A 278,790-nucleotide genomic window follows, 5' to 3' on the forward strand; every position below is an offset into this window, starting at 1 on the left:
CTGCTCCGCTGACAGCCGCCCGTTTTGAACACTCAAGCTACCTCTACACGCACCATTAAACATATTTTACGAACGCTATAAACAATTTATTATTGAAATAATAATTTTTTGCGGTATTATTATTTGGTATTATTTTTAGGTGGTGTTATAAAATCAATCTTGCAAAAAATAAATTTTCTTATTTGACTATTACTACTTTTTTAAAATATGAACAACGAAATGCTGTTATTTTTATTTACTTTTTTGTTTATTAATATAAACTAGTATATATTTAAGCAATATCATGGATTTTATTTTAAGTAGAAGTGTGACTGCTTAGGCAGACTAAAAATGTTGTTTGTGCTTTGTGTAAAAAAAATGCGATACTGCTTTTTCGCGGTTTTCTGGATGCTTGCATTATTTTGGAAAGGTAAGATTTTTCATACTTATTTATGTATGTATAAGAATCAAGATCAAGAAGAAAGTTTAAGAATCTTATTGTACTAATTTTCTCTTAACAAACTGAATATTTTAAATACAATTTGATTTTACTTAAAAACCGCTAAGTTAAAATGGGACAACGCGCTAAGGTTTATTAAAACTTATTTTGTGACAAAATGCTCAAATTTATAAAAAATAGATAAAAATACTGAGTTATACTTGTAAATCCTTCCGTAACAGCCTGTGAATGTCCCACTGCTGGACTAAAGGCCTCCTCTCTTCTTTTTGAGGAGAAGGTTTGGAGCTTATTCCACCACGCTGCTCCAATGCGGGTTGGTAGAATTCACATGTGGCAGAATTTCAGTGAAATTAGACACATGCAGGTTTCCTCACGATGTTTTCCTTCACCGTAAAGCACGAGATGAATTATAATCACAAATTAAGCACATGAAAATTCAGTGGTGCTTGCCCGGGTTTGAACCTACGATCATCGGTTAAGATTCACGCGTTCTTACCACAGGGCCATCTCGGCTAAATAAATCCTTCGAGCCGAAATAAATTATTTTATTTTGCTTTGAACAATTTAATACTTTATCATTGAATTCTATCAACATTCCTATGTCTACCCTCTTCAAGTCAACCTCATTTATCTTGTACATGGTATCTCCCATTATCTTTTTTAAATAATAACAAATAATTGATTATTTCCAATGATTAGTGCTCCCCCAGTGTTCGAAATTCAATCATAATTACTATTGAATATTTGAGAATTACTTAGTAGTTTTTTGCAAGATATATTTTTTTACTCTAATTTATATTCTTATCCATTACAAAGTAAAAGAATAAATGTACACACCATAAAGGATTATAAAACATATGAATACATTTATTTAATTGATATTTAAAAATAAATTGTGGCATGTTATAAGTATCTTATATAAAGAATTTTTCAGGTTTATTTTAACTTCAAACGCCTACTATAATTAGTATTGATGGCTCTTGTTTGCTTGGAAGGTTGCTAATCATTTTAAAGTAATCTGAAAATATGGTGGTAATAGTGTAGTCGGACATATTATGTATATAAAAATATTAAGAGCATAATTAGTTTTTCACCCTAAGGCCCAAGTGTTCAACTGCAAGCGGAACATAGATGTAACAATGTACAAGCTAACACACGTCGAATATTTGTCATTGCTATTATTTATTATATTCATTTGATATTGTAACGTAATGGACGCAACTACTACAGATGACAACTTATATTTGAGAGATACTACAAAGCTTCTTGAAAGCTGTTTTTTTAAGAATCTAGTCAACTCATAAGCATTAATACATAGATTTATATATTTTACCAATGAAAGTGCATCAAAACCAAGCGTATCGTTTTAAGAACCTACTGTGATGCTACGAGAGTAACATCGTTTTTAGATTATTTTCTGTTCTAGCTTCTAATAATCTAACTTTATTAAAATGTATTCATCAGTTATGTATTATATTATTTTCAGGATTTGACAGTTGATTATGTTTTTTTAAAATTATTCTGTCCAACATTTTACAGAGTTGCAACTGTCGTCGTCACGAGCTGACAGTCCGCTTGTTATAAAAAGGAGATCATGTTGAACAATTTTTCAGTAATATTATTAAACAAAGTAACAGACTATAAATGTTCTAGTGCTGAGAAGGTATCTTATTCCGTCACACTGCTTCAATACGGATGACGGATGCGGATGTTCAAATCTATCTTTGGCTAATTTTAATTACAATAAATACATTATCATAAAAATATTAAAAACCCTACTTTAAACCCAATATCTACAATCAAGAAGAAACGGATATATATATGTCATAACCGCTAATTGCGCAATACTAGCTACGTGCATTATTCTCATTCTTTAAAATAAAAAGAGTACTATTTTTAAATAGTAGGACGAGACAATAAACTCATTTACGATTTTAAATACATAGTGCGTCGTCGACAATCATTGGGTGGGTAAAATTACGTTAAATACTGTACTTAAGCTAAACAACACAAACATTAAAATGAATGCGGGTAGGTCATAAATAAGTTTGACGAACGTAAATAATTTTGGTGCTAATTCATTTATTCTGTTTAAATTAACGACTTATACACATATATATATACTTATACTTATTTATACATCGTTTCGGGGGTTATTAGTTAAATAATTTTGTGTTTTCTTTACACGAATGTCAAAACAAAGATTAAAGATAGAGAAGTCAAAATGGTTTATAAGTTTAGACCATTTTTGAGTGAATCAGCGCGATTAAAACTTGTAGAATCCTTGGTTCTATCTCAGTTGGACTACTGTGATGACCTTTATGGTCCCTGCCTTTATAAAAAGACTGAAAGGAAAATACAGAGGATAAAAAATTCTTGTCTAAGATTTTGTTACAATATACCTCGATATTCGCATATTACACCTTATTTAAATTCCAAGAATATATTAAATATGAAAAATCGCCGTACACTTAAATTAAATAATATCACTTTCACCTTAAAATATCGTAAAATTCCCAATTATTTGGCGGATAAACTAAATGGCCTGAAACAAATGAATCCAATTGTAGATTGAGCCGAGTTCCGCGACTAGTACTGCCTAGACCACATTTGCAAGCATTTAGAGGTAGCTTTCGTTTCGCTGCTTCTAAGTGTTGGAACGATATCCCACCTCCGGTTTTTTAAGATTAACATTAAGAACAAATCAAAATGAGTTTAAGGCACAATGCAAGCAATGGCTTCTATCTATGCAAAAAACGCAATGTGTCTGGACAAATGTGTGTAACTAAACTTCAATATTTAATTGTTACTATGATTGTAATTTATTAAAACATATATCTCTATTTGTTTAAACATTTTAAATATATTTATTATTATTTTATTTTCATTTTTTATTCAATATGAAATATTTTCCTTTTTCTAGAATTTAATTTAATAAAAAAAAACCTCACTGTTTTAGTAATGCTTGCATGTTTTCTTTTTATTTTAGCCTATTGGGCGTGTTATAAAATTGTATTGACTTTTATTATTTAAGTAATTTTATCTTCTTTTACCTTTTACTGCTCTGAATGTAGCGTTTGTGTTGGCAGCATATGTACAAGGCGTAGACTGAAAAGTAGCCTAGCTGAGACTACGACCTTTTCACCAAATTATGAAATATGATATTATTAACTCTTTTTTATGGTTTTGTACCTTAATTTTTTTGTCTTTGTTTCTTTTTGGTGAATAAAGTTTATTATTATTGTTATTATAAGTCAGTGGTTAACTAAACAACGCTAAGTAAGGTTAAAAAACATAAGTAAGGCTGTAATTGTATTAATTTAAGGTACGTATACTAAAGCCTAGTTTCCCCTTAACATTACAAGCTGCTGACTAAATAGTTGACTGGGCTTATTGTGTACAATAGCTCGGGTTGCCTTAGCTGTTAACGTGATAAGAGTAGTGATGTGAGTTGTGTGAGAAGGAGAACTAGAATCCTTCCACGATTGACTAGGGAGCTACTGATGAATGCGTCTGAACGATGGGAGTGATGTGCACGATGCTGTTGAAGTTACTCGGATAATTACGCAATTGCATTGCTGAATAATTCATAATAATCATTAAAATATATTAAACTTTTTGAAACGTCTAACTTTCCTCGCAGCGTTTGGTGCGGATCTGACTCTATCTGTACGGGTTGATAAATGACAATTCAACCTGAGCTTTGAATCTAAAGTTCATAATCATTTTTTAATGAGACATTTATAAACATTTTCAAGCGTTGCGTTCGTGCTATTTTTCAAGTTTTTTTTGGGTTGTTTCGCTTCATTCATAATTGCGAATTTAAGTTATATTCAAATAACAATACTACTCGTAAAAGTCAAAAATTATATATATCTAAATTTACATCTTATATATAAAATAATATACCCTAATTATTTTATTTTTTAGGTAAGAAGGTTAGATGCGAAATACGATATAATATATAAAATTAAAATGCTTTTTTCAGCTACCAGCCCCGGCTTCAGACGGGTTGAATGTGGACTACATAAATCGTTTATATTGGAAGATATAATATTGCTCTATTGGTGCATCCATGTTAGTGAAACTCCAGTCTGCATGATTTTTATTCCTCATGAAGTATTCTTTTCATTGGTGAAAACCGTATGAAAGTCCGTTCGGTGGTTTTTGAGTTTATTGCGTTCAGACAAACTGACAGACGCGGCGAGAGGACTTTGTTTCATAATGTGTAGCCGAATTTAGATACTGTGGAATCCCGGTAAAAAGTACTTTGAAAAATTGGGAGCAACCTATTTTGTTCATGTTTCTTACAAGAAAGGACTTTATTGTAACGCTAAAATTTAATAATAACTACGAGAAAAAAATGTTTGTCAAAGAGAAAAAAGAGATTTTTTTAGTCTGATTACGGCAATCTGTCAAGAATATTAATAGCCTACAAAAAATTTGGTAATGGTATATTACTATGAAAAAATACTTAAAAAATGTGTTTAATTCATTACCTGGGAACTTTGTTGTTTACATAGTTTAAAGTTGTTTTTTTAATATCTTTAACATGTTACGTGTTAGTAAAATTGTTTTTATTTTAAAAAGCAAATGGAAGTATTAAAAAAATAAGTGTAGCAATACTTAAAATAATTTTCAGATTCCATCTTCATTACTTTCATTATGAACCACTTGTGTTTAATGCGATTTCATTAATAATTCTCTCAAGACGGAGAGTTAATGTTAGATTATCTATTTCTACAAGTAAATTTTGATTAGTATGTTTGAGTTTTGTCCTTTAACGTACTTTTGCATATTATTATATAACCTTAAATACTAGCTGCCGCCCACGTCGAGACTTGGGTAGGCATTAGGTAGCCTAAGTGTTAAATTTGGATATACATATATATAAGCTACTTCAATTCCATTTTTCGACATTTTTTTTCTTTGTGTTGTTTCGCTTCATTAATTGAGTAATAAGCGACTAAAAAAACATACATTCACATTTATAATATTATAATAAGCTTTAAGCTTTTTGATTTATTTCTGAATTTAATTTTCTGTATAAAATTCTAAAATACGTTTATTTAATATAAATCAACTTTTTACAACCCTAACACTAATTGATTGACTGACAACACAGTCTAAACCCGTAAGACTCGATATATCAGGAGTTCCTATGTAAAGCAGTTGAGAAGGACGCAACAAGCAGAGCAAATTTAACAAGCAAGTGAAAGTCAGATGGTTCCTGATATAATGACGATCCCATCGAGCACACGGCTATTAATAAACTGTAAATATATCTTTTTTTTTGTGCATCACGAAATAATGACTACGTTTTAAATCGATTTTGATGAAACTTTCCTATTTAGAAGCGTATGATTAGAGTTAAAAAGTTGTATATAGTTAATTTATTTCGCTTCCATGATAAGGAAAAATATAATAATAAGGCTTGTGAAAAATACCCGAGACACAAAATAAGGACTTATAAACTGAAATTTACGCGAGTACGAATTCAATGTTATTTTGACTATTTCATTTAATAAATGTATTTAATTTTAAGGCGTAGGCATCTAGCTACGCTTGCTTATAAGTCACCTAGCAATATCAAGGCTGTAGAATCTCTTGGGATTTTCGCACCCAGTCCTAGCAAGTTTAACCTTTAGATGGATAGAACAATTGAAATGTTAGTAGTAGTAGCCCTAAAGCAGTACACCCGTACTGCTTTAGGGCTACGCAGTACAATATTATTCAAATTTGTTTGTTACTTGGGATTAGTCGTGATTACGTTTGACATCTCCTTTCCTATAAAAAAAACACCACGCTACTTTGTTTCTCTATATTCGAGTCAGAGTATACATTTGTCAATTTCATCCAACACATATGTACATATTTCCGTTATGTAACTAAGCACAATTGCAAAAATTAAAAGTGAAAATATAGTGCTCCGGTACCAAAGATCATCATTTAAGATCCCCACGTTCTATTGACTAAGACATCTCGAGACTGACTGTAAAGACATTGTAGAATAATAAAAATAAAAGTGACATTTAGTACTCAATTTATTTAGAACACAAAATTTGACCATAATCGATTGCTAATAATTTTAAGGTCAGTATTGATTTATAGGTATGTTTTTATAATTATTCAATTTAGGTAATTATTTAATTTCTGAGGAAAAATACTGTTTCGAAGAAAACCACTCCGAATAATGTACCCAGTAAGCCTATACAACGCTAAAATCTTATGGCTAGCTGCACAATGGCATTTCAATGGGCCGCTACCTTTAATTATCCCTTCTATCAATGGGATCTTAGGGCATTAGAATATTCAGTTAATCAGTCAATAAGAGAATATGTATTACCCACAAAATATACTAATCTGTTTAACTTACAGCAATCTGTTTAATTTTGCTTTGTACAAATATGATTATTTTATAGGAATAATGGTTTTAAGTATATAAATTATTAATCTACATTGTCGTATATTTGTATCACTGTTTTTCTTTTAACGACGTATATATATATATATATATATATATATATATATATATATATATATATATATATATATATATATAATTCAAATATTATTGAATGAATATATATATATGATTATATATATATATATATATATATATATATATATATATATGATTATTAATGATTGGGTTAACAGAGTATAATAGAATATTACAGTATATAAACTATAGTACGTTCATAATATAACGTAATGGACACATGTTGCCTTAAGGGAAGCAAATGCTACAGCCAAGGCAAACATTGAGATGGAACAAATTCATCTGTGATTTATGTTTCGCAGAATATGATTTCTCTTACTTTTAAATAAATCTGAAATTATATTATATAGAAATCGGGATTAAAAGTAAAACATTATCTGTATTGCCTAGTGGATAGAATACATGTGATCTTAATCGAGGATCGCTGGTTCAAATGCGCATATGGTAAATTTATGTATTTGTGTCGACTGAAAACCTGCCTCATGTGTATTCGCTAACTCGCACCTGGGGTGGTAAAACGAATTTCCAAATTTTCGCTTTAAGGGAAAAACAGGCCTTTCCTCAGCAAAGGGACATTTTTACTTTTCAATATTATTTTAATTACCGAAGTATTTAAGCTATAACTTTGAAGATATAATTAAAAATAATTTTAATTAGGGAGCAGAGCGTTTTGTATGCAAAGCAAGTTTTGTTAACACTTGTAATAAAGTACTTTTTGCCATTTAAACTGACTTAACTCGTTCACCGCGTGTATATATTTGCGGCTTACAAATTATATATTTCAACTAAATTTTCAGCTAGAATAGTAAAACAAAGTAGTGGGAAGATCTATGTATAAATAAGCGAAGCTACAACAGTTCGGGTAATCTGTTTTTAAACCGATTTTCTTATTTTTTAATTGTTAGTTATTGACGAGTTTTAGTTACCGTTAACATTTGAATATCGTTCATGATAGCCTTTAGATCGATGGGCGTATACTAGTATAATTAAAAAATTATGGGTTTGATGACAACCTCATTAATGAGTCGTACATTTGTTTATAAAAAAGCAATATGAAAAAATGCAATTAGATATATATCGCAACAATGTGAAAATTAAACACAATCATTTTAAGAGTTTTTGTCTTAATTTCCATAAATACGGTCACGTTAATTTCAGAAAGTGCACTTCTATTTTCTCGATCGTTCCTACAATACCAGAAATTGCTAGTACTTAGTCTGATTTGAACGACGCAGTTTTTTGTACGAAATGTTCTTACAACACTTACTTAATGCAGTATAAGTGTATCCTTAATATAACTTCATTTAAACCTACGCCTAGCTATTTAATAAAATAAACATAAAAACTTAGAAGGTACAGTGTCAGGTTACAGTGTCTGTAATATGCTCACATACGTCATCTTAATGTATTCATATTACAAGCAGTCAAATATGGGCCGACAAGGATTTTTTAATCAAGTCTGCTACGTTACGTACAGATATGTTATGACTCTCAGATGTATTAGAATAATTGCAATAATACCAATTTTTATTGTCTCCTTGGCTAAGCTTAACAAGCTGCAGATCCCGAGGTCCTAGGTTCAAACCCCAGGTCCGGTCGATAAAAAGTTATTGGGTTTATCTGTTGAGTAATTCACAGTAGCAACTCGAAGTTTAGAAAATGGCAGTGTTAACACCTCTGTGCCTCGGAAAGCTTGGTCTTACAGCTAAACTCTCTTCGATCGTGTGAGACACTTGCTATTCTCCGTCGAGAATATCCGCCGTGACGGAAATCGTTTAGGACATCATCAGTTTTATCGTTTTTATATTATTTTTTATTTATTTGCTCATGACGAGATGGCCGAGTGGTGAAAAAGAAAAAGAACGCGTGAATCTTAACCGATGATCGTGAGTTCAAACCCAGGCAAGCACCACTGAATGTTCATGTTCTTAATTTGTAATTATAATTCATCTCATGCTTTACGGTGAAGGAAAACATCGTGAGGAAATCTGCATGTGTCTAATTTCACTGAAATTCTGCCACATGTGTATTCCAGCAACCTGCACTGGAGCAGCGTGGTGTTATAAGCTCCAAAACTTCACCTCAAAAAGAGAGAGGAGGCCTTAGCCCAGCAGTGGGACATTCACAGGCTGTTACGAATTTGCTCAAACGTAAGATTGTCCGCTGTAGCGGACTATATTTTCTTTCCGTTGTCGAATCTGATACTAAAAAATTATCACGTCACAGTAATTTGTCACGCAGCGTAAGAAATAGTATCCTATATGTGACAAATTTGTGTTTCAAATCTTCTTTTTGGATTTATTTATATTCGAAGGTTAAATTATTTCTTCCTTAAGCTGACGTTCATAAAACTTTATCACGTAATCTCAATTGTAATAAATGAACTTACATTTAATTTTGGTTTATAATTTTCATATAAAACACTTATAGCCTATTCTAATCACTAGAGTATAGAACTTGAATAATCTATTATATTCATTATGGATTCGCGAAAAAATGGCGTTTTGAATATCGGCGAAGTGATATAGTGTTGTATTATAAAAAAAATATATATTATTCAAGAACAGTTTATAGTGCAATCACATGGAATATGAAAGTGTAGGGTTTGTTTATATCTACTCGTTCTTTATTGGAATATGTTGGCTATAGTTTGGTAGCCTTGATTGTAAAAAAGTTGATATTGTTATTAAGGCTCAAGGTTTACTGCTTTTGTAAAAAAATATTCAACATTTATTATTTACACTTACTGAAATGTCAAATTTTACTTTTTATGTTAAACTACAATGTGGTTGATACGAAGTTTAGTATTTATTTATTAACAATTTTCTAAAGTTAAAAAAAAAGCTTTTCAAAAATATGTTGTTTGTAAACGTACTGCTTAATAATTATTATTATAAAAAAATCTATTTGAAATATTGTCAAAAATTTAATAGCTTAATTTTTGTTTCATGTACTTTACTGTTTCATTTTTCATTTCCTTGATCAGATATTAATTAATTTTGCTTTGATGCTGACGATGTGGATCGAATACACAGATTTTAAACCGATATGTCAAAAACAGACCTCTCGATGCGAGGTAACCCTCGGTTTGAGTGTAAAGATTATAACAGAATGCAATGAATTAAATATTTTTATTTAACCAAATCTATATATAAATGAAAAGTTGTATTCCTAAGACTTAAGAAATGGAATGATAATTAATTAATTACGCCTTATTTTTATACAGGATCCTGGTGTTGTGACGAAGAATACAATCTTATTAAACACCTGATGGACAAATATGACGCCTCAGTGCGGCCCGTGGAGAACTCTTCTCATCCACTCCTCGTGACCTTCGGCGTTTCGCTGCATCATATCATTGATGTTGTAAGTGCTCTCTGTTTTATACAATCAATGACTGCCGTAGGTAGATTGAAATCGAGCTTATCTAGAATTAAAATTCTTTTAGCTAGATAAATATGTGGTTCATGGTAAATGGAGAGTAATTATACAACACCTTACGTGACGTTTTACTACTCAAAATCACGTATAAATTACAAAGCTATACTGCGTTAATGTCTACAATTGAATCAAATTTTTCATTGGTGGATTGATAGTCTCCCTGAATATTTGTTAGATATGTGAGCACATTAGCTGTTACTACTTAGGTTTTCTTTTTTATTTACGTACACTGCGTATATATGTAGAATTTAATCATTAAGTTAGTTCGCATAAATAAGACCACATATCATAATGTGTGACGTAATGTGAGATTTGTTTCTGATACGCACCGCTAAGATCTGGAATACCCTCCCGACCTCCGTTTTTCCCACCACCTAATATGGGTACCTTCAAGTCTAGAGTGAACAGGTATTTTCTAGGCAAGCGCGCTCCATCTTAGACTGTATCATCACTTTCCATCAGGTGTGATAACAGTCAAGCGCTAGCTTATATATTAAATAAAAAAGATCACTATCGCGAAAAGTAATTTAGCGAAGAATTTAATTGAAAAAACACACAGTACAGTACAGATAAAAAATATTATATTAAACTAATTTTAAAACGATAAATCTACATTTGATTACGGTTAAAAAATATAAATATTTTATATTGTAAAATTAACTACTAATAAAAATAAATACTATTTAGAAAATCTAACAGTATTCATAGACACTCGTTATTATGGTTTGTTTATGTATATATATATCTATAATCGCAATAAAACTAATTAAAAATCTGTTAATGATTTTTCGGTAACTTGCTTACATTTAAGTTAATTAATTCTTCAAATTTCAATTTATTTATTCAATATCTTAACGATCTTAACTTTTACATAAAAAAAAGATAACATAAGTATTCAAAATAGGAAGGGGTATTCTTTAAACTAATTTTTAAACAATCTTCCTAAAAACTATTAAGTGATGAAATGCTCAAATCATTCAGGAGTAATAAAATAGATTATGTAATAGAAATAATACGGAAAAGAAATTTCACGAATAACTCATGTTATAATGTAAATATAATAATGCTCCGGACAAAAGTCCTAGCATATAACGGAGATCGTTACTTATTTCATATAAGTAACTTATTTCATATAAGTAACGATCCCCTTTATATGCTCCTGAATAACGTCAGAGATCACGAGGGATTCAATTAACGGATTTGGAACGGATGCTGGAGAGAAGAATGCGATTCAGATTGTATTAAAAAATATCCTACATGATTATTTTGAACGTTATAACTATATTAATACTAAGAAATTAGTTTGCTATATATAACCTCTTTTTATACATATATGGTTGTTATTAGCGACGATGTTAGCCGGTGCAACAATTCATGTAGGTTTTTTTTGTGGTGATAATGTTTTAGTTTTTATCAGTTACCCTCCTTTTATGTATTTTTCACGGTTTCCTGGATTGGACGCTGAATTTAACTGCATAGACAATAACAGGTACAATCGCATACTCTATATCTGAATTTAAAATCTTGCCACAATAGTAAAGAGGTTTTATCGTAATTTTTCTTTTTACCTATAGTCTATTAGTAGTCCTGGACTAGCCCAGTGGTATTGGAGTTGAATTCAGAATTAGTTTGGGCAAACTGGAAACCGTTTTAATCCTTTAAGTATGGGTCCCGAATTAACTTAACTTGAACTAAGTTTCTTCTACAGCTAGTTGAGCTTGAATATAACAAAACAATACCTCAAAAACAACGATACCAAAAACATTATTCAGACAAATGTTATAGAGCTTAAAATTGTAAATACTGTATTAAATATCCACACATACCATCATCATTGAAACTCTAAATTCATAGGTCTAATATTCTTACGCCCACTTCCATCACCTTACACTCTTCTAAAGTGTAGGATCGCTACAATTTTAAGTCGGAACCGGTCAAATATACTTTGATATACATAGGTTTTTTTTTAATTTCATTAATTATAAATACCCCACCACTTACAATGTAATAAGTATTGTTTCAATTATGGTTACTATTTTTATTAAAATAACGATATTTATGAATGTAAAAGTATAACGCATCCAAATAAGTTTGGGTCTTAAAGTCTGCCTCGTGTCTTGTAGATAGGACAGACTATACTATGAGTTACGATTTTTTTATTTACCTATCTATTGTTCCTCTAGACTCGAGATTCTAGTGCTATCCAAAAATAAAATACTAAACTTCAACAATGCTACCAGTTGTTTTCACAAAATAAAAATTACGTAGCTTGCAAGAATTTCGGAATAAGATTTGATCAAATTTAATATTAATACAGATTAAAGGTCACATCAATACAAATGGGTTTGGTCCACTCAAAGTCCTTAGTCGCTACATATTTGCGTTACAGCGCTTCAAATTTGTAAAAAAGGTTTCTAAAATATTTACTCATGTCTGCCTTTGGGATTATCAGAACCACACAAAAAATAAAAATCCATCAGCCACATGTACAGGGCTCTCTAGTACCACGAGACTTCAAGTCGATTTGATTTATTATGTATGACTCCCTAAAAATATTGGCATTTTTGGTGACTGATTACACTTTCTATTTTTTCACTATGTTATCAACAAAAAAAAATAGTTATATACAACATTATTTATTTTAACTAATTATTTGTATACATGCAATCTTTTATAAGTTGCTTGGCGCAGCCGTCGAGTTTTTAAAAAATAATATTCAACTAGCACCGGCTCGAAACGTAGATTCTACTGTATTTAAATATAGAGTATGTATTATAAATGTGTAGCATATAATCTTTTTTTATTTTTTTATCAGCTTGCATAATGAACGGTTCCGTAGGCTTATTACAAAGTTTCTTTGTAAAATAATTCGTGTAAGAAAAATAAAATCGCACGAAAAATCTTCGAAAAGCTTTTTCATTCTCTGATGTAAATTGAAATGTTAAGCATGTGTAAACTTAAATAAAGATACACAGGCTGCATTCATTTACATAATGCGTAGTTAGTAGAATACCAAACCCTTAGATATGGCAACATTAAGTGATAGCTATTATTCCTGTGGTTGACAAGCCTTTTTGAAGAGAAGACTTTTATTATTTTATATATAGTGCTTAAATTTCACTACTGTACTGCGTTCGGTGGATATTTAAATCAATAGCACGGAATGAGAGTTGTAAGCTAAAATAGTGCTTACTTAGTGCTTGAAAAACTCAATGGTGCTTGCACGGATTTGAACCGTGACCTTCGTTCGTGACCTAAATTTTTTCATGCCGTTTTTAGGGCTCAAAAATTATGAGGATCATCAATCTTCTTCACAGCTACAGGGATGCAGTATAAAAAGTAATCTTTGTATAATTATATCAAGGGAATCTTGTTTCATGGTTCATTTATTTCTTAGCGTCTCATTTTTCAATTTAAGTTAGGCTGTTGCCCGTCTAAAATAACAAATTTTAAAATATTTCAAAAGGAATACTATGTATGTACTATATCCACAAAATAATCAACATTTATTTTAAAATGAATTAGATTTTTGATGAGAAATAAGCATCCAAAAGTAGTTACATTCGCATTTATAATATTATTATGATAACCATTCTTTATTGCAAAAGATTATTCTTTTTATAAAGTAAACAAAATAACTTTCTATTTAATGTAAAAATTTAAATTAATAAGTAATAATGTTTTTATTTTACTTATAAGTTAATTAATACTAACTTGTATTTAATTGTACTACATTAATAAAACTTACTTGGTGTAGGGGTTGTGCAAGCCGTACCACCGATTAAGTAACGGCGCTAAAGACCGTTAGTTTAAAATAAGTCTAGCCAGGTTATAAACTTTCGAAAATTTTTGAGGGTCCGAGGCGTTTTCTTCGCCCGTCGCTCGGCGGAATTCTCAGAAAGTTAGAGATCTTCCTCTCCCGTATATGATGTTCGATAGACAGTGTTGTATGTATGTATAGCTTTAAACCGTAAAGCAAATATCACCATAGTATATTCCTATGACGTTGAAATGTTTATATAGGTTATTTTAATTTTAATAGATAACCGATACCTAAATATATTTATGACCCCAAATAATTAGAACTACCGATTATACTTTCAATTTTATATAAACATTCAACCAACATTTTACTTCATTTATGGGTATATAACCTGTGGTACAACATCATTAAAAATATATATATATGAAATACCAATTCCATCAAATGAGTTTATCCCGTATTTTCCCGTAAATTCCTTCATTACTGTTCTTATTCAGTTCTCAGGCTACCTCTACGTTAAATTTCATTACGATCAGTTCAGTGGCTTAATCGTAATTAGGTTACAACATAAAAGTAGAGTCATCTTCGCATTTCATTTAATTTTTTATTTTATGATTTAATATCACCTCGCGGTTTCACTCCGTTCCCCTTACTCCACCCTCGTGAGTTGGAAGTGTGTATGTGCTTAATGTTAGTTATAGTTTATATCATTCTCAATAAAGACCTATCTAATGCATTTTTTTTTCCAAAACCATTTGGTAAATATTATAATTACCGCATTCAAACAAACAATTTCTAGAGATGAATAAATAAATATTCATATGAGGTTAACTGCTTCGTTGGTTTAGTGGCTGTATATAAGGCTGCAGATCCTAAGGTTCTGGGTTCAAATCTCAGATCGGGCTGATAAAAGTTTTTGGGTTCTTCTTTCAAAGATTCATAGTAGTGACTTGGAGACTGGAAGTTGGAGGCGTGTGTGCTCACAAACATATAAAGCGGATCGGATTGCTGTCCTATATGATTATAAGAATGAGGGAATTGGGAGCGCATCTGTGTTTGGGAACACACTTGTGCACTATTATATGTCCTGGGCAGTCGGCTCTTGTGATTGGCCGGCGTTGGCTGAAAACAATCAGCGGGATATCATTATAAAGTTGTAATCAAGAGCGTAACAGAAAATGAGTACAAACATTTTCTGTAATGCTATTGGTTAATAGTCAATACTGTATGTAGTATTGAAATAATATAAAAGATGATGATTTTTTATATTTATTTATTCGTTTAGTTTAATTTTAGTTTGTTTAAGTTGTATGGTTTTGTTTTTTGTGTTCGTATGTTGTTGTTGACCTCTCATGTGTATACAGATCATATCTTATATTGAAGACATCTTGTTTGATTTCGAGGGAAATTATAAATTTCCGCCTAACGCCTCTCCTAATATGATCAAATTTGATCAGAAAAAGCAATTTCAGGGTAAATATTTTTGTAGACAAATTCAAAGACAACATGTACAATCATTTGAATTTATACTTTTTGTTAAATACTATTTCTAGTTAATTGACATTAAACTCCGCTCGGCTATGTATTTTTTTCGGTTAATATTATACTGTATTCTAAGGTTATCCCAATTCTTAATACACTTCACTATGTATATAATTCTATTTCATTTATTATGTTTTAAGAGCGAACATTGAGCGACAATATCGTTGTGTAAGTACTGTTTCGTCACACTGAAAATTTAACAAGCCTTCAAGAACTCGAGTCTTCAGTGAAACTTTATTAAATTTCATTTTAACGAACGAAATCGATTTTAATATATATTATTTTTCTTAATTATCAATTAATTATGGGTAACAAGAAATATGATAATTCAATAATAGTTCATGAATATTTGTAGTTAACAACGGTTTCCTTTTTAGTAATTATATAACTATCGTTCTTGCATATAATCCTTTGTAAGATTTTAAAATAATGTAATTAAAAAAGTTGAGTTACTTTCTTATAATAATTATTCGAAAATGCTGCTAACTGCAGTACGGCTCTCACGCCGCAACAATAATAGTTAAACGTACAAACAGAATAGTTGGAAACTGAGAATAGTTAAAAGTTTCTGCCTACGATTACATTCATATAAGGGAAACTCTTTGAGTGAATGAAAACAGCATAGCTAAGTCTATTTGAATTAAAATGCTTAATTAAAAAACTCTATGTACAGACTTTGGACAATATTTAAAAGTTTCTAAACGGATTTTTAATTCTTAACAAAACTTATTCAACTTTTTTTTCTGAAACACAAAATAATATAGACGTGACGAAAGTATTACATAATAACTTCGTTTCAAAACCCGGTTAAATACAAAATTATTTACTTTGCTAGCAAATACGGGCGTAGTACATTGTAATTGGTGTCTGAAATTTAATAAAAGCACTTAGAATAAATTAATGTTCAGTATATAAGTAATATATAAAAAAACAATATCATTACAGAACCATCTATACGTCTTCGTAATGACATTAAATTAAACCACGTACACAATAGAAGCTTAAAAGCAACAATAGGAGCATGCATATAGTTTCCTTTATATTTGTATCGTATCGTTTCTATATACACAATGGAAAATAGAAATGAATTTCTTTTTTTGTCCACAAAGGCACATTTTCACTGCGAATGTCATTATCTTAGGGAAAAATTCAACAACAATTCAAAACAAGATACGGTATCACTATTAATAAAACAATACGGGATAATTTTAATTGATATATCGTAAATGTTCACAATTCTTATCATCGAGCTCCTTTACAGTGTTCAGTCTCAATATCTATATTAATTGGTCTATATTAATTTGATCAACGATTATTTTTGGAATAAGGTTAAGGTGAATAAAGGTTATACAAAAACCACGTTTTTAGCAACATAAGTCACAATTTGATGAATTAAAAAAATACATATATAGTCTATTCCAATCGCAATAGGAGTACCTAAAAACAAACTGTTAATTTAAATATTCCAAGTGATTTGAAAAAACTCAAATTTACATTCATTTCTGATCTTTCGAGATAATATGGGCCAAAGTTAAAAAAAATGATTTAACCTGGATCCATATTTATTTATTTATTTATTATGATATCAACACCAACAAGAAGTACACTAATAAACACAATTGAGTCTTTAAACATAACATAACATATATCTTTGGTTGTGATGGCAGTTCAAATGTAACTATGCAACTCTTAACTATGTGTTGAACGCCTATTACCGGACAAATAAAAGCTACTAATTAATTCAGACGTTTACATATATTTCACGACACAATACAGTCAGGAGAACACTAATATACATATAAATCCAATCACGTTAATTATTAACATTAGCATTAACTATAATTTAACATATCCGAGAAAAACAATTATATTAAGGGCGATGGAACTATATAACATGTGGAGGGTAATACAAGTAAAATATCACTGCCCGCTGCGACGATCGTGGACGGCGCGTAGGCACAAGCATGTAAAATAAAACTTTTTAACAACGCCGTCCACTCGGGTTTGCGTCGTAATTAATATTATTTGTTTTTTTAAATTTATACACATATTTTTTATTTATTTTTTATTGTGTGAGTGTGTGTGTGTTCTCCACATATCTATTAAAATTAATATACGTATAAAAACAATGAAATATATCGTTTCTTACTTTATCATTAATTCATTAACCCACTCATTCAGTAATTTCCTCCTCACTAGTTTAACTCAAATGTCATGTCAATTCAAGGTCAAAGCTGTCTATTTACCTTCTTTCCTATTCCCATTGGAATAGACTATAGACATGGTCCGAGGATATCCGTGGTCATATTCCACATGATCCTAAGGGGTGTTTAAAGAACCATACATTACACAGTATTAAAAAACATTATAACAGTAGGAAGCGATGGCTCATAGTGATAGCACACTAATTAAAATCCGCGTCCGTGATTATCTGTCTGTGATGATCATTCTCTTAGTCATTCTGTTAGTTAGTTAAGAAAGCCGCGAAAGGAAAATGCCTCTGACTTAAAATAGCAGGGGGAAAAATGACGCTTTGCACATCTTATCCTTCTACCAAAGCGTATCCAAGACAGGGGTGAGAGTGTTCTCAGTATTCTGACAGTTTGAAGAAATAGGAGTTCTTAGACCATCTAGTCCTTCTTAGACCATCGATACGTCACTGTAACATGTGTCATTAGCATGACGAAGAGGGAACCGCTGGCTTTTAGTGTGTTGTATGGCAATTGGCTTGGAGCCAAATATACCATCCTAAGTCGGGGGAATGTCATAAATAATGATAACATTTAATTATTAAGAAAACAACAGAGTAATATGTAGACTGATTAAGATGTATTTTAGAAGAAAATCAATCATTATGAAAGATTATTACTACTATGTGTATTTTGTTCTTCGCCGTCAAAATAAGTTCGTCTTCGTTCGGAAACTCTATATAGCGTTTAAATGTGGTTTAATTTAAAAACGTAGTTGTATAAATGTGATGAATTTATATTATTTTTTTTACAATTACACTGGTGGCGCGGAGCAACCAACATTACTCACAATTAAGTAAAGCTATCCTCATTCCTTTGTAGTGTGGAAACAAAGACAAGTTCTATCTTTTGCTAAATTTAACAAAAAAAAAAAAAAAAAGATGTCGTAGTGGAAACAATGTTATTATATTCATGACAGGTATAGTAATGTCAATTTTCGATCATGGCAGAATTTACTTACTTATAATTATATAAGAGTATATATTAAAGTTAAATAACGGTTTGTTTGTTGCTTGAACGTGTTTATTAAGATATTTTGAATATAGGCTATATACCGTCACGCTATGTCCCGTAAGGGCGATAGTTGACGTATAACGCGGGTGAAACCGGCGTTTCTGGTGATCGTATTTTAAGCTGGTCAGAAATAAGACACCGTTGTCAATATAACGATATTTATTCTCCGATATTATCTTAATACAAAAAAAAAAAAAAAAATTTGTTAGTTCCTCCATTTTTCTAAAAACCGCTACCATAACAGTTATCCTCTTCCATAATGACAGTTAATGGCCAGATGTAATTTTATTGTAAGTTATATCCAATCGACCGATACAGGCAATCAATGAAATGCTAACAGTATATACAAACATGTATATATATATATATATATATATATATATATATATATAATAATATATATTCTTAACCTCATTTTTTCTCTATCTAAAAACTAGAGCATGATTCGAGGATTCAGGACAAACCTTTACTTAGCAAGCGCCGAATTCTTTTTTGATTAATCATTTTTCGTCTCAAACAACGCAATTTTTTAATATAATTGTTAGTAATAGTAAATAATAAATTTTTAATTATGCTCATCATGTAGACGGTTTTCTCGGCTTAAAAACGTTAATTGACAGCTCATTGTGGGAAGTAACTTTAAACTGCTAATTAAATTAATTTTCGCCACACGAGCACAGTTGCGTAGCGTTGTTTGCGCGGAGCAATTTTGTGAAATGCGAGTCATTTTAGAGGAGTATTTCATCACGGGAGGAATTCTAGTTCGGTACACCTAAATTAAAATTATCGTGCATACAGTACGCTCACTTCATGCTCCAATCTAAACCGAATTATTATTAGACCCTCGAAATTTTATTTTGCATTAAAAGTTTTATTACCTCTTCCTCTTTATAAACTTTAGTAAGGTATTTCTTTTCATTAAATTTGCATATACCAACATAAAATATCGAAAATTATAGTAAATGCATGTATATTTTAATATTAATTATTTTATATATTGTGGAGAAAAAATAATAATTTGAATAATAAAATCTTGTATTTGTAACGGTCACATATGCTAGTAAACATAACATGTAAAATATTCATAAAACAATTAGATGCATATTAACAAAACTACTCTATAAGTGCTTTCTTAACATGTTAAGCCGCCCAAGGCAAGATTTCAACTCGTCGTCATTATTATGTTAAAATGAGAACAATGGCTTTTTAATAAAAATATATAAATATGTAAGTAAACTTAAGTGTTTCAGTTTTCGATAACATTATAAAATTGTTAATTATGATTACCCAAATGGTGGTAGTATGTTTAGTTAGTGTAAATATTAAACACAAATGCCGTCACGAGGCTCCTGGTAGATATGAAATATCGATAAATAAAGACATAGTTTCATTAATAAAACAAATATATTATTCTCATTATTATATATTTTTTAAAGAATAAAAGCTATGCTAAAGTTGTATGCTACTTTTATTTAGGCTGTATCCATGTTTTGTATTTTTCCCTTTGTGGTGTACAATAAAGTATAAAGTAAAGTACGCCCGTTTTTAGGAAGTTATTAATATTTCTATTTATCCCTCCAATTAAGCGTAAAGCTTGTGTTGGAAGTGGTTACGACAATAGCCCAAGGGTCCGGATCGAACCTGTATGTAACTTTTTACATCGTTAGTAAATTATAACGCTATTGAGGCTATATTATAAGCAATATATAGCATTATGTGTATTTAGTATACGCGCCACTTGCACACACATGACGGCATAAGAGAACGTCATGCCGTTTGCCGTTACATCATACGAGGCACACATACCATTAGATGTATCACATAAAAATATGGTTAGCTTCGCTCATAGACAATGATATAGTGTGTAAACCTAATACCGTCAATATGCTGCCAGCCAGGGGATCTAAAATCATTTCACAATTTTTCTTTACCTAATGTCATCATAGCACTTACATCTATTGTGAAATTTCTTTTACGACGTAAATCTTAATTTTCACATTAAATTAGTAAAAATAATAATAAACAAAATGACGCTCCTGATGCTGCTTATGCGAGAGTTGGAGGTGATGGCTAGCAAAAACTGGTTTATTCCGGTTTTAGTTAATGTAAATATTACACTACTACAAACGTCAACCGTAAATTGATAAAAAATATAAATGTATAAATATTACCGAATTGTATTTATACGACACATTTTATGAAACCTTATTAAATAAATTTATATTTTATATTAGGTTTCTTAGCATCGTTCTAACATTTCAGGTACAGTATTGAGCAATATGAGAGGTGTTATGTATATATGTACATATATCAAACTTTATTGTTCATCTCAGTGACACCTAATGAGAAAAAGTAAGGAACAAAAAATATTTTTTATGTCTCAGGAGGAAAAAGACCAGCTGCTGACGACAAATTGCTGGATTACACAAATTTGGACGGACCATCACCTACGATGGAACATCAGCGACTTTGATGGAATAAGCGTCATAAGGATACCGTACGAGAGAGTATGGAAACCAGATATTATATTGTACAACAAGTAAGTGCAAGTAATATTAAAGACAAAGAGTGACATCTTAAAATGAGCCCTTAATTATCTTATATACAGAAATGGATGTTGATCTGTTTAAGGTTAATAGAATACGAAACTGATTAACCGATTACCATAAAAATTGGCACATAGACGTATAAAAAATTAATGTAAAGTGATTTGCCATGACAATGGGTATTCGTAGGCATACAAATCTATTAAATGAATTGCCTTTTTAACACATTTAAATAAGTACTATGTTTTGAGTTAAACTTTATATATTTTTTATACACCGGATCGGGTATAATTTATGAATCTTTTTATTAATTTTGATTAATCTTTTTGCGTTGGCTCCATTATTACTGTGAGGCGCCACATCTCAATTTCATTTATATTGAACATTGAGAATTAAATAATAAATATCGATCGATATTAGTCCTTAGAACTAAAAAAACTGTTAAATATAATCCGTTTTATTATAATTGGTGAGAGTAACTGTTTTAAATATATATTATATTATATTATAATTGTATAAAATTGTATTTTAGTGCAGATCCAAACTATCGATCCGCAGTAATAAACACTAACGTGATCGTCAAGAACACGGGCGAGGTGACATGGCTCAGTCATGGGATATATGTGTCTGTATGTGACATCAATGTAGAACAGTTCCCATTCGATATTCAATTTTGTACAATGAAGTGGGCTTCTTGGACTTACGATGGATTTCAGGTAAGCCAATTAATTTGTTATATATATATTTATATACATGTTTCGAGATATTTGTTGCAGTAGAAATCAATGTAAAAATATTGGTTGGTAGTTGTCACAACGAGCTGCTGCATTATAATCATGAGTTCAATACCCACGTATATAGATTTTCTAAAAGGTATATAAATAATAGGTCGAATTACAGTCACGGCCGTCATTGTCAAGGGTTAGACAACTGTGCAGGAGATATTATGCGCACAAGTACGCTTTCTGTTGTAATCCGACTCGATTGGAGAGAGATTAGGCGAGTAACTAACGGCTTTACAAGTTTTCTGAAAAACGGTCGTGTAACAATGCCAATTTCCTAGCTCCGGGTTGAGAAATTCTTAGAGAAAATCCCAATAACTTTTTTGGCCCAGGCAGTCTGCAGCTTTATAGACTAACCATTAAACGAACAAGGTTCTAGTTCAGATTTGTAAAGGTCTGTGAGTTATTTTATTTCTAGTGGGATTTTTTCGTAAGCTGAGTGTGCATGGAACCCAAGTTAAATCAATTATTTAGAATTTTGATAAAATTTATTGTGGTAATATTTCTTATGTTAACAATTAGTATAATGTAAAAGAAAGTACGCGAACAATCACGTGGATGATGATCATGGAGATTTGATGGACATCATGATTACGATTTCAATATCCGCAGATAAAGCAGCTTATGCAAAGATACGAAGTACCCCATAGACTAATCGATAGTGCGGTGCTATTTAATGTGTATACACTTGTTTGTTTTAAACACATGAGTTCATTACTCAATACGCGCGCCCCAATTTGAGCACCAAATTAAACCCGTTCAGGAGAATAATATACCTGTTAATTCGATTTATAAAAATCATTCGGTCTTGATTTTCCTTTTTTAAAACTGGCATTACATTTTTTTTCTTATTTTCGTTAATAATGTTATATCATTCGATATTCAAATTGAGTTTAAAAAGTCAATATGAACTTGGAACTTGAGAAATTTCATTTGATTAGCCATAATAATATTCTTCTGATTCATCGAATGTTGACAATATTAGCAGGCATTATTGTATTTTTATTTGGCACATGGCACATAAATGTCATATTTAGTGAACTTCCAAGTTGATTTCCGTACAAGTTATTTTTACTAGATTCTTTAGTAGTAAAAATAATATTGTTGCCAAATTTTCAAGTTTACAGTCTTAGTATAGTTTCAGCGATGTCATTTTATGAACTATGTAATAAAAAGTCGTTCGCTCCTCAAAGTTTGATTTACGTCAAATCTTTCCTTCGTGGCTTTTGGACTACCTGCCTTTGTTGTTGTAAGCCTTTTTTTTAACGCTGGAAAAACATGTTACGCGTTTCCTCCATGAAAACAGTGGGGGGGGGGGGTATATGGGGCTCGCCGGTGTCCAAGGCGCCGAGTGCGCCCCGAACATCGGAATATCCACTAAAAAACCAGCGGTACCCAGCCACGGGATCGCTTTCGCATGGTACTGTGACGCTCTGATGGCCGGCCCGCCTATGCGGGTCTCCATTTTCAAATTGTTGCTTGTAAGCCTGAGTTAACTCAGTAGCTCAACTGAAATACGTGAAATTAAAAAAAAGTATTGTAAGTTATATTACTCTTCGTCTGGACTATTATACCAATTTATAATAACGTAGTCATTATTATATACACGACGAAAATATTGTTTTAATTTATAGCCACAGGAATTTATAGCACGAAATCAGCATTTCCCGTTGTATCATAATTCTGATTTTAGACGAAACATTAACCAACCAACCAACTTTTGTCATAACTGAAAGCAATGCTATGGATTTTTTGTACCCTTAGCTTAAGGCCAAAATGTTTCGACTACAAATGAAACAAAGATATAATTTGGACAAAGAGGATTCAGCTTTTTCGTTCGCCCCCTAATAGATTAATTATTGGAGACATCATTAGGAGTAGCACATACGAGTGTGCTACAAAAATACATTTGTATTTTCATAAAAATACTGCCTCGTCATTTGTCACACGTCATACTCGACATGTAGGTTATATTTTGGATCTACTAATAGGAATTCCGTGTCCAAAGAACTAAAACATTTCCAGGGTATACGTTTTAAACTACATTTATGCCCATATCTAGCGACTGTTAACAAATCCGTGGACACAGCAGTTCGATTCGAATAGAATAAAAAATATCATCCGTATATGAATTACCGTGGCATTGTATTTTATTTTAAATTAAAAAAAATTAAATCCCACCCTCATTTGTGTTTCCGTGCGGTATTTTCTAATGCTCAGTCTCTGTAACATATTCATCGCGAGCGAACAATATACTTCCACATTCGCAACGGTCTGTGCGGAATTGAAAACGATTGCATGGACAGACAACTTGTTTTCATTTATTTTATTGTTATAAACGCAGTATATGTCAACTTAACGCGTTATGCAAATAAGAGGGCTATTATACTGACGAACGTGAAACATTAAATTTGTTAACAGAATGTAGGTTTTACGTTTTTTAACTTGTTGCTATATAAATGTATGGAGTTGAAACTATCATACTTGTAACTGACCCCTCACGCTTGGGTGTTATTATTATTTATTTTTTTTAACTCAGATCCATTTTTAAATAGAAAAATACATTTACCTTAATAGCATTTAAAATAACAAAACCAAGCAATGACATCGTAATTTTCAAATAGAAACAGATTGTAGTTAACGAAAAAGGTAGTTCATTTAAAATATTAATGGACGGGAAGTATGCTTGATGGATTTTACCTTCCGTACCGATACTGTAAAAGTTCAGGGAAAGGGAATTTATGAAGAAAAAACAGTTTGAATAGTATTTAATTGTAAAAATGAGTCGGCATTTAAATTCTGTGGTATATTTCTAGAAGAGGTTCTATGTTTGCCTGTATGTATTTTATATGTTTACCGATTTTGCCTTCAACGATTTTAAAAATTATTTTCTCAAATCAACAAGACAAAACCTGACGAAGAGATCCTTTGAAAATCGAGGGAAATCCGCAAATTTTAAAGGCACGTACAGTGATATTTTCGGGTTTCTACGATACGGTATAATGTTTTTACTCGACATAGGGATCGACATATATACACTTGACCTGTAGCAAGTTTTTCTTTCATTTTTTTAGATATATTGTTAGCTGACTGGCAAATAGGCCACCTGATGGTAAGTTGCATCACCTTTTTACAAAAACGAATAAATAGGAAATTGCGCTAACCGAGCTGAAATAAAACATAAAACATAAAACTACCTTATTAGTGGTAGTACCTATAGTTAATCACAGAAATCGCAATACAAATTATTATTTTGCGCGATAATGTATATATATTTTTTATTTATAAAATTGGTAGGCGGACGAGTATGTGGACTACATATGTGGCAGAATTTCAGTGAAATTAGACACATGCAGGTTTCCTCACGATGTTTTCCTTCACTGTAAAGCACGAGATGAATTATAATCACAAATTAAGCACATGAAAATTCAGTGGTCCTTGCCCGGGTTTGAACCCACGATCATCGGTTAAGATTTACGCATTCATACCACTGGGCCATTTCGGCTTATTTGTAATTAATGTACACTTACGAAAACTCTAGGATTTCTAATTTATGTAAAGATAATAAATGATAATTATAGTTAAACTTGTTAATTATAATATTTATTAACCAAATAAAAATCTTTCATATATTATAAAACATAGAACGGAGTGGACCGAATTCAGTTGAACAGCTCCAAGCTAATGTCACATATAATCTATTTATTAAATGTATTACTTTTTTTATTTAAATAGCTTTATATATTTTCATAATACACAAAACGGAACATATGACACTTAAATATATTTCTGAACAAGCTTATATATGATTTGGTTTAGAATTATAAAGGTAGAATAACTAATTTACTAAATTGTATTCCATTGCAACTTCCAACAGAGCATTTGTCTTTAGGAGTATAATTGACTATGAAATAAACGAAGCCAGTAATGCTAAGCGTCTCCCTTTGTATCATAAAAAATATCTTATTTGTGTTGATTTCCCCTATCCACGTACAAGTAAAACTTTTATAGATTAATAAAACGTAATATTTATGTTTATTACATTTTCTTTATATACATTTTTAATATGACGAATGAATTCGAATGAATGATTTCAGTGTTCACGTGCTATGAATATCGTGTACTTCAGTTGTAATTCATTATTTCGGTTGAGTTGGTATTTGAGTTGAAAGTCCTTAGTTATTTTAATACCAGTCTTACTTAATGATAGCACTTTATAATGTTAATAATATTAACGGAATTTAATTTTAAATAGAGTGTTGTTTCGTTAAGCCTGATAGTGTATCAGATCAGTGAAATAATTTTAATAGATATAATGTTATCTATATCAAAGTAACGTAACAGTCTGCAAATATCTTACTGCTGGGCTAAAACCTTCTCTACTTGATGAGAATGTTTGGAACTTAATCCACCACGCTGCTTCAATGTGGATTGGTGGATACAGGTGGCAGATTTTCATATCTTACATGTAGTACATCGTCAAGCACGACATTAAAATTCAGTAGTGCTTGCCCGGGCAAGTAAAACTAAATATTATACTAAATATTATATATATATATATATATATATATATATATATATATATATAATTTTTAGTTATAGTTATGAATAAAACCTTGTTTTAGGTGTTAACAGATTATTATGTATAAAGTTAATTATAAAAATCGTTCATACATTCTACCCAGTCTATCGAATTCTTATTTGAAACTTAGTAAAGAATAATAATATCGTATTAATAAAGTTTTTATTTTATTAAACTCTAGATACTCTAACCAATGTTACATAACAAATTATAATCAAATTAGCGAAAAATTATTTCAACTTCTGCGTTAATTAATTACGGCACTTTTAATAAAAGTGCACTTTCTTTCCGCTGTAATATCTTGGAAGATATTCACTTGAAACTCTTTTGAAGAAATCGTTAATCAAATAATATATATTTCATTTAAAATTAAGTTAAATTAAAATATTTTAGAATGTCCCCTTTGTCTTGCAAACTGAATTAGAACCACTTCTCTTTATCCTATGGAGTTGAACTTTTACATCTTGGTTCAATTCCGATGACAATGCATTTTATGGTAAGCATGACCTGATTATACACCCAGGATTGGCTCCAGACTAGGGAAATCCATTTTTATATATATTTTATTTATTTTTTTCGCTGGAAAAATGCAATTACGCGTTTCCCCCACATGAAGTGGGGGGGTATGTGGGGCTCGCCGACGCTGAAGGCGCCGGAATACCCACTAAAAACCAGCGGTACCCACACCGTCTTTTCGGAGGACGCCACGGGATCGCTTGCGCATTCTACCATGACGTCCCGACGGTAGGCCCGCCTCTGCAGGCCTCCAAATTCTAAGGGGTTCTCGGGTTACAGACACCCCCTAGCCCCGGCGACATTTACGGCGGGAGGAGAAGGTTTGCATAGCGCCGACGTCTTCTCCCCGGTCTTCTTCGGTGAAGCGGATCAGCGGAAGCACTGTTCTCACGCTCCCGCTCCGCGGTCTCCTTCTGCGAGATGACGTTTTCGCAGAGACCATCTCCTTCCAGCACCTCTCGCTACCGATCATGGCATTTATCACGTTAAGCAGCGAGAGGTCTCCGCCTACAATGGCCGCCAGGGAATGGCGCCGAGGCCCCCATGCAGCACACTCAATCAGGGTGTGACGCGCCGTGTCCGAAGGCGCGCCGCACTCGTGGCAGAAGGGAGCGACCTCCCGCCTCGCTATCCGGTGCAGATACCTACCGAAGCAACCGTGCCCAGTAAGTACCTGCGTCAGCCTGAATGTGAGTGTGCCGTGACTCCGTTCCACCCAGCGACTCAAGTGGGGACGGACCGCCTCCACTGTCACCAGGCCTGCCGAGGGGAACCCCAGGTCCTCCTCCCATCTGCGAATCAAGGCTCGCTGGCCTAGAGCCCTGACTCGCTCCACCTCCGCCAATCCTGGACGTTCGCCGCTCGACCTCGCTTCCACCCGGTACACTTCCGCAAGCACCTCTGCCTGGAGTTCCCAAGGCGGATCGCTCGCGAGAAGTGTCGCTGCCCTCCATGACAATGTACGGTAACCAGGTATCGCTCTGATCGCTATGACTCTCAGTAGTCTCCGAAGAAGAGCCTTGTTACGAGCAGTGAGAGCGTCCACCCAGATGGGTGCACCGTACAGACTAAGGAAATCCTTTTTTTTTTTTTTTCGTGGAGGAAAGGCATTTACGCCTGCCGCCCGGACACGACCGGGACGAGTATGTAGGACTCACGGGGCACAAGGCCACCGTCCTACCCACTAAAACCTCCTCGTTTCCTTCTCACCGCATGGTGGCGGGGTTACGGGAACGCGTTAGCACACCACCGCGACCCCACCTGCGGCCGTCGCTTTGGGTGAGCGACCCACCTGTTGTTTTTTTATTGAGGTTTTCTCCTCTCGATCCGGCCGGTGAAGGCAAGGCCCTCGGTCCCACCACAGGCTGGCGCCTGGATGGGGAAACGAGTTTGAGAAGGCGGTGACCGAAGTCTGTCCGCCCAGCATCGACACCGAAACTGGACGAACCCGCCTCTCCCTCCTCCTCTACTCCTCTACTCCTGTCTCCGGCAGCCCGAAAGGACTCCAGAGACCAACTCCTCCTCTCTCCGGCGGCCCGAAAGGACCCCGGAGTCCTCCTATTTGCCACGAAACCGCTCGCTGGTCCACTCTGCGCAACAGAGAAGTCCCAGGAGCGGCCCGCGACACTTCCGCCGCGTCAGTCTCAGCCGCGATCGACAAGCATTCCGGAAAAAAAAAAACATTGGATTTCTGGTCAACCCCGTTGCCCAGGGTGCACCACGTGGAGGTGACTGACATGCACCCCAGACTAAGGAAATCCTCAGTTAACATTAGTATTTATTTTTTTGCTTATAAATATTTTAGTATTTATTTCTTTGCTTATAAATTTATACTACTGCATAAATACACCTATTTTTTTATATATCTGTGGCACATTATCTTGAAAAATATATTTATTTATTCCTTCATACACCTAATAATTCTTTATTATACACCAATATAAAACTGCAACAGTAAAACAAATAAAACAATATATGGTGTTTTATTCTATGTATAAATACAAAAAAATAACCATTTTAAAATATAGCTATATGCTATTGTTGACTTAATAAAATTTTATGTGTAGTATTTAACCGTCGATTCTGTTAACGTACAATAAACCGGATATTTTCGGAAGGTAGGAAGATTGTTTGTAACAACAATTTATTTTAAAAATCTTAAAATCCTCGATTTGGACGCTGTCGATCTAAGCCGATTTATATTCGCGCTTGACTAGCAACTTTTATTTCCTTTTCAATACAGACGCTATAGAATCTTGTCGATCGGAATCATGTTTTGTACAAAATGAATTCACAATATTACGTTATACTTTTGCTCTGTTCAAATAGATTTTGAATTTGACATTTCATATCTAAATAAATGTTTATTAAATATCTTCCAAAGGAACTTATTGACTTTAAATTGCAATTCATGAGTACTTAAAATCTATATACTATGAGAGCGCAATGAAAGAATTTCCTTTTGAAAACTGAATTCATTTAAAACACTCGACACTCGATTGCTTTGTGAAAAATTTAATAGAAAATGTCGTATGCACTGGAATTAAATCCAGTTAAAATAAAATGCTGATTCATGCGTAGAAAAATTTAACATGCTAAATTGTTAGTACTTTCCCGTTAGTAGGTAATTATGTATTTTAAAAATTATTAATATTTATTTTTGTACGTAACTTTTAAATCCATACTCCAACCGACCTATCAGAATTCTTTTCGCTAATATTGCCAACGTACTCGTAGTATGTACGGTTAGACTATGAGAAAATTCGTATTATTATTCGTAGGAGTGCATCTATATGCACTACAGAAAACTGATTTATAATTGAAATTATATTATTATTATAATTGAATTTGATTTATAATTGAAATTATGTTTAACAGTTGGACCTGAAGAAACAATTTGACGAGGGTGACACAACTAATTACCAAACAAATGGTGAATTCGATCTCGTGAGCTTCGAAGCGATCAAACACAACCAGTATTATTCGTGCTGCGTGGAGCCCTACCCAGACATTACTTATATTATCAAATTGCGAAGACGCCCCATGTTTTACGTATTCAATCTGATCCTGCCATGTCTTCTCATCAATGGTATCGGTAAGTGTTTCATTTTGTTTTATTTTAAAATATCATTTTTATTTTATCAATATATCTCTACTGGATTCGATTTTTTTTTCTATATATCAGATATAGAAAGAACAAATCGAATCGGCTTCCACTAGATCTCTGTAAATGATATAAAACTCACTTTATACAATATTTATAAATGTAAACTATTTAAATTTATGTGGTCGTTAAAGTATTGAATTCAAAATATTTTTTACCTGCAACGATTTGAAATACAAAACGTATTTAAATGGAATCGATCTTGAAGATTTTTTATTCAAATTGTGATATAATTTAACAGTTACAACATACATATTTTTATAATGTGATTTAAGCTTATGATTGATGCGAATTCAAATACTTTTACTATCATTAGTCAAATTAATGCAAATTCAAGCAGCCGACGAATTATTTATCTTGACGAAGTATTTTCAAACATGAAATTGAATTATTTATTACATAGTCGTCTAAGATACGCTCTAGAAAGTTTATAAGTTGCAGCGAGCTTCGAACTTTATTGCTATCCTTGAAAATTTTAAATAGAATCTTAGATTTAGGTAGAATAGACATTTTTTTATAGTATAGATAGGCGGACGAGGTTATGGGCCACCTGATGATAAGTTGTCACAACGCCCATAGACATTGGCATTGTAAGAAATGTTAACCATTGCTAACATAGCCAATGCGCCACCAACCTTAGGAACTATGATGTTATGTCCCTTGTACCTATAATTACACTGGCTCACTTACCCTCCAAACCGGAACACATTAATATCATGCTGATTTGCGGTAGAATATCTGATCAGTGGGTGGTACCTACCCAAAGCAGAGCCCTACCACCAGTCATAACCTCCTTAATAGAATATTTACACATTGTACACATTTAAATGTTACATACAGCCTTGGTGTCCGTTTTTAAGCCGAGATGGCCTAATGGTTAGAACGCGTGAATCTTAACCGATGATCGTGGGTTCGAACCCGGGTAAGCACCACTGAATTTTCATGTGCTTAATTTGTGATTAAAATTCATCTCGTGCTTGACGGTGAAGGAAAACATCGTGAGGAAACCTGCATGTGTCTAATTTCATTGAAATTATGTCACATGTGTATTCTACCAACCCGCATTGGAGCAGCGTGGTGGAATAAGCTCTAAACCTTCTCCTCAAAATGGAGAGGAGGCCTTAGCCCAGCAGTGGGACATTAACAGGCTGTTACTGTTACTGTTACTGTTACTGTCCGTTTTTAATTAATAAATATTTCTGGAATTTTCAGCCGCTGGTCGTTATAAATATGTTATTGGTTTTTCAAAATAGTTTTTTATATTCAGAGATACAAACCATATGTTTTTTCATTGTTTTTTTTTTGTGTCAAATATCAAAACTTACTTTTAAATAAACTATTGATTAATTAAACAAATTTACAGCTCTAATTCATCATATTATTTATATATTTTTTTATTTTTTTTAGTGCAACAGGAACAAAATTGCTCTCTGTTTCGTTTTTTATATAATCGTAAGTTATTTAAAACAGTAATACGTATATTTTTTTACACAAAGACAGATATTGTAAAAAGAGTTAATATTTTGTCAACGATTTTATTTGTTATATTTATTATGATAATAATAATTCCTTTACGTTAACGTTAATTTACAAAGTTCTCTTGCTGTGATATATAATATAAAATGCTTAATTTGCTCGTCTGGGGCTTTCAAAACGAACGTTAGCAAAACTATTATATCAAAACTTTGTGTATAGAAATGTGGATATGCACATAAGTCACTGGATTTAGTTTGAAAGTATAAGTCAAGAATAATTTCTTTTAAAGTTTTTACTTTTTAAGTTATATGTATATTAAGAGCAATTTCTGTTGTTTTAAATTGCAAAATCAGTTTAGGCTTACGTGTTAGTTTTGATAAGAGAAGAAGTTTTAATACAGATTGTTGTAATTATTTAAATATTTTATACATTATTGTACTCGAATAAATAAGTATAATAAACTGGTGGTAGAGCTTTGTGAAAGCTCATCGGGGTAGGTACCACCCACTCATCAGATATTCTACCGCAAAACAGCAGTACTTGGTATTGTTGTGTTCCGGTTTGAAGGGTGAGTAAGCCAGTGTAATTACAGGCACAAGGGACATAACATCTTAGTTCCCAAGGTTGTTGGCGCATTGGTATTGTAAGCGATGGTTAACATTTCTTACAATGCCAATGTGTATAGGTGTTGGTGACCACTTACCATCAGGTGGCCTATATGCTCGCCCGCCTACCTTTTCTATAAAAAAAGTTGCCAATTAAAATAAAGACTTTGCCAGAGAACTGTGTCAAATGTTAATTTGATTTTTAATAATTGCGTGTATGTTAATTATTGTATAATAATATAATTTTACTTTTATCAATTAACTTGTAACATTCAAGAATATTTTGAAAGAAATATTCTTTGGCAGCAGATAAATGCCCTGCTGTGGGGCAAAAGCCACCTTGAGCTTATAATATAATGCTGCTTCATAGATGTTCTAGTAGTAACATTTTATCCTACCGACATGTTTCCTTCATAGCAATTTAAAAATATTATGTTTATAATTAAATTTATTATATGTTTATATTTAAATATGTTTATATTTAAATAAATGTTTTAAATTAAAACCGTAAGCGATGTTCATCGTTGGTACTTTGAAAATACTTTGTGTAAATCTGTTTGAGCCGAGTGTAAGCCGAGATGGTCCAGTGGTAAGAACGCGTGAATGTTAACCGATGATCGTGCGTTCAAACCCGGGCAAGAACCACTGAATTTTAATGTGCTTAATTTGTGATTATAATTCATCTCGTGCTTTACGGTGAAGGAAAACGTCGTGAGGAAACCTGCATGTGTCTAACTTCACCGAAATTCTGCCACATGTGTATACGACATTGGAGCAGCGCGATGGAATAAGCTCCAAACCTCTCCTTAAAAAAGGAGAGTTCTTTAGTCCAGCAGTAGGACATTCACAGGCTGTTACGATTAAATGTTTGAAATTTATTTCAATTGAAACTGATATTTCCCAATATTTATTGCAAATCTGATTGCTGAGCGAGTTTTATTTATATATAGGAATGTCTTCGCGAATAGAATCTTAAAATAAACATTTATTATAACCTACATTACAATATAAGTTTAAGAAAATAAGAACAATTACATAGATTTGTTATTATTGTTATCCGAAGAAACTCTAACAACGACTACATACTGCTTACAACGTTTATGACGTCATATTTACTCTAAAAGCAATTTGATTCATTCTTTTATTATATTTTAGCGTTGCTGGTATTCTACGTGCCATCCGAGTCTGGTGAGAAGGTGACTTTGGGTATAAGTGCGTTACTATCAATGACAGTTTTCTTAATGACGATTCGGGATACACTTCCACCGACTGAAAAGACGCCACTTATAAGTAAGATGTGTTATTATATACGTATATGTATCTAATATTGAATTAGTATCTGACATAATACCAATTATATCACGTCCAACACCGATGATCATGGGTCTATCTTTTTCTCTATAAGTAAGATTATAATGTCGATTGTTTTTAATATAATTTATTGGTCCCACTTTACTACTAAATGAGTACTAACCATAAAGACTCCCATTTCGATTCTGAAACTATTGAAATAGGGATTATTTTAAATTGCGTTAGAATGTTTAAATAATAGTCGAAACATTATTCAAGAAAATATAATTCAAATATTATTTTAAAACAAGTTTGTTCGTTAATATAATCTTATGCTTTTAAGAGTTTAATACTAATAACATATAATTGTACTTGAAGTGAAACAGAAGATAAACGGTTTCATTTTTCTCGTCCCTTACAAGTAGGACTCGAAATAACAACGCTATGGATTCGATTTATTTTGTCTCTAAACACTTGATTTGATTTCAGGTTTGTATTATGGAGTGAGTACGTGCTTGGTTTCATTCTCAGCGTCGCTGTCCGTTGTGACACTTAATATATCTTACAGGCGAGTTTAATTTTTCTAATTATTATTAACACATTCAATCGTAAGTTTTGAATTCAAATTATATACTTATATTAGTTCCTTAAGATCTCATTGCGTTTAAGTACATCATTTAAATTTAAAATTCTATTATCAACGTTAAATTGCTAAAGTTTCGAAGTTAAAATGAGACTTAAATATTTAACTTAATCGACATTTAAATTGAAATTAATTAATTTATAATTAGTATTTTTGATAAAAAATTAGAAACGACATTCTGGATAGTAGGGGTCGAATATCTTGTGTATTGATTTTATTTTAAACTCTTACCTGTATCGCACGTTTTAGATACAGAAATTGATTACGATAGTGATAATCCATGTAATCAATTTGTTTTTCAAACTTTACCGTCGCTACTTTTCTAGAACAATTTTATTTATTCCATTCGCAAAACTGGGTAACCTAAGTTTGGCGGTAGTACATGAACACACCAAAGAAAAATATACTAATTAATTGTAACCTACTAGACGCAAACAAAGCATATTAATAATAATTATAGAAGAGTAATTGGAATCACATATATTTCATTTACAACATTAAATATCAATAAATATTCAATTTGTATAGATTTTAAAAAGTAAAGAAAATTTCATAAATAATTTATTTATAAGAAATCATTACATGAACTGTTTATTAGTATGAAAGTAAATGCCGATTTACTAGTCGGTTCTTTTTCATAAAATCGTTATTTAAATCTGATAATACCTTCATGTTTAATTGGCATTACGTTGTAAGAGCCTACCAAAGAAAATTGTATTTGATTTTCATTTAAAATTATGGCTCTACTAAAGAATATGTTTAGAAATTATTTGACTTTGTTAATATTAATTGTATGACAGTATCCTTACTAGTAGCTTACTAGGTTTCCTATAACTGTTATATGTATATATATCCACACAATAAACATTTTTTTATCCTATATACAGTTCGTCGCTTATAATTATGTCAATAAAAGTGAAATATTGTCTTCATTACTCGGAGCGTCTTCCGAGGGTTACCTGTTCAATCTTCTATAGTGTTACAATACTTATGATTGCGCATTGATGGTAGATAATTAAGATCGTCTGATAAATAATAATGATTACAGTAATAATCATCTAAGAATAGGATAGATAATTCGATTCGAATGTGAAGTATATAATTATAGGATTAATGATTAGAGTATTACTGCCTCGTTGGTAGTGGTAGTGGCTTAATGTAAGGCCGCAGACGCGGAGGTTCTGGGTTCAATTCCCAGATCGGGCCAACAAAAAGTTATTGGGTTTTTCTGTCAGAAAATTCTCAGTAGCAGCCCGGCGCCCGGAGCCCGTGCCTCGGAAAGCACGTAAAACCGTTGATCCTGCGCCTGAACTCTTTCCGGTCGTGTCGGATTGCCATCCCATCGGATTATGAGAGTTAGAGAATAGAGAGTGCACCTGTGTTTGCGCACACACTTGTGCACTATAATATCTACTGCGCAGTTGGCTAATCTCTTTTGAGATTAACCGTCGTAGCCGAAATCGAAGGACATTATTATTAATGATTAGAGTTACTTATTTACTGTTTTGGCTAATGCAGTAAACTAAGTAACTTTTATGATTTCTTAGTCTATATAGTATAATATTTTTATAATGTATATTACTAGGGTCTCATAAACTACACGATGGTCAGTCTATTATTCTGCTATCATAAAAGTAAGGAAAACTTTAATTAATTGTTGAATTGTCAAAGCTTAAGAACTCGATTATAAGTAAGTCTTATAGCCAGAAACAGTGCATGTACATTTAGTACTCGCGTAAATAAACATATTTTTTAATTGTATATTACATTAAAAAAAATGAGTCTTTTACGCGAATTTCAATATTTTGATAAATTTTCGAGTCGAATAAAGGAACTGAAAAAAAGTAATTCTCAAAAAAGACAATTGTAATTAAATTGAAAACATTATTTAAATTGTTTTCAAAAACCAATGTGTATAAAATTTAACTAAGTATGATTAGAAGACAATTAAGTGTATAGTGATAACGAGCGATTTTTTCGTAGAGGAGTGAGAGGGCAGCCGGTGCCGGCGCTTGTGCGCGAGCTCGTTCTACAACGGCTCGCGCGCATGCTTTGCATCTACTTCGACACTGATGCTCAGAAGGTACATATACACATTTATATATACATCATACTAAAGTATGGCACTTAAACATTATATATGATTCATTTACTTTATTGTTTTACGAGCCGGTTGGCGTGATTGGTAGATACTTGCCTTTCACGCCGAAGGTTGTGGTTTCGATTCCCACCCAAGACAGACATTTGTGTGCATGAACATGTATGTTTGTCCTGAGTCTGGGTGTAATTATCTGTATAATTATGTATCTACAAAAGAAAAGTAGTATATGTAGTATATAAGTTGTCTGGTTTCCATAGAACTAGCTTTGCTTAATTTGGGATCAGATGACCATGTGTGAATAATGTCCCAGAATATTATTATTTATAAAATAACAATATAGCCCACCATGATTTATTCGAATCAACTTACGCGACCATTCTATTTTATGTTACTATGCCACTAAACTTCAGATTTCAACAGATGCTTTACAAACTTTCAAAACGATTGGATGAATAGTATGTAACTTAAACAAACTTTATTTTTAAAAATTGTCTAAACTTATAAAAAATCTTAATTTAACTAATAAAGTATAGTTTATTATTTAAATCACTTAAGAAAACATTATTTATATTTTTATAGAATACTAGTGTCCACCCGCGGCTTCCTCTACGTGAAGGGAGGGGAGGTACTATGTCCTATTCGGTACCCTTAATAACTTGTATGCAAAATTTCATGATTGATCGATTGAGCAGTTAAGACGTAAAAGAATAACAAACAAACATACAAACTTTCGCATTCACAATATTAGTAAGTTGCTACTACTTGCACAATATTACTTAAGTATTGACATTTGACAATATAATTATTCTTGTATGTTAAGCGACTCGCAAAGTTCTCTTTGAATGTACGCGGTTAAATGAACTTACAAAGGCCACAAAAGCTTATTTTCATTTCGAAATGTTCAAAATATGGACCTCCCTGCACGTTTGTACTGTCTATCAGTATTCTCTCGTTAGTTTCTGGTACTGGTGAACTCGTTAATTAGTTTTTATTTGCTATGACGTGTTATTAAGTATTAAAAGACAGTTAAATATTTCTGTAAATAATTATATATGAAACTGTAGTATACGTGTAGTGTTATATATGTTATATTATATTACATTATATTGTATCATGGTATAGACATATGACGGGGAAAGATAAATATTATAATACAAGAATGTAAGTAAGATGGATGAAAGTAAGGTAAGAGATAGTTCTAAAATAGACTGTGGGAAGAATTTTGTGCTTGGTGGTATAGCTTTGTGCAAGTACATCTGGGTAGGTACCACCCACTCATTAGATATTCTCCTTTTTTTTTCACAAACACTGCTTCAGTTTATAAAGCATAATAATAAGCTCTATAAGTTCTCCGGTAAATAGTAAAGTAAATAAGACACATCTTGTTTTCAGAAAATGTTGAATCGATGTAAACAGATTATTTGTTTGGAATGTGGATGCCGTCAAGTTCAAATGTCTTCAATACATTCGTTTGTAGAGTTAAAATACCGTAGACATGGAACTTCTTTGAAAAAATATCGATTGTGTGGATGATCTTTCTGGGAATAAATTCTTCCCACAGAACGTGACACAAACATATGAATTGAAACCCACGATAGTATACAAGTGTTATAATATATTGTACTTATAAAGACAGACACACATATACATACATGTCTTTCTTTCGCATGAGTTTCTCGAGCAGAAATTCTGCTTCGACGAACCTAGGGTCCAGTTCAAAATATTTTCTCACTTTAAATATATATTTCTATATATATTTCAAAATAAATACAATACTCGCACAAAAATTAAATTGGAGAGTATTGTATTCTTTTATATGCGTAAGCCGACGGTACAAATTCAAAAAATGTAAACTATATGTTCAAATCACCATAACAATTACTCACCACGGGTAATAATTCGAATATAAAATAACCACATACTATCGAAAATCGCGTGGCAGCTTTCATGATATTCGATAACAACCATTTGTAGCAATATAAAATATTCATGACGCGTTCTGCAGTGCTGTTCGGTAAGAACTCACTTCATTACTCACCCGTGAAATATTGACAGCCGACTTACATATATGTATTCTTGAAATCTTATAATTATTATGATTAATGTTGCATATCACTTTCTGACACTTCACGACCGTTTCCGGCGGTGAGTTTCGAGTTTGTTCTTACAGAATAACTCTATTGAAAGCTCATTATATGGGACCATAAGATAGACGGATGCATACTGTGATTAATATGGAAAAAACCAAATTTTTCACTTAAATGAAAACTCAGAAACAATGTTTTTAATATAGGTACACTGAGCCCTAGAATTACTGTTTAAGAGTTGTAAATATTAAAATAACAATATTGTTATAAAAACAATCTAAGTTGTGGGTATCAGAAGATTAAACAAAAATAAAAATCCTTATTGTTTATCAATATTCATTCATTGTGTTCAAGATAAAGTCTGGTTGTTTTTCTTGATGGTTGAAAGCTGAGTCTGTTTCGTTTCTTCAAGTAAGGTTTTTATATATTTTGTCACGATTGGTTTAATCATCTCAGAAATTACTATCAAGAACGAATATTTTTTAAAACTCTATAAAGTATTTGCATTTAATTCATACCTCGGCCAATATTCTTTGGTATCTTTAATATTATAAAATATGTATTTGATACTAATTGAATTTTTAACTCATTTAATTTGATCTCAAAAAATAACTTCCAAAATTAGAATTAATATTACACGCCCACCCTTAATTGGGTCACCTAACTCTGTATGAAATAATTAGCACATTATTATTGATCCATCAATCGGAATCCATCGCTTCAATCAATGATATAAACAGCGAAATTATATATTTTTTTATAACTTCAGACTATGTGTTTGTATTGCTACAAGTTTTGTTTTACCATTACAAGAGCCATTAAATTAAAATGTATACTAAAATCTTTGACATTGATTCGACTTTCATAGTAAATTAAAAAAATAAATTGTCACGAAATATATTTGGTCACGTTCACGTGTAAATGGTGGTAAAGTTAACATTACGTATTTATTCCACCGACTCGACTAGTTGTCGTTCTTATTCTAATCACGATTTTGATAGTGTTAGGCCTCTTAGATGTTAATGTTATGAGTCAAATTACGTAACGAATGGCCAGATCAATAACGTTGTGGTCGTCTTGGGAAATGTCAAATTTGTATTGGAACCTTTCAGGGACTGAATTTTCGATTCAATTTGTGGTATATTTGGTAACTGTAGCAACTCCGAAACTTCTATAAACTACGTATTCTGATATTCTAAATTGTATAATCTTAATTAAAACGTTTCGACATGTTGACACGCTGAATAAATCATATACAAGACGAGTATACCTTCATTGCATCGATTTATTAATTTATGTAGATATGTTTATCTCTTTTTAAGCTTAATTCTTTCGTACTTTGGATTGAAATGAGTGATTGGAAATTATTTATCTTTCTTATGAAAATATATTATAAATAAATGGTTTGAATTTCATTAAGAAATCAAAGTGTAATCATCATTCATTAAGAAAAATAAATACCGATATGTACTCAGAAGATATATAGACTTAATGACCACGAAAAATTCAATCAATAAGCTTCAGTTAAATTTAAGTAAAACAAACTGTGGATGCTCCACAGCTGGGCAAAAGCTTTTCCTCTTTCTCCCCTAGAGAATAAGGATTTGAGCTTATTTAACCATGCTACCATTATGCTATATTCGTCAATATAATATGTAAAATATGAAAAACGCGAAAAAAAAATTAAGCACCGTTCCAATCTACCAATCGGTCATTGTAGATACAATTAGCAAAGAAAGGAGATCGCGAGGTTGAAATCTGCGATTTTTACTTATGCTAGTAGTTAATTTATTCAGAAAACGAATTATTTTTTCTAACGCGTTGTGCAATTGTCTTATTACTAAGTAAGGAAGTAGCAGTAGTAGTAATAACGGGTAGTAGGGTAAATGTACGAAGATGAAATATACTAGTATCTCAAAATATATATATTCAGGACAGAAGTGAAATATAAAAAAAAAAGTAATTCATTACAAAAAATGCGAATTTATCAACATTTTATTAAGACACGAAAGAAAGAAGAACAAATTAGCTTATTAAGCGATAAAAATTATTTACAGATCATATCGATATCTCACACTGACAGATAACAATTACGCGCGTAAAAGGATAATAAAAAACAAAAGAAGGCCACGACAGCTACCATATATATGCCAGTGGTATTTTTCCCAGATAATCGCAATATAATTTAAATGTCAATCAATTCTACTATCCCTAAGCAAAACAAATTGTTATATGAATATAGTAAGCTTTAGTAATTCTTATTTTAAAAGTGAAATATTAAAGAGATTCAAAATATTGTTTTGTTAACTGTTACTGATGACTTGTAATTAAGTAATGGCAACCAGGTATTTTATGGAGGGATTTTATTATAATTTATAATATGTAAATGAGTTATCCAACTTCAGGGCTGAAAAATTAAATATTCACTCTTAAAGTTTTGATATTGATTGGGTAATTAAAAACGTAGTCCAAAACTTCAAACTCTAAAAGATAGACAAGAATTTTTCGCCCAATTTTGCAATTAGTTTTTCTCCGAGTTTCATAATTTATTAAGTTAATAATCTTCATAGACTATTTAAAAAAATTGTCAAATACATTGAGCCCTGTTATTTGTAAGTTTCGTTAAATTTACATATGTTTGATATAAATATATATCAAAGAAGACTTGTTATGGTAATAACTGCATGGTAATAACTGCAGTTTGTGGATAGTGTATTGGATCCAACACAAAATGGATTGCAACGTCTAAAATACGTTTTATAAATATCTTGCTCAACGATGCGGTCAGAAGCGAACGTTGAAAAGATTGAAAACGTTGCAAATTTTCAGTCGTAAAAAATAAAGTTTCTAATCGGCACTGAAAGATACCGTGAATTTTGCTTCGAGTAAGTTATTGAATGGTCTACTTAATAGCTGAATGAAAAGTTAATTAATAATAAAATTAAAATCTGCAGATTGGAACTCAAAGGCTATACATTTTTTAAATGATTCAACGGTGAAGTATAATGCAATACTTGCTTGCTCTCTATCTTTACGCATTTCATTAATTTCTTGACATAAATTTTTAATAATAATACTTGACATACGTTTTTAAAATAATAAAAAGATATATTTTTTTTAAGGTGTCGTTATTTGATTTTAATGTAACATTTATCTTTTAAAGGTAGCGGTGTAATCTATCTATTTTTAAGTGTAGAATAAAGATTACTTATTTTTATATGCATATTTTTAATTTAGTACTACAATTAAAAATATGCAAAATCTTTATAAAAGTGTCATACCGTTAGATTTTATTAGAGACGACAATATTTTTAAAGATAAGTAATAATACCAACCAAAAAAAATATTTAAGATAAAAAAGCCTATACAGGAACAACAAAATTTAACCCAAGAAATTAAATACCATCTTAGTATATGTTTATTATTGATACCAGGGCGACAGCAGTGCCGTGACAGTAACCGCGGGCGTTCAGGTAAATCCACGTACGGGTTCACGCTTGAAAGCGGAAGTGCAACGTGACGGACCGGCATCCCCCGCCTCGCCACGTTTTGCTAGGCAAAACCACAACAACCATCTCAGTGAGTAATTGTTTTATTATGCTCGCCATAAGTATTATTTATCAATACTTACATTATGTATACAAATAGCTACTAAGAATAACTTTTATGTAGCTATAAAATAATCAATCAAGATGATAACGGCGTGGTTACATAAGAAAACTAAATACGGAATTTAAAAATATAGTTATAGTTATCAAATAATCTTTTACCTTTTTTTTACAGTAAAAAACAATTTCAGGTCTTTATGTATTATATAGTTTAGCCCGTGCGTTGATTGATTGATAATTAGGATATTTGTATAAGCTTCTCGTGTACAATATATATCTATATCTATAGATCGAGGTGCAGCAAGCGCGGTTGGTTCGGGTGTGGGTGTGGGTGTAGGCGTAGGCGTTGGCGAAGCTGTAATGTCCGTGTGCACAAGCGCGTGTCCGTGCTGCGCGTGCTGCGGCTGCACGCTGCGCGACGCAGCCGCTCGCCACGAGCAGCGCGTCGCTGCCAATGAGCGGCTCGAGCGTGCGAATCTCGAGTGGAAACAGGTAGTGTATTTGCATCTGATATATTATTTATTAATGTTAAGAATTAATAATTATGTCTTCTGAACGCATAGATAAGTACTTGCTCATAAATCATTCCATTCCTAATACGCTGCTAACAAACGACAAACTGCCAACGATTTAACTACTATAAAGCTATATTTAACTATTTACTTTCTTATACATGAGTCACAACAAATTAAATACACGAAACTAGATCAATGAGTAACAAAAATAACTAACGACTTATTTACAGCTTTTCCTACATCCATCCATGATAATGCCTGATCCTGGAAAATTCCCGGATATCTGCCTCACAGATTTTCTTAAAAATATTTTAATAAACAGAAGCAGATATGAACAGTTGTTTTAGTAACATTTCTTTATAATTTTTAAGCTCTGTAAGTTTATAATACTGGTGGTAGAGCTTTGTGCAAGCTCGTCTGGGTAGGTACCACCCACTCATCAGATATTCTACCGCAAAACAGCAGTACTTGTGTTGTGTTGTATTGTTGTGTTCCGGTTTGAAGGGTGAGTGAGCCAGTGTAATTACAGGCACAAGGGACATAACATCTTAGTTCCCAAGGTTGGTGGCGCATTGGTGATGTAAGCGATGGTTAACATTTCGTACAATGCCAATGTCTAAGGGCGTTTGGTGACCACTTAGCATCAGTGTCATTCCTATTCTATAAAAAAAAAATTAATAACCCAAAACACTATGAAACATGGTAATATTTCTACACCTGTTATTATCTAAGCTTGATACTCTGTTGCTAACTAAATTCTTTCCAAAAAAGTTGGATAACCTTCCCTATCGGTTTTACTTTGAGTTTCTGTTATTCAACCATATTTCCTGTTGCCAATCTACTAAACTAAACTGGCTACCTATCCAACAACGCAGGCACTTTAGAAATTTTAGGACAAAGTATTCTATTTTATATGAACCGAGTGTGCCTGAATACCTCTAATGCAAAAAGCTTGCTGTGTGACGGCCATTACTGTTTCGTTCTGCTGACAACCTGATACTTCGTTTCCACTCTATCGTAGTGGTCCTTTCTAAGAATCTCCACGCTGAGGGTGACTTGGCTTTGGAACGTACTTCCTTTGACACAAGAAAAGCGATCACTAAAAAGTCTTAATGACTTTTCGTATAAGGTTAAAAGACTTTTTCCCACGCTGCAACGTACATAACAATCTCTTTGTTCACAATTTCTTAACATATTTAGTTTTCCACTTGAGCTGAGTCCATTCTTTCTTTTTTTCTTGTTATCACAAATATGTGTTAATTTTTTTTTTCTGAATAAGATTAAAGTTTGTGCAGTTTTATTTAATTTTCTTTAATTATTTATTTTTTCCGTGTAATCTATTTTCTCTGTTCAAATCAGGGTTGACTGGAAGATAGTGAGTTTATTCATTGTCTGCCTTTTGTGTAATGACTATAACAAAAATATATTAAAATTATAGGTAATCTTTTTATTTCATAGAAATTAATTATTGATTGGCAATATAAGAAAGATATTTTATTATATATGATAAACGAATAAAAAAATCAAGTCAATTGACACAATTTTTCACATTCCAGTAAAAACAAAATAGAGATTAACAAGATATTTTTCAGGAAACTAGCATCGCTCAACAAAAATAAAACGTCGTAAAGTCGTATATCATTGTCCTTCATAGCGACAATATCACCCCATTAATTTGGGGGAATAATATTTTTATTGTTTCAATCCGTAACAATAAAAATATTGTACCTAACAATAATAAATAAAATATCTGCATGCAACTAGACAAAATGCCTCTTTGGCTAACGTATAACGCAGCCCTAGGTTCGAATCCCGAGTCCGGCTAATATTAATTTATTGGGTATTTAAGCCAAGAAATTCTAAGACACAGCTTGGAGGTTGAAAGTCACTCTTCTGTTGTATCGGGTTTCTTCCATCCTCGTCGGTTTATAAGAGTGAGGAAATATAAAGTGTATGCATTTTATTTTGTTCTGCAAAGTTGGCTATTCTATCTTAAGAATGGCCGTCATGGCATAAATTGTTAAGAAAGTCATCATCATCGGATGATTTTTTTCGAAATTTGCGAAACATTGTGTATATGAAGTAAAGGAATTTTACTTATGTCATTGATATTTTATTCGACAAAAAAACTAAATTTAAAGTTACATTACCAAATATATAATAAATAATTTATTTCATATATTTATATTTTTATAACTGCTGATAAAGTTAGCATACATAAAAATTTCTTAAAGTTAAGCTCTTATATGGCTTCAATTTACATTATAATGATATTTAGTATGTAGTAAATTGTGCTGTAATCAGCACCATACGTGTGCAGTTGCAGGATAAGCGTTACCCGTACGTACTACCCGTACTTGTCGGGTACGGGTACGGGTAGTACGGGTGACGTACTACCCGGTGCAATTTAATAAAAGGTTACTATAATTATTGTAATATACATTACAACATAATAACCTTTTAATTATATAGACTTGATGTATAGATTGTTGTATATATACTTTGGTGTATGTATGACTCGATGGTTGTGGCTTTGTGTAAGTGCGTCTGGGTTGACACCACTTAACTTATTTTATACGCTACAGCCAAACACCAATATTTAGTATTGTCGTGTTACGGTTTGAAAAGAGTGAGACAGTGTAACTGTAGGCACAAGTTCCCAAGGTTGGTGGCGCATCATCACGGTAGCATGCGCAACCGATCCCGTGGCGCTTCTCATTAAGACGGAAAGGTTTAAGGCTGGTTTTTTAGTGCGTATTCCGATGTTCGGGGCGCACTCGGCGATTTGTACACCGGCGAGCTCCACACACTGTTCCCGTGGGGAAAACGCGTAATGCGTTTTTCCAGCGTTAAAAAAAAGGTTGTTTGGCGCGTTGGCGATGTAAGGAATGGTTAATATTTATACAGCGCTGATGTCTTTAGTTGATGGTGATCAATTACCAACAGGCGGCCCACTTGCCAGGCTGCCATAACACAATAAACAATAAAAAGTTAGACTATATTTTATCATTGGTAACTAACTAAGAACTAATTGTTTATTCAACTTTAGGTGGCTGTAGTAGCAGACAGAGCATTGCTTGCAGTTTTCGTGCTGGTCACCACAATAGCGACGGCGGCTATCCTTCTGCCTCAGATCAACAACCTTCACGTCGGAAACACACCCTTAAAACCTCCTACTTAGATTTAATTTACAAACAGTAGTATTAAAGTGTCAACGAATTATGGTTTCATTCATAAACAATAAGTATGTTTGTGGATTAATTATTAGGTTGTCAATTTATTAATATTAATTTATTAATATTTAATAATGTAAGTATTCTACTGTTAAAAAAATGTAATACCTTTCTCCGTTATCTATATACAAATACAGCAATACAAAGACCTCGTTTTATCTCAAAATATAATTACCTTTTTATGTAATATTAGATGTAACGCCAAAATGAAAAATGTGCCAAAGAAATTAGACAATTATTTGTTGTATAATTCTACCTTTTATCTAGATTTTAGAGTTTGTGGGTTTGAATATTTGTAGGTTTAATATTCCTGGATTACTCGTATTATTTACAATAGTTTTTTTTTATAATTATGTGGCCAAAAGGTTGTTTTTTATATAAAACTGATTTATATAATATAATAGGTGTGTGTGCAAGACTAACCCGACACTACACTGAAGATTTTCAGGACGTCAGTCTTTTCGAGATTAGAATGGCTCTCGGACAACTCAAAAACAACAAGGCACCTGGTGATGATGGTATTACAGCCGAGCTTCTGAAGGCGGGTGGTACACCGATCCTCAGGGCTCTTCAGAGGCTTTTTAACTCCGTCATTGCCAAAGGTCAAACGCCAAAAGCATGGCACAGAAGTGTGGTGGTACTTTTCTTTAAGAAGGGTGATAAAACCCTTCTGAAGAATTACAGGCCCATCTCACTGCTGAGTCATGTTTACAAGTTGTTTTCGAGAGTCATTACGAATCGTCTCGAGCAAAGGCTTGACGACTTCCAGCCACCCGAACAAGCCGGATTCCGGAAAGGCTTTAGCACCATAGACCACATACATACGCTGCGGCAAGTTATACAGAAGACTGAGGAGTATAACCAGCCACTTTGCTTAGCGTTTGTGGACTATGAGAAAGCCTTTGATTCGATCGAAACCTGGGCCGTGCTGAATTCTCTTCAAAGGTGCCAAATTGATTATCGGTATATCAGGGTGTTAAAGTGCTTGTACGAGAACGCCACCATGTCGATCCGACTCCAGGATCAGAACTCAAAACCTATCCAACTGCAGAGAGGTGTAAGACAGGGAGACGTGATATCTCCGAAACTGTTTACCGCTGCATTGGAAGATGTTTTCAAGCTTCTGGACTGGAACGGACTTGGCATCAATATTAACGGCGAGTACATCACTCATCTTCGATTTGCCGATGACATTGTAATTATGGCTGAGACCTTGGAAGACCTCGGCACTATGCTCGATGACCTCAGCAGGGTTTCCCAACAAGTGGGTCTAAAAATGAACATGGACAAGACGAAAATCATGTCGAACATCCATGTTGCACCCACTCAAGTCAAGGTTGGAAATTCTGCACTCGAAGTTGTAGACAACTATGTCTACCTAGGTCAGACCATCCAACTAGGTAGGTCCAACTTCGAGAAAGAGGTCAATCGTCGAATTCAACTCGGCTGGGCAGCGTTCGGGAAGCTACACGATATCTTCTCATCCCAAATACCGCAGTGTCTTAAGTCGAAAGTCTTCGACCAGTGTGTGTTGCCAGTGATGACTTATGGATCAGAGACGTGGTCGCTCACAATGGGCCTCATAAGAAGGCTCAAGGTCACTCAAAGGGCAATGGAGAGGGCTATGCTCGGAGTTTCTCTGCGAGATCGAATCAGAAATGATGAAATCCGCAGGCGAACCAAAGTAACCGACATAGCCCGAAGAATTGCTAAATTGAAGTGGCAGTGGGCGGGGCACATTGCTCGCAGAACCGACGGCCGCTGGGGCAGAAAGGTTCTCGAGTGGCGACCACGAACCGGAAGACGCAGCGTGGGCAGGCCCCCTACAAGGTGGACCGACGACTTAGAACGAGTCGCGGGAAGCCGTTGGATGCGGGCAGCGCAAGATCGGCCAACGTGGAAATCCTTGGGGGAGGCCTTTGTCCAGCAGTGGACGTCTTTCGGCTGATGATGATGATAATAGGTGTGTTATAAGTCGCAATCCCAAAATTGTGTAGTTGAAATTATATTATTAGACACTGCTAAAATCGTCCGAGTCCTGATGGCAATAATAAAAGTATCTGGATCTACGTGTAAATGTTGCACTGCCGGGCTAAGGCCTCCTCTCTTAGAGGGGGTTTGGAGCTTATTACCTACACGCCGCTCTGATGTGGTACACATGTGGCGGTTTTTCATTCAAATACTTCAGAATCATTACGTTTTCAGGGATGTATGCCCGGTTTGAATCAGCAAGATTCACTTATTCTAACCATCTTGGCTCTTCTACCTTTATATTTTATATTTAATTCACCTCATATATTATTATATTACTTTTCATATGCTTATTATATTGCTATACTTCTCATTATTTCGTTAGGTATGCGAAGGTATTTCAAACTAAACACTCCATTCGTGTCTTTAAAAAATATTATATTTGATAATGGTAGACGTTCCCCATAACTAGCTCAGTTACACAACGTTTATAATCAATAAAGAAAAATGATATAAGAATATTTTTTGCATAGCATACATTAGTTAAAACTGTGTAGAACCTTACAATTTTATGTCCTATCAAATATATATCTTTCTCATTCTGAAAAATAATTTACAAGAAATAATATTTAAGCTATAATAGTTTTAGTACGATTCAAAACATAAAACAAGAAACATTGTCTCACCACCTGTGTTGTATATCGTAGTAGGTACTTTTACAGTCAGCTCACTTTTACGACAGAAGGTAGCAAGAAAGTGTGAACGGAAGTGGGCAACGCGAGTGTATAAAAAGGCACAGCCTCTGACGCTGCCACAAAATTATTAATAAAGGTTCTAGGTGTGTACTAGGTGCTAGTACAGACGGAGCCGTGAGGAGCTGTGGGCATAATATAAACGTGGTAATAGTACTTTAAATAATCTGTATCAATTTGAAACTTGTAATTTATTTTTATTTTCACAATTTGTAACTACGATATAGTGTCATATATAACTGTAAAAAGTTTGTCTATATTATTAATTTTGGGATACCCTATAAATTATACATGTATGCATGGGCGCAGCCAGGTCTTTGATTAGGCTTGGTACAGTCCAGAATAATATATTCGTACTGCTAAGCTATTCAAAGCATAAATTGTTAATTTATTTATTAGACTTTTAAAGCCCTTGCCAGAGTAAAGACCTGGTTACGACAATAATATTTTGTTTTTTTTTTTTTACTTTTTTATGTACGTATTTATATTTAGTTATATTTTCATTAATCTAGACACATTATTAGATCTGTTATGATATATTTTTTGTTAAAGCAGTAACCAGACACCTTAGTATATAATCTATTACTGTTAATGCATAAATTATACAATAAATAAACATGTATTTATTGCTCAACGTTGTTGCTAAATGTTGATATAATTGTAAATAAATATTGTTTCCTGATGCGCTAGTCAATGCCGTGTACAAAGTAAAAATAAAAGTTGTGCTAATATTAAAAACATATTGTTTTATTACGTTTGCTGTATAACAACACATTTATGCATTATTTAAAATGGGTAAGTGATAAACGGAAGCCCTATAAGAAATATTAGCCGTCTCTTACATCATCAAAGTTGCAATAAGATGACAATTTGTTAGAATTGGTCCCCAGAACACAATAGTAAAGTGATAGTATAAATGTAAAATGTAAAGTGGTAGTATTACTATTTGGTAGTGGAATATTTTTTATTTCCAAATAATGACATTAAATGTGTTCGAGAACAATAATATGATTATTTTTCCACTTGTAAGAAATATCAATATGGTATGCAATATTCAAATAAATAATATACTGCAAAAAAGGAAATAGTTTTATTGCTAAGACGAAATTCATAGCACATTTAATAAAAAACTTAAATATTATTGAATAAAAGGACCTTTCAAACATAGAAATAGTCATCATGGTTTACTAAAATTAAATGCCAGATAGCGATTAATTCATTCTGTTGCGAAATTTAACCAATTCTGCTTAAAATGGATTAAAATAATTTTGGTCAATATCTGGTAATGCAAAAACCATCACAGGCGGCTAGCTTTGAATCTACAAAAGTGAATTATGAATTTAGGCTGTTAGGGCTTAAAAAGAATTCAGTTTTTCTCTTTGTTTTTAAAGTTCCTATGAACTAGATTCATATTATATCACATCACTGTACGCAATGTTTTTATTGGACATTCTCCGACGAAGAGAAAAAGCAATAAATATTTAATATGTAACAATAAGTATTGTGGTCCTTGTACTATTATTTGACGATTTATTTCAGATGTTATATTATATACATATCTATATATAATATATATTTCATTTTGAGAATTTCGACAGTGTAGGGATAAGTAGTATGTGTATATTAAATCTTATAGTAAGAAAATATACATGAATTAACTTTTGTTGGTGTTTGTCCTTTAGGTTTCTATACAGTTTCTTGACGTTTTGTCAATTTTTTTTTGTCTTTCAATATAATACATCTGATGATTCTGATTTAAAGTGTTGGAAGGTGAAGGAAAACTTTTGGAGGAAACCTGCATGTGGAGGATGAAAATCTACCGCGTCTATGCACCACCAGGTATTGAAGCAGCATGGTGGAGTAAGCTACAAAAATCCTCTTTTTGAGGAGATAGCCTTGCCCAGCAAAGGCACATTTACAGGCTGTTACTTTACAAAAAACTTTTTATATAGATCCTTATTTATCCGTGTGAAGCCAGAACGGTTATCTTCCTATAAATCTTTTGATATTCATCATTTATAAAGGTTATCTGATGTAGGTCGAAATTCTAAAACCATGTTCGTTATATGTTACACTGGCAGTTATCGAGTATATCTGTTCTTGTATCACTTTAAGTGCTGCACTGCTCTAATCTTGTTCAATCGTCCATAACTGTATACAAAAAGTATGTGTGTATGAATTATGTTTTAACCATACAACATCAATCATGTCGTTAAATGAATTTCAATGGAAATTAATTAAAATGATCAAATTATATAAAACATTAAAAATAGAGGTATGTTTTTTTTTAATATTTATGTATTTTTTAATTAAAACTATAAAGACTGACTGATAAATATATAAATATAAATGATTGCCCGATGGTTATTGATCATCTGTGCTCATAGAGGCCCTATAGATCTATGCTATTATTATAATTGCTATTTATTGCTATTTATATGCTATTATTTTTATATATTTCGTTGCCCTATAAAATTGTACAGAGACTGAACTGAACTTCTAGCGATAGGATAATAACATATAAGTGAATGGTAACTGCATAGGCTGTTTCACATAAATACCTACATCAATTAAGAAATAGTAAGTAAACTAAGCTTCATAATAGGTTATTATTAATGTCAAGATCATCAAAAAGAGTCTGTAATTAAAAGTGAATTAAAAAAACATCGTATTAATAAATTTAAATGAACCAGTGCATCGTAATTGAATATTTTGGAAAAAGTTTAAGTTGTTTAACTCATGGTCAGCGTTGAAAGGAAAAATGGCGAGGGAACCTACATTTGTCGTTCTTGTCTTGTCTTTGTCTTCGCAAAAAAAGTGGTAGGATAAACTTCATAACTTCTCCTAAGCAACATGGGCCAAGATAGTCCAAAAGAGGACATTTACACGTTTTACCTTTTAAAACCTAGCTTTACTATTTAAGTTTATTTTGAAATAATAACTAACTAAACCATTAACAACATGTACTTAGTTACTTTTTTGACAGCTTTAAATAAAACAAACAAGATAAAACAGAAGTTTAATTCCTATTCAAAAAGATGATTATACCTGTCCGCAACAAACGTTTATGGCAGAAAACTTAAATGTTCTAAAACTCGAGTAATCGCCGTCCTTCGCAAAGCTTTATAACGTTCAAGGCGGCATTTGACACCACTGTGACCTCAAACTGTCGCCATTTAGGCTCTAACATGCGAACATCTTGGATAGAGTAATCAAACTAATATTATAAAGATATAAGTTTTATCAGGCTATTTATATTTCATGAATTGACGCCCTAGACTATTTTTTTTTAGACTATTATTTTTTCTTTAATCTAACAATTCTCCACAGCTATGTTATTCTTTGGTGTTTCTATTATTTTGATTTAGTTTAGTAGTTTAATGTGCCTGCATGTTTTATTTGCAGGCAACACAGCAAACGATGAATCATTGATTACCTACTACTATTTTTATTATAATCTGTGGGTATAATTTTTTTATATCCAATTACTTTATTATTGTGAGCCAGTTGTCTTTCTTGAACCTTTTAAGATTACTATTAATACTGTTTAGTTTGGTCGGTAAAGGCGTCTTAAAGGATTGTTAAAATTATTTTGATGTAATTAGAGTAAAATTTCAACATACAGGTTTTACTGTTCTTGTATGTATTAAGTTGCTTGTGTTTACATTTAACTATATAAACATGGTCGTAGTTTTATTAATCGCATTTTATTAATTATTTGTATTATACCGGTTTCATGAAAGCAAAATAAGCATCTTTTTCACATTTCTAACAATGTCGCTATCACTGGTAATTTCCGAAGTATTTTTTATCAATCCACAAGGGTGTTGTCAGTCGACCATGTGTCCGTGACCGGCGACCTACCTACCTCCAACACTTAATTTTGTAATGAGTCGTAAATACGTAAAATTAAATAAATATTTAAATAGAAAATTAGGTTGTTTTTATCATACTAAATTTTTTTATTTTATTACAATAAAAGATTTTCAGTAACCCTGGAGAATGTCTTTGTTAAATTTAACGATTTAGAGTTTTATACTTTAATAGAATCATTTAGCATGTACTTACAGAAAACTCGGCCACTATATTCAAGAAACTATTTAGTTCGGTAACGGGTAGTAGAATTGTCTACAAGGCGTTATTCAGAATCTACCATTGGCTTGCTGCTAACAGATGGTAAGTAAGGTAAGTAAATCTATAAAGATGACAGATACTAATGTTTCCATAAAGAAATGTAAACGTCAATTAGCCAATTCTACTATTTGGAAACAAAGCGAATCGTTTTTTTTAAATATAGTAATCTAACTTGACTTAAGATGTCACCGGAGAGACGAAGGATTCGAATTTTTAGCACAATGTTGCATTTCTTTTATTACCTGAGGGACCACTCTCTGTGACTTGAAAGACAGTTCATAGCCACACGCGGAATTTTATTCTAATATATACACGAGTATTAGAAGGTTTTAAAATGTAAACTAAACAAAAACGTTAAATATTATTGTCTTAACACAAAAACAAGCCGAGATGGCCTAGTGGCTAGAACGCGTGAATCTTAACCGATGATCGTGGGTTCAAACCCGGGCAAGCACCACTGAATTTTCATGTGCTTAATTTGTAATTATAATTCATCTCGTCCTTGACGGTGAAGGAAAACATCGTGAGGAAACCTGCATGTGTCTAATTTCATTGAAATTATGTCACATATGCATTCTACCATTGCCGCATTGGAGCAACGTGGTGGAATAAGCTCTAAACCTTTTCCTCAAAAAGGAAGAGGACGCCTTAGCCCAGCAGTGGGACATTAACAGGCTGTTACTGTAACAAAAATAAAATATATACTTCTGAGTTTGTTTCAAACGGATGCTTTAAAAACTCTGTAATATTATATTTTACAACTCAACTAAATGTTCAGAGACGCGTTTAAATTTTGTGCATTAATTTATTTAATCCTTAGAATACAATTATTTTCTATGATATTGAAGTAACGAAGTTTTATTTTAGTTTCAACTACCACTTGCAAGCGCATCAAACTTATTATTAATATTTGCTCAGCATTTATATGAGTGAAAGTAAGTTAGTATCTTAGGGAGTAAAGATCACGTTATTTACAATATAAGTAGAATTTTAAACAAAGATATAATATGTGTTACGTATCTATAAGTAACGTTTGAGTAAAATTATAAGCACAATAGGTTTTGCTATTTTATAATTTCATAAGATGATTTTGTAACGTGAAGTTTTAAGTATGAAGCAGTATGACTTCAGAATGTATTTACGAATGAAAGTTACTAATTCTCTACACTCGAGTAACAGGAATAGTATTTGTGTGTTCCTTGTACCAATGTAACAAAACAATTTTCTCACGAAATGATTAATATTCTTCATTTTTATATTGGCCAACAGTAACGTTACAAACTATGTAATTTCTCACTATAAAACATTTAACCTGATTTCTAATCCAATATAATTTATATGCAGATTGATCATAAGCGCAGAGCGGTGTCAACATGTGTCCATGCTAATTTACAAAATTAATTTCGCAAAATGGCCAACATCCATTTTAATAGAATAACTTAATAACATACATTATACCTATCGAACAGACCGAAACAGCCCGGAAAGCCCGAAAGATCCATAATTGGTGGTAGGTCTTTGAGTCTGGATTGGTACCACTTTTTCATCTAATTCTTCCGATAGACTATTGTTGTTTCCCGATTTAAAGTTTAAGAAAGCAAGTGTAATTACAAGACAAGGGACTTAATGTCTTAGTTCTCAAGGTTGGTGACCACTTACCATCAGGTGGCCCATTTACAAGCTTAATAAATAGAATAACTAAAATATTTTGAGTGATATAAAAAACTGAATTTTACAATATTTATAACAGCTCTTAAGTGCGTCATATGTCGACAATATAATTGTTGTTATGTTGTTATTTTAATTTAGAAGTCATCTTTTGAGCATACTATGATACAACATTTAACCTCCATAGCTCAACGTTTTATAGGCCGGTAACGATGTACAAACCCGATTCTATTCAGACCCTAATACATAACCAAGGTATAGCCAGAGGGCTGTTATCGTCCGCACTTGGGAGTAGAGACTTTACGCTTTATTTGCAATACTAAAAAAACATAGTTTTATTAAACGTTATCGAAGAAAACAATATTTCGCAGCTTATTCAAATTATCGTCCATTATCGTCAATATGTTTATAGTCAAGTAACTACAATAATTCAGCTAAACTTTTTTTGGTTGCATACAATGTGGTCTATTAGCATAATTTTTTTTGGGTACCGATCGAAAGCACTTAGAATAAATATCTAAATTGTTGAGTGAATTTATTTTTTCATCCCAGATTTATGTAATAAAATATTTAACTCAACCTATAATACGATATTCAGGGCGTGGAGTACCTATTTATACCAGGATACATACCTATTTATTTATTTTTTAAATGTAATAATGAAAATCAAAATCAAAATGTCTTATTCAGCATTGAAGCATTACACTTGCTTATTGATAGTCAGACCAGAAACTACCACCGGTTCGGAAGAGAAACACCCAGCCCTGAGAAGAACCGGCGAAAGAAACTCGGCGGGGTTTTTTTTTTACATGTATCATGTTTCATTTACAAAAATTAATAAAGTGAGAGAAATAACCAAGCGGCGATCGTCTCATTCCTAAGGTGTGCTATCATCCATAAATTTATTAATTGTAGCACACAAGCGTTGTACACAATAAGGTGAATACAATAACAAAGCAACATCAAAAGTTCACGATGCACTATACACGGCACCGTGCAGTGGCACGAAGCTATGCAGTCTCCCGGTAGCGGTGCCGTGCCGTTACACAGCGGCCGGTGCCGCACCATGGACATGTGTCAGCCTTACTACTTAACGTTTCTCCGATTATAACTTTTTCTTAATACAAAAATATGAATGTTTGTGTGTTTGTCCGCTATACGGTTATTCAACTATTCATCCGATGATGACAAAACTTCAGTGTTGTGTTCTGTGCACGTCAGCGAAGACCCTGGGTTAAAAAGAAAACTTTGTATGTTTGTATTTCGATATAAGCGATCAAGACCCTCATTCCATCTGTGCGAAGCCGAAGAGCTTTAGACGATCTCCAATGACCTTTGGTAAGCGACAAATATATGTACATATAAAAAAATAAACACTCCATTAACTATACAAGAGTCGAGTGTGAATACGTTTTTGCAAAGTCCGTGACACTCGTATTTTATACGTGAGCACAAATACTGACTAGGCACATAAAATAAGATACAAATATACATAAAAATCCTGAACAGGTGCTAAAATGCGAAGGCAAACGTAGAGCCTGCATTAGAGTTTCCCGGCCTTAGAATTGAAAAATGTGTTGATATATTTATTATTGTATTTATATTGGTCTAGATTATTTAAAATCCACAAGCACGAGGTCACCTCGGTTTGAACCATAATTGTTAATAATTTCAGGAAGGAGTACAACTGCATAAAGCATTTTTGATAAAATAATATTAAAATGGTATATTTTTTCTAAAAAAACTTTAATATAATTGGAAACGATGAGGATGTAATGGTATTGAGATATGAGTGAACTACAGCCATGAAGTGTGAGTTACTGTGGCTCTTAATTAAAGAGGTATGCCAAAAACATAAAGTAATAAATTTTTTATAATTTATTATCAAGAAATGGATGATGACAATATAATACGTACTTAATAATTATTAGATTTTTATCAAAAAATAATTGCTATTTTAATCACGACACTTTTTTTAAATTCATTTATCTTTAACTCGATATATATCGGTAAATACTCTCTATGACTGTCAATTATAACGAACAAATATGAACGAGACTATACAAATTGTGCAAAAAAGAACGAGATATAATTTCCCTATGAAAATTCGCCTGTGTACTAAAAAGCTTAGAGAAATACATTTACAAAATACATATGAATAATAATATAAAAAATCTTCTATGATATATTTTCTTAAACTTCCGGGATCCTTTCGGGGTATCTACCGGGAATGTATTCCGGGTTATTAGGATTGTATTCCCATATTAAATATTCTGGCTCGTTGAGATACAGCGGCGGAATCTCCTCGCTTGGTTCAGTTTCTTGACCTACAAGCTTTTTGTTACGTTCTAATAGCTCATCCACCTTGGCTTGAGTTTCTTCGGATATATCTAGAAGTGTTTTTAAATTTAATACGTATATATTTATTTTATAAACGACAAGAGCTACGTAACTGACGAAACGTGACTGTTAAAGACAAATGGCAATGTTAATTAGACTTAGGCCTAATATGGAAGTGCTAATTAAAAAAAATACGTTCCTAGTTCGAATGGTACGCAACGAAAATTATACGTCAATATCGTAAAAAGCTAAAATAACTTTAAATAAGGTTACCTGCATTGTAAATTTAGTATAACTAAAAGTTTTAAGCCTTACATTAGTTTCATGCAAAAACCCTTTTAGCTAGAATACAGAGGCCGACTTTTTTACTTATATTTATACATATTTAGAAGGGTCTCCCTTTAAATGGTTAGCTAGCTAGTTTTATGCTTCTGTGGTTTCATTATAAAATCAGTGTTAGACTGACCACAATTTAATACCACAAGTAATGAGCATAATCAAATTTATTTAGTCTAATTTAGTTTTAGTTAACTAATTAGTCTGTAAGTAAATATTGATGTCTCATTGATCATCTATAGCATCATCGACTGTTATCCGTTAATTAAAGTTCGGATTAGTCAAATTAATTAATCTGACTTTAATCAACGTTTCAGAAACAAGAAGTATATTTTGATAACATCAATTAGTTAGTGATTTTGTTTTAAGTCACTACATACATAATTGTGGTCTCTTAATTACTGTTTAAACACTATTCAACATATTCGTAGTTACCAAGACGAACTATGTACTTTCGACACGGTGCTAGCTTTACATATGAAATAGAGCTTATACTCTGCTTAGTCTGCTTGATACTATGTTTTGAGGTTTTTTGACACAAATTTATTTAAGTTTAATTTCTAGTATTTATACTAAAGTTATAAGTGGTTAGATATGGTAAGTAAAAGTGGTATAAGTGCATACGTACTTGAATTAGTTGTTATCCTACGATTATGATATAGCTAACTAATATATTTACGATTTTAGATAGTAATGTTGACCGGATTAGGTTAGTTACAATTTCCTGACGAACGCAAGTAAAACTATAATAAATATGCCAAAAATTTAGATGATTTTGATTGAAGATGATTTTTAGAACTCAAAAATATCTAAAAAACGCATTGGCCAATATTATAATTATTTTAGTAAGACCAAAATACATATATAATTATAAGGATAATTTAATTATAAGTGTAAGTCGGGGTAAATGAGTTAATGACTCACAAATTAATATAGTTTTTTTTTGCTAAATATGTTATAATGATATCAAATATTCTACGCCAAATATAAAGTAGACAGCGTAAAAAAATATATTTTTTATCACATTTCTAAAATCGTTTGACCGACACATACGTGTACTACGCAAGTCGACTCTCAATACTTTTTTATTTTGTTCCAAAGCTTGAATAAGAGTCTTTTCCGCTTCGCCGGATAAGTTATTGGCAGCCATGTCTAATCTCGTCAGACCACGGTTAAGACTTAGCAAACCTGCCATCTGAAAAGGCAAAGTTATTAAGATTTAAGTACATGACTGGCATGAAAATAAATCTTCCACAACCAAATATAACAAAATAAACTCTATATTAAAAATGAGTTTTATCATTATCAGACATTTGATATCCGTTTTGTTGTTATATAATATATTATTATAGCCAACATTTCCAAGGAAATGTTTCCTATATTATACCTATGGTAAGGCTTTTTTTAGGAATGTGGGTACCATCCATTCGGCACCTCTACCATCACAGCAATACAAAGTATTGTTCTTGTTGTGTTCCAATGTAAATAGAGAATGCGCCGGTGTGTTTACAAAAACAAAAGACAACTGCTTACATAGTCGTATTATACAAATGACGGTATGAGAAGTGATTTTTACTGGTACCAGTATCTATGATAAGCATTAATCACCTTTACTCATAGATACTAACTATCGCATGTTCTATATGCTTGAATTAAGTATAAATAAATCGAACCTTTTCCGCAGACGCTCCGTGAAAACCACAAGAGTTTACAATCAATGTTTGAGGTTTTTCCTTGCATCTTACAAAAGCCGCAGCAAATATTGTCGCACATTCCAACGACATTGGATTTAAACTGAAATCTTCAAAGAAATACAATTATTGTTATGAATAAAAAATTGTAACTTATATGTCGATAGAAATGTTAGCAGATACCCAAGAGCTCTATCGGCGCAGCTGGTTTCATTTGTAAGGCATAAGCAATGCCTTGAACGCCGACCTCCTTGAATCGATTGTTTGCTATTCGTATTCGTTTCACATTTTTATGAATAAAAATAAAACCTCCCAATGCTTTCATACCATAATCACCAATTTTACAATGATTAAAATCTAATTCCTCGATAGACTCTCTTTTCACAAGGTTTTGTAAAATTAATTTTACCTTTGAACAGTCTAAATTGCTTTTGTTAATTCTTAATATTCTTAAATGCTGTAAATATTCGAGCCCTCTACACAAGGATTCACAGTCCGCTAATGAAAATTCGAAATATCTCATCAAGTAGCCGTCTTGAAGGTTATTAATACCGAATATGAGAGAAATTTCGTTTAAATTAAATAACCTCACTAATACCGGTTCTAGCGGTATGTGATCATATACTTTTGGTACACTATATACACAAGCATCTTCTACAGCGTCTTCACTAAGAACAGGGGGAGTAGGCTGACGTACCATTTGCAATTGATTGAGACCCAATTCAAAAATATACGGACTGACCTATACAGAAAATATAATTTGATACAATTCTAACAGTAAAATAAAAAACGAAACTGTTAATGTCTGTTTATTCTTAAGATTTGGGTCTTTGGGTCACCACGCTGGTCGTATGCGGGTTGGTGGATATTTGTTGTGCATTTACATCCGATAGATACAGGTTTTCTCACTTTGTTTTTCTTCATCGCTAAGTACGCGATTAAGTAAGTACATAAATTACAATTCAAATCGGCAATATTCGATTAAGATTCACTTGTTCTAGAAACTAACCCGTTTCGCTTCGTCATTTTAACAGTATTCAAATATATATTATTATTATAAGTGGTATACCAGTTTTGCCAACTCAATTGCATCTTCTTCAATAAATATATCGGGCTTAACATTTTCTAAGTAATCCTGCAAACATGCTGATAAAAATTTCCCTTTCCAATATGTAACGCCCATTTCTTTCCGCGACGGAAACTTTGAGTAAAATGATCTTTTCCAATATTGTTCGTCCTGTCGGTAATAGATTATACATCATTAACATTTCGTATAGTTTGTGGTAGGGCTTTGTGCAAGAACGTCTGGGTAATCATCCACTCACCGTATTCCACCACCAAACAGCAATACTTAGTGTTGTTACTTAATGTTGTATTCCATTTTGAAAAGGAAGGGTTCAGTGTAACTACAGGCACAGGACATAAAATCTTAGTTTGAAAATCTTAGTTCGCAAAGTTTTGGTGTCTTGGTCATGTTTGTTAATATTTCTTAAAGTGCCAATGTCTGTGCGCAGTGGTGGCCACTTATCATTAAGTGGCCTATTTGACAGTCTACTTACTTACATTAAATAAATAAAAATTAACTTTTTAGTAGAAGTAAAGAAAAAACCTTAATATACGGTACGCTGAACTTTAGGGGTATATCAGCTGGGTATAAGTCCATAAGCATATCTATATCTTTTTGCAATATTTTTCGAAGCGGATTTAGCCTATGAAATATTCTAGACAGTGCTAAAGCAGCGAAATATGTAAGAGGCGCTGGAGTCAATTCATTATCCCACTCAAAATCTTCAGCAGTGATTTTGCGAGAAGCCTCTCCAGGGGAGGCCTTCATCAATTCCGATGTGCTGTACGCTTTCCGCGTATTCGATGATACTACATAGGGAATTTTCATGTTTGTATTTTTTATATTATCTTTATTTATATATAAATTCCTTCTGACATACCTGTAATAAAATAATGACTAATCAAAACGTCATTAATACTTTTTAACCGCTTCGTTTAAAAAATAACATAACGTTCTAAAAAGGTAGTGTAATAAACAGTATAATTAAGTTTACTAATCTTGTAGTAGTATTTTGGGACACCTTAACATTAAAGTAGGGTACCTAATGTTCTCTTTAGTATTTAAAGTTGCTCCACGTGTTTTCACTCGCTTTATGTTATTGATCTGTCCTTTTATGCAAAAATGGGCTATCAAACGCAAAAAGTGTTATTCTAATCGAACTAGTTATTCCTGAGATAAGTGATTTCAAATAAACAAACTTTTCATCTTTATAATATACTCAACCGATTTTGATGAATAAAGACCTTGAAATACATCTTTTAATAATTCAATTATTTCAATTTGTATCATATATATAACGAATAGCAAGGACAAAAAACAGACAGACAGACACTTCAATTTTATTTATTTGTGTAGATTATTACTTTTTACTTTTAAACTTACCTATTCCTTAGTTGCAGGGTTTGATAAAGTTTGCATTTAATTGTTTAGTTTTATCCTTATTTATAGTTTAATTAGAACAAAACGGTTGTAATTTTTTTCTATAACCTTCAAGCGCATCTTTTATTTTTATCATTAGTTATGAGGTTATTTTTTAGTTTTGAGTTGACGTGAATAGTTAGCTTGCATAAATTATAATTTAAGTAACTTTTGAAATGTTGTATTTTTTTTTCTTTTACTTGCTGCTGCTTTACTCATGTTTTTTTTTTGATTGTCTAATACTGTTGGCCTTACTGGCCTCTACAGCGTCACCGGGCGGGATGGGCGAGTTGAACTCAGCCGGATGTTGGGAGCCACACAGGGCTCAAGAGAGACGGACGTCCTAAAGGTGCCTCCTGTGAGGCCGGACCTCGACTTAGGACTCCGTTGAAATCGGGAGGGTCTTTACTCATGGGTAACTGGGTACTATATGGGTAATATGTAGCATGTTCACGTGTTAGTCATGCCAAAAATATCGTTGCCCAAGCTGATCGAAATATGACACCTAATATAGTATATAAGGGGGCATTAACACTAATTCAGTAATATCCATTTTGCTTTAAATACTAGAATAATAATAATCGCACTAACATCATCAATACGTGTGTGTTGTGAATATTTCTTCATGCTTTATACCAGCTAAAATATGACATAATTAATATAGAGTCGTTCGGGTCAAGTGTGCGTGCTTTTACCTTTGAAGCCTCATTATGCATTAGAACAGTGTGATTAAGGAAACCAATTATTATTTCGAGTAGTGAGTTTATTAGACTTTAATTTAAAAAAAATCAGCAAATACACTAGTTTAAAGTCAATCACAGACAAATCATTGAAAGTCAGAATGCGTACACTTGACCCGTATTACGGGTAAGTGTGCATACTTCTATGGAGTAAGTAGACGCACGTGGGGTAAGTGAACGCATGATGGATTTAACAAAAAATAAACATAAGTATTTCAATACCGACCCATGGAAGACGCAGCTACGTTTAATTTTAGTTTTTTACGAGGACATGACTCGCTTATACCAATGGCTGCTGCAGCAGATCGTTTGCTTTTCCCTTGTTAAAGAAGAGTTTTTACTATTGCCATTTGTAGCTCCGTAACTGACGCAAGTTCAGATTTTTTTAAATATAATTTTAAAGCATTATAATCTCTGTAACAATTAATTTAGAAATAGATGTAAATCTAATTATTCAGATAAATACATAATTAGGTACCTACACATATATTCAGTACTTTATCACTTCGAGGGCAAGTGCGTTCACTTACCCGCGCACACTTTCCCCAAAAACCCAAAATTCAGAACGATAGCCATTGAGTCCCAAGCGCTAAACGTAACCTCAAATTACGCATACAATTTTTAAAATAAATATGCCGACAATTAAAAAGTAATGACTTACCTACTGGTAGCTATCAATCTGGCGTATAAGACTCTTTTCCAAAACGCAAAAAAGTTACGAGCTTGCAGCCGCGTTTCGAGATCAGCCAGCGTACAGCCAGTGCCCGAGCGAGTATTGCCGCGATGGGTGTTGGTCCAATGGAGACGGCTGTTGAACCAATGCCGGGGGAAACTGTATTGACCTGCCGGACAGGGAGACCCGAAGAAACGGCTGTTCCGCTGGCCGCCCATGGCATAGTACAGGGGCCCGAGCGTGCCTAACCAGCTCGCGAGGCTGCCCCACCAGGCCACGCATAATCTCGGGGTGGAAGGTGGGGTCCCGGCGGCCATTTCCGGGGGGGTTCGGGGGCCCTTCCGTCCGGCGGGTCAGTGTATTTTTCCTTTTGGCAACCACTTGGGGAAACACGCCTCCACACTTTGCCCATCCCTATCGTGGCAATACCTCGCTCGCTTCACGTCTCTTTTCCATTTTTTTTCTCCAAATGGTAGCGCAACAAAACAGAAATAACGGTCGTACAGCGGTGCACACCCCCACCATACCCTCGCTGTTTGAGGTCGAGTTCTCTAACATCCGTGGACTCCACACTAACTTCAACGCAGGTTGTGGTTCAGGCTCCTCTTGGCTCTTCGGATCACAGCCTTATATCTACCAGAGTGCCACAGGCCAAGCTGTCGCCACTAGCGGTATGCAAACGTCGCGTTTAGCACTATAAGTCGGCAGATTGGGACGGTATGCGCGATTACTATGCGTCGGTCCCTTGGAAGGAACGTTGCTTCAGTGGGAATGACCCGACAGCTAGTGCCGCTGCTGTTGCTGACGAGATCATGTTGGGAATGGAATACTACATTCCTAGCTCAGATCTCGTCAGTAGGGGTACGCGTAACCGTTGGTTCACTCGTGAATGTACCGATGCTGTATCATCTAAGCAGGCGGCATATCGCAGGTGGATCAACGGCTGCATTAGCGGGGCATCTAACATTGACTCACTGAAAGCAAACTACAATAAAAATTCCAAGTCCTGTAGAAAGGCATACACGAGAGCGGATGCACAGCGCATTGTACAGATTGGTCATGACCTTGTTTCGCATCCTAGGGGCTCCCGTAGCTTCTGGCGTCTGACCAAGTCTGTGCAAAACAATTTCTGCCAACCTTCGCTGCCACCGCTCAGAAATCCGGACGGATCGCTAGCTCACAGTCCGCAAGAGCAAGCTGATCTCCTGGCTAAACTCTTTGCCGATAATTCCGTCATCGATGATTGTAGTGCGCTGCCACCTGCAATACCTTCATGTGGCCAAACGATGCCTGACATCAAAATCAGGCAACGTGATGTGCGTGTGGAGCTGCAATCACTTGATGTACGGAAAGCTAGCGGTCCCGATGGAATACCAGCCATAGTGCTGAAGAAGTGCGCAGCGGAGCTGTCTCCTGTGTTAACGCGCCTGTTCCAACTTTCTCTCTCTTCGGGATATGTGCCGGAGGCTTTTAGAAGAGCTAATGTGCAAGCGGTTCCCAAAAAAGGGGATCGGTCTAACCCGGCAAATTATCGGCCAATAGCTATCACCTCAATACTTTGTAAGGTGATGGAACGGATTTTAAACAACCAACTGATCCATTACCTAGAAGATCACTGTCTAATTAATGATCGTCAGTACGGGTTTCGACCAAAACGGTCCACAGGTGATCTTCTAGCGTACGTAACACACCTCTGTGGTGAAGCTATCGACAAACATGGAGAATCATTGGCTGTCAGCCTCGATATCTGCAAGGCTTTCGACAGGGTCTGGCACAGAAGTCTTCTCTCCAAGCTGCCGGCATATTGTCTGCCTGCTCAGCTATGCACCTGGATTGCCAGCTTCCTACACAAGCGTAGCCTTCGTGTTTTAGTTGATGGTTGCGCTTCACAATTCTATTGTAGTGTAATAAGTAGTATGTAAGTCAGATGGCGTATAAATATTAAGATTGTTGCGCTAATTAGTCATTAATAAATCATCTTCTACCAAATACACTCGTTTCAATAACATAAGTCCCCTCATGGCGACCCTGCCATATTTGGGGCGCGCGACGCGAATTTGATCGCAGTATAGTGTTGCAGCTCCAAAATCGGACGATGAGTTGAAGAATTGGATATAAGTTCAAATTAAAGCAATATGTAGAAATTTAAGTTTATTCTTCGTTACTGTTTTACTAAAAAAAAAAAATCTAACTATGTGCCGATCCAGTGTCGAGAAAGAAACAGTATTTGTAAATCAAAACGCCGCAGGCTCGAACCAGGCACAAGTTGAAGAAATACGAATGCATCTGTATACAATCAGCATAGTTTTATTGGTTATTTGTGTGCTACTTTTTTGGGCATTGCAGCACTGTACTTTATTTATAAAAAGTACAAAAAATGCCATAAAAATTGTATATCGGATGAGATCACGCAAAACAACTTAAGACGGTCATTCACCCGCGCAAGAGACATACCCAACCAGTAGAGAAGTGACGGCATTAGAATTACGAAGAAAGTGCGTGAAAACCAGGTGTTTATATTTAATATTAATAAAAAGTGCGTGAGTGTTTTGTAAAGTGATCCAATAACATTTCAGAAATAAACTTTGAACTGTTAAAATGACTATTTATAAACTTTAAGGTGTTTTTTTTAAGGAATTAGTGTAGAATCTAGTAAAATAAATGTATCCTATTAATATTATTTAATCGATTAAGTATGTATAATGTAAACAAAGAGTTTCATATTGCTATGTATCAGGTCGTAGCCCCTACCATGGTAACTACTCGTAAGTGAGTTAATATACTTGGTATGTATTTCTTTTATAAATATGTTGTTATAAGGGAATGGAAGATGATTTAGTTAAATGTTTAGATAAACTTAAATTGATAAGAAAATATTTAATTAAGAAGGGCAAGTTAAGATATCAAGGTAATGTTATAAAAAATAAGTTAGCGGAAACTGAGAAAATATTTGAGAAAAGTTCGAATATAATCCAATGTATTACTTCTAAAGAAATAAAGCCTAAGTCTCTTACATTCATTGCTTCAATAAGCGATGAAATAAAGTCATACCACTCACAAATTATCAATTTATGTTTTAAGCCTGCATGTCATATGAGTAGTAGTGACAGTGACAGCGAAACGTGTTCGAATCCTGAACTAAAAATGGAGTTCGATTTGAAAACAGCATGTAGTTTAATTACTGTTAAGAATAATAGCGAAAACAGCATTAAAGGTATCATTGACTCTATAGAAATGTATTCGGATATGTTGTCATCATCGGGTCAAAAATTACTAATTACATTTGTTTTAAAAAGTAGGCTGTCACAGAATGCTAAATTACGAATCTTACCTGAATACAGTTCTACAAAAGACTTAATTAAGGATTTAAAAAACAAATTATTGGTAAAGAAAAGTCCTACCGCAATACAATCACGGCTACAAACTGTATCTCAAGGATATCGCACTATAGAACAGTTTGGAACCGAGATAGAGAACTTATTTGCAGATTTAACGATAGCTCAGGCAGACGGCGATGCTGAAAAATACGAAATTTTAAAACCTATTAATGAGCGATTCGCAATACAACGTTTTTCAGACGGTCTAAGAAATTCAAGACTAAGTACGATTATTGCAGCACGCAACTACAAACACCTAAACGAGGCGATTCAAGCTGCGAAAGATGAAGAGCTGTCAGCTGCATCTTCGTCGCGAGGTGAGGATGTCATGCATTTCTACACTCGTGGAAGAGGTAAGTCACATTCTCATTTTAATTCCCATACTAGACCACAGATTCGCGGCCAAAGATCATATTTCCCACAAAATAACGCAGGTAAGCCAAATAATTCCAGTTATTTTAATAATCGAAGAAATTTTAATAATTATCCACGCGGCCAAACATATTATCATGGTAGACCTAAATTTCATAAATTGAATCGCGGACGAGATTCGAACGAGAATCCATCGAGTTCGATATCTCGTGGTAGTGGCAATAGAAACAGAGTATTTTATTCAGAAAAACTTGAACAAAATCAATCCGTAAACGCAGATAATAATAGTGAAATGCAGTTTTTTCGTGTTGAAACATAACATTTTGGCATTAAATGGCAAAGCCAAATATTTATCATTTTTTATTAACAATAGGAAATATTTTTGGTTAGTAGATACAGGAGCATCATTATCTGTAATAAAGAAATAGGCATTACCCAGTAACAGTAAAGTAATTAGAGACGAAACTATCATAAATTGTATTGGAGGTAAAATTCAGTCCATAGGTTACACTGCTGTCATCTTATTTCATCGTGATCAACAGTTTCATGTTGACTTTAATATAAGGCTACATGTTTTCAATAACTTACCTTTAAAGGCTGACGGTATTTTAGGTTTAGATTTTCTGTGTCGCTACGTATCAAGTATCAACTTTGATAACAATTCCATTACCTTAAACAAATATGGAATGGAATGTTCCTTACCATGATTGAATGTTCCTTACCATGAATGATTCGTTGAATTATTCTAATGAAAGTTTACTTATACCTGCGCGTTGTGAATCATTTCATTACTTACTTTTGGATAATGATTCGGAAAATGACTTTGTTATCCACAGTCAGCAATTAGCTGATAACGTTTTCCTTGCAGGTTGTATCAGTAGGATACGAAATAACAGATTACTTGTTAAAATTTTAAATACCAATGAACATGATGTTACTTTGCCAATGTTTCAACCGGAAATATATTCGATTCAAGATTATGAGTTATGCGACCTTAGGTCAACTGCTAATGACTTAAATAGGGCTAAAGCTTTATTAAACATTTTAAATTTAAATCACCTCAATACAGAGGAGCGCAAATCCATTCAGGATATATGTGCAAAGTATTCAGATGTTTTCTTTTTGCCAGGCGATAAATTAAATACTACCAATATTTATCAACAATCAATAACTTTGAAACCAAATACGAGTCCGGTATATGTTAAGCAGTATAGATTACCCCATTCTTTAAAAAATGAAGTTAATAATCAAATTACAGAAATGCTTAAGAATGACATTATAGAAGAAGCTAAGAGCGAGTGGTCAAGTCCAATTTTGTTAGTACCAAAAAAAAGTGATAGTGATAAAAAGTGGAGACTTGTTATCGACTATCGGAAACTTAATGACTGCATTGTGGACGATAAGTTCCCTTTGCCAAATATAAATGAAATTTTAGACTCTCTCTGTGGTTCTATCTATTTCTCACACTTAGATCTTAATCAAAGTTACTATCAGGTAGAGTTAGATAAACGAAGTAGGGAATACACGGCTTTTACGACAAACACTGGTCAATAACAAATGAAAAGATTACCAATGGGTCTTAAGACTAGTCCTAGCGCTTTTAGCAGAGCCATGTCAGTTGCAATGTCAGGGTTAACATTTGATAAGTGTTTTGTTTATTTAGATGATTTAGTTGTATTTGGAAGAAATTTGAGCGTACATAATAAAAATTTGATTGACGTTATGGAAAGGCTAAGAAAAGTTAATTTAAAATTAAATCCCAAGAAATGTAATTTTTTGATGAAAGAAATTCTTTATTTAGGACATTTAGTTTCAAAAGATGGATTTTTACTTGACCCTGCAAAAATCGAAATCCTACAAAAATATCCCATACCTACTAATACTGACGAAGTTAAAAGGTTCGTAGCGTTTTGTAATTATTATCGAAAATTTATCAAAAATTTTGCCGAAATAACATATCCCTTAAATAAATTAACGAGAAAATATGAACGATTTGTTTGGACTGAAGAGTGTCAAAAAAGTTTCGAAAAATTAAAACAGTCTTTGACAATACTGGGGGTATTATAATTTCCCGATTTTTCAGAAAATAATGAATTCGTCATTCAAACTGACGCTTCAGGTACAGCAATTGGCGCTGTTTTGTGTAATCAAAATATGAAACCGGTAGCTTTTGCAAGCAGACCTCTTAATAAAGCCGAAACAAACTACCCCACTATTCAAAAAGAGTTACTTGCTATAGTGTGGGCAGTAAAATACTTTAGACCATATGTATACGGTAGATCTTTTACGATTATGACAGACCATAGACCATTATTATATCTATTCTCAATGAAAGACCCCTCAAGTAGACTTCTTAAGTTTAGGTTAGCACTAGAAGAATACGACTTTAAAATTATATATGTAAAAGACGCTTTGTCTAGAATTAGCATAACATCGGACACTTTAAAACAAATGAACGAAGAAATATTGTTAGTTATGACTAGAGGCCAAAAGAGGCGTTTAGAAAATAAAGTAGAGCAGGATAATACAATTAAAATTAGTAAACCTAACGAATCGTGGCCTGATCAACCACGAGTAGTTGAGGTACTAAAGATACCAAATGATTCAGTAGAAATGACTTTTATAAATAATGAGGAGTTAAATAAATTGAAAAATAATGATAATTTATACGAAGAGAAAGAATGTTTTATTTATAGTCTACGTAGAAAAATATTATATATTAATCTTAACTTTAGAGCACAATTTACGCGAGCCGAATTTGTGACTAAGTTAGGAGAATTTTGTAAAACTAGAAAAATAAATGAACTATGCATAGTAAAGAATAATGAAATTGAAAATATCATAAAAGAATTGTTAAAAGAAATAAAAGAACGTAAAGACTGGAGTGGTCCACGTATCTATGTTCTAAGAGGAGTTAAAAGAATATATGATGGGGAAGAAAGAAAATACATATTACATGACTTTCATTTACTACCCACCGCAGGTCATGCAGGTGTGCGTAGAATGACAAATAATATTAAAAGAAAATTGTACTGGCCAGGCTTGGATAAAGATGTTAAAACATTTGTTAGCAAGTGCGTTCAGTGTCAAAAAATGAAACATAGTAGGTATGTCAAGGCGCCCATGGACATAACTACAACGGCTTCACATGCTTTTGAAAAGATCTATCTTGACGTCTTTGCAAAAGGACATTGAAGACAATTGCTACATTTTAACACTTCAATGTGAATTGACTAAGTTCGTAGAGGCCTATCCTCTAAAAAATAAGGACACGGTAAGTATAGCAAAAGCATTAGTTAATAATTTTATATTAAGGTTCGGGATACCAAACACCATAGCTACAGATCGTGGGACAGAGTTTGTATCTACTGTAATGGAACAGGTATGTAAAATTTTAAATATAAATAATGACTTCTACAGCTTATCACCACCAATCTATCGGTGCACTTGAAAATTCGCATAAAAATTTAGGTGCTTTCTTACGCATTCAGTGTGATGGTCAGAAAGACACCTGGAGTCAATGGTTATCTTTTTGGTGTTTTAGTTTTAATAATACTGTTCACACAGAAACGAAATACACACCATTCGAGCTAGTTTTTGGTAGACCTAGTGTAATACCTTGTAGAGTAAGTCAATATATTGAACCATTATATAACCCAGATAATTATGCTTTAGATCTTAAGTTTAAGTTACAAGTAGCGCAGCAAGATGCTCGTGAAAATTTAATTTAAAGCAAACAAAATCGTAAATGTAATTACGATAAATATACAAATAATGTAACTTATACAAATGGACAACTAATTTTAATTAAAAATGAAACGGCAAATAAACTGGACACACAGTGGATTGGACCATTTGTAATTTTAGAAGATTTAGGACTAAATGTAAAAATTTTAAAATGTAATAAGCCTTATATTGTCCATAAAAATAGAACTAAACCATTTAAAACCTAAATTCAATTATTATGTACCGATTCCTAAAAAAAAAAAATTGTATCAAAACATTTTTTTTTTTCAATTCATCCCCGAGGTGTAGTGTAATAAGTAGTATGTAAGTCAGATGGCGTATAAATATTAAGATCGTTGCGCTAATTAGTCATTAATAAATCATCTTCTACCAAATACACTCGTTTCAATAACATAAGTCCCCTCACTATGTAGTGAATGCTGGGGTCCCCAAGGGATCTGTCCTATCTCCCACACTCTTTCTTTTGCATATCAATGATATGCTCTCTCTTGGGAACATACATTGCTATGCAGACGATAGTACAGTGCATGGTGGATACCACGGACGTGCAGTGGCTGGGCGAGCGGAAATTGAGGAGAGTCGGAAGGATCTTGTCATTGAACTCGATAGGACATTAGAGCTCATCGCCAAATGGGGCTCTGATAATCTTGTTGAGTTTAATGCCAAGAAAACACAGGTATGCGCTCTCACAGCGAAAAAGTCAGCATTTTCTCCTCTTCCCTCCCTCTGTGGTACTCCGCTGGTGATACAAAGCAAAATCGCCATGCTGGGGATTGACGTTCGCTGCGACCTTAGTCCAAGGGATTGCATCGAGGCTGTTATAAAAACAGCTTCACGGAAACTCGGAGTTCTGAACAAGGTGCGGCGTTTTTTCACGCCACAACAACTGTGCCTGCTGTACAAAACACAGGTACGGTCTTGCGTGGAATATTGCTCGCACCTTTGGGATGGCTCCGCTAAGTACCTACTGGAGGCCTTGGACCGGTTGCAGCGACGTGCCGTACTTATTATTGGCGACGTAAAGGTCACAAACACCCTTGAACCTTTACAATTGCGTCGTGAGATAGCAGCACTGAGCGCTTTCTATCGACTGTATCACGGCGAGTGCTCTGAGGAATTATTCTCTCTAATTCCTGCTTCCCCCTTCCTTCTTAAGTCCACTCGAGCTGGTTCTCGATGTCACCGCCTAACTGTGACATCAATTCCATCGCGAACAAAGAAATTTGGCAACTCCTTTCTTTGTCGCACTTCCAAAAAATGGAATTCCTTACCAGCTCACGTATTCCCCTCCTCTTCAACCCGGGTTCCTTCAAACGAGGCGTGAAGAGGCATCTTGCGGGCCGGCAAGGCGAAGGCGGCTAGTGCAGAACGTTTTTCCCGTCTGTACTGGCCGTCGTCGCGTTTGGACTCTACTACCACTTACCATCAGGTGGAGTAGAGTCATTTGCCCTCCCGGCAAATATAAAAAATAAGATTTAAGCAAGAAAAATACTTTTTTGTACGCTTGAATTATTATCCAAACGGAGGGCGATGCAGTGCAATGACGTATAGCAACTAATTTGTGTTGACCACAACTAAGATTGGCCTACATACATACATACATACATACATACATACGTACGTACGTACGTACGTACGTACGTACGTACGTACGTACGTACGTACGTACGTACGTACGTACATACATACATACATACATACATACATACATACATACATACATACATACATACATACATACATACATACATACATACATACATACATACATACATACATACATACATACATACATACATACATACATACATACATACATACATACATACATACATACATACATACATACATACATACATACATACATACATACATACATACATACATACATACATACATACATACATACATACATACATACATACATACATACATACATACATACATACATACATACATACATACATACATACATACATACATACATACATACATACATACATACATACATACATACATACATACATACATACATACATACATACATACATACATACATACATACATACATACATACATACATACATACATACATACATACATACATACATACATACATACATACATACATACATACATACATACATACATACATACATACATACATACATACATACATACATACATACATACATACATACATACATACATACATACATACATACATACATACATACATACATACATACATACATACATACATACATACATACATACATACATACATACATACATACATACATACATACATACATACATACATACATACATACATACATACATACATACATACATACATACATACATACATACATACATACATACATACATACATACATACATACATACATACATACATACATACACATACGGCGCTCGGTTACCCCGAACGACTATATTTTAGCCTTTTTACCCGTTTAACAGAATTTTTGATTATACGCTAGTATATTAGTATTTTATAAAATTACTATATAGATTAACGACTCGAAAATTATTTTAAGAGCCTACTTGAATAAGGTAACTATGTATAATATGAATTTATTATATTCAACTGTTTGAATAAGCAATAATTATTTTTCTTTGACTTACATTAAAGAGAAATACAAATAAAAGTATATTATAAATTTAATTAGTGGGTATGCCAATGAAATTATAGTATTCGAGTCTGTTTAATGATAAGCAAAGAAGCAAAATATTAGCCTCATATACAGACTTTGTTTCAAATCAGAATATGTTTTATAAATAGCGCCTAAGATTTTTTTTGTATGGAGACGTAAGTTACAGTTTCTCTATGGTAAACGCAACTTCGTCTATTTCCGTGAGTGTTCGAGAGAGATCGGATCAAAACAATGTTCGGTCGCTTTGCCGGCCAGTGACTGTTTAGTTTGATCATAATATTATTTTGTCAGTGCACGAGCGCCGGCACGTCTCTTTTAGCAAACTTGCTAGAAATTAAATTTAATTAAATTAATAATATTTGTTACTGCTTTGAATATATCTCAGAAAACATGGATACTGCTAATAAGTCTGAAACAAAAAACCAAACCGGATCGCAGATTGCAAGCTACAACCCCTGGAATTTGATATTTAATTCAAGACGACGTACAGAAAGTGAAAACAGCAGCTCTTCAACAGGCAGCGATCAAACAAGTAAGTGTTATATCATTTTGTATAATCGTGTCAAATTAATAGTAACCTAAAAATACATTGTGATTTATACAAAATAAATTATCTGTTCTTGAACAAATACCAAAATCTAGCGTACAAACTACATTTGACCTTAAAAGTGATTGGTAACTTGTTTTGATACTGTTAAATGTTAAGATAACTACTGCTAAGACCTTGTTACTAAAACATATTATCGTGTACAATCATTAATTATTATATTAAAGTATTAAGAAAAAATATATACTACAAATTTGACGTGTCTCTTTAATTTAGTAGAGTATTGTCTATAATTGTTACCATAAATTTAGTTAGTTATTAATAGTTATAAATTCAATTTACCAATACTATAAAAATATGGAATATGACACATTATATTAATATTTTTATTTATTTATCGTGTAAGAACGTGACCAACGTCACGTCCATCGTCTCTACTAGGTAAAAGTTCTCGAATACTTAAGAGATAATAAATAAAAAGTTAACGAATTATTACTTAACGAATACATAACAAAGCTTCATTACGTTATTGTGGTTAATGATTTTAGTGTAGGTTTTAGAGTAGTTGCCATTACAAACATATAAAAAAATATTTTTTTTAATTTAAATATTAATAAAGCAAAATTATCGTAATGAAGAATAACTGGTATATTAATAGTAATGCTATGACTATAATGTATAATATTCCCGCAAATGCATACAATGCATTTTATGGTTTTTTTCAGATGCTCATTTTGGGTCGTTCCAGAGACAGACGACCAAAAATAACGAGGAATATTTGTGGATGATGTAAGTTTCCGAAATTGAAATATTTAATTCGATGCGTTTCTATTCATAAACTAAATTCAACTCGACCTACATTATTAGGGACATCATATTACTGTATTACAACTAAGCAACAATTACATATACAAATTAATTAAAGCAAAATCCGAAACGCATTTATAAAACTATAAATATTATAGGTAAATTTATTAGTTTTAGTGTTGTCCGATTTACGAACTAAGCAGATTCATATGAAATCCTTATTCTATAAGAGTTTGTTTTAGGATAGACAAAGGTATTTTTGATATATATCCTAATAAATCAACATAGTTTCAGGCAAAATTATCATAAATCTATAGGAGATTTTTCGATCATTATAGTTTTTATAGATAAATGTAAATAGGCTATAAATCTATTTTGTATAGATAAGTCATAGTAACTATTTTTTTTATTCAAAAGTTATCCTGAAATGGAAGATAAATGAAATGTTTAAAAATAACGCGTAAAAAAACACATTTAAGTGCGTTTGATGCGTCACTATTTTGTCTATACTCCTTATTCGTTATCGTATTTTATATATATTAGTTCGCATATAGACACACACACAAATAAATAAATAAATATAACTAGTACAAAGATTATTACCTAACGCTTTAATCAGTTTGTTTACAAAATATTGAAGCATTGATAAGTTGTTTTAGCTCATATTCCGGCAAATACCGTGTCTAATGTTGAATATATTCTACCTGCTATGTAAATAAAAACCTATTCGCTGTTTTAGTTTAAATTCTTGGAATGAATACATAATTTCTATCGAGAATTATTACGAATATATGTAATGTACTCGATTCTAGTAAATATGTAAAACAATATTAAACATACATATATAAATATTTATATATCGCTACGTATCAACTGTATTTTATATCGTAATATTAGTAACACGCCAGCATTTGTTAATAACGATTTGTTAAACATGTAATTTTATACTTCAACGTAACATAACATCTGCTGTCAATTTTAATATAATTTATAGTATATCTATTATAATAATATAATATAGTCATCATAATTTTAATCTTAACATTAAATAACAGTTGAAAAAATCTTATTTTTTAGGGCGTTTAAATTATACTTTGAATATTTGATTGGTACCTTTCTTTATCATCACAGCGTTATATTGTATTGACTTACGATATCGTTAGCAATACTCCGATAATAGAGCAGAGATAATCTGATATATAAGCTACTTTTGTGGATGACTCGAAACTATTTTTGATTACAATTATTAATCATTGTTGTATTCTGCATTTAATACATAAAAAAATGCGTTCGATTTAATAATATAATCTAAATTTTATACTGTCATCGTTCGTTTTTATTATATATTTTTCATTAAATATAATTATACTACGAAGCATGAGATGTACAAATAATATTTAGTTCATTTTAAATATCAATTAATTTGTTCCTCGTCTTCAAACTCTTCCGTTTACAACCAATATAGCCAGAAGCTGCGTGAGATGTTTTATGTACCTTTCATTGGTTGATTCGTTAAAAGTTTAAAATGGAGTCTGTGTTAGCATGACCCTAACTTATTTTTACTTTATTTCTTAAATATGGCTCAAGGAATGTTTTCAAGTCAGTCGATTGCAAAAGACGAGCTTATTAGCAATAATGGTAAAGCAAGAAGGTCAACCACTAGTGACGGAGTTGCAGGCGCTGTTAAAACAGATGTCTCACGTTTGAATCATATTTTAAACGTGAGAAAAAGAGAAGGATGTAAGCGGCTGGCCCTCGCCTCGCTAGTGTCGAAACCTTCGGTTGCATGCGCCCGCGCCGATCCGTTCGCCACCACGCAGTTCTCAGTTAGACTACACTTGAATAAACTATGTTATTGTGCTATCAATTGAAAGTGACAGTGTTATTGGGAATTGAGCACGTGCGACGTTTAGTGTACTCTAATTAAACGTATTATCTTTCGAAGACATTACGACTCGGTTAGCATTTTTTATTTTTTAATCTATTAATTATATCACCGTGCATTGTTCTTGAAAATAAGAATGTGCAACGTGTATGTTACGAAATGCGATTAATTTAGTCTATATAAATGCCGATATAGGAATAAAGAGAAAAAAATGTAAAAACAGAAACTTTTTACTACATTTTATTTTGTGGTAATAATACACAGATGAGTTCATAATCAGTTATTTTCAACTCACCCGTCACGTTTATCACAGCCTATGGCTGGATTATTTCATTGTTATTGTTTGTTTTATTTATATAAAATTATTTAAATGTTAGTATATACTAATATTAAATAATGTCGTATAGCCCGTTTATGTTATCAGATTTTTTTCATTCACTATGTTCGGTATTAATTATTAAAGCTGAAAATATTATTTTTTTTATAAAAATGATCCAGGATTCATTATAAAAGTGCTTTTAATCGTTTTAAATTCTGTACAAATAATAGAACGGTGTTGTAATAAAAGAACCACGTCATACTAAACGCAATAAAAACAACAAAAAAATGATATTCATCTTGTAAAATTTCGCAAAATGTTCCTCCTCCAAACAACTTCAATATGATTTGATTCAACATAGTTTTACCTTGTCATAATTATTGTAAAGGAAAATATAAAATGTCAATTTGTTAATAAATATAGACGTATAGTTTGTCATGATCCTAAACTCTTCGTTTTTTGTCGGATTTGCTGTTTCATTTGATTGTAAAGGAAAAAACAGTGTACCTGTTTTTGTACACACTATAACATGTCCTGCTTAATTAGCTAGTCTTCCTTAAGCTGCTATGAGCTATCACAGAACACCGGGGGTATATTTAGTAAGGTAGAACATGTGCATTGTACATTCAAGAGTAATATTATTGTCAAATATCATACCGTTATACATTGTTGTGTTAGGGTTTAAATGGTGATACAGAAGTATCATCGGAGTGTAATTAAAACCACAAGGGACATAGCCGCTTCGTCCCACGAATTATAGCTATGTAAGGCATGGCTAATATCTGCATTTGACAACAGGTGGCCAGTTTACTCGCGTCCAGTCTATAAATAGAAACATACGCATGTTTTATTGAAATCATTACGACATTACAGCACAAAAGACGAATAAAATTTGAACTTATCACGGTGCGTTAGCAAAAGTTTGTAATTAATTTAAGTCTGTTTTAATAGATAAATTGAAAGTGACAAATTTAAAGATAAAATCTTTGTAAATAATCACTGGCTTGGAATAAAAATTAAATTTGAATTTCGAAAATAATAGTTCTCTAATCTTTCAATATGTATTGAATGATAAATTGTAATGTATAATATACTAATGTATAAATATAATGAGAATGAACTTAAATTCACGAAAATCTAGGGTCTCTTATTATTTATTTATGTTTTATTAAAACTTGATGCTGTAGATAGACAATATTTCCAAAATTATTTTACATACATATACATACATAAAGTTATTATACATATATGGCATATAAGGCAAAAAAAACAGTTTAGTACATTTTTCTCCTCTGTTTGTCAACCGTTTTTTTTTTGTTAATTAGCTATTGACAACTATAGTGTTGTCAATAAAATTCGTAATTGTTTATGTTTTATTAAAATTTTCAATAATGTTTATGACCGAATTTCGACCACTGGACGAACACTAGTAGATATCATTATTAAAGTTTTGTCAATGTGTTGTTACAAAATAATGATAAAATTAATTTTATATAACAGACAAAACAATACACGAAAGTCGTGAACCATATCATTTTCATATTAAAATTAAAAAAAGTATTTTTATCGCGGTTCTTTTGTAAATCCTAGCAAATCCTGTGTTAGATATTATTCAATATTAAATCATAATTTTAATTTATTTAATGTGTATGAGGAATTACGTTTATTCATTATCACAAATCTTTGATAAAACACGCCGTGAAAAATTTAATTATTCTTAGTCATGAGTTATGCCAAGTCTGTTTATGTCAACGCATGATGTGTTTACAATATATATAATTTATTATATATACTTTATATACTTTATATACTTATTATACTATAATTATACGATCTTATAATATCAATATAATGTTATATAGTAATTCTAAATAAAGTTAAAAATCATGTATAAATATGATAAAAATTAGATGACATACATTCTGAATATTAAACACATTTTTTTATTAGTCAATTATTACGGTTTCTTTTACGTATGTAATGTATGCCTCAACCACGTAGGTATTTTTATATACTCTATAACTTTACACGATGAATGGGTATATAACGAAAAAGATTTTTAAAATCGAACGTTTAGATCCTGAGGTTATCGCGGTCAAGATTACAATATACTCTTCTCTTTTATTACATATATTAATATATATTATATTACAATAAAAACTTAATTATATCATTGCAATACTGATTAAATATTTTATAAACGCAAGAATCGACGTATTTGATATTATTATAATATATACGTTGGTGACTACTTACCATCAGGAGGCCAAATGGCTCGTCCGCCTTCCTATTCTATAAAAAAATATATAAAAATTATCAAAAATTATCTTACTGAGAAATGTTATTTAATAATCATTTTAACATTTGGTGAAAAATGTGCATATTAATATGATACATGTGCACATATATAATGCAAGTTATGTATTATATATGTGCACATGTATCATATTAATTTTAAAGTAATATACATACACAAGCGCTTTGCCCACGGCTTCGCTCGACTCATAATTCAGCTCTTTCTTAAAAATTAAGGATTTTAAAACAAACTTTCATTTTTTCTCCTTTAGTTTAGGAAGCGAACCTTATAGGTTAATTCAAAAATCCTTCCTTGGTGCTACCCTATTGTGTAAAAGGATATTGATTATACGCCATTTTTCATGGTGCTCGCCCCAGTAGCTTAAGCTGTGCGTTAGTATGTCAATAAGTCAGACAGTTATTCTTTTTTATATCTGACTGCCTAGTTGGTCTAGTGACTAGATGTAAGGCCGCAGAACAGGAGGTCCTGGGTTCAAATCCCAGGTCGGACTAATAAAAAGTTATTGGGTTTTTCTCTATTCTCAATAACAGCTCGGAGTCTGGAATTTGGTGGTGTGGTTGGAGTTAGGGAATAGAGAGTGCAAATGTGTTTGCGCACACACTTGTGTACTATAATATGTCCTGCGTAGTTGGCTAATCTCTCTTGAGATTGGCCGTTGTGGCCGAAATCGGTCTGGAGAATCTTATAATATATTATATAGATGACGAAGAAGATGACATAATGGTCAGATTACGAGGTTTTATTAAGATAATAATTGTGTATTGAAATTGAAACACGTATTGTGTTCCTAATTACATATTTATATTGTATGTGAAATTATTTTATCATACTGCGATGTTGGCACTTATAGAAATTTTAAAACTATACTATACGAATCTAGCCGCGGCTAAGACCTAATAATAAATTTCTTTAAGTACATACATATCATATTTTTAACACTTAATATTGAATGTCACTCCTATTTGTACTTTCATAGCACATTTTTTTCTCGCGTGGAAAACACATTACCGCGTTTCCTTCAAGTGAAGTGTATGTGTGGGGGAGGTATGTGGGAATGAAATTCACTCAAATACCATACCTGTTCCCGTCTCTTGGGGGTGGTGATATATTATGTAAATATGATTTAAAGTCATGGCAAAAAAGTATCGATTGAAAATATATGGGCTTAGTATATGATACTTAAAAAGCCGAGATGGCCTAGTGGTTAGAACGCGTGAATCTTAACCGATGATCGTGGGTTCAAACCCGGGTAAGCACCACTGAATTTTCATGTGCTTAATTTGTGATTATAATTCATCTCGTGCTTGACGGTGAAGGAAAACATCGTGAGGAAACCATCATGTGTCTAATTTCATTGAAATTATGTCACATGTGTATTCTACCAACCCGCATTAGAGCAGCGTGGTGGAATAAGCTCTAAACCTTCTCCTCAAAAAGGGAGAGGAGGCCTTAGCCCAGCAGTGGGACATTAACAGGCTGTTACTGTACTGTATATGATACTTTAGATCTGTATAGAACTCGATGGTTGAACAGTGATAATGTCATTTAAAATAATGAAACGCTTAAATGTAGGATTATTTTCGATGATAATAAAATAATGTGAGTTATGTATATCTCACGTAGTGAAGCAATTATTATGATACCTTGTATTTATAAATATTTTATTACTGAATCTTATCGGGACAATTGTAAATAAAAAGAAACTGGTTTTCACCAGTGACATCGATAGAGTCGATCTTGTCGTTGAACAGTTTTAACTTAGCTCTAAATTTTGGGTTGTTTTGTTTCGAAGAGCTTATCTCGTCTACAACACCAGCCAAATATAAATATATATTATATATCTTAAATACATAGGCTTTTTGACCTTTATAAAGTATTGGTGAGACGAAGTCAATATCATTATAATTGCTATGACATTGCAGATAGCGCTCTAATTCCTTTTTTAATGATTATTGTATGAAACAATTCCTTTTAGTCTTTGTGGCGCACCGAAGTGCTCCTAAAATGTATAATTCTTTTATTTTTCAATTTTCGTTTACACTTAAATAACTAAGACATAAATGCATAAAGCTTTTTCTAGAATGGATTTAGTTATTCAGTCGTTTGCCTGTTCAGTGATAATTGATAAAAAAATCATTCATTTTGTTTTTGTAAAATCACACGATAAATTTATCAGCATTGGTGGGTTACCGATGGCATTATAAGAAAAATAAGTGATAACTATTGCCAATGTCTGTTAAATATAGAATCAAAGATGTTTTGTGCTAAAAATCAAAAAAATTTAAGAACAGAATTAAATTTTTCTTTATTAAAATATTTACACACTTAAGTAATTTTACAGGGTTAAATTGAATTTAAGTCTACCAACGGCTTGAAATGTAGATTCTACCGAGGAGAGCAAGTTGCTAATAGCACTGACTATTAATTTAAACCGGAATGTAGCAATATCGGTTAGAATAACTGACGAGTGGGTGATACTTACGCTGACCAGATTAAAATAAACACTACAGCTAGAAATAAATCAACATTCAATTAAATTTGTAAAATATTGGTTGTGAATAGTGTGTAGTTCCCACGCAAGCATATTATTGTTATCTTTTAATATATAATTAGTCGTACAAAACTTTTCGAATAATTGTTTGAAACATTTTTTTTTAATATTATTTAATCTCTTCTTTTCAGATGGCGTTCATAGTCACTCGTCCATCAACAATAATTTCTTTTAATTGTTGTTAGTTTTTATATTCAACATGAAAATTTGGGTCACAAGGGTCAAGACAGTCCAAGAATGATGGAACATGTTGCGTTCCTACCGACCTGGTTCCTGGTTGCGTGGTTGGGGACCTGCATACTGTTCAGCCCTTTCGCAATATTCTTCGTATTGTGCCTTCCACAATTCCCCCTTCTAGTCTTAAGAAGGCTCTGCTATATACCCTTTGAGTATATATGAGGATGCCCATTAATTAATATGTTTTTTAGTGTACTCTGTAAATAGTGTATAATATTTGTAAGTAATAACTATGAATAAATACTTAAGTGATGCAATTTGTATACTTTGTTTTTTTACTTTTCTTTTGTTATAGTGGATAGCTTTGAATCTTATTGTGATACGCATTACATAAAATAATTATAACGATCGGTTAACGCCATCTATTGGTATTGCTTTGTAACTATAAATACATACTTATTATTAACAATGGAAATTTAATTTCGAAAATGCGGTAAGTGGTTATATACCTGTGACAGTAACAAATAACCTGCTATTTTCTGTAATTGCCACCTGGTCCATTACAGTTTAAGAACTGAATAAATAGCGATAATATAGGTGTGCAAGAGAGACATTTTAATCAATGATTGGAAATTCATATCGATATTATATCGATTATTTAATAATAAAAACAACAAAGGCGAAGTAAACAAAAACTTAGCTGATATTAATTGTTTGCATGTATTTTGAAAAATATATTTTTTGAATCCCTGAAAAATAAGAGCTAAGTAGGTCTTCATTTCAAGGTAATCTGGAATTAAAGATATTTTAGTTTAACGTTTTGGAAAGTATCCGTTTTATATATAAATATTATTTAAGGAGTGATTAGTGTTAAACTCAACGCTACGACCAACGCGTATATAATTTAGAATAACCTAATATTTATTGAAGTTAATTTGATTATAATTTTAGTTTTAATGTTATTTAACTTCGTGATATGATTTTTACAACTACCGACATTATAATGATTTAACTTTTGTATAAAAAGCGATGTATTTACAATGAACAATCATAATTATTGTTGAACTTGAACAGGGTGGTTACTCTGCCTCTTTAATGAATATTGTTTATAACAACACAACACTTCTTTCGCTATCCTGGCGCACCTTCTGTTTTAATTAGTTTTAAATTAATTAGATTTACAATTACATTAGTTAAGAAATGCTGTGACTTCTTTTGAATGCCAAATCAGAGATGATAGACATAGTGAAACTAATGTTTAAACAATCGCCAAACAACGTTTAAAAGTAACGTTATAAGCCATTTCATACTAATCAAATTGATTATATTATTAAGAGTATTTAAGATTAAATAAAATACGTACTCTGTAAACTGAGTTAGTAGATGATGACTCGGTCCAAAAGCTCTTGACGTGACGACGAAAGTTTAAAAGATTATTATTAAACGCTCATGTCAAAAACATGAGCCTGGTGAAATGGATCATGTTTACGGGTTCCACTCCTTTTATAAAATTGGTTCCGATTCTGTTGTTTATATTTTCTAAACAAATTAATTATTTGACAAAGAAATTATCAACATTTCTGTCAAACGAAGTTCTCAAGTGTGGGTACAATGCCGTCAAAATAGTTTATTTAATATAATATTGAGTGTAACAAAATTAACTTTATTAGGTCAAGTAGATATACAGACAGTTTGCCCATTTATAGTACCACATTAAAACATTATACGCGTACAATATCCAACAATTTATCTTCTAACTAATTACAACAACTCTACATTTCTTGCTTGGCTGGGTAATGTTTACAATTAATACATAAACATAATATCTTCTTGTACATAACTTAACTTAATTTTTTCTCTTATCATTTTTCTTCTCACAACTGCCTCTAAGATTGCATTCAAAGTCGCTCATTGTATGCTTTAATCCTTAAGTGCTTGTCATATTAAGAACGATCCTGTCATACTTGATACGTTCCTAAAGCGAATAAAATTATTTCTCTATATTCTCACAAGTACTTATTATTATTTTTGCCTTTTTTATGGTAGGTAGGCAAGCTGACTAGTGGGGGACACCTGTGTCACCACCACAGTGGTCACCACTGCCCATAGACTTTGCTTTTTGCTTTGTAAGAAATTTTAACCGTCCCTTACAACGCCAATGCGCCACCTGCCTTGAGAATTAAGATGTTATATCCTATATACCTGTAGTCACACTGGCTCACTCAAAACAATACTAAATATTGCTGATTGGCAGTCGAATGATATGATGAGTGGTAACTAGACAGACGGGCTTGCAAAAAACCCTACTGCCAAGTAAAATGTGCAGTTATATTTTAAATTTGGATCGTTTTATTTATAATTAACTTAGAAGTCTTGAAAAAACTATACTATAAAATAACGCATATAAATCATAGTGAAGTTTCCAGCATCATTTATAACAGTCGGACAAACTAACTCTTACGTAAGAACTTTATATATTCCTAGCAACTTACTAAATCGTCGGGATCAGCTAACGTTGGCCCAGACTCAAAAGTCATTTGAGTTTTCAAAATAATTTATGTTTTCTATATACATCTTAAAATATTAAATGAGCAATTCTTGTATATGAATTTATTTTGTGTATCTCGGAAACGGATTTAACTATCGATTTGTTGAAAAAAACGCAATTTTTCATGTTAATAAAAATCTTTTTTTTTATAAATAATCATTACAGCCGAGTGAGGCCCGGTCTTCCAGGTACTTTAACATTATTTAAACGTATTTATCAATTATTTTATGTATTTCTGTAATTATACCAAATATAAGCGCACGAAAACTCCATCAACAATGATTGCACAATTTTTGTTTGATCGTTTTTAACATTGTTTGAGGAACTTGTATAAAACCTTCACAGGTTTGTTTATACATATCAGATCGTAAATATTCTTTATTTTATGTTAAAGAAATTATTTTACGAATATAAATTATAATAAGGCTATAGTTACAAGTAATTGGTCTGTCCATGGATATTTTTAAATATTTCGATATGAGATTGGTTAAATCATAAAGCATATATTGTATTATTAAAAAAAAAACAGATATTAGTATTATTTTTAATTTCAAACATAATAAAACTTTCGGAATTGGGAAATCCATCGTTACCTTTTTTAATATTCATAAACCCGTCTAAACTGTACTTTTCTCTAATTTATATTTCCCTATGCGATTGTAGTAGGTATCACACTATCACTTACAAACATTTTAAATAATTTGTTATTGTTACTTGAATGAATATATATATATATATATATATGTATTTAATTAGGTGACATCATAAACTACAACTTCTACAGGCAATGGAAAATTTTAATAAAGTGTGTACAACGAGTCAATTTAATATATCACTCGACCTTTTGTGTACACGACCTAATAGAACTTTGGAACTAAGATTGCAAGGCCGTATTCTTCAATTAATAATAATTTAAGATAATAGCTGTATTTCTCCCTTACGCAGTCTTTAAACTAAATTATTTGAACATAACCATTTCTTGAAACTTCTCGAAGTAATTCTTTCTCATGTATGAGATTTATAAAAGATGGCGAATATTTTTGTCCAATTAAATAATGCGTCAATTTTAGTTTTTATGTAACCGGATATGCACTAATACGATGCATATTTTCAAATCTTTTGTTGATTTCTTTTCGAATTATGAAATAATAAAAACTATAAATTTAAACTTATTTAGATGTGCTTGTAGAAGTAATAGGATTAAAAACAAGAAGTAATTTTATTGACAAGGTTATGAATTAATTTAAGCGTAAAATTAAGAATATGTATAGAGTAAGATCGTTTTTAAATACGTTTAAGTTTTTTATTCTGACTAAATTTATACTTGTTTTATTCTATTGTTAATTTGTTTGCTTGTTACGCTTTCACGTCTCAACTACTTAACCGATTATCATGAAATTTTGCATACACGTTGACAGAGGTACAGAAAACGATGTTTAGCTGTTTAAATGAGTGAGCCAGTGTAATTAAGGCACAAGAGACATAGAGTAGTTTCCATGTTTGCACCAACAACTAATATAACAGTAGCAGTATCACCTTTACGTGTTGTATTGTATTCCAATGGCAGGAGTAAAATATAAAAAATCTTAAATTTATATATTTTACGTGATTTGCTAATAGCTGATGTTATTCACTATAAAAAGTTCTCGATGATATATTCATTTATAATTAACTACTTTTATCCACTTCAATTTCACTTCCAAAGCTAAGATAACAATTTTGCCAACATTCAAAATACAAATTTCTCATCAATTTATAATGAGTAGCATAGATTGTTTAAGATAATTAATTGATCAATTGTGTTATGTCAGTTGAAGGCAGAAGTTGTATATTTATTTTTACCCTTCCTGCCGTTTTAATAGGCTATAGAATAAACGATAATATGAATGACGTTAACGATAAATAAAATTTCATGTTAGTGAAATGATTAAAGATTTTGAAAACAGATTATAATAGTAAAATATATATATTGTACATTTAGTACCTAAATACAAAAAGTATTTTGTTATTCATTTTTAAGTTATGTACAAAACTTTTAATGAAGTATGTAGATGTTTATTATAGTCGATAAACTGTATAGATCGCATAAGAATTTTTAAAGAGTACATCAATTAGAGCAAAAACTGCAGAGACCTAGAGGCTGTTTTACGGTTGCATTTTATATTCATGTCGAGGTAGCTTAGGATTTATGTGCATTGTGAATATTTATTTAGTGCGGAAATATAGTGAAAAATTGCGATCGTAAAACAAGACGATACAACAGAGTGTACAACATTGTATTGTACAATATTTATAATATAAGACACGCCGTTGATTTTTGAGACGCTGTCACTCAAACGCAGACGTATGACTTTTAATTAAACATAAATTTTGCGAAAGCGATCCCGTGGCGCTCCACGTTAAGACGGAAAGGGTACCGCTGGATTTTTAGTGCGTATTCCGATGTTCGGGGCGCACTCGGCGCCTTGGACACCGGCGAGACCCACATACCCCCCCACTATTCGCGGGGGGAAACGCGTAACGCGTTTTTCCAGCGTTAAAAAAAAGGGTTAAACATAAATAGACAAATATTGTCTCGTTGTTCTTGTGGCTTATTATGTTGGACATATCGATGTCGAGTTAATAAAGTTGTTGTTTTTATCTCAAGAATTTCTCAGTCGCAGCTAAGCTAGCCAACTCAGTAACTTCCTTGAAGTTCGTGTCTCGTTAAGCACGTAAAGCCGGTCCTGCGCCTGTTTATTCTTCAGTCGTAACTCGGGGTCGAAATTTTATTTTAAAAATGGCCAGTTATTCTGATGTGAAATGAAATGTGAAATGGTATTCCGTATCCGTATTGTGCATTTGGCAATGCAGAGTCATTTAGTACTTATTTGGTACCTAAACATTCATAATTCATAAAATAAAAATTAATAAAGCGGTTAAACTTAACAGTTATAAAATCTGTTCACGAACACACTTAGACCTTATTTCTCTTACTTTAGCAAATTATGTGTAATGAAATAACACAAATATGACGTAAACGTTGCTTTTGACGTTTTCTTATTTAAATGAGAAGCCTTTAAAAAGGTTTTTATACGAGTTGAAGTACTTTGATTATTGATTTTACTTTAAGAGCTTAGAAATGTGCCTCTTGTATTTTTCAGTTCGTCATTTTAAAAATATACAAATAATGAGACTTTTTAAGACGAGCTAAAAATTTGATTTCAACAGACATTAAACAAAATTGAAATAATAGTGTAATTGACTTATTTATCTTCATAAAAAAAATTAAGCAGTCAAATGTGTTTTATAAAGTGGGATATTTAAAGAAAACCAAAAAAATATATGTGGAGAAAATAAAAAAAAACATTAAGTTTCTTTAATCGAATAAATGTATTATTCTTATTATTATAATAATATATAACAAAGAAGTATATAGTATACGCACACAAGGATGTAAAAAGAGCGGCGGAGGTGGGGCATGACGGCATTTAAGAGCGTCATGCCGTTTGCCGTCACGGCATACAAGTCGATCGTACTCTCAAGAGCTGCCAATAAATGTTTCACATCAAAAAGTGATCACATAAAATAATTACTCAGGAAAACGGAACGGTGCTTTTTCACCTACTGGACTGATGGAGATTGGGTTCTGACATGTTATAGGCTGGACGTTAGCGTTTTTTGAAAATTTTTGTGCTCAGCTGTCTAACAATAAATACACACTATAAAAAAATCATGAAATGATCTCCATTTTGCACATACAATATTAAAAATGAAATAATCGAAACTTTTTAACAACATAAAGTAAAAATGTAGACAAGACAATACAAATTGAGATGAAGTGATTAATTTTGCATCATACTGACTTCGAATGTCGAAATTATCAGATTCTCACCGAATCGATTTTCAAATAGTTGATTAGTATAGTAATATAGTAGTTGATTAATATAGTAGTTTATATAATAGTTGATCAGTATATATATATATATAATTCCAATTAATTATTTCTAATTAGTACTGCACAATTGATGTTACCGTTGTCGAACACTTTATTCTTAAAATTAATTTCTGTTATAATTATAATTAAATGATACATCCTAGCAGCTTAATTTAGAAATCATGATAAATATTCTTTAAATAAATACTTTACATCATATCTAATAATCCGCCTTCACGCATTGAAGCAGCGTGGTGGAATAAGCAAAATATTAATAGGCTTTTACTTTATACTTAATATTGATTTCTATCTCTATTTAATTAGAAAAACTGATGTATTATTTTTCTTGTTAATTTTCGAAGAAAATTACGTATGTGATCAAGTATAATACTATAAGACAGTTTCAGTAGATAAACAACGAATTAGCTTTTATTAATATTAATAAGATTAGAAAATGATAAGATTTTAATTAAGTGTCTTTGATTCTGAGGCACGCTTCACGGTTTATTTTCTTTGTTATAAGTCGTCTGTAACAACGCTTTTAATCTATAAATTGCTTAAAGAATTAAAAGTAATAAGAATAGATGATTGTTTTTTTTATCTCTATTGAAATTTATCACGATAACAAACGATACTGCTAATGATTCAAGGGTTTTATCGCTTATGATATTAAATGTTAGCGAATAATATTACAACATCAAGGCAAGCAACATTATCGCGAAGGCGTTTTTCACAATATTTTCATATTACAAAAGATATATACCTATAATTTCCAACTCGCTTCCTTTTCTAATATTGATGATAGTAATTTATATACTTTAAGATAATTTTACTGAATATATATTATGTATAGCCGGGATAGCTCACGATGATAGGACATGTTAATCTTAAGCATAGATTGCGGATACGAACCGTTATAATTCATGTTGTGGACGATAGTATAGAAAATCATTGTGAGAAATCCTGCATGTTACGGGTAAACATTTGCAACATATGTATCAATCCGCATAGGAACAGTGGCGAGTTAGCTGCAAATATTTTCCCCTAAAAGGCACTATACCTTAACCTTGCCGTGACGTTTACAATAATTATTACCCAGCATTATTCATTGCTCAATGTTTTCTAGCTATTGGTGTACTTTTAAACTATATACTTGCTTATATACTTAGTTGTTGAAAATAATTATTCGTTGATTTTCACTCAAGACAAACACATTTATTTGCATACAGTTTAACTATATATTTCATTTGTGAAGAATGTGAGAATACATTCCAAATGTGATTGCCTTACATTCAATTTTGATACTCTTAAAAAGTGATTGTAAAAACGTACTTTATTAATGAATATTTTTTGTAAATAGAAAACCGTTCATAAAAACAAACAAGAGAGATATTTTTTTTTTATATATTCGCCGGGAGGGCAAATGACTCTACTCCACCTGATGGTAAGTGGTAGTAGAGTCCAAACGCGACGACGGCCAGTACAGACGGGAAAAACGTATACTTTATATTTTTAATCTTACCATACTTTCATATAGTCTGAGCTAAAGCGCTTAGTTCTACTAAATTACAATCTGGACTATCTACAAGGCGCATACAGATTTAATTTCAAGCGCTTAGTATTACATTGCGTATCTTATTACGTATTTTCTGGAAATTATTATTTATTTTATGAATTGGCAATTAATATCGAGAGATGTGATTTAAATTCATCGTAACATGAAACTATGGCTTGGGATAATTTATGAAAAAAAAGATACACGCCAATTAATAATAAATGATTTCATGGTGATTATGTAGTCGAGTAATTTTCCATTTTAGTATTTTCCGCCTAATCTTTGTCAAACAACATTAATTGACAGAATCATTTCTAGGTATAATGTTATTTATTTTTGATATTTCTAAATTTGTTACAATTTATCGTGACAGATGTATGTTTATCACAGTTTTAGACTACACTCAAGTTCTATGGGATGTATATCTGCTTGAATACGTCGAGAACCTCTTGACCGACTTTTGTTTAATCTTAGGTACGGATAGCCTATTGTATAAAGTGCACATTGGACTAAAATTGACATGAACTATATAAGAGAAATAGATTTCAACCTTATAAAAACTTTGAAAAGAATAATAAACGTACATTAAGATATACATATATACAAATGCAACTAATCTTTAATTCATATAATCTAGATTATTGATTCTAAAACGCTCAAGTGATTTGAAAAGAACGAAGTTTCTTACCGATATACTCACCCCATTTAACTAGGGATGTCTAAAGGCCTGGAGTTTTCGAGATGAATCTTCGAACAAAACGAAAATGCGAATAATGCCACTAAGATGAACTCAATGATACTTGCCTTATGAAAGTCGAAGTTTTCTGTCATTAGAAAATCGTCTATTCATATAATACAACTAAAATGGTTGCGTGTCTGTCTTAATGTCTTATTGATAAAAATAGCAACCACTGTTTTATTTTCCTTTTTCCTGTCGAATGTCAAACATCACGTGCCATTTACTGAAGTTTTTAAATAGATGTAGATTGTGGATATAATATCTTACATATGCTTCCTAGCGCATTAACGGCTTAAGAAGCGGCAATAGCGCAAATAGTTTACAGACTGCCTAACGATGTAAAATTCGCAGGATCGATCCTGAACCCTTGAGCTATTGACGTCCCAACTCCTAACACGAGCCTACACTAACCAATTAAGCTGAACGCTTAATATGTGGGATAAACAGGAATATTAGTTATGCCATTAAAAATAAACGAGAATATGTGTATACTTTTTTTTAATAAAGGAACACTTATTTATCACCTCGTCAATGTCTAACCGGTAGCTGTCAACATCGAAACTCATCACAGAAGACGATCGTTAAATGGCTGAAAATTATACGAATAAATGATATTAATATATATAATATACGGATGCCTCGTTAGTCTAGTGGCTTATATATTTATTATATATGACATTCTTCCCGACTGTACTGGCCGTTATAAAATTATTTAAAAATGCCGGACAATTCTTATATAATACAATGAGGATGTTATTCAAAGAATAATAAATAAAGCAAAGTTTAAGCACAAGTACTTACCTAAACACAACTTAAACTTAATTTGAATTAATCCTAGTAAGTAGGAGCCGAGCCCAGAGTTTAGAACATGTTAACCTTAAGCGATAATCGCGGATTCAAATCCAGGCAAGCTTCACTGATTTTTCATGTGCTTAATTTGTGTTTATAATTAATGTCGTGCTCGGCGGTGAAAGAAAATATGTTTAGGAAATCTGCATGTCTGTAATTTTACTTAAAACTTACCACATGTGTATCCACCAGCCCGCATTAGAACAGCATTATGGAGTAAACTCTATGCCACATCGCCAAAAGGAAGAGCAGGCCTTAGCCAGGTCTTTCACAGGCTGTTATTGTAAAGTTACCTAAGCTTGCCAATTTCAAAAGAAACATGACAAAATTTATAACATTTATTTATCCTACGTGACATTGGGGAAATAAACTCTATTCCGTTGACAAATGGCTTTTACCATTAAGCTAAAAATTGAAATGTGTTAATTATACATGTAACTAATTAATAAAAGTAATAATTAAAATTGTCTATGGGATCATCTTAATGTCTTTGGTTAGAGAGTATCTTATATATATAATTTGACACTACGCCAAAAAGGTATGTATGAGTAGGGTCTTTGTCGGATACTCTTACAGTAATATATACGCATAAAGAGTATTAAAAGATAAACGAGACATAAGAGGACCTTTATTTATGAGAAATTTAATGAATTTTTAAAAAATATGCTTCTGCACTTTATATATTAGATGCAATAAAAATGTAGTTCCTAAACTACTATTCTATAAGCGAGAACTTTCCATTACTGTCTAATATCCCCGACCTCGTTGGTCCATAATCTTATATCTATAAAGTGCAATTTTGCAAGTGAGTACTGCGTACTGTGTCGTGTCGAACTATCGAGACTACTGGTCATAGTTGAGTTAAAAAAATATATAAACCAGTTTAATATGGGAAATAATTGCGCGCCTTATTTGTCAAACAGGTTAAATTTATTCAAGGTATTTAATTATATCGTTTATCATACTGCACTAATCATATTATAGTTAGATTTTTATAAATCCTTGTCACATTTGTATCACTCATTATTTTAGACGAAAATTAAATTGTAAACCTGACAGGTATTTCGAGAATTTCGACTACACGAGTTAATAGCTTGCAGAGTCCTCTATATAAAATATTGTCAAGGTACTTGATGGAATATTACCAGTTACATGGTACATAGCTAAATAGTTCGAAGGTTTTAGACTAGATGGCGCTTTTAAAAAAATTTCAAATTATAAACGAAGTAGTCTAAAAATGATATAAAAAGATATGTATACAAAAATACAAATTTAAATGTACAGAGTTCCTAATTTAAAAGTTAACAAATAATAATGAAAATTCATCATACTTATATAATACAGCAGAAAGATATCTTTGTTTGTTTAGTTTAATGTTCTTAGATTTAAAAAAGTAAAAATATTAATAATTAATTATCAAATATGGATAATGAATATTTTATTTTTGATCTGATAAAATCAGAATAGCGGAGTGTAGGTATGTACGAAAAATGTAAGAACTGACTTTGACTGTGGTAGTGCTTTATACGGTTTAAATTTCAAATAAACATAACCTCTGACTAACTATTTGTGTAATTTGAAAAAAGTTTATGTTGATTTGTTTGATTCGAAGAATAATTAATTATGGTATATTTACAGTGATCGATAGCAAACGCATCAAGATTGTGAGCGATTTTAATACACATACCACAAGGATTGCAGATAAAAAATAATTTTCATTGGCCGAACTACTTTTTTTTATAAGTAAAGTACTTATAAAAAAAAGTAAGATCAATTTGAGTTCAGAATTCAGATCCCGGTTCCGGGCAGCAATAACGCAGCCCTATATGATCAACTGATTTATGAATAATTTCAAGTTCAATCCTTACTATTTAGTCTATTATCATAAAAACTTTTAGACCAAGTTCAGTTTTATTTTTTTATTTTTTTTATTTCAATCTGTTTGGTTGACTGGAAAAAGAACCACCCGATGTCAAGTGGGTGAACACTATCGCCAATAGACATTGGCGTTATGAGAAACATTAATCAATCCTTATACCGTCAATGCTGATGATGCATTAACTTCTGAAAATAAATTTCGTAATTAAATTGGCTTACACATCCTTTAAGCCGGAACACAAGAATATTAAGTATTGCTGTTTGACAATAGAATATGGTGATACGTGGGTGGTACCTTTCCAGACTGGCTTGTACAAAGCCTTACCACCAAGTAAAGTTTAGAATTCAGTATGTAATATTAGTAGTCATAAAGTGAAATAATATAAATATTCTCTCCTTATTACATACAATATATTGTATTGTATGTATACATTGACGACTTATGATAAAACAAAATTATATCTGCCATATTTTTCTAATTGTAGATTTTTCACACACATAAAGACCCATCGTGAGTGAGCGTCCAAATAAATTAAATGAATTATGCTTATGATAATACTAAGTTTATTTTGTCTCGGAAACGGATAAAATACATTATACAGTCGAAAATAAATTGTTGTAATACGCAAAAATGAAACATACAACGTCTAATATTTATATTTGAAATAGCATAAAAGTAATGCAAAACTAACTCATAATAATGTTCACGGTCAATTTTTTTAATTAAAAATGAATAAAAACATTAAAAGTAATGCATTTTAAGGATACTATTTTTTTTAATTTATGCGAATATATGATTTTATACATATCTGTATTTGCAATTAAAAATGAATAATCACAAAGTTATGTGTTAAGTGTACGGAACGAACAATAACTATTATTGCGTATTAATGAACCTATTATCTAGTATTATCTAGTAATTAACTATAATGGCGAGAAAATGTCAAATGCTTATTTTCTAATGCTTATTTGCTAATACTTTCATTAAAATTTTGTTACAAACGATATCTCTAAAATATTATATTTTAAGTTATATACTTGATTATGGATTCGACAGCTCATCACTAACGGCTTGCCTATAAATGATATATGGGGGTGATAAGTTAAACAGTGCTGCGTGTGTTTCTTTCAAATGTCAACTAAATGACGACAGAGAGAAGTCAACGAATAACTAAACACGTAAGAAAGGTATGTCCTTTCTTACGTCGTTTGTTCATCTTTAATCCTTGAATTATAAACGTCATTTTAAGATAAGCGTAATAATTAATGTTTTCGAATTAGGTGAAACTTTTTTGACTTGACATTTTGACCACCTGTCTATATTAGGAGCTATAGCTAAAAGCTTATCACTAAAGTAGGACAAAGAACAAAGCTGCATTCGCCCACAAGGACAAAAGAACAGAAATAAAATCACAAGAAGAGACGAAACTTCATACGTGCTATATGTTAGAACTTATTAACAATATATAAAATATATATGCGAAGGTAATTTATTATTGTTAATGCAGATATACGTACATACTTTGCCAGATAATTTTCTCATCTTGACAATTTAATAGCTTATGATAATAATTAATCTCAATCAACAAAAGTTATAAATGGTAAGTAATAAATAATATATTCATATAACTACTAAACTTAAATGTGTTCGTATTCATTTTCTTCTAATACTAGTTTTACTTTTAGATTACCTATTTCTAAATTACATTACCGTACAATATCAATTTTTTTTCTAATGAGATTTATAGTCTTAATCTACCAAACCATTGGAAACAGATAATTTGTCCAGAGTTTTAGTGCAAAACTGCATCAACACTGTAAAACTTAAGCCAATTGCAAAAAATAAAAGTTGCGGGAATTGTGACGGAAATCAATTCTTCGAATACAAAGGATACATTCGAACAATCGCTTCCAGCCTCCGTCAGTTCATTGATGGCGAGCGCGGTGCGCACGCGCAACCACCACGCTGCCACTCCACAACCACTCGCCGAAGCGCGCGCAACATGGCGGCCCAACAGTGTCTGCCTGTGAGTTATAACCCGATTCATTCATTATCATACTAATTGCTTCGTTCTTTATATCTTTAATGACCTCTCTCACAGCTATTGTACTTGAAAGTCTTATACAATCAATTTGTCCTACTAAATATTCGTTCAGTAAATGTACGTTCATTTAACACTTCTTAAACATTTTATTGATAAATAAAGTAAGTCATCTCATGATTGAGTGTATTAGAAACACGTTAAATATGATGTAACTCTTCAGTTACATAAGGAGACATATTCTTAAAGCAATAAATACTATGTGTGTAAGATTAACTAAAACGACATTATTAATATAAAGTAACGTAACGTAACGTTATATTAATAAATATTAACGTTTAATTAATTATTAATATGAAAGTTAAATATTATATTTTTGTGACACATATTTATGACTTTTAAGCTACTTAAGTATCATAAAAAAATCTTGTTTACACTTTGTCCTTTTTTGTGCGTACTTCCTATATTCCATAATATCAAAACTTCATCTTAGTTTCTTAGATATGTTTTTTATTTTTTCCTCTTATAAACATACAACATAAACATGTTATCCAATATCTCATAACATTGTTTTACTTGATTTGAACTAGAAACGATTCAATTTTAATTATCTAACAAAATATTATGAAATTTAATTTAACCCAAAATTCATAAGTAAAAAAAAAGTAAAAAGTATAAGTACTTTACGAATACTCCTATTATTCCTATAAAGTCTAAATGTAGTTTGCAATAGAATGCTAGAGACTGGTCTTAGAATAATAACTAGCCTATAAGATAAAGATGGAATTGATACGTCTGAATCACATAATATATTCACGTTACATACATTTTTATATACATATGTGACACAAAGGAAAAACTATCAAGCTTATATTTTTTTTACAATATGTATTAAATGAATATATGTTAAAATGTAACTATTTATTTTTATATACATTCATTAAAATAATATATTTTGCTTGTTCCCTTTGCTTTATTAATTAATAAAACTATGTACAAACATGCTTAATATATGTACGAAGCAATACAATTTAGTATGAGTACTAGATTGCATTGCCTCTAGGACCAAAAGTGTTTTTGAAATTTCAATTTAATTGATCTGTAGACTTAAAATTTAATTGAATTGTTTGGACCAAACATACATACAGGTGGAGTTAAATAAGATATATATAGGTACAACAATGGTATCGATTTCTGTTGTTATAAGATTCATTCCAGCCATTTGTGCAAAATTAAATAATAAACATTTAAGCACACACTTTGACACTCACATAATATTTATAAGATTGTAATAGTTCCCACAATCTATAACTAATACGTGAAAATGCCAAATTTGTCGTAAATTATTTAGTGTTTATTATAAAAATAGGTCTTGCAAAGTCAAATAAATTGAGCATTCTAACCGCACGCAATGCTTATAATAAAATAAGTATATTATATATAATTCTTGTAGTTAAAAAAACACTCATGTATAATGTATGGGACTCGTCAAAAAAAAAACAAATGTACAAACACGAGGGTTTTACAATCCCCTATGAGATCACCTTGATAGTTCCATATATTGTATACATACAAATTACATCCTTCTATTTTTAATTTTTATCGATATAATAAGTGTAAATTTCATGTTCATGAATAATTATAAAAGAAAAAATTTTAAAAATTCAAATTATATATCGAATTTTAGACCGGACTTGACTTTGTACAAGTGTAATTAATAATAACAAGTATATAAAAAAATTAAAGCAACAAATTCTAATGATAAAATCTTGATATATCTTGTATTACATAAAATGTAAATAAATATCAATTTACATTGTACATTTAATTATAAACCGTAGCATTGTAGCCGTTTAAAGATATTATATTTTAAAGTTTACAAAAGAAAGTCCTAAAGCTTAAACTTATAAAACTGTGGTAAGATCAAAGCGTAGTTTAAAGATATATTACAGACAACTATAAGAGAAGAATTGCAAACACATCTGGCTAGTGTACTAATGTATGCGTATAATTAATTTTATTAAAATGTAACTAATAGCGTATATATAACTAAATGTATACGATATATTATAGGTATTAAACATGTATTTAAGTCGGCACAGCTTTATGTTCGCAAATACCACAGTTTTGCGAAACATCATCAATTGTGTGCTCACAAACATTGCATAATAATATTATTTGAATCTCTAGTATTGTTGGAGTTCAGTTATGTGTAACTTAGGTCATTCACATACATATATACATTTTTACTATATATATATATATATATATATATATATATACACTTCTAAATGTAACTTTAAAGAATGCACAAATAAATATTATATGTATAATTAATACTTAAGGCTATAACAGACGCACAGTAAAGGGCAATGACAAGCCCTTAGTGTTCAAGTCAATCTGTACATATATAGAGTACTTTCATCATTTATACAGAGGCCACAGCTGGGTCATCGAACCTCGTGTCTCTATTCAGAATGCACAATGATGCACAAGTCTCGTAAACATTACGACATCTACATTTTGCGTGTACTTTTCTAGAAATGTTTTATTGTTTTATACGTTCCGTCCTCTTATTTAATTTTAAGAGTTTTATAATGCATTTTATTAAACAAATAAAACTGCTTTCAAGAGCAATTATTTGACACTTGTGACGGTGGTTGCTTAAGCACTAAGTAGTAACATACTTATATACATAAAAGTAGCTGTCCATGTTAGCTGAATCATTACGGCTCAGCAAAAATAAATTTATTCGCGAATGCTTTGTTTGAACTGAGTATTTTGTACGTTGAAATAAATAAAATCACCTTCAAAGTTTTTTATTATAGAGTGTATGATTTATATCTTAATTTGACCTCAATGACTGCTCGCGTTCCATTTCTTAGACCTTGTTGTAGGCGTGTCCGTACGGCCACGACACTAGACAAATGTGGTGGCATTGTGCGCACGCGACGATTTCCGGATCGAAACCGGACGCGGCTTACTCGTACAGTCCGTCAATTTCACGATAATCTCCAGTAAATATAAGTATCTTCTTAAGTTTTTACGTTGCCTCTGACTCTGGCCATGAACTTAAAGACACAAAGGTTCATGTTTGTATTTACATTCTTCTAAGAGTCAATATTTTACACAGCCACTATAACTTAATAATAAATTGTAAAAATAAAAGAACACTGAAAAGTTGTCTAAATCGACATATATGGAATAAATGATAATGATAATAATTAAATGCTATTTTATATTTTCGTAAGAGCTTTATAAAACGGTACGGATAAAAATATAACCATTAAATGCAATTAAGGAACAACATTCTAAACGATGACTCAGTTTTAATATTGCAATTAACAGGAAAAATAAGGACTTGCCACCTTTACCAAGTAATCGGATCGGCATTCTTATAGTAAAAACTTCGTTCCCAATTCTTAAATTAAAAACTTCAAAGGTCTATAGAAAATATTCGGTATTATGAGATATTATCAAGCACATGTGCCATTCTATGACCATATTTCGAAATAGTAGTTATACTGGTGTTCTTTATATATAACTTTTATTACCTGCAATTGGAAGCGAAGGATTGTCGTATGGTGTTTATTTTTAATACCCATATACGTACATTTTATATTTACGAGATGAGCAAACTGTTGCGTTAGAATTCGGCAATGACCTAAAGCTGCTCAGACGGCCACTCGTATTTAACATCGAAAATGTTATTATTCAAATCGTTTACTGTTGCAAATGTAATTGTTTGTCATAAATGTTTATTATAAAGATATGTACCGCTTTTAAATACGAACACAGATCGCTTATTAAAATAATTACTTCACTGTATAGAATATAGCCGAGATGCCGAGATGGCCCTGTGGTAAGAACGCGTGAATCTTAACCGATGATCGTGGGTTCAAACCCGAGCAAGCACCACTGAATTTTCATGTGCTTAATTTGTGATTATAATTCATCTCGTGCTTTACGGTGAAGGAAAACATCGTGAGGAAACCTGCATGTGTCTAATTTCACTGAAGTTCTGCTACATGTGAATTCTACCAACCCGCATTGGAGCAGCGTGGTGGAATAAGCTCCAAACCTTCTCCTCAAAAAGAGGAGAGGAGGCCTTTAGCCCAGCAGTGGGACATTCACAGGCTGGTACGGTTACGGTTACGGTATAGAATAAAGATTGCAATCTGATACTATTCTATTTGTAAACTGGCTCGTTAGTCTGTTGGGTAGATATAAGGCCACATATCCCGAGGCCCTGGGTTCAAACCCCAGGTTGGGCCAATAAAAAGTTTTTCTGCCGAAGAATTTTAGTAGCAGCCCGGAGTCTGGAAGTTGGAAATGTCTCCACTCCCATCGAAAAGTTAGTCCTATGCATGAATTCTTTCCGGTTGTTTCGGATTGCCATGCTATCGGATCATGAGAGTGAGGGAACGTAGAGTGCACCTGCATTAACGCACACACTTGAGCACTATAATATGTCCTTCGCGGTTGGTTTATCTATCTTGAGATTTGCCGTAATAAGTCGGACATAATCATTTACAGCTAACTTTCATTAATGTAACTCCAAGCAGTCATCTGTATCGATAACAGTATTTCACCAGCAGAAGAAAACAATAATGAATATATCTTATCCTTGTATTTTACTTGAAAAAGATTTATCACTTTACACTACATACATGTCACTATTACATCGATCAGTTAGAATCATTTTCATATTACAATATATTCCATTTGTTTATTTAAAATATCTTTTATTTTTGATTATCTCAGTATAAATACAATTCAAGTGTCAGGAGTCGGCTATATAAAGTCTGTTTCTTAATAGCAAGGACACTTGAAAAATTAATTTTCTTACTTCAACTAGTAACAAAGTTTGACAACTACGGAGTACTGATAGTTCTGTGCAAGCGAGCTGAAGATTGAATTTAAAATTAGTGAACCAAGTCCCTTCAAATTCATTCCACTCGCTTTGTAACTAACCAGTCAACGTCAACAATAATTGAAAATTTTCAATAGACCTAAACGACCTAAACTATTTGTCTGTATTGTACATCAGTACAATATTTAACAAAGTCTATCTACACATTGAATGTATTTTTTTAATGCAAATATTCAAATATCTCTCTTAAATGACTATTCCGAATGGCATAGAAAATTTATAGTTTTATTTACAGGAAACGATTAAAGTAAATATGTTATTTATTTTGATAAGGATATGAGAAATAAACTAAATAAAAGTTATATTTAATTTTCTTCATTCAATATAATAATGGTTACTGTAACTTATCTATAAAAGATATATATCTATACGTATACTATTTTTAAGATATCGTTTTTATCTATAATCGATGTCGTGACAATTTCGGGACACAACAAACTACTGACACTATCATACATAATAAACTAAATACGCAATATAACATAACTATATGGCCTATGTTCGTCTTATATAAACTATAATAATATGAAAGTCCCATATCAATTGATAGCCGAGATGGCCCTGTGGTAAGAACGCGTGAATCTTAACCGATGATCGTGAGTTCAAACCCGGGCAAGCACCACTGAATTTTCATGTGCTTAATTTGTGATTACAATTCATCTCGTGCTTTACGGTGAAGGAAAACATCGTGAGGAAACCTGCATGTGTCTAATTTCACTGAAATTCTGCCACATGTGAATTCTACCAACCCGCATTGGAGCAGCGTGGTGGAATAAACTCCAAACCTTCTCCTCAAAAAGAGGAGAGGAGACCTTTAGCCCAGCAGTGGGACATTCACAGGCTGTTACGGATATCTATTGATTGATGTATCGATCCGGAAAAACCTCTTGTTAATTTTGGTATAAAATATTCATATGTATCTTAGTATATATGTAAGAAAATTTCGGAGCAATTGCGAAATAATATATGATATATTCAACTCATAGTGTATGTAATGGCCATGCACTCATTTTCTTTTCCCTTCACTTAAAATTGGTACGCTAGCCTTAGTTCAAATAACATATACCTATGTTATTTGAACTAAGGCTAGCGTATGTGGTTTTGTCACTACATATGAAACAATTATCGGAAGGTATCTATTATCATACATTTTATTAAGAACTTTAGTACTTAATGAATATTTACTCAAATTTCACAGCTATAACATGTTATAAAGGTATTATTGTCATTATAGAGTACAACGTTAATTTTCATATTTATTAGCCAATATGCCGAATTTTAAATAATACTAATAATAATACAGCGTATGTAAAATGGGTAGAAACTATGACAATGTGAAAGATAAATACACCCTTCTTTATTATTATTAAAACAAAAAAATGTTCTATGCAATGAACCACATAACCATAAACCTAATTATTTTATTAAGCAACGGTTTATTGCGACGACTTGAATTTTATATGATTTTTAATATAAATAATCAAAATATATTTCTTATTTTTTATATTAATGTAATATGTTTAATATATACGCTAATAATATATACACATATATAAATACGTAAAACAAATTATAACTTATTTTGGAACCAATAAAATGGTGCCATTTTTAAAAATCAGTTAGGGAGTGATTCCTAAACGAAATAAATTATCTCATATCTCTATTTTAATAAAGTTTGAAATGTTATCCCACAGTATGTATACATATTATTCGTTCTTCGATTAGTTACGATTTTACGCTCAAATAAAATAGTTGGAACTTGACTGCGTGACAAATCGAAAAGAACCGCCGTAATTAGAAAAAAAAACTTAAGGTAAAGTTTTTATACTTTTATATAAAACAACTTATTGATCCTAGAAACACATTTTGTTACCAACCATTCCGTTAAGGATTAATCAATTTTAATCATTTTTTTTTATTTGTACCCTTTAATGTAAATATAGAATACTGTTACATAGATTAAATATAAGCTAAAAAAAATACAAAATTATATGCTTATAAACGAGTATCACGAAACGGGCGAGCTTGTAACTTACCAGCAACTTCTCCCATATAACCTTTCTGTTAAGGCATTTATATAAAACCAGCTCATATTAATTTCTTGATAATTTAAATTTGCCTTATATACATATTCGTAGAGTATATATATGTTATAAGCTTAAGTGATTTAAACACAAGATTTCTGGTTAACGCTTATTTTTTTTTATTTCATCTTGCATATTCAAAAACCATTAATAGAAAAAGCATATTCTATACGAGATCACATACTTATGTGTATTGCCAAAGTAGCGTAAAGGTAGATTTGTTTATTTTCATCTTATAAACACATCTTACAAACATCTTACGAACACTTTGAATATTGAGTATATAACAATTAAATTTCATTAAATGAAAAATATAGATTTTATTGTAATTAAAGTAATTACTGCTTATTTGGCCTTTTCTGCCGAATGAATATACATTCAAGTTATGCCTTTGCCAAAAGCCGAGATGGCCCAGTGGTAAGAACGCGTGAATTTTAACCGACCATCGTGGGTTCAAACCCGGGCAAACACCACTGAATTTTCATGTGTTTAATTTGTGATTATAATTCACCTCGTGCTCTACGTTGAAGGGAAAAATCGTGAAGAAACCTGCATGTGTCTAATTATACTGAAATTCTGCCACATGTGTATTGCCACCAACCCGCATTGGAGCAGCGTGGTGAAATTTCTTTCTCCTTCTCCTCAAAAAGGGAGAGGAGGCCTTAGCCCAGCAGTGGTACATTCACAGGCTGTTACTACTGACTTATGCCTTCACGTTTATTCAATCGATGACGATAAAACATTACATAACCTAGTTTAATAACAAAATTGTAAGTTAGTAGTAGTAGTTGTATAGTAATATTACAATAATATAATAAGTAAGTAATAAATACTTCACCTAATATATGCTTATTATATTGCAATGTTCAAGGCAAACGCTAATTGAACCCATTACAATTGACATTATACTTAAACTGGTTTCATTAACTAACGAAAGGAAACAGACGATTAAAAGAACTGACTTGGAATGGATTTTTTTAAAACAAAAACCCATATCATACATTTGCTCATAAATTATATCGTTCTTGTAATATACGGTAAGCAAGTTGCTCGCTTCGTAAAATTATTAAAATAATAAGCTAATTGTATAAGCAGAAAATAATGCGTCGATAGTTGTTATGTATTTAAACAGTCACTGAGCGTATTACTTTTAATTTTCCAGGTTTTATGCGTTATCCTTGTCGTAGCGTTTGCCGAGCCGACTCCAGGAAGGATTCCGAAGGTGTATAATGCCCTTATCACCTCAAACCAAAACTTGGAACCTAGCAAGGCCTTCCCTTTGTACCAGCCCGTTTTACACAACACTTTCCCGTTTCCTCTCCAAACGGTCGTCTATGGGGACTTGCCTTTAGCAAACGTAAGTATCAAAAAATAGATTTAAATGCGATTCTGTCTGTTCTCACAATTTACTTAAATAACTTAAATTACATATCGACTATTGTACATTCATATTTGGTAAAGTGGTCTGTATGTCAAACCTGGTGGTGGTGCGAGTTCGTTGGAACCATGGACCACTCATCAGCTCTTATTCCTCCAAAGAAATGAGTCAGTATAGTTAATGTATAAGAAACATAACATCAAATAATAATTGGTGGCGCACTGATGACTAAAGTACTTGTATTTGCACTTCTTACTTCAGTACCGATATTTATAGGCAGAGATCACTTTCTCTTGGTAGCATATTTGCTTGCACGCGTCACTAAAATTAATATAAACCATGCCATGGATTTTATTGGCACTTCTTTTACTCGAAACAATTTTAATATGAAAAATGACAAATTAAATATGATAATAATAACATAATGTAAATTTAAAATTGATTATTATTATTTTTAAGCTTCTTCTGCCGGTTTACTTAAATATTTTTTGCACTATCACTTTAAATCTTAAGCTTTCTTAACATTTCATTTTGCAGGGTTTACTTCCAGTTCCCGCATTACTCCCTAAAGATACCAATATTAAACCTGAACAAACACCGACATCTACTCCTGAAGCTCCAGTAGTCGCAGATGCGTCAGAGCAACCTACTCAGGCACCTGAAACGAGCAGTCCTGTCCCAGAAGACGATAAAGCGACACAGGCGCCACCCTTAGGCCCAAAAACCGAATCACCAATACCCCTTAACGAGTTCGGGTTGCCGTCACAAGTTCTTCCTCTTGGACGTATTAACCCAGCGTATCAGTTTACCCAACTACCTACTTTTCCATATGCATACCCTGGTTTAAGATTTTATGATCCTTACGATCCTTTTGGATTCCATACTTATGCCAACTGGCCTTTGTATCAACCATTGACAAATTTTGTAGGACAGTCACTTCCTCTTCCCGCATTCAAGGCTGAATCTCCTGTGGTTTCATCTTCAACTGGTGACAAATCTTCATCAACTCCTCCGCCCGAACCAAGTGATCTTAATGTTCTCAACTATTCCAACAAAGATCCTTCTATACCTAATGTTCCACCACCGCCTTTACCACAGGGTGGTCAGAAAGCCGATACCGAATAAAATTTAAATTTATAAAAAAATTGTAATTTAATCGCAATCAAATGTAATCTCGGATCTAATTCTTGTCTATTATGTTAAGAAGTATTGTATATAAGTTACATTGTATGCTCATTTATATAATGTTAAGATTTACACAATAAAAATACTACATATTATTAATCTACTAATCACACTTATGCAATGTACTTACTTTGTGTAAAAATAAAGTTCCTTAAATTTTAAGTTTTACTTACGTCACATTATCCAATTGTTATAGATGGTCACGAAACAACAAAGTGTATTACTGTTATACAAAATATTTTGTATGTAAATTAACCAAAATCTGACGTTGAATAAAATTGGAAATAAGTCTTTAAATTATTTCATATTAAACATAAATATCTAAAAACCAATATATTAAAATCTATATTAATATTATATAGTAATATGACAATTTGGTATTGTTAATAATATTAAATGCGTAAAATTAACCTATGTACACAATGTTGTACACAATGATACATCCTTTCACAATTGTAATATCCTTTGGGTGATATTACATATTTATATTAACTACAACTAAAAGCTCTGGTCATTCTCATACAGAGATAAGGTTAAATCCTTTTTGTTTACCCACATAAGTATAAACGTACTTTATTGGGATGGCGTTGAATCAATGAATATGGCTTTAGAGATATCGTATCGAAAGTGTTTTCCTGTGTGGGATGGTGATACTAATGTTAATAAACTGATTACAGTTGTCACGGTTTATACAGAATGATTTAAAGTTAATTTTACTTTAGTTATTTTTATGGCATAATTCAAAGCAAAGTTACTTGTTATGTTTTTTTGAAACTGTCTCGTTGGTTTAATGTCTATTGGGTGGTGTTATAATGCTATAGATACTAAATTCATTGATGTTCATCCCGCGTGGGGTCAATAATACTTATTAGATTTTATTATTATTAATACATACTTGTGAATTTGGCAGCGTTACACATCCATGTCTTGTAAAGTCACCAACAGGATCAACAACCGATCAACAACATGCCTCGATTGATCTTTAGCTTATCTATATAGGATTGCCGTGTCGGATTATGACAGTTAGGGGTTAGAGTGTGCATCTGTGTTTGCGCAGAAACCTGTGTATTATTAATAAATGAGACAATATAGTAAAACTTCGGTGATATCTTTGGTTATATAATATGAAGAAACTCTTATTTGTCAACAAACCGCTTTACTTATATACCGCCGAGACATTCCCGCAAGTAATATAAAAAATCGTTGTCTGTCTTTGACAAAATTAGAAACTTAAACTTAAAACAAAATAACACTATAAATTATTATTTTTTTGAATGAAAATTTAACTTCCGAATTTAGCTTTACTCGTATGTCTTAATAAAACGCCATGTATATTATGTACATAAATATTCAGTATATGACTGAAAGCCTAGCAATAAAACGCAGATTGTTTTTTGCTAGTTTGAGTACTGTGGTTTTATTATTTTGGAATCAATAAGTATTAGGACTTTATTCCATAAACATTAAATGTAATCCCGCGAAATGTTTGGTGTAATCTTTAGTTTTAATTTATGCTTAATGTTTCATTTTGGATTACAGGTAAACAATACATACCTATAGCTACTTTTATGAGTGTTATTTAAAAAAAATCTTAATCAAAGTGTTTGTATATATGTATAATAAACATTTTACTTACATCATCTAACTTTTTTCTACGAATCTCATATCCGGTGAATCTACAAAATATTATATTCTCAATTCAAATATTATTCAACATATTTTCGCAGATCTGTCCTGAAGAGATAACGGATACTGGAATAAGTGTCAAATGGGAAAAAAGTGTGCCAGCAAATAACGTAATATCGGATCCTCTTTGCTATGATAATGATCGCTTAATAACAAGAGACTGTGTAGATTCGAAATGGGAACCTCCTGCAACAACGCTTAATCCATGCTTACAGGTTGTAAAATATTACAATCTGTCATCTTGTCCACCAGGTTTCGATAAAATATCAAAAAACAATAATGACTACTGCTATCAAATCAAGCAATCATCGTCATGGAATTATCCGTGTTTGAAAAGTGGCGGTGCTTCTGTTATTACAGACTTGAGTGATGAAGATGCAACTTCGTTACTGAGTTCTCTTAATGCTAAAAATATTTCACGTTATTTTTGGTTACCAGCTAAACGAGCAAAATTTTTTGGTCCAGTTCAGTGGTATATACCAGGACCTAAATGGGGACATTCTGTCGATAGTAATAATATTTTGAAAATTCAAACATCTATATTGAAAAATTGCTTATTACTTGATACGGAGCAAGGAGTTTTAGTAACAGAGACATGTACAGAGATCTATCACAATTTATGCTTTTATATAAATAATATTCATTATCCCGCAAAATGTCCTGAAAATTATCATTCTGTGAGGTATATGCCCGATGAGGGAATATGCCTTGGAATAGAACAATCTTCAACAAATTTAACTTTTGATGATTTCTTACAAAAAAATATATGTAAAACACCTATGGGTAGTCAAGACAGTAACGACTTAACAAGGTTTATTTTTAAGAAAATTGCCGAAATAAATAATTTACCTAATAGTGTGTGGTGTTGGTTCGCTTCGGCCAATTTAAATCAAGGGGATAATAGTACAACAATATTATATCCTCAAAATTATGTTGCTATAAATAACATTGGCACTTTAAGTTTAATTAATGCTAGTTCACTAATGTCCCTCCCTTGTATGGCATGCCAAACAGAAGTAATCTATGAAAAAACAGAACTGATATTTGAATACAATGATGAAAAAAAAGTAATGTACCTTACAATATATTTTCCTTCTGGTCTTTGGAAATATGATCAATATGATCGTGGTATTCAGTGTTTTTCGGATGCAAAAGGATTTGTTAAAGTTATCGATGTCGATGATATATTACCTTTTATTGAAATTCAGTCCGCGCCATATAATAAGGTGGGTGACATTGTAGATATTGACAAAATTGTTTATGCAATTCATCTTATCACAGATAGAGCGGCGCAGTACTGGTGTGAGGGGCACACAAAAGATTTCTCTTTGATTAAAACTGAAAAAATCGTTGTTAATCCTCAAGGCGACGAAGTTCACGTATTTTCACTCGTTATAAAAGTTTATGTTTCAACCGTTGATATCCAAAATATGCTAGATACAGTTAAATATAACTTATGCTCAAACATAACGTTTATTTTTGGAGCTAATAAAGTTCTATTAATGGAATATCTTGAATACAATTCAAATTATTTGATGGTATTATTACATATGGATGTAACTATAAACAACTTATACGACGATAACTCCCAAAATATTCAAAGTACATTCAAAACTTTAAATCGGATTGCTGAGACGGAATTGCCGAAATATAATTATATTTTAGTAAATATTTCAAGTTCTATGTATTGTTTACCAACGACATCTATTGATAATTCTCGGAAACTGAATTGGGAATTAACAGCGATTGGACATATAGCCGCCCCAAAACAGTTTTGCTTACAAGAAAATGGATTGCCAGTAAAAAGGCTTTGCGCTGGTTCATATCTTTTGGGAAGCTACTGGGATGATGTGGAAGGAGTTTGCAATAAAAATTACCAACCATCTGATACGACCACATTTTTATACAAATTTGTTAAAGGACAAGTACCTGAAAATGACACTTCGCGTTTCCTTATTGACGGCCTTGGTTTTGTTTTAGAAGATGTTAATATTATTATTCCAGCAGATATTTATTATTTATCAATGTCCTTACAACACATTCTACACATTGCGCAAGAAAACCAAACTTCTGTAGATATGGGAAATATTGAAAATATAGCATGGGTTATGGATAGACTCATGGATCTCGATAATAATTACTTGCGATTAGCGCAAACGCTTAATTCGACTAACGTTATTTTAGATTCTGTTAATAACATTATTGAAATGTTGACTCAGAGAAGTGCATTTGTGACCAACAGTATAATATCTAGAAATCAAAATGATTTAGATAATTACTATCAACTTGCAATTCAGCCACAATATGTCTTACAAATTTCTTATCCGTGGATAAATAATATAAGTGGTTTAGCAGTTCTTAAAAACTCAGAAAATAGTAAATTTACGGAAATGGAAATCAAACCATTATTTAAAAACACGAGCATAGAAGACATTTTATCATTTGAAAATCTAGAAATTGCCACTTGGCTACCGGACAAAGTTCTCAACACTTTAAAAATAAATAAAAATGAAAGTAATAATGAAACAGAATTTAATAATGAAGATGTACATATAATAATAAGTGTTTTTCACAATGATGCAATATTTCAGGAAATAAATGTTAATAAATTTAGGGTAAACAGTCGCATAATAGGAGTTTCAATACCAGGTTTTGTATCAAATTTAGAAAAACCAATGCCTTTAATATATAAAGGTTTAAGGCCATCCGTTCAAAAAAGACTTTGTGGATATTGGGATTTCCAAAATAATGCAGCCAGTAATGTTCCAGGATATTGGTCTAACAGAGGCTGCTATTTACGAAAATGGAAAAATGAATTATCGTTTTGTGAATGTTATCATTTAACACATTTTGGACAATTACTGGATATCAGACGAGGCAAAGGGACTAATAACACTGACGATATAAAAATCCATGACAAACCACTCAATATCATTTCTCTGGTAGGTAGTTTCCTGTCATTACTAGGTATAATGGGAATCTGGATCACGGCAACAGTATTTCATACTTGGCGAAAAAAAGCTGGTACGAAAGTTCTATTGCACCTTTCAGCGTCTATTGCGTTGCCCCTTTTATTTATGATTGTATTTAATTTAGACAACACTATATTTGACGAGTATAATGAAATATCAAAAATTTCCGATCGATCAAAAGTTCTCTGCATATTTTTAGGAGCTTTATTGCATTATTCTGTCTTAGCGAGTTTTATGTGGATGTTAATAACTGCAGTCTTACAATTTATTAGATATGTGAGAGTTTTGGGTGTATATCGTCCATCACGATTCATGATTAAATTCACACTAATTGGATGGGGTATTCCTCTTATACCTGTAGTCATTGTATTAGTATTGGATAAAGAAAATTATATACCCAAATTAGTAACGGCTAGAGATTACAAGTTTTCTATATGCTATCCTAGCGGATTTTATTTAATCGTTAGTGTAATCGTGCCAATCTGTATTGTCTTATTGATAAATGTTACATTATTTATTTTGGTTATTTATGCCATTTCTAAAGGTCCTGACGGTAAAATTAGAACAGCAGATATGGATCTTATTGGCGCGCAATTACGATTGTCAATATTTTTATTCTTTTTATTAGGCCTCACCTGGTTTTTTGGTATTATTTCATTTTCACACAATGTAATATGGTCTTACCTTTTCTGTCTAACCTCAACAATGCAAGGTTTTGTCCTATTTGTGTACTTCGTATTATGTGATGCTCAAACACGAAATTTATGGGTGACACTAATGAAACCACAGTTTCGATCTCATTCATCAAGAGAAAGTATCACAAGTATAAGTAGTGGAGATTAAAAATTATGTTATATAATTTTAAATAAGAATTCGTACTTTTTTATTGTATATACATAGCTGTATTTAAAACAAACAAACAATTGTAAATATATATTTGCATCATCTATATTTTATATGCAATCATGCAATTCATTTATCTTATTATTGTTAAAAAACAATTTATAAAATGTACGATTAGATGTCTAGATTATAATAATTCATTCTTTTTGCTTTGCAAAATTATAATTATATCAAATAATTTATTTATCTTCTATTAAGTGTTATATTATTAGAGAACATAATATGTTTAGTATTATTTATATTGCTATTTATTTAAATTTAGTTAAGTAGGTATTTCATAAAATGTACAATAGATATATCACCTGCTGTTGCTTTAACTTCAGATTCATGGAATCTTTATTCCGCATCCATCAGGTACTTCCATCCATCCGATAATAGCGGAATAAAATATATACAAATTTTTAAACCCAACCTATGTGCCTGGTAACAAAATTGTCATCACAATCGATCCATTTCTTTTTGCGTGATGCTCGAACATACAGACAAATTATAGTTGTATAATCATAATTTTATTGTTTACAATAGTATACAGAATTGTAATTTTATTTAATTATTATATTAATTATTATAACCTAGGAAACAATAATATTATGTTCCTTGTGCCTGTAGGTATAACGCGTTTAAGCCGGAACAAAACTATACTATGTATTTCTGTTTGCATAAAGCCCTACCACTAAGTTTATACTTAGATAATAAGAACAAATTTAGATATGTTATAGTTATATATATAAGTTGAATTATAGAACATAACATACTAGTGACACCATTGAATAAATATATTATATGCACAATTAAGCAAGCAAAACGCTTATAATTAAGTAATTAAAAACCACAATTGTACATTGGTTTAAAATAATTTAAGGTAAATAATTTATGTTATGTACTATTGAAATATTATATTTGAACACGATGTAATAAATAATGAATAACTATTAAACTATAATCTTAGTTCATGGATTAATAAAGTATTGTTTTTAACTTTTTGTATGGTTTTATTTATGAAAATAAATTCGTAATATTGTTTTAATTTCTCGTACTTTTTTTGTTTCGTAGAATTTTTGTAATGTTTTCGTTCCATACACTGTGCCACATTGCTTAAAACAATGTTAGGCAAACAAACAATGTTTACAAATAACTTGATCTTAGTCTAAGCGAAAATCAAGATACGTTAGTATTAAACACAATATGTTCACTTTGAAAATAATCAGTTTAATGAGTTCGTATATTTAAATTCGATTGTATTTAGTAGTTTTTATAAATGTAAAATAATGTAATTTTGTTATCAGTTCTCTTACGGATAGCAACGTGTATGTTGAGAGACTTTGCTACTTGTCATGACGACTTCAATTTGAAGCCCCCGGATGGAATCTTGAAAGAACACACATTCACTTGGCTCGGCTTTGTGCAATATCTACACGGTAAGAGTATATGAAGTAGATACTTATTGTGTCATTTTTATTATTTATTTGCTCAGAAATAATCCTTTAAAAAAAACAATGCTCAAAGTTGAATACAACCTTATTGGTGGTATATGTATGGTTTTAAACGAAAATTTGTAATATTTATGTGTTTAAGAAGTGAAAATAATACCTATTTACAGATTTTTATGTAGTAAAAAAATAAAATTACAATAATAAAAATTTAAATGAATAATATATTTTTAATTCATATAAAGGAGTATGTAATGAAAAAAACATTCGTTTTCTTTATCCCATATATTTTGTGTCGTAGGAGTTATTCTCACTTTCACAATCTGAGTCCAGAATATTATGAGCAGTACTTGTAATGAATACGAATATGTCTATGGATGGTATATTAGTTTATGACTGGACTATAATTGTATTATTAAGACAGCAATGTCCCTCTGCTAAACAGTCGATGCCGTTTTCGTTATTGCAATGCGTATATGCCATCGGAGTACAAACCTAAATAACATATTTCAAAATTGTAACTAAGCCACCTTTTGCAAGGCAATTATCCCTACTGACTGGACTATTAGGTAGACCTGATGTTAAGTGATCACCACCATAGACTTTCATTGTAATATAAATATTAACCATCCTTAAAACCCCAATACGCCACCAACCTTGGGAATTAAGATTTTATGTTCTTCATGTCTGAAATTCCATTGGCTAACTCACTTCAAACCGAAACACAATAAAACTTAGTATAAGTATTGCTATTTGGAGGCAGAATGTATGATGAGTGTGTAAATGAGCTAGCGGGCAAAGCTTTACCACGAAGTGACTCTATACTGTACTGCGTAAGTTTTAATATAAATTATTACTTATATTATCATCAGAAATATTTATTTATTCTAGTGACAACTGAAATACCGCATCATAGCAAAGCGCCTCGTGTCATCCTCATTCACAAGCAGTTTGCCGTCGGAACTGCTACAGATATGCTGCGTTTGCCAAAAAGCTATAAATTGTAATACAAATCGTAATTGTATTGCGTATTTATTAAATAATAAATATTACAAATCGCTTACTACATAGAATTTTACTTTAAAGCTTTATAAATTTTAAAATTTTACAGAGGTAATGTTATATTTGGCGACTATGAAAGAGACGAGATGGACTGTGGCTTGACTCGCTCACAGGCCAAAATGGGTGTCAAGTGTCCTCGTGCATATTTTGAAATGCCTCTTATTGAGATCAAACCACATCCTGAATATTCACGGTAAAAAAATACACAAAAAAATCATTATTTTTTTTGTAAATTTTTTAAATTAATTTTTTTCATAATAAATAATAATTATTGACTACAAGAAATAACTGTACTCATAACTTTAGTCAATACGAATAGCTTAACATTTAAAAAAAAATAAGAAGTTTTCATATTGAGGTCATTCATTTTCAGGTTTGGTGTAGGGAATAGTCTGGCCTTGGTGAAATTTCTTCGCCCCGTTAAATCTTGTAAGATATGTAGTATTTTCCTGATACAATTAAAGAGCAAAATTGGACCGGCCTAATACCTTGATTGGTGCTTGATATGTCCAATACAATTATTTACGATGTTGAATAATTATGTTAAACTTCACATTCATTATTTATACAAGCGTTATTGACATTATTGTGGTGTTTGTATTTGTACTGATTACAGATTATATGGTTCCAATTTGCTTGCCAAATCTTACTGAACGTGAAAAAAAACGGAAAAATAAGGTTGTTTTTTTGGTTGATTACCTAAGTTGTAAGTATAAAAATAATAATTTTATTAGCTTCAATAAATATTACCATTTTAATGAAAACAATTATTGTATTTGAATCTTAAGCTGTACCAAAAGACTTTGACTCCGAGAAAATGGCCAAAAAGTCACTAAAATTGTACACACATAAAGACTGCCGGAGACATCGGATGCGTTCTGTACGTTTTATTTTTAATTATAAAAATATTTGTGCATTTTCCGTTGAATTTTACCGATTGAATGTAATATCATAATTTTAGTTTTTTTATTGTTTTCTAATACCTTATCCTTTAATAGCAATTAGGAAGCGAAGGTGTTACGCACGTGCTATGCAGTTCTGGTTGTGGTATTCGTCCTGGTGCCCCCATAGTCAGTCATGCTCTTGAAGGAACTTTCCAGCTCATAGGCGTAGCCGCTGGTAGCGCTCCATGTGCTCGTAAATCTATGCGCAAAAGACTGAATCGAGAACCACCTCTTTACATCGATGTATATCCATACGTGTCATGGATCATGAATTATATCTCTGCACATGTTCTACCAAAACCATATCCAGAAAACTTTATGTTGATGGAAGGAGGCACAAGTAAGTAATTAAATAAAAGATATTCACATGTCAAATCTATTATTTTGTCTGCTCGTAATGCTGTTAAGAAAGGACCTCGTACAACTGCGTTGCATGGCAATTATTTTATGTTAGCAGAACAACCGGGTGAATAAATAAATAAAATAAATGAACGTTTGATTTATTTACGCATGACTTATAAAAAACATTAAAGTTAAGTTTAAGTAAGTTTTTAAAATATTTGTTCTTCTATTTCTCTCTGTGCCTATCAAGAGTTTGCTGGACATTACTTAGACTTAACCTACATAACCTATTTATAATTGTTTTCATTAGTGCGTACCTTATGCAAATAGCTGATAAATAAATTTTGTTTATTTTAATTGGTAAATAGTAAAAAACTTATCTTAGTGTTTAGTTGTGATCATTTTCTCCGACTCAATGGGTTTATTGGTAATTCTTTGTTAACGGATTTTTTTATTTTAAAAAGTAAACTTGTACTCCAAATAATGCTGCAATATCACTAATTGCCTCTAAGTTTTATTGTGAATCTAACCTGAACTTTCTATTACACTTCAATAGAATAAATATATAAACAAACGTTTCTTGCATTATTCTTTTTTCTTTTGCGAAGTTAATTTTCACTTTACCCATATATTTCATTATGTAATCATTTGTAGGAAAATAATAATACAAAAACGATACAGGCATGTGGTACCGAATGCAAAATGGTTATTTCGGTTTTAGTCACTGTATGTATTACACCAGTACAAACAAAATCGTCTCCAAGCTTATTCATCTGTATGTATATGTACGCTAAATACGACAAGGTCTATTAGAGCAAGCGTTCTATTATTTGTTTCAATATAAATATATAATATAATAAATAAATTACAACATACTTTATTTAATGTCAAGGTATAGGTATACATAATCAGTATTTGAGAGCAAGACGGAAGCAAAAGTCTGGATGGCGAGCCCGTACTTTTGTGTCTGGAGACTATTGCTTTAAGAGTTTAAAAAAACAGAGTAGAACAGCATTTTTCTATTCAGAGAAATTTGAAGTTAACGCTGATCCTCCGGGGAAAATGAACATAATAATAAAGGTAACTAAAATACTGTATTTTTTATATTTGCCGGGAAGGTAAATGACTCTACTCAACCTGGTAAGTGATAGTATCGAGTCCAAACGCGACAACAGCCAGTACAGTCGGGAAGAATATTCTGCACTAGCCGCCGCCGTCTTGTCGGCCCGCAAGATGCCTCTTCACGCCTCGTTTGAAGGAACCCGGGTTGTAAGAGGAGGGGAATACATGAGCTGGTAAAGAATTCCATTTCAAGTGTGACAAAGAAAGGAGTAGGGCGAAAAAGAATCGGTGTATACCATTAATATTTAAATGTCGAAAGTGAGTTTGTTTGTTACGCTTTTAAGTTTTAACTTATCTATCGATCATCGTAAAATTTTCATCCACGTTGTTAACGGTACGGGAAGGCCATAGGGAATCTAACACCTGCACCATCCCACCCCATCACCCACTTGGAAGAAGTCGCAGGCGGATACTAGTCACAGTAAAGAATAAATGTATGTGTTGCAGATATCAGCCGGAATAGAATGCACTATTGTTTGTGCTCGTTTGCTTCTTCCGAATCGATTGACCCTGCCTGTTATAGATGGGGTTGGAGGATACAATCTCACAATTACTTTTGATACCTTGTGGTTTCCTTATTCATTTTACTTTTCACTTGGACTGAACGGTAAGAATACCACTGAAAGAGATTTCAATAAGTGGATCGGAGAGAGAAAGCCTGGCTTCTGGTAAATGGTTTTTAACGAAAAATAAACACTTATTATTCACTTGTGTTTTCATTTATAAATAACGATAACTGCTTCTAATTATCAATGTATTCTAGCTTATCAACAAAATATATATTTCAGTAAAAAAAATTCTGAAACAAACATATAAATAAAATCATATTTTACACTAGACCTAAGTTCCAAAACAAATATTTTACATTGACTTAAAATACTGCTTTAAATAGGCTTATTAATTTTTTTTATTGTTTCGTCATTTTCAATTTGGTTAGTGAAACCTAACCTTCTTATAGGTGCAAAGCGTATGAATTAAGTGATTTGTTGGTTACGACAAACTGCCTACAGAGAAGTGTTAAGCTTCATTCAACTGTCACACAATTCATTAATTAGAATTACCTTGACTTTTAGAATCTTGCTACAAAAGTAGACCATGTTATATCTTATATGTACCTATCATGTATAGTTTATCATATTGACGTATCATTCATTATACTTAAAATATATGCAATTGAATATTATAAATAATTAATATAATACATGATCGAAATTGGGAGGAAGAATGTAATTAAACAGGTATTTATGAAATACATATTTTAATATTGATAGTTTACATGCTAAGTAACAAGCATGAATGTTAAAAAACAGGAAATTGAACTATACTATTATATTTTAAATTACGCAGAATCCACTGCTACTGAGTCTTCGTCAACTAGACCCTTATCTGTGTTATCAGTAGCGGGAAAACTCGAAGACGAGGAGTCTTGAGAAAACGAAGGATTCTGTTGCAGTCCTGATTGTTGGGGAGGAAAATTAAATCCTGGTTGAATAAATTGTGGGATTTGTGGATAAAATGGAAACTGTTGAGAAGCTTCAGGTATCTGAGGATATTGTGGCATATTTTTTGAGTCTAAGGATGTTTGTGAAAAGTCAGATGGTAATTGTGGTTGAGAAGGTTGTTGCTGTTTAGATGATGAATCTGCTGCTTCAATCACTGCTGTATCTTCATCACCAGCGGGTTGCTCTATTGCTGGTCCCGGGTTTTGTACTGGAGGTTGAATAGGAAAACTAGGAGCAACAGGATTGATAGCTCCAATAGGGGCAATCGAGGAAACAGGTGCAATAGGAGAAGCAGGAACCAGCGAAGGATATAGAAAACCGTTAGGATAGTATGGAGCGCTTACGACAGGTGTATAGTGATGATAGCTTGGCAGAGAAATTTGATAGCTCAATTGTGGTTGATAACCGATTGGTGCTGATGGAATCTGGAAATAAAGTAATTGCATATGACACTAAAAATCAAAAATATAAAAAATAAAAACCTATAACATAGCTCAGCTAAGTTTGACTTACTGCATTTATGTACTGGCTAGTAGAATATCCAAAGCCTTGTATTTGCGGTGGTATTATAGTCTTCACTGCTGTTGAAGTGAGGGGTATCGCACCCGGCCACGCTACTGCATTTCCAGCCGAGGTACTGGCTACCGCACAGATTAAGAGCACAATCACCTGCATAAAATACCACACATTTAAACGAATTCGTAAACCAAAGTAACAAATTTGAATTTAAAATTAAATAATTTTATTATAATATTTTTTTTATATATTTTAATATTTTTAAAGCATTATTGGATGTCGTACCTTCATCTCGGAGGTTCTAGACTTTAGAGTACCGATATGTCTGTACTCGTTTTAATCCGCAGACGATTCTTTTATACCTGTTCGAGATCACCCACTTACAATCGCGGACAGAAAGAAACTAGATATGACTCCAACTTTGTATTCATCGTTCACATCTTGCACAATTGTACTGTACATGTAAATACTCTACAATAATAGGCAAATCGAGTTGCAAATTCATTTATTTTGGCAATAATTGGCATAGTTGATGTAATTTTTATACTAATTTACTATCGAACTAATAATCATTGAAAATAGAAGAATAAATATTTGTAGGTGTAAATACTATTGAAAATACTCATAATAGACACTGAATTTATAAATATGTGTAAAATATAAAAATTAAATAATTAATAAATAAAATCATGCAATGAAAATATTCAGTATGAAATATCACAACCGAGCCTTCTAGTAAATATACATTAAATAAAAATGATGTTTTTGTCTATGAAAGAACAAAAAATATTGTAGGATCGTTAGACATCCTGACTAACCGGGGCCTTTAACACAGGATAGTTTCCCGTAGAACTAGTATAAATACTAGATTAATAAATAAAATCATGCAATGAAAATATTCAGTATGAAATATCATAACCGAGCCTTCTAGTAAATATACATTAAATAAAAATGATGTTCGTCTATAAAAGAACAAAAAATATTGTAGGATCGTTAGACATCCTGACTAACCGGCCTCTAACACAGGATAGTTTCCAGTAGAACTAGTATAAATACTACTTTAAAAACAAATACTCGTTATAACGTGTAAATCGTTGATCGATTTAATTTAATTTATCATGTATCTTAAATATATGTACATATATATAATATAATCAAATATATAACATTTATTATTTCTTAGTCTTCTTTTCATCGTCTCCAATATCCGGAATGAAGAATTCGACAAGTTTTTGTTTGTACAATGCAACAATGACTTTAGGAACATTATGGTGTAGAGGGTGTGCCCCGCCGACATACGCTCTATCCCAAAAATTCTTAAACATTTGAAGGAACAGCCGAAGCAATTTTAATTGTGCCATATGAGATGCTTCAGCGAATTTACCTATAACATAAAAAATAGATAAAAAACAATTGATTATTATATTTTTAATTACTGAATGGCACATTTTTTTATCTTTACCTGCACCACTATTCTGTCTTTTTACTCGAATCCTTGATATATTCGCTGGTATTTTACTTTGCATATTAATTACTTCAGATTCCGTTACTTTAGTGATAACTTGTTGCAAATTGTCAGTTTTATTATCTTCCTGAAAATGTTATTAAAATATTTTTTTCCTTGAATACCTGATATATATGTATATTAAGGTGAGCTGGTATGTATAGTAAACAACGATATTCGAACGAGTTCAAGTCCGAGCAAACGCAAATGAGAATAACATTGTAAGAAAGCTTGTAGATATAAATTTGACACAAGATATTCTGCAACATGTATGTATATCGTATACACGAACCTATGCCTATTCCAATCACGGGATGAGTTAAATCAAATAAATAACTTTGACATTGAGTTAACATGATAATAATTATATGATATTAATTATAGATTTAAAAAAAATAGTTTTTTTTTTTTTATAGAATAGGAAGGCGGACGAGCATATGGGCCACCTGATGGTAAGTGGTCACCAACGCTCTTAGACATTGGCATTGTAAGAAATGTCAACCATCGCTTACATATCCAATGCGCCACCAACCTTGGGAACTAAGATTTTATGTCCCTTGTGCCTGTAATTACACTGGCTCACTCACCCTTCAAACCGGAACACAACAATATCAAGTATTGCTGTTTCGCGGTAGAATATCTGATGAGTGGGTGGTACCTACCCAGACGAGCTTGCACAAAGCCCTACCACCAGTGAAGTTTTGAAAGACGGAACTTTGGAAGTGAAATTAAAGTGGAAATATAAAGTGAAGCAGCATGGTGAAATAAGCTCCAAACATTCTCTTTAACACGCAAAGAGTCGAAGGCTCAGCAGTAAGACATAATAGGAAGTACTTTTACTGTTGTAAAGCTTGGTTTATATGTGGAAATGTGATTACACCAATGTTTATATAAATTCTTTATTATTAAAAAAGTTAATTTTTTTTCTAAAATACTAGTGATTGGCTATTTAACAATAATTAAAAAAACGACTGCAAATTAATTATGTATCTATCTTTTCTTTATTGTACATATGATATGTATATATATCTAAGCGTACTCCAAGTAATTCAGTTACTTGTGTACTCTTAATGCCCTTGTTCATTTTATAAGATTATCATAACGTTAAAATTTATTATATTCATTAAATATTCTTGAATTCTTTAATATACATATAAAAATAATGTGTTGATTGGTCATCATCGATTCTTAACTAATAAAGCAAGATGATTAAATGTGAAGAACGGCTTATTTCATGATGTAGGAAACAAGATTTTTAGAAATTTTAACCCTAAATCAGAAAGACGAGTTTATATTGGGCTTCGTTATATTTGTGATTAAAATCAGTAAGCAAAAAAGGAAACCTACTATGTGATTTAAAAAAAAAACAGTGTTTTCAAAATTATCCCCTGATGGGTTAACCGCAGGTGAATTTATTTATGTATTTCGTTATGTTATTTTATTAGTAAAACCATTAAAGTATATTTTTGGCGCAAATGAAGTCACTTGTCAACAAAATTTACAGATTCATTATAATAATCTACAATTTTTGTGCGCGAATAGTAAGTTTACAAGTCTCATATTACATTAATTCATATTACGCGCTTAGGAATGCCGTGCCTAACGCGCGAGGGTTCCCGGCCCTTGAATTTATGCATCCAACAAATGCAAAAACGTACTTCTAATTTATATATAATTTTTCACGTGCTATCATATTGCTCACTAGGGTCGGGTCACTTTAGAAGCTATCCCTGACTGTAAGCCATGTATATTATCACTTTCACATATACATACTTTCCAGTATATTAATATTACTAAATAAAATCTAAATGCTTTAGACGACTCAATAAAGTAAAAGTTTAATTTATATATATACGTATATCAGTAATACAGCATACCTTATTTTCATTTATATTAACATCTTTAAGCTCCATCGTAGATTGGACAATAATTGGAATTGATAATACTACACTACAGCCCCAGAAAATACAAAGAAAAAAGTTTAAATATAGAAACATATTGATAACACAACGGTATGAAGTATACTGTACTATTGTAGTAGAAATCAACTTATTAAAATGTATTACAAGAAATGTTTATAAAAAAATATTTAGTAAACAATATAATACTTCTATTTATTTTTGTTTGCAAATTAAAAGTAGCAGAGCAAATTATCAAAACAATGCCTCACTGGCATGCACGTTTCTTCTAGTAATGCATCATTATTATACTGAGATATCCACATTTTATGAAAATATATTTTTTAAATATTTCTTTGCTTATTATACAAGACGTAACATAAAACGAACTCATGTGTTATATTATACACATATAATAACACCAGCTAAATTAAAAGAAACGTATAATCAATACAAAATATTTTGTAGCTATACAAAATATTTTGTCTTTTCTTTTAAATAACTAATAAGTACTGATAATAGAGAGAAAAAAATCGGAGTGTGTTGCCAATATAAGGTTATATTAAGCTTTTCAGTGAATACATTCTAAGAAGCAGCCAGGCTGCTAGGAGAAAAGCAGTACTTTACTATTTCGATTCCTCATAGATTTTAATAACGAAGTCATAAGTATTATTTATGCCTACAAAGCCGAGAAGGCCCAGTGGTTGGAACGCGTGAACCTTAACGATTGCGGGTTCATACCCAAGCGAGCATCACTGAGCTTCCATGAGCTTAATTTGTGTTTACAATTCATCTCGTGCTCCGTGAGGAAACCCTACTCTAATTTCACTGAAGTTCTACGGGCTGCGAATTCAGCTGTGAGCTGATATTTCTATTTTACTTTAAGATTATAATTTAATTTCTACTTAAGTACTTTTATACAGGCTTTGGCAGTATACTCGTACATACTTAATAAATTATATCACAAAGCAAATTATGGGCTTTTTTGTTTATCTTTTATTTCTTAATAAATAGATATTTCTGTCTCATAGATACCTCTTATAAATAAATAAAATTAAAATACAGTAAATATGTACAGACGGAAATAAAATCTTTTCACTTACACGTTACAGCCAGTTAACACCTTGTATTTTCTAAAAACATTCTGTAATTAACTATGTCTCGTCAATAAAGCAAGACCATAGTCACCCTATCTCTCGCAAGGCTGCTCTAGATCTCATTAGATACAGATCACCGACTGACATTTGCTTCCAATGGCTCCAAGCCTCACTCTTGACATTTCTACTGCGTTAAACTTGTTTGGCAGTCGTTAAAATTACAAATCCATTAAGTTTTAAGTGTTTGTACAGTTGATTGTAGATAAATATGATGAAAATATTATTTGATAAATCTCGTGTGTGTTTGTTATTTATGTAATCAATATAATTAGTATTAAAACAACTATTAGATTGGTTACATAATTCAAGTGAAAAAGTAATAAAAAAAAAACTTAAGGCATTGTCTCAATTCTAAAGTATTGTCTTCTACTCTCTAAAGTCGAGTAAAACTTTAATATTAAAAACTACTCTAATTATAATTAATTACTTATATTACCGCTACTCCATATCAAATCTCAAATATTCTTGAAGTATATAACATTGAATTTAAAAGACAGGAATTCACCGACGATATTTCTTTATTTTGTGTAAATAAACATTAATAAAATCAATCTAGAATATTCCTAACAACGATCATATAGCTATATAATCATTGTTAAAGAAGATTAATAATTTTAATTAAATTAATTCATATTCTACATACAGATTTCGGACGTATAGTTTTTACATAATAACAAAATTTAGCAACACTGGCCATTAGCAATTAAAAACTATTTGTCAGTTATTTGCAATGACATTTAAAAATGCAGATTAAAAATATCAAATTTTTGATATAATTTAGTAAAGAAAAATCAAATGAATATTATGATCAATAAAATAAAAAACAGATTTAATTTCTGTGATGAATGAGAAATGCCAGGTATGTTATTTCATATATTAAAAGTATATTTAAATCCAATATTTTATTGAAGCTTGCGATAAATTAAATGATACCCATAAATGATAAAAGTTAAAGTACTTTTAAAAACGAGAACACTGTCCAGTTTTTTTATGTTTATTATTCTTTTTATGGTAATCTACGTTTTGACTAGAATACTTCCCTCTATAATACTTTTTGACATGATTAGTTATAATTAATTTATCATTTGTTAATTTAATGTTACTATTATGTTTTTAAGGACTTTGTGACGAAGGTCGACTCGTCGGCTCAGGCACAGGAAATCAAAAAGACAAAAAAAAAATGTAAGCGTCGTTAAATTAAAATATGTGTGAATAACATATTACATAATGTTAATGGCTTTTACTTGAGACTTTTTTGTTAATGTTTATAATATTATAGCAATAAAATACAATAATATTTCTTCCCAAGGTATTTTGTTGAAATTTTTTCTCACTTTAAATATTACCAAGTTTGTATTTAAACAAAGTTTATTCAAAATCGATGCAGTGATTAAGTAATGAAAACGTTACAGAGCTACTTTCGCATTTATAATATTAGTATAGATTTATTAATAGATTTATTTAAGAAATAGATTTATTTACTTACAGTAATATAATTATATTAAATATATAAGCTTTTACGTCTTGATCAAATAATGGCCTAAATATATCTCTTTCTCTCTCTCTGATACTCCTAATAAATTAAATAATCGTATCAAAATGTAACACAGCGTAATGGCGAATTTATAAAATATGTGATGTATTTTGCCTAGTAAATCAGGCGAATTCAATTGTAATTAGATTGATTGTAGGCTCGAGAAACAATCCTCAACATAGCAACCACTTATAGTCTTTGTAAGAACATATAATTTAATGTGATATTCATATTTATTTATTTTTTAATTTTTTTTTTTTATATATTTTATCTTCACAATATTCAATTTTCTATCAGTAAATTATATTCGGTTTCAGATATTTTCTAATTATTAAATAAATATAATCTTTTATGTCTGTTTTGGTCAGACTTAATAAATTACGTTAAAATAGATCAACAAATTCATTTAATTAAAATTTAAAATAAATCATTTAGTTTTGAAAATACAGTACAATTTATAATGAATTTCAAAAATAAGTAATTAACCCCGAGCATAGTCGAGGTGGGACGATAGATTTTATCTGACGTAACGCGCCCGCCCCCGCACTATACGATTTTCAGTTCGCTGCAAGTAGTCGGCTGAGGGCCGCCGCGGGGTGCAGAGCTCGAGTGTATTACATTATTTAAATTTGTTTATTTACAATCTGTCACAATCAATTATTGAGAAAAGGACAACACAAAGCACAGCACTCACGCACGTACGTTTCTCGGTTATTTTGTAAATAAATTTAGCCAAAACGTCTTGCTATCCATTCACAAATAAACGGTCCACACTAAATGTTTGTGTTTTGACCTATAAGCTACATTCATGATAATGTTAATTTACTCTATCGACACCGTTATATTTTGGTTTAGGCTTACATTTTATATAAACAAACAATTACAATAGTGCATCCTTATCTATCGATCCAAGTGATAACCTAACGTTTTCATGACATCGAATAACATCAACTTTGATCATCAATTTAAACACCCGCTCAGGGTTTTTAATAATTCAACTTAATTATTATCAACAGATTTGCTTTAACGAAGCCTATTACATGTTTAGTAAATACCCACATTTTTAACAGCCATTCAAATAAAGAAAAAAATTGAAACAAACTTTTTGTCTTGCTTTGTAAACTAAACATTTTATATACTAAGAATATTTTTATGAAATGTTATATAAATATATAAGTCACAATTTTGACTTTTGTCCAGCGTACCGCATGGCTGATGACGCGGCGTCAGAATGCTTGTTCGAGCGACTTCGCTTGTTCCAACAGCGTGCGCCCGACTCCGCAGAAGTGGCGCGCGCTATCACTGCGCGGATCAACTCTCGCCTCTCCTCTCATGGTAAGCGCGCAATTCAAGTTCCTCGTATTATTCTTTTATACACTATCTGAATGTCAGACTTGTCATATAAAGTATATAAGAATATAAGAGGTAAGAACCTCTTCCTCTTTTTAAGTCATCGTTATTTCAGCTTCGCTTAAAAGGTAGACTTTTATTATATAAAACAGTTAAATCCCATTGAACCACAACAAGTATGTTTCTTTTTTATTCTTCATTTTTCAAGGTCAACCTATGAGAGCCTAGTTACGAGAGCAATCCATAATTACTATGAACAATATGAATCAGTAAATATCTACACTAAAATATAATTATAAACAATTACGCGCATGACTATTATGTTAAGTCTTATAGGAAAGTAGATCATATAGACGAAAGCACTTGGAATATCAATATTAAAAACAATATAAGTCACTTACCGAATTCATTTACCGAATTAAATAAATGTTACTGCAGTGAAGAAATCAATTGATATTCACAAGTGAAACTAAGTCACGGTTACCGCTATTGTAATATAAAGAAAGGTTTTTTTTTTTATTTTATTTTTCTTATTCAAATGCTACAAAACCACAGAAGACTTTAGTTTCATAAAAGCTACAAGTTCTTAAAATAATATGTACGTAATAGCTATCTACCGTAAGATTTCATCGCAAACTCGTATATACAATGGACGGCCGGCGACACCATCCCCATAGCATTTTTACCATTGATACCATTGCATTGGGTAATGGTTTTTAAAAACAAAAGTCAAGCTATGCAATCTATTTCCTTTACAAAGTAATTATAATATAAATTATGTTGTAAATGCGAAAGTGAGTTTATTTGTTTGTTAATCTTCCACGTCATTACTACTAAACTCATCATGGTACAGAAAAGGACATAGAGATACCTAGATACCTAACACCCCCCTCCTTCACCCCCCCCCCCCCCCCCCCCGCGATCAGAAACTAGTTAATTACAAATCAAACTATGAGTAAATAACAAAAACTACTATTTTAAAATTATGTGTAATTGTTATCTGGTGTAATATTAGTGTCGTATTCATCGGAAAATAAAGAACAGATTTTTAATAGAAAGAAGTTAAATAAAATTGTATGACCTCATAACACCGTCACTGATTAAAATACAACAGCTTATATACTAGACGCTTGAAAACAAATTAACAAACATTTCTCACACGTTTGTTTTGAATGTACAATTAATTGCTAATTCTAAACTTACTCTAGTTAATCAGACTTACAATATTGTCATTTCAAAATTGCGACTTCGATAATTTGGAATTGGCAAGTCTTATTTTTGAATAAAGATGTCACCAAAGTATCAATATTAATTACTAAAATTAAATCTAATCTAAATATTTATATTTAATTCCTGCATGTTTAAATTGACATTGTAATATATTTAAATACTTTAAGAGCTATCTAAAACAATAAGACGTCTCCTCCATCTGTTTTTATGTATAAAATTATATAAAGATATTTTCATGATGGTCCAGTGGTTAGAAGATGTGAATCTTAACCGATGATTTCGTGTTCAAATCGGGCAATCAGCACTGAATTTTCATGTGCTTAATTTCGGTTTACGAATCATCTCGTGCTCGGCGGGGAAGGAAGACATCGTTAGAAATCCCGGATGCAGGTCACTGCCACGTGTATCCTAACCAGCATTGGAGCAGCATGGTGAAGTAAGCTCCAAACCTATTATAAAAAAAGATGAGACCGTAAACCAGCAGTAGGATATTTACAAGCTGTTAATACTTGAATATACTGAATCTTCAACAAATAAAAGATCTTATAAAACTGAATCGGAAGTTACAGCTCGTAAAACGAGTTATTTGTGTCTGTCGTCGTCATTAGCTAAACATAACACCGTACTACGGAAAACTCAGTAATTAAAGAAGAAAGGAAAAGAAGTGTTTTCAAACTAAAAGAGATTGAAAGACAGAATGTGAAGGACATTGCTATTTAGTATTTATTTATTACGGCTGTTAATGCAATTGCATAAATACATACATCATTCCTCTAGTAAGAAAATTCGATAAATACACGCACAGGGCAGCTTTTATCAATGCAACTAACACTAAATTCTAAACATTATTAGGAGACATGGCGGCATCCGCTTTTCCTAGTATAAATTTCATACATTATCTGTATTCACGATTCTAAATTTAATTTGAAAACGGCAAGCTACATTTTCAAACTAATTGTTTATATTTGCAATATAAGTTATTTTATAAAACATAATATAAGCAGAAGTATCAAAAACTTTCTGTCAAGTTTTAAGAGCAAATAAATCGTTAAACGTATTCTCTCTTTTTTTTCTTCATGGCATATAATCTACGCTAGTTGAGCGCTATTATTCTGCCAAGTTCACGTATTTAGAGAGACACGCAAGAGATAAAATCAGTTACAATTTTGAAAGTTTTTATCTGGGTATAAATAGATATAATGCAGCACAATCTAAAACAATATGATATTGATAAATATATACGTATTCTCTTTACACATGTACATTACCTAAAACGCGACGTGCGTCTATATTTTTCATTACTTGGCACGAAGCCTGACGTTGCGTTTTCGACGGTTTCTTTCACTATGAAACTAAATTCTCCCGATAGTGTTAATTGAGCAATAAGCATGGGAACCAAACGCTAATCGTTCATTTGCGTTCTTTAAAAACAGAGAATACGTGCCAGATTTCTGGCTTGCTCGTGTAGGTAGCTCTTACGTAAAACATATTTATTAAATTATACTTTATAATCATCGTTAAAACTGAGTATTACATGACACTCGTTTTATATCTAAAACTATTACTATTGTTGTCTTATCGGCTTACTCGTGATATGTTCACCTTTATAAAGAATTATTAACTTATGGCTATTATCAAATCTAACAATCATAATAAAGTTAAACTACCTATTTCAGCAGAAGTTTTCGCGTGATCAGCAACAGTTTATAAGTTTGAATGGGCTGAAAAACACTCTGAATTTTTTTTTGCTTAAGCAAATAGCTCTATCTGTTTCCTAACTACTGTTTGACTCGATTACGGTATTACTACTACATAGTAATTGTAGTGTAACTTGGTAACAGGCACAAAATAGATCGAATAACTAATAAGCCGTATTTATATTACAGAAATGCTAAATAATAGCCCCAAAACAGCCAACTATATGCTTGATTAAAACGAGCAGAATTATAATGTATGTAAAAATTGGGAAATATGTAAAAATTGGGAAACTTGGAAATTCGTTTAACCTAGCGCGGTTATACCAGAGTCCTCCGGTAAGGGGAGAAGACATCGGCGCTATGCGCATCTTCTCCTTCCGCCGTGACTATCGCCGGGACCCTGTTTCTGTACCCCGAGAATCCCCTAGGATTTGGAGGTCCGCAGAGCTGGGCTAACCGTCGGAGTGTCACGGTAGTATGCGCAAGCGATTTTGTGACGTCTCCCAAAGAGACCCCAAAAGTCTCCCAAAGAGCGGTACCCACGCCGGGTACCGCTGGTTTTTAGTGAGTATTTCGACGCCTTCAGCGTCAGCATCATGCTTACCATAAAAACCCGTCATCAGAACTGAACCAACATGTAAATATTTCAACTCCATACGATAAGTGATTCTAATTCAACTTGCAAGATTTAAACCTAAGACATTAACAAACACAAGCAAACATTGCAAAATAAAAGCTTGCAGTTATGACTAATATATATATACAATATTAATACAATAATATTTTAAAATAATAAAAATATTAATTTTGCTTGGATCATTTTCGAATATATATATATATAGGGAGAGGGAGAGAAGATGATATCTGTTTGTGTATTTGTACCCATTTTTGTAGCTTAGCTTAAACATTTATACCCCTTTTGTTATTAAATACGAAGGTGTTTCACGCAGAACTGCTGCTTTTATATAATTTTCTTATGGTTTACGTAACTACATAATATCGATGAAGTGTCACTGCAGCAGTATCGCGTGTCCAACAGCGATAGTATCCGGCTACTTCCCTCGGTGCCCTCACACGGTGTTACCATTAATTTATACTTTATCGGAAATCCCTCATTACTCACATTACAATAAGTGCCGGCTGTGCGAAGGCTCCGCCCCCTCTCGGTGTTGATTATTGGTTACATCGATAAAAAATAAAGGCGACGGTCTACAGTTTTAAATTATTTATTTTATTACCAATTCAGTAACCTATTTTATTCACATCAACTATTATATTATTGGTTTTAACTATTGAGTGTTAATCAATTATTCAAGTAATACATATATAGTATAGCATTTCGTTTATTTATGCATCAATTTATATATTTATAATCATATTGTTTAAGTCGAAACTAAATGTTGAACGCATGTTACGCCAATAAATCACAAGTCTTGGCTCACACTTACGCTGTCAATCACTAGTTTAAGGTGAAGCAGGTAATTAAAGGTAGAAGCAAACTCACTTTTATTACGCTATCTTATATTTCGTAATTGTATATGTATAATAATTAATACATAAACATCAAAAACATTTGTCGTATATGTTTATTTATTATAAAATGAGGTAAATTAAGCTTATAGTATATATCATTCAAAAGGTATACCACCATATATATACCTTACCAAATATATAAGGTATACCAAAGGTATACCTTATCAATAGTAGTAGTAGTAGTAACTTCTTTTTATGTATAAAACTACCTATTAGAATTTGTTCAATCAATGAATATTTTTCATGGACAGTCTCTAAAAATAGCATTTTTGTTATGACAAGAATATTTCTCGAGCGGATCATTTTCCATTCAATTGCAATTTATGTCTAAAGGGACTTGTTTAAGTTGAGAAAGACTACGAATGTGTACCATGAAGTCAATTTTACTTTAGTGATACACGACAAAATATAACTTATTTTAAATATTACATATTATCGTAATACAATAACCTGCAATTTTCACGCTTAATATGAAAACTTTCATATTTATAATATTAGTAGGATACGTGCATACAAAACTAAATCATACAATATCAATACAATAATATTTTAAAATAATAAAAAGATTAATTTTGCTTGGGTCATTTTCGAATTGTTAGACTTTAATTGTATGCTTTACAGTATATTTAAATGATCAATGTTGCCAAGTAAAAAAAAAAAGTTTAGTTTAGTACTTTAGTTAAATTCATTTGATACACATTACCTTATTATTTTAAATAAAAACTTAAAACAAAAGCGTGAAAAAGAAGACCAGTGAAAATACATACAAATCGACACAGCACTTTATTATTATTATTTCAATCTTTAGTCGAATCCGTGCATAGTCATAACATTGCAAGCAAACAATTCAGTAAAATGCTATATATTAAAAAAAAATTGACATTATTACTAAAAATCACTCTTTCTATTAATTGTCGTTTCGTTATTACAATGAGCATTGTACGCTCAGTCTGGTTTCACCTCTACGTTCTATTTATATATGGAACTAACATAGATCAAGACTTGTCTTGACATTGGTTTAAAAGACGACCCGGAACGTATTCCGTTACGCTATCAATAACACTTTGGCCTACAGATTAAAGGCGAAGTAATACAATTTACCAAATAATTTATCCCTAAAAAAAATTAATCAATAAATAATAATTGTATCTGTTACATCAAAGCGAAAGAAACGAGCTTGATATATGTTTAACATAATAAATAAAAGTTATCGATTATTTGGCGGACTTTTATTATTATAATATTTTTTAATAATCAACTGGATTCTATTGTCACCGGTTATTAAAGTACGCGTAAAATAACAGCTCAATCGATTATGTGATCGTGGTGAATTGTGTAACTACTGGTTTAAAAGCAGGTTTAAGGTTAATGTGAAGATTGAGTATTTAAATGTCATTTAATGTAATAATATTATCGTATTTCAATTGATAAATATCAGCATAGCTGTTGCGTAATATATAGTTACTTATTGCATATATAATGTATAACGTATTAAAATGTTCTCGATAAACATACATACTATCACTAATAACACGTTTATAAACAAAATTGTTGCTGGCAAATATGCGTTATTAATAAGAAATATTTAAGAATAGATCGACGTAATTTAACTACTTCACAGCTGTTTATTCGGCAGACTTGTTATATAAATGATTTGTCGGTTTATGGAAAAATACGAGCTATATTTTTCGTACTAGTTTTTTTTTTTTTTGCAAAAGCTTTTATGAGTATATCATGGTATTAATAACATAAGAAACGCTGAAAAAATTAAGGTAAAACGCTCTATAAGCCTGCATATACTCGTACTTGAAACAGCAGACTGACTTAAAATCACTTGACGAACAGTAAAGTCAAGTCATGTTGTAAAAGAATTGTATTTTGCTGTTGGCCCTACTGACCTTTACAGCATGACCGGGTAGATGACAAGTACTATTACATCGCCTTAAAATATCAGAGCCATATCTGGCTTCGAATGACTTCCATACTGAGAGTGGACTGATATGTGATCAGAAAGTGGTCAGTAGGATGAAGAGCGCTTCCATTTACATCGTCACGTCCATTTACGCAACGACACTAGTCGGGTTTCCACAAGAAGAAATATGCTAATGTGAACTTTTTTCAAAGAAAGGAACCAAAATTGCCATGGTTATCCTATCATCGTTGTCTCCCAGGACTCCTGAGTCTGTCAGAAACCTTTACGTGACTTGTACTTTAAACGGATTATGATGCTGTCGGGCACTAAATAAGAATTAAACTGTTACGAGGGCTTTTATTGGCCATTACGACGCGCAACTCGTGCTCATGTACCGATTGTACTTTTCAGTACTTTAAATCCAGTCACGTTATTTATTTGTTATTGATTAATATGATAGTGTAATTGTGAAGCAAAATATATAACACTTTTTGAAGCAACTTTGAATGCAAACATCGGCGGTAAATAAAGTCGGTGAACCGCCAGTTTAGATAGTCCATTGTAACATTCTATCGGAGTTGCCTTCCCGCTGACTATACCAGTAATAAAAAATACAGACCAGTGTATAAAATCGTGCATCCTTACCAAATATTTCGGATCCAATTAGGAAAAGCATTGACTTTCATGTGCTTATGTTAATTCATCTCGTGCTTGTTGGTAAATAAAAACATCGTAATAAAACCTGTACAATGTACATATTCGTTGAACTTTACTAATTCCCTATCAAGCAATGGGGTAGAATAGAATAAGCTTCGGACCTTAAAAGGAGAGAAGTTTTTATCCGGCATGTCCCACACATTCGTTCGAATCGCACTAACCTTTTTGGAATACGAATTTAAACGATTACTAGAACGTTGCGCATCGTGACTGGCAATAACGATAAAAATAATACGATAAATTACTTGTTTATGTTATCGTTGGCAACACATCCCGGCTGATATTAAGATGGTTGTTTAGGGAGATCAACGCAAATGGACGGTGGCAGCAATTCGTCAAGCGTGTATAATTTATTGATATTTATAATGTATCATAATACTATATGTATTATTAAGATAGTTAGACTGTTTCTAGATATTTAATAGAATATTACGTAATGAACCGTGGAAAGTAATTATTGTTTTTTTTTATATTTATAAACCACTTATTTAAACCTAGACTATGTTATTATTAAAATGAGAACAGCGAAGACGCGTTGGGAACACTGATGACTAGGGTACAAATGGCGACTACAAAAGAGACTACGACATCTAATGTAAACTTATATTTCATATGAATACCATATTTCCATGAATGCTTAATCTTGAAACATAGATGTTTATTACAAGGCAGTATCACAATACCGCCTTGTAATAAACATGTAGGCATAATAAAATAACATAAAACGTATTAGGTATTAGATAATCACTAAGAGCAGACTTATAATATTTCAGTATATACAACATCTTTAGTTTCATTTTCGTGGGATATTAGTATATATTCGGTTATTTCCGCAATCCGATCTAGATAAGGCAACATACAATTAGAATCATACATGAGAAAAACATCATTCCCTTAAATTTATTCCGACATACTTGAATGTCTTTCCCTGTGGTTTATTTATTGTGACTGCAAACGATACCTTCACAGGAAATTGTGTCCTTTTAAAACTAAAACGTAAATCTGTTTTTTTTTTAATAAGTACTTATTATCATTCTTATTTGGTTCATTTTTCGCCCAGAGAATCGGAATTACTATTCGAAGGGGAAATGCTGCTAGCATTCTTGCGACCATTCCACGCGGTCATAATTTGTACTATTTTTAATTTTTTTTTTTTGTATATATTTAAGGCTTTAGTTCACTTGTCAATCTAACCGACTAATTATAAATTTAACAAAACCAAGACAAAAATATATATGCGACAACGAAACGAAATACCTACCTAACCTATAAACTTTAACTTACAAAGTTATTTACAAACCGAAAATAAATATTTTTAAACAACCCACTCAACTACCCGTTGTAATAATATGTCAAAACTATAAAAAAATATTAAAAACTGTCTATGTCTATTTTCTCTTTTATCTCCATGTGTCTCATAAGAATTAATATTTTTCAAAAATGACTGAAAATAATGCATTATCTTAAAACAAACTTGATTACCATACAAAATGTTATAAGTAAACCTTAAAATATAGACATATGTCTAAGCATGGGCTAGTTAACCGACTATTACCAGCATAAGCTGAACCCTATTTAATATGATTGATCATATAGATCCGAGTTCAAGTTACATTTGAAGACAGTTATTTTATAGCATTGAATAAACGTTCAACGAGATTCTTTAAATTGATCTTTCATGTACAGACAGCGATCAGTTAGAGATTTATTATATGTATAGATAAGATACACAAAATGCACGGACATCATGTTCGTGGAAAAAAAAAAACAATTATGATTGAAGTGTATTTTTCTGGCAATTATTGAAAAGAAAAAATTTCTTATGCCTTGGACGGGTGTCCGACTAGTACACACTAGTACCATAATATTCAGTAATGGTTATTAAAATAAAAAAACAAACATTGCGTACATTTATATCTTTTACAATATAATTTTAAAATTCAAAATGTGAATAACACATTGTGATTGTAATAGTTTTTTTTAGTTTTATTGTTTAATTATTGTATTGTAGTGTAAAATTATGTAGCTTTTAACCTTCTTTAATCAAAGGCAAAAATAATTATTCAAAAGTCAAAACCTAAATTCTCGTTTATCTATACAAATTTTCGAGCTTCATAATATATACATACAAATAAATTTTATTTATCTAGACACGCGGTAGAGTGTCAAGCCATTTTTTTTTCACGCAGTGGAAACTTTCAGAAAGGTACCCAGCTCCCATGGGTTATGTGGGATTCTTACCCACTACAACCACTGCGATGGCCGTCCTCAGCACGGATCGGAGAGGCTGCGTGAACGTGTTGATATAGAGTGTCAAGCCAAGTTCAAGCTAACAGAACTGGCGAGCATCACTCATAACTCAAAAACTATTTCACATAAACATATCAAATATCATATACGAATTATATTATATTATTGCCTTCGCAAGTTCTAAAGTTGTAAGTTCTTATTTTATTCTTATTTGGCTTGCTGGTACAAACTAGCCATCAAATATGTATCTATCTTCCATGACTGTTTTAGTAGGTACTTAATTACAATTCGTAAAATATATGAACTAGCTAAGTCAGACTTTAGGCTTCAATATATTATCCTAAGTTATAAGAAGAAGATATTTTAAGTTGTTATAAAATATTTTATGTTGTTATAAATAAATTTCAGGACTGACCATTGAACTTGGCACTCATTTATATCTCACTTATTTTGTCGTTGAAGTCAACAACCAAGGCATATATCATAATATTTAACTTAACTTTCATTTCACATTTATGTTTTTGATGGGATTGGCTTTTCTCGAAAGTGTACACGAAAGGGTTGCTTAATATTATATCCATATTTGTACAAAATCACGGAACATAATATTAAGTTTCCTTCAGATCGATCGACCCAGCGATCTTTTATATAAAACAGATGTGAATATCATTTTTCTAGTGACTCGCCACCAGATGGCACTGAGCGCATCAATTTCTGTGTTGTTCTAGGTTCGACAATGTCTGCTGGTTTTTCGCTGAGTATAATTTAAGTAAAATTCGACGATTATGATTAAAAAAAAGTATAAAAACATATGAAACAATTTAAACCGTGTATGCAATGCCTAAATATTAATGAGGACTAAGCCCGCGCCGCAGTGACGACGGTGGACGCGTGCCGCCCTGGCTTAGTGCCAACAATTTCGAGACGCTAGTAGTTGTCATCACTGACCCACTCGCTTACTCTTTGCCTTTATTAGTTAATATTTGAGACCTTGATTTAATTTGTGTCGTCTGTAATTTATTTTTATCTGCAAAATAGCAAACATGTATTTGTATATAGTACATGGTCATTTCCGTTATTCAAAGACTTCGCGGAATCGTTATTTTACTTTCTTAATTTTAACATAATGGTACCATCGCTTCGGAATGTAGATTCTACCGAGAAGAACTGGCAAGAAACGCAGTAGTTACTATTTTTATTAATTAAAAAATTACATGTAATAATCATACATAATTTTATTAAGCCTTATTTATTGAAAAAAAAACATGAATTTTAAATTTCGTTATTGGTAAACGTAAAAAAGTTTAGCAATGTACTGGACAAATTATCCATACGATTACTACCAATGCACTGCTAAAGTTTATATGGCTCTTGTACCCAAGCGTTTACGGAATATAAAAATACAAAGTATGTGATTAGGCCCTAGGATAATAAAATTATATAATAGGTGAGGAGAGAGGCTATGTATATGAATTGTTATCAGTAGAATAAATAGATCATCTTAAAAACCATTAAGAATCTATATCGCTATAAATAAAATGAAATAAATGTAATTATTCCAAAACCTTATGTCGTTTGAAAATAAAATGCTATAATAGTAACATGCAAAGTCAGCGCGGAAGCCAATCAGATTCTATGAGTAATAGTGATAGACTCAGGAATAAACATACTTTTATATCAATGATATTTATATATGTAATGACATTAGAGGGTATTGCCCTATTAAATATTACATAACTTGATTAATTACACATAATTCATAATAGATAAAAATCAAACTTGGCTATCACATTTACAATGCAGTTACACTTTATCAATGTCAGTATAATTACAGCTAAAACGATATTTTAGAAATTACTCTTCATTACAGTACGACGTTTACAAGTACGAGTAATTTGGCTTTAGCAGTTAATAGCACAAAGCTGTTTGACTTACTGAGATAGAATAGTAGCAATTACGAACATATTTACGTGGTGTAAGACTATAAAATTGTTTTAAAAGGCCACTTGTAGGCCTTCAGGAGTTACGATACGCGGGTGTTGACACAAAAATAATCTTACGGAAGCCATATTCTCGGCTGGACACGCCCGAGGCCGTCTTCTGTACTTACATATATATTTATTTGGATAGAATATGTTCCCACTGAAGTATTTTCTTTGTTGTGTATACAACTTTATTGGCTTTGTGTTACAGACAAACATATACGTCAAAACACACTTGACAAACTCTGGAGTAAACAATCAGGAGCCATTCAAATGTTAGTGACAATTCTGGAGGTACGTATTTTTGCTCTAAACTACCTATAACTTTATCTATACTATTAAAATTATAAATGCAAAATCAACCCTCTCTGTCTATTTTTCTGTCGGTCTTTCACGGTTAAACAACTGAACCTATTTGATGAAATTTCGTATGAAGCAAGATTGAATCCCAAGGAAGGACATAGACTGGTTTTTTATTCCTAACTCCTCTACCCCGTGCCCTAACACGCGGGGAAAGCTGCGGATGAAAACTAATATTTAAAATGATAAAAGCGACTTAACTTCTAAATGTTGTCAAATCAATTACGACATAAAGATAAAAAAACAATGATAACATTGTTTAAATAAACATATATAATAAAACATATATCATTTCAGAACTCAAGAGATACAGCTACATTAACATACGTAACATCAGTTTTAAGAGAAGCACTTTGCTTAAAGCAAGGAAAAGGAAAAAAGTGTTCAGGTAAAAATAATAAAGTTTATATTCATAAAAAGAAAGACATTTATTAAAATGTGTTCTATGATTAAATCCGATAATAATTACTAGCAAATGAAACGCAAGGAAATAAGAAAAAGGAAACCGTAAAGAGTGGCAAAGAGAATAAAGATCCCATCTTTAAAAAGGGTATGTCCAAGTGTGGCGCTTTGCAAATATTGCTAATTAACACACACTTGCTTCCTACAACTGAACTAACAAATTTTTTAAACCTCACTATCATCTAAATAACCTAACAATAAAATAATACGATGTGATTAATATTATTGACAGTTATTGCAATTATTATCTGTGCACGATTATTATAATTACTTTATTTTAATTAAGTAATTATTGAGCTGTGTTATATGGCATTGTGACATACTAATTGAGTTATATGTTGAACTAACAGAATAATAATTATTATATTAGCATGGAATTTATGAAAATAATTTATTTCTATAACAATGAAGAAGTGTTTGTTTCATAGTCTATTTTAAAAAGGAGAATAAAATTACATATTTCCAGCAAATAACATAGCCCGGCAGCAATGTTCACAGCATTTCATTTCAATGAACGGTACACAAGTTGTAATCCGTTCGTTGCTCGCAATTCATAGCAAACGCGACAGCAACGTCAGCACTGAATTAATGCTACAAGATCTCGTCTGGATCGTTGCAGCACTCGCCCCTAAAGGTAAAATTCTCGTAGCTTAAAAAGTTTTATAATTTAAATTCGTTTATAAAAAAAACAAATCGTACATCTTGTTACGGGTAGTTATTTAAGTGCATTATTAACCGATTTTGCATACTAAACAGCGTTAACATTATTAACTTTTATCTTAGAAAATCCATTATGTTCCATATATCTATACATATTTATGAGTATATAAGTAATAGTTTATATATTTACCGGCGCTTGGAATTTGTGCAGCTCCATCTTTATTCAGTTTGATAGGCAAGTCTCGTAGTTGAAAGTCTATTGTCAATGTAGAAAATTATTTATATTTCTTACAGTACTATTTTCTAAGGGCAAATGTTTTCAAATACCGTTACGTGGTATTACCTCATAAAACTGTCATTCATTTTATAAATGTATTATCGATATTATTAATGAAATTAGACCATTTACCTAATATACAAAATTGCAAGCACAAAAACTGACGAGATAGCGCAGCAAACGGATCACGTAGATCGATAATCTACTAAGTAAAAAGTACTAGGAATAATTTTATAAATATGCTAAATCTTTAAAGGGGAATCATTAAGATGGGAATCTTGACGATGATGATACGGTTTGATGATGATGATCCCTGTCCGACTTCAGCCACGATAGATTGCAACTGCTGAGAAAATATTATAGTGCAAAATTTTTGCGCGAACACACACTCTGCACTCTTTTTTCTCCCACTCTTATAATCCGATGGAACATCAACTTGCCACGACTGCAGAAAGTTCAGGTCCAGGCCTTAAAGCCATACGGTAATTCCGAGGCATAGGATATATCTTCTGCTGTTAGTCTTCTTCTAATGTTATTTTTTAACGATTGGCTTGTGTTTTATTTTGAAACAAATTCTCAATAGAAATTAGAAAAAAAAATTAATATCGCGCGTTTACTTATTCCCTTTATATTCATTTATTATTCATATTAAAATCATTTTTCTCGATAGACTGACTGGGGTAAGATTACCGTCAGACATTAAAATTTAAAACTATTTATTTCTTTCTGTGAAACTATTTGTTTCTTATTTATTTATATATATATATATATATATATATATATATATATATATATATATATATATATATATATATATATATATATATATATATATGTGTGTATGTATGTATGTATGTACCCAAGCTGTTGACACATTGAAATTAGAAGAATAAAAAGAGAAATTCTATAATTATAGATCTATACGTCATACAGTTATTTAGTATGTTAATCAAAGTATTCTTAGTGTCAGTTTTAATTTCTGTTTTTTTTTCAGATCCAAAATTCGCAATAAAAGTAAGAATGTTAGGATGTGTGAGGACAATGCACTTAATATTAAAAGGCCATTTTAGCGATAATAAGTTAATATTTCCTCTTCTTGTTATAATGAAACAACTCGCTAAAAATGGTAAATAATATACGTTTTCTATACATTACAATACGTTTATATTTGTCTCGTTTATTTGTAAGTATTTTATTGTAGCCGTTACAACATCAATTTTAATACGAGACGGAGTTATTGCTACCTACGAGAGAGTTTTAGTTAGTCTCGGCTTCATCCCCACCGCCCGACTCCGGCTCTGTCTCGACGCTATCGATTACTTCAGTAAAAACAGTTAAGATATCCTCCTTATTTTACTTTAATTTAGTTAAGAATCTTATTTTTATAATTATATAAATTAAGGAATGAGACATATCACTATGAAATTATTTTCATATTGTAATTAAGCACCTTATTTGAGCACTGCTGTATTAACGGCTTTATTTATTAATGGTGCTTAGATGTGATTAGTTATCAAGTTGTGTCATTTTCTTTCAAACATCAAATCAATGATTGTCAATGATGTCTGAAAGAGATAAAAAAATCAGTGTTTAACTCGACACCCATTAAACAACGTTTATAAATAAGGCCGTTATTATCTATATTTATTCAATACTCTTCGCATGTTTGCAAATGACCATCCGTTTACACGTGCATAACTCATACAGAGGTATGCTGCATGCAGATAGTGAAGACTGGCCTATGTAGCGTTCTCCTCAGGGTGTTTGACCGCTGGGACCGCTACGAGGGTCGCATGAGACTGAAGATATGCGCACACATCCTCCAAACTTTGCAACATCTTTGTAATATAAGTACGTAATAAAACATATATAAAATATTTTAATTTAAAGAACTTTGGTTAATAATAAAACATATACAACAAATCAAATCAAAAAATGTCACATAAACTCAATGCTGATTTGTTCGGAATTAATTGTCAATTAATTAAGTCTTCATTTTAGTTCCAACATCAAAAATAAATATTGAAATAACTTGTATTCAAAAGGTATTAAATAGAGTAGAAAACCTAAAACGAAATAATTTACTAATCATAATTATAACCGACATTTAGAAGCTGGACGTCGAGCTCTTTGTACAAAGAAGCACGTGCAAACACTACATAGATTCTGCTCGCAATGCCCCGATGAAATAGAATTTGATGGGCTCTTGGCTCGCGTCTGCTCCGTCATTACTCTTTGTCTCAAGCATCAAGCTCTACCAGTTCCTGTTTCCAGTCCCGCATCGTTTAACCTTAACCCTATATTAAAAGGTATAAAATCAAGGATATCAAATTTACTTTCAACGTTAATTTCATAATTTAAAATTTAGAAAATTTATATTTTAGGCACGAACACAATATGGCCATGTCATGAAGATGAAGATGATGGTGCAAATTCCGATTCGAAAACACTAAATTCAGATTTAGATGATGATGGCCCAAATAGTGACAACGACGGTGGCGACGAATATCTTGATATTGAGTTGGAAGATAATGAATTAAAATCTAGTGAAGATGTAGATAAAACTCACATAAAAAACGGAGAGAGCTTACAAAGTACTCTATGGTTTAATCCTAATGAGAGAGATACAGAAGACTTAAAAAAGTTTGTATATATATTCTATATACATTTTATTATTTTTTATTTGCTAAATTTGCCTTTAATTTAATTACAGATATTGTATTTATTTTAAAGAATTCGGTTCTTATAATAAACAAATTAGAGCGGTTAAAAGTCGTTCGAACTCCCGAGGGTCGATACTGGAAGATATATTTGTAACTCAAAATAGCAGTGCTCGAAGTCAACCGTCACCTTCAAGTTTTTCCCTCACCACAGCTGCAGGGAACACAGAATACGAGACCTTAGGTTCATCACATACTTTTTCATTCCTACATGGATTTCATAAGATACATGAAAGTCCTTGTAAGTATACAATAATAAAATTGTCGCACCAATAAATTCCTTTTGACAAACATAGTTTGTTTAACTATTACTTTCAATGTTCATTACAGCAATATCAACCAGCTCTTCTCTTAAGATTCACAAAGATATATCAAAATATAGCTCATTTGCATCCGTCTATTCAACTATATCATCCAGAGTTAAAAGCATAATACCATTCATCAAAGTCGCTTATCCAGATATGACAGGTGGGCAGGGTACTAATCAACCTGAACCTCTAAATAAAATGGAAAGAACTGCTTGCAGGTGAGTTTCATTTTTTAATACACAAGGCATACCTCAAAATAAAACGAATTTCTCATTTTTAAAGTTAAATTGACATTAAAGGAACAAGTTACTGGCATGCGTGGAAAGAGCTATAAATCCAGAATCATATATGAATGAAGTTGTATACGACTTAGATGCTCTTTGTGCGTCTGGCATGACTACCGATGCTTCGTTACAGAAAAGGTTATTTAATTTAATATTCTATAATTTACTTATAGTTAAATTTCTTAAAGAAATTTGAAGTATAATTAAGTATAATTTAAATACAGGTGGACAATCAATATGAGCAGTGACAATTTCTTTTTAATTAACAATGATGAACAAGAAATCACGAAACTTAACAATTTCTCGTCGCGGTTAAGTTTTGAATCAAGATTTGAGTCGGGTAATCTAAGAAAAGCGATACAGGCAAGTGGCCAAACTTCAGTTGAATTAACACAAAGAAAAATAAATATTTTTGGTCATCATTAGTTTTGTAATTCAATTTAATTATTAATTAAAAAAAAACATACTCAAAGCATATTTTGTTTTTTAGGTGGGACCTAGAGAATACGAACTAATTCTGATGCCAGATGTAAATTCAACAAAACGTCATCAATGGTTCTACTTCGAAGTTCGAAACATGCAACAGGGCCGTCCATACACCTTCAACATCGTCAATTGTGAGAAATCAGATAGTCAATTCAATTTCGGAATGAAACCTGTTATGTATTCCGTAAAGGAGGCTGTTCTTGGAAGACCAGGTATACTTTTGATAACAATTACGTATTATATAAAATTCTAATTTTATTTATGTTGGTAGATACTTGCCTTGTACGCCGATGGTTGTGGGCTCGATTCCCAGCCTGGACAGACATTTGTGTGCATGAAAAAGTCTGTTTGTCCTGAGTCTGGGTGTAATTATCTATATAAGTATGTATTTACAAAAGAAAAGTAGTATATGTAGTATATCAGTTATCTAGTTTCCATTGTACAAGCTCTACTTAATTTGGGATCAGAATGCCGTGTGTGAATAATGTTCCAGGATATTATTATATGTCATGAATATATCTATATAATGTATATATACAATCTTGTTTTGTATTCCGTCGTTCTAGGCTGGGTGAGAGCTGGGTCAGATATCTGCTACTATCGCAATAGCTACCACTATACTAACCAGAAGAACAACAAATGCTACCTGACAGTCACATTCAACTTAGAGTTTCCTCACACTAACGATGTCTGCTATCTCGCGTACCACTTTCCTTTTACATATTCAATGATGATGGTAAATACATTTTTTTTTTTCATTTTCATTACTATGTTAAATATTATAGACGAAAAACATTTATATCATATTTTTTAATAACGAAATTCAAGTAATATCCATTTTAAAGAATACTTTTACCACTAAATTAAACGTAGGACGTCAAATTTAAAGATCTAGTATTAGGAGTAGGGATGACTAAAGTTTGACGAATTCCACATCGCTGGATGGTTTAAAGTTTTTAATTTGATTTGTCACCAAATATTATTATTAATTTCTACAAAATTAACAAAGGTATAAAAGTAATTGTTTTTGTATATATTTTAGACGAGAATATGGCAATGGAGCACTCAATTGCCTCCTGGAACATATCTCCGCACTGAACCACTTTGCTATTCTCTTAATAACAATGAAGTTCCTTTATTAACAATATCGGCCGAGGATACGCCATCTAATCCTTTAGTGGTTTGTATTTTTCTATATAAATAATGTTTGTAATATTTAAGATAATTATTGAAAAAGTTGTAGCATCGAGTTTAAATGGGCTACCATTTAAACCCGATACTATAAGACATTACCATAAGGTGGACTATAAAAAAGATATGTTACGTAACATAGTACCATGCAGATTCCGTATAAGAAGCCATTTAATGTCCTTTTGCTTACAAAAAATTCCAACATTTGCTTTTTGAAATATTTAGTGATTTATTTTGCTGACAGGTACTTGATTAATTCCTAATCAATCTAATATGATTATATTTATGTGTCTGTGTAGTTTACCAAAATTAAAAACTTATAAAATAATGATACAACAGGATAGAGAGATAATCTTCCTGACAGCACGCGTGCATCCCGGCGAGAGCAACGCATCATGGGTTATGGACGGGACGCTAGGATTCCTGCTTACAGCCGCGCCATCAGCTGCCGCTTTGCGAGCTAAATACATATTTAAGATTGTTCCTATGCTTAACGTGGAAGGGGTCATCAATGGATGGTGAGTAAATAATCGTTTGTTTTGAAATGTAAATATTTCCCCAGATTATTTTTGATTAACGTGTGTATTACTAGTTAACCTAGTTTCTATTTCATGTTAATCCTGCAAGTCTATCGCATATTGTCAATTAGGGAAAGAAAATAAACAAAACAGACATGTTAATATTAAATTTATTAACGTCACTACATCACTATCCTTTAAATTCTTGAGTTTCAACTTATAATACTTAACTAGGTACGTCACACAATATAAACACTATCTTAAACAACTAAACCGAAGAATATGTCCAGATTGTCTAAACCAAAAATTTACTTAAACAATATTTTTTACGGTTTTTGTGTTAATACGAGAGATCGGACAAATCAACTATAATTACCTCGGCGAAGTCTAGGTACCTATATTTCGAAGAATACTCGTTGTTATATTTGAAGATGTAGGCAAGTCGTATCATACGAGTCGCCACCACCTTCAGTTTTATAGATTATTGCCCAAAAGATACCCTAAATATCCCACCACTCGTCTTCAAGCGTATACAAAAAGACTTCAATACATAAATCTCATTTACATTAAAATAATAAACATTGTCGAAGCGATATCACCCTCATAAGCAAGCATTAGCTTTACATACAAAATGCTTTGAAATATCAAATAATACTTTTGGTACTGCGTAAACCTAAACTTTTTTATTATAACGGTTCGTGATGTTAATGTCACTGTCGAGTCAGACGCTAATAGGCGGGGGGTGCCAGCATACCACTGGCGTGGACGGAGTGCTCGGTGGCGTCCGGCTCGGCAGTAGAAGGCGTGTCGTCGACAGCAGGAGCGTCGCGGGCCTCATGTGTAAGATAAGCAGCTGGATCGTCACCCACCATACCCTCATCAGCCTCATAAGGACCCTGGGTCACTTCTTCCTTTTGCTCCTGCTCAGGTTCCTTTGAGTGAGCGTCAGACGCTCGTGAGTAATGGGAGTCGATTTGTGGTGGAGACTTTAATAGTGCACTGGACTTAAGATGAGGGGACTGAAGACCGTCGAGAGAAGATGGTCGTAGCTTGCCGATGAGGTCGTTAAGAGTAAAGTGAGTTGGGAGATGCTCGGAGCGCGGCGGCGGTGGCGACGACGACGTCAGTGGGTGCGCCGTCGTCGTAGTCGTCATCGACAGCGGCTTTCTGCCAGACCAAACAAAAACCGACCCTCGTATTAGAGAGTCACTCTAAATAGCTGCTACTCATAGTCGAGCTCGGGCTAGATACTTTAATCGAGACGACTATTCGAGCTTCAAAATCTTAATTAATAATATCAAACAAACAATTGTTATGTCACAAGAGATACCAAGCAAAGCCCCCTTCACCCACCCACCAAATAATTTCGTTAATTTAGAAAAGTTTTTAGATATGTTATTCATGGTTGATTAGTGAGAGAAAATAGTGCCGATTCTGCTGGGTGTAGGGCTCTTGTTTGGTGGTTGGGTTGGCGCAGAGACCTTATCCCGCGGGCCCGCGCGCTTCGATCACTATCGAAACAAACGTTTAAATTCTTTAGTAAATTCAAACACTAATAAATCATTAAGAGCTACAGACCCACTACTACACACTCTTAACTAAAATGTCGTCAAATGGACATGTTTGTTAAAGGTGAAATATTTAAAGCTGTGCATAAATGAAAATAAATTATACAGCGCGCGGCTAGTCGGGGAGCGGGCCTCCGGAGACGGTTGGCATCTCACCTGTCATTACCCCTGCGCCGAGGAGACCGGTATGGAGCCGTAGTTGTAGTAGTAACAGCGTGTTTGTTCACAAATGAAGTCTTTGATCTCGCCGCAATGTTGAGGCTCCCAATGGAAAGATGGTGCTTTTAAAGCAACACAGCCGTTAGTCATCACGTGCTCGGTTCTGGAAAACAAACTATTTCTAATATAACCATTGTTTGTGAAATAATCATTCGAATACATAAGCATTTTTAACCATAGATATTGAATAATAAATTCGTTGCGATTGTATCTAATAATAAATGTCATAACATATTGTGTAATCTACGTACCCATGCCTTGCGGTGCGCTGGGGAGCTGTGCTGCCTTGGGGCATATCCAGAGGGTCCATACTGTCGTCCGTGTGCTGACTGGGAGGGTCCATTGTCATGCGTCGCATATAGTTAAATGTTGCATTGAAGGGTAGTCCCGTACTCATCCATAAGTACATGTCAGTGCCGAGGTTGTTACCAGATGTCCAGAAATCGTACTTATTATATCCTATAAAGATAATAAAAACATATTTTGATATTATATTCCAACTACAAAAAAAAAATTCAGTAAAAAGTAATTACTGTCTTGATAGCATTTGGCTTGATTTCCATATCGAATATGTAAATTTTTTCCTAAATAATAGATTTCCTCACCTGCATTAGTTAGGTATGTCGTAATTGAATCGGCCTTTTCTTTCGTCTCAAATGATGCTAGCTGTAAGCCCAACGATCTGAAAGTAATATTATTTATTAATATATTATTAATAATTTTATAAAATGTGCTGATGTCTAAGCTGATTACTTTTTGGAATATTTAGAATCATACTTAAATTCCATATTTTTGTCACAAAATGTCATTGAATCTAACTTTAGATTTTAAAAATCAATGTCATTGACCATGATAAACTAGATCCTGATTGCTTCGAATTGATTTTAAAACATTTATGAACTCGCTTAGTCAGATCAGTAAATACTATTTTAGCCCGATCGGCTAATAGTAAGGATCACAAGCTTACAAAGAACTACATCGTGAAGCCAGTTTATCGAGCTGGAGTTTATCCGCTAAGCACTCGTTTTGGCCTTGCCACGACGAGTCCACATTCCACACGCACTCTAGGACTCTTAATAAAATAAAAACCTCAGCGAAGTCCCGTAGTTATCGGCTCCCGTATTTAGTTACAACATTCTTATAACTATCACGTCTTACGAGATTTAAAATGCTGATATCCACTTCCTTAATTAATTTAATACTATGTTTCGTTAACACATTACATCATACATATTAATGATAAATATGATTTTGTTATTTTTAATGCCGCCGGCAAATTCAATGACGTATTTGCTCCTACGAAACTCCTTACTTGCGAATTAAAAAGTATTCGTTTGTTTTAAATAAGTGTAATTGTACTAATATAATTAATTCAGGTTACTTTTCCATAAATTATACCGCTTTCATTTCAAGGTAACGAATGTTTAACTATTGAATTCCTCGCACGCAAAAACTGCTTGCGCCGAATTAAAAAGTCATAAATTGTACTCGTCTTGAATTAATTATACTGCATTGTGAAGCAATTGTTTTTCCCATTGGGGTATCTTCGACACATCGACATATTTTAGCACCATAACTGTATTGTAGTTTTTTGTAACAGCCTCATAAACATTGAAATATGTACCGGGAACCGCCCCTTGAAATGTTTCTTAAAACTTCAAACTTCAACTTAAAGTTTCTTATTTGACGTGTTTGCATAATGGGCAACTTTTTTTACCGCGGTTTTTACAGCTTTTTAAATTTTTACAAGAATAACACAATACAAATAATGACGAAATATATGAAAGATTCAATGTTTTATAGATGGTTTTTTAAAAGAAGTCGGACTTATTTCTGTTTTTACCGTAAGCCCATTTTTCCTGCGACGAAATTATCTGAGGAATCGCGTCATGCAGTTTGCATTAGCTATGCTGTGGAGACGCTCACCTCGCATGGCACTTTGTCACGCTACCTGTAGCTGCGTTGCGCTTATTGTAACCAGGAGCCAATTTATACCATAATTTCCTGTATATAATACTCCTAACATGTCCTTAATCGATTTACCACTTAAGGTATATTTTAGTAATATACAGCATTATATAAAGGAGTAAAATTTTATCCATTTATTTTACTATAGCAAAGGCACTAAATAAATTCATTTTAAAAAAGTCAAACAGTGTAAAATTTTATTTAAATATGCCCGTAGTATAAATGTTCTTACAATTGGTACTGTAAATATATAGGTCGTGACGAAGCCGCAATAGAAGGACATCGTGACCGAGCATCGAGGCGACTGACCTTTTAGTCGTTTAAGCGTGCGCTTGGTAAAATCGAGACTGCAAAATGTCTAATAATCCATTCTTCCTATTCCTAACCCGAAATGAAAAAAAAAAGATTTCTGATAATTTTCTGCTGTGCAATCATAGAATAAAGAGGAGTGCAATTTTATGAACTGTAATAATTACACACTTGCCACTTATATTTATTGTAATCCGGGAACCGTGGGAGTGTAAGACAATAAAACCTCAATCCTTTTGTCCACATTTATTAGTGGGAATAGCTCGCGGAAGTAGTTCGCCGAGGTAACGATATTGTTCTTGGTTTTCCCAGAACCACTAACGGTAATGCAAATGCCCAGACGCTTCCTGGTTGTGCTCGTGAGCCTTCGAAGCGCGCCTAGGCCTGCTTGTTAACGCCCAGAGGAAAGTCGTTATGGCAGGACAAGAGTAAAGATAAGCCAGATAAGCATTCAAAGTCACGATATAACTATTATGTCTATCGAACGCGCTGAGAGAAATATGATACGACTGTGGTTAAGCTATGGAGGTGTGTCATTGTTAAGTACCTCGATGGTCGATTCGATACGCAGTACACTAGTGTTAGCAATGTAAAGTGGCCTCACCTGCAATACTGATAAGCCAGAAAATAGTTCAGCTCGGGGCTATACGGGTTCATCCTCGATATAAAGTATTGTACGCCATCAAGTTGTATCGTAGTTATCCTCTGAGCTGTAACAATGTTAAGAGTATATTACAATTCATGTTTAAGAAATAATCTTCGAATTAAATATATTTTTGTAAAGTTATATTTCACGTAATATACTTGGATCACTTCTAACCATATTTTTTATATAATTATAGAAAGTTAATATAATCATAATAACTACGAGTATATTAACTTTTATACATAAATTACTAAATTATTGGCTATTGTATAATATATCATTTATAAATTAAAGTATACACTTATTTTTGTCTCAAAATTATATTAAGATAAAATTAGCTACCTCAGTTAAAATCTGTGTGAATAAAAGTTTAAATTATACATCAAATTCATACAGACCTACACGTTCTGCTGTCAGACCATTCTGTTCCGATATTATGTAATTAAATTCATTGAATACCACCGACCTTCTGTTGTGGCTTGGCTTACCGGGATTTATTTTAATTCGTAATAAACTAATTTTATATATAATACATTACGTTCATCTATAATATTAAAGTATTTAAAAGATAGAGATTTCATGTTGCAAATAAAGTTCATTAAACCACGTAAGATGTATAGATATATTAAAAACTAATTCCGTCTGATAATGTCGATAGTTGGCATGGTTATTTTTGAGAACCAAAATGGATAACATGAATCTTAACCGAGAAATTAGTATTCATGTGGTTAATTTTTATTTAAAATGAATATCGTGCTCGACGGCGAAGGAAAACATCACGAGGAAATCTGCTGTATTGGATAAATTGAAATTCTGTGACAAATATATTTACCTACACACAGTGCAGCATCATGTTGAAATAGGAGCCTTTGATATAGAACATTTTTATTTTATTACGACAAATAATGAAAGTACTCTCAAGTTGTACCAATGGTTGTATACGACACTGACTACCTCGAACGATATAATTCTACGTCGTTAAGTTTAATTTATTACGTCTTTATTTTGATTTAAAGCTCCCATATCGATATAAATAAAATTAATGCTAGTCGTATTTCCTGTGTCTGTCGATGAGTAAACGGATGACCACAGAACATAATCTGCATCCTTCTCATTTGCATTTGCTTCAAGGAATATTTAACAGTAATTTATATTATTTTCTCTCATAATAATGACTAACGATTTTATTTTTTATCTCTTTTTATCTTTTACTAGAAGTAACATTGACTTTATTTGAACAAAACAGTATCGTATCAAAATGAAGTTAAATTGAAAAAATATAATTTTATTATTAATAAAATAAAAACACGTATTCATTATTTTCTTTCGCCGGTTCTTCTCAATCGATCAAGATAAACTTGTATGAACTTTGCATACACGTTGTCAGAGGTACAGTAAAGCACATAAGGTCCAGAGAAGGAATCTAGTAATATGTAATGAAAAATGATAATAGGAATGGCGATGGCAAATCGTAAAATGACTTATTATTTTCTAATATGTACATGTTTTTGTAGAAGCGTGTTCGAGTATAATACTTAAGCTGTCAATTACAGACTTAATGGAATTGGTTATCGTATCAGCCAGGTTTTACTTGTCTCGTCTTCCCGTCTCCTTGGAATCCATGCATAATGCAACCTCATGCATATACAATGTCGCGCATTTCTCGACTTATTCTTTTTGTCTCCAGACGACAACTTCTCTGACGTAATGTTTTCTTTTATTGCAGTTAAATATTTTCAAGTCGTTTGATTCTTCGAACAGTGACCAATAGTGAGGAACTTGTTCGCGTTATGCAACTCCTTTTATATTTTGAATATATAAAAAATGTGGAATTTAAATATTTTTCAGTATTCGTTTTTGAACGGTTACTTGAATTGAATGAAATAATAATCATGTCCACGTATTGGGTGTTTATCCAATACGTAAACATAATTATTATAACAATCATAATATTACAATGTATGAATCTTGATTATTTACGTAAACATGTAGAAACCTTTAAATGACTATTGATTTTTACAAATTCCTACCTCCAACGATTAATATATAAAGGATATTTTTTATTATAAAAATAATAATAGGAAAAAAATAAACGAATAATGCTAACATTAAAAAAAAATTGCGAATAAAATTGGCTTAGTCAATATCATCATTCATTCTCAATATGTGAAACGAATATAACGTTGAGAAACACAAATACAAACAAATATAAACACACACAACAAGATGACAATTCATCCTTGTAGAAAAGCAATGATTTATCACCGAGGAACTCAAAACGTGAAGAATTGTTGGCATTCTGGGCTACCAAAAATCGGATACATTACAATGAATACTACTCATTTGTAACGTACATAACATTATTTCAGATAAAGTCATAAATATAATTTTATGTTGAACACGAAATTCAAATGTCATATTAGGATCTGATGGATGCATTTTACAAACAGTGCATTGAATGATACTAGTTTTGACGTATGAAGAGAGCATGAGACAAAAAGGCGGGTCACGTCTTAGATGTTGCTCAATGCATACTGATGTGACGCCAACACCACCGACACGTACTCGCTCGGCACCAACCAGGATGCAACATTCAATACTGTATAAAACTCTTTTATAATACAGCATACATTAAACGTTCAATTTTCTTTTATTCTTATTTCTTAAGCCTCTGTAACATAACACAATTCTAGCAAAACCCATTTCTAAATATTAGAAAACATCGTTAGGTTTGGATGCTCCCTAACATTTACATATTCGGCAACAACACAATGTTACCGGGTGAGTGCCCCGAGCCCGTAGATTTCCGCCTGCTCATCCAACGACGCACACCGGACGCGCTTCTAACGGCCCCTTGTCCAAAACTATGAAACACTTCGCGAATGACGCATCACAATATATCGTTTGATAGCAAGCTGTTTCAAACAAATAGCCTACCCATTCAAAGCAAAATGAAGTGCCTAAACTTACGTTATTTGGCTTGAAACTTCATGTGCCCTAAATGTTAAGGATTTGATACCTTTAAGGATGTCGATACAATATTTTTATAAATGTCTGTGAAAGGATAAAAATGTTATGATATTAAGCATTATGAACAGATATTTTGAAACATGAAGGATGTTATACGTCTATGTCTATGATAGATACAGTAAGTAGGTCTATCATTTTGTTATTAATATACTCCAGAAATATTAGTATAGTTTTATAAATATATAAAGTTATGTACGTTGCTGAGTTAACTGAGTAGTCGCTGTCTATTACTTCTACATTTATATTATATTATAGTTATATTAGCTGGAGATTTTGAAAAATTGAACGCCATAATCTCGTAAATTAACAGTTCAATTTAAATAAAACTTTCAACGTTAGACAGTCTGGTGACAGGGTTAACTAATATAACAAAAAACTTTATAGAATTGGCCTTTATAAATCAAATTTAACACGGATAATACAAATCATCACACAAGCAGATAATAACAATTATACGAGTTACATTACTTTTTACTAGGTCTAATATAAAATTCATTGCACAAAAGATACATAGGTACGAGATCGGATCTTAAGTTCCGGTGTGGGTACATAAATTTTATAGCGTACAAAATTCGTGTTATATTTCTGAATGAATGGGAGGAAGTTGTCGTTATTATTACATGGTACTTAAGATTCCGTCACGAGACAGTTTGTTAACGAATACTAATAGCACAATACCTGGTTTTATGACATTTAATTTAACAAAAACAATCGACATTGTTTGAATAGATCAATCCTTGATGATTAGTTACTAAACAACGATTCGATAAAAAAATACATAATATGTATGTCTAAATTATATAAATTCTTACATTTTATTTATTAATTTATTCAAATGTATATAAATAACGTTTAAACATTAGTTGTATATATTGTTAGATTATTATGAATTTATAATAAAAAAATACCCCGAGAATCAATAGTAATAGTTTGCAAAAAGCAAGGTGTTTATGCAAACTTGACTTCGATATTTATACATACTTCAGTAGCAGCGGGGATGTTATGGAATTTGCATGATATTTACATTATTCTAGTGAAAATAAAATAGTAGATTTATATACTTATTCACAAGTGTCTATAATACTGCCTATAATACTAATAGGCTGTTACGCAGCACGACATCCACTTATGGAAAACATTGCGCAAATAGCCCTTATAAGAATTTTTATCGTCGGCAATTGCACGATTTTCTATTCATACAATATTTATTTACTTTTTTTTATGTTTTGGTTTATACAATTTTAGCATAAATCTAAAATGCCTAACATATAAAAATGATTTGAAACGATTTCTTCAACCATCACGCATTTGCTTAGAGTGGTAGTGTAAGCTCATGAATGCCAATGATATTTTGATAGTATTAATGATTTCAATAATGACATTAAAATCTTTAATTATTGTTGTTTTCTATGTATATCGAAATACTTTGTTTTGTCAACAGCAATTTCAATTTATAAAATCTTATTTCGATATTACATGTTATAATTTGCACCATTCGCTATATGTATGTTGCTATAGTGGCGCAGTGATTACGCAAGAGTAATAAAATAAACTCATTAAGATTATAATAATAAGGAATCTTTAAAAATTACAAGCGGGATATTTTAAAAATTGAACTTTCCACGTCCGATTTTTTTTTTAAAACGCAATTGCGTTAACAAAATCTTTATAACTTAAAAATTATCAGATTTACTTTGGCGTCTTCTGATATTTGAACAAAAGTAACTTATTTATAAAATAAATGCAGAGTGTATTGTTATTAAATTGTAAGTTTTCATTGTCATTGTTTCTTAAGATTCAAATTTAAATTTATAACGAGTTACATACTTGAATAGAACGCTTTAAATAAAAAAAAAGGTAAGAAGAAACTGGCTTTTTTGAATAGATTGCAAGTGAATTGTGATTCAGAGGTATACGACCGGTCATTGTAAGGAACTTAGTCTCTAAAAATAGTAATCCTAGCCGTAGTATAATTCTAAAGCACTCCGGGGGGTATTTATTATTATGACGATTCGAGCGAGCGTAACACATACCGCTCGTATTTCTTAAATATCGTAGAAATAATCAATCTGTCATACATAAATGTACATTTGATTATTTTTCTTTAAAACATAAAATTGCCATCTTAAATATATTAAACAATAAAATATATCCATAACGACCGTACTTACAATGTTAAGCACTACGTGTAGAGGTAATAAGTTAGCGCCAGGATGTAAGAAGAACGGCTTGCCTCGCGGCGAGCGGCGCTTAAGCATGTGTGCGATTGTGCACTGCATTACATGATTGCATAACGCAAACCAGTCGCTCGTATCGGTCGCAATAACTCGCCCTCTCCGGGCAAATTACGTTGCCACCAAGTACAAGGGCAAGGTAGACCCCATTTCACGGCCGTAACCACGTTTCCCGCCCTTTTGCGACTTACTTTAACGTAATTTTACGACAAACTTGATTGATATTATTTCATAATTTAATTAACAAAATTATACACCTACAAATCGTATTTTCAGCTACCAAGAAAAGAGGTACAACTAAGTTGAACGAAACTAGTTCAGACTCAAAGTAATAATTCGAGCAACCGCAAATTATTGCTTAATGTACCGTAAAAAAAAATTGCAATTTAAAGTTCTATCAAATTTTGTTGATGAGCCCCGTCCGTGGGAACGTCGATCGAATCGTTCGCGGTCGGATAACGATCGAAACACAAAAAAGGGATCAAGATAATGAAGAACAAACGAGCAGTATACAAACCCAAGGACGAGCTGCGATCCCGCGCCGCACTCGTCCCTGTGCTGGAATGCACCAACCAGACTATTTTTAGTTATCAAACCCGATACCGACCTGGACTTGTTCAACCAGGCAAACAGTTGTTCACCGTTGGTGGTATTTTTGAAAACAGCAAATTTTCAAAAATGTTTAACTTTATCTATATCCTTTTTAGCTATTACATAAAGTAATAGAAAAAAAACATAAATAAAATGTAATAAAATAACTTTAGGGCCGCAAATCCATATATATTGACAAAAAAGATGAGCACCCCGTAATTTGATATTATAATCGCCGTCTCTTACGGACCAAGTTCAAAAAATCGGGACAAAAAAGTATTGAAGAATCACAATAAATTTAATTTCTAAACTCTTCGGCTTCGAACCGATCTCAAGTTAATCCGATTTTATGTACGAGTACCTTACAAAAAATTATTTTCGTTAAGATCGTTAATTTCAAAATTTATTACTTGTAATGAACATTAAATAACTTTGAGCACAATAAAAACAAAGGGCGAACTCTCCTTAGAATTCTCTTTTATGTTTCTCGTTGATTAGACATATAAATGCCTCGTAAAAGTAAATTGTTGAAATAACCAATTTACACAACAATCGCGCTATCGCCATTACTCGACCATATCCTTATATACATATGAATACAATGAAGTGAGAATTTTTAATATTTCAAATAAAAACTATTTATATCATGTAGATGGAGCGGAAGTGCAGAATGTTCTATAATAGCTTATATACGAAAGCTGTTTTCTTATATTAAATGTTAGCTAACATTACAACATTTTTGCATAATGAGGACTGCAATTATGCTAAGAAATGGAATGCTAATCGTAAGAGATCTGACGAGCTTTATGTCATTGACACAGACTGAGCGCACGTTACAGCTGTAAAAAAGACCACGGTGGAGTCATAAAAATATCACTACCGCATTATTTACAAGACCGGTAGTGGCGTTGCAAGGCATTGGAGACTTATACAGATAAGATATAATTTTATTCCTTAGAAACTGCAAAGGTACGTGTCTGTCCTCGGCAACTATCCGCTGGCCATTGAACTCGCACCTGTCGTCGCTCTTCATCACCCCTCGCTATTTTTTCTCGACAAAACTTCCGTTCCACAGTTTTTGCTGCTGTCGATAACCTGTCTGATACCGCGGATACGCCTCATTAGCAAAATCGCTCACAACGTTGTTGATTTGAATAAATCAAGTCTTGAGAACTTTCGTAGGATTATAAAGTAATTTTTATGAGGTAATTCGCTCCACTCCAATATTAACATTGCTCGAGCAAGAGAAACGAAGTGTCAATGACTCTACATTTTTTACACAAATCATTACGACATATGTATGCATTTTATAAATATAATAAAAGGTTTTAATTTATTTAAGCATTTTTTTTAGACGTGTAACGGAATTTGAAAGATGATGCAATGTAATTAATACGTGTATTTATGTATATTATACCGTTATCATTTAAAGTAAATTTATATAACAGTAATTTTATAATAATTTCTTAGTTTGTAAATGGTGCCTAAAAATAACTAAATACATATTCGAGCTGAATTACTACGAAGCTAATTGTTTTAACTGAGTATAGTGCACTTGTCTACATAGCAGTAGTGGACGCACTTGAATCAATATGAAGCGAATAGGAAAGTGGTTCCGTTTTCTGAACGACTTAAATTTAATAAAACTATGTTGGTTATTCCACGGAAAAATATTTACACATTAAATCACCATGATCAAAACACTTCTATCGAATTTGAGTTTTTGAGAATCATTATATTATTAGAAATACTTTGATTTTAAATACTTGCTAAAAATGAATTACTTTTGTTTGCTCTAAATTATATATTAATAAAATCAATTTCGTTGCATATTTCTTACTGGTGGTAGAGCTTTGAGCAAGCTCGTCTGGGTAGGCACCACCCACTCATCAGATATTCTACCGCAAAACAGAAGTACTTGGTATTGTTGTGTTCCGGTTTGAAGAGTGAGTGAGGTAGTGTAATTACAGCCACAAGGGACATAACATCTTAGTTCCCAAGTTTGGTGGCGCATTGGTGATGTAAGCGATGGTTAACATTTCTTACAATGCCAATGTCTATGGGCGTTGGTGACCATTGACCATCAGGTGGCCATATGCTCGTCCGCCTTCCTATTCTATAAAAAAAAATATATATTAAAACTTGATACTATATATTATCTGTGATTCTAATCGAAGTGAAGTGAAATTATTTAATTTTTAACGGCCTTACTTATATACGTTGTTTAGCGGTTTTACATCTTTGATTAACTACAGATTACAATTCTTATAATATATAATATTGCTTCTTATGAACTCATAAAATTTATGATATATTTGATAATTTTTGTCTTCTATAATATATTTTTATTCCAATCTTAATTCAAATGGTATTTATTGCGAGCTATTTAACGCCTCTTGAAATTATCAAAAGTTCTGTTTCAGTATTTTCTTTATTTTACATAAGATTATTATATTTGTAACAATGTGTATATAACAATAATTAACAAGTAAATAACAATTATCGATATAATTTACGTTAGTTTCTCTAAAAAAATAATATCTAATATTTGAAATTTGTGAAAGTTTAAAATATGCTATTGAGTCTATATTCTACTTTGAGGTTGAGATGTTTACGAGCTGCCTACTGCCATTGTACTGTGATAGAAACAGAACAATGAAGGTCGAGGACCCGCGGGTCACAGCAGCGATCTTAAGAAGTCATAAACTTGAAACGTTTACCATTCCTTCTTTTATTACATCCTGATTAGAGTCAGTTTTTCTAACCATTCGGGAAATGCTAGTTAAGTCCATGCTTATTTGTTAATAATTATAATATATTTACCGTATTACCATTAAATTTTTAATAAATGCTTAAATTGCTTTTTTAATTAAAACATTTTAAATTCTAGAACTCAAATTAATATTACCCTTACGCTAAGACTCATTGTCGTTATATTCTTGAAAATTAAGATTAATTCTAAAATTTGTGATTAGATTGTCCATTACATGTTCCACGTATTCTAGTTGCAGGTTATTTTATCTGTTGACCGTGTTACTAAATTAAATTGTCATATAATCACATGTAGTCGTCGATTAGAATAATTTACTGCGAGTGTCGTCACATATTAAAGTAGTGTCACCGCTTAAGAGTATGAGCAGATCATTAACATGTCCCAAATAAATGGACTTTAATTAAATAATTTGTTATCGGACAGTTTTAGATTAATTTAAAAATAACCTTTGTATCATTATTAAAAAGGTGAAATTAGTAAGACATACCTGCAACTGGCCCAAGCGTAGTCACGAAGAGCAGGAAAAAGCTGGCGAGTAAGAGCATGTTGATAGAGACGGTTGAATTTCTTCTAACTATTGCGGGATCACGCGCTAGATTGCGCACACGCAACACGGGACACTCGGGCACACTGAACGCGCGCTCTCCAGAACCCCCCCTTATAACAGCAACGCGTCCCGCGCGCTCGTCTACACAAACAATGGTGGCGATGTTTCGACGACCGGATCCTTAAACATCGCATACATTGAATCTCCAAGTCCGAGTCTCTCAATAATTGTATAAAGTGAATCAGTAATGGTGTCACAACATCTCTGGGACTCGTTTCGCCGTCGAGGCGGTACAGGCACGGACGTCCGGCGGCGGACGGACGCTCGGCGCCCGCGCACCCGTTCGCTACGACACGGGAGTTATCTCGGCAAATCGTACCGTACTATAGTTGCGTTCGCTCGATTTGTTCTTGTTGCGGTCGTTGGAATTCTTCTCCCGTCCAAGGGGTCGTCGAAAGTTTTCTTATTTCAAAACGCTATTTCTTAAATTGAGAAGTGTAAGAGATAATAAAGTAAGGTCAATTTCCGTTGGAAAATTATCAAAAATGTAATGTGTATGTGTCAATTTGGTAATCATAGTAAATATTTTGTTATTTTAATATAACCTTCTTTTCGAAAGGAAAAGAGACCTTAGCCGGACTAAGGTGGGAATCTACAAACAGTTACTTTACTGTATATACAATTTTTAAATATAAACTAATAGAAACTTGAAACATAGAAATACAAAATATTTGATTCTAAAAACTAAAACCAGCAAAATTTTTTTACGAACGCTCGGTTAGTATGCGTGCTGCTATCAGCTATAAGAGACCGTCAGCCGTGATCAAAAAAAGGTAAAATATCGCGATGGCGGTGATCTCACACCTTACGAGTTTCATGCTTTAGTGATTTATATTCAAATTTACGACTTTATTTAAGATGCATGTATATTAATAATTCATCTTATTACTTATTACTACTTTATAAAAATTCTTAAATTGACTATCGACTTTTTAATCGATTTACGAAATTAGAAAAATGTAAAATTTGCGTTTAATTTATTTTAACGGAGGCTTGTTTAATATATGTTAGCAGTCGTAGTCAGATTAGATACCTAAGACTAACCACGGCAAATATTTTGAGGAAATTTAGCCCAATAATTTGATGTCCAAGGTTAAATTTGGAATTTCTGCAGGATCGATTCATTCAAAAAAATTCTAATTTAAAAAAAACGATACTTACAATTCACATACGGCGATACGATTCGACCATCCATCAGATTCGCAGTAAAATCTGTGTTGAGATGAAATTGATCTTTCAAAGCTTTTTTCCTTTTATTAGATGTACAGAACCCTAATTAAAATATGAAGTATTTCATCAACATGTACGTATTAAATTTAATCAACGTTCCGCATAGACGATAGGCTTGGTTGAACTATGAGCAATCTCACCAAAAACTAAACAGGATACAAAGCAGACTAAGTGTTTATTTGTTATATTTTATATAGTTAATTATTTATGTAATATCTGTTACCTTTTATTTATGCCTACCGCAGTAGGCAACTTGTGATCATTTTGTAAAAGGGACCTTTATTACATTTTGTACAAGATATTATATATATTTTGTACAAGATTGTGTTGTTGCAGTTCTCGTCTAGTGTTCGTTAAAATAATAATCTAACGTAATTAAAACATTTTGACTTACAAGTAACTTTCTTTTTTTGATAAAGTATTTATAACGATTGCTCTGAACGTCGCCAATAGAGTATGATTTTTATATAAATATTTTTTATTATGTCACAATCGTCGTTGTCGCGTAAAGTTTTATGTTGCGTATAAAGCGTTTTAGTAGTAGTAGTAGATCTTACTAATTTAATTCAACATTCGACGTTTAAATTATTCCCAAATAACGTTTTTTTCTTTTATTTGCTTACAAAAATGTAAAAAAGAAATTAAATTTTATTTAGAGTATTCTTAAATTTCTTACTTCTTCCCAAAAGTAAATTAAAATATTTATAACACATGCGTTACAGCCGAAAAACAAATAGGTCACCTAATTGTAATAAGTGGTGAACCCTGACCAGATATTGGCACTGTAAGAAATATAAATCATTACCAATCTGTAATTTTTCTGCCAAGCATGGGATTAAAGGCGTTTATCGTACCTGTAATTACTCTGGCTCACTCAATCTTCAAACCAGAACAATGTAATACAAAGTAATGCAAATGTAATACAAATCTTTGGCGGTAGAATAAGTGATGAATGGGTGGTACCTCACCAGGCGGGCCTTCATGAAGCCCTACCACCAGTAATAGATAAGATAGAGTAGGTTTTACCCTAGCCTCTATATATAAATAGATAAAGGTAAACAGTTCAGTACCTTTTCTTCCGAGTTTGTCAACGGACTTTCTATTTTTTTTCGTGGGTAGCTAATGATAACTATTAGTATTAGTATTATTAATAAAAAAAATGGATTATATATATATTTTCTTAAAATTTTTAATAATAATTAATGATTATGTTAAAGAATACCTAAACTAAAAACAACAGTGATTTTAAAATATATAAATATAATAATCCATCACTAAAATCATTGTAGTTTTACGCTATGAAGAAAATAAGTGGCCAGTTCAACATTAGATTTATCCAGAAATAAAAGCATGGAAACTGCGCGGTGGACTTGAAAGGCGCCGCCGCTGCATCACTCTAAGTATGTGCCTTTGAGAGCCACGATAATTGGTGGCACTCTGTTTATTCGTCGCACGGCCACCGGACCGTGGTCAGAGCACCTTACACTGTATAAATACTCTAAATATAAGATTATGACGTTTGTTACCATATTATTTTGTAATTAATTTTTTTAAATAAATTTATTTATTAATGATGATGGGGTCTAGGTTACTTTAGGAAGTACCATTCTTCCATGACTAGCCAAATACGCAAGGCATTCTATAGAACATAAGCTATAAGCTCAAATAAAAGTGCACTCTCAATACCGACTTTACGTGCTTTCCAAAGCACGAGAGTATAACCACCTCCAAATCTGGACTGCTAAATAGAATTCCATGGCAATAACTTTCTGATCACCCCCGACCTAATATATTAGCTAACCATAATATTTACCTATTAGCTAGCCACTAGATCAACGTAGCTGTTAAATGCATTATTTCGGAAAAAATATTTATTCGCATTGCATCAATATAGGAGATAACTTTATAAAGCCTATTAGGTATATTCGACATATTATACCCGATAAGAGGGTATCTGAACACTATCTGAAGGCACAATGTATATTCGATACTATTGAACCATTCACAACAAGACACTGCACTTAAAATTAACTAGAAGAAAGTTAAATTGCCTCAATGCCTCCAGGAACGTTTTTAAATCTCTTTTTAATCGCATTCAACCGATGCCTATCGTATTGTTTTACATCGGATGAGTTACGTTGGCGCGCGATGCGATGCAACTCGATAAAATAAAATTCACAGTTTTATTTTAAGAAAAAAAAAGTTGATATTGCTTTAATAGCTACAAAGGGAACAAAAGAAGCGAGATTCGAACGTGTTTTTTTTCGTGAGATGTTACTGAGGTTCGGACAGCGTTTAATTGAACGAGTACTTGACTCCGACGTTTGAATAGAGGCTACAAGAAGACCCCACGTACGTCCGAAACAATATTAAAGTAAAACATAAAATACAGACACAGCTTACTATCGTTATTCTCATATTCTATCGATAATAAAGTAATTTCACAGACATTAATAATAATTTAAAAAAATATCTCGTTGATGTATTTTCTTACTTGGAACACACAAACGAATTATTATCGTCTCGTCTCGCATTGAAAAAACTTTTGACTCTAAATTGGAATTGCAAAATAATCCACCATTAAAATCTATTTTTATACTCTTGTCTGTTTCACTATTGAAACTTTTTAAATTACAATAATAATAAATATATTTACTGTTTTGAAATTTAGATCGTCGAATTCGAAGATATGATTAGCCTAGATACACAATATGCTGAAACTTTAGCTTATATATTTTTTAAATTTTATTTACATCAAAATGTGACATTAAAATAAAGATATAATATAATAAGGCTATAAATTACCTATAAGATTATCAATGATGTTATAAGGTGGGTGATTAGTTAAACAATTCTTCTTTTGAATATCAAATCTATGATGAAAGAAAGAGGGAAATCCGTGTTAACAAACAACATTTACAAGACAGTAAGGCCTCTAATTTAAGAATAAATAAGTTATATGCAGAAACTTTCAATATTGAATGTTTTAATTGCATTCCTAAATAAGACGGCTTTCTCAGCAAGTTTTGAATTATTCCGATCGTTACCGGTGCCAGGATTATGTGGTTTTTGTCCGCCAACTCATTCCGAAGAATCACGCCAGACCGGTTCGCGCGAGCTCTGTAACAATTATATTGTTTTACTTATCTCCATTACGTTTGTCATTATTATTACTTAATAGGGATAGGTAATACTTTTTAATATAATCTTTACACATTATTATAAAATAGCATGAAGGTTGTATACGTACTTAATTTTACAAAAAATATATATATACACATCATCATACATCATTTACAAAAAATATATATATACACATATTATATATACACATATTATTATATATATATATATATATATATATATATATATATATATTATATATATATATATTATATATAATATATATAATCACCGATCGAGTCGTCGGTAGGTCCACATCAGTTATAATAGTTATCCAAGAGAATTTCTCTTTGGTCGCTAATTTTAATTTTCTATTTGGTTTTTATATTATCAGTCTATACAATTGATCCATCTTGTACGATTTAGGTTAAGAAATTAATGTGTTTCATTATAAAAATATACAATTTCATATAGACATACATAATACGTTTATATAACTGAACATAAAAATAATTTTATTGTGCGCTCTACAAAACAATTTCAACGCTCAGGATGCAGAATCTCAAACAAGATTTGAGATACCGATTGCATGCGTGCATTGCTGCGGAATTTTTATTAGGTTCATTCATTAATTTCAAACTAGATGTTATCGCATTCCCTTTCTTATGGGTTAGCAAATATATTTATCATAATTCTATACTTCTGAGGCAGCGCACGGCCGTTATTAGGTTTGATCTTCGCGGATAAGACACTGTGATATTGATTCGTCTCGCGCTGTCGTGACATAGGTGATTATGTGTTTAAGCAATTACTTCATGGAGCCGCTATAGTGATCGAGGTAGGATAGTTTCCCGTTATAATTGGCGAAGGCTTGCATGGTCCGTCTGGGAGAGGTGTCAGAACTGAGCGGTGGTGTGCGCTACGTAGGGACCACTTCGATACCCTATAATTTTCATCGAAACCTATTTCGACAGCCCCTTATTTTAAACATACTTAGCAAAATTAGTATTTTCTATACTATAAGTTTATGTGTACGTTTATTTTATCTCGCTTAATGTAAAATTCACGTTAACTCACCTTATCTCACTTTTTCCGTTATAACATTATAATTCAACGGATAAAGACCTGTCTTAACGTCATGAAGTTGCATCATTACGTTGTTTCGCGAGGTAATAATTAAGAGAGGTCATTGGCGTTGTTTACAGTACTTTTAGAATCTCTGTTTTGAATGACAAACAACAAATGCTTGCATGCAATATTTATAAAATACGAGTGTAACAAAAAAGATGCTTCTATAATTACGCCGAGTATAGACAATTAATTGTGTTTAAATTACGGTATTAAAACACTAAATAAAACTAAAAGTTATTGTCGCGGCTTATACATTGAATACATTCCAATCCAATCCCAAATTTACTTTCTTATTATAATATTATTTTAATATTAAGAAGGAATAACGCAATTCTCAAAACAAAAAACTTACAAAAATCTTTTTTAGTACAGCATATATATATTACAGTTTAAACTGTGAGTTGATAATTCTAATCAGTCAGTATAAATGTTTGGTTTACATATTACTATAAAAAAACCTTAACACATTAAAAGTCGCTTACATGCTTACACAATCGACAAAAGCTTATCTTAAATAATCCTATCTACGTATACACCACAAATAAACTTGAAATAATAAAACAAAGTGTGAATTTTGCTTGTCGTGGGTTCAAGGTTATGAACGTGATTTTGAAATATCGTAAATTCAATCTGAATAGCCCATCTGCGCCGCCAATCGATGCTTTCTCACGAACACAATGAACATCAAAACAATCCCTACGTTGTATAAATTTAAGACCGAACTCGCCTTAATACCAAATATTTATTCAAACAAAAATCTTTTTATGTTTATAATAAGTTTTTTTTTGTAGTTCAATGCTTAGCATCTATTCTCCAGTTCTGCGTTATCCATATTTACTCGATCAATATTGACTCAAACTCGCTTCAGGTGTTTTCGAACGTAGCGATTGCGATCCTGTGAGCGCGTTTATTGCATTTCATTCACCATAAATAATTTAGAATATTTTATGTACATGTATTCTTTATATGTATTATTTTACTGGTGGTGGTGGTAGGGCTTTGTGCAAGCTCGTCTGGGTAAGTACCACCCACTAATCAGATATTCTACCGCAAAACAGCAATACTTGATATTGTTGTGTTCCGGTTTGAAGGGTGAGTGTGCCAGTGTAATTACAGGCACGAGGGACATAAAATCTTAGTTCCCAAGGTTGGTGGCGCATTGGCTATAAGCGATGGTTGACATTTCTTACAATGCCAATGTCTAAGGGGGTTTGGTGACCACTTACCATCAGGTGGCCCATATGTTCGTCCACCTTCTTATTCTATAAAAAAAAAAAAAAATTCACTTAGTTCGATTTGTATTTTTATTAAAAATATATCAATTATATACAATCTAATTGAAGGTGTAAAGAAAAATGAGCTATGGGAAACTCCTTTTTTCACATTGTATAATTTTACACCTCCCACCGTATTACACACTTGCACAAATGATTACCATTGTTGCTTGCTTTCCTCTCGTTTCCGGCTTCTCTCGGGATTGCCTTCGCTTAGTTCTGCACCAAAGCCTACGACGTCTTTTAACTAGTTTATTGCCCCCGACAAAACCTGTGAATATTTTAATTTGCAATGTAAACGATGTTTTACATAATATTATGAAAAAAAGATAACATTTCATATGCACGTTCATCTTTAATTATTATCTTCAACTTTAAGTTGTCGTAATTTAAATATGATTGATTAATTATTATTTTTACTTTGATACCAAACTGTGAGGAATTATCAAGTTTTGACAAAAGTTAATCTAGTCTGCTTAATAATCTGCAATATATAGATATTTAATTACCTATGGAACTTCATTGTCGGAAAAGAGTAATTAATGAGTTTCTAGCCGGTTACTCTCGCTAGAGTCTAAATAAATTAATTTAATCTTGCAAATTCAAAAGTACTGTATACATATATTAATTTTGATTTTTGAAAATAATGTTAGTCGTATCTTCTCGAAAACTCTACTCTACTCAAACGGTCTAGCAAGATCTGTAATCAACTTCTCTTTTTATGCATAATGAGCAAATTAAACTGCACGTTGCATTGTTCACATGTACAAATAATTATAGAATACAATATAATGATTTTGCCAACTACAACATCTCAGCGATCTATGATTAATTTGCAGGCGGACCGTGCACTTTTGGATAATTATTTTGGAGAAATCACGGCTTTACGGAATCCTGAACGGTCTTTACTCATATTAAAAAAAAATTACTATTACGTAAAACAGAAGACCGCTTTTTTGTTTTTCAATTACTTTGAAAATAATAAACTTCACGTCACATAAAAAATAAATCATTCCTTTTGTAAACAAATCTTAAAAACACGAATTTATTCATATTTTTGATATGGTCTAAGGTCTATCAATCGAAGTAGAAGTTTTTCTTTCATCGGTACAGAAATTATATTTTATAATAATTTAAGATTGAGTTAAACAAGAACTTATTGACCCGTTCAAAACTATCTTAAGTAAATTAATTATCATCATATTCCAAACTTAAGCATGTCTTTTAATAAATATTTGTTTCGCGGATCCCTAAGATGAGATTATATAAATAGATATACCTATAACTGTTCTTAAGTCACGATATCGAGCGAAATTACCAACACCGCTCATGCTTAAATTGAACATGAGTAAATGACGGGGGGACATTCACGCGATGGCAGTACTTATTACACAGGATAAATTTAGATTAAATATATTTTATTTTTAGTGCATACTAGCTATTATATATAAAGGAGTGAAGACCATATCAAGTAGTGAAGCGTGTAGAATCGTGCGTGACCGTTAAAATACATACTTCGGCGACAATTCACCTTGACTAATATTCCAAGGATAGGGCCATCAACGCCCAGCTATTAAAAACCGAGTCGGGACCTTCTTAGAAATTTTGATTTACATTCTTGTGTCAGTTTTATACGATTATAAGTTTAGAGATCAAGGTGTGTATTCGTAAACATAATTTATTTTAATAATCTGTTAAATATGGACTTTTGGCTAAAATTTTCTTGTGAATTAATATGAGTACTTTGAATCAATAAATATTTTTTAATAAATAGAGGAAAGAAAAAATGTCGTTTAATGTGTATTTCGACAATATTGTATTCATGCATAAACATTTTGGTATGGCTTCATCTTAACGCTCGTTCTCTTCTTTTCAATGAAAATAAAGAACAAAAGGAGCGGGTTCTTCTGACTGACACCTTAATTTTATAGCAAATTTTGAGATGCATTCATAAAAAATGCCCGACGCTGGATACAGATATTTTTGGAAGTATGTATATATATATCTTTAACTATCGGTTGCACGGATATGGTACGCGCGAGTGGCATTAATCATAATGTAGGTATTATTTCAAACCGTGTAAAAAGCATCCCTCTTTATTGGTTATTTCTGATACGGTGATCGATTCAGTAAATTAAGCGTGAAAAATGACGCACCTTATTATATATTGCATTAGAAAATAACATGCAAATTATACAATTATTGCGTACACATAAAATTATTTAGTACTGTTACGTATTTATTATTCGTAAAAATATTATTAAAAACATTTATTATTATTACTGCAAATAATACATTATCTCATTATAAAGACTGAATTATAAATAAACATACATTTTTTCTCGAACGCTAAATCAAGTAAATAATTTAAAATATCTTATTAAATTAATTGATTAAATTTTCTTGAAAACGTATGTGTACATACATAATGAAACAAAAAAAATTAAATGTCCTACTGCTGGGCTAAGGCCTTTTCATCTTTTGAGAAGATTTGTTACTTAAGTAATTAATAATATATTTTTTTTTAACAGTTTAATGTCGTCATTTTACAAGATAATTTAAATATAAGCTGCTACCGACCGGTGATGCAAATTTGTATTAATATTCATTTCATAAATATGTACAAAATGTAATAGGTTATCGAATAAATTAATCCCGGAAATGAGACTAATTAGTAGTACGGGTTTAACGACATAACATGTAATTATAAATCCTACCGCGTACCCAGTTATTAAAAGCTAGATGGGTCGTTATGATTGGACGGCACTTATTAAATAAACTTAACATAGTATCAAATTATTTATGTAATATTTGCTTTAGATTAAAAATAATTTTACAATTCTACCCTTACCATCGTCAGGTTTATGTGTTCTTCTCTATTTTTGATTAAAAAATGGAAGATTTTTTTTTCTGAATTAAAAACACGAATACAATTGTGTAAAATATATTTTATTGACCTTTTTTGCTTATACGAACTTAAGAAAACTTAGAACTTGATTTCTCCCCAATGTAAACTGTCGTAAACAGTAATCTTAAGCCGTAAAATTAAATATTCTATAGAAACACTAAAAATATGCGATATATTTTTGTTTTTCAATACAATATTATATTCAATGCACAAGAAAATATCTTTTAATATTATAATTTCCGTATTTTCATGCTCTTTGTGAAAAATAGTAAAAGGATTTATTATTACTAACGACATTTAGTCCACTGACTATTTCAAGTAAGATAGAAAAGACGTAAAAGAGATAAATCCATACGGTTGATTTTAAAGCGATTTTCTAGTCTTTCTTTCGTATAAATTGTATCATATGGCATATCAAAACAGATCTACACAGTTTGATGATTTCTACAAAATAATTAATTAATGGATCTCTAACTCAGAAGATCATTTAAAGCTAAATTCGTCAGTTTCGTTGGCCAGACTGTAAAGATTACAAGCACTTTTGAATTTTCATTTTACAAGATACCACGGGCTTAGAATGTAGATTATACTGAGAAGAGCCGGCAATAATCTCAGTAGTTACTCTTTTTCAGCAAACAAAAGGAAACTTGTTTTTTTTTAATATGAGCCTTACACAAAATGTTCTGGGGGATTTCATAAATACAATTAATATTGAATTGGAAGTAAAGATGCTTCGAAAATAATCTATGTAAATGCGTTACTTTTTATTTATTTAATTAGTTTGGTTCAATATTATCTGTTATATATTATATAAGTATTATTTTATTAATAATATTCTAAATTGTTTAATCTTGCTAATTAATCAGTCAAAAAAATATGTTTTACTTATACTGTAAACTTATTACCGACTAAGAAATTCAACAAATACCATTTCTTTTGGCTATTATTTTGAACATTCGACTAGTCAAAATATATACATACAAATCTCAAAATATGACATATCAATATGAGGAGTCAAAACTTCTAGGTGGTATGCAAAATTATTTGACCCACGTAACGTAAATTCGTTAACAAAAAAAACAGTTCGTTAAAAATAAAAATAAATATTTTAAGCAAAATAAATTTTTATAATGATATTGATTGCGTGCTAACCCTACTTCACCTGTCATTTGTTTTGTTTACATTTATTTTATTTCGAAATGTGAACATGTTTTGTTTAGTCGCCAGCAATCAAATGCGATAAATACCTACAGCCAACGACAAATAAAATATTTTATGAGCTTAGAAAATAGCCTGTCATGTAATAAATCACAAAAAGTCATTCGAAGAAGACTTTTGAAAGAAACGAAGTATTAAAGAAAACCTTGACCTAAGATACTCTGCCTCTATTCAAATGTCCTTATTATTCCTTTCTCGTACATCCATTAAGTGAGTGCTGCAACGTTGAGAATAACCCAGGACAAAACCTAAGCGGCCATAAATAATAAGAGGCGCACAGAGTCGGATAATGAATTACGATGGCAGAGAGTGCAAGCCCTTTATAATAGAAGCGACTATACGACCCACAGTTGCCCGTCGCCGCCACCATGAACGCTGGACCACTCGCAACACTTAACTTGTGCTATATATAACAATAAAAATAACATTAAGTCCATGAGCATACTTTATTCCTAACATTTAAATTAATCTTTAAAAATAAATCTTCTATTCGAAAGATAATTTAATAATTCCAAACCGTGTCCAAATCATCTACTAAGACAATTCAAGGAATGTTTTGTCGTGCGAATACTTCTACACGACGCCTCTTACATTGCATCATTGTAAGAGCACGGAGGAGTCAACGACATTCATTCGCAAGTCATAGCCATCGACAAATAACTTCAGCTTCAATTCAGATTTTGCGCAAAAGTCAATTGTCAGCGAAATCTCTTATAAGAAGGATTATGTTAAGTTATTAGAACTTTGTATCGCATGGCAGTGAAAAGGGAGATTAAAAAGTTGTAACAAGGTCGTCTGGTTAAAGCGGTTATATAAATAATGTTCTGCGCCCTGCCCTCTTGCACCCACCAACCGCCTATTATCTGTTCATCCTTGAGACCTTCAGTATTATGACTCACTACGCCATTATTACATGTACGTTTTGAAAATTCATCACTAAATAAAGCATTCCAGTGCTCTATTTTTACTTCTGTGTAATTCGCGACTAGGAACTTAGTAGTTTTTAAATTCACTTAAGAAGATAAAAAATTAAACAGAAGCATGTAAGAAGCTAAGCGAAGATTCACGGTACACAATATGTGTATAATATAAAATCTGTTATATTTATAAGAGTTAATTTAAAAAAAAAACTATTTGTCTCAGATTCCCCTGTGTTTCTGAAATGTAAAACAAAGTATGAAACAGTTTTTACGGCGATGTGATAAGTTATATAAAGAAACTGCATTCCAGTGGTGTAGGGACAGTTGTTCGAGAAGTGTCGTGTCATTGAACCGACCTGTGGCGAATTGCTCCGCTTCCGCAACAGACGGCAAATAAAATCAATTAGTGGAGACAACACCGTTAGCTCGATCTAACCACGCTGACGTTATAGAAAAATAAGCCAACAATGAAAGTAAATGTCGAATCACATCTTAAAAAGCAAACGATAATAAACTTGTAAAACGATGATATTATAATAAGCAATGATAATTATGATATAAAGAACAATTACTTTAGTCATCCGATGTTATTACTTACTATCATATAGCAGCTAACGTGATTCAACTATTCTATAAATAAATAACAGGCACGTGTATTATTAATTCCAAAGGATGGTATTTAATGAAAATGGCCACGTCATATTATTGGCACCACGTCGGTGACACCGGATAAACGTTGCAACCGCCGATTGTCTCGCGGCTATCGTAAATAACTCGCCCTGTGTCCGGTCGTCCGTGTCGCCTAGGAATACAGAGTTGACATTGCTGCCTAGTGAATCCTGATGACGTACGATACGTCGATGCTCAAAAAAGATCCCTACCCATCGATACTCATGTCTAGCCTCATCTAGTATCATTTCTGTTGCCAGACAAAGACAAGAATACTGTACAGACGTGAAACGACTACTACCCGTGATTGGGCAGTCCCTCCCTTACTGTGCGCAGGAAGCAGCCTCCGCGCTGAGCATACGGATGAGCATAAGCGTCCGTTGAGCTACAACATATTTAACCATGACCAATAATAATAATCTTCACTTATAATTCTTATATTATTTGCTAGTGATTTCATTTCAATGCACAGCGTCAAGATTAATTGCCATTCAATTCAATTTAATGAGCCTCTCGAGCTCTAGAATATTCAACCTGAGGCCATTAATACGAAGATAGAAACAATGGACATAATATTATATAAATGGCCAGTACGAATATAATGTAGAAGTTTTTCTTTGATCTCTTTTATTGGGCAAACGTTATGCGAAGGGTGCATAGGGGCGGGTTGGGATCGTGCGGGGCCGAGGTATGGCTGAGAGCAGATAGCATCGCTGCGGCGCAGTCTATAAATAGATGGCAGGCAGACCCTTGAACCAGCCTCGGTCATCACTGCACGTCTCAAAGGGCTACAATTGTATGTTTAACATACTTATACTTACCTTAGCAGCATTTTTATTTGTTTAACCACATTTTTTAAATCAATAAAATAAGTAAATAAAATTATAAGGTTATTGAAAAGAAAAATCTGCAGCAATTATAAGCAGTCAAATAATTGATGAGATGAAATACATAATTTAGTTACATATACATAAGTATGTTAGCAAATAATTTTAAACATTGAACGATAAACCATTAACCATGCTGTGCGCTGTGTGCCGCAACGATCTGCCATAAAACACTACGGACTGGGTGTAGTTTCTCGCTTATACGCTTTAGTTTGCGCATGCGACCATAGCTTATTTTTTTCCTGATTAGAGTAAAAGATGTACAACCGGTTTGCAAGCGAAGGCCACTACTAGAGAAGGACGCGCGCCTCATGCGCAAAGTCGAGGACCTGCGGGCTGCGCCCGCGCCGCATTGCCGCCCGTTAATGATGTCCCTTCACTGAACCACACCTAATTGGACAAAGTCCAAACCCTCCATCATCATGAAAAAGCGCAAAGTCAAGGCACATGCTGTAATATGGTTAATTGCGCAATGAAAATTTGTACAATTTTTTTGTACTACAATTTCTTCTTTTCTTTTATTGCTTTTATATTTTGACAGGAACAAAAGCATTTCGATACTTTTAAATAACTAATCTATGTGTTCATGTTAACCTTTCAAATGCGATTAAGTCAGAAACACGTACACAACAAGAATTGCTCTATAATAACGGAAGAGAATATAGTGGATTGTCGTAGATTACCGACGCACTGAATCTAGCTGTAAATAATGACACAAGTGAAGACGTTAGTCCTTCATAACGAGTAATGAAACATCAATAGTTCACATGATATTATATTCACATTAATTAGTATAAAAATGTAAAGAACCATTGAAGACTATCACATATAATAGTTATGTACATAGTTCAAGCAATTACAAAACGTATCTACTTATAGCGTTTAACGTTTTATTTGGTGTCATTTGAATTGAGTACAATTCAATAACAATAAGTTAATTTTAAATTTACCTTTGATATTATAAATACATTCCTATTTCAAAGTTAGATGCCCATGCTCAGAAATGCAAAGCAAAATACTTGCCGACTTACATGCAGGTACATCTTCGTGGTTTATTTATTGCCTTGCACTCTATTTGGATTATTTCGATTGTCTTGAACTTATTTTATTTACGTTCTTTCTATCATGAGTAGATATTATCGATTTGTATGTGTCGTAAGAGACTGCGTACGATCTCATCATCTTAAAAACCTAAAATAATCTCCATCGTCGTTTATTCGTTATTTATTTCATTATATAATGCTATAAATAAATATGCCATACAATGCCGCATTGTATTCCTACGTGGTCAGTCAATCATTTCGCTTAATGGCTTGTCCTTTCAAATTGCCCTCAAAGCTTTCGTCGATCACTAAACCTTATATGACCGTTGAATCAATTATTATTTTCATTGGATATAAATTTTATAACCATGCCATGCATGTTATTAAATTATGTGTATTCTGTAAAGGTTTTTCCTTTTTTACTGTACTGTACTCTGTTTATTTATTTACTCTTCATTATATTTATTGAAAAGAAAACTAACGATAAGTAAAAAGGCACATTTCATCCAGAAAACGAGAAGTAAAAAAAATCTTTGTTATGTATTAGGTATTTGTTTTGTATTATTTCTTTAATTATTTGTATTTAATTAAGTGCCTTAAAAATGCACACTTATGACAAAAATAATACTAAAGCTTATTTAAAAACTATATTTTTATACACAGTCAGAATATAACATAAGAGAAATATTTTGTTCAATAATAAAACAACACATTATCTATTTGTGTTTTATGTATGGTGTATAATTAAAATACACTTTTATATTTTACACAAGTACTTTTTTAAACATAAATGATATCGTGTAACTCAATACAGAATAGATTAGAATGTAGAAAGGTTTATTGCATCCCTAACATGTCTGATATTAAAATAGCGATATCCAACTCGACCTACGGACTCGTCACTTCGCTGAACATGTCCACGCTACTTATCGTTATAGAGGGCTAGGCTTCCTGGTAATATTTATATTATACGGATAACGTCTGTGTTGTTCCAGCCATCGCTGCGGCTTAACTAATGAAGATTTAAATCGACGCTGGTGCAAGCCGAGCCCCGTTTTGCATCCTTCTATTTACCATACCAAGGTAATTATAGCAAGAATTTTCGCTCATTAGTGATTAAAGTAAGACAATTCTATTTACGAGACTAATTTTCTACGAGAATAAACATCCAGATAAAAAATAAAGGCATCGTCTTACTGGTTTCTCTTTTATTTTATATTCACTGAGTTTAACTTATCTCCTTGTAATCGCTATAGTTAATACAAACATAAATATATACAAATAGCTTAAAGTATGATGTATCTAACACATGTATGTATGTCTGTTAATATGTTTCAAATGATTTTTATTATTATTTAATATAAATTAGACAATTTCACTTAATTCAATTATTTTATATATTTAATGCAGATTTTCATCCGTAATAAAGTGAATTCGTTTTGTCGTTGTTAAAAACTTAAATATTTGTGGTGCTTAGGGATTGATAGAATACTTGGTACGAGTTTGGAAGAAACCACCATTAGTTTACTGCGACTACCACGGGCATTCACGCAAGAAGAATGTGTTCTTTTATGGATGCGCCGGTGCAGAAAGTTGGTGCAGCAACGACCGGCTCGTGCAGGACGAACCTGTTAAATACCTTGTAAGTTAAATGGGACAAGATTGGCACCAGTTAAGTCTGAGCGGGGAACTTAATTAATACTTTTTTCCTGTTTACAATCTTCCTTTGATTCCGTTAGTTCATTGGTATAAGCAAAAACGGAATTGGTATTAGAACAACCGTAAGTTGTCAACACGAATTCCTCTACACTCATTTATAAAGCTATCAACCTTTATAGAATTTTATAGATATATAATCGCTATGAACATATTATGTTAGTTCTCAATTACAGATTCGGATATATATTCTAAATTAAAAATTGAGAATACATTTTGATTAATTAGATGCTGCCGGCTCTTATGCATCGAATTTCACCTGCATTCGCGTTAGGCTCGTGTTCTTTTCGCGTGGAGCGAGAACGGGAGAGCACTGCCCGCGTCACAGTGTGGAGGCATCTCGGCGTTACCAGATCTTACACTATGGAGGCCTCTTTCTGCGGCTTCGATCGAGGCCCCTTTAAGGTAAATAATTTAGATATCGATGATTTAAACGAATTCGAAGTTTTTATTTAAAATTAATACCTGTAATGTAGATACATAATTTATAAAACAATAAAGTAGTTGCTATAAAAAATAGATTCCAAGGGTATTTAATATAAAGGTAAGTATATTAAATACACTTAGAATCAAATTTTTTTTAACAAAAATTTTTAGACATTCCATATTTATCCTAACAACAAAAACAAAACAAAATAATATACCCTTGTTGATGCTTACTGAGTCAAAGCAGTGTAATCGAACCATTATTGAGGTGCATTATTAAACAGCTCTTACTACACTCTATCGTTGTATCGCTGTATCGCTGCGTATTTTCTTTTTAATGCTTTCTTTGATTTATAGTATATATATATATATGAGCACTAGGATGATATATCCGTAACAATTCTCCCTTTATATATTCACCCGAACATACTACATATTACTAACTTTGTCTCGAGTCCACACTATGTTTGCATGATTTATCAGTTTCTCTTAATTTTTTCCAGACTTCTCCAGCTTCAAAAATACGTGCTTTTTCATAACTGTAATTGAATAACACGCTCACGAATTAAGTAGCTGCTAGGGTTCTGAAAACATCCATAATGACGACAGGTCGAACATGTGGATCTGTTATTAAAAATTTACAATGTTACTCGCTCAGTCAAAAATCAAGACATTATTTTGTATGTAGCTATTAAAACTTGAAGCCTGGTAATCGACGGTGGAGCGCCAAAGACTATAGCTATAGACGTAGGAGTATATTAATTAAATTATAATACAAACTATAAGAGGATCTAATTATCTGCAATATGGATTGCATTCAAAGCATTTATTTTCCAATTACAAAAGATGGCACATCTAAGATTAATGATAAGGACGCTAAGTACCTGACACGTAGACTCATACATCTGGGGATGTCTATTCGCCTCTTAGATCTACCGATAACATGAGTAATATATTTTCAATTAAAAGACACTAAGAAATTTAATCACTCTTTTGTATGCTATCATTTTTTATTTGTAGTAAATAAAAAAATTGTAGTACATAAATGCAATACTATAACTAATATGATGATGCATGTGATTTTCAAATAAAATTCGACGCAATTTTTCTTGTTCGCTTAGTTTTCAGACATACACAATAAATATCTCAACCGACAGGTAAACATAAATAGCACAAAAGGCATTTTATGTTAAAGTAACATGTTGTAAATGTCGCATTGGTGAGCAAAGGTTTCGTCTCTTCTTCAGGACAAAGCTTCATATTTATTCTACCACATTATTCCAATGCTAGGTCACACATATAGCAGGATTTTATGTGACATGTATGCAAGTTTTCTCATAAAGATTCCTTTCACCGCTCTAAAAAAAAAGAACTACAAACACAATTAAGCACATAAAAAATCAGTGATACTTACCCGGTTTATAACAAGCGATATACGATTAAGAATTAATTTATATATGCAAACATTCAGATATTTTCCATGCCTACCTCTCCTAAATTAGAAAATTGTATGTTAATGAATGTAGATAGTTACGTTGACTATTAGCTCATAATTTTTCTATTTAAATAAAATATCCGTATATCTCGTTTGAACACATCCTTCGAGACTGCTCTTAACGCCGCCTACGATTTATGTTAACCGCATAATTTATCGTGTCCAGGGATTTCATCTGAATACTCAGCATCTGCAGGGTGTGGGCAGTGACTTTTGCGAGGCCCTCAACGGTCTCGGTGATAACGCCACCAATGTTGACATCCAACTGACTAAAGATCTTAACGGGTAAGTTTAGATTGATGTTGATATTCTATTTCCATCATATATAAAAATATATTTTTTTAATTATTTTTGGATGCTATAGTCAAGTCAAAGAAGACTTGTTACTCATTTAAATAATTATAACTAATATTAAATAAGCTATCATACATCTACTGATAGAACATATATAATTGCTTACTTAAGATTACTGTAAATAAAGACTCGATGCAACTCTATGATTAAATAACATACCATTATACATAATTAGATGATTAAAAGTTACAAAGAAAAGTTCTAAAACATAAAGCTTTATAGGTAGTAAAAAATACCATAGTAATACTCACAATGAAAAATAAATAATTATAAGATAAAAATACATCAGTTTTAATCAGAAAAATTCTTAAGTATAAAATGCAACTGCGCCAGTACATTTTCTTATAACGGATTAATTAGGTACAACAATGTAATATGAACAAGAAGCTCATCACATTTATTTATAACGAGCCTATATTATATATGTTCAGCCAATGATTGACATTTTATGTAAGAACAAGTTATATCCTATTAAAAATTAATTCAATATAGGATATACAAGTATGAAAACTGTAGGCAAATGTTCTAGAAAAACGGCCGAAGTGTCAATGGATGCGAAGAGTCGATGGCGGTCAATTGTTAATTTTTTTGGTCAAATAGTCACTTTTTTTTTCATTTTTTGAGCTAATGGTCCACCTAGTGGTAAGTGCTCATCGTTCTTATTGTACTCTGTCGTTGCAAGCAGTTAAAACTACGCCTTACACAACTATGCTCTAACTAAGCTCACCTTTCAAACCGGAATACAGAATACAAAGTTTTGATGTTTAGCGGTAGAATAACTAATGATAGACTGGCTTGCCCTAGACCTTATCATCGGTAATTATTTTATCCGGAGTCTATCTCTAACTGATGTCTCTTTGTGTCGGATATTTTTTTTTATATATTTTTTTTTATCTTCCGTCATGTGTGGAACTGTTTCTCATGACTAAACTCGAAATCAAACATACGTTATTTTTAATAAAAAAAATTTAATTCTTTTATGAAGTAATGAAACTATTATTTTTTTTAAACTTTTCTTACTAAAATTACCTTACCTTTATTAACAATTTTATGAAGAAAAAACAACAATTTATGGAAAATGAGAACCAGTAGTCATATAGTCTATATATGTATGTGAGAACTATTGAATTTTGTACTTTTAAAATAAAACACATAATAATCTCACGAATTAAAAATGACATTGACATGACAATAATAAGTAGAAAATAGTAACCGTAAGGGTCTAAGCCATGGTGGCGGGAAACCAATCCTCATTGCTTTTTTTTTATAATATAGGAGACCAAATTAATCACCTGATGGAATATGTCCATAGACATAAATGAATATAAACAATATTAAATAAGGCGCTGTAAAAAATATCAACTATTCGATACATCGTCAGTGTGGTGTCAAACAACCTTAGAAACTAAGAGGTTATGTCACTTGTGCCTGTAGTTCCACTGGCTCACTCCCTCTACAAACCGGAACACAACAATACTTTAATATTTTAAAGCAATATTTTAATATTTGGCGTTAGAATGTGTGACGAGTCGGTGGTACCTACCCTGACGGGCTTTCACGAAGTCCTACCTACAATTATAACAATGAAAAGAAGTTATAAGCATAGTTAATAAGACCATATATATAATATTTATTTATTAGTAAACAAAAATTAAAGTCTTATATACAGGACTGAGAGATAGTATACAAGTTTGCCTTGTATAATTGGATACAATAATAAAAATTGAAATGTATACTTTGATGACATCGCACACATCGACATGAAAACATCGCATTCATAATCACTTCATCAGTTTCACTATCATTCATTTTCAATATTTTATTGTTATTTTTATTTTATGTAATTACTAACTATAAATCAAAGTTTTTATTCAAATTAACCTGTTGTTCGTATCTTTTTTCGCCACAAACCTCATTTTGAGTTTATGTTTATTTCTATATTTTATTTTATACCTGCAGCAGTGAAAGAACCGTGGACAGCGAGCCTGGATCAGGCTCAGACAGCGTGCTAAAAACCGACTCCGATGAAGATTTTGACTAACTATGTATAAGTGTCTTAAGCAATGTTCTCTTCAAAAACTGTCTTATCTACAATACTAGCCATGTTTACAAAATATTCACTCGACTTTTTTTTTTTTTTTTACTCAAATATATTTATTTTCTTTTTTGATGTAAAAGGAATAAGTGATGTATTCGTCTTGACCAGTTTGAGTGACGTAAAACGTAATAAAAGTTACAAATAATTAATTTTAAATATTTTTATATAATTTCAGTTTTTAACATGGAATAATTTGTTCAACGAAAAAATAAACATATTTAAAGTCGTTCTAATCTATAAACAATTTATTTACAAAATTATTATTATTTAAAAGAAAATCAATTGTATATAACTGTGATTTTAATTATAAATTTTGGTTTTGTTCGTGAATTTATATGTCTTGTGATCTCAGTAATAAATAAATTAAGAAACAATTCGTTTTTTTTTACAATTTACATTCCTTGATAAGAAATCTTTGAGAAATAAAAAACAAAAGAAAAAGTGTGACAATTTATTTCAACTATGAATAAATTATAAATGAATATAAACAATATTAAATAACTTTTTGCAAAAGAAAAACAAATGGTACTAATAAAATTGATTACCATGTGCTATAATCGAACCCAAAGCGCTTCATAATTATTAATAAACATTTTTATAAATTATCGTAGATACTACAAACTTTCTTATTAATAATGAAATTATCACATGAAATACTAAACACTCCTTGAACTTAATAAAAGCTATATTTACACCATTCTATTCATATAGCTATAAATTGAAAAATATTTTAATAAATTCATATTAGTTTAGATTAACATATTTATATATTGCATCGATAAGCTCTAGTCAGGAACAGATAATATAAGCACTATAGTTGTTAAAGTAACGCCTTGTTTTCTATGCAGTTAAATATTGTAACAAATTTTATTTTATGAATAATCTTTACAAAATGTCAACTAAGTAAACGTAAGATCGACGACAAATTAAAACAGTGTAAACATAGCTTTAAAACTACTTGAAATATTAATACAATTTAGTTTTGGACTGATAATTATTTGTTATCTATATTAGTTATTAATATAATAAAAATATAATATCTAAGCATAGTAGTTAATATTTTCTATTTTGTTTTTTTATCTGTCAAAAATTGACACTAAATTAAAATTCCATTATGTGACAAAAAAAATTGAATAATAAAAAGTTAACTTAATTCTTAATAAATAATACAAATGCACCAATATTTGTTAAATTTGTCGTTTTATAGTCTTTAACTATAATAACTAGTCCCCCGGCCCTGTGTCATGTCTACGCTAACAGTAACGTTCTTTAGTATGAAATAAATGAAAGTAAATATTTGTATTTAATAACGCAAAAATTATATTATAATGTCACATATTATTTTTTGAGTAATGTTGCAAAAAATACTTACTTATATACTTGTAAGAACATGTATATATATATATATATATATATATATATATATATATATATATATATGTATATATTTACTATTTCCGAAATGAGCTAGAATAAAATTACAGTGCTCTTGACACACTGTTTTACAGCTTGTAACTACTATGAAAGAATTAAACTTTATGCGTGTTTCCTATCTTTTACAATACAAAATATAAAACTAAGTTTTACTTAGTACATGCTAAGGTCTTTTATAATGAGATGATATAATAATATTTTTGTAGGATGATTTTTTTTACATTTTTATTTATATATTAAAGAGAAAAGATACCTAGATCCTTTTCCATGACATAATCAACAAATACAAAATTGATTTAGCCAACAGTCTGGCTATCTGTTTGGATGTATTGGTGTGACAAAGAAGACAAGTCTTACCTTTCACTCTTTACTATTGCACCACATTGAAACATATATTTAAATATAAAACGCACATTTGCAAACACACTCTACCCTTCTAAATGATTTACTGGTAAAAAAAGTTGTTTTCATATTAAATTATTTTGTAAAAAATAAAATGATTTGTTCGAAACATTAACATTTACTAAAAGTATGCTACACATAAATTATTATAAGTATATATTAAATACTTAGTAGCGAAAAAAAAGTACAAGTCTCACTTGAGAAAAAAAAATCACCACAAGTATGAAATTAAATGAATTGCATTAGAAAAATTATGAACATCTGAAAAACATTTATCAATGATTTCTGTCTAAATAAAAAAAAAATGATCTCATGTCTGAATTATTTCTAATTACATTTACATGAACACATCATACTTACTCTATCTTTATATAAACTGTACATATATGTAGATGACCATAAGTATTTATAATTTTCATATAAAATCTCCGTATTCTAATTACAAAGATCGATGCATATAATTATATACAATTATATATTTTGTTAATTCTAATTAAAAATATATCATTCAAGGGCACATTATCAGGCCATAATTTAAACTCGACGGATCATAGTTTTTTTTTTACTGGGTGCACTGTGCAGACACACCTAGGCAGACGCTACATATGGTGGTGAGTCAAGACAGTAATTCATGTACCATAGATAGTATAGCACTAGCGTTGTACAGAATCAGCTGTCCTTTTAGCATGTGAACTTTTAGTCAGAATAAATAGTTTTAGAGTGATCTCATATTATAACTGGGTAAAATAATACTGGAATAACAAACACTTTATAACAATTCCACTAAGGTATTTACAGTGTATAAAAAGTATGGAATAATGCATATACATATTATCAAAATATTATAGTTATTTAAAAAAATGTTTAAGCAACGTTTTTGGTTTGTACCATATGCTGGCCACAATAAATTATTTTCTCTTAATTAAGAATCTTCCTACAGTAAACTGCATCGTTTTTTATAAATTAAACGATTTGATTTTCTTTGCGTTATTTCAGAATTTTCTATTGATCGCTAATCAAAATTTTCCTTCCATAAACTTAACCGTCTAAAAACAAAATTTAGAAAATTGACAAAAGAACAGAATAAAAAAAAATTATAATTTTGAGCATCTTTCCCTACTTTTTATTCGGCATGTATGTACTGAACAAAATCTTTGAAATGAATAAATGGCAGAATATTGGTAAAATAGACAGACTTCTTTATTAAAGAAGTCACTAAAGTGGGTTAAAATCACATCTCACAGAGAAGTATCACTAGCCGTCCCGCCGTCGGTCTAATGAGGGTAGCCCTCACGTACACACAGCACTGTATGTACTGGCTCGGCGCGAGCGGGCGGGCGCGGTCACTGCGCGGGCGCGGGCGCGGCGGGCGCGCGCGCTCGCGGCGGCTGGCGGCGCTGGCGGGCCAGGAACGAGTGCCCCGCCGACAGCAGCGCGAACCGCGACTCCACGGCCTCGCGGTGGCAGCGCGCGCCCAGCTGGTACCACGCCGATGCCAGCAGGCGCTGCTCGTTGGCGCAGCGGCCGCTCTCCTCGCTCCCGCTCCCGCTGCCGCTCCCACTCCATCTGCACAAGTAAAGGGTAATTAGGTAATTCTGATATAAACTATAGCCAATTATTAAATTCCTTAGCTTCAACTTTGAGTACCAGCTTTTGGCGGACAAATACAAATATACCTCCACACATACACACATATATTACACTTCACGTGTCATCATAGTTTTTTTAAATACTTTCATCTTACAAAACTACCTGTAAAAGATGTAGTATCTTTCAGAAATTACAAGATGTAAGTTGTAACAACGAAATTAATAATGTTTTTTTAAACAATGTTAAAGTTATATATTTTCTGTTTTTAACAAACACTAGTTCCGCAAGCAGCTAGTTATAAGCTACGTTTGTATCAAAGTTACTTACTCGTGTCGATTATTATTAGTGGCCGCAGGCTCCCCGCGTGACGCATTAGCGCTCGCGTTCCCCGGACCACGCGAGTAGCCCAGCGTAACATCGGATAGCGACTGTTGGCCTGGACAAATTTCTCTCTTTCTATCATTTTGTTATCTTAATACAAGTTAGTGAAATAATCAATTTCACATAATTTTTTATTATTTAAATATTCTTAAATAATAATATTTAGAATGTGTTCTACATTCGACATGCAAAAAGTATGTTGCATACTTTCATTTGGCGCAAATTTGAATTTACTTAAATGAATAGATTTAATTCACTTATTCAGAATAATAACATGCACTTACAATATAAAATGTGCAATAATTATAATAAAGTAACTTATTATATACTTAATATTGCATTAAAATAATTCACAAGCAATTTGTTAAAGCCTTCATTTACAAGTTCGAATATGATTGATAGGTTTCAACTATATATTTTTTTAATTTAAAATATCCGTAAAAGTCCCAACAGAAACAAACCTGTCGTCCTAGGGTCAAGGGTTTTGATCACTTCCTTCGCTTTCTCGACGCATTTCTTGTACTTATCCTCGGTGGCCAACAGTTCGGCTTCTCGAGCGGACAGCGCCTCCTGCAATTTGCTGGCACGTCTTCTCTCTTCCGCCAACGTCGCTTGCAACTCTTCCACTTGTAGCGCTGAAAAAATATGAATTATCAGACATCAAGCGAGAGTCCGTGAGTTTAGAAGATGGCGTTTTGACAGGTTGCATCCATCGACATAAGCGAAGGTACGACTTACACTTCCTCTGGCTGTCTTCGAGCGCGGAGGCGAGGCGCGGGTGCGGCGCCTCGAGCGAGGCCTCGAGCTGCATGATGCGCGCGGTGGCCTCGCGGTTGAGCGCGCGCTGCTTCTCTAGCCGCGCCGCGTAGTCTTCTAGCAGCGCCTGGGAGCATCCAGCGTATAACAATATGTACAAGTTTCGATACTGGATTCTTCCGTCTATATATTTACCTGCACGGACGCCTCGTCGGTCTGGGCGCCTTGATTCTGTCTTAGCAATTTGTTTTCGTGCTCCAGTCGTATGAGTCGCTCCTTCAAGTCGTTCGGTATCAATTCTCGCGAAACGTTGTCTTCACTCGCACCTGGTATTTAAAAGATCTTAAACATGACATTTCGTTAACTTAAAACAGTTCTCTAGGCCCTAAAGTATTCGCATTTTTTATAAAATTGTTTTAAGAGTTTCATTTCATACTATCAATGACTAATTTTCTACATTTTTATTTGATTATTGAATTTTTCTTACAAAATTTTAATGTGTAAATTAGCTAAAGAAAGTAATATCAATTGCTATCCAATTGCTATAACACAAACAATACGTAATATTGCATCTTGTTTTTGTCATACCCACATTATTTTAAGTGAAGAGTTTAATTTGTTGTTCTTTATTTTTGTGTACCGGCCGTATGTTGTATATATAATAATTAAGTATGTTAATCTTGTTTTCTCAAATATTTAAAGTGAATTGTATTCTTTTTTTTTTTTAAGAAATAAATTCTTAAACCATAAACCATAATATCGCGAATCTATTACACACGTCGAATTGGTTTCAATTCATGCAATATGGTATTGGACGAAAACTACAAAAGCAATATTTATATGGTACCGGCGGTGATGGTGGAGCAGCGCAGCTCATCGACGGTCTCCCTCAGCGTGTCTCGCTCGTGCAACAGCGCGTCTCGCTCGCGCTGCAGTGATGCCGCGCGACTGCTCATCTTTTTGTTCTCGATCTCCAGCTTGTCCGCCTTCGTTATCTCCGCGTCCAGTTTCTCGTTTAAGTCTGTCACCTGCGAGAGACCGTTCGCGTTTAAGGCTTCATATTGCTAGCATGTCATGTCTGATGCGCGCTCTCGCTGGTACCTGTTTCTTGTAGATGTCGAGTTGCGAGCGCAAGGTCTGCGCACGCGTCGCGGCTTGCTCGTGCTCGATGGCGCGCTGCACATGCTCCGTGTTCGCGCGCTCCAGCAGCTTCACCTGGAAACAATACACATATATGAATGACATTATGGACGGGACCTAATTTATATATTTATAGCAGATTAGTCAAATTGTTTATACCTGTCTTCTTAGATCGACGTGTTCTTCCATCCTCTTTTTGTAAGATGCGACGGTTGCCTCCAAGGCGGCTGCCTTAGCAGCCGTCTCCCTTAACGCATCTACTTCATCCTTCAGAGCCACATTCTCCGAAGCCGCCATCTAAAATGGAATGCAGGTTTTTTATCTTTTGATCATTTTTTGAAGCAGATGAACATCAAAACTCGTAAAGATTGAAGTTCTTTCGCACCTGCAACTCCTCGTTCCTCAGCTTGGTAAGCGCGAGTTCCCGCTCGAGCGCGTCGGCGCGCGCGCGCTGGTCGTCGCGCTGCAGCTCAACCTTGTCCAGCTCGTCCTTGAGCGCGTCGAGCTGCGCGCGCATGTTGCTGTAGCGCAGCGTACCAGCGTGCGCGGGCCCCAGCGAGGCGCCGGCCTCGTCCAGCTCGCCGCCCGGGCCGCCCTCCGCCTCGCGCGCCGCCGTCAGTCTGCTCACCTCGCTCAGCAACGTCATCTTCTCCTCGCGAAGAATTTTCACCTGAAAAAAATACAAAGTCCTTGAGTTTACTAATGCGTTAGATAAGATGTTTTGTGGTGGCGCTTTAATAAATATGTACTTGACTTCATACTGTTTTTAAAATTTAATGTTTTTATAATAAATTTTTAGATAGTTATGTTGCAAGTAACTTCAAACTCATGTAAAAAAACTACGCGTCTCCACGGCTTGAGGGGTCGTTTGAAAGGGGCAAACATCCCCTATAAAAAACTACCCTTAGCGACCCCAAATTCGAGATGCGAATTTCTAATGCCAACCCGTGACTTCCATTTATATTTTCCAAACATATTCCTCACGCAAAACCTCTACATAAAATAGTACTTTTAATATAACAATAAATTGACGAGGTTATTTTGTAGGAACTATAGATTAAAAAAAATGCCCGACCAATGCCCAAATATTAGAATATTATGTGAAAACATTTTCAGTAGCGTACCTGTGTGTCGAGCTCGTGACATCTTTGCGCGAGCACCTCTCTCATATCAACATCTGTCTGGTCGCCGGCTGTCGTCTCTGAATGTATACTACCACGATTTGTGCCCAGAGTTATAGTCTCCAGTTCCTAGTTATAAGCAATCAATCTTTTAAATTATTCAATTAATATTAACACAAGTGATCAAGAAAAATATTAAAATGCGCCAAAACTTCTTTGGTGGGAATTCCTATATCAAAACGAATACTAATGCTGTGTCAAATTTCAGCTCATAATTCAGTTATCAATTTCCGAATGTTTATCCGATCAATCGATGGTTTTTTTTTTATGTTATTACATCTAAATCATATAATTAGATAGGCACAATAACAATAATTTATTATTAAATAACTTAGATGTAAATTAATTAATTCATGTTTTGATTAATTTATTGTTTCCAAGATCTCGTCTCACCTCTCGATCTCCCTACTCACCAATTGGGTGGGCGAGGTGTAGATACTGTATTCTAGGCACAAGTTAATGTTGAATTAGATTAAAAACTTTGATGGCCACTTTAAAAAACTAAAACACCTTAACATTAATTCTATTTTCAAACACAAGTACGAATGATAAAAAATAACGCAAACTTTTCGCGGTAAAAAAAAAAAAAATCTTATTCGACCGTGCTGCAATAACAAACCTCAAACGTTAACTAACTACATAACATAACATGCAGACAGCAGAGTTGTACAATTCGTGATCCAAGGACATTAAAGTGTGCGTAACTAAACCGTTCGTATTTCTTTTCGAGTAACGAGCATACATCATCGAAAGTGCCGTTGAGAAATAATATGTGCTAATTTATTATTGCAATAAATATTACGATCATTCTCTGCCCTGTTTACAATTTCAATTAATTCAACGTAATTATATTTATAAGTTGGTACGTGTGATCGTATACATATCACTCTTACCTGTATCGCTTGCATTATCGAACGCTGGCACGATAACTCCAAATCCATAATTCGCGTGATATATTCCTCTTTTTTAATACAGTTGACTGCACAGCCTGTACGAAACAATTAATGTCTTATATTTGTAACAAAATTATATGTACTTATCATTAAAATTATTTTTATGACAACATTACGTATTAAATTATACGTAAAAATAATTGACTTGGATATATTACACGTTACATGTTACGAGCCCGCTTAGTTAGTCGTAAGTCAATAATTGTTTTATTATATTTAACGTATAATTAAAGAGACGTACAAAAAAGTAATTGGACAATCTATTTTTATGCTTTTCGTTCGAATCGTTTAAGCTTTTATATAATACTAGCTGCACGCCCTGAATTCATGTATATACTTATATAATTACCGAGAAGAATTAGCAAGATAGCAAATAGTTAATTACATTTCACCAATTACATTCCTTTGTAATGCAATTGGGGTATGTTCGTTATTATTAACATCAGTTGTATATAAATTGCTACTAACTAAATTATTAGCAATTTATCAGATCAAATTCATAATTACGGCCTGTAAACTGTAAACGTCTCATCTCTGGGCAAAAGTTTGCTTGTATTGGTTTGATTGGTAGAAATACATGAACCGAAACTTTATGTTTAATGCATGTATGTATAATGTACATCTAGAAAAATATTGTGAAAATTTAAAGTATTTATGATCCTTCATCTTCTTTAAAATCTGTGGTGAATCTTAAACCCGCGATCGTCAGTTATGAACCACGTGCGTTTTTTCACTTTGCCGCTCTGTACATATATCTTAATTTGTATACAGTGATTGAAATAAAAATAATGACTTACTAAGTACCAACTGCAGTAACCTGCCCAAGTCGGATGGATCTGCATGTTCAGCAATATTGACAACATCTGGTCTAGAAAATTCCTGTAAACTTAAATTCAAAATGTCCTGATGGTAATCTGTAAATAAAACGAAAACGTTAACAGTATTGCATACTTCCATTATAAGGACTTTTTAAACTAAAAACTATCAACCCACTAATGAACAAATTTTTTACACAAATGTTTTCGAGCTAGTTACAAAGACAAGACTATACAAATTATGTAAGAATGAACAAGACATAATTTAATTTCCGTATGCGGATCTATCGGTGTGCTGAAAGACTTAATTAATTTGCAACATAAAATTCAAGAATTTAAAAGCGGAACCTGCATGTATTACCTCACCGAGATTTTAATTAGAAAGGAAAATGACTACAAGATTATATTTTTTTTTGAATATGCATACGAAAATATATATATAAGTGATTATTTTGAAAAATCAAACTAATTAAAAAATTACATCCTTATAAATGTTGCTTGGCAGCTGTTTAGTTAAACTGGAAAGACATGAACAAGAAAGAAGAAGATACAGCATTAACTAATCTCCCTCTTAAAAAATTGTAAGACTGTATCTTTGTAAAATAAACATATAATATAAAGTTAAATAGAAAAATGATATTTGTTGAATTAACAAATACATAAAATGTTAATTTATGAACAGGGGCATCATATTGACGATTATCATGTCAAGTCTAAATTAAAAACGGGTGAAACTGCAAAGTACACCTACTTATACAATAATATTGTTATTATCTGAAATGCACTGTTTCTTCTGGTTTTAAGAGAATATTGGCTAAGTAATTTTTTCAAAATAAATATTCATATTTATTTTTAATTAAAAAATATTAATTACAAATGCATGAATTTTTTTTAAAAAGTTTAATAAATAACTTATCTATTCAATATATTATTGAAACATTAATTGCATATATCTCATTAAATAGGCTCATTAATATCTTACTTATATGATATATCTTATTTATTTTTAAAACTTTAACTTATCTATATATATGTGGTTTCTTTTGGTAGAAAAAGGTAAATAAACCATTTTAATTTAATCTAAAATGCATGTATTTATGTTTAAATTTAATTGATTTATTGTTATCCTTTTCTTCATAAAATCTGCAAGCACCCAATTTTTTTTAAATATTGGTTGATTTCATTTTTTCCAGAATCTAGCTTATTTTACAATAACAACATACCAAACTTATTAAAAATTAGTTCCTAAACTATACTTTATTGCATGCAATACACAAAACACTAAGAAGGAATAATAACAAAGTAGAATAAAGCATGCAAAATCAGCCTTATCACTTACAACACTCTTCCATTCATCTTTATTCATTGCAAGGGAAGACTTTATTAGAAATGAACTTGAACATCTTTTATCAAATTAATACATAAATAAATAAAGAAAAAATATGTTTAAAAAATAGAAGATTATAAAGTATATAGTATAAATATAAGTAAAGGAATTTCAGTATTGATAAGTTTTTTTATTAGCTAAATAAACATCATTTAATTTAGCTTTTCTGGTATTAGACTAAAAATTTTAAAGTATTCCATTGATAGTCACTAATTACAATTGCTTAATAAAAAAAATTTGAAGTAATAAAGCAAACCATCTTAACACAGCAAAGATAATTACACATTTAATATTATTAGAAATTGAAGATAAATAAAACACAACATAAATCAGTATGTTATTATTGCAAAGTAATATTTAAAAAAAGTTTAATATATGAAAAATATAACTATTTTTCATTTATTTAAATATGAAATGATACATGAAACTTACCAACAACACCTTCTAATATTTTTTTCAAATTGCTGACCTTCAATCGCCAGTTATGAGCTACTTCTGTTTTAATTTTAGAATTCCAACTTATTGAGAAATATTCAGGTGCAATTTGGGTAAGTGCCTCAGCTATTGCTACACCATCTGATAGCTCTGTGAATAATATCAAATGTCTGCTATTGCCTTATTTTACATTAGACGAGGATAGTTATAAGACTAATTGTGGTATCAGAAGTTTTTATTCTAAATATTATCATGCACTGTACTGTAAGTTATAATTTATATTAAGCTACTTTTAACACTACAATCCATATTATCTGTTTATTTACTTGTCAAAAAATGTAAATGATATACTGTATGAATTATAGGATGGGTGTTTTATGGAATGGTAAATATGTTTCCACACACCAATCTACAATCTAATACCTGAAGGTGTTCCATGTTTGGCAGTAAGATTTAAGGTCTGCAACCATTTAATAAGATTGTCACATAGAACAACACTATTTGATTCCATTCTTAGATAAGTTATTACACATCGAAGTTATTATTGCAATATATTATAATTTATACTTCTTTAAAAGCATTATACCAATTTTAAACTTAAAGTTTAAAAAAAAAACAAAATTTACAAAAATTAATAAATACGGTGAGCCGTAAAGTGACGTTTCCTTATTTATTTCCTCTCTTTGCCAAATTGACGTTGCGTTGTCTATGGTTATTATATAAAGTATAAAATATTTATTATTTTGATTTTTGATTTGATGATGAGAGAGATCAGGCAAGCAATTGTGGACAAAATTATTATATTTCATTTTTTTTCCAATTATAAGAATATATTTTTTTAAAACATAGGCTATAGCCTATGAGAATGCAGCCACTGTAAAACATATTATGCGTCCCTGGAGAGGATACAAAGGACGTAGAGACAATAAAGTACCGACAAAGCCAGCATAAGAAAAAAACATTTAAAATATAACTCATAATTTAAAATAATCTGATGTTTGATTCTAGCTAGACTTAGACTGTCACCATCGTGGCCACTAAACTTACTTTCTTTATTACTTTCTTCATCACTACGTCGAACTTAATGGGTTTTATATAAAAATGAACGTGAATAGATAAATAATTAGTTATTCATTTTAAAAATATAATCAATATATTTTGATAATACATGCATTGCGCAGAAAAAAAGATGAATGGAGATAAACTTTATAACTTTTTTTTCCGGTTCTCCGCCTTCCGTATGCCAATACATGGTTTGATCGGTTAGCTCAAAGACATGAAAAGTGAAACCGTCTTGCCCAAAAAGTGTCTACCAAAATGAATGAAATAAGGGTTTCGCAAATCGCTAGAAATATAAAATAGTACATGTGAAAATGAAAAGCCACTGCATAAAATAACGCAGGCCTGCTTTCAATTTAAAGTTTGGGGCTTATATAGTGGATTACATGTTGTCATCATGTACATCAGACACATGCAAGATTCTACACCGCTAACCACGATATGAATTTAATCATGTCGTACTGAAATATTCCATCCCACAGATACACGAATGAAGAGAAAACCAATGTTATGTAATATCTTTAATATATATATAATTTTAGTTATATACATATATAGATTAACATGGTCCGACTGTTGTGTGTTGTACTGTCACACATTTTTTCTTTTAAATCTTAATAATTTTTATTCGTGTTTCTGTGTTTACATATCTGCTAAACATGGTCCATTATAAACATAAACTAAGTACATGAAATGTCATTGGTTTACCACGTCACGTTTATCCACGTCTTCTATCCACTGGGATATCGACACGTCTTACAACATTCAACAAATATCCTAAGAAAAATAAAACTCATTATCAGTCAGAATTAATATGTATTATTCACAGTATTATCAAAATCAAAGGGCAGATCACAGCCCATGTATTTTTCCGTTGAGACTGCACTTTCTATGACTTTCTTCCACGAAGGATCTTTGGAGAATAGATATGGGTTGCAAAAAATTATTGTTGATATTTGAGCTCTTGTCAATGCGACGTTGAACCGTTTTGGATTTCCCACAAATCCTAATGCTTGTTTTGAATCTTCCTCCAAAAGTGATTCAGTAGATCTCACTGTTGATATAAGAATAATTGGTCGTTCCTGCCCCTGAAAGTCTTCAACCGTACCTATTTTAGGTATAGGTAGCCCCATAGAGCTGAAAAGAATTCGCAAATATTTTACCTGCAAACAATAAATAATATATATTATATATTTAAATACAATTTAATAGATAAGAGAGCAACGCTCAATCCGTCGACAAGACTTCACAAGCCCATATTTTCGCCAACGTAAATGGCTTGATTTATGTATCGGTCTCGTCGGTGTTAAATGTTGGCGCCTGTAATTTTATCGTCTTGTCTGTCAATCAGCAAGTGTTAGAATTCCACAGAGCAAATGTAGTTCCTATCTCACTAACCTAACCTATCCAAGTCAGCACCTTCGAAAGTCGATAAATAATTATAAGTACTAATGAAAGTGGATATGTAAAGAAACGTTCGGAAACTTTCATGAATGTCGTCTTATTTTCAACGAATCTCACTCTCAACTCTATTAAAAACTCTTCAAGTATTCGATTCCATTAACAGGAAACATGAGCGAGATTTTCTGTCGTAAAACAGATTAGTTTTAATCAACTCATAACTCGTCGTTGGGATACTATAATACTGCTCAGTAAGAAAGCATAGATAGTTTTTATCATTTTGTTCATGCACTCGCCTGAACGGCCGGTGATGCACCGGTTACCATCCGTGGAATTACGCCTGAATGCCTCCAAACGACGTGACTACAATAGTAATGAAATCTATGTCTACAGAAACAACCTGTAGATTGTCCTTCTAATAGGCTAAGGTCACCTCTCCTTTTTTTGACATGAAGGTTTGAAGATTATTCCATGCTGCTCCAATGTGGGTTAGTGGAATACACATGTGGCAGAATTTCAGTGAAATTAGACACATGTAGGTTTCCTTACGATGCTTTCCTTCACCGTCAACGAGATAATTTATAAACATAAATTAAGCACATGAAAATTCAGTGGTGCTTGCCCAGGTTTGAACCCACGGTCATCGGTTAAGATTCAAGCGTTCTAAGCACTGGGCCATCTCGGTTTTTTATCTTTGTATCAAGTGTGTAATATATAAGATATTAAGATATTTAAATGAAATGTATAATGTACTTGTAAAAATATATCTAGAATAACCCCTTAAATAGTAATAAAATTTGTTTAATTTACCTGTGACAAATACGGTGTTATAATACCAATTTCATCAGCCGCTATGTGCCTTTTATACAGTTTACATGTAGTAAGTGCTACCATTGCCGCCTCTTGAGGATTATACCAAGAAGGGCTGTCTTCAGCTCTCACATTGTCACCCTTAATACCAAACACGAATATACCACCAGTGCTACTGTTTGATTCGAAGATTTCACAGGTCGCTTGCATAAATTTTAATGTCCATGGCATACTTTCGTCTATTATTGCTACAAGTTTTCCATCATAAAACATATCACTGGCCAATTTTATAATTTCCTTTAATGATCTGTAGTTCTCATTCAGCATTGTTACAAGTCGGTTGTCGAAGCCGTTTTGGAATGAATGATAATCCTTAAGATAAGGGAATCTATCAAGTAGCCTACACAAAAAAGATTCATCCATCCCATACTCTTTGCAATATTTCGATAGAATTATAGGACCTAACTGCATTGGATCACCTGCAAGAATAATTTGTCCATGTTCTTTGTGAATAAAATTCATTGGCACCATTATTTCGGGCTCCGTAGCTTGACCTGCTTCATCTATAATTATGTGTGTAAAGTGGTTTTTAGGTAATTTTAAATGTAGGAACATACCAAGGCAATAACACGTGCCGATAGTAACTCGATGTCTACATATGTGTGTTTTCTGATAATTATCTTGAATTTTTTCCAACCTATTTTCTGCAGATATATCAAAATGAACACAATATGGTTTGATAGTACTGGGTATGCTCTCAGAATCGATCAGATAATTTGCAATAATTCTAGCAATTGAACCAGTAAAGGAAGCTTTATACTGTATTAACCTCTCTGTTATTAAATTAGCTGCACTATTAGATGGCGTCGCAACCAAAATTCTACTTTCTGGGACCATAGCCAATATTTGCAAAATAGTTTCGATAAGAGTAACAGTTTTTCCCGTACCTGGCGGACCGAATATCACGTATGGCATCGGCCGACATTCGCCTTTAAGTATATTTATAACAGCATGTTTTTGAATGCTATTTAATTTTGTGTTAAACCATTTTATTTTGCCAAGATTCTCATCAGATATCTGAGGCGATTTAATTTTTATTCGGGAAGGAAACAATATGTCAGGACCGAGATTAGACAAAGCCAAATTAATTGCATGGTGTGATCTTCTAAACATGGTTCGACTGAAATGGAACTCTATTGAGACGTCGCCGCCATTGTAAGAGTCATGAAAATGTGGATGAAATTTAATCAAAACTAAATTCCCTCTTATGTTATGAATATAGCCTTCGTAACGAGATGCATTTGGATTCCTTACATCTCTTACAATAACCCTATCTCCTTTAATCAATGATGGTCTTCTTTCGGTTAACTTAGTTATTTCTATGCCAAGATACTCATCACAACGCAATAAGAATGCTTTAGTGTTATCATAAATTCTCATGTTTAAATTAGCTTGAACTTCGTCCATCCATAATAGTGTATGCCATTTATCAATATAATTATTTATCGTTAAATTTTGTGACAAAAAAGGAAAATTCAATTCAATTTTGGCTAATAATTTATTAAAATCAGCGCAAAAAGTTAAGTTGCTAGAATCTCCTAAGAGAACAGCCCATATTTTATCTGGAATAGAATAATCTCCAATCCTAACATCAACAAATGCAGATAATTTATATGGTTTAACTCCAACAATATATGGTTCAACATTGTCTCTTATTTTCTTCATTTCATCAACTTTATTTATTTCTTTCTTTTGGTTATAATTATCTCCAACTTCTTTACTAAGAATTTGTTTGTTTTCAATTACGTTTATCTCAATAATTCGCTTCAATTGAAATCCTTTAAAAAGAAATACTAAACTCTCTTTAGATTGCCCAAAAAATTTTGGCATACATGTAACAGTGAAACTAATTTTTTGTCCTGGATCAAACTTTATTGGTTGATTGATATATGGTTTAACTTGTATTTGAGAATTTAGTTTTTTGCTTAATATGATCCATTTGTTCATGACATACAACTGATTACTTCTATTTATTATATTTAAAATTATTTTTTGTGTTTGTTGAAAACATATTTGATCAAATTTTAAAGGATGCGTCATCTCTATATTTTTTTCTACTTCCAGGTCAAGACTGACTTGCTCTTCATTTAGTATTATATTCTGTGGCCTAATAGTAGTTTCGTTACTGACTACCATCAACTTTATAGCTCTCCATGTGCATGAACCTTGATTACTTTCTATTGCCTCTACTAAAACCTAGAATAAATGTATATGGTATTTTAAATATTTCATAACTATTTTTTCTTACGTGTTAAAAATATAACTCCAAGTAGTGCAGTAACAGCCTGTAAATGTCCCACTGCTGGGCTAAGGCCTCCTCTCCCTTTTTGAGGAGAAGGTTTCGAGCTTATTCCCACGCTTCTCCAATGCGGGTTGGTGGAATACACATGTGGCAGAATTTCGATGAAATTAGACACATGCAGTTTCCTCACGATGTTTTCCTTCACCGAAAAGCACGAGATGAATTATAACAGAAAATAAGCACATAAAAATTCAGAGGTGCTTGCCCAGGTTTGAACCCACGTTCATCGGTTAAGACTCACACGTTCTTACCACTGGGCCATCTCGACTTCCAAGCCTGCCAAGTAGTGCAATAAATATTAAAACCTAACAGTTCTGCATTGAAGAATTAAAAAAAAATAAACAATTTCTATTTGTGTCTGCATATATTTTCCTTTCAATTATTAAGATTTATACTACTCAATGTTAAAAATTTTTTACCAAAACTAGAATTTTATTCAAATTTCGGTAGTTTCTTAAATAAATTAATTTAATAAGTTTATTAATTTAAATACCATCATAACATTAAAATATATCACTCCTGTCTTAAACGAATTTATTGGAAGCAATTAATTACCTTTGATCCAAGAACTGGTTGAATACCATTTAAAAGAGTTCTGTTGTCAATATAAATTTGATTGTCACATATTCCCGAAGAACCCGACCATTGAGTAACAATTCCAGTTTTGATTTTAGTTCGAATAGCATTAAAAGCAATCACTTTTAAGACCTAAAATGCAAAGGATAGTTAAGTAATAAAGAAGTAAATAAAATTTTTTAAAACATTCAAACAATATGATAGTCTCTAAGTAATATTGTACAATAATTCTTTCAATACTTCAGTAAAACTCAAAATAATATAAACAACATGCTTTTGCAATTTAATCTATAATTTTAAACAATAATTGGCAGTCAGATGGACAAATTTACCCAAAACAAATTTAGATACATGAAAGTCACAACTTTCATGTATCTAATAATCTCACATAATCTTATATCTCCCTCTCCCTAAAGCTCTGTAAGAACATTAACGTTTGTACTGTGTACCATACACAGAACACACTTTAAGTTTAGGTGTATCGCAGTGGAGGGCCTACACAGATGGGATTGCAAATAGCCCCAGTATAATAAATATGAAATAAATGATGAAAAAATTATAAAAAATTGAAAAAGATAGTTTATTTAAAAAATATAACCAAAACAGTGGTTTTATTTATCCATATACCTATAAAATGACATTTCAAGTGCCAAAATTATTTAATTTTAAAAACATACTTGGTCAGTGGATATATTAAATGGTCTTATAGAATCTTCTTGCACAGAACATATAATCTCCAACCAATCTCCTTCTATAGGTACAAAGGTTCCTTCAACATCATCTAGGTTAAATTTTAAATCAGATTCACTGATATAAATAAATCTGTCCTGTCTCCTTGCAACTTGGCCAATTAACACATGCTCAACAACTCTAAATTTATTTTCCTCTGCTTCTTCCGCATCTCCCCAAGCTAAGCCTAGGTTTCCTAAAATTCTTACAATGAAAACACTGTCATTGCTATCCTTATAACCTAAGTAAAGGACCTTGTCATTTACATTTAATTTTAATGAACAGTTAGATATATCATAATAAACTGTTCCATCTATCAGAACAATATTATTCTCACAGTATGTTATTAAGCCTGAAACAAGTAAAATAAATAGGTAAATTATATAATTAATTAAGTTTTAACAGAAATATTAAACTAATTCTATATATTAAGTAAATGCTACAAAGTTTTTAGAGTATTCAATTTATATTGAGCGATAAAAAATATGAAAGACATTATTGTACATAGCATATTCAGCATAGTTATATAATTTAAGCACCTAATTCTGATCTCATACAAATTAAAACTATCCTGGAAGTGAAATTTAAGATTGATACTTCTACTACTTTTACTTTTTTCATAACAATCATATACATCCCAATGAAATCATATAAATCCCAATAAATTATCTCCTTTTTAATTTTACCTGTCTTTTTAAAACAAACTGCATCACTAGGTGTGTCTCTTTCAATACAGCTCATAACAGGTTCTTCTTTTTGAGCTTGGATCTCTAATTCTACTAGTTCATGAGCTAAGAATTTTTCTTTATCCTGGTCATCAGTATCATCATTATTATTGATTAGATAATTGAAAAAGTCTTTAATATATGAAAGCATTTTAGTAGTGGAATTAGAATTTAAAGTAATACTAAAAATCTATTGGACAAATCCTTTGTCGTAATCAAATTTCCATTCTGTAGATTTTAGGTAGTCAAGTTCCTTGCGTAAAGCTTGTATTCTTTTTTGGTGCAGTTCTTTATGAGCATTTTTCAATGATTGCTCGAAACTGTGACCATGATCCCCATGACTTAAAGATTGATCAAAATTTTGTATTCTAGACTGTGGTGTACTCTGGAAGACATATATGTCACATTATATATAATTTGATAACATTCTGTAAATTATCTATGATTTTTAATATTTTAAAAAGTTACCTGCGGCGTTTCTGACTCTGATGGGGAATATCCAGATTGGGAAATATTACTGGATGATGACATAACAGCTGTGTAATGAAAGTTTATTGTTACATTAATTGTTAATACTTAAAGAATAATTTTTTTATTAGTTATTTGAATAATTTGAATTTACAATAAACAAACTATCTACATTATAATCAACGATAAATTATTATTATAATACCTGTTACAGTATTTGAAGAAATCTTCACAATTATAGTTATAAAATAATAACAAAAACTATTAGAACGGTACGAAATTACGAAATACAAATCATTAATCAATATTTCATTTCATCTCACGATCAGTAGGTATTCAATAAGTACTCTGAGTCTCTAAGCCGCTGTCAAGTGTCAACCGTCAACAATTCTAAAACGTAGGGATTATGTACTCTGTGAAAAACTTAACAGATAATAAAGTACCGATTACTAACACCTGAATTCTTACTTTGTAGAAAAATCACTGTACAAATGTACAAAAGCTTATTTTTGTATTATTATGTTTAAAAAATGAATTAAAATTTTCAAACAAATGTTATATGTCCTGTGCCTTTAATAAGTTTTTTGTAGCACAAAAATCTATCTGACAAAGCAGATGACAATGACAAAAATTTGTACTACAAAATCAAAATATGGCCATCTTCTGACTACCAAAGCGGTAGGGGCCAGGACCCGACGGAATCACAAAAGTAACGTTTATGTTAAGAAACTGCCCTAGGGTGGTGTATCTTTGGCAATGAGCCTTGATATAGTTAACGGTCTTAGCACATCACCCTGGGATGCTATAAGGGGGCTATGGTACATCATAGTTTGCCCACCTATCTGCAGGTGATTATTGGAAACTACTTTTTTATTTCACCACCGCCCATAGACATTGGCGTCTAAGGCAAAAATTTTCTTCCTTCCGACATAATCTACAACCCAATTTCCGGAGTTTATTAACTAGACTATAAAGATTTGTTTCGATATTTTTAACATATGGTCAGAAATTAAATTTTAGTTTTTTATGTGTGCTACCACGCCTCCCGTGAAAATGATTTTTTTTATTCACAATTAATAAAGTAAAGGTACAGGTAATAACTAATAGTAATAGGCCAGTAGAAGTTGCATTGCTTTGCTAAGGTTTCATCACCCTTTTCGAAGCTTTTTCCACTACGCCGCGGGTCGGTAGATATGCATGTGGAAGATTTTTATTCGACACATTCAGGTTTTATTTACCTACCAGCACGAAATTAATGATCATTACATGACCCGTGAATATTCAGTGCTGTTTTTTTCGTTTATTTGATTTATTAAAAATATCTGCCATACAATAAAAATCGTTTAAAAAGTAAAAAAAAAAGTATTTATTGTAAATCATCAAGTCACTCTGTTTACAAGACAATTAAATTGAATTACAAAAAATTGAATTAACTGTACACATATTTATATTTATAAAAATAATTCATCAAACAAACTACTACTATAATTTATTATTATATTTATCTTATTTATATACAACAAATGTTTATACAATGCAATTACTATTTCTTAAAATAATTTAAAATTAATTATACAGCTATAGCTAAACATTTGGTTAAAAAAACATATAATCAACCAGCTTTTATTTTTTAAGAAATATATGTGGTATTCGGTCTATGTGCCTTCGGTATCAAATAGGATATATAACAGGACTCATGTGTTAAATAAATATATTTAAGACATATGTCCCGTTGGTATATTCAAAATCCGAATTGCCTTATTGACGTTTTCAAATATTCATTGAAACTCCAGTATCCGTAGTCTCCGTTTATTTACCATAATACCCTTTATTCATAGCCTTCTGACGCGTAAGTAAAACGAATAGTTGCTTGAATTTAGTAACTAGCCATTAATAACATAGTAAAATTTTATAAATTAGACATAAAACCCTTATATAAATAAGTAATGTGTCCAATTGATTTTTTATTGGCATGAAGGATACAATGTTTAAATAAAGTTTAATCTGGATTGTAACACGCCGGGACGAGCTGTAGCAGTGCCCGCACGAGGCAGCGGCATAGCACCCAGCCCGCTGCCTCCTGCTACTGAAATATCCCAAAAACGGTTATTCTAATTATTTAACTCTATATAAAAAATAGAGATACGGTATACCATACACACGACATTGAAATAAAGGATGTATGTGATTAAGAATCGATAAATCGTAATATTTTCTTATTTATTTAATATAAATTAAATGTCTAATCATTATTTTTTACTGTCTACTTCAATATCTTGACAACAATTAAAGATAGGTAAAAAAAAAACAATTTGTAAAGCATAAAAAGAAAAAAGCATATAATCGCAACTTTCGTATCATGACTGAGAGCCGAGTTACCGCAAAACAATAGAACAACAACAAAAAAATGTCAAGATGGCGGAAAAAGCTCATAGGAAATCTAAGCTATAAATCCTAATGTCTAAAAGTTAGCCTTCCCGGTTCGAATGTCGGCTTACACTCACCTGGCCCGGTGCGCGCCACTCGCTCGCGGGTCTGCTTGCGCGCCCGCGACGTGCTCAGTCCTCTTCTGGTCGTCGCGATCGTCGAACCCTCTCGTTTCGTTCTAATTGCCAAATATTAACATAAACATTGATTGACATATTGATTTTTTCTAAACACACAGATGATTTAGGCGATCTAGGGCCATGAACATGGCCAGGGACATGTCTTAATATGCGAAATTCATTGACCTGTGGACAACGGTTCATATTGTCCTCTGCCTATCTAGCGCAATGACTAGAAAACATAGAATTTGTTTTATATCAAACCAAAATAATAAAATCAATCATTTTTAGTTTTTGTATCATCATAGATATTACACATAAGCTACAACAAAATAGTGTCTGAACAGTTATAGTAGTTCCGCACGCCTGATAATTTTAATCTATTTTCTATATGCTCGATGCTCTTACGATTTATATCAACTATAGGTATATAAAGTTTTTAAATATTCATATAACGTTTTTCATCAATGGTGGGTCCATTAATGAAAATGATATAGACAATAAATTATTATAGACGAGATTGCTTCTGAAAAAATAATTAAAAAAAGGTTTATTATAATCGAAAATCAACCTCTTCTGTATCCCTCCTCTACGCGCACCAGTGTTGCGTGCTCGACGAGCCTTTGTTTTGGGTTTGTTTTTGGGACTCCAGGTTGCGTTTGTGGTCGACGTTGAAGCTGAATGCATCTCCAGTTCATCCTGGTAATCCATCAAGATACCTACCAACACGAGAAATCACCACATAATCGGTAAAATTGATGGACTTACAATATTTTCGATCGATATTCGATGGATTTGATGGGTCGCTCACCTAGCTTTTCGAGAGAATAATCGCAAGTGATGCGCAACAATCGGTGTCCGTATTTGTCGTAGTTGGCGCGCGTGACGTGCGGCAGCGCCAGCATGGCCTCCGTGGTCTCGGGCAGAGCATTCGCCATGGCCCGCAGCGACACTTGCGGGAACAGCGTCGTCAGGCTCGCGCCGCGCTCCTGTGCCATCTGTCTGGAAGCCGATCATTTCCCTATGTAGCGTGACCGCATCGAGAAACATGGTGTCACTTGATCTATTGCGTATTTGGCGTTACCGGCAGGCTTCGACCAGATCGGCGTAGCAGCGATTTACGAGACTGTCGAGTCGCGCGTTGATGCCCGGCTTATTTGCATCGGTAGCGGCGGGAGCTGGCGTCGCCGCAACTGTCGTCTGCTGGGACTGCGGCTGCTTAGCGAACTCGATTTTAATTTCACCTGATAGCAATCTGAAAGATGGCTTACTAAAGATTCGGCTAAGTGCATATTCTTTTTGGCGTGACGATTAAGTGCATTTTAGAATGTAATCTTGTAATAAGTTACAACATTTTATTTATTATACTACTTTATATATGTCAATATTAGTTACAATATATACACATCGTAGTTATATACCAGCCACTAAACAGCTATTTAACGCTAAACAGCTATGCTCTGTGTCCATAACTGGTTTACACTCTTTATCACAAATCGGATAATATCATCAGGTTTATACAATAACATTTCTATAATCCCGGTCTGATTCTGACTTCACATCAAGAAACAGTAACTCCACACTTTTTGTCATCAGTATAATCTTTTATCATTGTAGATTGGACTTATTGAAATATAGTACCGTGTGTTGTCAATAGAACACACGGTGAATTTGAGATTAGTTATTGCTAGGACGAAAATTATATTATTGATAGAATCTACCAATAATATAATTTTCGTCCTAGCTTTTGTGTCATTGATTTTAGTGAAGGCGGTCTCTTCATCGTATTCCACGCATTTCTAAAGGTCCTCGTGTTCCAGATACGTCTTTACAACAAATCTCCATGTGGTATAATTTTCACGGCCTTTTAATTTTTCTATGTTAATAAAGTTGCCGTTTGAAGTCATTGATAAATGCCAACAATAATTATTTTGCTCAAAAAGTACTTTGAAAAATGCGATCGAGCCGGATTGAGGTTAGTTAACCTCAAATTACTTTTTCGCAAAAAGGACAAAGAAATTTTCCCTAATCGAACCTAATCGGCGTCTGGGTTCATAACCTAATTAAAAGTAGTATTAGATTATAGTTTTACAGAGCTAGGCTAGGGAAAAGTTAAATAAAAAGACGGAGCATGGTTACAATGACAGACATTTTTTTTTCTTTTTATTTAGAGAGAGTGACACTAAAGAGGTTTAGCGTCAATAAGTTCGGACTACGTTCATATTTTCAACAGTTATTGAAGTTATTTGTATTCATTTTTCTGATACAACTCATAATCAGTCGCGTAATGAAGCTGCAAAAGGTAGAAGGTGATCAAATCCGATTAAGCAAACGTAATAAATAATACGCAGGTATTTCGCTCCTTAATAAATACTAGCAATAACTGTTTTTTAGATATTTCATTTGAATTGATGGCATGGAAGACTACTAGGGTAAAGTAAAAAATACTATGACAGATTACATATTTAAATGTTAAAGTACTGCCACGAATGGTTCTTACCCCCTTTAAATTCCTCTTTTTTTTGTATGATTTTTTATCATAATATGTTAGTTTTTTTTTTGTTATTTGTTTTTCTTATATTTCTTCTTTAATTTATATGTATACGCATTGTTTTGCTTATGCGATATGTATAAAAATGTTAAGTTGGAATGAGCGAACCTGAATTTGTGAATGCATGATGAGTTAGCCTATAATTGCGATGTATAGTGTTAATAAGTGTCATTGTTTGGAGTTGTCATTTTTTGGGACACACATATATAAACATTGTAAATTGTGTTGGCTTTCTATAAAATAAAATAAAATTGAAGAAAACCTCACTTTTGGTCACACTATTCAGCACAACCAGATGGACGAACAATCTGTCAAATGAGGTGCTACGGTAATAGTAATTAAAATAAAACTAATATTTATTTGAATATCGAATACCTGTCTAACTCCGGTCCGGTTGTGATGTATGCATTGGAGATGTCGTTGTTTATCTTAATAAACTCGCGAAGTACCTTCTTGAACAGCAGTTGCCGCAACAGTCGCTGCTCGTCGCCGCGCGCCCACGTTTTGCATCTGGAAAATTAGTGCTTTGAATCTAAATTTGTCTCTAAAATACCGTTGTCATCGTTCACAGTGAGTCCGTTACAGTGCTCTAGGACTTCATTTATCTGGTTGTAGTAGTAGTGCCTTACTTCTCGAATTTAGAACACGGCCATAGTGTAATCATCAACTTACTAGCTCTTCTCGCTCGCTATTAAATCTATCACTTTTAGAAGTTATTTAAAAATGTCAGGGTAGGAAAACTAAATAACTATTTGACATGTAAACCTGGAACTTCGGGATATGCAGCCGTACAAGGTAGACACAAAAACTAACGAGGCAGAACTACGAGTACCTTGAGAGACATTCAGTTTCATAAAAGCGTATATTCTTATCCCCCCTTCGAGCGCACGCATTACCGTATCTAGTGGAGTGTTTCGTACGTCAGCGGTTAACAAATCGCAACGCGAGGCGAATCGAACTCACAGTCCATGCAAGGGGTTGCCCTGCAGCTGAGCGAGGCGCTTCTGCATGGAGCCGCGCAGCGCGTCGGCCAGCTGCAGCAGCGTGTAGGACTGGCGCAGGTCCCGCACGGCGCGCGCGATGGTGACGCAGTCGCGCGTGACGTCGACGGGCGCGGGGCGCGCGGCGCGGCGGCACGCGTCGCACGGCGCCGGCCCGGCCGCGCAGCGCGCGCGCGGGAAGCGCTCGCCCAGGTACGCCAGCACCTGCACGCGCCGGCACTCCGACACGTTCTCGCACATCTGCGCCATGAGCATCAGGTTGTCCACGTGCACTTGTCTCGCTTCCTGAGTGGTGGTTCTCTCCTCTGTGAACGAACGTGCAGTGCTTACATATCTTTTTTTTATTGCATAGGACCTAGCATATGGGCCACCTGATGGTAAGTGGTCCACTAACGCCTAAAGATGTGCCTGTAATTACACTGGCTGACTCACGCTTCAAACCGGAACACAACAATATCAAGTACTGCTGTTTTGCGGTAGAATGATGAGTGGGTCGTACCTACCCAGACGAGCTTGCACAACTTCATACAACCAGTAAAAAGCAAAATAATGCCGGTTAAATTATATCTAAAACATATACTTTAGTATCTAACGTGAGTTTCATTTTATATACATATTGAATGTTTCAAACAGTGCAAAACGAAACAAATGATATCAATGATACTGGTCGTGGCTGGAGCAAATACTGCCAGTAGACCACATTGAAAAAAAAATTAGTCGAGTTGTTTATCTCAAGATGTCCAATCTTTGCACGAAAATGCAAATGGATAATGTTGTCGCGTATACGACGTTCACTCACTCTCCAGCATGCGCCGAATGCGGATGACGTCGCAATAGTTGTAGTACAGCAGACAGGCGGCCGGCTCCCCGTCGCGGCCCGCGCGACCCGCCTCCTGGTAGTAGCCCTCCACCGACTTGGGCAGGCTGTGATGTATCACGAAGCGCACGTCCGCCTTGTCGATGCCCATGCCGAAGGCGATCGTTGCGCAGACCTTTTAAAAACGTCTAGTTAAATATCTTCTAGTTAAATTTAGATGACAGTACAATCGAAATGCGATTATAAAGAAGTGCGAACTGCTAATCGATTTGGCATATTGAATTATTGTCGGATTTTATTATAAACATTTTTGAGTGCCTCGTTGGTCGAGTGGCTACATATAAGGCCGCAGACCCGAAGATTTTAAGTTCAAATCCCAGGTCGGTCATTTTGAGGATTCAAAATTAAGTAAGTGTGATCATTTTTGTAGATTGTTCATATTTTAAAGACCAATATTTATATTTCTCGAAACAATCATTTGAAAATAATATTACAAATGAATCTATTTAAAAATTAACGTTTAAAAAAAATATATCTGGAGCAAATACGGCTTACGGCTATAGATAGGGCGGGACACCTACCACCGTGTAGCGGTCGGCCAGCCAGCCCACCTGCACGTCCTCGCGCGTGCGCTGCTGCAGGCGGGCGTGGTAGGCGGCCGCCTGCAGCCCCGCCTTGCGCATATCCAGCGCCAGCGCCTCGCACTCCTTGGTCCACAGGCAGTACACGATGCCCGACATCCTGCTTGCGGAACGTCGCTGTGTCAATGTGCATAATTGCCGTTCAGACTATTCTTTAAGGGACCTCTGGGCAAAATGGCATGGGACTATCTTGTAAGTATTACTATATCTAAGCGTCAAATTTAGATTTTTAAGTTGTCTACTTATAGAAGATAAAAAATAATAATTGAATACTTTATACATAAGAATTTTGAACTTTCATTGTATGACTTGAAAAATTATCAAAATTTAATACAAAATTTAAAATTGATTTATCCAAAATTGATTGAAAACAACAAAAAGTTAAAAATAAAGTAGTAATATTTTCAAACAAAAAAAGCCGAGATGGCCCAGTGATAAGAACGCGTGAATCTTAACCGATGATCGTGGGTTCAACCCAGGCAAGCACTACTGAATTTTCATGTGCTTAATTTGTGATTATAATTCTGCCACATGTGTATTCCACCAACTCGCACTGGAGCAGCGTGGTGGAATAAGCTCCAAACCTTCTCCTCAAAAAAAAAATGGAGAGGAGGACTTTAGCCCAGCAATGGGACATTCACAGGCTGTAACTAACTTTTTTTCAAACTATTTACGAAATAATTTATTCAACTCAACTCAATCCGAGTACATTATTTTAAATTAGTGTCAGTACATGAATCACACCACAGTGATTCATGCATTGACTGTCGAACCTTTCTGAGTAGAGCTAGTCTCGTTATACTTTCTTTCATACGTACACTTGGACGTTAAAAAAGTTAATGAAAACTTACCCGGCAAACCTCTGGCGGATAACGTTAATAATGTCCTTGTTTACATCTTTTGGTGTCTTTTGTAGAATCTCGTAGGAGAGATTAGGTCGATTAAAACTCCATAGAAACCACTTGCAATTTGTGACCTGCAGACAACATTTTTTATAAAAAAAAATATATATATTCAAATAACACGAAAAAAATTGTCTAAATGTTTGAATTTTACCACAAATTATTAAGCAGTTAGATAAGACTATAATGTTTACAGAAGTTAATAAAAGAGCTTTAGATTAAGGTTATATACAATGTTTCCAATGTAAAGTAGCAGATTAATTTCATGGATAGAATACATACTAGCCCAGCATACACTTACGAAGACAAACCATCATCATCGGATAATAAACATTCACATGTGATTCGATCGTAGATACAAAACAAATGACTAAATAAGACAACCCCGAATTAATCTAGCAACAATAATAATAATAAACAGGTTAACGTTTCGCTACACAGCACGAAGCTCGTGACCTTGAGCTGGTGCAGGATGTCGATGCGCACGCGCGGCGTGGCGGTGGCCGTGAGCGCCATGAGGCGCACGCGCGGGAAACGGCGCCGCAGCTCGCCCAGCCGCTTGTAGTCCTGGCGGAAGTCGTGGCCCCACGTCGACACGCAGTGAGCCTCGTCCACCACGAACCTATCACGTTTTTTTTATATAAGAAAGGCGGTCGATCAAATAGTCATTAGCCTCACCGACCAGACATTGACACTGTAGGAATTATTGTAAAGTGTAGGCCCACCAAGTAAATTGAACAATTTCTTTGATTTATTCTCGGGTGTTTCAATAATAATTTCTTGCAGAACAAATTGAATTCTTTAAACAAACATGCAATGCAAGGATTATATTTATATTTTTATAATAAACTACATTAAATCCTCAAAATTGGGATATTTTTGTTATAGAAATTTCTATTGTGGAGTCCACTCTCTCGTGAAGGTCCCGGGGTTGTAGCACTGGATGCCCTCCCCTAAACCCGGCACATTTATAAATTATATATATTATAATTATATTATATATATAGCGGATACATTTCGTAATATAATAACCCACCTTGCAATTAGGTTTCGAGAATAAAGCATATTCAGTGTATTTTGTAATTTTTCTGAACTGCTGAGCTTCTCCGGCGTCACATAGAGCAGACGAATTGCCGGTTCCGCTAACGAAAGCTGATAGTATATTTCGTTCGCCTCTGCCGCTGATTGTTCGCAGGAAAAGTATACCGCATAGATCTATCACGGACGATTTTTGTATAACTAATATTACTTTAATCAAAATCCTTATTTGTATTTTTAATAAAAATAGGTTATGTTTATTCTTAACAGTTAAAATTAATTATACAACAAGACTGCTACTGTTGTTATACTTACATCGAGCGAGTTTAATTTATTAACTTGATCTAGAATCAACGATCTCAACGGAGACACTACTACAGTCACGCCGGGGGTCAGTATGGCAGGCAATTGGTAGCACAGCGATTTACCTGAATTAAATATACATACTGTTTAAACACCAAATAATCATCATAATAACTCTGTCTGTTACGTTTTCACGGCTAAGCCTCTGAACCGATTTTGATAAAATTTTGATATGAAGCAAGTTTAAACCTCAAGCTAGGCGGGCCGTCCGTCAAAGCGTCACGGTAACATGCGTAAGCGCTCCCGTGGCGCTCCTCGTTAAGACGGAAAGGGTACTGCTGGTTTTTTAATGGGTATTTCAATGTTCGGGGCGCACTCGGCGCCTTGGGCACCGGCGAAATATATTTTCATTTCTATCTAGTTACTAAAGCGCTAGTGTTTGTATATAAAAAGAACACAGTATCAACCGCTTAAAATACTTGTATGTTTGATTTGTTTTGGTTGGTCTATGCCTGACATAGTTTCAGGTAAACTATTTAGTCTCATCTGACTGATTTGACAATGTGAACCAGCTTGACAAATTGGCTACCCTCGAGGTAGCTGATCCCCGATTAGTCTATGCCAAAAGCGCACTGATCGGTTGATCTGCGTAATAATAAGCATAAGTGACAAATACTAGCTGTCTCTCTTTATCGTACTAGTAGTTCAGTCAGTAGGGACAAAAATGGTCCTTTGACTCGCAAAAGGTATTGTAGATATCATTTTAAAATATGTTGTTTAAGTTTGTACTGTTGTGACCTTGAGTTGAAGTTGTGGTTTTACCGCTCGCGCCGCCATCTTGGTTGAAAGTTGCCAAAATCTGTTTTTTTTTTTTTTTCAATATAATACCTCAACGGTTGATCCTACGACTAAAAACGTTCAATACAAACTTGAAGCGAATAAAATTTCACACATTATTTGTTTCAACATTTTTTTTTCTAAGTATCATATGTATCGAGTTATGTAAAATCGTTAACAAATTATCAAATTAGTTTTTCTTGGTTTTCACAAGAATAAATAACTTTATATTATTTTTACCGCTTTTCCACACCAAAATAAGATTATATGGCGAAATGCTTTCCAAATTGAAATATTATTAATAATATGATATTCAGCATGAATATCATATTATTAATAATTCCTGCTTCCCCCTTCCTTCTTAAGTCCACGCGAGCTGGTTCTCGATGTCACCGCCTTACTGTGACATCAATTCCATCGCGAACAAAGAAATTTGGCAACTCCTTTCTTTGTCGCACTTCCAAAAAATGGAATTCCTTACCAGCTCACGTGTTCCCCTCCTCTTACAACCCGGGTTCCTTCAAACGAGGCGTGAAGAGGCATCTTGCGGGCCGGCAAGGCGAAGGCGGCTAGTGCAGAACGTTTTTCCCGTCTGTACTAGCCGTCGTCGCGTTTGGACTCTACTACCACTTACCATCAGGTGGAGTAGAGTCATTTGCCCTCCCGGCGAATATATTTCAACCAAGAGGGGGCGCGAGCGGCAACACCTCGATGTCGCAAACTTGGATTTTTCATAAGAGTACAAAAAACATATTTCAAAATTGTAGCTACACCACCTTTTGCAAGGTAAAAATTCCCACTGACTGGACTATAGTTTACCGATAAATATTTAGAAACGTTAATTACATTTCATGTAGAACAATGCGTATGCGTATGTGTATATTTGGAGCCGGTTGGCGTGGTTGGTAGATACTTGCCTTTTCACGCCGAAGGTTGTGGGTTCGATTCCCACCCAGGACAGACATTTGTGTGCATGAACATGTCTGTTTGTCCTGAGTCTGGGTGTAATTATCTATATAAGTATGTATTTACAAAAGAAAAGTATTATGTATGTAGTATATCAGTTGTCTGGTTTCCATAACACAAGCTTTGTACAAGCTTAATTTGGGATCAGATGGCCGTGTGTGAAAAATGTCTCAGGATATTATTATTATTATTATGTGTTCGATCGCGGTATATTTGTTTCGTTTGTTTTGTTAGTGTAAAACGTGTCTATACTTTTTAAAATCATCATGTATAGTGAACATTAAACATACAAATTTAATAATTCATATGCAATCAACCAAATGTTGTAAAATAATAAAAATATTATCTTACCACCGCCGGTGGGCATTAGAACGAAGCAGTCGTGTCCCAGCAGTGCAGCATTGATGACTTGCAACTGATTAGGTCTAAACGATCTGAGACCAAACTTTTCTCTTAACTTTTCCATCATAAGATCAGAGTGAGGATAATTTAAACCATCAAATTCACCTTAAAACAAACATACAGACACGATTATGAAATACATAAATAAATTTTATCTACTATCTGAATAATTGTACAATATAGTTTTTATCATTTACACATACCATAGATCATAATCAGACATTTTCATATAATAAGTGAACATTTAAACTGATAACATTTATAAATTAATTACAACTTAAATTCAATTAAATATATTTACAATGAACACTAACTTATTCAATAATTATATATCAGACAATTTTAAATAAGCAATTGTAATTTACCTGTTATTCCATCATTAATCGTTCCAGGATGAAACTCTCCCATTTCTTCATAAGACACCGCAGGGTCAACCTCGTTTTGATCCATTAAATTAATTTGTAATTGGTTAGTTGAGTGTTCATTTGAATCAATAATATTTTCCTCGCCGAACATAGAGGGATCATAAACTTGCCACCCCTCGTCGTCAAGTAATATGTCTCTTTCACTCTCATCGTTATTCGAATGAGCCGGCATAGAGTCATTGACGGAAATCACATTTGTTTCGTCATCAAAATCAGATTCAAAAGAAGTGTTCCTGTTAATAGACGATTCCGCATCTGTCGACGGCAAACGTAAAGCCTTGCTTAATCCCGGAGGTTGGAAGTGTACTGAACTAGCAGGTATAGAGCTGCATTTTGATAGAACTTCCGTTGGTAACGGCTGTAACTTCTCTGAAGCATTTTTTACTCTTTCTAATGTATTTGAAGGAATGCTTCCTATTGTAGATTTTTCATTCGGTTCTTTAAGGGTAACAGACGAAGGCCGTTTCACTACGAATTTTTTTTTTGTACCATTTGTTTTAGTATCAGCATTAGTACAAATGTTGTGCGTTGAATCATTAATTGAGGAATTTGAATTTAAAGATAAAGATCGTTTACCAATAATTTTAGATTTGATGCCTGTTTGGTTTTCAAGCAATGTGTTTGGGGTAGATGATATAGAATCATCTGCACTTTCTTCACCCAGTATTAGTGTTTGTCGAGAGTCATCATCAGATATACAAAATGTAGATGAATTTTGTGGTTCTTGAATAGTGCTATTTACATTTAAATTATTACTTTCATGTCCATTACATTGTCCTTGACTTTGTATGATTGATTTTAATTTAGTTTCTATCTTATTTATACTCGCATATGTTTCATCATTATACCCGTGTATCACATTTTTTGTCAAGTCAGACAATCTCCTAAAGGCTTCACTTATTTTTTCTAACAACTCAATATATAATATTTTACATTCTTCTATTTCTTTGCTAGTAATGTTCTTGACCTTAAAATTTATTAAAAATAAAGGTAAAAATTAATGTTATAACAATGACAATAGCCAATGACTAATTTTATAGATGGCATAAAATTATTAATCTTATCTGAGCAGTATTCTAACAAACATTATAATAAAATCACTGTAAGGGTTATTGGTATTGGCTCTCTTAGCAACATGGCAAATCTTTCGGATTAATATATATTATATTCCAAAACAGTGTTTAGTCTTTATTTCATCAGAATTGGTCGAGTCAATTAAAAGTGGGAACATAGTACTTACAAAGTACTTATAGTTTGCACACATATGTTTAAATCCATGTATACTACAGGTCAAACCCAAGACACAGCTAGTTTAAAAATATATTGAAAGCTTTCAAGGTGGCCTACTTATTAATAGTTAAAATCTATATCATTTTTTTTGATAGACATATTGGACATAATTTGGACAATTAACATAAGCAATATGTAATGAATGATTTCTTTATGAGATGTTAGGTAGACAATAAAACAACATACCATATCATGTTTTTTCAATACGGTGTGATCAGAAATTTTTAAAAGGAAATCAGACACTGAGCTGTCGAAAACAACAAATTTGTCAGTGTTTTTTCCTATTTCAACAGATTGTACTTTACTTGATGATTGACTTTTAGGTTCTTCAATTGTATATCTATTTGGACTATATAACATTTCTGAAGGTATACATTTTAATTCACCCTAAAATAAAGACACAAAAAATAAATTAATCAATTATTATATAACATAATATCATTTGATCAAGGAATGTGCAAAATATTTTAAATTATTTCTTACCACATCCATAAAATTATTGATTCCTTCATCTCTCTGACAAACATTCCTTACACCACCTAAGGACTAGAATCATTGTAAAATTAAATAATGCTGTACCTTGTCTGATTTGTTAATTATTTTATTAACAGCTGAATACATATATATATATAATCATATCTACGTATACATATATAACAATAACAAATACATCCGGATAGAGCAAAACTGTAATTGTTGTTTTAATATTATGTCAATGTATGTATGTAAATGTAACACCGAATGGTTTAGCCAAGTGTTTTATCATCATCATTATCAGCCTTTCGTCATCCACTGCTGGATATAGGCCTCTCCAATGGCACACCACTGAGCTCGATCCTAAGCTCTCAATTTCCATTCGCTGCCAGCCACTTTGCGAATATCGTCACTGCACCTAGCCGGAGGGCGTCCTATGCTACGTTAGTGTTTTATCATTCAAAGGGTAATGACAAAAATATTTTTGTTATGTATGTTATCTTAAACTTACTTTTATGATAAAAGTAAAATAAGTTGTGGCTACTACAATATTTAATATCATAAAATATAGTATATAATCATAAATATAATGATATATGACATAATGAACAATAACAGGTAAATGTTAATAAATGCAAATTTCTTCTTAAATATGCTAGCCATTTCTAGTTTTTTTTTTGTCTTAATTGATAATATAGTATAATTATGTTATTTTATCTTGTAGTAATGTTTATGATAGCAATTTAAATTACTTACATTGTTTATCTCTGAACTCGGTGGAGTTGCTGAAACAATGAGTTATGGTTTAATTCAACAACTTAATACCTTAAATAAAGTATTGTTTGTCTTGTTCATTTAAATTATTTTATTTATAAAAACAACTTATTGGATATAAGTAACCTATTCTTAAACAAAGTTGTTTATTAAAAGTATAATATAAAAACTTATTAAATTATAATATATAAACTTTGATTACTTACAAATTGTATTTGAAGACTTAGATTTCCAAACGAATTTAGACTTTTTCTTAACACTTTGATTGCTTTCCGAAACCGGGGTACTGTGTCTAAAATAAAATTTATTAATTGAATATTTAATCACGCTCACTAATTCATATAAATTTTTTAACAATAAATATTTGTAACAAACCTGGAATCCATTACAGTATTTTTAAAATTTTTTTTTATGAACTCCTCCATTTTATCCAAATATCATATTAAATATAATTTAGGTGATACTGTCTCTCATTGTAATCTGAAATGTTTTGGATATCAATGAGAAATTCAGAGAAAAATAAGTTATAAGCAGCCGAAAAAATAAAACTGTACTTAGATGTTGTCAAAATGTTAAATACACACCGACAAAATACACATTATTCTATCTGAAAGTCGGTGAATAACAATGTTATCAAATTAATAAGTCAAATTTATTGGTCTTATTATTATATTTATATACTCTTTAAAAGTTTTTTGAAATTGATAGGTACTCATTACTCAAAGTCATAGATAAAACCAATTCGTTTCAATGATAAAATTTTCGTCTTCCAATAGGTGGGCATGTATTATCTATGTAGTAAGCATTGTATCGATTATCGATATCGAATGCGTTAGACTTGTATCGCTAGCGTAGACAGAGAAACGAATAGACCAAGGGGCCGTGAAACCGCGATTGAGACAGAGATAGTTTGTTAATGTTGCGTATAATGCTGCCATAGTAACTGCATTCCCTGTTTTGGGAGATAAATAATTTTCAAGATTTCATTAAAACAAAATAAGTTTATTAAATTTTACTTTTTAAAATTTATTACACTTTTTTTTAATTAAAATATTTTTTTGTTTACCAACTACACCCAAAAATCGTTGCATTGTTTGTTTTTGTTTCCGTTATCAATAGTACTTCAGCATATTTATATGGTACTTGATTAGCATTCTTCTCATGTTGAAATCTAAAACACTCAATTAAATATTAATAAAGAATGGTTGCCACATATATTTCTATGTTAAGTTCTTGACTCGGAATCTAATAATATTATAAATTCATAAAGAATGTTAAATAGTGTTGTCATTAGGCAGTTATAAATAGGAGAACTAATATATTAAAAATAACATATTTATATGTAACGAAGCAATTTAGGATATTATTGGTTTCCGTATTTATTTGTTTACATTGTCGATGAGTCGATATTTTTTATCAAAAATCGGGACTTTTTTTAGCTGACGCTGGCAGCACTTACATTGTAAATAATTATAGGTTATGAATTATAAACACTGGAAAACCTATTATCTTCAGGATTTTAATGCGATATAAGGTTCCCTATGGCATAAATAAACCTCACTGAGAAACTTTACTTAGGGACAAAACCGCCGTACTTACGCGTGAAAACACACGCCGGCAATTTTCTGCTTGCTATCGCTTAAACATGAAATAATACGACAATGCACCATTGCATAACCTTCGATATGATATAAGGATTGTTTCTCTGTCTTTTCACTGCATTAGAATCGTTTTCTAACATAAAATACATAAATAAGCAAAAATTGAACAATAAACACAATGATCGCACCAACTGTCATGTTTTTGGTGTTTGTTTCGCTACTCAAATAGCGAAGCAAACACCAAAACTGGTTACTCGATAAGGGACAAAAGATTTGGTAATTCTATCTTTGTCTAAACTATTTGTAACGTAATTTTCGTTTTCTTTCTTGGGTAAGTGAGAAGGAAATCGTCATTGCGTCTATTAGTTTTTCTGTCTACGGTTTAACCACAAACGCCACAGAGAACTAACTCATAAGTCAAAACCATTAACCACTATATACGTTTTGGACTTTTAGGCTTAAAAAATATTTTTATACCTAAAAACTAACAAGTTATCAACTAACAAGAAATAATTTCATGATAATTACTTGATGTGTATGAAGTATGAACTATGAAGTGTCTTTGTCTAGCCAGTAGCCATTGTATATTAAGTTTACGGTAACAGTAGTCGCAGAATACCTGACATTAATTTTATTTGACAATAGTTTACATAGAACAGAAAAAAGGACGTAAAATTTATTTTGTAATGTGTAATTTTATAAATTTATATTGAAATAGTACCCATCTATATCACTAAAACTATTAAGTAACAAATATATTGTCAATGGGTAAATCCATAATAAGTGCTTAAAATCATTGAAAAATAACAAAAAATTAATAATATATCTTACAATACGTATTTTTCAATGGTAGAGTAAAATGACATCAATTAAAAAACAAGCTTATAAGACATCTAATCGTGAAGACAATGATTCAGACTCCCTTTTGACACCATGCTTTAAAATTAATTCTGATGTGGCTTTGAAGGAGATTCCAACAACAGGTGAAGAATACCTTTTAAAAGTAATGAAAGAAAGGGAGAATTATTCTACTGTAACAAAATGTAACAAGGACTTTTCCAAGTTTGCTCAAAATCAGTCATGTTTTGTTAAAGAGGTAATGTAAGGGGAATCTAGTGTTATCTATATTCACAATTTCACAATATTTTTATATATGTGGACTATATCATTTTAGTAGTGTGCATTTTTTATGATGAACCTCCTCATATTACCAGAATATAGTAAGCTCAAATGAAGTGATTTAGATATTTTATACTTTGAAAATAATTTGTAAAATATTCTAATTAACTGTCACACATGTAAATATAAACATAGACAAAGGGATATAAAAATTAAAAATCATATGCAACATTAACATTAAGTTTAAGACTTAATCATAAAATATTTATGGGTTGTGGTCAGTCAAGATGTTTTTTTATCTGCATATTTAAAGCTTAGATATATTTTCACTGTAGGACAAAAGAGACTTAATAAATGTAGATTTTTTTTTATAGTATAGGCAGGTGGATGAGCATATGGGCCACCTGACAGTAAGTGGTCACTAACGCCCATAGGCATTGGCAATGTAACTATCGCTTACTTCGCCAATGCGCCCACCAATGTTGGGAACTAAGATGTTATGTCCCTTGTGCGTGTTATTACACTGGCTCTTCAGACAGGAACACAATAATATCAAGTACTGCTATTTTGCAGTAGAATATCCAGTATCCAGACGAGATTGCACAAAGCCCTACCACAAGTAAAATTATTTTAATTATATAATTTATTTGAATTTACAATTTCTAGCTACCACATGCTAAGGCACCAGATAACTTAAAACCAACTATTGAATGGCAAAACATTCAAGTAGCAGATTTTTCTGATGTTCGAATGTATGTATCACGATTGTTATTAAAAAAGTCACTATGGCCCAATGATGTGAAGAAATTAGAAATAGATCCAGATAATATTATTGCTTGGAAAAAATTATTTGAAAGAGATCCAAAACTTTCATATGTCCTTGGCCAACACAATGCAATGTTAGACCGTGGCCTAGAAATACTAATTGAAATTTTAGATGGAGTTAAACCTGGTAGCACAATTAATCATAAAACAGGTATTATTTTTTTATTGAAATGTTACTATAGCAACAGGTGGTTGAATCTAAGAAACCTTACGTTAATGGTATATTTTTTGTAGGTCAGTGGATTTATGCCTTTCTTGCTTGTACAAGACAGCCTCTTCTCTCGGACACAATTAGTATTTTAAGGAGTTTAGCTAGAAAATGTGCAGAAATAAGGTATTTATATATTTAATCAAAGTTAAACCAACTGAAAAATATAATTTTATTAATTTTTTCATTGATATTATACTTATATTGTATTTTTGCAGATCTCAGCTTGATCCCGAGGATGAACATTCAATAACAGCTGCAGTACCATTAAATATATTTATATGCCTTGTGTCCCGATATTTCAGGCAGTATGATTTAGCTGATTGATAAGGATTAATGTAAGCAGTAAACTTTAAATAACATCAAATTATTGGAACTTATTCCAAAAGTATTCACTTATGACACCATTTTATGCCAACTGAAATAAAAATATGTTTAAGAAGTATGTTCTTTAAAGTACAGGCCAGAATTTTATATGAATAATGTAATAAATAAAAATAACATGTCATTTTTGTTTTTTTTTGTCATAAAAAAATGTCATTGCAGTTAATATGCTCTAAACATTTGACAAAAGCCTTTTTTTTAAAATGTATGAGTAGACAGAAAACAGCAATACGCTAATTACAATATTTTAATTATCAAGGGGTAAAATTCATAACCTTAACGTCATTTATAAAGATCTCCCTGGACCTAATTTTGAATTCCACGCAGATGCTAGTTAATAAAATTAGTAGGAACAATACAGTATGATGTTTTAAACCATGTCATTTACAGGGATAAAAGGTATAGCCTGTGTCAATTCAGGTTAAGGTCCTCCAGACCGATTTTGGCCATGGAGGCCGATCTCAAGAGAGATTAGCCAACTGCGCAGGAGATATTATAGTGCACAAGTGTGTGCGCAAACAAAGGTGACCTCTCTATTCCCTCATACTCATAATCCGATGGGACGGCAAATCGATACAACCGGAAAAAGTTCAGGCGCAGGACCAACTTTCAGCTACTGAGAATTTTCTTACAGAAAAACCCAATAACTTTTTACTGGCCCGACCTGGGAATTGAACCCAGGACCTCCGGGTCAGCGGCCTTATATCTAGCCACTAGACCAACGAGGCAGTCGCAATCCAGGTTTTAACTATCTGTTTGCCTCTGTTGCGTTGATTGAGTTACAAACATACAAACTGACACATTTATAATATTTCATTATTATAGTAGGATTAATAACACTTTTTTGGCTGCCGTGTACAAATATGTAGTGTTTTAAGAAATATATTATGGCCGGCTTTATTGCAAAACTACGTCATCGTTTGTCAGTTAAAATCAGTCCGCATGAACCCGCTTTCAGTTAGTTTGCTTCCCGCTTTGTTCTTAAAAACTATTTGCGTAGTGCGCATTTATTGAAGCCACTATGCTTAATCTCTTATTAACTTAAATTGGTGTTAGGGATCCTACCTCATCAGATATTCTACCGCCAAACAGATATATTTAGTATTGTTGTTTAAAGGATGAATTTAAAACTTTAAAAAATATAAAATTTGTAACTACACCTAATACATATAATTACCGAACGAAGTGCTTTGAAATAAACTCGAACGGAAAGACAGGGAATTAATTTCATAAACATTTAGATAATGTAACTTTATTATTTTATACAATAACAACAAAAATATTCTTTAAAATTAACGTTCTGCTAATAAAAAATACATTTTAAAAATCTTTTTTATCAACTTCGAAATGTACTCCAACTTGTTTTCGCACAATATCTCTTAGTTTAGCTAATAAAAGACTTTCCTTATGGGTCATTCGAGGCGACTCGTTGAGTCCTGAAAAATAAAATAATAAAAATGTATTCAGTATATTGTTGGAATAAATCAAGCGTTTCGGTTCATCATAAGTAACAAATAATCTATTTTTTAATAACAAATTCTTGAACAAGATACCAAATGAAGTTAAATTAGACATGTATTTTTTTATTTCCTTATTTTATTTTTAAAAGGAGCCGATTTTGTCCAGTGAACCTAAGGTCTTAATTAAAAAAAGCACTATTAAATAACCATTGAGTTTTCATATGTCTTTATAATAAATCTCATACTCGACGTTGAAAACATACAAAGTGGCAGAACCTGGATGTATTGGATGAAACTTTTTCAATGTCATATATCCAACCCGCACCGAAGCAACAGGGAGGAATAACTTCCAAACGTTCTCTTTAACAGCAGGCCTGATTGCCCAGTGGAGCAATTGTGGACTGTTTACATTTTGAAGGTTAGTTTAAAAATATATCTTGTACTGTATACAATAAAGGCTGTTTTAAATTACCCACCTTGCTTTATGCAACGCGCTACCTCGAGCGCTTGATAAACTAATCCAGCGCTGTTGTCAAAATTGTATTTTTGCGTCGAAGTGTGCAAAGGAAACTTTTCCACTCTTCCGTCTGTGTGGATCAAAGTGTTCGCGAAATGAAAAGGATCCTCGACCTTAAAATATTAATTTTGACTTTCATAGTTTTATTTAAAATTAACAAAATATATTTTATCTTAATATTAAAATGACATATATTCAATTGGAATGCCATAGTATATATAATCTTTTATATATTTGAATAAGATTTTCTTCTAGACAATGGCACCATTGGAATAAAGAAATATTTTTCTCAGGCGAGTGAGTCAATAAATTTCTGCAAAAGTAAATCTAAAGTCCACCTACCGTAACTCTCCCTTTAGTGCCGTAAACAGTAGCTTTGTTCCACAACCTAACCTTAGCGTTTATATTAAGTACGGCACGCCTATTGCCAGAATATTCTAGTATAACTGTGTCCACTACATCAACCCCATCGTCATTAATTTCACCAATGGCAGTGACGTTTATAGGCTCCTCTTTAAATACGAACTGTGCAAATTGTAAAGTGTAAATTCCGATGTCTAGAACTGCACTACCGCCCAAATCTTTTTTTCTGTAACGTTACAAAACTCTCTATATATATTGTTAATTCATATAAGCTTAAGTATAAAAGGATTAAGGGTATTTAATGAGTTTACCATTGTGCTCCAATGTACAAATTATATTTTAATAAAAATTAACATTTTTGATTTTTAAGAACCCTCAATATTCCACAATCTCACGAAAAAAATTTCTTATCGTTCACATTATAGTACGCGCACCCGTTGTCGCGGAACAAAGTGCCCCTGCATTGGTTTTTTCGGAGCGGTGTGCGAACGTGACGAGGGGCTCTGAAAAATACTTGAAACTACTCTACACTCATGTTTCGCGAGGGTCTATACAGTTTTTTCAGGTTTTAACCGCGATCATATCTTTATTTTGTTTCACAGTTAAATCCGAACATAAAAGAATCACAAAGTGGATGATGATATGTAATGTGAAAGTTTAAATTGTCTATACCTAAGTCTATCGACATTTTCAATTGGAACGCCAAAATTAACTTCGACGAATTGAACATCTCCCAGTTTACCGGACTGAATTTCTTTTTCCAAAGCGATATATGACGGAGCAAAACGAGACCATACTGCTTCCATTAAAAACAGATTTTTATTCTTAGCAATACTCAGTAAACTTTCTGTCTCCTTGTAGTTCATGCATAATGGTTTTTCGCAGAGTACATGTTTCCCACATTCCAAGAATAACTTTGAAAGTTCGTAATGATCGGGATTGAGCGCACCAATGTATGCCACATCTAAAATTGATATTTCATACTGCATAAAAATGTATAAATGTTGTTCAATTTCAAAATATATTCTTTTGAAATTTATTTTAAAATTGATAACAACATTTATTTATTTATTTATTAGATCCCCAACAAAGTGCACACAGATACATGATAGCACACAGTTGATAAAAAAATATAAGAAATAATATTTATTATACTCAAATAAAAAGTTGTTATCGTTCATACCAATGTCACTGCTCTTTGCCATTTCCTCATAAGACGCGAAAACTTTAGCGATATTATGAGTTTTAGCAAACTCCTCAGCTTTGGAACTATCGCGAGCTGCAACCGCAGCTATTGCCTGATCTCCAACGTCGGGAAAAGAATTAAAAGCATTGGTGAAATCATGAGAGATTTTACCAGAAGTTACAACACCCCAGCGAATCGTCATCTGAAAACGACGAGTACTCGTTCATCTTCCAAATATGTACTTACCCGCTTACGATAACTTAGCTTTCGAAATTTTTTGCTATCTGCGGTAAAGGTCGCGAGTTTGATATCGTTATTAAAAATAACACAGAGCCGTTTTAATATTATGCAACAGCCTGCATCATAATAAGAATAGTTAAACTTCATGACAATTGGTATTTTTTTTTCTTTCTTATGTTTCTATTCGCTGTTATTATGTTTTATATAAGTTAAGTGATTTCTATTTGCGCACTGTAACTACAATGTGTACAAATGTTCAGGGTTGTCACATAGCTCTTACCCGATGCATAATTATATATCTTGACTTTGTGTGCCATATTTAATTAATTAATAAATAAATAAACTGAACTGTAAAGGGCGGCGTACCAGGTATAACTATTAAATGCAAGTTATTCATTATTTATTATTTTTGTTTCTTTAAAATTTAAATGTATTATCTTCATCGAGAGCTTATTATTATATTGAAAGAACTACTTTGTCTATTCTATTCTTAACTGTACTTAAGAAAATTAAAAACAACAATCTCGACAACGACTCATACATGCGGTTAAACACTTTCATTCATTAATCATTAACAAAAAATATATATTAAAAAAATAACAATAATATCTACATTTCGCTCAAAATAGAATTATTCTTTCAAAAAAAAAAAGTACTTTATAAAAACGGGGATTGTTAGTATATTTATTTTCTTACTAAACTGGTTTTTAATTCTTACCTCTGGATAATCTAAGATTTTACTCTAACGGCCTATTTAGGTCAAACACCTCCTGCCAAATCAGACCTGGAAAGACAAAATAATAGAATTCACAATTTTTATGCAGTGACACCAAGGCCGCCAATGCGAGTGGCGATATAACCAGAGAACAATATACTCTTATGACAAATGGAAAAAAATTACTAAGCCTTATCACCATTGCAATGCCAAGTGCCAATAATGACGTCTTATTTTTATCAGTTGGTTAAACTGTAAATTTTAAATGATGCCTCATATTATCGTAGTGTATATTGAGATAATAATAGGTGGTAAAGATATTATTATTTAGAAATACCTTAATGCGAAACTGATCTAAAAGTTTTGAAAAGTTTTTTGCGACAGATTTTTGCAACCTAATCTTCGCACGAAACATTTTATGAAATATATGTACATAAATGTACGCACACGCATATTAATTAAAATAGATATGTAAATATTACGTATTACTTTAAATGACTCAATATGAATAAATAACAATTATTAATTATAGTAAATATAAGTTGTAAGAATGCAAGATCAGATCTTGTTACAAATTTATTAAGGTTGAATAACAAGCGTTTCGCCATTTTACTAGCGTTGTTACTTGCCAATAAATGTTTTTAAACAGTGTATAACTAAAAAAAATGTTTTTACCCTTCCTTTTTTTTAAAGAGAATTTACTAAATGAGATGATATCAAATATATTTTGTTTAATGTATCAACTCATATAAAAAAAAATATTCTATTTGAAAAAGATAATAGATGTAAATAAATCTTTATTTACATATTATTCTGTGCGTTTTGCTTATAGCTCTGCTATATTATGCTCAACTATCAATATCCACTTTAATTTTACTGATGAAGTTCCACAATTTTTATTAGACTATTCAAGACCTCGATCAACGATATATAATCATCCTGTGGATGGAATAGGCTATAGCTAATTTTGTTATCCCGTGGCTCTTAAAAGAAGCGCTCTTTAAAATAATGTTTAAATATCTATGAAACTATTGGTTTGAATTTTCAGCATCTGAGTATTTTTAAATAGTATAGCAAATTAGTTTCTCTGTCTACGGTAGCAAACTATTACTCATATCGCAGTATACGTATGTCAACATAAAAAGTGACAGAACGCCATGCTCTCACAAGTAAGCAGGTTAAAAAAAACTGAATTCGAAACAAAATCCTGATTGCATTAAAATTGATATTTGATTGCTATAAAACAAATATTTGATTTTGCTTAAGTTTGCATTAAAGTGGAAAAAATATTCGTATATTAAGTACAAACTTAAAGAACACTAAATGTCACGTAATGTAACGTAACCAATGCCGTCAACATTAAGTTTATACATTGATATATAAAGGTATATATCAATGTATAAACTTAATGTTGACGATGATAATAATGTTTTATATATCAATGGGTTTATATGTGTATTTTATATCCACACGGTGGAGCGTGGTGGAGTAAGCTCCAAACTTTCTCCTCAACAAGGAGAGGACTTTACTTTTTATTTAACAGATCACGTCTATATATTTATATAGGTACTTACTACAAGAGATCTCAAGAATTTCTATAAAATATTTAATGTTTTATATAACGTTTTTTAGAAGAAATGTGTGGCTTAAGCTTTTATACTGAAGCAGTTTTATTCGACCGATTCAGCTTAAATTTTTCACATACTTTTATGTGTACTGGTGGCCATATCACTTATACTTCATTCCTTTTTAATGTTATATTTTGTGGTGTTTTTTTCTTATTTTTACGTTATAAACAGATAAGTGAATACCTCGAAATAAAATCACAATGTCACAATAACTATCATCTTATCTTTGATGGATAACACAAATTGTGCTACTAATGTTAATCTAATGTATTGTGAAATAATAACATTAGTAGTAATAATATAGAAAATTCAATTTATTTAGTAAATGATTTTACCGATTATATGCCTATCTATAAATAGTTGTATATTATTTGTGATATGTTGATTGCCAATATTAACTAGGATTGGATTACAAGGAAAATAATTCAAGAAATACACATCAGTTGTGGCAGTTTAATTTGTGTTAATTATATTAAAAAGTTTACAACAGTGATCTAATAAAACACATATATTATATATTCGATTTTATAAATGCATTGCAAATAATTTATATATTATAAGTATGATATATGTACAGGTATGAGGACCTCACTATATACATACGTATATGAGGACCTCACTCATCGATTTCGGGTTGCTACTGAGAATTATTCAACACAATAACCTTTATGTTATTATAGCTCCACCTGGGTTTTGAGCCCCACAGGCTCTTGGGCTTTATATCTAGCTACAAGACCAACAGGGCTGCCATTTTAAGTATATGTGTATATTACACAAAATCAAATATTAAATTTATTTTATATACAAACAAACTAAAAAATGATAATTTTAATACATTTCATAGAAATATCTAGATAAATATAATTTTAAGTTTACAATCAAGTTATTTGACATTTAAAACATTTTATTAAAAATAATTTATTATAAAGTTTGCGAGTTGATGTATTTATTGTAATCTATATTTTAATAACCGTACAATTCATTCTGTCAATAAATGTAAAACTATTATATTAATGTGCTAATTGTGCTAATAAAAGTGAATGCGGTCATTTATTTCGCTTTGGAATCGTGAATATAAAACAATACTTCAAACTTGTCACAGTCACAGTTATTTTAAATATGTTATACCACAAATTGTTATTTACGTAATCACATAAGCGTCATGGCAATCGTTAATTTGAAGTATATACTAAGATAAATGTTTTTATAGATGGGGTTTCGACTTTAATACTTACATAATCTTTTAGTTATAGCCTGTTCCAAGGAAGAGTAAAGACAAATGAATAACTTTGACATTGAATTGTTATGTCATCCGTACCGTAACAGCCTGTGAATGTCCCACTGCTGGGCTAAAGGCCTCCTCTCCTCATTTTGAGGAGAGGGTATGGAGCTTATTCCACCACGCTGCTCCAATGCGGGTTGGTGGAATATACATATAGCAGAAGTTCAGTTAAATTAGACACATGCAGGTTTCCTCACGATGTTTTCCTTCACCGTAAAGCACGAGATAAATTATAATCACAAATTAAGCACATGAAAATCCAATGGTGCTTGCCCGGGTTTGAACCCACGATCATCGGTTAAGATTCACGCGTTCTTACCACGGGGCCATCTCGGCTCGTCATGACATCATTGGTCGATATTTTGAATAATCTATGGTATTTATGGATATTATTAAAAACTGGCGTAACGAATATAGGCGAAGTTCTTATCGGTACTTTGAAGTATAATTAAAGTGAATATAAGTAAGTAGTTAAGCGCAGATACATAAATAAAAGAATGTTTGTAATGCATAATAAAGCATGAAATTGAATGGATTATATGTATAAAGTTTATTGTCCCAGTACTTCTTCGTTCGGAATAGGCTATACGTAGGTATGGATATAATTATTTAAAAATATAAGATTAGAATTCGCAAATGTGATTCTTTAATATTTTATATAATACAATAAATTAGTATAAAATAATTATTCAAAAGCTAGTTTCAATGCTTGTTCTAAGTCAGCGATCAGATCATCAATGTCTTCTAAGCCGACTGACAATCTGATCAGTGAATCCGTGATGCCCAGTTCTGCTCTTTGTTCTTCCGGTACCGAAGCGTGTGTCATTAGAGAACTGAAATATTAGAAATTATAATGTTTTCTTATTCTTGCAAAAAAAAAAACCTTTATTTTCTTGATTTAATAATTTTACATTTCGACTAAATAATGTTAATCGTGAGCCAATGCTTGCAAAAGCAAACGTAGTGTCCCAGACAAATAGCAATATAGTATGAAAGCTGATGCCCAAACGTTAAAGTTTAAACGCTCAATGTTTTATATAAAAAAAGCAACACTGCTCGTAAACTTCCCATCACCAACAACGCCCAGTGTCAGCATTAGGCGATGGTTACGACGCCGGTGTAAAGTATGCTTTATGTTTTTTTCTCACTTACTATTAATCCATTTGCTCGTCAGCTATTCTATTAAATTTAAATATAATCAAACTTACGGCAGTTCTGCCAAACTCTCGTATCCTCCCAAGCTTTCGGCCAATGTGAACACTTTGAGGGAGCTTAGGAACTTTCTCGACTCCTTCAGTCCTCCGGAATGCTTAAAACTGAACACACCCGAATGACCAGTCATTTGCTTTCTTGCTATGTCGTGTTGGGGATGAGACGGTAGACCTAAAAAACAATAGTGTGTATATATTTTTTTTTTTTTTTTATAGAATAGGAAGGCGGACGAGCATATGGGCCACCTGATGGTAAGTGGTCACCAACGCTCTTAGACATTAGCATTGTAAGAAATGTCAACCATCGCTTACATATCCAATGCGCCACCAACCTTGGGAACTAAGATTTTATGTCCCTTGTGCCTGTAATTACACTGGCTCACTCACCCTTCAAACCGGAACACAACAATATCAAGTATTGCTGTTTTGCGGTAGAATATCTGATGAGTGGGTGGTACCTACCCAGACGAGCTTGCACAAAGCCCTACCACCAGTAATATATTTCGTATGTATATATAATACATACGAAATATATACTTATACTCTACAAAAGATTTTATAAGGTATATAGTACTTACACTTTTAATATTTTTATGAACACAATTAAAATGAAGTGGAATGATTAGTTGTAATTAGAGTTGCACTTCAGGGAAACTTAGTTTTGTATATACAAGATAGAAAGTAGTTTTCGAACTTAATCCCCCGAAGTTCCCGGAGGAGAACATTTAACTTTTAAATTGTGTTTTTTTTTTTTGGTCTGAGGAAGGCTATGAAAGGCGTTTTTTTTTTATTTTAACAACGACAAACCTGGGTGCATAACGTTGGTAATCCGTTGGTGTTTGACCAACCAATTTGCAATAACAAGCGATGACTTCTTATGCTGCTCCATTCTTAGGGCCAGAGTTTTCAGACTTCTGTTAACTAGGTAGCAATCCATAGGCGATGGAACTATACCCATAGCTGTGAAATCAAAAATTATTAATTAGAAATTCATCAACAAAAATCTTCCATTGTAATTTATTCGTCTTCAAGTTTTACGTTAAATTTCATTGACTACTTTTCGAAGTTTTTATTATTATTATTTTTTTTAATATATCTGGGAAACTAACAGTACACGCCACATATACTACACAACAAATTAACTCGATCACACACCAATCAAGTTTCCACTCAAAACTAATTCATGTATGACACTAAACAAGCAATTTTGTAAATAACAAATAATAATAATTAAGATTCAAACAGTTAACAACAGCAAAACAATATTATATAATAAAAATTAAATAGATAAAATAAAAACATTGACTAAGTTAACAAATGCACAAAAACTCTTTTTTTAAATGTATTGAGCGTACAAGAAAACATGTCCAAGGCAATAAACTTCCTATTGTAGCTCTTACAAGAGCGATATATAAATTCATTTTGAGCATAATTGGTTCGAGTGGAGGGTAAGTGGAATAAAGCACTATTGCGTGTGTTCACTTTTTTACATCTAAAGTGAATTTTACTTAAAAGATATGGACTATCATTCAAGTTATGAATTATTTTAAATAAAAAACTTTGATCTCGCTTTGTACGACGATCCAGTAAGGAAATCATTTTAGGTGGATTACGATTTAGAGTGAAACATTTAGAATTAAGATATTTAACAAATTTATGTTGATTTTTTTCTATTGTATCAATATAAGTTTTATATTGTGGATTCCAGACTACAGAATCATATTCCAGCAATTAACGGACAAAGCAATTATATAAAAGGACAAAGGTTGTGTCATTTTTAAAATCCTTACTAACCCTGAGTATAAAGCCAAGCGTTCTATGAGGCTCTGGCTTTATAATTATAAAGCCAGAGCCGCACTTACGACGAACAACAAATACTTAAAAAAAATAAAATACCGCGCGTACAAATGCGTCTGTTGCGCGATTTTTTACATGGAAATCGTTAACGCCGATCAAATTATAGCATTGTCGGACGCGCGGTACTGTTTATCTTTATAGATTATTTTGTCAAACGTTGCGCTTAAAACGCAATAATAAATATTTTATTTTTTTCTTTCCTCCAGCGAAGCAGCGACGCGTAGGAAGTGTAATCGAAGCAATCAAAACCTTAACCGTCACGGAACAGAATCAATTGTATGTGAATCATAATTTTTACAAATTATAATGATAAACTTCGCTGTAACATTAAAAGTCCTTTTAATACGAAACCAGTCTTACTATACCATATCTTACCTATTATAAGCACTCTTAGTTTTACAATATTAAATATTTTATGTTTTATGAAATATTTTTTAAAGCAAAACGTCTTCACTGATGGCATTTAAAACAATATATATGTAAATACATATTTAAATATAGTACTTATTGAAAACACTATATAATAAAATTTTCATATTGAAATCCACGGACAAATATATTGCGGTCGTTGAGAGCAATTAGTATTATTCGTATTCTCCGTCTTGCAAAAACGATTTCTTCGCTTAGAGCGACTATGTAATATTACAATTTACGATACAACTTCAACATCCTTTCCTTGCATGCTAACACAAATATTCGCTGAGAGTTGCGGGCAGAAGTAGAATGAGAGATAGTAATAAGATACAAGAGGTGCCAAAGAACGTGTGATGTCTCGTCTTGTAGACGCCCACCTATGGAAACGATAGGATACATTTTCCAAATATAAATCCAGAAAAAAAAAATGTAGAATAGTAAGTCCTATCTAAGTAGATTCCACCAACTCATCAGATATTCTACCGCCAAGCAGCAAGACTTATCGTTAGTATTGCTGTTCAGTTTGAAGTTTGAGTGAGCCAGTGTAACTAGAGGAACGAATGTCTAAGGGCGGTGATGACCACTAACCAGTTGTTCCACTAGCCCGTCCGCCATTCCAATATGCAACAAAGTAGGCGCGAGTGTATCTAATCACTCAATAAATGCGCAAACTAAAACCAAACAGTTTGATTACAAGTTGTATTGCACATTATATCTCGTCACGTTGATTTGCAATTTACATAAAACAACCGCACTGGCGTTAATAACGTGACGTATGAAAGTGACGTAGTTTTTAATAGTTAAATATAATTACATACGCAATGTGATGTAGACAAGAAATATGACTATTATATTTTATATGTTACTCATTTTAAATGATGCAATGTATCCTGTTATCATAATATACGACATATTTATAATATTAAGTAAAACGACTCGATATGTTTGGTTTTATAGAAAACGTAGGTTTCTTGTGATTCTAAAATTTCGTTATTTGATCGTTGATTAAAATTCACAAAATGTTTTTTTTTTTTAACTAGAGAAAAGGTCTTTGGTATTACTTGCCATATCGTAAATAAAATCGGACCATCATATATAATTAGAACACGTACATATTATTTGAAACTGTCATTCATCAAACCTAACACAATAATATATTTTGAAATGGAGAGAGTAGCCTTTCTTAATAAGTTGTTTCTTTGCAATCATTATTACTCACTATATTACCAATCACTTCTTACGAAACGAGTCTTAGTAATAATTACTAAAAATGTAATAACTCTTATATTCCTTCTTTTATAATAAATACCAATTGAATTCAATACAGAGATTTTTATATTTAAGTATTATTTTCCTGTGTTTGTTAAACAATATAAACAATAGTGATCGGAAATATTGATGGCGCCATTCAGTTATAGAAAAAGGTAACTTAAATCGACGTTATAATATTTTATGGCCATAACTCAAATGTAGGTATTCTTACTTAGGTGTTTTAATCCACATAACTAGTAAGGATTCTGCGGTCAACAGTTTTAAATTACTCATTGTTAGTCGAAACCTTATACCGGTTAGGTGATATAATTCGGTGGGTTGAATATCGAGTGCCATGACAACCGAAATACTTTTGTTTTTTTTTTTTAATGACGTAGTTTGTACTTTTAACCTAGTGCCGGTCAATCTCTGTATAATATATAGCATATTCCAATGACAGAAAGTATAAAGATAAACAAAACTTAGATTTACATTTGCCATCAATTTTCCACGCGGTCACGATTTGTACAGAGGCTATTTTTAATTTTTATACATATTATTAAGGCTTTAACGTAAATAATTTAGTGTAATGTAAGTATAAATTAAATGGTATATGTCGTTGTATATTGTATACAAATAAAAACTCCTTATCACTAAATAAAATCATGTTTAAGCATTTTGTCTACTTTTCATTTACTTTAATTGCCTTAATTTTATTTAAAAAAAACGAGTTATTTTATAATAACAAATGAAAATGAACTTCTGTTTTTAACCTTTACTGAATTAAAATGCAACTTTAAACGATGTCGATGTTTAAATAATATTATCAAGTCATGCGTATATAAACAATATGTTAAGCATTTTTATGAGCAATACGTGATATCAATTTATGTATTACACTTTAAGCCGAGATGGCCTAGTGGTAAGAACGCGTGAATCTTAACCGATGATCGTGGGTTCAAACCCGGGCAAGCACCACTGAATTTTCATGTGCTTAATTTGTGTTTATAATTCATCTCGTGCTTAACGGTGAAGGAAAACATCGTGAGGAAACCTGCATGTGTCTAATTTCATTGAAATTCTGCCACGTGTGTATTCTACCAACCCGCATTGGAGCAGCGTGGTGGAATAAGCTCCAAACCTTCTCCTCAAAAGGGAGAGGAGGCCTTAGCCCAGCAGTGGGACATTAACAGGCTGTTACTGTATTACACTTTAGAAACTACATTTTAAATTTAGAACAGAGTCTATGCTTTAAATGATAAAAAGACGCATCTAAAAACCGTCTCTATTTATTTATGAAGCTGTGCTCGTTTTTTAGAACCGCAGTAGGTGCAAACGGACTGAAGTCATTTCAAGTCGATTTTTAAAATTCAACAAAACGTCTTCGTGCGTCGCGTTTTGATTAAAACATTCATCAAAACGCGACTAAAACACAACAAAAATTCATAAAAGTCAACTATACACTGATAATAACCTAATTCTTTTAAGGACATTCATCACATAAAGTTAAAAGCAGCAGTTGATTTTGATGAATTGGTTAAAACTAGCTATACTGGGAAAGTGAGTTAAAGTATTTTGTTTTCGGTGTTTGAAATAACATTATAGGGTTGCCTCTTATAGGGCTCTTACCTGACTCTAGTTCCGATAAATATAATAATATATTTAAATAGCAAAAGGCAACATAATCTTTAGCCAATAGTTGTTAACCTGTGCCTCACATATCAGTTATTTCTTTTGGAATATTCACTATTCAAGGAAAACATTTGTATCAAAGAAACTACGAAGATATACACTTGGACGACAGCCTACAAAATGAACGACTCGGTGCCGGTGCACTAATTACTCTCTATATCAACAGATGACCAAAAGTTAAGACAAATTTGATACTAAAGTGCTTTTTTTGTTAACTGAAATTGATCTTTCATACGCCGCCATCGACTACTTCATTTTAACGAGTAAGACAATTATGTCGGTGCGTATTTGCATTTACATAACATTATATATGAAGACTCAATACGAAATAGCAGAATAAACACGTATTAGCCACATTCACTTTTTTCTCATTAGAACACTGCTATAAAAAAAATTGAACCAATACAGATAATTTTATTCAAATCCTAAAATAATTTAGTTATAATTTTTTTAATTCGTTCTTTATGAAATTTATCGCAGCTAGACCGCATGGAACACTTGGGATGAAATGCCGTTTGAAAGATCAATGTAGTTTTAATTGTAATAATTGATATATAATTAAGTATAAGAAAGTTTTTTTAAAACAAATAGCCGTTTTTGTTTCTATACAGTAACAGCCTGCGAATGTCCTACTGCTGGGCCAAGGCCTCCTCTCCCTTTTTGAGGAGAAGATTTGGAGCTTATTCCACCACGCTGCTCCAATGCGGGTTGGTGGAATACACATGTGGCAGAATTTCAGTGAAATTACGAGATGAATTATAACCAACAAATTGAGCACATGAAAATTCAGTGGTGCTTGCCCGGGTTTGAACCTACGATCATCGGTTAAGATTCACGCGTTCTTATCACTGGGCCATCACACTGGTTTGTGTATATAAAACAAGTGTATATGTATTTTTATGAGGATATTAAGTTTATGTGTTATAAAATTGCAACACCGTTGTGGAATTAACTCCAAATTTTCTCTTCTAAACGTTATCATCTTTAAAAATTCTCACGTCGAACAAACTTAAAAAAAAAAACTAGTAAATACTGAAATGAAAGCTTGATGAAGGCCAAGCTTCAACTTTTGATCAATAATGTAATATACTGTGGGAAAAGTGTAGTCTATATTAAGTTACATCTTTGGAGTACGTTTCCCTCTTTTGTCTATGTTATTATAGACAGAGAGTAACATTAAAACTATTTGCTGTCTATAAATGATCATGTATCATATGTTGAGTACTTAGTACTTTAGTTTCTTAAACACATATCATATATTAGTTTACACCCGCGTGTTGGCAGATGGAATATATAAAAAATAACTTTTTTCCTTCCTTGGGGTTCACGTTTGGGGGGGTCACGTTAAATACAAAATCTCATCAAAATCGCTTCTGAGGTTAACCCTGAAAGCGTAACAGACAGACACGAGTTACTTTCGCGTTTATATTATTAGTTTGATCTCACGATTAATAGTGACATACCATTCTGTAGGAACCTCAGCCTCTTCTCGAGATCGCTGTCGTTGAGCACGGCGGCTCCCATGATGACATCCGAGTGTCCGTTCATGTACTTGGTGAGCGAGTACATGACAACGTCAGCTCCGTGCTGCAGTGGCTGCTGCAAGTACGACGTCAGGAACGTGTTGTCCACCACCGTGATTATTTTCTCGTCGTGACCCTTCGCTATTTTCACTATTGCCGCAATGTCGGCCACTTTCAGGAGTGGGTTGGTGGGGGTTTCGATCCAAATCATCTACGAATAAATAGCTTGGTTCACTTTTACGAATGCTCCTAAGTGTGTTAACAACATTTGTTGCCAATATTTTTTTTTTTTTTTTTTTTTTTTTTTTTTTTTTTTTTTTTTTTTTTTTTTTTTTTTTTTTTTTTTTTTTTTTTTTTTTTTTTTTTTTTTTATAGAATAGGAAGGCGGATGAGCATATGGGCCACCTGATGGTAAGTGGTCACCAACGCTCTTAGACATTGGCATTGTAAGAAATGTCAACCATCGCTTACATATCCAATGCGCCACCAACCTTGGGAACTAAGATTTTATGTCCCTTGTGCCTGTAATTACACTGGCTCACTCACCCTTCAAACCGGAACACAACAATATCAAGTATTGCTGTTTTGCGGTAGAATATCTGATGAGTGGGTGGTACCTACCCAGACGAGCTTGCACAAAGCTCTACCACCAGTAAAATCATGTTTAAATGTCATTATTAAAATAACTTTAAAAAAAAACATACATGTGTCATATAAAGACAAATAGTGTTTGAATGAAATACCTATTTGAAAAAAAAATGGTAATATGAGGTTAACGGGTTCAACTGAGGAACGAAGACCTTTGATTCAAACATATTAAACATATTCAATCAACCACGATTACGTTAATAAATATTTTGGTTGATTTTTAAAATGGTTCGGATCAATGACTTAGACGGGACCGGTTGACGTGGTTGGTAGATACTTGCCTTTGAAGGTTGTGGGTTCGATTCCCATCCTGGACAGACATTTGTGTGCATGAACGTATGTGTTAGTCCTGACTCTGGGTGTAATTATCTATATAAGTATGTATTTACAAAAGAAAAGTAATATATGTAGTATATCAGTTGTCTGGTTTCCATAGTACAAGCTCTGCTTAGTTTGGGATCAGATGGCCGTGTGTGAAAATAAAAACTAGAATTTCATTTAAGAGCTTCGACGCTACACTGCAGTTGAAAGTGATTTATAATATCATGTGTAGGTGCAAACTGAAAAACACCGGCTGTTCAATTAATTAAATTCAATTACGAAGATTACATTTCGTATGATGTTAGCTTATAATTTTTTAAGCCTAATGCAAATATATTTTTGTCAAACTTATATCAACGATTAAACACCTTTTATTATAATATTAAGCCATACAAATCCATTTATTATTTATACATAACTCAAAGATATAAAAGCGTTTATATTATTCGTTTAAATATATTTCATTCAGATAAGAGAATGTTTAATATTTTAAAAGAACATTTATATTTTATTTTAAATAAATATTTTGAACTTTATGTTAACACCCAATAACAGAAATAAAACAGACAAGCAATTTGATAATATTAATGAGGCAAACAATCATACTCTCAAGTTTTTGCATGTTGTCACTCAAGCAATTGTTATCAATTATTTGCAATCGATTTTATCAAAAAATGTTTTTTATCTCAATTGCTTTTAATATGCCATAAACGTACTTATCTATTGTATACACATAACATTACATGATAAATGATGTTATTACTTAATGGCGATAAGTAAATGATATATTTACTTTTAATGATGTACATTGTGATACTATCTTTAGAGTATCGCCAACAGCTATTATAAATCGAGATGAATATGAATGTTTGTTACTAAATCACGATCAAACATTTTATTCTAATACATTTGGCACATAAGTGGATTATGAATTATAATAAATAGAACCATTATTTACCTATTGCTGCTTATATTGTGTGTATTCGTATGTATATTATAAGTATACTAATTAGTGGCAGGTCTTTGTGCAAGCTCGTTCTGGGTAGGTACCACCCATTCATCAGATATTTTACCGCAAAACAGCAGTACTTGGTATTATTGTGTTCCGGTTTAAAGGGTGAATGAGCCAGTGTAACTACAGGCACAAGGGACATAAAATCTTAGTTCCTAAGGTTGATGGCGCATTTGCGATGTAAGGGATGGTTAATGTTTTTACAATAGCAATGTCTATGGGTGGCGGTGATCGCTTAACATTAGGTGGCCCATTAGCCCGTCCTAAACATATTCTATATTAAAAAAAATAATTATTTATATTATTTGAGTATATATGTTTTATTAAGTACTAGCAAGCAATTTTCTATAGTTTACCTGAAAATAATATTCTATAGGATCGAAGAGGCCGGTAACAGCTAGTATTACCATAAGCTATCTACAGATCTCTTTGTGTCTATGGTGTACGTGTAATGCATTGTCATGTAGATAATTACGTACTGAGGTAGAGGAAATGCGACTCGACTCACCTTTGTATTTTTTTTAATAGATTTTTCTAGTAGTTCCAAGTTCGTAAAATCGACGAATGTTGTTTCGATACCGAATCTTTCAGCTACTTTCCTGAAATTATTCATAAAATCATAAATACTAATTGAGCCGAGATGGCCCAGTAGTTCGAACGCGTGAATCTTAACCGATGATCGTGGGTTCCATCCCGGCGAGCACCACTGAATTTTTATGTGCTTAATTTGTGTTTATAATTCATCTTGTGCTTGACGGTGAAGGAAAACATCGTGAGGAAACCTGCATGTGTCAAATTTCACTGAAATTCAGCCACATGTATATTCCACCAAACAGCATTGGAGCAGCGTAGTGGAATAAGCTCCAAACCTTCTCAAAAACAGGAAAGGAGTCCTTAGCCCAGTAGTGGGACATTCACAGGCTGCTACTGTACTGTACTCTAAATACTAATTATAGACTAATTACAAGAATCCCATATATTTTTTTTTTCAAAAAATAAAACGAAAAAATGTTTAAAGTGCTGTTCATTGAATGTCTAATATTATTTGTGTGTTTATGACTTGAACGTTATCCGATCATAATATTTTCACTGAATACGTCAGAATGCAAATAAACACACGACATTGTATGTGAAAATAATTGAATTTTATTAAATAATCTTGATTTCAAAATACTAGTTGATTGCTGCGTCTCAACTTAAAATAGACGTATTTTATTTTCTTTCATAGGAAACAGCAATATTTAGTATTGTTGTGTTACGGTTTGAAGGGTGAGTATTGTAACCACAGACACAAGAGAAAGTAAGGTAAGATCTTTGTTTCCGAGGTTGGTGACGACCACTTACCATTAGGTGGCCAATTTGCCCTTACACCATCCCTTTTTTTTAATAAAAATGTGCCGCTCAGTTATCACTTTTGGACGTAACCATTTACTTATGGCAGTTGCCCGTATATATATTGTTATATACTAATACCAATAATATATAATTTTGCTATATATTATTTCTAAATACAAAGTGATTAATTGAAAACGTTTATAGTTATGCTACACCAGATAAAAGAAATAGTTGGGGTTATAAAAACCCTTCAGTAACAGTTCTTTAATGTCCTACTGCTGGTATATGACTTTCCACTTGCATTAATTAAAAAAAAACATTAATAAAAAACAGACTATTCCCCCGTGAATCAGCGAATCTAATTATATTAGCTATCAAATATGTGGTTCAAATTCGACTGCGTCAAATCGAATCGAACTAAATTTTTCATTATCGAAAATATCGAAAAAAAACATCGAGGTAAATACAATATATGAGTTTGCATGTTTTGAACATATTTTTTTTCTCCTCTTCCTTTTTGTTACTAAAGCTCGTCAATCGACCAAGCCAACAAAATCGGTTGACAAAGGTTCGAAGCTGTCCGTCTTTGCCTATTAATAAAGGTTGATGCTTCCGACACACACAATACATCATATTTTCCTTCATAATTATTATCATAATTTTTATCAACGCGTGACGGTCATTAAAATAAACATATTGTAGTAGGCTCTTAAACTTGAAATCATGATTTGGCATGAAGAACTATCGAGTTGCTTTAAAAAAATATATTCAAGAATCGTTTTATTCATATAAAAAAAACAAAAGGAATATTAATTATAATACATACACAATATTGTTATATATTATTTTAACCTTGTACGAATCGCAAACACAAAATTAGCACATGAAAACATTCCGTGGTGCTTGCCCGAATTTGACCCGCGACCTTCGGATAAGATCCACGTGTTCAATCTCCTCCATCACATCTCAAAATTAAATATGTAAGCTGCGTAAGTTATAACTTACGAGTTACTTATAAGCCGTTTCTTATTCTTAAGTTACAAATAGATTATTTATCGTATTCACCTTTGTTGTTTACTTATGTTGTATTTAACTTTACAACCTATTTCTGGACGATGCTATATTATTTTTAAATTATTTTTCGTTAATATTTCACCGCTTTTTAATAATATATATGTTCATTTGTTACGTTTTCGAAAGGACGTAATGCAAACTATAGAATATTGAATTGTTCAATATAATTTTATAATTAATTTCAACATACTTCTCGTCAAATAGATCTTTAGACGTATTGCAATATGTTGCAGTTATATTTAAAAAAAAATTGTTACGGATAATTTTTTACAAGGCACGGGTAAAAAAAGGTTGAGCAATACAAAATAATGAATTGAAAAACGAACTAAAGAAAAGCAGGTACATGATACCTCAGAGCGTATGTGCAAAGTATTACAAAATAAATTACAATGAGTTTCTCAATACTCAGTACTTATCAATCATGTGGACTGTTATTCTCTATTTTTCCTTAATTAATATTACATTGCGATGCGTTGTTTTTCACGCAATTGAATGTTAAAATGTTAATATATTATCAGTAACATCAAATTGTTATACAAAAATCATAAATGTATTTTATGAAAAAAATATTTCAAATATTTTTTAATTTTATTTTTATTTATGAAGTTAGTTGTAATTTGTAGCTAATTGCAATGAAATAATACTTTATCATTAGTAGCTATTTACTTTAAAATTATAATTTTTTTTTTCAAAATCAAAATATTCTTTATTGCAGTAGGCTTTTACAAGAATGTTGAATCATTATTGCATCATTTCTTTGCTTATGATTTTTTAACAACATCTTTATTTATATTTTATAATAAATTTATATTTTTAATAATATTTACTACACAGGTATTCTATAGTATACCTGTGTAGTAAATATTAATAGTAAATATATAGTAACTACTATACAGGTATATATAGTCTTATACTATATAGTACTTTAGTCTCATTAGGTAGTTATAATAAATTTTTTCTTACCTAAATAGTCTATTAGTGCCACCATATATATCATCACTAGACAATATATGATCCCCTTTATTTAAGAGAGAAAATAAAGTTGTTGTTGCTCCCAGACCGGAGGCAAAGGTTAACCCATACTTTCCACCGTCCAATGCTGCTAAGCATTCTTCAAGAGTATTTCTAGTAGGATTACCAGATCTCCCATATTCAAAACCCTGAAATATCATTCCTTTTCTTATTTTTTTCTTTTATATTTTTTTATTCTATATTAAAACCGCTTTTCAAGGTAAAACATAATACATGAATCTTACTGTATGTTCAGCAGGTGCCGGTTGTTTAAATGTAGTTGATGTGACGATAGGTGGAACTACAGCAGCCGATTTCCACTTCTCTGGATCTTGACCAACATGGATTGCAATAGTGGCAAAACCAGGTTTTTGCTTCAAAAATCCTTGGTCACCCATCTAATTAAAAAAAAAACCTTTTTAAAATTGTTTTACAGAGTTAGATCAAAACTCAGAGTAACGCGTGATGAATTCGAAACTCAAAAGAATAAATTGGCAATAACGCCTAATCTTCGCGAGCAAATTAGAATAACCTTGAAGACTTACTTCTGTAGCTCCGATATGAATAATAATAAACCGGCTTTTAAAAATAGATATATATGCCTTCATATATATCTATTTTTAAAACATAAATCTAAACATAAATTTAAAATTAAATAATTAACAAAAAATCATAATTTTCCACATCCAAAAATTTTAGTACCTGTCTTGTCATTTTTTAATTAAATAATTAAAACCTGTGATATTAATATTATATTTTAATATTGTTTTAAAGTTAAAATTTTAAATGAATTATGATAATTACGTACCTTTATAATTGGTAATAGTGTAGAATAAATAAAAAACAAATAATTGAATTAACTTTATATAAAATAGCGAAACACCGGCTTTATTCGTGTATAACCTTAAACCGCACAACCAAGAGCAAGGTTAACTTCCGTCCGCTGTCAAATTGATACTAATAAAAATAAACGACAGCAAAAAAGAGATGATGGCGATGATGAAACAAAAGAAATGTATTACTCAAACTATGCCGCGCTGTTTTATTTTCCTGTAGTTGGTAACTTGTTATATACATTTCCCAGAAGTTGGTAATTCAGTACATCAGTGTTGCCGCCCCTTTTTCTAAATGTACACATTTTTTTGATATTATACTGCTGTAACATAAAAAAGTGTATTGTTATTTTTTGACACTTTAACTTCTAATTTAACAGCAATGTATGTATATGACATAAATAAAGCTTATTTTGTAAAAATAATAATAACTAAATAAGTTTTTATTTTTTATAGACATATTCATCGAACTTGCTACTGTCCAAACATTAATTAAGGATCAAGTTATTTTAATTAAGTGCAGTTCACTTGATAGACTAGTGTACGATAGTTCAACAAAACAAATTTTGGCTAGTGCACTGTCTAAATGATTTTAAGATCCAAGACGTTCAATTCGACTTTATTTATTAAAAATATATTTTATATTTACATATAAAATGACTGCATTTGATTGATTTTATTCAGTATTTTACAATTTGGAATCACACCTGCTTTATTTAAATAACCAATAAATATTCAATGTATTTAAAAAAAAAGTTAAGATCTTTCATTTTGATTAAATTTTAAGCACATTTTAGGATAATTTAAATTATTTGATTATAGATTTTTTGTATGTAATATATTTATATATAGTTGTTATAGAATTTTAATCGTAATATTTCCGGTAACATTACGTCCTAGGCTTGGTGAGTTCTTTGTTGAAATGGCCATACAGATCTTTTGTTAACCTTTAAGAACTAGTATCCAAAGCCAATAAATTAATTGTCAATTGTCTTCTGTCACTGTCGTAATATCATTGACGTTAGACGTTAGGATTCGTCAAATTATATGTATGACTAAATTTTACGCGCGAAATAATTTAAGTCACGTCTGCATTTCTTTAGAAAATTTGTACTTTTATTATTTGAAATTGTATGCTTTTTTCCTTAAATAAATTGCTTTAAACATTTTTTTTATTACTCTTATTGTTATACATGTGTGTGCATAATTGAGAAATATCATCATGTGACGAAATTAATTGTAATTTCGTACTAACACATATTTAAACTTTTACTTGATTAATAATAAAAATCAGAAAGAAAAACACCAAAATGAAAATCGACAGTAAACCGCTTCGATATGCTCACGCTGAGGGTCACACCGATGTGTGTTATACTGAAGACGGTCGGTGAGTTTTTATTTTTACAGTAATATAATAACTCAAGATGTAATTATTACTTTAAATGAAAACATTTGTAGTTAATTTTTTGTATTCCGATTCTGTGAAATAATTCACAGAGAATGTATGAAAAGATGAATTCTATTTTTTTTCAGACACATTATTACTTGTGGTCATGATGGTGATGTTAGGATTTGGTTAGATATTGAGGATGATGATCCCAACTCACATTGTGTTGGGGAGAGTGCTCTGGCTGTATGTTTTAAAGACCACAGGTTATATGTCGCTACTGACAATCATGCAGTGCAAGCATACACATTTCCAGCATTTGATAAAGATGGAATAATATCCAGGTTTACAGCACCAATTACTCAAATCATGTCAAAACCTAAAATAGAAGTAAGTTGCTACATTAAATCAATATTTTCATCATCAATAATTTACAATGTCAACATTGTATAATTAAAATATTACAGTTAAATAAAGGTTGAAATTTTTGAATTCTAGGCTTTAGGATGCACATCTGAGAATATGGAAGCAAAAATCTGCAGTCTGGAAGGTGGTGCCCCTCTATTTGTGATGTCTGAACACAAGGGTCCTGTACTCAGCATGGCTATTTGTCCACAAATGAAATATGCTTGTACGGCATCTGGAGATGGTATTCTTCGTGTCTGGGATATAGACACACAGAAAATCATTAAAGAAATCTCCTGTGTTCCGAAAATAAACACTTTTTATTCTGCCAAAGTTTTATGTAAGCTACAGCGAATATGTTGCATTAGTTTTATTTGTTTCAAATATTGTATGTTATGTCATACTTATTGAGATCATCTTTTCTAGGCCGTATGGATTTCGAACCATCTGAAGGAAAGTATCTTGCTTATCCGAGTAACAGAGAAATCATTATATTAAGCTGTGAGAATTTTAGTCAAAGAATGACATTCACTCATAGCACAGTAAGTATATCTAGGTTAGATAATATGACAAACTATTAAATTTCACTTTAAGGACATACAAAAATTTACTGAATTATAAATATATTGTAGTAAGAAAGAATATGTTTTATTGTCCCACACTTCAGAACTAAACAAATAATGACAATTTAAATTTCATATATATCGCTGTGTGGTCTAATTCAATGTATTTTATTTTACAGATAAAATGTGCCATATCTCAATGCCTATTTTCTCCATGTGGCCAGTATTTATCCGGTAGCACAGTAGCTGGTCAGATAGCTATCTGGGAAGTGGACTCAGGGACATGCATGGGTATTATTGAACATCCCACTTCACACAATGTCTCTGCTATGGCATGGAATCCTAAAGGTACAAATTATCTTATATATATTAACTGTTGTCTATATTTTTAATTTTGTTTAATTACTATATTATGAATAAGCTATAAAATTGTTAGCATGTATCACAATCGAGGTTTTAAAAAGAGTAATTTGATGGAACCTTAGTGTATTAGTAATTTTCTTATTAAGACACTGGGATCATAGATCCGAAGTAAATTTATAAAAAAAATTGTTAAATTTACAAATTTTTAATGTCACTATAATCTAATATTGTCAGCATTTTATACAAATAACACCTATTTATTGACTATTTCTTATAGGTAATGGAGTGCTTGTGTACTGTGATGTAGCTGGTCAACTAGGAATGTTGGTTAACTGCTATGGCAGAGATAGTTCCAAATTTGGTGAAACAGAGAGTGAAGATGTTGAAACGGTTGACAAGGATGATGGTAAGAACAGATACTTAGATATTATAATAACTTGCATGCATATGTATTTCAATTTGTATTTTTTGTTATTTTTTAAAATGAAATTATTTATTTTTCATGCCTAAAGGATGAAAAAATTAAGTATGGTATGTTTTTAAATAATCATTTAATGTTATCAAATTCTATTCATTAAATTTTACTGATAATTTTTTTAGATAATGATGAAATATTGGATAACTTAATTGAACACTATGAAAGTGATGATGACAATGCCATATCTTTGGAAAAATTAAAGAATGAAACTCTTGGCTTGGTTGAGAAGGATGACTCCAGGCCTCCATCGAGGGTGATAGACCACATACCAGCGAATGTGCCAGTACAAGCACCATTCCAGCCTTCTTCTACACCAATACACCTTGAACATAGGTTAGTTTTTGTTTTTTTTTAGGTGTGTTACCTGATATGGCTGATTATTTGGTACACAATTTATAAGTAAAATAAGATTTGGTATAATTTTTTATTTAGCCCTTTTCAATATGAGAAAAAGATAGTGATTAATGATCATTTTAATCAGGTTAAATTAGTTTAGCTATGACAATGTATAATATAAAAAAATTTGAATAACTAGATTTAGTAGTATTATAGCAAACTTAAAAAATTATATTATTATTATATTAAATACTAAATAAATTAAACTTATTTAGATATATGTGCTGGAACGATGTTGGCATAGTCCGCTGTCACACTGCTGAAAATGGAGAGTCAAGCATTGATGTAGAATTCCATGATTCAAACCTGCATCATGGCATCCACCTTAACAACTATCTAAATCACACCATGGCGAGTCTGTCTTCGACTGTTCTGGCATTGGCGTGCCCAACACCCAGGTTTATTTTAACTTAAAACAATACATATAAAAAAATAATAAGGAAATATGAATTTTAGTATATAGTGGATTAATTACGTAAATATTTTTTTTTTATTCCACAGTAAGCTGGTATGTATATCGCTAGTGGGAAGCAGCAAGGAGTGGAGCGTGTCGATGCCGGACACTGAGGAAATAGTCTGTCTAGTGGCCACCACGGACGTCGTCGCGTGTGCGACCGACGCTAGATTTCTCAGGCTGTTTACCCCTCTGGGCACACAGAGACAGGTACATATAAATTATTTTATATGATTACAAAACAAAGATCAGATCTGTAGAGTCAATACATTCCTCCGATATACTACCTTAACAAACGATCAGTGAACGTTTCCTCAAAATACTCGTATCGGATGTGTCGGAAGTGGGCTCGCTTACACAGTGCTCCGCACGCAGGTGCTGTCGCTGGCGGGCACGGCGGTGGCGCTGGCGGGGCGCGGCGCGCGGCTGGCGGTGGCGCTGGACGCGGGCGGGCGGCTGTGGCTGGACGCCGTGTGCGCGCGCAGCGGGCGCGTGCGCTCGTGTGCGCTGGCGCTGAGCGAGGGCGCGCGCCTGAGCTGGCTGGGCTGCGGGCCCGCCGGCGCCGTGAGCGCGGACAGCGCGGGCGTGGTGCGCGCGCTGCGCGACGCCACGGGCGCCTGGGTGCCGCTGGCCGACACGGCCGCGCACCGCCGCGGGGACTCCGATTCCTGGTTCGTCGTGTCGGTCGGTGAATACTGATGTTGTCAAATATATATATATATATATTTATATTTTTACACGCTGTGTTATGCGTTCGGATTTACGTTAGAGTAATCCTGTCCCCGATGGAGTGTCGTATGGTGGTGAGTGACGCCGATCGAGTATAACGCTCCCGAGGTTATTTATTTTTCATTGTGATAATTTACGGTACATTTCGATCATAGTGAGTGCTAATTTATGTATTTGTTTGTTATATATGTATGTTATTTTATTTAATATTATTACTTGCACCACCTCCCTCATGTCTTATGAGTAGTTCCTTACGCTGTTCGTGGTCTGGAAGAGTTTGCTATGTAGCAATAAGTCTGCCAAAGTTGTATGGTAAAAAGGTTGTATCCATGTGTTAAGTAACTTTTTTTTCTTTTTTAATATTTGTGGTGTACAATAAAGTATAAAGTAAAGTATTAGGTATCTTGATATTTAGTTTTTTTTTTATCTTTATTTTAGGTCTGCGAGAGCACACAAAAAGTTCGCGCAATATTATGTAGAGGATCTTCGTACCCTGTGACTGTACCTAAACCCATAGTCACAGAATTACCGCTACAGGTGTGTACATAGTTATTTGAAACTTACCATACGGTTTATCGAATCAATTGAAGCTTCTATCTGAGCTCAGAAAATTCAAACTGGTGAAGATTAGAATTTCAAAAGGTTCGACTCTTTACTAATACTAGCATATAATATATGTGTTTGTGTAGATATTTCGCTCAGAATCTATGTCTTAAAATAATTCACCAAAAACAAATCAATTCATAGACACTTCCTGACTAAATACTTAATTAGAATCAGCGGTTTTATTTTTACCGTAAATAAGCTTTTACGGTACGTCGAATAAGGTGTTCATATTAAACACATTTTAAGGTAATTATAATAATTTAAATTAAGTAATTATCTATTTCTTATTTCCAGATCCCACTCTGTGAATTAGACACGGAGAAGGGACAGTACGAAGAGCAGCTGGTCCGCTGGGCGCACACCAGTCCCGACGTGGACGTGAAGACTGCGAGAGAAACTGCTCTCAAGCTATTTGCCGTAGGTTCCATAGAATAACTTTTGGTTGTTTTACACAAACACGAGATCGAAACTTTTATTGAAATAAAATCCTTGAGGAATTTTAGTAATTTTATGTCAAAATTATATCAATAAACTATTTCGATACATTTTGGGGATAAAACAAAATGTTTGAAGGGTTAAAGAAGTTAATTTTTACACCCCTCGTACATGCCTGTTACATGCAGTTTGCCATGTTGTTATATGGTTACTACTCCCTGGATTTTAGTACAGCATAGCTTATCGCCTGTAGTTTCCATTCATAGATGTGCTTTCTAACTATGTTTTCGTCACTAAAGGTTTTTGTTTTGTTTATGTAACTTCACTATCTAAGTGTTAATTATGACAGAGTTATTCGATTTAGACCCACACAACTAGCCTTGTGAAATTCTGTCAATACTATATCTAAATAAAGATATTAGGATGAAACCACAGACAATTTAATACTTCCTAATGATTTGACATATTATTAACTAACGAAATACAAAGATTTAATTTTAACTCTCATAGTTTATATATATTAATGATAATATGTCAGTTAAATCTTAGTATGTAGTTTATATGTAAGTAGAGTTGTTATTGTTAAACAATTGTGTAGTTGTAAATAATAATAAAAACAAGGAATGTCAATTCATTATCAAAAAATTATCATATTTGTATACATACAGTAACAGCCAGTTAATGTCCCACTGCTAGACTAAGGCATCCTCTCCCTTTTGAGGAGAAGGTTTGGAGCTTATTCCACCACGCTGCTCCAATGCTGCGGGTTGGTCAAGCACGAGATGAATTATAAACACAAATTAAGCACATGAAAATTCAGTGGTGCTTGCCCGGGTTTGAACCCACGATCATCGGTTAAGATTCACGCGTTCCAACCACTAGGCCATCTCAGCTACATCATATTTGAATTTTTAATATTCATTGTTAGTTTGTTTGATACTTGAAAAGGTTTTGAAACAGTATTAAGTATACAAAGTGTTCAATGTTCTAATATGTTCTTGAATTGTGTATATTGTGATGTTATATGAATCTAACAATAATTACAGCTCGCTTGCCGTAGTGAAATAGAGCAGAGGGCTCTCGAATTAATGGAGCTGCTGAGGGACGATCGTCTCCTACCACTCGCGGCGAAGTACGCATCACGCTTGGGTCGAATGCATTTGGCGGAAAAATTGTCAAATCTTGCTGAAACATGGGAACGGGAATCCGATAATCTGAATGTTGCCCAAAACTTACATTCCCAACCGCTTGATAGTCAGGAAACAGATGACATCACTAATTCAGTGCAAGATATGAACGCGAGTTTGATCATACCACAAAAAACAACTAAGAAGAAAATTGAAAACGACACTCCCATAAAACCTGTTGTTAGTATATTTTTTAAGTTTTTGCCTAATTTGCATTTTGTATTGGATAAATCTGATATTAACGAAATAACAATCATGTAAATGATGCTTACAGCCGATAAAATCTTCACCCGGAGGAGCAAGAAATCCATTTAAAAGACAAACAGACTCGACCAAAGCAGTTCAAAGTCCACTAAGTTTAACTGAGAGGACACTTGTAGAAGTGCATGCAGTAGAAGATAAAACCGAGAATAATGATGTAAGTATGGTTATAACGCCTCATACATCTTACACAACTTCACGAGTGAGCCAGTGTAACTACAGGCACAAGGGACATAACATATTAAATATCCCAAGCATGGCGATGCGTTGATGTAATATTGATTAATATTTCTTTCTATGCCTATGTCTATGGGTGATGGTGACCACTTACCATCACGTGATTGGTCAGTCAGCTTACCTATTAAAAATTTTTACATTTTAATATACATACATCATATTGCTTTTAAGTTCACATGGATTTAATATATTGACTATTTAAAAATTTGTAGCCTCTCAAACCTCAAGTTGGAGAAGCGTTCGTTGATTGGTTTTCGCGTAACAAGTCATTGTTAGAAGAACAGAATTCTGATCTAACACCTTCTGAGCTGACTCGGCATTGTGTGAGAACTTTCAAAAGCCTCCAGACTAAATCGAACGATAATAGCCAGAAGAGGAAACTCGATGATGTAGTGGATGAGCCCCCGGTAACTAACGCACCGAAACAGTCGAAACTTAGTGCTTTTGCATTCTCGAAAAAAACTTGAAAGGAAGGAATATTAAACTTAGATTTTGGTAACATGTTTATTTTATATTTATTTATATACAATAATAATATCAAAGTATTGCAGGACAGTCTTATATGTTAAGGTACTATTGTGCATTTACTATATGCTAATCATTTTAGTAATATTCTGTAACTGTGATGGCATGTTTGTAGAATAAAGATGTTATATTGTAAAAATTATTTATTTTATTTTAAACATTAACGAGCTCTGCCTCATCTGGCAATGGGAATATACCCTCCTTGAACATACGCTGCCATTCGGTTCCATTGGGATATGAGAATTTCTCCAATGTGTCTGGTAGAAAGTGAGTGCTATAGCCTGGCGCCTGCGAAAGTTATCCATAAGTTAACAACATTTCGATTATTCATAATAACTGACGATTGAATTTGAGAAGTCACCTCGGGCGCCATATATCTGGCGCGTCGCACCACGCAGGGCTCGTGGAAGTGCTCGTGCTGCTGGTCCACGTACTCCAGCAGACGGCCGCGCATGCGCGTGGACACGCATGCGTAGTCCCAGTACTGCAGGTGCTGCACCATCTCGCATAGTCCCACGCCGCCAGCGTGCGGACACACGCTCACTGCGCGGGAGGGAGGGTACATTCGGGTTAGGACTTTGACGATGTCGAGAAAGGAAAGGTCGAGTCGAAAATCTTACCTTTGAATTTCTCCGCCATGAGGTAAACGGATAGGATCTCGTTTATGCCTCCGATCCGAGCAGAGTCTATCTGACAGTACTGCATACCACCGCTTTGCAGGAACTGTTTGAACATCACGCGATTCGCGCACATCTCGCCTGTCGCTACACCTATACCGTACGGTCTGCAAATAATCACTTGGATTTTAGTTTTTAATTATAAAATAAAAGGAGGAAAGCTTAACATTGATTTGTCCTGTATTCTGAAATTAAAAGAATGAGGGCAATACAATAAATCAGTATGTCGTTGATCAAAGTCAACTAATTCAGTGATCAGCTGCTTACATAATACACCCATGTTACAAATAAAGTACATATTGAGTTATGATTTAAAAGATCCTACTTCAAGGCTCGAGCGATAGCAGCGTGTCCGAGCACGTCGTCGGGAGAAGTGGGCTCCTCGATCCACATCGGCTTCAAAGGCGCCAATTTCTTCATCCATTCTATAGCTTCGTCAACGCTCCACGCTTGATTTGCGTCCACCATCTGAAATATAGTTTTACATAATTACCGCCATTATTGTGGCTAACAAAGAAAATGGTTTGACTACTGCCTAACGGTGGCTGGCTCATTTCGTTTTTATTTAAATTTCTTAGGTTGTATATATTTATTTTATTCAATATATAAAATTATTAAAATACTTAACACTCAAATGGAATAATGCAGTACTTATTATCGAAGTTATTTTATTTCTAATATCTTTGTACGTTATTTTTCATTTTAAATAATAGGTTAATTTTCAAAATTATTTTAAATACAAAGTTATTGTGCGTTAACTAGTCTGTATTTGCATACTTTTTTTTTTTTATAGTATAGGAAGGTGGTCGAGCATATGGGCCACCTGAAGGTAAGTGGTCACCAAACGCCCTTAGACATTGGCATTGTAAGAAATGTCAACCATCGCTTATAGCCAATGCGCCACCAACCTTGGGAACTAAGATTTTATGTCCCTTGTGCTTGTAATTACACTGGCTCACTCACCCTTCAAACCGGAACACAACAATATCAAGTAATGCTGTTTTGCGGTAGAATATCTGATGAGTGGGTGGTACCTACCCAGACGAGCTTGCACAAAGTGTGACTACCTAAGTAGTATTATGTGTACACTAGTAACCGAAGGCTTTGTAATGTACCTATAACGTAAAAAAACATATAATGTTCTATTATAAATAAATAAAATAAAACTTACTAAAAATTTATCATCGCCTATATATTTTCTTACAAGGCTGCATCGTCTATAATCGTCCTCAAAATTGAGCCCAACTTTTACTTTAAAGTGTTCGAAACCGAGACTTAAGTATTTTTCGCAGAGTTGCTTTACAAGTTCATCGCTATATCCCAACCAACCTTAAAATGTAAGCACTGGTTAAGAAATAAAAACAACACAAAATTTTATTTTTATCTAAAGATTGCTAGATATCGAATAGCAATTTGGTAGATGGAACTCGCGAACACGGCATCTATGATCAGAGGGGGGTGATTAGTTAAACAATGCTGTCTTCTTCTTTCGGATGTCAAATGATTGTTGCAAACAGAGAAAGAAATACGGGTTTAATTAATATCCGCTAATATACACAAACACAGTACGCCGGCTATAAGTAGGTAGGATCTATGCAGATGCCTTTATAATCAAATCAAATTATTTTTATTCAAACATACTTTTACAAGACTTTTGTATCGTGAAATGTTAATATTATATAAGATAATTAAGATGCGAGGTTTATAATACATTGATAAACAGTACCAACCCACTTGAGTTGTGTACGCAGGGTAACCTTGTTCTAAAAGTTCTTTTATTCTACCATCTTTCCCTGTTTGTTTATCTTTCAAGATTTGTATGGCTTCTTCTTTAGTAAGAACATCAGTAATGTAACGAAAGTCGATCGTCGAAACCAGCTCCTGTCAATAAAATGGTCGTACATATCTTAAACAGCAACAAAACACGATAACAAGGTCCAGTAAGATGACCTTATGCTTTATAATGTTTTTATTTTAAATCACAAATTAAGAAAGACGCGGTTAAATAATAATTTATAAAGTTATTTGTTTGAAATAATTGTGGCATCTAATTTACTCACAACATTTAAATATATAGCTATAAAAAAACAGTCTTGACAGTGTCAAGACGAAGTTATTTTGTATGACAAAACACAATAGATGTTCTAACCTCAGGTGACATGTCAACTAACAATTTCCAAAGGGGTTTGTTTTCCAATCTTGCCCACAAATCCCAAAGTGAGTTTAGTATGGCGGCGACTGCCAAATGTACAACACCTTTTTCAGGACCAAGCTATAAACAAATTTAAAGAATGATTCAATTATAATAACACGTAACGAGTTTTAATTTTAACATAAAGTATATCACATTTAGGATAACTTAAAGAAATTTTATGATATTTTTTAAATCTTAGTGGATATTATGTAATTTTCATGTTTCGAGATGGATTGAAGATTGTTGGTTCAAATTCTGTTGAGCGCCGCTAATTTATCATGTTCTGCGGGCCACCTGATGGTAAGTGGTCACCAACGCCCATAGACATTGGCAATGTAAGAAATGTTAACCATCACTTACGTCGCTAACGCGCCACCAACCTTGGGACCCAAGATGTTATGTTCCTTGTACTTGTAATTACACTCACTCACCCTACAAATCGGAACCCAACAATACCAAGTACTGCTGTTTTAGGGTAGAATATCTGATGAGTGGGTGGTAGGTCTGGGCAGGTGCCCAGACGAGCTTGCACAAAGCCTAGTAGGGCTTGTGTCCAGTGAGGAGAATTGGTTTTATAAAATCTTGTGGAACTAACTCCCACGGCAAGCAGTGGGGCATTATTAATAGTTTATCAAATTACCCATCTCATTTGAGAGTCATTTGTGATCATGCGCCAAAACCCTGCGAAGTCTGAAAATATATCAGCAGCGTTGCGTCCCATGATGAACTTCTTCATAGCTCGTACCGTGAGCACCACGATCTCAGTGCCCCGGCCGCACGTGAACGTTAGCCCGTAACCCTGCTTGCCATTCGCAGTGGTCGTTGTGACGTATGCACAAGAGTAGTTAGGGTCAGTGTGCTGTATTGGAAAATTTATATTTAAATGGATACTGTATAAATTTAACTTTTTTAATAGCTTCGTTTGTATAATAGCTAGCTTATACGGCTGTAGATTTAGTAGTCCTAGGTTCAAATTTAAGTTAGGGAAAATTCAAAAAAGAGTACACATTTTTATTTACGAGTACACCTGCGCATAATATCTTCTGCGAATAGGCTAGTCTCCGTTGAGAATGTCGTCAAACGTCATTGTTGAAGTCGGTGAGGAAGACATCATATTGTTAAACTAACATATATTTACTACATGTTAAATGTTTTTTTTACTGACCTATCTCAGAAAAACGATATGATTCATGTTAAAACAAGTTAAAATAGCTAAACAATAACAGCATCAAAATATATAGATGATATTCACTGCGTGCAATAAAAGTAAATTTTATATCATGTTAAAATGATGGTTGAAATGTCTTATGGATGACTTGAAATACCTCAACGACATTCTAAAAATGTTATATGAATTCTGCTTAATGAAATTAAGCAGGACTTAAAAACGTAAGTAATTTATTTCCATTTAAATTATGACGATAATTATTATTTGTATAAACTGAGATACTAATAAAATGTAGGTTTATATACTATTTCTCTGGTACCAATATTTGACGTGACGAAATAATAAATACTAAATTATTATATTAATATTTTCACACATGGAATGGTCAATGGATAATTTAGTAATTCATAAAATTACCATCGCTATAAGTTTACAAATCCGATTTTATTTAAATGTTGTTTAGGGGGGTGGTTAGTTAGTAGTTACACAATTATGCGTCTTCATCTTTCGAATTTCATCAATCAATGATGTTAGAGAGAGAGATAAGTATTTCACTAAATACCCGCTGAAATAATAATATAAACATAAGTAAGGCGGATCATTCTTACGTAAAATTTAATCAAGTGGTCGTTAAAAGCGTTTCACATAATAATAAACACACTATTACACACTAAGACAAAAGTTACAATAAAAAAATAATAATAAATGGTACAAATAAACCCTTTTCGCTCAAGAGTGATCTCTTTCACCTTCGGACAGTTGTACAAGTGTTTATATACAACATACAAGAAAAATAAATTGCTGTATACATATTTTGCATAGCTTAAACTGCATTTTATACAAATAAATAAATTAAATTTAAGAAATATAAATGATTATATTGCCTACCAGAGCATCAGATCCATGGCCTCCCAATGAAGTAGGGAATCTTACGTCTTTGACGTCGATTTGTACGATTTTAAGTCCATCACTCTTTGGAAGTGGCATATTTATTTTTATGTACTATGTATAAAAGTCGTGCGACCGGTTACGAGGTTACACTGATAATGAATAAAATGAAGCGAGTCTTGTCATTACCTAATATACTCATATACGTTTGTTTTTCTTATATTATTTCAAACGTTATTTACTTCTTACTCGTTAGTTTAAATTACTAAAATGTAAATTTTCTATTTTTTATCATAACATAATTTTTACCCACAAAATTTTGTATTTCGATGTAAGATTGTATAGTTCCTATACGGATAAACCCATTTTGATATAGTTTCTTTTGTTTCAAAGGTATTTTGACTGTATACTGCCACTAAAATTACAATAAAAAATACAAAAACGTTAAAATACTTTAATTAAAATATTATCCAAAATACATTTTCTTATTCATATTTCATTTTAAATGACTAGCTAAGTAATAAGTAAATATGTATTTTACTTTTTATTCAGTTATTAAAATTCCTTATATAAGTATATAAATTTTGATTTAATATCAAAAATTGAAATTTTACTATTTTATTAATAACCTATAAGAAATGTTCAAAATTTAAAAACAATATCAAAAACTTCATTAACTTTGATTGTTTACTTATCAATTATAAAGTTATCACAATAGCGAAGTTAAGCACCAAAAAAACTTAAATATAAACATTTTAATGTAATATTTAATTGAGCGCATTTGCTTTAATTTTATCTGGAATGGATGGTATATCTGTTTAAGAATAATAGACTTATGTAGAATTCAACTTATTATCACGAAACATATTGATATCTTGCAATTATTAAATGCAGCACATGTACATGTAGTACTATCTCAAATAGTTATATAGAAAAAAAATCTCAAAAAGATAACTAATCTCTTTATACTATTAATTAATAGTATGATCCAGCTTTCCTTTATCACTTGTCTTTCTTGTATATGGCTGCCAACTCTTTGACAATTAGTCGTTCTCCTCCTTCCCACAAAACATTTGCCAATTTGCCTAGAGTACCATCATCGTCGTTCCTTATCCAATCCAATAGAAGCCTATATCTTGCCTGGAAAGTATACAGAAATATTTAACCTTTTTTTTATAAAATATATATTTTTGGTGATTACAAAAACTTGTTTAAATAAATGGATTTCGGGAAAGATCTCAATAAAGATCGCTTTCTATGATAAACTAAGAAACCATAAATAAAATCCAGCTCGAAGGACCAAGTGTTGCAACCCTATTTTTATTCTAATAACATGTACAAAGAAAGCCCATTTTTAAAAAAGCATGCTGTTTATAAAATATGCATAATATTATGGTAACATCAATAAAAATTTCAACAGCTATTTAGTACTTGAATTTAAGTCGAATTAAAGCTCCTTATAACTTCCTAAATGTGAATTCCCAATTGAAGTCTTAATAGTATTATATACTATTCAAGCTCAATTGCCCAGGATTTATTCTGCAAACATACTACATCTTTTGCATGGAACAGAGCTTATTTATAACCTTTGTTATACTTACTTCAGCAACTCCATGTTTTGCCATGTCAATTTCAGCAGTTTCTATCTGCCCTTGTTTGTAACCAAGTCTTCTGAAGAAACTGTGCCAGTTTTTACCAAGATTCTTTGATATTAAATCTATGTACTCATGTTCAGGCTAAAAAAATATACTTATTACAAGTAAAATTAAAATAAGGTAATAAAACATATTCTTAATATATATGGGGATTTATTTTAATGCTTTTTTATGAAATAAATATCCTTCTAACAAGCTATTATTAGGGATTTATTCTAAACAAAAAAAAACTATGTTGAAGCTTGTATATTTTATAAAGTAAAAACTGATTAAAGTATGGACTTGATTTGTTTAATTATTTTTTCTTATTGATATAAAAACTTTAAGCAGTTTCCTGATAACTTGTATAGTGCTAGCAATTGGGCCCATTGTATTACTCTATAATATTTTGATTTACAATTAAAAAATAGAGAATTTTTGTAATACTATCAACAAAGACATTTCAATAAAGGTTTTACCTCAGCAAAGAAAAACAGTGTGTACATTTTCGGCACAATTGAAAGCAAAACCGTAAGTGGTTGAATAATAAATTGATCGAGAATTCAAGTGAACTAGAATAAGAATTGTAAAGTAATAAAGCCCTTTTTCTGAAAAAAACAAATATAAGCTACAGTTCTAAAGGATGCCTGTAGTCTTAGTAGGCCTCTCGGCATTAGCCTCCTCTAGCATTTTCCATTGTTTTCATGCAACCCATCTCCAATTTAAATCTACTGTTATCCTAATATCATCTTCCTATGTCATATAATGTCTATTACTTTTTGTTTTAACTACAATAACTACAATAGTGCTGTTTTTTTATGTGTTATTTATATCAGTTCATTTGTATTCATACATCATTGCACTTTCACACATTCATACAAATTTTCCATCTTAAAACAATTATGCTTAATGATTTTTCACGAGAATGACTTAAGGAAAGCACATGATGTAGAAAAGTTATATAAAATACCTAAAAAAATAGGTTTTAATTATTAAACATACCTTGTGTTTGGTCTCTAATAGTAATATTATGTCTTTAGTTTTTTCAATAGGCTCTTCATCATCAGATTCGGATTTTGGTGTCTTTGGCTTGCCAGGGTTACCATGGACTGGTCCCATGTAGTATACAAACTCATTACCACAACGCACATTTCTGGAGTTTACAATGTTAATGACATTGCCACTCGCTAAGAATCATTGTATTAAAAATTATTAGAAACATATTATTTAAATAAGTATACTTATTAATTATTTATTTATTAGAAGTAATTTACAGTTATTAAATCATTATATTTACATTTTAGAACAAAATACTATAGTTGATCAAAATCACACAGATATTACAGGAATACTTTGGTCTAAGCAATAAGTTGAATATAAAGTTATAATTTATTTATAATTATGAAGTTTATAACTTTTGACAATTATGGCCGATAATGTTACCTTGAGTATTCACATTGCTGCTTGCATTGCTGCTTCGTCTGTCGTCTTCGTCAACAAACTCAGTATTTTCAGGAGATGGTTCAGAAAAAGACTTTTGATACTTTGGTTTCTTTTTTTTCTTTTTTCGATCGTCTTGTTCCACAAATATTTCTTCCTGGTTAGTATAATCGACATTTTCATTATGTGCCTCTGTCTCTGTTGTATCACTTAAACCACTATTGCTATTTCTCGGTGGACGAGGTATCGCATCGGATTTAAGATTTCGAAACATTTCAATAATTTTTGCACTAAATTTGCTTGTCATTTTTTAAGTCTTTGTTTAGTCAGACCTTTTAGTAAATAATACCTAACGAAGGATAATAAAAATCCCAGCAGTGACGCAAGTTGAACTCTTTGCTATATATATATATGCAATTTGTAAGTTGTCAAGAATGTCAAAATTGACAAATTCAATTGCATAGAATGCGAATAAGTGTGAAGTGTAAACAAAGAGTAGGGTGACAGATCAAATTATATAAACTGTAAAGACTGTCATTAGACAGTCAAAATTTTAAGCTAGTACGAAAAAGAGGTATTTATATTTATATTTAGTAGCATTCTTACTTATTAGTAATTAATGCACTAATTCGTTGATCTGGGTTTTTTGGCATAGACTAATCAAATCAAATAAACTTTAAGCGATAGGTAGTATGGTCTTTCTGTATTTTACAAAAACTTACTGTGTTCGAAATATAGTTTATTTTATTATATTACAAAATCGGTTCAGCGGTTTAGCCGTTAAAGCGTAACAGATAGATAAAGAAGCAAAATAATGCCGGATTAGTCGGATAGTTGCATATCCGTTTCATCTCTAACAAATACTATGAAGATATAGAATTTAGTACAGGAGAGGGAAGTGTTGTTGGGTAAGATTGTTTAAATCTATGGAAATAATCAGTTCTTAGTCTGACCGTTTTATAATATGATTGACGCTTACTATTTTGACGTACTAAAAACGCGGCAGCGGTCAAACGCCGGTGCAGCTCCAGTTTCATGTACAGGAACCCTTACGCGATTCACCACGCATGTAAGAAGTTACGCATACTAGTTGATGTAAAATACATACACAATAATATTAAAAATTCGATGTACTTCATTTACAATGTCGCGTACTTTACTTAAGTAGGCATTTTTAAGTTTTAAGTCCTACGAACATTCATCGATGTAAGCAAATTTATATTTTGCGGTTTGACTTTGCATTTATCTATTGGCGGTGGCTGACGAGATAAACTGGCTAAATTTAAGTTCTTTACTCTTTATTTCACTTAGAATTCGAAGTTTAATTTTAGGAAGGACATTTGGTTTTTTTAATCGTCTGTGTAGGTACCTATTGATTTAAATTTTATATAGCTATTAAATATCGTTTCTTGAAAGGATACCAAAACTTTGAAAAAAAATAAGATGATTTTACTTGAATGCCAAACAAAAGCTATACTGTTTTTATGAGTATAGATGAATATTCCAACGTCCTTCGTGTGAATCTAGCCTTTTTTGAATGTTTTGATATATATGAATGAATTTACAAATATATAGTTATATTATAAATAGATATCGATATTAATGTTAACAATACATCATTGTTAACATTAATGATAACTTGATGATGATAACTTTCAGCTGATAAAATATTTGTTCCTCAAAAATGAGTAAAATTAAAACTATATATTCGTACATTTCTGGATTAGCAAATCATAAACAACAACATCTGTTAAACATCCGATTATAAGTTTTAATCACGTGACGTCTTTTAACAATATATATACTAGATATGTACATCACTGTCATACCTATCGTTGCAAACAGCAGCATTATCTTTATGTGCTCGATAAGCGATAAACAATCAAAAAATAATATATTTAATAAAAGTGCGGAGGGCCAACACCATTTCATTTGTTCATATCCCTAATATTTAAGTATGTAGCACGTTACATTAATTATAATTAAACAGTTGATTTTCATCTTTATGCGCATTTTATTGCATTTGTTTAGCGGGTGATTAGTTAAACAGTGCTGTGTCTTCTTCTTTCGTATGTTAAATCAATAAAGACAGAGAAAGATAAATCAGGGCTTAACTAAACAGTCGCTGAGGACAGTCGCGAAGGAACTAAGCCCAATGAAGTTTAATAAACGTATTTAAATATAACTTATCTTAGTTCGTATCAATTTACTGGAAATTCAATAAATTAATTAGAGTTCAAAATATTTTCTTTATATACATACATATGTATTTGGATTATAGCTTTTTTAATGTAATTTTGGGCAAACAGGCATGAGGTTCACCTGAAGGAAAGAGACGCCGACCATGGACACTTGTCGCCGTCGAAGGCAAACTCAGCTTAACATCTTTAGAGTATCTCTTATATTCACAATCAATATCGCTTTATCCATAGTAATATTATTAATGTAAAAGCCTTGCGGGCCGGCAAGGCGGGGACGGCTAGTACAGAACATTCTTCCCGACTGTACTGGCCGTCGTCGCGTTTGGACTCTACTACCACTTACCATCAGGTGGAGTAGAGTCATTTGCCATCCCGGGGCAAATTAAAAAAAAAAATCTCTGACTCCGTTTGTCTACTACGATTTTACGGCTACACCACTCCATATATTAAAAAAAAACACAATATTACACATACATAACAATATAATTTTTACACTTGAAAGACGAGTACAGTGAATTTATGTAAAAAGTTATTTTCCCTAAGATTTTATTAATGGCCTAAGTTGGCAAAAGTAGAGTTGTCTACGAGACGTTATTCAGAAGCTACGGCTACGCTTAGCTATATATCTACGAATAAGGTATGTATGAAGATGACAAATACTAATGTTTCTATAAGAAAAAAAATATCGTTTACATAAGTCTCATCCGCCCATAGATATTACAACCGTATAAAATATTAAGCTAGCTTTGCAATATTACAATAAAGTACATTAAAAACACCAAAGTTGATTTTGTAATCTAATACAATACCTTGCTCTTAAAAATTAAAATTTGGGTCTTTTTGTTAGCGTGTCGTGTCAGTAAATATTTAGTAATAATATAGGCATTGAAGCATTATTTTTACTGACATTCTATTTTTAAAAAATATTATTAGGAATTGTCACCATTGACATATTATTAAGCTTTAATTTTATTACACATTTTATTAATCCATAAAAACAATGAGTAATACTGAAAGGCAGGCAAATTTTTTTATACCATCGATTTCTGATCTGATAAAATTAATAAAAATAGATTCAATTTATGCAAAGTCTAATCCATGTTCAACCACAAATAGCCCAAGGAAAGATAATTATGCACCGTGTCCAGCACCAGCAGACAAAGCGGGAGGCGATGCACCGCCGTCACAAAAATGTACATGTCGGGGTCCAGAAGCCACGAAATCGGCAAGCGACCGCGGAATTACTGGTGCTGGCGTAACAGGATCACGAACCAGTTGCGTTTCTGAGAGGGACAAAGAACATGCTCTTCCAGAAGGAGCATCCAATCCCGGCTTGCTGCGATACATACACAATGCTGCGCGATACAGAATACCGCAATGCTTCGAAGGTGCTTGTGTATCACTCAAACAAAGTGCTAAGAATAATTGGGTTTTGGGACACTCTATGTCATTTAGTTCGGTATCACCAGGTGGATACAAGGTATTATTGTCATATGTGGATAAAAATAATGTAATGGGATTACCCTACTTCGTATTGGAGGCAGCACCAGGTGGTCAGATGAGTTGTGAACTTCGCGTTGGCCCAACACAAGGAACACGAGCCACAGTAGTTGCACAGTTAGCTGAAGCAGAGATATACAGCTTTGAGAGTATTTTCGATGCGTACTTTAATAACTTTACTGCATCTGTTATTACTGTGAATAAAGAATTTATTGCCCTGCATTATTTACAAGTAAGTGTTAAGAATATCCCTAACGTTCGGAAACAATTAATATTTATTATTATTATTATTTTTACTAAATTGTATTAAATATAATTATGTATAATATTTTATATTTTTTGTACGTGTAATATTTTTCGCAGGCCATAACAAATAAGATATCTCTCGGTGCGGAGGTTGTGGCGAGAGGCCATGCCGTGGAACTGAGCTCGGCTTCCGGTGCGGCGCGCTGGGTCAGCGACGACCACTCCGTCAGCGCAACGCTAGGAAACAGAGGCTTAGATTTGTGCTATGCAAAAGCCATTAAGCCTTTCCTCACAGTTGCAGCTATGTTGGAGGTAGTAAGATAAAACCGTATTTCTGTAAAAATAATTTTTATTATTTATGAATATAGTTTAGATGGGCAAGAAGATCAAAAAAGAGAAGAAAAAAAAAAAAAAAAAAAAAAAAAAAAAAAAAAAAAAAAAAAAAAAAAAAAAGCCGAGATGGCCCTGTGGTAAGAACGCGTGTATCTTAACCGATGATCGTGGGTTCAAACCCGGGCAAGCACCACTGAATTTTCATGTGCTTAATTTGTGATTATAATTCATCTCGTGCTTTACGGTGAAGGAAAACATCGTGAGGAAACCTGCATGTGTCTAATTTCACTGAAATTCTGCCACATGTGAATTCTACCAACCCGCATTGGAGCAGCGTGGTGGAATAAGCTCCAAACCTTCTCCTCTAAAAAGAGGAGAGGAGGCCTTTAGCCCAGCAGTGGGACATTCACAGGCTGTTACGGACGGTTACGGGCAAGAAGATCGCGCGGATATCCGAAGATGCGCCACTAGATTTTTAAGTGCTTAATTTGCGTTTCTAATTCATCTTCTGCATGTGACGAATAAAATTATGTCCCATGTGTTCATTAATCCATGTTAGAACAGCGTGGTGGAAAAAGCTCCAAGCCCTTTTACAATTAATTCTCAATTACATTTTTACTTAATATTAAAGAGAATAATGGGTCTAAACGTTTCAATTAATGATGTTATGATATATTTAAAATTTAATGTATGGACTTTCGATGTAAATTGATAAATATTAAGTTACTCGTTGATTAGGTAGGTTTTGCGATACGTCGAGCGGTAGCGACGTTGGCCTACGAGTGGCACACAGATCAATGGACAGTCCGGAGCTCGGTGGACTCCGACGGACTTGTTGGCGCCACGCTGCAGAGAGCACTGGGGGGCAAGAACGCTCAGCTCGCTTGCGCCGTGTCAGCACTTCTTAATCATCCTAATGACAAATTTCGACTTGGCTTTGGCGTAACCGCAACTATTATTTAACATGTAAAATGTTTTTATTATTATATATAGAGAAATGTGTGTAAAACTTAATTAATGAATTTGTATCTATAATTTTGAATTTTAAAGGACATATTTTATAAATATTTATAATTTAGCCTTATTGTACCGTAGATTTTGGAAAAAGTAGTTTACATAAATAAATAATTTTCTTTATAATGAAGTTTTTCCTATTTTTATTTATTTTCTATAAGTGTTTAATAAAAGCTTAAAATTGTAATTAAGTTCGAAAGTTTATATTTAGTTAATATAAACAAATAACCTCATAATGCATGAGCATTCATTTCTATGAACAAAATGCGTCTAATTTTATCAAACAGACCAAACGAATATATAACACGTGTATAAAACTGTGAATATGTAATCTTTCAAATTCACATAACGTTTTACACCTAAGATTTACACCAACACAACACAAAAGGACCGAATAAAAAATTCATTTTCAATATAACGATAATGTAGGCGTGTATTATTCGCCGTCGCCGTCGGCAACTTCAGTTAGCTTACGCTTCCGACGCCAGGGCGGGCGCGTGCGCGGAACTTGGGCGGAGTCTGATTCCGCCCTAACTATACTGCCATTGCAAAATCGACCATATTTTCAAGTCACAGAATTACTATTGTGATGAAGTAGTTTTTATGTGGTGGTGTAGGCGTTCGAACCGCCTTCGCTGCAGTGTGTTCCGTAGAGCGTGGCGAGCGATGGCCGCGCGTGCGGTCGCGTGTTCGAGGCAGTAATGGTGATGGAGCGGCTGGCGGACTTCGTCAGCAAGTCGCTGGAAGGTGGCGAAGCGCCTGCACCACCTCCAGAGCCCGGGGATTCTGATGACATCGACGAGGAGGTGGATATTACTGCGTTAGAAGAAAAGGCACCACCGGCGAAAAGACCCAGAAACTGGCTTGTTTCCCCCGTGCCTCTGCAGAACTACAAGAGGGAGGAAGATGATGATGACCATAAACACGGTAAGATATGATATATGTAAATTTATACTTATATTTTATTTAAGAGAAAGACAGTACAAAACGACACATTTATACAAATAAATACAAAAACAAAACATAGAAAATAAAGTACATAGTTAATTATAATTCAAGCAACTGACAACAAAAAAGAAGTAAATTACAAGATTAAATCAACAGATGTAGCCATAACTCAAGTTTTACTTAGTATGGGCTCCTGGTTCCCTTTGAATTCAATTTTATTGTACAAATATAATTAAATAAAACATATTTTTATTGATATCCTCTTATTTCTTAATACTATATTTAAAAGGTTTAATAAATGGTTCATCACAAAATTTAGTATTAGTTTTAGTCTTGTATATCAATTAATTCAATGTACATTAGTAATTAATACATATAGGCATCCGGCATAATAATAGTAAACTATTATCTGCCAATAATAATCTGGGAGGTAACGCTAGCATCGTGCACAAATCCTACTTAACAAATGACGACACATTAGTGGATTCTCCTTTAGCGGTATAAGCAACATTGCAAGTAGTGTTTAATTTCCGATCAGTTCACCCATTTCTATGGAGTTTTGGTATTTGTATACAAGTATAATCCACTATCCAAATTATCTTGGTTTAAGGACTTTGTGCAAGCCCGTTTGGGTAGGAACCACACATCATATTCTACCGCCAAACTTATATTATATAATACTTAGTATTGTTGTGTTCCGGTTTAAAGGGTGTGTCTAAGCCAAAAATAAATACAGGCACAAGGCAAATAACATTTTCGTTATGTTGAAGTTGAAGATGTAAGGGATGGTTAACATTTCTTGGAATGCCAATGTTAGGGCGGGGGTCACCGCTTACCATTAGTCAGTAAGTGTTTAAGAACACGGGGTCTTATGTTTTGTTAGTAACGTGTAAGGTTTATGAGCAAATTATGTATTTTTATTCGGTATTAAACGTGTAATGTAACTGTTGGTCCTAACATATTGAATCCCTTGTGCATGTAGTTACACTAACTCACACTCCCTTCAAACCGGAACACAACATCCACCATCCATGGTTAGATTTTGTGATTAGTGGTAATTCAACTGTATACTGACAAATAAAAATATAGGAATATATATATAAAGCATGCATATCTACTTATTTAATTATAAATTCATATGGCTCAAGGATTTCTGCTTAAAAAACCTAGTACGTAAAATTAAAATAAGCTTAAACAGCTTATTTTGCTAAAGTCCGGTTACTTTTACAACTACACAAACTATTAGTGAATTTGACAAAGGTTCTACGATACTTTAGACAAATGAAAAAATCTAAATAGCTTATATACTTACTCTGTGAGATTTATCATGTTACCTTGCCTGGAATACTTATAACATATTTCGCTTTATTATCATCATGTCTTCCGTTTTATTTTTCCTAATTTTGTAAATGACCACTGCTTAAATATTCCTACATTTTATTTATATAATATAACACATATTATGGGATAAAAAATCAATGTACAGACACAATTTTTTTATATATAAGTATACTTATTATATATATTATTATTTATAAGTATTATTTTGTATTTATATTTGCTAAAAGATACTAATTGCTAGCTCTAGAATCCTCATGATAAATTAAAATACCACTGGAGCCATCGATTTTTAGAACCTTGCTATGGATACAATTACGACTTTTTAACTAGTTAGAGTTAGACATATTCCTAACATATAATAGTTACACTTAGATAGTCCAACATCAACTTAACCTCTCCTGTTATTTACTGCTAGTGCTGTATTATTAAAAAAAAATCTATATTATAATTTATACTACCTACTTTAGATATTTGTAAAAGTACGTTTTTTACGTTTCGAATATTGTTAGGGTGAAACACTTTTTGAAATAGAACACCATATTACGACGCCAGTTAGACCGTGTTGTGCAGAAATGTTCAAACCACGAAGACATTAATAAAGTTTATTAAAATTTAAAAGAGAAAACCATTTTTATAGTGACGTTTACAATGAGCCGAGATTTTTACAAAATATTATGATTTTTTAATTTTATAACATTGGATTCCTCGTTAAAATCTTAATAACTTTTAGGTAACGCCTGTAAGTACCATTAGCAAAGCTATGAAAGTTATTTATTATACATGAAATTAAATTATAAGTACATATTTCATTTTGACCAAAATAAGTTTTGCTAAAATACAAAATGTTCTTGGAAAATGCGAAAGTAAACAAGTGTAGAGTTTGAAAAATGAAATGCTATTTCAATCTTTTTTTTATTATATCATATATGGGCGTTTAAATTCTTGATTCGGTAAAGTTTATCTTCATATTAGCATCTCTATATTATTATAGCATTATGCTTACTTATCGTTTGTCAAAAAGCTAGTAGACCGGTTCATTTATATTATATCATTATATATTTATATTATCATCACATTATTTATTATATAATCATATATTTATAGCTATATCATAGTTGCTTGTTTATTTACAATTTTAACGTACATTTTAACACTTACTATCTCCTTATTTCACATTTTAACTGTAAAGGTCTCGCAAAATCTCGCAAATACAAGATTTCTAAATATTTTTTTTTTTTATAGAATTGGAAGGCGGCCGAGCATATGATTGTAAGTGGTCACCAACGCCCATAAACATTGGCATTGTAAGAAATGTTAACCATCGCTTACATCACCAATGCGCCACCAACCTTGGGAACTAAGATGTTATGTCCCTTGTGCCTGTAATTACACTGGCTCACTCACCCTTCAAACCGGAACACAACAATACCAAATATTGCTGTTTTGAAGTAGAATATCTGATGAGTGGGTGGTACCTACCCAGACGAGCTTGCACAAAGCTCTACCACCAGTAAAATATAATAAAATCTACGAATTATCTCTTAAACAAAGTGTCACTATATCTTTCCGTTTGTACGGTTTTTCTAGTCAGCTAAGTTGTTATACTTGTACCTAGTAATCTCTGATATACTTATTGATAGTCATTTTTTACTAGCTTCACACACTTTTATCGCCTGTATAATCTTTTATACTGAGTAATATGTTTCATTTATTATTATTTTAACATGTTTTTGATTTATTATTTGGCAAAAATATTTGTTAACAATTTAATGTCACGAAAATAAATATTTTTGTATTTTAATTGCACTATCTATTGAAATTATTATAAAATCGTTATCAAGTAATCTTTTTATCATATTATTAAGCTAGCAGATATTTATGGTCCGACCAGTGTTTTTTTGTTTGTTTTAGACATTATTCATTTTGTACAAAAAAAAAGAACATACAATAACCTATGTTCCTGTCTTATTTATTTCTTTAAAAGAAAATCGATTTAAATTTTCGTGATGATGATGAATGTAAGCATATTTTTCCTATAGTTTATAAATGTCCCTTTGGCGAGTAAAATTTCGTTTGCAATCAGGTATCGCAGGGTGACAGACATTATTAATAATGATGATGAAACCTTAAGGACCACATCTGTTAACACGGTAGCGCTGCATTCTAAATTGTCAGCTTCTGAATCAGCTTTGAAAAAGGCGGTACTATATTATTTGAGACTGAGATTGTTTGCAATCAGTTTCTGTAGTTATTATTAAAATAATGTTCTTATATAAATTATACACTTGGCAGACTTGACCATAGAAATATGGTCTGCCAATATATGCTTCAAAAATATTAAAATTCAAATATTCGAGCCTTAAGACTTTTTCCTAAGTCTGTACTTCTCAGGTCTTCTCCGCGCCTTAATTGATATGCTCTTTCTATAAAATATATTAAGCGTTAATTTTTTAACTAGTTACTTCTAACTAATTCGTTTGTAAAATCTTTGTGCTTTCATCCATGTATCTATCTAATAATATATTTCGTCGTCTAATTATGTTTTATTATTTGATTTTTTGATAGTGTACGAAATTAATAGATAAACATTAGGCCTAATTAATTGATCATTTGACCTTTCTAGTTAATTATTATGTAATATCCCTACTCATTCCGGGTCCTCGATGACCTCGGAAATCGTTTCATTAATGCTTTCAGACAAATATTTAATATCTCTTCGTATAATGTTATTATATATTGGCCTAATGTCTACTCTTGCAAGATAATCTGTTGTTATTGATTATCGTTGTCCTTGTTTACTAAATTGTTGCTGATTTAACGGGGGTCTATATCCAAGTGTATTAGTATTTGTGCTTAAGAATGAAATCTGACAAAACAACACAGACTACTATAAGTCTAGGTAATTAAAATATTTATCTATAATAATAAAGCTACTTTATACTTAATTGTAAAATTGTTTTATAATTTCTGAGGTGTAATATTGGGTTTTCCTACGATGAATGACACATGACGGCGGGACTTTATACAACCCCCCCAGGTACCATCCATCACAAATTCTATCGCCAAACAGCGAAACTTTGTATTTTTATGCTCCGGCTTGAAGCGTGAGTGATTCTTTGTAACTACACCCACAAGGGACATAATATTTTAGATCTCACGGTTGGTGGCATATTGACGATATAAGAAGTTGTTACTATTTTTGGCGGTACAGCTAATGCCTGTGGGTGATGGTGACCATTACCCATTAGGTGGCCTATTTGCCGTCCAAATAACTATTAAATAAAATATTTTGCAATAAGTTATTTAAATGTTGACAAGGCTCTCCAAGTTCATATCATCAGCACTCAATGTTGTGCCTTATAAAACTATCTACTATGCTGAAAACGCGTTTTACACAATCACTTTCACCTTTTATTTCTTTTTTTTTATTACAGCTAAGTACATAAAAATAAGAATAATGTAACAGTTATAAAGTATCGCAGCTATTATCGAGGTATCGAATGAATCACTTAATATCTAAAAGGGTTGTCTGTGCACTGCTTCGCAATTAATCACCGTTCGCAAATCTTAGATGCTCAAGGAGTTAAAATGCCCCTGGGACGAAAGGGGAGAGGGTGTGGCCCGCAGCACCGCCCACGTTTGGATAATCCCTCCATTTACATAATTGCCGTATAAAAAGGAGAGCTTCCCAATTTGCTAAATTGCTTCAAACGACATCTTAAGCGTATCGCCTGCTCGTTCGTCACTATCCCGAACTCACTTCCCCCAAATCGATTAGCACATTGATTTTCTCAAAGACAGACAATTCAATTAATAAATTACCTTTAGCTTTTAGACACACTTATTTTTAATGGATTTTATACTTATTTCTAAAAAAAAGTATTACAATTTTCATTCATTCATTGACTTGGTGGTTGGGCTTTATGCAATCCCGTCTGGGTAGGGACCACCCACTCATCATATATTCTACCGCCAAGCAGCAACGCTCAGTATTGTTGTGTTCCGATTAGAAGAATGATTGAACCAGTGTAACTACAGGCACAAGGGACATAACACTTCCCAAGGTTGGTGGTGCATTGGTGATATAAGGGATGGTTAATGTTTCTTATAATTACAATGTATATTGGCGGTGATGACTATTTAACATCAGATGGCCCACTTGCCGGCCTGTCTACCTAATACAATAATAAAAAAGATCTTGCCATCAAAATACATCAATATTTTCTTATCTACGATATTGTTATTAAGTTATAACCTCCCGTTATTTCTTAGATGATTAAATATTCATAAATATGTTAATAATAACATGTAGTACTGATTTTCATCTTACCATGAGATATATATTTAAGCGCAGATTTATTTCGTCCTCATACTAAAATAAATGAAATTTAGTAGTTAGTAGTCACCCACATCAAAAGTGTATGCTTAGCTGTTTAACTCGATGGATTGGGTGGAACTGGTTTAAAATACAGTTGCAAAATTCGAGATTGTAAATGAATATTACAACCATTCGAAAACATTTAAACTGTTAACGTGTTTTGTATGTTAACGTGTTGCTTTCATTTAGATTTCACTGACAAGTCAAACGGCGGAAGCAACAATGGTACTGGTGGTGGGAAACAGCGGCGATCGCGGACGAACTTCACGCTGGAACAGCTCGGTGAATTAGAGAGACTATTCGATGAGACGCACTATCCTGATGCGTTCATGCGCGAGGAGCTCAGCCAACGCCTCGGTCTCAGTGAAGCAAGAGTTCAGGTAACGACAGACCACTACGTGATAATGTATCTGCAATTCATTTTGTTTTTCCAATTAAAAACTGTGATATGTTTTTTTTCACCTTGACACTTATTTTTTTACGGCTGAATTGAAATTACGGCATTGATTATACACCCCCTGTTTACGCACGGGTAACGTATGAAATAGATTATATTTCTATACTAGCAATACCAAGCAAGCATGCCAATTTTATATATTTTTGTGTACCAGCTTTCATTTACTTCCATCACCCTATTATATATATTACTATACTTTGGTGACATCTGTTCCAAGAAGTGCAACGTTGCACCGACCCTTACGCTGTTGAATGTGATGTTTACAAAATGTATAACGATTTGTATCAATGTCGGTTCTAAAACAATTCGGATAGCACTAAAAATGATCACGTGCGATATCAATTAGACGGAAGCGATCCCCTGCAATCGGTATGTAACACTGCGACCCTCATTACTAATGCACGTAATTACCACCCAACAAGTGCCGTTCTATCGGCCATATATCGCTATTAGCTTGCAATTGGCGCTAAGTAGAATGTATCTGAAGGGGGCGTAAATTAACGGTAAAATATAGGAAATGCATGTGTATAAAAACGTTTTGACTTACAGATTATTTCACACTGTTATCTTTCCATCTTCCTTATTTATATTATAGTTTATTCAAATAGCTTCATTACAAGCTCAAGGAAAATAAAGTGTTAGATTACTGGTTCGAGGCGCATTGACGATGCCAGTGAGGTCTTCCAGCAGTATTAATGTCTATGGGCAAAGGCACTTACTATCATTAGCCTTACTTAGACCCTATTTGCTCGTCTTCTTGCTTAAGTAAGGAAATTGTATTTATATTTTCAATTTTTTTATTAAAATAGTGCACATTTACACTAAGTAAAAACAAAACGAATTTACCATTAAAAATAGTTAGTCTATTCGGCTTCATTTAATTTATTAAATTTTCTCATGAGATTAAATTGTATCAAGCGAGCACGGGTTTATCGGCAATATATTGCGATTAGCGACCGATCAGTGTTAAGTGGTCTCGTCCGATGTTAGGGGAAAGAGAAATAAATAGATAAAAGCCACCTCTGACCCCAGCTCTACGTCTTAACTAGTGTCAAATAAAGGTGTTTCGGTATTGAAGCTCAAACACTTAATTTTATGTTATTCGTTTATAACAATAAATTTATTTGAAACATCGAGTTATTGACTATCGATATATTGAATAATCTATTTATATATATATATATATATATATATATATATATATATATATATATATATATATATATATATATATATATATAATACAATGTGATTGTTTCAATACGTAGCTTGAATATGGGATAAAATTTTAAATTTCGCGGACACCTCCTTTTCGTAACATAGAGCAATAAGAAAGGGATTTTTAATTTAAGAACTTTAGATTTTGATTTTCAAAGCGTTGTCTCCTCTATCTTTAATTTAATTTAATTCACTCATTCAAAATGTCATTCATTTTATCACACTAAAGCAAATTATTGTGAACATATATGTTTTTGGTAATAATCCATAAGGATTATATTATTAAAACTTGTTACGCTAAAAACGCATTAACGCGTTTTTTAACGGGTATATCCCGGGTATCTTGATATTACTGTTGTGTTGTATTATAAAAACTAACAATAACATTAACTGTGATAAATGTTAATAAACCCCGTTCGTTATAGTTAATTAATAATAGTCTAGCTAACATTTGTTACGAAAGTTGTTATTTACAATTATATATTTTCCTTAATTAGATTCGAACTAGAACGAAAAAGCCGAGATGGCCCTGTGGTAAGAACGCGTGAATCTTAATCGATGATCGTGGGTTCAAACCCGGGCAAGCACCACTGAATTTTCATGTGCTTAATTTGTGATTATAATTCATCTCGTGCTTTACGGTGAAGGAAAACATCGTGAGGAAACCTGCATGTGTCTAATTTCACTGAAATTCTGCCACATGTGAATTCTACCAACCCGCATTGGAGCAGCGTGGTGGAATAAGCTCCAAACCTTCTCCTCAAAAAAGAGGAGAGGAGGCCTTTAGCCCAGCAGTGGGACATTCACATTCTGTTACGGATTACGGAGATTCGAACTTGTTATTTGAAATGCGTCTTAAAATATTTAATAGATCTTACCATAGCTAATTTCCTGGTGTCTTTGCCTTTCCAAAACTATCAAATAAAATTACTTTGTATAAATAAATAAAAAGTATAATAAAAAAAAAGTAAAATAAATTGCAGGGTCTGCCTGTCATTTCAAAGTAATTGCCTTTATGAAGTTAATATAGCTGTGTGCTAGTTATCAAAACAACCACTTTGTTTTTCTCTTTATGTTTCTGTTTGTCCGGGGTTACTCTTCAAAAGGGGTAAAAATTACGAACGTAAATGAAGTAGATATAGGGATTGGGATGTAGGATTATAGGGTGTATTCCAAGAAAACTTTTACTCATTGTTGCATCGAAATCTGTTTAGTCTATAAAAAGTTATAACAACGATTTAAGATAAAAAAGGTTTGTTTAGTCCATTAATATTGTTAGTTTTTGGGATAATTTACAATTGCTTCTTAAATTACAAAATTTAACACTGATAAATAAAACCGTGTCGCACTTAACAAGGATTTAGTTTTAAAAAGACTTCTCTTAAATATTTATACATATTCATACAAATTCCTAGCGACTGGCTCACTCCGTTATGTATTTAAACTGTCGTGTCTACAATAGCCGACGACTAATAGTAGACTGGGGGCGTATTCATTAGCTTTGATTAAGTTAGACAATTCCGACTAAATAGCAAGCAAACATGTAAATATACCTTCGTTTTATGCTAAACCTGCCTATCGGTATATACGCAGCGTAATCGAATTAATCGTATGGCATGTGACCCGGAAAACGAAAGCACATGTGACTTAAATACAGAATGAGTTTCAGCTACTCTTATAAAACTCAATATGCAAATAGTTAAATCAGACTATTTTCATTTGATTATTTGATTTGAACTGACTAATGTATAAAACTGACTAACTTAATATAGGCGGTGTCTTTGTATGCAGATGTGTAGTGTAAAATAATGTCTTTGTTTTAACTATAATAGATATATTATCATGTGATGTGATCACAATTTGTTCTATTTATGACTTTAACTGTAATCGTCAGTGTCAATAATATAATATTTCATTTACTTTCTTTTTTATTTAGTTGTTGTGATACTAGATAAGTATTTTATCTACTATGAAATAACTTGAAAGGACTATGCTTTTCTATTTTTTCGAATAAATTTTCAACTTATTTTTAACTGCCTATCTACTGTTGGTTTTCCTTAATAAGTATCCTATTCTATATCTGTCCTATTCTATAAAAAAAATAAAAAAAAAAGTAAACAAACAAATTTGAATGAAAAACTTATTTTTTTTTTTAAATATTTATTATTTTCTTATCGTATGTAAAATCCTGTACATATATTATCCCAAAAAGCAACGATAATGTTGCAGGTGCTGATGAGCTGGCTCATAATGGGCCAAAATAATTCAGTATTTTTTAGTACTTAATTATTTTGGTTCATTATGAGCTAAGTGGTTTCTTTAAGTAAGCGTAATAGTTATTGTCTCAATTCGGACTATTTTTTAACTGTAAAAAAGTTATTTTTGACCATCATGAACCCAAAAATCTATGTTGTATCTATATCGCACTAACAAAATAAAAAATATTTTCAAGTTTTCCAGAGTATTAATATATTAAATAAATGTCAAAAGTCTCTCCAGATATGAAAACAGGTCTGATTTTAAATATTTGTTTTATTATAATATGTGTATTTAATAGCATATTTAAAATGTTAAATAACCTTGAATGTACAGTAAACGTTCATAATACTCTATGGTAGGCAGTAGATTTGCATCCCTCTGTCATGCAATCAGGCCGGTACGTGCCCTCGCTAATGCGGTTAACCGTGTTCGACTGTTTACTTATGTGCTCACCATGTTCACCCATGTCGAGACAGACTACTGTCGGCTCGTATAAACCGTTTAGTAGCACTGTTTGTTAAATGTCTTATTAATACAAAATTCTCACAAAATCATGCCTTTTTTATGAATTCGTTTTTAAATATAACACGTCTTGAATATATTAATTTTATTTATCTTCAGACTATATTCAATAAATAGTATAAGAGGCTTTGCAGATTGTATATTCTACAGAGATAAAATAATCAATATATCGGATTAAATAATTTAATTTAAGCAAAAATCAATGATCCTTTACGATTATACACGGTTAAAGATAGTCTGTTTTCTTTACGTAAAATGTCCCAATAAAATACAGGATACCGCCAAATAAAGTAACCGAAACTGGCACATTTACAACGAAGTTTATGTCTGAAACGAAATTGTGGAGACTATAAACTAGTAGATACTATATATATATATATATATATTTATGTATATAGAACTACGAATGTAATGTATGTACATATGAATAAAAATGACTGAGCAGTTTTAGCAAGTTCGAAAAGCATAAATATGGATTTGAAAGAAATAACAAAAATGTTTATTTTCAGGTGTGGTTCCAAAATCGTCGTGCAAAATGTCGGAAACACGAAAGTCAGATGCATAAAGGTATGCAATAGTACCTACTATAGTTATTTGTAATTATAATATACAAAAATATTAAATTGACGCATATCATGTCAACAGTTCTTATGAATATATAATAATAATATGAACTAAAACTTTATCCAAAACACGCTGAATCTGCTGGTACCAGTTTTATGTATATTGACTTAGTAATTTATCTAGATAGACATTACAAATAAATGTCTCCTCATTTATTAGTATAGATGATCGATACTCATATATTATAACGAATACAATTATTTTTTATTATAAAGCAAAGTTGCTGACTCGTCGTCCGTTTCCCGCAAGGTCGTTAACGCTTACTGTAATGAAAATTTTAATGAAAACAAATGCTCGAATCGTGTATTATGCTAAATAAATTCGCCGCTTAATGTAGTCGAAAAGTAGAAATTGCAAATGATACTGGCGAACTACATCCCCCGAGTTGGCATCGCTTTGCACAATAACACCCACTCGAGTGGAAATTTAATACTTAGTGCTGCATGCTTAATGTTAACGTATTCCAAAAAGTTTCTATTTCACTTGTCATATTTTTTATGTATAAGCTGATGATCGATGTGTAAACGATGAATGTGTACAATACATGTAATTCCTTTCAAATGTTATAATACCAATATCATATAATATTTGTACTAGAGTCAAACCAAAAATTAATACGATTACATTCTTATCCGCTATAAAGATGATATGGTTCATTTGATGTTTTTAATAATAATAATAATCATTTATTTGTATGAAACATAGTTTTACAGATGTTATGATTTCTTTATAAGTCTCTAATACATTTCGCCCACGATAGGCACGCATATATATTTGTTAACAAGTAATTAATATTAAATACAGATCACACCAATTGTACATTAAAATAATTATATCAATATATGTAGTAAATGATGAAAATAAAAATTGTTTTATAATTAACAATAATTAATTAAAATCAATGATTTACTTAAGTTTATACATTAAAGTGCATAGTTAAATATACATTTACTTACTAACCGTCAAATCGTCATAGTTAAAAACCGATTCGAAATGTAGATTCTACCGAGAACCGAAAAGGAAATTAATTCAGTTATATTAAAACTTTATGGATAAAGTTTTTGTAAACGCTGATATTTCTAACTTAAAAAATATATATTATCCAAAATTATCCATTTACTAAAGTTTAATGAATCACCAAATTCATTCATTCAATACATTCTTGAATTTTTAAATATTCATTTATAGAGTATTTTTTTTATCTATTAACCATTTTTTAAGCTTAGCCTTAGTAATCTTAATGGTAACTCCCTTAAGCTTTTTGGTATATTATTAAATATTTTGATGCACATTATGTAGGAATTTTTTGGAAGAGAGCACAGTGGCAAGGTGGTATCGATACCCTAGTAGGATCTCTTAATCCAAGCCTGCTTCTATCACCTGCTTTTTCGAAAAAATGTGGATATTTTTTTACAAACATGACTACAAAATTTCTGGTTAATGGCTACATTCATTTTATACAATCCAGCTAGTGTCAAGATTTTGTTAACTTTAAAAATCGGTCTACATGAATCTAAAGGTTGAGTTCCAAAAATAGCCCGTATACACTTTTTCTGACAGATAAAAGCATTATTAAAATTAGTAGAATTTCACCATAAAATTAAGCCATAATTTAATCAAGAAACAACATATCCATAATATGCAGTGAGAGCAGCATCTTTGCCAACAGTACGTTGTAGTTTGCGAAGAGCATATACGAACTTATTTATTCTAGAAGTAAGATTACTTATATGCAGTTTCCAATCACAATGATGATCCAATTGTACACCAAGGAATTTTACATCATTGTTTTTTTCAAGTTCCATTCCACGATAACAATTTTTAGTTTAATTTTTTTAGTTTTAGAATTTGAAAATTGGACAAATTGCGTCGTTGTTGTTGTTGTTGGCACATAAATCATTTCATTCAATCACATCTAGCCAAGACAACGCTGATTCTAAAGCTTTATTTACATCATTCTCAAAGGCGACGTTAGTTTTAGTATGAGGTACAGCTAACGCTATGTCATCGGCAAATAAAAAACATTGATATTTTATATTTACATTGGGTATATCGTAAATGTTCAATATAAATAACAGTGGACCCAAAACGCTACCTTGTGGGACGCCAGAGTTGTTTTGTAGATTGGGAGATTTATAAGTGGTTAATTCGAATTTGTTGTTTATTTTTGATATTTCTACATGTTGTGTACGGTCTTTTAAATAGCTATTTATCCAACTTACCTACTGGTGGTAGGGCTTTGTGCAAGCTCGTCTGGGTAGGTACCACCCACTCATCAGATATTCTACCGCAAAACAGCAATACTTGATATTGTTGTGTTCCGGTTTGAAGGGTGAGTGAGCCAGTGTAATTACAGGCACAAGGGACATAAAATCTTAGTTCCCAAGGTTGGTGGCGCATTGGATATGTAAGCGATGGTTGACATTTCTTACAATGCCAATGTCTAAGAGCGTTGGTGACCACTTACCATCAGGTGGCCCATATGCTCGTCGGCCTTCCTATTCTATAAAAAAAAAAAAAACTTAGAGCGGATCCTCTAATGCCGTACTTTTCGCATTTTATGAGCAGTATATTATGATTCTCAAAATCAAATGACTTTGACTTATCAAAGAAAATACCTACTATTGGCACTTTTTTGTTAATATTTTCTGTTTTAGTTTTTACAAGGGAAAAAGCTACTAAGCTGCTGCTTTGTTCTATAGATCATTAATTGAAATGCACTTTAAATAAATTCCAATTTATTTGGTACGATTTGCATAAATTGATCTTTATTTCCTATGATTTTGATATTTTCTTGTATAAATTTGATCAGAATTGCGATTCAACACAGATATGCTGCTAGCATTCTTGCGACCACGCTACGTGGTCATGATTTTTAGAGCAATTTTTTTAAATATTTAGTAGTATACATTTAAGGCAATAATTCTTATGAACATTAAATTATATATTTATATAAATTTGAAGTAGTTTATGTGATTGTTTATCAAAGCTATACTTATGTACTTTCAACTTTATAGACCAGAGCAATGGTTATCACATTATGTATTCTCCATCATATCATCTAACTTGATTACTAGCTCCCGCTGGCACCGCGCCGGTCCGACTCTAACAGTTTTTTAATTCGACCATAACTCACACGAATGAATAATTAAAACGGGCCGGGTGGGAATCGCAAGAATCGGTAAAAAACGTGCAAGCGATACAAGTGAACCGATAAATTTTGAGAATGGTGTAACGCACTTAGCGATTGGAAGATCTCGTTATACATCCAGTACTGTTTTAAAAAATTAAATTATAATGAATTAATCCTCATGTTAATGAAATCAGCTATTGTTATATTATAAATTATAATTAATAAATAAAAACAAACCTTAATAAATATAATATCTTGGGTCTGTAATTGTCTTATTTCTAATGAAATTGTTCACGAGATAACAATCAATTTAAAGAAATATTATATTTTTCTTCAGAAATAAAACATCATGTGCAAATACACGTTGGACAAAATATTAGTAAGCACTAGACATTGGCCTATTGACCCATATTCTCAAGCAATAATCTCTATAAGTATTCTCAAGCAAATATAGTTACAATGACATAGTTATCAAATTGTTCCAGTTTTGCGGGCAATTCTGTCCCCGCTTGTAAGCTCCTGTTAACTAACAAGAGGTGACGGGATGCCGGGAATCGGGATACTCTAAGATTACACTTTAGCGTGATTGCGAAAACGTTGAAGAACCGCTAAACAGAGCGTAAAGCGGAAAAAAGCCGCTCTCCGGAATCGAATAAAATGATTCCCCGCGGGAGCCATTCGGACGCAATCCCGCCGTCCCCTGCTAAATGTCTTATTAACTTATGTACCCCTTCCCCTCCCGCGCCGCCTAACATGAGAACAATCATGTAAAGTGAAATGAAACGGTTATTTGTTACGTTTTGCCCCTTTATATCGTTTAGATTACAAATGTTATTATTGATTATATTTATGCTTGTGGTTTCACTATTTGTTTGAATTCATTTGTTGTTTCAAATTCATGTCGTATTTTATAATTCATTTTTCAAATATCTCCTATAAATATTACTAAATGTTTATATAATTTGATATTCGAAATATCCGATAAGATGATTTAAAAGTAATTATGAATAATCTTAATTACTAAATAAACCTACCTATTTCTTCTTTATTTTAAATTTCGTCCTAAGTTATAAAAACAAATAAAAGGTAATATTTTTAGTTACGTACATAACAAATCATAAAGCGACGGTAGTGAATCTTTATAAAATTAAGAATTCATTTTTAACGAAGGTATGAATCTCGGTCGAGCTGTTCCCGTTATAAAAACAATAACAGGCGCCGTAAAATTCAAAAAGAAAAAAATACATCGACGCCTAATTGTTCCCCTGTTCATGAAATTGTAAAGTTATTTCCACACCGTGAGGGTGGCGATGTTTTATTACGCAGAAACCGCTGTAAAGATGTTCGCAACGTTTTAAAATAAGCGAGAGCGCTAAGACCCCGCACCAGCTTACCTTATAATTCGATTAAATTAAACAACTCAGAGTTAATCAAATAAATGCACGGCGGTCGCAGGGGTGAGGGGCGAGCAGTATGGGGGTGCCGGACGCGCACCCGCTCGTATTTATGTCGGCACTTCTCGAAAGTAATTCGGTGTCAAATATGGAAATAACTCATACAAGCAGAGGGCATCCATTTTGATAATGTCGACGGGCGACCGGGGCCTCTCTGATTTACACGTAGTGTCGATCCAACCCACTGCGTACGTACAATTTGTAGTAACGTATAAACTTTATTTTGCATGATTGCTAACATAGACATAGATGGTGCAAGGGTACATTAAAAGCTTAAATATTTGACCGTATAAAACTTTATTTATGTCACATATATAACTTTGCAAAGTAAGATACTTTATACTATTAAGTATGTATTAATATTAGGCTACTGTATGTCATTGTGATAACCAAGTAATTGATCAACTATTCGTACTTTTATATAATTTAAAAATATATAATTCTAGGAACTTAATTATCCTTCGTTAAAATGTGTCTTGGTATATTAATATTGTGAAAGCTAACTTATCAATAATTGAGGTAAACGCGAATTTAATTTAATGAATCATCTGGAAAAGCCTTGCCGAACACCTTAAGTCGCGTAGATCCTTGTTAATTTATTAATTGCGCACTTCGCCCTGAGCGGGCTATAAACAACGAATCTCACTTAATTTACGAGCAAATTATGCCTTACTTAAATATCAATTTAATTAAGTGGAGTTCGGGAACGGATCTCGACGGATTTGCGAAGCGGTGGCTGCTCGTTTGTCTCTGCCAATCGAGTCGGATCAATGCACAGTCGCCAAAGCGAATTGATTTATTTGTAATCATTTAATTTTTTTTGCTACGTAATCAATTTCATACAATTAATTGTTTATTAATAATAATATCTGACTTTTTATACTCCGTCACTAATCTTAGTGTCGTAAGATATTTATTTATAAATATACAGTAAGATTAGTTGACAATTATAATGTTAAAGTGGTTTTTAAACAAATCGAAAGCAAAAAAAAGTCTTATCATTGCGTTAGGTTTGCTCGTGGGCGGTGGAGGCACGCCTCTGGAACCGTGTCGCGTGGCGCCCTACGTGTCGGTGCCACGGCTGGCAAGTACCGCACCACGCGCTCCTCCACCACCGCCGCTACCACTCGCGCCCCATCCACCAGCTACCGCATTTGCACCTTTTGATTCTGCTTTACTATCTGCTGCAGCACATCAGGTAAGTTCAAAACAAAAAATCTTTCTTTTTCTCTATAAAAGTAATAGAAAAGTAACATTGATTGCGTTTGGATTAGTATGCAAGTGCAGCGGCGGCGGCTGCAGCAGCTCTGTGTCCCCCGTACGCGGGCTTAGCGGCGTTAGCAGCGCGATGCCGTTCATCCTCCATCGCAGACTTACGGTTGAAGGCGCGAAGGCACGCGGCGGCGCTGGCGGCTGCAAGCGTCCCCTCACCGCCAGCCTCCGCCACTGCACCCTCACCTGTTTCTGCGCCCGCTGACACATAGCCCAATCCACGGCTGCACATACCGTGAAAATACACGGCTAAGACATTTCATTAATTTGTCAAAATTATTACTTCGTAACAATTGAATATTGTCGTTAAAATAAACTAAAAATACGTTTCTGCGATTCGAATGTACTTTTGTGAATTTTAAGACGGTTTAAAGTAAATAATTCGACCAATGAGTAAAATTAATACGAAAATGTAATTTGTAAATGAATAAACTGTGATAGTGAATGAGTATTCGAGGAGAAAGAAGATGATCTCATTATAATTTTTAATATTGTCTTTATTATATTGTATTATTATGTACCAACTGGTAAATATTTTAACTTCATAACGTACATAATGTCTTACTATTATTACTAGGTTAAGATATGTAAATATGGAAAACGTTAAATATCGTGTTTAGACACTTATTCTATAATAATTCAATAAAAGATCGATACTTTATTCATAGAAATGTACTAATAATAATATTAATTATATACTTAGTGACAAAACGTTTCGTTTTCTTATGTTTGTGTTCACAGACAAGTCTCTCAAATATTCAGTCGTAATTAATGCGACCTAATTTATGACGAATTAATAAAGATATTTAATATTATGAGATATTAATACCATAATGATTTTTAAAAATCGAACTTAGGATAAAATTAATGACTTCGGTTTCGATCAATTGCATTACGCAGAAATAGCGTTAGTAACACGTAGTACTATGATGAAATGACATTGCATTTTCGCTAGGGCTGCCACATTATGATTTAAAAATGACCTTATCAGTTTTTGGTTACTCATTACATATTAATAGAATATCCTTAATTATTAATTAATTAAGTACTACATGTTTTCTTTGTATAAAAAATATAAAATTTGTATCAAATCGACATCGACAACCCTACAATTAATTCCCTAAGGCCGTTCGGAGGATTGTTTCTAGATTTGTAGCGGTGATTGATGTTGTTCGTGCAGATTACTACGAGATACAAGCTCCTATTGGATGCCTGTTACGGTATTAATAATAAAGTTAAGCGTAGTAACCTTTTCTTTATTGCAAGAATCAATTTTATTTGAATCAATCTTACCTTTACCTAAACAAACATTTACACCTATATTTTGTGCGATTATTTTAATTTTATTTAATGAGTCAATGTTACAAAAATATAAATAAATTAATAGATTTGGATGGAGCTAAAGCAATATGATTTAGTTTTCACTACCTATTACCTTTTATAATTTAACGTATGTTAATTATCAATAATAATAATGAGATTTTCGTAATCTCTTAATAAAATATATTTTTAAGTTTTTTAAAACTAGTCAATAAACAAGAATTAATTTAAAAAACTATAGCAACTGTGTTACATTTTTTCTTATTCCGAGTTTATTTACAACGTCCTGATTTTCGAGCGCTTTGTTCAGGCCCACGGCGACGGGGAACTTGTTTGCGCAAGCTGTTAAAAAAGCCCGCCCTCGCATCAGGAGCGCCCAATTAGGGCGGCGACGTTGCTGATTGGGCGTAATCGGGTTAGCATCGGAGACAAACATGACTGCTTGCCGCATGTCGAATGCTTCGTGCTGCATTCGCACGTTGCCTCGTCGAAGTTGACTTCTATATCTATTACTGACTTCAAGCATGGTAAATCTCTACATTAGTTGTTTCTTTTTGGCATAGAATGTATGCCATTTCTCTTATAAACGATTATTTATTATTGTGCCAAAAGATCTGGTCCTCTTACTGTGGTTTTATTTATAATTTTGTAACTCAGCTGAATAAGTAACGTATACATTGACAATGGTCTAGGCAAATGGAAAATTATTGAGACCAAATAATTGATCAATTATTTGGTTATGAAAATTAATTCACTCAGTTAAATACAACCATAATTTAAAAAAGGTGTAAAGGTTTGAGCTCCTCTTCTAGGTAAAAAAGCCTTTCCTTCTGCTTTGCAGATTACCACATTAGTTACACGATCATTAAAATAGGTACAATACAATGAAAAATCATTGGTTATAATTAAAAAGAAAAAGGTCAGCTACAGACTGCCAAATGAGATATTGGTTCTATGAAAAATATTAATTATCTCTTACATCTCCAATGTGCCTCCAAAATTGTTACAACCAATATTATATATATGACATAATGTTATAAATATTTCTTTACTAATCATTTTATATTTATGTGTTAGAAATGTGTTTTTAAAGTTATGATACCATATTCTCCATATCTATTAATAATAATTCAGAAACTTTCATTGAATTTACTTCATTCAAAGTCGAAATTGTACACACTATTAATTACTAAGCGGACATCGAGACTGAGGGACATTATTTAGTATCATGTAGTAACTTTATCCACCAAACTTTCGGACTTATATTATATTATTATTACTTATGTGAAATATATAGTTACAGCTAAAAATGCATGTGTATATTTTCCGACATATTGAGGTCCCCTGGCGATGTTGCTTAGAATATGAGCGATAATAATGCAAATGTCCAGTGTACACAATGTTTTATACAAGTGCCTCGTTGGACTAGTGACTAGCTTATGCAGATCTCGAGGTCCCGGAATTGACTCCTGGGCCTGGCCAGCATAGTTAAAGTTATTTATTCTATCTAGCAGCTTGGATTTAAGAAATTCGCTGTATTATTGG

The 278,790-nt window shown here is 32.4% G+C and overlaps 19 protein-coding genes and 1 long non-coding RNA gene across 30 annotated transcripts; 10 read left to right on the forward strand and 10 right to left on the reverse strand.

The window, feature by feature from the left end:
- Nucleotides 1-341: 341 nt before the first annotated feature.
- LOC126776328 (neuronal acetylcholine receptor subunit alpha-10-like) lies at nucleotides 342-46,054 on the forward strand. Its single transcript, XM_050499202.1, has 11 exons — nucleotides 342-409; nucleotides 10,168-10,307; nucleotides 21,335-21,489; nucleotides 22,029-22,212; nucleotides 30,254-30,470; nucleotides 33,776-33,910; nucleotides 34,400-34,478; nucleotides 36,537-36,636; nucleotides 42,176-42,320; nucleotides 42,639-42,841; nucleotides 45,914-46,054. The coding sequence occupies exons 1-11, from the start codon at nucleotides 358-360 to the stop codon at nucleotides 46,043-46,045; spliced, it is 1,542 nt and encodes a 513-aa protein (XP_050355159.1). The 5' UTR covers nucleotides 342-357; the 3' UTR covers nucleotides 46,046-46,054.
- A 10,452-nt stretch (nucleotides 46,055-56,506) lies between these two features.
- Nucleotides 56,507-60,893, reverse strand: LOC126777090 (dynein regulatory complex subunit 5). Its single transcript, XM_050500355.1, has 6 exons — nucleotides 60,599-60,893; nucleotides 60,059-60,226; nucleotides 59,173-59,731; nucleotides 58,972-59,099; nucleotides 58,352-58,493; nucleotides 56,507-57,012 (listed from the first exon to the last, which is right to left on the reverse strand). The coding sequence occupies exons 1-6, from the start codon at nucleotides 60,881-60,883 to the stop codon at nucleotides 56,816-56,818; spliced, it is 1,479 nt and encodes a 492-aa protein (XP_050356312.1). The 5' UTR covers nucleotides 60,884-60,893; the 3' UTR covers nucleotides 56,507-56,815.
- Nucleotides 60,894-73,296: 12,403 nt separating this feature from the next.
- LOC126769278 (uncharacterized) lies at nucleotides 73,297-81,985 on the forward strand. The gene is made up of 3 exons (XR_007669353.1): nucleotides 73,297-73,593; nucleotides 74,334-74,397; nucleotides 81,619-81,985. It is a non-coding gene; the product is annotated as an uncharacterized LOC126769278 (long non-coding RNA).
- A 12,626-nt stretch (nucleotides 81,986-94,611) lies between these two features.
- Nucleotides 94,612-104,715, forward strand: LOC126768249 (uncharacterized). Its single transcript, XM_050486290.1, has 4 exons — nucleotides 94,612-94,634; nucleotides 95,065-95,176; nucleotides 103,371-103,565; nucleotides 104,124-104,715. The coding sequence occupies exons 1-4, from the start codon at nucleotides 94,627-94,629 to the stop codon at nucleotides 104,709-104,711; spliced, it is 903 nt and encodes a 300-aa protein (XP_050342247.1). The 5' UTR covers nucleotides 94,612-94,626; the 3' UTR covers nucleotides 104,712-104,715.
- A 1,574-nt stretch (nucleotides 104,716-106,289) lies between these two features.
- Nucleotides 106,290-110,278, forward strand: LOC126781706 (uncharacterized). The gene is made up of 2 exons (XM_050506696.1): nucleotides 106,290-106,310; nucleotides 106,499-110,278. Exons 1-2 carry the CDS (start codon nucleotides 106,290-106,292, stop codon nucleotides 110,270-110,272), a joined length of 3,795 nt encoding a protein of 1,264 aa, XP_050362653.1. The 3' UTR covers nucleotides 110,273-110,278.
- Nucleotides 110,279-111,435: 1,157 nt separating this feature from the next.
- LOC126781716 (uncharacterized) lies at nucleotides 111,436-115,904 on the forward strand. The gene is made up of 10 exons (XM_050506708.1): nucleotides 111,436-111,442; nucleotides 111,619-111,750; nucleotides 112,654-112,765; nucleotides 112,874-113,017; nucleotides 113,198-113,253; nucleotides 113,441-113,530; nucleotides 113,613-113,704; nucleotides 113,823-114,108; nucleotides 115,003-115,190; nucleotides 115,680-115,904. Exons 1-10 carry the CDS (start codon nucleotides 111,436-111,438, stop codon nucleotides 115,902-115,904), a joined length of 1,332 nt encoding a protein of 443 aa, XP_050362665.1.
- A 654-nt stretch (nucleotides 115,905-116,558) lies between these two features.
- Nucleotides 116,559-117,640, reverse strand: LOC126768531 (uncharacterized). Its single transcript, XM_050486746.1, has 3 exons — nucleotides 117,536-117,640; nucleotides 117,248-117,403; nucleotides 116,559-117,159 (listed from the first exon to the last, which is right to left on the reverse strand). Exons 1-3 carry the CDS (start codon nucleotides 117,539-117,541, stop codon nucleotides 116,572-116,574), a joined length of 750 nt encoding a protein of 249 aa, XP_050342703.1. The 5' UTR covers nucleotides 117,542-117,640; the 3' UTR covers nucleotides 116,559-116,571.
- A 6,285-nt stretch (nucleotides 117,641-123,925) lies between these two features.
- LOC126768863 (cytosolic carboxypeptidase 1-like) lies at nucleotides 123,926-177,988 on the forward strand. 3 transcript variants are annotated; one of them, XM_050487638.1, is made up of 24 exons: nucleotides 123,926-124,041; nucleotides 124,544-124,678; nucleotides 136,226-136,308; nucleotides 136,672-136,762; nucleotides 136,844-136,924; nucleotides 137,303-137,470; nucleotides 138,768-138,899; nucleotides 138,975-139,106; nucleotides 139,481-139,624; nucleotides 139,885-140,082; nucleotides 140,158-140,416; nucleotides 140,487-140,734; nucleotides 140,824-141,019; nucleotides 141,101-141,223; nucleotides 141,310-141,448; nucleotides 141,576-141,783; nucleotides 142,138-142,307; nucleotides 142,614-142,751; nucleotides 143,102-143,280; nucleotides 172,624-172,711; nucleotides 173,106-173,270; nucleotides 173,573-173,749; nucleotides 175,432-175,550; nucleotides 177,579-177,988. In XM_050487638.1, exons 2-24 carry the CDS (start codon nucleotides 124,552-124,554, stop codon nucleotides 177,658-177,660), a joined length of 3,447 nt encoding a protein of 1,148 aa, XP_050343595.1. In that variant the 5' UTR covers nucleotides 123,926-124,041; nucleotides 124,544-124,551; the 3' UTR covers nucleotides 177,661-177,988. The 3 variants fall into 3 exon arrangements, with proteins under 3 accessions (XP_050343595.1, XP_050344393.1, XP_050345189.1); XM_050488436.1 differs by having other exon boundaries at nucleotides 136,847-136,924; XM_050489232.1 differs by lacking the exon at nucleotides 136,844-136,924.
- LOC126781170 (uncharacterized) lies at nucleotides 143,435-157,304 on the reverse strand. 4 transcript variants are annotated; one of them, XM_050506132.1, is made up of 6 exons: nucleotides 157,106-157,304; nucleotides 147,949-148,054; nucleotides 145,673-145,749; nucleotides 145,319-145,526; nucleotides 145,015-145,170; nucleotides 143,435-144,447 (listed from the first exon to the last, which is right to left on the reverse strand). In XM_050506132.1, exons 1-6 carry the CDS (start codon nucleotides 157,161-157,163, stop codon nucleotides 144,009-144,011), a joined length of 1,044 nt encoding a protein of 347 aa, XP_050362089.1. In that variant the 5' UTR covers nucleotides 157,164-157,304; the 3' UTR covers nucleotides 143,435-144,008. The 4 variants fall into 4 exon arrangements, with proteins under 4 accessions (XP_050362089.1, XP_050362004.1, XP_050362163.1 ...); XM_050506047.1 differs by having other exon boundaries at nucleotides 145,015-145,182; XM_050506206.1 differs by having other exon boundaries at nucleotides 144,176-144,447; nucleotides 145,005-145,182.
- Nucleotides 177,989-178,408: 420 nt separating the features above from the next.
- On the reverse strand, nucleotides 178,409-188,866 carry LOC126775550 (protein hook). The gene is made up of 14 exons (XM_050497945.1): nucleotides 188,615-188,866; nucleotides 188,189-188,341; nucleotides 186,352-186,468; nucleotides 185,495-185,589; nucleotides 184,545-184,670; nucleotides 183,806-184,090; nucleotides 183,580-183,717; nucleotides 183,382-183,495; nucleotides 183,128-183,308; nucleotides 182,476-182,606; nucleotides 182,263-182,407; nucleotides 181,986-182,159; nucleotides 181,471-181,579; nucleotides 178,409-181,119 (listed from the first exon to the last, which is right to left on the reverse strand). The coding sequence occupies exons 1-14, from the start codon at nucleotides 188,700-188,702 to the stop codon at nucleotides 180,897-180,899; spliced, it is 2,079 nt and encodes a 692-aa protein (XP_050353902.1). The 5' UTR covers nucleotides 188,703-188,866; the 3' UTR covers nucleotides 178,409-180,896.
- A 1,180-nt stretch (nucleotides 188,867-190,046) lies between these two features.
- On the reverse strand, nucleotides 190,047-196,672 carry LOC126770788 (probable RNA helicase armi). The gene is made up of 7 exons (XM_050490352.1): nucleotides 196,527-196,672; nucleotides 196,322-196,389; nucleotides 195,815-196,238; nucleotides 195,077-195,480; nucleotides 194,379-194,531; nucleotides 191,462-193,717; nucleotides 190,047-190,413 (listed from the first exon to the last, which is right to left on the reverse strand). Exons 3-7 carry the CDS (start codon nucleotides 196,002-196,004, stop codon nucleotides 190,060-190,062), a joined length of 3,357 nt encoding a protein of 1,118 aa, XP_050346309.1. The 5' UTR covers nucleotides 196,005-196,238; nucleotides 196,322-196,389; nucleotides 196,527-196,672; the 3' UTR covers nucleotides 190,047-190,059.
- A 1,147-nt stretch (nucleotides 196,673-197,819) lies between these two features.
- LOC126781841 (recQ-like DNA helicase Blm) lies at nucleotides 197,820-212,124 on the reverse strand. 5 transcript variants are annotated; one of them, XM_050506963.1, is made up of 21 exons: nucleotides 211,873-212,124; nucleotides 211,664-211,768; nucleotides 211,495-211,580; nucleotides 211,271-211,299; nucleotides 210,524-210,586; nucleotides 210,227-210,427; nucleotides 208,691-209,717; nucleotides 208,275-208,430; nucleotides 206,133-206,245; nucleotides 205,816-205,994; nucleotides 205,236-205,401; nucleotides 204,729-204,853; nucleotides 203,818-203,977; nucleotides 203,219-203,411; nucleotides 202,382-202,724; nucleotides 201,794-201,928; nucleotides 199,952-200,122; nucleotides 199,679-199,869; nucleotides 199,439-199,586; nucleotides 198,826-198,926; nucleotides 197,820-198,404 (listed from the first exon to the last, which is right to left on the reverse strand). In XM_050506963.1, the coding sequence occupies exons 2-21, from the start codon at nucleotides 211,711-211,713 to the stop codon at nucleotides 198,310-198,312; spliced, it is 3,732 nt and encodes a 1,243-aa protein (XP_050362920.1). In that variant the 5' UTR covers nucleotides 211,714-211,768; nucleotides 211,873-212,124; the 3' UTR covers nucleotides 197,820-198,309. The 5 variants fall into 5 exon arrangements, with proteins under 5 accessions (XP_050362920.1, XP_050362928.1, XP_050362903.1 ...); XM_050506971.1 differs by having other exon boundaries at nucleotides 197,821-198,407; nucleotides 211,495-211,574; XM_050506946.1 differs by having other exon boundaries at nucleotides 197,821-198,407.
- Nucleotides 212,125-213,308: 1,184 nt separating this feature from the next.
- LOC126781896 (gem-associated protein 2-like) lies at nucleotides 213,309-215,549 on the forward strand. The gene is made up of 4 exons (XM_050507021.1): nucleotides 213,309-213,985; nucleotides 214,675-214,984; nucleotides 215,068-215,167; nucleotides 215,260-215,549. The coding sequence occupies exons 1-4, from the start codon at nucleotides 213,749-213,751 to the stop codon at nucleotides 215,366-215,368; spliced, it is 756 nt and encodes a 251-aa protein (XP_050362978.1). The 5' UTR covers nucleotides 213,309-213,748; the 3' UTR covers nucleotides 215,369-215,549.
- A 1,118-nt stretch (nucleotides 215,550-216,667) lies between these two features.
- On the reverse strand, nucleotides 216,668-220,088 carry LOC126781878 (trans-1,2-dihydrobenzene-1,2-diol dehydrogenase-like). Of its 2 annotated transcripts, none has more exons than XM_050507002.1 (6): nucleotides 219,910-220,088; nucleotides 218,949-219,153; nucleotides 218,438-218,729; nucleotides 217,745-217,991; nucleotides 217,362-217,515; nucleotides 216,668-216,861 (listed from the first exon to the last, which is right to left on the reverse strand). In XM_050507002.1, the coding sequence occupies exons 2-6, from the start codon at nucleotides 219,151-219,153 to the stop codon at nucleotides 216,746-216,748; spliced, it is 1,014 nt and encodes a 337-aa protein (XP_050362959.1). In that variant the 5' UTR covers nucleotides 219,910-220,088; the 3' UTR covers nucleotides 216,668-216,745. The 2 variants fall into 2 exon arrangements, with proteins under 2 accessions (XP_050362959.1, XP_050362966.1); XM_050507009.1 differs by lacking the exon at nucleotides 219,910-220,088 and adding an exon at nucleotides 219,768-219,841 and having other exon boundaries at nucleotides 218,949-219,231.
- Nucleotides 220,089-221,967: 1,879 nt separating this feature from the next.
- Nucleotides 221,968-237,210, reverse strand: LOC126781868 (cystathionine gamma-lyase). Its single transcript, XM_050506992.1, has 8 exons — nucleotides 236,974-237,210; nucleotides 236,411-236,563; nucleotides 236,118-236,314; nucleotides 233,254-233,344; nucleotides 230,705-230,975; nucleotides 224,835-224,987; nucleotides 224,025-224,199; nucleotides 221,968-223,649 (listed from the first exon to the last, which is right to left on the reverse strand). Exons 2-8 carry the CDS (start codon nucleotides 236,561-236,563, stop codon nucleotides 223,502-223,504), a joined length of 1,188 nt encoding a protein of 395 aa, XP_050362949.1. The 5' UTR covers nucleotides 236,974-237,210; the 3' UTR covers nucleotides 221,968-223,501.
- Nucleotides 237,211-238,142: 932 nt separating this feature from the next.
- On the forward strand, nucleotides 238,143-245,009 carry LOC126769775 (WD repeat and HMG-box DNA-binding protein 1). Its single transcript, XM_050488695.1, has 15 exons — nucleotides 238,143-238,385; nucleotides 238,532-238,775; nucleotides 238,884-239,130; nucleotides 239,217-239,332; nucleotides 239,533-239,701; nucleotides 239,994-240,122; nucleotides 240,317-240,527; nucleotides 240,806-240,988; nucleotides 241,092-241,254; nucleotides 241,420-241,728; nucleotides 242,212-242,310; nucleotides 242,674-242,796; nucleotides 243,861-244,181; nucleotides 244,276-244,419; nucleotides 244,712-245,009. Exons 1-15 carry the CDS (start codon nucleotides 238,309-238,311, stop codon nucleotides 244,964-244,966), a joined length of 2,790 nt encoding a protein of 929 aa, XP_050344652.1. The 5' UTR covers nucleotides 238,143-238,308; the 3' UTR covers nucleotides 244,967-245,009.
- A 122-nt stretch (nucleotides 245,010-245,131) lies between these two features.
- Nucleotides 245,132-250,108, reverse strand: LOC126769785 (mitochondrial enolase superfamily member 1-like). Its single transcript, XM_050488699.1, has 9 exons — nucleotides 249,952-250,108; nucleotides 248,536-248,754; nucleotides 247,851-247,973; nucleotides 247,432-247,582; nucleotides 246,873-247,030; nucleotides 246,027-246,169; nucleotides 245,645-245,808; nucleotides 245,386-245,567; nucleotides 245,132-245,312 (listed from the first exon to the last, which is right to left on the reverse strand). Exons 1-9 carry the CDS (start codon nucleotides 250,048-250,050, stop codon nucleotides 245,178-245,180), a joined length of 1,374 nt encoding a protein of 457 aa, XP_050344656.1. The 5' UTR covers nucleotides 250,051-250,108; the 3' UTR covers nucleotides 245,132-245,177.
- Nucleotides 250,109-250,645: 537 nt separating this feature from the next.
- LOC126769795 (uncharacterized) lies at nucleotides 250,646-253,429 on the reverse strand. Its single transcript, XM_050488708.1, has 4 exons — nucleotides 253,029-253,429; nucleotides 252,588-252,772; nucleotides 251,553-251,687; nucleotides 250,646-251,091 (listed from the first exon to the last, which is right to left on the reverse strand). The coding sequence occupies exons 1-4, from the start codon at nucleotides 253,330-253,332 to the stop codon at nucleotides 250,954-250,956; spliced, it is 762 nt and encodes a 253-aa protein (XP_050344665.1). The 5' UTR covers nucleotides 253,333-253,429; the 3' UTR covers nucleotides 250,646-250,953.
- Nucleotides 253,430-256,226: 2,797 nt separating this feature from the next.
- On the forward strand, nucleotides 256,227-258,390 carry LOC126769733 (mitochondrial import receptor subunit TOM40 homolog). Its single transcript, XM_050488652.1, has 3 exons — nucleotides 256,227-256,958; nucleotides 257,090-257,284; nucleotides 258,044-258,390. Exons 1-3 carry the CDS (start codon nucleotides 256,227-256,229, stop codon nucleotides 258,266-258,268), a joined length of 1,152 nt encoding a protein of 383 aa, XP_050344609.1. The 3' UTR covers nucleotides 258,269-258,390.
- A 630-nt stretch (nucleotides 258,391-259,020) lies between these two features.
- Nucleotides 259,021-276,137, forward strand: LOC126776717 (short stature homeobox protein 2-like). Its single transcript, XM_050499424.1, has 5 exons — nucleotides 259,021-259,246; nucleotides 265,176-265,366; nucleotides 269,952-270,009; nucleotides 275,664-275,851; nucleotides 275,928-276,137. The coding sequence occupies exons 1-5, from the start codon at nucleotides 259,021-259,023 to the stop codon at nucleotides 276,135-276,137; spliced, it is 873 nt and encodes a 290-aa protein (XP_050355381.1).
- Nucleotides 276,138-278,790: the final 2,653 nt, after the last annotated feature.

This window comes from Nymphalis io, chromosome 1, assembly GCF_905147045.1.
Source record: "Nymphalis io chromosome 1, ilAglIoxx1.1, whole genome shotgun sequence".
Lineage (NCBI taxonomy): Eukaryota > Metazoa > Arthropoda > Insecta > Lepidoptera > Nymphalidae > Nymphalis > Nymphalis io.

What these genes read in the sequence shown, in the direction of transcription:
- LOC126777090 (XM_050500355.1), bottom strand. Translation starts at nt 60,883, where the DNA reads ATGAAAATTCCCTATGTAGTATCATCGAATACGCGGAAAGCGTACAGC. An exon ending in CAATTGAGTTGGCAAAACTG is followed by an intron (nt 59,732 to 60,058) that starts GTATACCACTTA and finishes TTTTCTGTATAG; the next exon opens with GTCAGTCCGTATATTTTTGA. An exon ending in ACGGAGCGTCTGCGGAAAAG is followed by an intron (nt 58,494 to 58,971) that starts GTTCGATTTATT and finishes TTGCCTTTTCAG; the next exon opens with ATGGCAGGTTTGCTAAGTCT.
- LOC126781170 (XM_050506047.1), bottom strand. Translation starts at nt 157,163, where the DNA reads ATGCTCTTACTCGCCAGCTTTTTCCTGCTCTTCGTGACTACGCTTGGG. An exon ending in CTGGCTTATCAGTATTGCAG is followed by an intron (nt 145,750 to 147,948) that starts GTGAGGCCACTT and finishes TATTACTTTCAG; the next exon opens with ATCGTTGGGCTTACAGCTAG. An exon ending in GACATACCTAACTAATGCAG is followed by an intron (nt 145,527 to 145,672) that starts GTGAGGAAATCT and finishes TTATCTTTATAG; the next exon opens with GATATAATAAGTACGATTTC.
- LOC126781716 (XM_050506708.1), top strand. An exon ending in CTTTGTGCAATATCTACACG is followed by an intron (nt 111,751 to 112,653) that starts GTAAGAGTATAT and finishes TATTTATTCTAG; the next exon opens with TGACAACTGAAATACCGCAT. An exon ending in TTGCCAAAAAGCTATAAATT is followed by an intron (nt 112,766 to 112,873) that starts GTAATACAAATC and finishes AAAATTTTACAG; the next exon opens with AGGTAATGTTATATTTGGCG.
- LOC126769795 (XM_050488708.1), bottom strand. Translation starts at nt 253,332, where the DNA reads ATGACAAGCAAATTTAGTGCAAAAATTATTGAAATGTTTCGAAATCTT. An exon ending in CAGCAATGTGAATACTCAAG is followed by an intron (nt 252,773 to 253,028) that starts GTAACATTATCG and finishes AATGATTCTTAG; the next exon opens with CGAGTGGCAATGTCATTAAC. An exon ending in TATTAGAGACCAAACACAAG is followed by an intron (nt 251,688 to 252,587) that starts GTATGTTTAATA and finishes ATATTTTTTTAG; the next exon opens with CCTGAACATGAGTACATAGA.
- LOC126768531 (XM_050486746.1), bottom strand. An exon ending in CTAGCCAGTACATAAATGCA is followed by an intron (nt 117,160 to 117,247) that starts GTAAGTCAAACT and finishes CTTTATTTCCAG; the next exon opens with ATTCCATCAGCACCAATCGG.
- LOC126781896 (XM_050507021.1), top strand. Translation starts at nt 213,749, where the DNA reads ATGACATCAATTAAAAAACAAGCTTATAAGACATCTAATCGTGAAGAC. An exon ending in CACAATTAATCATAAAACAG is followed by an intron (nt 214,985 to 215,067) that starts GTATTATTTTTT and finishes TATTTTTTGTAG; the next exon opens with GTCAGTGGATTTATGCCTTT. An exon ending in AGAAAATGTGCAGAAATAAG is followed by an intron (nt 215,168 to 215,259) that starts GTATTTATATAT and finishes GTATTTTTGCAG; the next exon opens with ATCTCAGCTTGATCCCGAGG.
- LOC126781878 (XM_050507002.1), bottom strand. Translation starts at nt 219,153, where the DNA reads ATGACGATTCGCTGGGGTGTTGTAACTTCTGGTAAAATCTCTCATGAT. An exon ending in GGCAAAGAGCAGTGACATTG is followed by an intron (nt 218,730 to 218,948) that starts GTATGAACGATA and finishes TATCAATTTTAG; the next exon opens with ATGTGGCATACATTGGTGCG. An exon ending in GCACTAAAGGGAGAGTTACG is followed by an intron (nt 217,516 to 217,744) that starts GTAGGTGGACTT and finishes TAATATTTTAAG; the next exon opens with GTCGAGGATCCTTTTCATTT.
- LOC126768863 (XM_050487638.1), top strand. Translation starts at nt 124,552, where the DNA reads ATGGCTGATGACGCGGCGTCAGAATGCTTGTTCGAGCGACTTCGCTTG. An exon ending in GGCTGTTCTTGGAAGACCAG is followed by an intron (nt 141,784 to 142,137) that starts GTATACTTTTGA and finishes CCGTCGTTCTAG; the next exon opens with GCTGGGTGAGAGCTGGGTCA. An exon ending in TTACATATTCAATGATGATG is followed by an intron (nt 142,308 to 142,613) that starts GTAAATACATTT and finishes TATATATTTTAG; the next exon opens with ACGAGAATATGGCAATGGAG.
- LOC126770788 (XM_050490352.1), bottom strand. Translation starts at nt 196,004, where the DNA reads ATGCTTTCATATATTAAAGACTTTTTCAATTATCTAATCAATAATAAT. An exon ending in AGTTTGTTTTAAAAAGACAG is followed by an intron (nt 195,481 to 195,814) that starts GTAAAATTAAAA and finishes TACTTGTTTCAG; the next exon opens with GCTTAATAACATACTGTGAG. An exon ending in AACCAGTTCTTGGATCAAAG is followed by an intron (nt 193,718 to 194,378) that starts GTAATTAATTGC and finishes CATTTATTCTAG; the next exon opens with GTTTTAGTAGAGGCAATAGA.
- LOC126781841 (XM_050506946.1), bottom strand. Translation starts at nt 211,713, where the DNA reads ATGGAGGAGTTCATAAAAAAAAATTTTAAAAATACTGTAATGGATTCC. An exon ending in TGGCCGACCGCTACACGGTG is followed by an intron (nt 203,412 to 203,817) that starts GTAGGTGTCCCG and finishes CGTTTTTAAAAG; the next exon opens with GTCTGCGCAACGATCGCCTT. An exon ending in ACCGGACCGGAGTTAGACAG is followed by an intron (nt 200,123 to 201,793) that starts GTATTCGATATT and finishes GCCATCTTTCAG; the next exon opens with ATTGCTATCAGGTGAAATTA.
- LOC126776328 (XM_050499202.1), top strand. Translation starts at nt 358, where the DNA reads ATGCGATACTGCTTTTTCGCGGTTTTCTGGATGCTTGCATTATTTTGG. An exon ending in TCTTCTCATCAATGGTATCG is followed by an intron (nt 30,471 to 33,775) that starts GTAAGTGTTTCA and finishes ATTATATTTTAG; the next exon opens with CGTTGCTGGTATTCTACGTG. An exon ending in AAACCACAACAACCATCTCA is followed by an intron (nt 42,321 to 42,638) that starts GTGAGTAATTGT and finishes CTATATCTATAG; the next exon opens with ATCGAGGTGCAGCAAGCGCG.
- LOC126776717 (XM_050499424.1), top strand. Translation starts at nt 259,021, where the DNA reads ATGGTGATGGAGCGGCTGGCGGACTTCGTCAGCAAGTCGCTGGAAGGT. An exon ending in TGATGATGACCATAAACACG is followed by an intron (nt 259,247 to 265,175) that starts GTAAGATATGAT and finishes GCTTTCATTTAG; the next exon opens with ATTTCACTGACAAGTCAAAC. An exon ending in CGAAAGTCAGATGCATAAAG is followed by an intron (nt 270,010 to 275,663) that starts GTATGCAATAGT and finishes TCATTGCGTTAG; the next exon opens with GTTTGCTCGTGGGCGGTGGA.
- LOC126768249 (XM_050486290.1), top strand. An exon ending in CGGCCCAACAGTGTCTGCCT is followed by an intron (nt 95,177 to 103,370) that starts GTGAGTTATAAC and finishes TTAATTTTCCAG; the next exon opens with GTTTTATGCGTTATCCTTGT. An exon ending in GGGACTTGCCTTTAGCAAAC is followed by an intron (nt 103,566 to 104,123) that starts GTAAGTATCAAA and finishes TTCATTTTGCAG; the next exon opens with GGTTTACTTCCAGTTCCCGC.
- LOC126775550 (XM_050497945.1), bottom strand. Translation starts at nt 188,702, where the DNA reads ATGGAATCAAATAGTGTTGTTCTATGTGACAATCTTATTAAATGGTTG. An exon ending in CAAACATGGAACACCTTCAG is followed by an intron (nt 188,342 to 188,614) that starts GTATTAGATTGT and finishes TATTATTCACAG; the next exon opens with AGCTATCAGATGGTGTAGCA. An exon ending in CCTTGACCCTAGGACGACAG is followed by an intron (nt 181,580 to 181,985) that starts GTTTGTTTCTGT and finishes AAATTTGTCCAG; the next exon opens with GCCAACAGTCGCTATCCGAT.
- LOC126769775 (XM_050488695.1), top strand. Translation starts at nt 238,309, where the DNA reads ATGAAAATCGACAGTAAACCGCTTCGATATGCTCACGCTGAGGGTCAC. An exon ending in AACGGTTGACAAGGATGATG is followed by an intron (nt 240,123 to 240,316) that starts GTAAGAACAGAT and finishes TAATTTTTTTAG; the next exon opens with ATAATGATGAAATATTGGAT. An exon ending in TTGGCGTGCCCAACACCCAG is followed by an intron (nt 240,989 to 241,091) that starts GTTTATTTTAAC and finishes TTTATTCCACAG; the next exon opens with TAAGCTGGTATGTATATCGC.
- LOC126769785 (XM_050488699.1), bottom strand. Translation starts at nt 250,050, where the DNA reads ATGCCACTTCCAAAGAGTGATGGACTTAAAATCGTACAAATCGACGTC. An exon ending in GCCATGGATCTGATGCTCTG is followed by an intron (nt 248,755 to 249,951) that starts GTAGGCAATATA and finishes TTTCCAATACAG; the next exon opens with CACACTGACCCTAACTACTC. An exon ending in CCAGATATATGGCGCCCGAG is followed by an intron (nt 245,313 to 245,385) that starts GTGACTTCTCAA and finishes TAACTTTCGCAG; the next exon opens with GCGCCAGGCTATAGCACTCA.
- LOC126781706 (XM_050506696.1), top strand. Translation starts at nt 106,290, where the DNA reads ATGTTTCATTTTGGATTACAG. An exon ending in TGTTTCATTTTGGATTACAG is followed by an intron (nt 106,311 to 106,498) that starts GTAAACAATACA and finishes ATATTTTCGCAG; the next exon opens with ATCTGTCCTGAAGAGATAAC.
- LOC126769733 (XM_050488652.1), top strand. Translation starts at nt 256,227, where the DNA reads ATGAGTAATACTGAAAGGCAGGCAAATTTTTTTATACCATCGATTTCT. An exon ending in TTGCCCTGCATTATTTACAA is followed by an intron (nt 256,959 to 257,089) that starts GTAAGTGTTAAG and finishes TATTTTTCGCAG; the next exon opens with GCCATAACAAATAAGATATC. An exon ending in CAGTTGCAGCTATGTTGGAG is followed by an intron (nt 257,285 to 258,043) that starts GTAGTAAGATAA and finishes CTCGTTGATTAG; the next exon opens with GTAGGTTTTGCGATACGTCG.
- LOC126781868 (XM_050506992.1), bottom strand. Translation starts at nt 236,563, where the DNA reads ATGGGTGACCAAGGATTTTTGAAGCAAAAACCTGGTTTTGCCACTATT. An exon ending in CTATTAAAAAAAATACAAAG is followed by an intron (nt 230,976 to 233,253) that starts GTGAGTCGAGTC and finishes ATTTATTCGTAG; the next exon opens with ATGATTTGGATCGAAACCCC. An exon ending in TACCAACGTTATGCACCCAG is followed by an intron (nt 224,200 to 224,834) that starts GTTTGTCGTTGT and finishes ATTGTTTTTTAG; the next exon opens with GTCTACCGTCTCATCCCCAA.